This window comes from Colias croceus, chromosome 4, assembly GCF_905220415.1.
Source record: "Colias croceus chromosome 4, ilColCroc2.1".
Classification (NCBI taxonomy): domain Eukaryota; kingdom Metazoa; phylum Arthropoda; class Insecta; order Lepidoptera; family Pieridae; genus Colias; species Colias croceus.
This window is the reverse complement of record NC_059540.1, coordinates 8,207,710-8,449,996: the sequence shown is the minus strand read 5'-3', so window position 1 is coordinate 8,449,996 and position 242,287 is coordinate 8,207,710. Positions and strand designations below refer to the sequence as shown.

Genomic DNA, 242,287 nt, shown 5'->3' with positions numbered 1-242,287 from the left:
TAATGGAAGCCACGCCTAGAAACACTCCATTGTTTCCTCTGTATAATAAAAAATTATAAGCAGGAATTTAACATGAGACCGTCATTCAATATCCCTAATTTCATCATTAACATAATTCACCTACTTGCACAGAATACGTATTCAACCCACGGAGATGAACAGAAAAGAGACCGGAACCAATTTATATATCACGCATATAAATTGGTTTCGCATTTGAGGAAAACCTTCCCATATCATTTACTTACTAATTGACATGCAAACACTTTAATAGAAAACCCTTTTATAAATATATCATACATTCGGAATATTGTATGAAATTAATAAAAATCTATATTTGATCTAACCTACTGACTAATGCCTCCTCCACACTACTCGCGAAGTTGAACGAGGTTAGACGAATAGAATAATGTAGAGAGGCACTTCGTCTTACTTCGTCCAACTTCACCTCGCCTCGGCCGACTTCCGTTTGTTGTCGGTTTTTGCGCCCGAGTCAAAGGGCACGAAGTTACCTGAAGTTCGTTCTGAATATGATCGTATGCGCTCCTCGCGAAGTTCAACGAGTGTGTAGTGTAGCACCGCGGAAATCAGTCAACTTCGGCCGAGTACTTCGCCGAGGAACTTCGCGAGTAGTGTGGAGGAGGCATAACGAGCGCGGCGGCCTAACGAAGCTCGAAATACTGTTAGATTAAGCCCTCATTACTTCAATGAGTGGGTTCTAAAGAAGTATTATCCTCATTCATACCTTATCTGTGTAAAGCGTGTCTCATTCCAATATTTTACCGCTTTGTCCAACCTGGGAAATGGAAATATTATACGGCAATTTACATTGATTGTTATAGCATTTTCAAGCCTGTTTATTTTTCCGCAGAACCTTTTTACGCCACTGTGTTTTCAGAGTACCTCTCCAACCCCTAAGGCTAATGTAATATTTGCTTTATTCGAAACATACCTACTTATCTCAGCTTTTGTTATGAAAATAAACAAAAGAGAACGCTTTTAAAGTAAATTTACTTTAAACTACCTATACACACGTTTGTTTAACGGCGTGTTAAATATTATCAATTATTTTTTCAATTCTATATACTGGTAAAAGACAAGCTTGTTGTGTACTAACATGGACGTCATTGTCTTACCCGAAGGTTCAGGTAACACTTAATGGGTCCAAGACAATGTGCAGGTCTTTGTGACAACGGACAGATGGCTATTGTTGCGTTACTCATAAGGCTATATTGTTCGCAGCGTAGGTGAAAGGTGAATCGCATGTACAAGTTATGACAAACAAATTTCCATTCAACATGCAGGTTAATTTTAATTAAAACTTTAATCACATAAATATAATGATAGACAAAGTTCAAATCTGTTAATATTTGTAACTCTAAAAGATGTTTGGATGTTGATGATATAGAAAATAGCTGCTAGGTATATTGTCTACCTACTTATTTTTATGCAAGAAATAAAATACGAAATGAGGAGCCAAGTTTCACTTAACCCCCAGTGGTCAGATGTTAATTTACATACACATTATGTTTATGTAATTTAATTAATTTTATCTGGACAGTGTTGAAGTGTTGATTGGATTATGTCAATTAATATTCTTTCGGCGTGGGTCTTTCCTTGACACGCTGGAAATGTTAATTAATCTCAGTCAGAAAATGGCCAAATAAAGGGTAAAGTCTTATTATGAGTAATTATTAAGAAAGTGTAAGTTGTAACCTATAGCCCGAATACAGTTCAAACGTACTCAGCATTGAAGTAAATATGTAGGTACTTAAATATTTGTATGGACCAATGTTATTCAATGGACTTCCTATCGATTAGTTTAATGTTAGGATCTGTGGTTAGGATAACCCAAAACAAAGCAGGCAGCAAGACAGCTATGTCGAAATAGTGAGCTGTCATTTTATATTGATTTTGGAAACAAGCTTTGAATGGAATAAGACTAAGTAGATATTTAGGACTATCCAATTCAAGTGACGAATACTAGGTAGGTATGCTAACTAGGTAAACGGTTAGTGTTTTGCCAACTCTATGAATATAACAATTACTTACCTGTAGATATTAATTTAATTATAAACGCACATAGCACAGATACAACACTTACAGCGATAGATTACCTACTTCCATTTATTTTGGTGTTCCTGTCGTACCTATGTACCTAGTTTCAAATTAGGCTTTGTTTCCCGTTTCTTTCGTTGAATGTTAATTCTCATATGGTAAATATATTGTTCATTTTTATTGAATTGGATTTTATTTCAAAGAGTCCAATATCTGTGCCAATACCATAACCTTATCACTTATCAGTAATACGACTTGAATATGAAAGAATAACTAAAACTGTTCGTTTAGTTCAGTTTGGAGACATCGAGGTAAAACATAATAATTATTTGCATATGGCTGAAGTTTTATATAATACCTAGTTACATTATTATTCATTTGCCTTGGAATTCCTTATAATTTATTCTAATGTGATCAGTGTTTATACTTCATAAATAAGTACAATTATGTTTTAGATAATATTTGTACCTTGTCAACTAAACAAGGATAATTATTCAAGATCCTCTGAATTTGAAATGGACATGAAATAAGTAGGTAGATATATACATTAAAATATTATAATTTATACTTAACACATGTGAGATCCAAGGGGAGATTATAGGTCATATAAATATTAACAAGCATTTTATTTTGAAAACAAGTTTTGTATAAAATAAGACTATAGCAGTCGGTTTGAGTGCTTTTTAGTGCGGCACCTTTGTTATTTTTGTTAAATTTAGTCAAACATTACTTTAAATTGAAATATAAAAGACAACTATTTTGTAAATAGGTATTATTGTATAACTTAACTGTTAAATGATAAATCAGCATTCGAACTCGCTTCGCTTCGCTCACGTCGTCAAAGGAAATGCTCATGGGTTGATAGAAGTGAAATGACTGGCACACACAAAAATCACATCGTATTTTCTAGGGTTTGATTTTACGCGAGTATTATACATTTAGAAATTAAAGACGTGGTCACGGGGAGACTGTCTCCCTGTGACCACGCTCGCTGGTTCGAAACGTCGGGAAAATAATAGAATGAATAAATCGCGTTTAAAATCCGTTAAAAAGTTTTTAATTTCTAATAATCACATCATAAATTAACGCCCATACTTTCGCATTACTAATGTTAGAGTGGATTATTCAATTATTATTTTAGATGCGCAGTGTTAGATGCAGCAGCGCTGGCCGGTAGGAAGCGCGCAGCTGCTTCCGCCAAGGTCGATAACACCTTCCTACAACGCCAGGCAAATGTTACATGCGCCCTACTTTCAGTTATCCTTTCTATGAAATATATTCCAACATTCTATTCGTGAATGGATATGTGCTTGCGAATCTTTGAAAGGTTAGTAGATAATGTTTACAGTGGAAATGTTCCTGTTTTTCTGTAACATCGTGAATTCCATTTCAATTTGACTTAGGTAATTCGTCACTAGAATAATAAACCTAATTTCGGCCAGATAGATAGATTATAATGTATCAGGTATCCTATTGAATTGACTTACTTTTCAAACAATTCATACTTACACCATTAGTGATATGATTTGTATATTTCTTCTGTCTAGAACATTCGTAATTAGTTATACAATCGTTGTATAGTATTAACATTCGCATCAGCTCTCGTCAATGTCGTTAGATCATCTGCGATGCTGCCGGCACTCGGCATGTCGCTGGGACGCGTGCTAGCTCTGTGACACGCATATGTTAATATTTCTTGGACCTTCGCTTTTTACCTTATGGGATATTCGAGTGTGGAAGTAGGAAATTGCCGTTGATCTTGATTCTTGGTTATGATGTAGACACAGAGTAGCCAAGTTACTGAGTACTTTCACAAAATATAAGAAGAGGCGTAAGTATGATTCCAAAATCCACTCATTCATACAGTTCGCGATACTTTGAAAATTATAAATAATTTTCTTTTGTGTTTTGTACCTATTTAAAATTGTTATGCTACATTGTTTTATTTTATTCTAATATTCTTATATCAGGTAGATATAATAATTTATGTTATACCTTGTATTTTAAAACGTTAAGTATCAGTAGCTGTCTACTGGCCCAAGCAGCACGCCCTGTGTAAACGAGCTTTTACTGATTGTAGTTTCAATACAGAATTTTGCATTTGTATGTGAATTGTGATATAAATGATTCTGTAGATAATATATATATTTTTTTAATTAAACTGCTTATATACAGATAGTTAGATGGTAACAAACATGTTTTTACTTTGCTTCGCATATAGCAGCAGTACGGCAGTAGGTATGTCTCAGTAATATAAAAAAAAAACATTTTTCATAAAGCTGAGATAATTTACAATATTTTTTGCGTAAAGTTCCTCTTACCTATACCGTTTGAGGGTCTAATTGAAAGTCGGTCTAAAGCACGGCGTTCTGACGCGACGTCAGAGTTGGCTGAACGCTGAAGGTTCAGAAGATTGTTTAAAACTGAAAATTCGCGCATCAAGACAAAGGAAGGCTACATTTTAATTTGTGTACTTACCTATAGTAACTGAAGTGTAACTCCTTGGAGAATTGACGATTTTGATCCTGAGATAAAAAAAGTGTAGAATTAATCATCATAATATAATTGTTTTCCGCATTGCCAAAAAGTCGGCTAGCTAAATAATTTGTGTCTCTAGTTTTGATTCGAGAGTTATTTATTGTGCTTTGTAAAAATTACCGTAGAGTACATTCGTAATTACTTACCTACTTACACGTTTTATGTAGCATTTTATGTTTGACTAATTTCACATTCGCTTACTAAGGGCTGAATGTGACTGTTGACTGTTGAGTCACACTTACTGAATCAAGGCTTAAAATATAACAAGTTGTGTTTAAAATGAGCCTGAAGTTTGTTTGCTAAATAGAGTTCAGACGTTTGAATGAATAATTTATTGGAATCATAATAAATTCATAAGGTAAATGCTTATTATTGTTTCATTATAGTTACTGCATCAAAGGGTTCACTGAAAACGTTCCTTTAAACCGTTAGTAAAATAAGCAGAAGAACAAAGAAAGGTGATCTTTATATTATGAGATTCGAAACCGCATCGCTTCCTTACTATTGTAATGACCTTTTTAAAGAACTGCATATGCATAACATATTAATGCGATAACAATAATAAATCGAACAACTCAACTAAGTAAGTAAAAGTTATTCTTGTTGTATGTTTCTTGACAATAAAAATTTACTGTAGTCAAGATCGAAATAAAACGGTAACCTTGCAAAAATATCTACTCATATCATTAAACGTAACTTTTATTAAGGTAATTTAATTTTACGCAAAATTTAAGTATTTTTATAATGTAAGGTATAAGTAGTCACAGTGTTACTAACCTTGTTTTAATTTTTTCTCTTCTTGTAATGTTTCAAGATGTTAAAGGTATTATTATATCTCAGTATTTACTTACTTGCTTGTATTTTATTTAATACATCATGTAGGTATAATACATGTACATGTAGGTTTAAAAACTATTTTGTTCATTACTTTTTCTTTAGTTCTCGTCTTTCCAGTCTTCTTGTCTTCACGATATTCATAGTAAAATGCAAAACTAGCATAAGTAACATAACAGAGGATTTTCTCCCTCAAAATATTAAGATAGGTACCTACTTATAACTTCATATCATTGGTTTCTAATTTCTATACATATTCGCATTAACATTTACCATGCACACGAAGTTAGGCAACGTTGCCAGAGCAACTACCTCCACTGCATACTTTGCGGGAGATGTAAACGACATTGAACTAGTTCTTGTTGTTTTTAAATAATACAATTATTTTTATAACATTCCTTTCTATATAGTTCTTGTAACATAAATCATAATATATTGCAGTTAAAACATGTATATTAAAAAAAGTGCACACATAAAATAAATGATACTACCAACTTATGAGTAGATCCTGGAGAACATCCAACATTTTCGTCAAAATATGTTTTCATTTATTCTCATATATTATTTTTTTATAATAAATTGGGTTAAAATAGATTGAAAGTACAGGAATAGTTTCGTGAACATGAAACCGCAAGCCAATTAGCACGCACCGATGTTTGTTGCAGCAAAAATACATCCGAGGCTGAAACGATGCGCTAATAAACGTTGTTTATTATAGAACTTGGGTGCAGTGTAGGTATATATTATAACTACAAGCTGAAACCCAGAGAAAGTAATTAGTATAAGAAATATATTCATCCTCAAATTTGGTAATGAGAAGTTCTCTTTACCAAATTCGAGGATGAATATGAGAACCCAGTCTGCGCTGAGAAAATGCAGTTCCGTTTTTTTTTGTAACATATCCTAATATGTATCTCGTAGGTGTTTTACATTTTTACAATTTGCTCGTACAATCTCAATTTTCTGAGCTATTCTTACTTTCTCACATTCTATCCTACTAATATTATAAATGCGAAAGTTTGTATGGATGTATGGATGTTTGTTACTCTTTCACGTAAAAACTACTGAACCGATTACAATGAAATTTAGCACACATATAGAGGGTAACTTGGATTAACACATAGGATAGTTTTTATCCCGGAAATCCCACGGGAACGGGAACTATGCGGGTTTTCCTTTGCAAACGCGGGCGAAGCCGCGGGCGGAAATCTAGTTAAGTCATAAATTGGATAATTTTTCTTTCTTAAACGTTAATAGAATACATTTTGAGCCCATGTTCCTGGTTGTAACAATATGTAGTACCTATAATAATTAATTTTAATTTATTCAGACTGCTAGGTCGTACAGGTCTTATTGTTATGACATCACCCCGGATGAGCTGTGGCCTGTGACTAAGATTTTAGACTATCTTAGAGCTTATACGATAGCTATCTATAATTATTGCTGGTGTAATGGTGTTATCCTTATCATCGAAGTTTATGTACCTAATATACCTACTGTTGTATCAAGTTGTTTGTTCTTTGTCCAAAACGTAGGTATTTTCAAAGGATTTCATTTAGAATCATGTTGAGATATCAATTTTTATGAATATGCTGTAAAGAACTCGAATAAGAAATTATTAAGTACTCTATTCTATCATAAAGAAATGTGATGAAAAATAAGCGACTGATGCCGGCACTACACATAGGCCAACGCGTTGGCAAGCGCGTTGGCACATGCACTTGTCCAATGTGTAGAACGGGCGTTCGTGCGCTGGTGGTAGGTATTTGAACGTTGGCCAGCGCGCTTGCGAGCTTGCCGCGCGGTGTCGGAAACATCAAAGGACACTTGTCGCAAGCTTGGCGCACCATCCACACATTGGCCGCGCGATCAGTTTGACTGTAGCAGCGATCAGGAGTGCACGTTTTTTTCTTGCGGCGAATTAACACCTAACTTGACAAAATGGCGAACAATATGAGTAACGAGGAAACATTTAAATTTATTGAGCTCTATCAGAGTTAAAACTGCCTGTGGAACCCAAAAAATAAGTACCATAAAAATAAAAATGTTGTATGTATTAAAAGTGCCAAATAAATAAGGTTCTTGGACATGCCGTTTTCTTCACAATGTTTTACTTCACAAAGAGCATCCTACTTTAATATTATTTTAATATTATAAATGTGAAAGTGTGTTTATTTCTTTGTTTGTTACATCCATTTTGAATCCGTCCGCACATTGGCTCGAACCAAACCATACTGAACGACCTTCCAATGTGTGGATTACTCACAAGCGCGTTTGCAAGCGCACCGCCAGCGCGCTGGCGAATGCGCTGGCCTATGTGTAGAGGCGACATGAGAATACAGCATGATATCTCAATGAACAATGATTAATGATTGCAGCGACGACTGGTAAAAAGTATTGTTTATCGGCCTTCCAGTGAGTTATTGCAAATTTGCATTTTTGGCTGAACATTCATACCGTATTTGAAATAAAATAATAAATAACATATAGTGAAACAATGAAGAGGGCATCGGCCGTGCTGCAATGACGTCGGTGCTTGCTATTTGCGTCTCGTTTGATTGGTAACTGTCAAACAGAGATTAGCCTGAGCAAACTGCACCGACTTGTGTATGATTTACAATATTGCACACCGCACACAACACTTCAGAGTGTTCACAACAAGCTGAAACATTCGTTGACCTATTTTCAGTTCAATTGTACACGAATTAAATGATATAATTTGGCCGATGAGCAAAATGCACTCGTCTGTAAGCAATGTAGGTTTAGTGGTTTCTCTTCTCCGTACATGTATCTCTACCTGTGCCAAATTTAATTGAATACATTAACCATTCACGTACGGCGTACCGACTCAATTACTATTGTAAAAATACAATATTTATTTATTTACATATTACATATCCGGAATATTAATTGGCTAAAATGTTTAACTAAGTACCTACATAAAACATACAGATTTGAATTATTATCAATGAGGTAGGTACTTACCTTTTTACTATACAGAGTGTAGGTAATCGTTAAGTATGCACAAGCGATTATTCCGTACAATGTATATGTACAATGTAACTAATGCAGATACCAAAAAACTTTTAGGTGGAAGTTGTACAAAGAAATAACAAAGATGCCTGTATTTCTTACGATGTTTATGTCATACGTTTCATACTTTATTAGTTTTTAAAAATTCACTAGAACCGTCTTTCTCTTTACCTGTTTAGAAGTATTTAATACCTAGATATTATGAAGCCTATATGCATAACTAGATTTCCGCCCGCGGCTTCGCCCGCGTTTGAAAAGGAAAACCCGCATAGTTCCCGTTTCCGTGGGATTTCCGGGATAAAAACTATCCTATGTGTTAAGGACGCTGTCACAAATCTGCGTTACTCAAATTTAGGTATCTAACGTCGCCACGTGGTTCGCGGGAACATCGCGCTCACGTAAACATAGCGCATTCCATTTTATAGACCATCTTCATACTTGATATTATTTTTTTTTATATTTTTATTGAAATTGATTCCAGAAGATTACTGGGAACTTTAAAAATTCATTTTGTTACTATTATTAGTAGGTACGATCCTTATAAGTATTTTAGTGTATTCAACCAACTTAAAAAAGTGTGACTATTTTACAACAATTTGAATATGAATTGTATTATTGTATACAATATCGAAGCTTTTTAAGAAATGTATAAAATACTTTTTTAAGAATTATTATCATACATAATATTATATGTTACCGGCAATATATTAAACCCGGCATTGTAAGCAATTCTTAGTAAATGTATGTTATTCCGAGAAACAGTCGGAATGAAATAAATTAAATTCGTTACCACACATTCACATTACCTATATCTTTAAATATGAACTTTTCCTAAGTAGCAAACACATTTGCAAATGTGGGTGGTTTTTGGGGTAGCTATTAACCAATATGAGGTCAAAACTAAAATCCAAGATGGCACCGACGAAAATTTGAAATCTTTTCGTCATGGGTGTCATTTTCAAGGAGTTGGAGTAGCTATTAAATAAGTATTAATCAATATGAGGTCAAATCTAAAATCCAAAATGGCGCCGACGACAATTTGACATCATTTCGTCACGGGTGTCATTTTCATGGTTTTTGGGGTAGCTATTAACCAATATGAGGTCAAAACTAAAATCCAAGATGGCGCCGACAAAAATTTTATATATTTTCTTCATGGGTGTCATTTTCATGGTTATTGGGGTAGCTATTAACGAATATGAGGTCAAATCTAAAATCCAAGATGGCGCCGACGAAAATTTTACATCTTTTCGACATGGGTGTCATTTTCATGGTTTTTGGGGTAGCTATTAACCAATATGAGGTCAAAACTAAAATCGAAGATGGCGCCGACGAAAATTTTACATCATTTCATCACGGGTGTCATTTTCATGGTTATTGGGGTAGCTATTAACGAATATGAGGTCAAAACTAAAATCCAAGATGGCGCCGATGAAAATTTTACATATTTCCGTCATGGGTGTCATTTTCATGGTTTTTGGGGTATCTATTAACCAATATGAGGTCAAAACTAAAATCCAAGATGGTGTCGACGAAACTTTACATCTTTTCGGCATGGGTGTCATTTTCAAGGTTTTTGAGACAGCTATTACCAAATCCCCAATGTCATCATCATCATCGGTTACGGTTACATTGGGGATTACCAAATCCCCAATGTAACCGTCGATAATTAGGTATATTTTTCTGTAAACTTAAATAAAATAACAAAAACGTTAACAACCACAGTTTTGTAGAAAGTCTTAAAAAAAACAATTTTAAAGAACATTGAAATGCATATTTAGAAATTTAATATAAAACGCAACTCTGTGGCAATCATGTTAATATTCTGACAGATATTAGTAACTTTAAATATATTCTTTAAATATATTCGCTAAACTTTATTTAAAATAAAGTTTATCTAAAACATTTACACGAAGAGAATAAAATAAAAAAGAACGTGTGTGCCGAGAAAACGTGTCAGGAGTGAAACTTCTTTGGCGAGATTCATAGATACCAAAATCGCCGCCTTGCTCCATAACGCGACAGTATTACCATGACGCGATCTTGAAATTCGACGACCATCTTGGATTTTAGTTTTGACCTCATATTCGTTAATAGCTACCCAAAAACCATGAAAATGACACCCATCACGAAAAATGTCAAATTTTCGTCAGCGCCATCTTGGATTATAGTTTTGACCTCATATTCGTTAATAGCTATCCCAAAAACCATGAAAATGACACCCATGATGAAAAGATGTCAAATTTTTCGTCGGCGCCATCTTGGATTATAGTTTTGACCTCATATTCGATAATAGCTACCCCAAAAACCATGAAAATGACACCCATGACGAAAAGATGTAAAATTTTCGTCGGCGCCATCTTGGATTTCAGTTTTGACCTCATATTGGTTAATAGCTACCCCAAAAACCATGAAAATGACACCCATGACGAAAAGATGTAAAATTTTTGTCGGCGCCATCTTGGATTATAGTTTTGACCTCATATTCGTTAATAGCTACCCCAAAAACCATGAAAATGACACCCATGACGAAAAGATGTAAAATTTTCGTCGGCGCCATCTTGGATTTCAGTTTTGACCTCATATTGGTTAATAGCTACCCCAAAAACCATGAAAATGACACCCATGACGAAAAGTTGTAAAATTTTTGTCGGCGCCATCTTGGATTATAGTTTTGACCTCATATTCGTTAATAGCTACCCCAAAAACCATGAAAATGACACCCATGACGAAAAGATGTAAAATTTTCGTCGGCGCCATCTTGGATTTCAGTTTTGACCTCATATTCGGTAATAGCTACCCCAAAAACTATGAAAATGACACCCATCACGAAAAAAAGCCAAATTTTCATCGACGCCATCTTGAATTGTTTTACCCCACCAATCTATTCAACAACCCATAAAAAAGAGGATCTCAGGCAAGGTAATTTTAAAAACATAATTTTAAATTACAAATAATTGGAATATGAAACATATACAGTTTACTCATAAAAAGTATCAAATATTTCAAATCACGAAAAAGACAGTGCACGCACAATAATCTTTTTTATTTCGTTTTTATTTTTGGCACGAGGAGCGATACACCCGTCCTTCCAAGAGCGCTTCTGAGCGCGGTCTGACGAACCGCGAGAACAAAATGTATGAAGAAATCGACAAGTATTTTTAATTTAGCTCATTATTGAAATAAAATTTTGATTTAGATTCATAAAAATTACACCATATATAAAGGACTATATATCCCTCAATAAGATATAGTTAAGAAGATAGATTAGGCTCTTAATTTTCCTAAAATGGTACCGGTTTAGACCCCATTTTTTTGCATTTTATGCGTTTATTGTGATGGAAAAAACGTATTTCAGCGACAATTTTGTATGACGTCGTACAATTTTTATAAGATGAACGTAGAGCTGAATATATTATCTTTAAATTAAGATATTACTATGTTCTCACGTGTAATTGCTTTAAGTTAAAATGGTACCGAAAAACAGCGTGTTTTTGTAAAAATACGTTATAGCGTCCTTAATCCAAGTTATAATACCCTCTATATGTGTGCTAAATTTCGTTGTAATCGGTTCAGTAGTTTTTACGTGAAAGAGTAACAAACATCCATACATCCATACTTACAAACTTTTGCATTTATAATATTAGTAGGATAATTCTACAAATTACCAAATCGTGCCCTCAATGAATTTCTCCTCCATTTAAATTTAAATTTAAATTTCGGATAGTTAAATTGAAAAATTGTACAAATAGTCCATCACGCCCGAAAAGAGGTTAAAATTATTAACTTGTAAAGATTGAAACTTGTAATATAATTAATTTTTGTTTTGAATCATAACGCTTTTTACTTTTATAATACCACAGAATTATAACTAGTAGCTAGCTACTAATATTCACCTAGTTCCACCATGATTATCAGTCATCAGTCATCACTATCAGCTCATAGGTATTTGTTGCTACTGCAGTCTGCAGGGACATGCATCTTATGAGGGTTTGAGCCATATTCCATCACGATGGCCAAGTGCGGGTTGGTAGATGTCACATAACCACAATCTTTTTGTTCTTGGGCATGTCGATTTGTTCACGATATTTATTTCACTTGTAGAAGCTGTGATGTACTCACGATGTACCTAGGTACTCCTTCTTCTTTTGAAATGTCAACTCCCGATCCCAGTGAAGCTGTGATGTAACAAATTACCTATAAGTAGGTGCATTTTGAACTGTAGGATACCCTTTTTTATTTGCAATTTTTCTAACACCGAAAATAAGCAGAGGACTTATGAATTAAAAGAGAAATTATTGTATCAATAACAATAACGTAACGATATCCGCTTACTGTTTCGATTGCAAATGTTTCTCTACAAATTTAATTAACATCCTGTGTTAAATTTTACATCTGTGTAGGTAGGTAGGGTACGAAATCGTTTACGTTTCCTTTAATTTATTGTAGGTAATAATTTATGGTTACTAAAGTTATTGTATTTTATTATATTGTAGGTAGTTGCTTCGTTATAATTTTATAAAAAAAAAATATATTTTGCAACAGGTAAGTAACTAAGTAGTTAAAGATATTTTTTTTTTTAAAAGTACACTTTTGATCTGAGGTTTATGTAATTAAAACCTAAACGTTTTTGAACACTTTAAATAGGTATTTAAAATCGTTGATATTGGTTAATTTTAAAAACAGTTCAATTGTGGTTCAATATACATAAAGTTAAATAAAGTTAAAGATAAAAAGCGGCGGTAAATTATTAATTTACTTTAATAAATTACAGATAAGTAGGTATGTACTATGTACCTACATAAAAATAATAAGAGTAAATAATTATATCAAACAACTCATTCATTGCTGATGTCCGGTATAATACAACAAAAATAAGAAGTTTTAAAGGATTCTACAGTGCAATTAAAATGTACTACTTTTTAAATCAGCCGAGTAATGTATAATCCGACCAAGGCGAAGGGTGCGCGGCGCGCGCCCACTAACGGCGCCCGGCGGAACGGCCAGTCATCGAGCGACGGCCTTTTGGGGTGTTTCATTATCGAGCTTCGCAAAATATTATTCATTGTTTATGTGCCATGCGCGCATAATTAAAATAAATTCCAATTACAAAGAGAGGATCTATGTAAAATAAGTGATTTTATGAAGTGAAAGTGAAGTGTTGATGTTCGTTGTAAAATAAGCTTGCCTACGCTTAGTTCTTGTGCCGTGTTTATATTGAAAGCGCGGCGCTCGTTCCGTCCGGTGTGCTGGAGGGACGTCGCCCCCGAAGTTCCTATAGAGGTTAAGGTAATATTATGTGTACTTATGTTAAAATATTATTTTTATTCGTCTTATGATACCTACGTTTTAGAAGAACGTTTTACCTAGGATATTCTATATAGGTACATAGTAAGTATATTTATGTTAGAGCCGGTTTTAATGTCACAAATGAGGATTTATCAGTTAAAAGAAGTGGCATTCTTTATTTACTTTTGTTTATAATTTATTACTTAATTCATTTTAATCGTGTATTTTATCAAATCTAAAATTTAAATTATTAAAATCGTTGTATACCTAATACATATTACCTACTAAATATAATAGAAACAATTTTTATGATAATATCCTGTTCCTTATTCCGTAATCACCGTACTTTAAAGTTCCGAGGGATATACCTACCTAGTAGGTACCTACGACAGAAAATAAATAAAAACCATTACCTACCCTATACCTATAGCTTATTAAAGTCATATCCTTTATAAACGTTAATTTTTAATGAGAGACATTAAAAATATGGAGAAAAAACTCCAGGAAACTAGGTAGGTACCTAGGTACCTAAATTCCTAAAATCTAAACAAATGCAAGATGTTCTCTACTAACATCTACCTACTTAGGGTAATTGCGCCAGTTCGCGTCCACTTAGTGCAGTTGGAAAGTCTGAAGGAGAAAATAAAAATGTTCCAGAACAAATTTCAACGCAAAATTTATGTAACGTGTTCATTACATAGTCTATTTTAAGATTTACTTTCAATTGTGTTGGAAATATCATGTGGTTTTTATTTATCTAGACAAACAGCAGAATTTGGCGTTTTACCCAGTTCGCGTCCAAAAATGCCTTTTTGCGTCCACCCGTGGACCAGTTCGCGTCCACCAGCTTAGAAAAGGAATTAAGAATGTATTGGGTGATATTTTATCAGATAAATGCAAATAAAAATTAGATTTTAATAAATTATTTATTTACGAATACAGTTATTTAATAAAAACCGGCCAAATGCGAGTGGGACTCGCATACCGAGGGTTCCGTATTAACCTGTCTTTTTTTATATGTTTTAACTGTAAATGATTATTTTTTCAATGTTTCCCTTATTTGTGCTATAAGACGTTGCTTCGCACCAAACTTCAAGTGTCTGTGTTCACGTAAAGTACCCTGTAGGTTTTGATTCCCTTGCGAATGTCGAAATTTGCGAAAATTGGCAGCATAAACGGCTGTATCTTTTGATTGCTTTGGCTTATAAGTTTGATTTTTTCACTGCTTTAAGGGACCGTAGACTTGAGTATTCAAAATAAATTTCAGCTTTATACCTCTACGCGTTACTGAGAAAAAGGGTCTTGACAGAAAGACAGACCGGCAGACGGACATACAGACGGACGGATATCAAAGTGATCCTACAAGGATTCCGGTTTTTCCTTTCTAGGTTCGGAACTTCGGAACCCTAAAATCAACATTATTATTAATATAATTCACTGTGTAAGGAAACTGGAAAAACTTAATTATATTTATCTTCTCATCATTATTAGAACCAAAAATTAACAAAAAACAAAGTTACGTTATGTAAATAAATAATAATCAGTTCTATTAAGATTACCTACCTACCCTATTTTTTAGTTTCTAAAGAATTAAATTTCTCTTTTGTATATTATTTTCTTAACCACAGACTCTCATTCTCAAAAATACTAGTCTCATTCTTAGAATACCCATTTTAAAATGAAAAAATAGCATAAAAATTTGCTAATTTGAATGAAAATTTAAATTATCAACTTGTGGTCTTAGTCAAAAATTTACAATCTATTTTAAATTACATATTTTAACAAACAATTCATTGCTACGTAATGAAAAACAATGTGGACGCAATATGTTCTATTGTTATGCACTACAGGTATAGTTTGCGCCCACCGTGGACGCAAAATGGAAGTTGTACAAATTCGGTGTAGTAATTCGCGTCCACCTTATTTTAGCTATTAATTGTAAAAGAAATAAGCTTATTTATAATCCATACTATTCCATGTTTTGTTAGCAAAGCAAAGAAACAGTTACATATTCAAAAATTCACATTTAACAATAAGATACTTACCGTCAAACGCGACGCTGCGCACTATTTTTTTCTCAAAATCCCGCGCGTTTTAGCTCTCTCGTTTAATAGCCAAAATTAAATATTTTTTTTAAATAGGATAGGCGGTGCGCAGGCATATTTTGAATATTTGTGCATGTCTCTTATACATTGAGGTATTATCGGAAATTTTTCTTATTACAATTTTACATAAAGTATACTTATTTTCGTGAATTTTCTAAAAGATATCCGCAAAATGGACGCGAATAGGCAGGTGGACGCGAACAGGCGCAATGACATACCTATATAACTTTACAGGCATCCCTAATTAGGTAGGTACGACATAATATGGGCACATAATATCATAAGCAGTTACCTACAACTATAAAAAGATTAATAAAAAGGCGACTAAGAACACGTTCTGTAAATTGCTATTTTTCATACGAAATCTCATTACTACCTACTTGCAAAATTAATTTGGCTCATAGTTTTACCCAGTCATAGTTCATATGTAGGTACCTAGTTGGTTTTTTTACACCAATTTAGGTGCCTATCCCACTTTGTACATAAACGAAATCACGCTCATATTGTACCAGCAGCTCTGTGCTGCTCAATTACTACAACAATTTCGCCAGTTAAGTCCATAATTGGACACGATTCCAGACTTTGGTCTTGTTTTATTTGGGAGTTTCACATAGAACATCCAATAACGCAATATCCCGGTTCGGAGTTTGAACACAGGGCTCTAGGGACTATAATCGTGTTTTCTATAGCCACACCAATGAGGCTATCAGGGAAAATGACAAATGAAACCGCAACTATACAAGAAAAAGATACCTAAATGCTTTTTACATACCTGATTGTATCATGAAATAAGTAATTTTCGCAAGTCGTTTGGCATGACGATCAATCGAAAGGCAAAGTTTTGTCAAAACAAAAAATCCCACCCCAGTAAAGTAACACAACAACCAAAAATTATTTGATTTTTAATTAATCTATCTCGAATCTTGATTATAAACAATCTAAGAAAAATATAAGGACAAGTAGGAAGACATACCTACAGTTTATTTTATATCAATGACAATTTATTAGAAAAGCACGTAGGTAGGTACCTAGTTAAAACTTGAGTGTAAGAAATAGGTAAATCTAGATAAACTTTTTGTCATGTAATGGCAGCTACTAGATAACATTATTCCTTATTACAACAGACATGACAGCATGATAACATCAAAGTGGTAATATTCAAAGGTTCTTTTTTTTTTTTGGCACCCGTCATCACAGGGTGTTCGCGCCACCTCTAGATTATAGTCCAGAGACATTTTTTGCTTAATTTTTTTTTTTTTTTTTTTTTACACGAATAACATTAAAATACAATAAAAATACAATATAAACTTTAAAACATAATAAAAAATACTGGTATAAGTTACTAATAAAATACAATAATTACTTAAAAATTCAGAAAAAACACGACACAAAAACATTCAACTTAATCCTATATCACAGTAAAGAGCTAAACTAATATCACACACTATTCCTTTGGTTCACTACGACTACAATATTTCTACAATATTGTAGGAACGCATCCCTTCACTTGTCCCCCAGGGCGGAAGGCAGATTCTCACCCGTCATCGCCATGCCCAATTTTTGCTCAATAGCATATCTATTTTTTGCAAAAATTGGGCACTCGAGTAACAGGTGAGGAACCGTCTCCTCAACTCCAGGCTGACATAGACACGACGGATTATCCTTCAGCTTGAATCTGTTCAAGTAGAAGGCGAATCCGCCGTGACCGGTCAGTACTTGTGTGGTGTGGTGTGTGATGTCTATTTTCCTGACTACCTTGTATGCAGCAGCAGCGCTTGGAAAAAAGAGCTTCGTGACTCCGGCCGTTCCTCCTACATCGTATCTCCTATCCCATTCGCTGATCGTATCCTGTCTCAAAATACGCTTGACGAATGAAACAGGACACAGATCGTAATATTCAAAGGTTCAGGCTTCAATTGATAATCACCCTTCAATTTTATAGATAACAAACGGCTGTTTAAATAGCTCACACGTGCCATGTAATATCGTAGATATTAACTATTTGAGTTTATCAAAAAAGCTGCAGGTAATAAAATCTTCATGTACTTTTAAAGAATGAAATTCATTTCACGTGAAAATTATGGCAAATATTGGTTCTGAGGGAATTCATGATAATAATGTTACTAACGTACCTACACTAATATGTATTTAAATTTATTTAGACGTTTAAAACATTGTATCTCACTGAGACGAAATTAAGTTACGTAGGTTAGTTTTATGTTCGTGATGTTACGAAAAATATTTGGAACTAGATAATATTTTTGATAATATTAGCGACCTCCAAAAAACGGATTACCTTGAAACGTATGCGAAACACAGTTTTGTGGGTTCACTGTTGCCTTTAGTGCTGTCATTGTCGTTAAGCTATCCTCGTTCTTTATTTTTGTCCAAGAATATCAGCTATTCGTTCGCTGGCCGTTACAGCGACGGAACAAATAAACATTTTAATATACGGTCTATAGCTTTTTATAACATACTTGCAGAAGACGAAAACCAGCTATTTAAACTATTTCATTTCTCACTAGGTATACATATTTCATTAGCTGAAACACTTTTTCCTTTTTTTGCATTTTACAACAACTTAAATTCACGAGCATGATTTATCGAATTTTTATGATTATTTCCAATTTCCAAAAATCTAAGTTGCATACTTATGATTGTTGCATAATGAAATCTTGAACAACCTTAAATCTGAATCCTCAAAGACGAAAGTCATATAGGCTTTAAAGAAAACGCGAGACAGAGTTGCTAAGTAGTATATGATATACTGTAATGCAATTTTATTCATTGAAGTGCATGAAACGATGATCTCAGATTTCAGACATCGGAGACGCTGATCAGGAATGTAACGAAGTAACCATGTGGTAACCGCGTTATGCTAACTCTATTACGCTTGGCTGATAGTTGATGTATCAATACACATTTCTTGTATTCGCCTTGCAATTATACAATTATTTTTATTAGAAAAATAAACAATGTTTCAATCATTAAAAGAACGATAATACAATTAATATTTCGTTTAACTATTTATAAACTTAAACATTTATTTGTTTAGACTTTAGACATAAAATTTCGAGACGCCCGGATTAGAAGGAAGATTTCTATTATAATAATAAAAACAAATTGGGTACCTATCATTCTATTAAATAAAAATTATTGATTGAAATATTCAAAACATTGTTCAAAACTCATCTCCGTTCCCATGGATTTATAAAACAAGAGCTAAAAAGTTAAGTGTACGTAACATTATTATAATGATACCTCTAACCGCCCTCTCGCCTGGCCGACGGATAATAACTAACCGATCCTATTAGGGAGGGAAACCTAAATATATATCGTAGACGAAGTAAGTACTAATAAACGCAAGTTAATTCGAACGATATCTCATGAGACTACATTAAAGAACGCGAATAATTGTCGTTTTTTATTTTGTTATTTCAACAATGTCCTCGCCCTGTTTTTGTATCAATTTAGATTAATTAAAACGATGGGCCTATAAAATCATAAGAGCATTCGTATATGGTGTGTTGTTGTAATTAAATGTTCATGTTTATATATTATAAACGAATTTCGAAATGTTAATATCCCTTTTGCTTATTCATTCGAAGGTTTCATTCGTAATGTGTATGATTTGGTTGTTGCAAATAATAATTTGCATCCATTTTGCGCAGGGTCCATGGCCCATGCGCATTGTGCACATTTCGGAAGATGTTAACGAGCCTCTATATTACAATCTCCACTCAATATTGTCCTTATAAGGGTAACGAATGTTTTTATTAAGCCTTATGGTGGATTTAAAGTTCGTTAATGATATTCTAGGTAGGCAGTAAGTCGTTTAAGAAAATGCTTTTATTAAAAGCATTGACGCACAGGAGTTGTTTATTGTACATAATATTATGTTAATTGATTAAATGTTTTGTTGGTTCAAATTTAATCTGAACTGTAATACCACGATTTAGTTTTGTGCCAAAAAATCTCGCACGAATAATTAATTTAATTACTTAAATGAATTACAACTACAATTACTAAAATCAAATCAAATTTTAGTCTTTTTCTATTAACTATAGTTAAATGAAAATCCGTAAGGTAACGTGCAATGTTATTAATTCATTAGTTACTATATTAATTAGGGATGCGCCGAATACCGAATACATATTCGGTATTCGGCTTATTCGGCATCTTTTTCACTATTCGTATTCGGCCGAATTATTCGGTTTAGGTGCCGAATATATTCGGTATGAGTGTTTCTACTTTCTTGGCTATAGAACTAAATAAATAACTTCATATTATGAATGATTTATGTCATACTAAACTGCACAAGTCAAAGAAATCCTATGAAGAATGTGTTGAACCTAAGGTATCTACACTAATATTATAAAGAGGAAAACTTTGTTTGTTTGATTGTAATGAATAGGCTCATAAACTACTGGACCGATTTAAAAATTCTTTTACCATTCGAAAGCTACATTATCCACGAGTAATATAGGATAGGTTTTATCCCGGAAATTCCACGGGAACGGGAACTATGCGAGTTTTTCTTTGAAACCGCGGGCGGAGCCGCCGGCGGAAAGGTATAAAATAAAACAATCATTACATTTCAAATCAACGTTTATTTTGTAAATTTACATCAACATAATTTAATCATGTTTATTATTAGCACTTAGATAGTATTTAATATTTATTATACTTTAAATCCTGAAGTCTGAAGACAATGCTTTTAGTCCCAATAGAATATGACACACGAAAAATAACACAATCACACAAATTACACTTAACTTTTGTTTTGTCATCTTGCATTTCATCAAAAAAGTCCCAAGCTCGCGATCTTTTACGTCCGCTCATGTTCATGGGCGTAGCTAGCCATGGGCTCAAGGTGGGGCAACAATACAAAATAATATGTAACTAGCAACTGTATGTACCAAGTATGTACCCAAAGTTATATCCAGGTCTTCAAATGCCGGCGGCTGTACCGCCAGCATTTCCGAAGGCATTTGCGAAGGCATTCGCGAAGGCACTCGCGAAGGCATTTGCGAAGGCATTTGTGAAGGCACTCGCGAAGGCATTCGCGAAGGCATTTGCGATGGCATTCGCGAAGGCATTTGCGAAGGCATTCGCGAAGGCATTTGCGAAGGCATTTGCGAAGGCATTCGCGAAGGCATTTGCGATGGCATTCGCGAAGGCATTTGCGATGGCATTTGCGAAGGCATTTGCGAAGGCATTTTCGAAGGCATTCGCGATGGCATTCGCGAAGGCATTTGCGAAGGCATTCGCGAAGGCATTTGGTTAGGTATCTACCTACCTTCCAGGTTAAAGCTAGAGTGGGGCAAGTGCCCCACCCTGGCCCACCGTGGCTACGTCCATGCTCATGTTGCAAACACTAACTTAAATTAAAAATATAAAACTTTTAAACAATATAAAAATTTTAATATTTTTTTTGTTTTAATTTGTAACGTATTCGTGCGATGTTTCAACACAACTGAGACGGCACGGAGTGCGCGGGCGATATACGCGGGTGGCAGACGGTGAGGTAAGGCTCGCTCGCCACCGAGCCAGCAGCTACTTGCGACCCGTTAGAATCCGTTTACGCATCAAAACACATCAAAACATTGAACCGAATAATTCGGCCGAATATTCGGTTCGGTAAGGTTTTAACCGAATAGTATTCGGTATTCGGTTATTCGGTGAAACCACTATTCGGCGCATCTCTAATATTAATCTATGTAAATGTAATACCTATGTATTTAAAGTATTGTTATGGTTTTATGAATTTGAAAATGATGCGACAATTTTTATATCAAAATGTTTGTCTTCGATTGTATCCCTTCGTACTGATATACATAATATTATGTTAAATTAAGATTATCATATTATGTTCCACTGAAAATATCATTTCTATTACTTTCTTAACAATACAGCTTACTGGTACCGTTTTTTCTAATATTCTTATAATATCCCTCGTCACCACCATTTTAATTATCACGAAGAGGATTTCTGAAAACAATAAAATGACCTTAGTTGATGAAAGTGCGCCTTGAAGATTTTATTCTTGTTACAAAAGAATTCATTCTATTAGCAGTTAATATAAATTGAAGAGCACTTAGAAGTTTTATTAAATTATTTTTCGTTTATTCATTTTCTTTATCAGGGATCAAAATGATCTAGGTATTTTACGTTAGATTTTAACAAATAACTAACTAAAATTTAGTTCGATTGCCATGCTAAATAAACGTTATTGTGAATAGTGATGGATGAATTGATTACATATGACTTCTTATTTTTAGAAAGTTATCAAGAAATGTTTCAATGTGAATTGTTTCTAATTTTTGAGAAAGACGAATTAGACTTAAAAACTAAACCCTAATCACAAGTGAACTTTTTTGTAATTGAATTCAATTAAGGATAAGCCATTCAATTTACTACAAAGTGCTTTAAGAGTAATTAGTAATAAAGAATTAATTGAACTGAAGAGCACGTTTAATTAATAGCAAGCTGATGAGATAATAAATGGCGTGATGGACGTTCTAATTTTTCATTTCATTTTACTGTTTTGGTATAAATTTTGTTTATAATTTATTTTTAGTAATGTAACATCAAAGCTATGTTTTTTTAGAACTGTCTATTAGAAGAACATTTGGGTAATTAGGTCGACTCTTCCAAAGGGTAATTCACGTTCGACTTTATTTTATTAGAAGTGAATTTAACCAAATGTAATGAATGAAATCTTGAAATAGGTAGGTATATAACCCTTAAGGTTGGGCTTAAGTGAAAAACAAAGTTACATAGGTTCGGTACCGCTTAGCTTTACATGTAGGTACGATGTAACATTCACGTAAATTTGCTAAAAGTTATAACTGCGTTAAAAACAACCGACTTCAAACTTGCACTTGCAAAATTCACAAATACCTACAGACAAAAATGCTCATAAAATAAAAACTACTGGGCCTATCCGAATAAATTTTTTATGGGACCAATTCGACACCATCCCGCATCGAACAAAAAAAGAATCACGTAAATCAGTTCAGAAACCTCGGAGTAATCGGTGTACATACATAAAAAAAAAAAAAACGTACCGGCCGAATTGATAACCTCCTCCTTTTTTTTTGAAGTCGGTTAAAAAATTATAATATCTTACAACATACATAGTTCATTGTCCATTTATTACTTAAAGGCGATTAAAAATAACCGAATAAAAGTCAGCTTACGATGCGATACATCTAAGTACCACTATGGAAATTATTCAATAAAATCTTTAATGAAACCCACATCCATTGTTAATTCTGATTTGTAGGCACTTGAAGTTCTGTCTCCATGCTAACGATGTTGCATGATATCTAAATTATCTATTCTATCCAAACATTATTACAAGTTTGATAACTTGTTATTTAGTAATGAAAAACTGATATATTATGCGTGTATAGTGATCGTGTATGATGCACTTTTTTAAAAGTTACCCGAGCTTACAACAAACATAAACTTGTATACACCACAAATTCCATTTCACATGTCCAGACAATATAAATCAAACAATTAAAAATGATCATAATATTAGATTCTCTTCACCAAGATCCCTTGACGGCCGTAGCCTATAATGAATGGGTTCATAAAGCTTGGTTACGACTGCTAGCTTTTAATTGGCTCGTTTGAATTGGGTCCGGCTCTGCCTGAGCATCCTTTAGTTTAGTGTGTTGCTTTATTTGAATCAAAAACCTTTCAACGTGCGCCGGGAATGACATAGATCTGGGGGCACGGTAGTGCCCCCGCCAAGACGAGCCAAGCGATCAAGCGACGGGCACTACCTACCTTTTCTCGAAGCGCTTCGACGTTTTTTTGAACCCTCATAACTTGGGTTTGGATTATGCTAGATCAACAAAATTTTCGGGATATATTGTCAATAGCGGACTTATTGAATATATTAAGTTTTAATGACATTAGCTTTTATACTTCAGATTTTATTTATATCTAAAAAACGCTAATTTCGTCACTGACTCACTGATGATCATCAAAATTCTTATGGTATTTCCTAATGTCCTAGAAAGCTGAAATTTTGTATGTAAGCTAGTATTAGCACACAAACAACAAAAAAATTATAAAACTTGTAACTTTCATCCCCCATCCCCTTAAACTAGGGGATGGGAGTTTGTATAAGACCTGTAATTTTAAATTAAATTTTGATGACGCTAGAGGTCTAATCTAATAATCTAAAACTTGGTTCCCCTAGATATATATAGATATATATATGTTTGTTAAAAAAAAATTAGAAGTTTAATCGACATATAAAATTTTGTTACAAACAACTTACAAAAAGAAATGAAATCCCACCAAAAACATTTTCATGTAAAATGTTGCCAAGACGAGCCCATATGACTCGCACTGTCAAAAAGTTATCAGATCTCATGTAGAGCCAAGCTTCTAACACTACACGCCCTAACTCTACAAGGCCTAACTTCACAAACTCTACACCTTAGTCAAAATATGTGGCTTGGTCGTTCGTTACTACAAGAACTATTGTATAACACAAAAGTTATGAACAGTGAATTAATTTTTCACCTTACGCCGATGTGAATGTAGCGAAATGGCCAAGCCACATATTTTGACTAAGGTGTAGAGTTTGTGAAGTTAGGCCTTGTAGAGTTAGGGCGTGTAGTGTTAGAAGCTTGGCTCTACATGAGATCTGATAACTTTTTGACAGTGCGAGTCATATGGGCTCGTCTTGGCAACATTTTACATGAAAATGTTTTTGGTGGGATTTACCTTTTCTACGAGCGAATAACTTAAAAAGTCTGGTGACGTCATGATGCTGAAGCAAAGTGTATGGATAGCTAGAGGTTTCTGTTCATATTATATGTTGCCTTTTCCTTTGTAGATAGATTGTCCGACTGATTGATAGATGGATTTAAATTTGTATTATTGCCTCTTACATCTACGATTCTCTGCACGTAAAGCGAAGCGAAATATATTCGAAAAATCTGCATTGATATACGTCAAGTACGATTTATGTACGTATCGCGAAAGAGGAACACTGAAATACGGATGTAAAATGCCTCACTGTTTGGTTATTTGGTGGAATTGTGTGAAATCGTGAGGGAATAAAAAACTAGCTGCTCCGCGCGGTTTCATCCCCGTGGCTCCACTCCTGTAGTCGTAGCGTGATGATATATAGCCTAGAGGATATATATCACCACGCTACGACTCATCGAGCTTATTTAAGGCTCTAGCCTTCCTCGATAAATGAGCTATCTAACAACGAAATAATTTTTCAAATCGGACCAGTAGTTCCCGAGACTAACGCGTTCGAACAAACAAACAAACTCTTCAGCTTTAAATTAGTATTAGTATGGACAAGGGCTTGTCTGATTGTCTCTAATTATAATACACTCCTTCAAAGGTCATAATATCTTCTGCTATAAGGTGCCAGTTATCAATACACACCTTGCTTGTCTAGCATGTCGTTTGACATAATGTATGTAAACAGAATAGTGCTCTATTGTATTAGATAACTATTTATAGTGATTTGTATGACGTTCTAAATAAGATGTATGCACGCCGCAATCGACTATTAATCATCACAAATTAGCTTGTTTTGCAATCTAAATGTGTTTGTATCTATTCATGTATCTTTGAAGTTTTTAAATGTTATATTTTATCCGATGCACTTTTTTTTGTTTTACTTATGTTATGTTTACGTAATTACATACAAAGATCTCTTATCTTAACTCCGTGGGTATAGGCATCGCTATACACCTACGATTTTGGTTGATATATCAATAAGGAAAAAAATAAACATCAATTTCAAAAAGTTTACCTCTAGTTTAACTATTTTTAATCGTAGATACACAATAAATGACCCACAACAAATGCAATAATCGATCATAAATTTTATTGCCAATATTCAAAGATATAATAAAACCTTGAATAATCCACATGCATATTTGCCAAGGGTCAAACTATTTTGATATGGAGAATGTAATATCCGTTGAACTTGTGTTGTTTTCAATTCGCCCCTCTGGTGTTCAAAGGACTGACATCAAACACATGTGTGTTTTTTCTTGCAGTCGTCTAATCTCGGAGACAATACGGACTTCAGTACATTTATAATGATGCGGTTTCATTCATCTCCCTTGGCGGCGACACCTAAATCCGTTAGGATTTGAATTTACGCCAAACGGTGGAAAAGGAACAAATAAACAGCATCGAACATGTATTTCATATTTCAGTTAGCGTTTACAAACAAACGATTTACAGCCGGCTTCCATTTATTTATTACAATTTGATTAATTATAAATACTGTAAATAGAAGCTATTATATAATGTAACCTTTATTCATGAATCCTCTGGAATATGGTGCCCAATGCGGAGACTACAATAATGTAAAAATATATGTCAATTTTTAATCCTCATTCCTTACTGTAATTATAAAATCTTTAATCGTCTGTATTAAATAGTACAAAAAAGTAAGTAGTTATTTACTTATTTAGATATTATGCTCAATTAATCTCGACCTTTATTAATTTGCAACTTGATTTAATTTTATTATGAGTGATTGATTATTTAGAAACAAATAAACATACAAATATTTCGTAAATCAATCTACAAATTGAATTGTTAATGGGCTGATGAAAGCTTTCATAACAATTCAATGTTATCCGAGTAAAGTATGAGGACTAAGCGAATGTTTTTAATTAGGTTTGATTGAAACTATAGAATGAAAGAAATGGAAATAGGTCAATGGTCACTCGTGTGAGAAGACACAACACTGTTGGAGGTTTTTGTGCTTCCTCGAATGTAATTGGTTTTAAGCCAAAAGGAATGTTCTTATTATGCAATAGAAACATAATTAGTTTTCCACCGAATGTTGGATTCGGATTATGTAGATCGAGTACGAATTGCAACGCTAGAAATAGTTTTTTTTCCATATTGTAAGAGATTATTTAGAATAGTGATATATACATAGTGATACCTATAGTATTTTTCTTATTTGTATTCACTAGTATAACCATCACTACATAGTTTAAAACAAAGTCGCTTTCTCTGTCCCCTATGTCCTTTTGTGTGCTTAAATCTTTAAAACTACTCAACGGATTTTGATGCGGTTTTTTTTAATAGATAGAGCGATTCAAGAGGAAGGTTTTAGTATATAATTTATTAGGTTTTAGACAAAACGGGCGAAGCCGCGGGCGGTAAACTAGTTGACGTAGAATATCTTTCATCAAAATATTTACATTATTCCTGTCTAAGGTAGATAATATTTTTTACTTTTTCGGTTAAATGATGTATCTTTTGATGAATCGTGTACTTTGTACAAATATGTAAGTAGGTAGATACTTAGATCGAGTAAAGTTAATATGAACCTTATATCTACGCACCACACTACACACACTACGGTATTTGGACTTAAAAATGGATTAACTAGATCGACATTAATCAAAATTCAAATGCTCCACAGGCTCTAAATTAAACAAGATATTTTTGACGAGAATCAAACATGTCATAATTAAAAATTATTGTTACTTCATTACGTATTCAAATTTTAATTAAGAATATAAATTATAGCACCTCTATTAGGATTAATATTTATGCTTATTTCGTATTTAGCATAACGTAGACGAGAAAAAACAGGTCCGTGATCACAATTGATAGGCGCTTTAATAATTGGGCTGGCATTAGTGTCGCTTATTGTAATAGCAGTATTATGTAGTAATTAAACGAGTTTATTGTTTGATAATAACACAATGCCCGTTTTTTGTAACACAAAGTTGAACTTATATTCATTACGATGGTATTTATGTAAGAATAGTTGACGGACGACACTTGCCTGAGATTATTTAATATTTTTTTTACGTGAAGTGCTAATTTTGTGAGAGAAGTAGCTAATTATTTAAAATAACTAAATATAATGTAAGCTATTATCGTCATGTGAAAATCAAAGAAAACAACGTGGATATTAATAACAAAATAAACTTGTTATAGTATTTTTTTTAGATATTGCTTTGTGGTATTTAGTATTTATCTACTGTGGTCAGAATAAAGGGCATTTAGTTATCTATTATTTTGATATTTCACTTGAACCATATTTATTTGTGTGCGAAAATAAATCGCAAAGTAAGGCTATTAGTGTTATAAATCGTATTCCAGGCTGGGAGCATGTTATACGCGTAATGTTGATGTAAATAGCCGGCTATTTATTCATATTTCGAGGTGACAGTCTATTTTCGCCCGCCGGCCGTCTGATGACGGATCCGTGCGGGGACTTTTTTCATACGAGTGTCTTTATTAATAAGCTGAAGACCTACAGCGACTTAAGTGTCGTTAAGACAATCTGCTGCTTTTGCTTTAAATTATTTGCACGTGTGATTTGCGGTGTTTGGTCTATTATTGGATTAGGTTTGATTTGGAAACATTTTAATGTTGTAATAATTGTTGTTGTGTACAATTATAATAATATTTGTTCGTTGTCACCAGTTTTATTGTGGCGTCGTATATTTAATAATATAAAAACATTGTCTTTTCTCCTGAAAATGCTTTACATGGAATGGTTGTATGTCATCTTTTGACTTTCAGCCTAGGTATATCTTATGTTGCGAAGTATTATTATAATATACTAGCTTTCCACCCGCGGCAACGCCCGCGCAGCCAAAGAAAAACCCGCATAGATCTCGTTCCCGTGGGATTTCCGGGATAAAACCTATCCTATGTCCTTTCTCGGTTATCAAAATATCTTTATACCAAATTTCATGAAAATTGGTTCAGTAGTTAAGGCGTCATTGAGTAACAGACAGACAGACAGAGTTACTTTCGCATTTATAATATTAGTATGGATTATAAATTATAATAAATTAACGAGTAAAATTGACGTACCTATACTCGCTTTATTTCGTCAGAATAGACATTTTAATGTTTTTTTTTTCTATTTTCTGTGCCCATACCTAACCCAATCAATGAGTAGAGTACCCACTCTGACTTTTTGATTGAAACCGACCCCTTGTCACTACAAATATCGCCAGACTACGGGCTCAAACTGCGACGAACGTGGATATCACAATAATAAATTATATTTAATATCTGGTAACATCTTATTTTCATAGCAATACATCTCGTCGGACGACACTTGGAATCGATCCATTAATTATGTTGACGTTTCAATTGATATAGACAACTTTAATATTACACGTCCAATTGTATGGACTCACCATTAAAATTATGTGTTAATATGTCTTTGGAAAACGTTAGTGCAATGATGTCACGTTTCAATGAAACGTTATCCGGTAGTTAACCAAACGAATTTATTACGCATTCCATTTCGTAAAGGTCTATTACCGTTAAAGCGTTTCATTACTCCAATGTAAATACGGAGTTGCAGTCTGTCTGGGCTTCTTTAGGCCTGAATTTCGCGGAGTGCAATAGACGCGGCGCGCGCCGCGACTCCGCGTGCGGTTCATCCGTCTACCCGCTAGTCGCTGCCACGATACCTACCGGGTTTATTGACCCGGCGACCGTGAACCCCCCTTCTCGACCCCTGGGCCTACGATACTCGACGGTACGCCAACGAATAACTTGTTCCAGATTTCGATCCTACCTAAGATTGGCCGACCGGAAAATATGTTTGTTGCAGAAATTCCGCTTTTGATTTTCACAGTAGTTTTCCTACAATTTCTACCTGTAATGAGTTATTGTTCAGCTGAGGCCGCTTTGTATAGTGCTCATTGTTTCTAAAGAAGATGAGGTTCATTGTCGCATCTTGCACTGTGACGTAGAAATTTGTATTTAATGTTTATAATGTTTTATCATACAAAGATAATGAATCACTACACATATAAACGGAATTTGTTTTATTTACCGATGACTAATCTATTTTCACCAAAATGTTTCCGTTCATCGGTAGCGAGTTCCTCATTTCAATAAAGATAAAGATATCTGTGCTCTTAATAGCCGCCTGCTTCTCGTGTTATCTCCCATTCAGTTCAGCAAGACGTTATATTATGTTTGACTTTATTGCGTTCTTTGCATTGTTACACATAAATTATGGCCAACTATCTGCTTCCAATAAATCAGTGTGCGTTTGTTTTGTGATTATAACGTATTTCATTAATAGATACTATTGTTTCTATCGATTATATTATATCTATCTACAACTAGGTATATATAATAAGTATTCGCTTGAACAATAGGAAATTATGGAACGTTTGAAAAGTAACTGCTTCAACCTTATCCAGTGCTATCCCCGAGGGATCTAAAGCCATAATTATTATTGAAGTTGTTAATAATCACGCTGTTATGGCATCCATTCATTGGAATTGCTGATGGCAACGCACGAGTAAGGGCTCTATGAAATTTTCACAAGTTAACAAGCGACCGGGTGTAATTTGAAATGTACAAAGCTCACGCACTCGCGTCAACTCGGGACTCGTTAACTTTACAAATTATTAATAAACCTCTTAAACATGACCAGACGGTTACGTGTAGTAATATTTTCATAAATTCTTAATGGAGCACAACGATTTACTAACCTCGGATATCACTCGGAGAAATATAGGCTTGTATTTGGTAGCTATTTCAAGATTGGTTTTCAGAACTCATTATTGTAACAATAACAATTCCTTGCCTTATTTAAATCATGAATCAGTGGATTCTATTAAGATCTTTATTACGATAAACTTTTCATTATTTGACCTTACATTATTCGTATAAAATAATGTATAACTATTTAAAGTAATTCCATTATGTATATTGAAAAGTAAAGGATACGGAGTAATTTAAACAAACAAATCAAAAACTACATTAACAACGAACTTGACAGTTGATACCAGGTAGGTAAATCACCAGTTTGCATATTATAGGTAGCTAGCTACCAAAAATTGTACAGAAAATTTTATAGACAAAATATTTATATGTATCTATATAATATATAAAACTCAAAGGTGACTGATATAGTGATCTATCAATGCACAGCCCAAACCACTGGACGTATCGGGCTGAGATTTAGCATGCAGGTAGATGTTAGGACGTAGGCATCCGCTAAGAAAGGATTTCCCGAAATTCTTGCGGGAACGGGGAAAAATGGGGATTCACGTACAAAGTCGTGGGCGGAAGCTAGTTTATATATTATAATACATAGTACAAAGCGGAATAAATGGCGGCTAGTAAGTAATAATTATTTCAAAATTCGTTAGTTTTGAGACAATTAAACAAGTTTCAGACGTGACCAGATTCTTTACAACAATTTTAGTCGAAGTTTTATGAAAATTAATGAATTAAGACGTGCACGGAATATCTAACTAGTAGTTTTTAAAACAATTGAGTGTTGCTAATTAGTTCGAGCTTAGAAAGTCGCGTGTCAAAGCTGGTGTGTACCTATAAAATATGTAAAAAAATCTGCAATCCATAGTGAAACCACAGCGAAACAATGAAATCTGAAATATTCCTAGGAAAGTTTAAAAGCTTTCGCAAAGATTCAGAAATTATATGCTAATTATGTTTGGTGAATAATAAGAATCTTTTATCTGCATTTTGACATACTTTCTCTAAAAACGTCGAAGTCAAACAAAACAAAGTTTAAAATAGTTTAGATATTTCGGAACATAATATTATAATTGAGACTTTCTTTCATCTCGAGGAAGGCGAATCGATTTATAATCATGGCACAATTTTCACATATTTTGCGGTCCGATATTATCTAAATAGCACAAATACATCGTTACGTCACTTCGCTTTACGAAAACAATGGTTCATTTCGTCACGGTTTCGAGTTTAATTTAAAGGTTAGGCATGTGCAGGTTACGTGTTATATTTAGCATCTACTTCTAATAATTATTTGCTCCTTTTAAAGAAAATCTTACTTTTTAATTATAGTTTTGTCTCAGTTTGGTATAAGTTTTATATTCGAGTGTAGTTCCTTGATTATAAGTTATAACAAATGTACTGCAAGTCATGTGATGGATGAGGAAAAAGTTCGTGATTACAAACTAATAGATTTATTAAACTATTGTATAAACATTTGAAATGAAGGAAATATGTTTTGTACTAATCTATAGGTAACGTACTTTGAATGTACAAATTTAAAGAATTTTGTGTCAAAGAGCCCTTTGTACCCTTTGCCCTTTATAATCACATACAATTATAGATTCATCGAATATTAACGGATTGGTATAACCATGTATAACTCTCGTACAATTTGCAGATGCGGAGACGGGCGTTACCCCGGGAGGCGAGGTGAGCCAGCATGGACCACGCGGTGAAGGCGATGTCGGCGCGCGGGCCGCTGGCCCGGCTGCTCGCGCGCCGCCGCTTCGAGTCCGCCGAGCTGGAGGAGCTGTACGCGCGGTACGCCTGCAAGCTGCAGCGCACGTCCGTCGGGTCCGCGCTGGCGCTGTGGGCCACGCTTGCGGCTGCGCTGGCGGCCGTCGACGCGACCAGGGGCTGGCGGAGGGCACCGCAGGTAAAGTTTTCTATGTATACGTTTATTGTTTTGTATGGCGAGTAAGTTTGGATTTGTGAGGTGAGGTTGGAATAACAAAACCTATATAGATATTTTGAATTAGTACCTACTATAAGTTTGGAGGTCTAAATTGGAGAAAACGTAGTTTTGAAATGGAAAGTAGAAGAGAAAATATTTAAATAAATTTAGTACTTATAGAAATAAATATGTAAAAGTACGAAGTCTGAGACCATTAAAAGGGGACACAACGCGGCGATATAATCTGTGACACAATAGTAGGATTACGAAATTTAATATCGTATCGTAAATTCAAAAGATTGAGTAAATCTCTCTCGATCCTATCATGCAAATGTTAAACAAGTCGTGAAGTTTGACGAAGCCGTGGTTAAGTTCAAATAGCAGCCTCCTGATTTCAACGTTTGGGTATCCAAATTGTTAACAATTGTTTGTATTCGGGTCTTGTTTGTGTGTTTTTGACTTGATTCGAAATACTCAGAACTTTGTAGAGTTTCATAAAATTTCTTGAGATTGATAAATAATATTGCTGAAAATATTACACAAGTTCAGCATTCAACGATTCTGATATTTTATGTAACGTAAATAAATTCTTATAAATATACAATCCTCATTGTAGAAAATATTTACTCTCTCGCATTTAATGATTCATACTTTCATCTAAATTGCGTTGTTATGAATGCAATGTAAACATCCAAAACGGTGTAGCGGTAATTGTTTGATTTTTTATTACTTACTGTATTTTATTTGTCCAAGGTGGGAGTGCTAAGCGCTCACGCAGTGCTCTGCGGCGGGCTTGCGTGGTGGTGCGGGCGGGCCGGCGGCGTGACGCCCGAGCGGCGGCTGCCCCGCGCGTGCTGGCTCGCGCTGGCCGGCGGTGGCGTGGCGCTGGCAGCCACGCTGCCCGCCTGGAGCGCGGGCGCGGCGGCTGAGGGCACTGCGCACGTGGTGTGGGCAGTGTTCGCGGCGTATGCCCTGCTGCCGGTGGGCGCCCCGGTAGCTGCTGCCTTTGGTCTGCTCCTACCCATAGCGCATACCGTGGCAGCGGCACTGGTGGCCTATCGCTTCCCCTATCACGCGTGGCAACAGGTTTGTGCTATATTGTTTTAGAACTGTGTAAATGTTTGTTTTTTTTTTGTATATTTTAATGGAAATTCAACATTTCAAATGAACATCGTAGAGTGGAACAGCTTGATTTATGAATTTTTTACATTGATCTCAAAACTTAGCTTTCTCTTTATTTTATGCTCGAGTTAAGTTAACATTATCATTAATTTAATGAGACAGTATCACTCCCACTTCCTAACCGATGATGTCATATTGGCCCCGTTATTTCAAACTTAGCGAAGGTCAGGCAACCTTGTAATGGTGTTTCGAATTTCCTTTGTTTATAGGTTAAATGCCTGATTTGCTTCATGCTTGTTTTCAACAAATACATAGAAAATAAATCATACCTACATTTAATTATTAATTTCAAGATAAGAAATAATTATTTTGCATTCCATTGCACATTTAGTTTCTGCGCTTTTATGAGCACATAAAGCTATAACAGGATACATAACATTTTTATATTCCAACTTCCAAGCTCTGCTGTATCCAAGATAACAATTATGTTTTCGTTGCATAATTTCAAGTGGCGTGCCTTAATATATTGTATCGCTTCGAAGGCTAAAGGCCAACTGTTGACACGGAGCACATTAAAAAGCCATCATTCTTCCACGCACATAAAGTCCAGACATATAAAGTTCGGATTGCTAGTGGGAACAATAAAACTCGACCTCGGGATGTTCTCGCATCGTGTTTGAACGTGTTGTGTTTACTCAGAAATCAAAGTGGCCGCGTTTTACCGTTTTCTCTTTTGGTTTCTATATTTACTGCGCAAACTAGGAGCACGTGCAGTTTGCGCATGCAGTACGCAGTATAATGGATGTCCTGAGGGCGGGTGTCTATTCTGTTTCGTGTTTCCTTAATGAATGAGTGTGTATAATGTTGAACGCAACGTATTCATATTGTATGCTCTAACTAAAACTGTTTAATATTAAAATGTACGGCTTGCTATCTGCATTAATTGCAAAGAAATTTCTCTGCTTTTTTTTCATTTGGGTATCTGAACGTCGTACCGCGTACTTGCTACCGGATATATTGAATGGGTTGGATATTAAACTAAGAAATAGTATTACTGAAACAAATATCAAACGTAAACTCAAGCAATATTATATAGCCCAATTGTAGTTATGTATATTAAAGTTATAAAATGTGTCTTCATATTATGTAAACATTATTTAGTCTTTACTTATAAAAATTGTTAATCAGTTAAACCGAAATTGTCATTATATAAATACGAACATCACTATAAACCTCAGTGGTTTTTTAAGTCACAACTGTACACTTATATTTGTAAACATTATTGTTTTTGATAATAAAAAAAAAAAAAAAACGAATATTTAGCAGTGTCTGTATTTTTGTCTCATTTTTTTTCTTCCGCATAATTATAATTTAAAATTTGTAATGAAAATGCACTAAGCATATTAAGGAATTTATAGGTTTTATGTTAAATTGAGCATGTAGCTAAAATACACTTTCGATCAAAATTGAAAGAATAACTCATTGTCTCTAGATAAAACTAGATGGTGTGTACATATTATGTAGTTTTATACATTTTTGCCTAATCTTTATAATATAAAAATGAATCCCAAAATGTGTTGGTAAGCGCATAACTTGAGAACGGGTTTCGTTAGAACCGATTTCGTTAATTCTTTTTTTATAATATTCCTTGAAGTTCGAGAATGGTTCTTATGTAGAGAAAACGTGAATATGTACCACGGGCGAAGCCGGGGCGGACCGCTAGTATGGAAATATATTTATTTTACGAAAGTAACTATGAATCTTCATGAAGGGTCACGTTCATCCATTAATTGGAAATTCTGATGTAATTATCATAGACCTTGATACTGACATAATGTAATAATGGTTTATTTAATAGTTAAAAATTTAAAATGTATTCATAATATTCATGCTAATTAATTAAAGAATACCTTTTTCGGTAACATCGTAAATTATATTCATTGGCCTTTCGTATCGATAATGCGTTTAGTTAAATAAGCCATTAAAACAACTTTCAATATGGGCTTTTATCATTTTATGTCAATTTAATTATGACTCTTATGAAAATTACTTGATCAATTATTTTTTTATTCTTATTATATCAGTTAGGTATATAAGACTGCTCATTGTTATTTGTTTCTTAAAATGGTAATCATAATTTACGGTTTTTTTGATGTTGTTACTATAAAAACATTTTCTTGTTTTTTGCTTATGAACTCTTTGGTATATCCAGAATTAGTTAATGGTAATATAGATAATTATTTATCTGCATTCGTACTAAGAATATCCATTCTAAACAGCATCCGTGCAAGAGCATCTGTTTTGTGTAAATCAGTGCTCTAGAGCAGATTAATTTGTTCAACCGTGAATTAATGAACAGAATTGTAACTGTTTAACATAAATCCCTCTTATTGCTTGCCTGTTTCCACTTAACGTTTAAATAACAGGTGTAATAGCTGTTATTAGCATTTCTTTGTGTTTAACGAAGATTTTACGCAAGTTTTATGTACATCTGCCTGCGTGACTGCGCTCGTGAAATAATCATAATAATAAATAGAACGAAGAGTAGAGGATTTATTGATACAACTAGGCTTCTTTTAAAAGCACTTTAAAAAGTTAAATTGTGTAAAGATACCTGATTTTGCACAAGAACACGAAGCGAAGCGTAGGTGGACCCATGTTCTCACGCGTAGATATAAATTCTTTCACAGAATTAACATTAATATCTCAAACTTATCTGAATATGATTGAAAATTATTTGTCGATTTAAAACATTGTAAAATTATAAAAAAAAAAAAAACATTTACTAAATACCCCTGTTTGCGACGCAAAATGAAGTTTATTGCGTTCACGGCCACAATTTAAGAATTAAAAAGCGATTATGCTATGAATTTGTTTTGTATAACTCGAAACAGCAAGGTAAAACAGTTTAGTATCTTCAAAGTTTGTATTTCACGTAAACTGCATTTAAATGGCGATGCCTCGTGTTTGTTACAGTTCGAAGTGTAATGGATCTGACCTATATTCTACACTTGACCCTTTCCATATAAATGTTAATGAGAATATTTCGATTTCGGCCTCCATTATATCGAAACAAGAGAACGAACAGAATTCCTTTAATGTTACATTAAAGTTAAATACGCTGCATATAAATACGTAGATATATAATTACTCGACCATTTTCATCTCGCAGTGATATATGTACTTATAAAGTTAACTAAATTTTGTAAATTGAAATCATAATTGAATTCATCTCGTTTGATGTTTACATTCGTTTATAAAGGTTCGAATTATTATAAAGTTATTGAGAATTGTAGAATTTTATGGAATATATTTCGAATGTCGATTGAAAATAATTGTTTCAACTTTACAGATGCTTTGGGCGATGATTTTCTTAAAATTATGATCAATTTTCTCAAGTTCGTTGTATATTTAAAATTGGAATACTACATAAAATATAATAAAACTAAATTGCTTATGTAGTAAATCCTATTGTATAATTATTACAAACGTACCTATCTACAAGTTTGGTATGGTTGTTGTTGTTGCGAAGTTAGATGGATTGATGTTTGTTAGTTTGTTACCCTTTTATACCAAAAGAGATTGATCGGCTTCGGATACAAATGGAGTAGAGATCGAATTTAGTCAGGATTAATACATCAGCTAATTTTCCCTATACGACGTTCCATTTTGATATCGACTTATGCAATAACCATTAAACTCTACGAAACATTATTTCTTCATGTACTTTTCAAGGGAAATATTATATTCCAGGTTCAACAACAAAATTCTAAAGTTATCTTCAATCTAAAATTAGAGGTAATGGACTCTCATAAATAAATGCGATCAGTCTAAAAATTGGATCATAGACCATAATGGCCATTGAATAAATAAGTCGATATAAAAACAATACAAAGAATTACTCACGTAATGGTACGATACAATAATTTGTTATCGCGTACAAGTTATAAGGGAGTATCAGTAAAGAAGTGATTTATGTTACCCCGTCGATGCCTATTGAGAGTAACAAATGTTTTGCTCAGCTGACCCCCGATTCGTATCGGCTTTCGATTGATGCTCATTCATCTCTTATAATTTGTCGATGAATGGACGTGCAAAAGGAACTTATTTCCCGCTTATTAAAGTTCATTTTCACTTTTTTGCTATATTATGTAGGGAGGTATAGGTTAAAACTTGAAACAGACAGATGTGTAAAATAGCGAATTTTCAGTTTTCCTTTTGCTATTAGATCACGCTAAAACTATTTTTATATTTGTTTGAATGATGTTTGCATATGCGGTTCAAAGACATTTATATCCCACCAAAAACATTTTCATGTAAAATGTTGCCAAGACGAGCCCATATGACTCGCACTGTCAAAAAGTTATCAGATCTCATGTAGAGCCAAGCTTCTAACACTACACGCCCTAACTCTACAAGGCCTAACTTCACAAACTCTACACCTTAGTCAAAATATGTGGCTTGGCCATTTCGCTACATTCACATCGGCGTAAGGTGAAAAATTAATTCACTTATCATAACTTTTGTGTTATACAATAGTTCTTGTAGTAACGAACGGCCAAGCCACATATTTTGACTAAGGTGTAGAGTTTGTGAAGTTAGGCCTTGTAGAGTTAGGGCGTGTAGTGTTAGAAGCTTGGCTCTACATGAGATCTGATAACTTTTTGACAGTGCGAGTCATATGGGCTCGTCTTGGCAACATTTTACATGAAAATGTTTTTGGTGGGATTTCATTTCTTTTTGTAAGTTGTTTGTAGCAAAATTTTATATGTCGATTAAACTTTTAATTTTTTTTTTAACAAACATATATATATATATCTAGGGGAACCAAGTTTTAGATTATTAGATTAGACCTCTAGCGTCATCAAAATTTAATTTAAAATTACAGGTCTCATACAATCTCCCATCCCCTAGTTTAAGGGGATGGGGGAGGAAAGTTACAAGTTTTATAATTTTTTTGTTGTTTGTGTGCTAATACTAGCTTACATACAAAATTTCAGCTTTCTAGGACATTAGGAAATACCATAAGAATTTTGATGATCATCAGTGAGTCAGTGACGAAATTAGCGTTTTTTAGATATAAATAAAATCTGAAGTATAAAAGCTAATGTCATTAAAACTTATTAAGTTCAATAAGTCCGCTATTGACAATATATCCCGAAAATTTTGTTGATCTAGCATAATCCAAACCCAAGTTATGAGGGTTCAAAAAAACGTCGAAGCGCTTCGAGAAAAGGTAGGTAGTGCCCGTCGCTTGTTCGCTTGGCTCGTCTTGGCGGGGGCACTACCGTGCCCCCAGATTCATGTGTTAATTGGCATAATTTATGTATGAGATTCGTATAGAACGTATTATATTACATATTGAAAAAAAAAACTCAGCTGGATCCTTGACAATATCAGCTGTATATGGAAATATTGTAATTTGTTAATATATATCTTTAAATCGACGCTTATTAAAATTATAAAAAAAAATCTCTATCATGTAAAAATAATATACCATAGTGTGCCATAATACCATATCTAAGTCCGCGTTGCGGGAACAACTAGTAAACAAATAAATCTTAATATCATACTTAAATATGTACATATTAACTTTAAGGAATAATGTTTAAGCTGCTAATGAAACAAACCACTTTGAAATACATTCTTAATTATGTTGAAGTTTAAGTTGTTAGTTAGTTCACAAACTGTTAATCTTTAATGTGGCATGGCATTCGTTGTGAACGGAAAAATATTAAACAAATATGTAACTAGTATTTTTACGAAATCGTACAACGTAATAAATAACTCGAGAACGGCTGAACCGATTTCGTAAATTCTTTTATAGTACGAGGATGGTTCTTATGGAGAGAAAACGTAATCATGTACCACATACGAAGCCGGGGCGGATCGCTAGTCCATGATATAAAAAGCTAGATTGATTTTAGTGAGAGAATGAACTCCGTATTTCAATGCATGTTGAGAAATGTATAGAATATTATATGCTTTATGAATGTATAGCGCTCATATACAATTGGAATTTATAGCGCCACTAGAGGATGCAAGCGAGCTGCGAGGTACCGCTATAACAGTTAATCCTATACGTGTCCTGTACTATTGTTTAACTCATAAATATATTAATTAAATATTCGTTGGGTTAAATTAACACTCAGAAAACTTTAAAATAATGACATATTAACAAATTGAGGACCAAGGTTTTACTAATCTATGAAGTACATACTTAAAAAGAAATAGACATGTATTTCTTTTATTACCGTGTCATCGCTCGTCTTGTTTTGATACCATGCGGCTATCTGTGCGTACAATTATGTATGCAAAGTTTCAACCCTTTTCAGTTTCCTCTTTGTCCTATAAAAATATTAAATTAATTAAACTATCCCATTTCTCATCTCGTTGAGCCAAATTACACACATTGTTGTTCTTGCTCTATGTTAATAAGATAGGATAAGTTGTGCCTAGATAGAGTGGCCAAAATTGAAAATGTATATCTAATGAAAAATTAATATGTATTTTTTTGTATTTGTTTAATAATTATTCGATTACATTAATATCGGAAAGTATAAATTAAAAACAATAAAATCTCAAACACTCTTTGTCTTCATAATATTCAAACAGGTGTAGATTTAGATGAAACCTACCAATCTAAAATAATCATCTAAAGCTTCCTGTAAATTACGCTAAATACTATTTGAATATTAAGCGGAAAACGCAGTGAATATTCACCGAGTTTCAAGCTACGCCTGTAAACTTTTATGTTATATTTTAGAAGCGTTTTGAAAGCTTTTCGCTTGTGTTGCACGTTTTTGCTCCACAAGTAGAGTATCGTACTCGGCGAGAGCTTGTTATTGTTTAAAATCCTTTTCAGGAATCGTGAATAGATTAATTTACGTTGTTAAATAAATATTTACATCGCAATCGGGCTACGCTTGTCAATAGAAGGAATAATGAACTTTGATCTACTGAGCCGCGGGCCAGGGCTACAATAATGTTACGATGGAATTTAAAAGTATATTTTATTATAGAAGATATCGAGTTTATACGGATGTAAAAATATATTTTAATGTTGTGAAATGATCGTAGCTATATTATAATCCAATTTTTATACAATACGAATGCCGAGAGGCTACTTAATTAGCGAAATAACATATAACTCAGGACGAGTCGATTTCCGCGTGGTAGAAGCAAAAAAATATGTCACAGGTAGAAGGCTGATCATAAATTTAACCGCGATAATTATGTCCCCACAAGGGAATACGAGACTTCATAAAACAGAATCTAAATTAAAAACGACTTCGGTTTAACAACCAGCATTTATCGCGTTGAAGCTGAAGATATGAATTTTAATACACTTTTTAATGAAAATAGGAGTCTAGCAATCAAAACACGTGTTGACATCTCATTAGCATATTAATACCGCAACATTTCGCGCGAAGTTTATTCTGCCTCGCATTATCCACACGCCGATGATTCTTTAAGGTCACGAGGGGACAGGGTACTGGGTAGGCTGTATGTTTATATGACCAGTAAACTAGAAAATATGACACCGTAACCGTGTAGCGTGTGATTTTATAAGGAGATTATATTTAGGTTTTTGTATTTGAGTTGCCAAGTGGATGTTTTGATATGAATATTAGGATCAGGCGCTGAAGCATGAGGAAAGAGTTCTGTGATGATAAGGCTCGATAGTTATTTTTCAATTTGTACTGTAAATGTCCTTTCACTCGTAATTCTTCTGTTTATTTGATTCTTCCTACCACTCTTGCTTTGTATACCATCATGCAGGTAGACAGACAGCTCTAGTGGAAATTGTTCAAAATTTACATTGAATCATATACTTACTATTCATATAGAATAAGAATTGTACTATCTCTTCACAGTGATTTTCTTCTAATAAGGTTATTTGAATAGTTCAATAACATGACTGGTAGGACCTAGTTCCGACATCCAATTGCCAATGTATGAATTTATCGTTCACTGCGAATCTCAACGTTTGAAATATTCATTCGTTGTTCTCACAATACAGCATTGCAATAATATTTTATGTTCCGGAGTGATGGAAGTATGAATCGGCAATGTGTTGTGGATTGTACTTACGAGATGTAAACTAACATTGGAATAGGAGCAATATGTGTATGTATTGTATACCGAAGTGTTTCCGATAACTAGCAATCTTTTAGATGACTTGTAGGTATATGTTTAAAAAAAATATGCAAATGTGCATTTTAATTTTAATCAGTTGTGACTATCTGCACAGGTTGAAAAATATAGTCTAAAGTTATATTCGTTGAAGTGATACGATGTCGGTACCAGTTCTGGACAAACTTATAAAATTAGCATAAATCACGTAAAAAGTTAATGTTTCAATTTTAAATACTACATGGACAATGCACATTGGACATTATTTAAACATGAGTAGTAGGAATAAAGTTGTAATGTGAATACGAGTAATGTGGGTAATAAGAAAATCATTTAAGAGAAATGTATGCAAAAAGTAATGTAATATATAATTATAATTTTTATTGAGCGATAAAACTGTATGAGTGTACAAATAGGTGCTAGATATTACATGTTTATGAGCTTTCATATAGCGATAAAATACTTGTTATTAAAATAGTAATTAATATCAGAATAGAATGCAAGTTTCCTCAAACAGTATTGTATACAAAACTACAAGATTACTACATACATTAGTCATTTCTGTAATTAGCTATTTAGTCACGTTGTAACTGATAAAGCATAGAACGAACTATTTGACTTTTATTTCTGTACTTTACGTAATTAAAAACTTGTTACCAGTAAAAAAAAAGTTTTCTCACAGATAAAAGTACCCTATCATTTCATGAGCACATATATTTGCACATCCATTTCGTATTTGGTCCGGTTTCTCTCTGACTTATTCCAAGTTTTCTTAGAATCGAATCTATCATTTCAAATTCGATCCCAACGGTACGTAATCACAACGGTTCATTTCTCTTAGACAGTCTCTAGTTCGTATTTGGCTATATTTAGGGTTCCGTAAATGGGAAATAAAAATAATACTTTTCATTAGCTTGTTGGTAATTTTTCTACTCTGTCCACCGGTCATGCTTATTCATTCAGTAAAATATGTACGTACACTGTTGGGTAAGAAGTAAAGTTGAAATTACCTTATATACAACACTTATTTCTAATTCCTAATATGTATGTAGAAAAATATTGAATTGATTCGATGTTCATATAAAATCAAATCAATATTTTTCTGTCATTCAAAAGAAACGGAAATTTATGTCGCACATGGAAACGTTTCAAATCCTGTTGGGGTACTTCCTGTTGACCTACAATATGAAATTGGCACGAATCAATATCAGCATAAGGTTTTGGATGATATATTGTATATTTAATGTGACGAAATAAATTAAACAATATGTGATTATGAACTTATTTCCAGTAGTTCAGGTTATCCTAAATATCATTGCAAACTTAATTGCAAATCAAATCCAATGTAAATATGAAATTCCTGCGACAAATGTCATCCCAAAACTACTTCGTACGGAACCCTCGGTACATAATTTAACTCTAGGCTGACATTTTTTCATAACAGTGACAGAAACAAGCACCTGTACATATCCAAGCCATATCAAGATTATCAGAAAGCAACGTCAAGTGCCATGTTAATAAACATGTTTCACTATCACTTCTGTTGAACGTACAAGCAGGAGCGAGCTTTCTTGCTTTCATGTTTGTACATTACGATAAGAAGGCGTCATTATATTTGAATAAATAATTACTTTCTATTAGGTGCTTATAGATTACAACATAATTACAGTCATCAATCAAAGCGTTCGATCTAAAATATAAATAGAGGAAGCAGTCGGATGTCTGTGGGTGTGTACTGTGTAATGTTTTATTTAGTTTTGGTATGCGTTCAATCGAATCTAAATTGCATAGGACTATCATTAGTTGGTTATGTTTTTTTTTTTTATAACACTATCTAGGGAATAATTTCGTTTAATTTATATACGTTTGAGGTCAAATTAAAAATAAAATAAATCTGTCTTTTTTTTAATAGTGAAAAACGTCATTTTCAAGTAGGTAAGTATTTATTTTTTCATATAAATTTAGGACACGAGTGAGTTTTAATAATTATGCTTTACATTTCAACCATTTTTATTAACGATTCATCAGCCCCAAAAGTTACATCTGACGTATATACAATCCATCCATGTTTTAGCGCCCAAAGCTTAAAAAATTACATGGAAACAAATTGTGTTTTAAATACCGCTACATTAGTATTATTAATGTGAAGGCTTAACAAACGGATGCTTATCACATGTTGAAAGTCCATATACATCGTAACGAAACAGGTGCCATAATCTGTACGTAGTCGGACATGTGAAAAAAGCTTAAAAGAAGCGCCGCCGGCCCAAGCTAGAAAACGGGTTTATTTGCATAACTCTGTATAGTGCACGCTCTACGCCATCATATATGCGTCATAAATAAATTAACCAGCCTCTCGTTTGCATATAGACAACGAGATTTATCTACGGCTTTATTTTTACGAAAATGATTTCACGAAAAACAAAGCGGGCTGATTATAACACTGTCAAAGATTCTTGTAAGTTTTTGCGTAACCGACGTTTTATGACAGGGTCTTAAAGCTAACCTTGAATATGTTAAAAACTCAAAGAAAATTATTTATTAGGAAGCCAAGAAAAATGAGTGGTTTGATTTGAGTAGGTATTGAATAAAAAATATTCAGCGTAATAAATATTTTATGTCTTCCATTGTTCATTTTTATATTTCGGGATGATTTATATCATTTTTTATTTTGTCTATAATTTCATATTATTGTTATTTAATAAAAACATTTCCCAATTTCATGATATCGAAGCATTGTCTTTTATTTATACTTTAAAGGAGATGAAGAGGGAAATGGGGTGCCTAAGAAATAAAAATAGAACTACATACATGCATAACACTTTTGTAAATACAATAAAATATAATGGTTTTAGTAGCAAAAATATTTGCGAAGTACAATAAGTACAGATAGAAAACCCCAATTTCATGATACGGTTATTGTCACGAACGTTAGCAGTAAAATAAAATGTGGTTTTCAAATAAATAGGATTTCTAGTGAAACAAAAAATAAACGTGTAATCAAAGTGTAGCAAAAATTGCAATTCTCTCGTTTTCATGATACGGCATTTAAGCGAGCAGTACCATGGGAACGAGTCGTTAAGGAAGTTACTGTGAGCGGGAATGTTCCGAATTCTGTTCATTTTCCAATATACATTTTATTTTGTTTTAAAGTAGACATTATAAAATTTTATATAAATTTTTTATACATAGAATTCGAGTAGTTATGTTGTGGAGTATATAATATATTATAACTAGCGGTCCGCCCCGGCTTCGCCCGTGGTACATATTAACGTTTTCTCTACATAAGAACCATCCTCGTACTTCAAGGAATATAATAAAAAAAGAATTATCGAAATCGGTTCAGCCGTTCTCGAGTTATGGAATTACAACGAAAAGTGGCATTGATTTTTATATATTAGATTAACTCTCACAGCATTTATTATGTGCTGAAGGGAAAAAGGAAAGACGTCGATTGTTAAAATGCTTTGTATTAATTTTTTAATATAGTCTACTAATTTGCATGTTGTTTTAAACTTAATATGTTGCTTTAACATCTACTATCGCCTATCAATTAATACTGAATCGTATTTTATGTAAGGCACACGTTTTCATTTGCACATGCCATAAAAATACAGGAAGTACTTAATTGATGAATTATAATGTAATTTTCAATAATAACTCACTGCAAAAAGTACTCTCAATTTCACTAATGAGATCTGAAGCATCTTGTTTCTTAATAGCTTTTTTGCTCAAGTACGTGTAATGTAAACTGCCAACCTTTGTACAGTTCCCCTACGTCGGCTTAAGGCGAGTGTCTATAGTGTGTAATTGAATTGAAAATCCTATTATTCTATAGGGTGCCTACTTAGCTTATTTCACACGCATATCGCGTATGAATTATTTTTCAAGAATTGTTATTTTTGGTATAATATGCGCAGTCCTTGTGTGCAGAATCCTTACCCAATAGTTTTTAATTGAACCAATTCATTTTGATATTGTGCAAACACCACGGCAATGGAGCCAGCCATTCGACATTTTCTCAGACCTCTTACCTATTCGGAACCTTATTACGTCAAGTAAATTCACAAATATACAAAAAAAAATATAATATGCTTTGCCACGTCTTTTTTGAAGATTTTCAAGACGTGATGTGAAAACACATTATCAATATTGACTGATATTTTAATGTAATGGCAGTGCTGCGATTGCAAGTGTCAGCTAGAAAATACAGTCTGTATTGCATTCTGACAGGTTATTTCTGGCAAAGCATTGATTGATTGAGTTCTATTTAAACAGTTTTTGCAGTCATCCATTTGTAGTATGTCGATTTTTGTAGTGATAAGGTACTGTATAATTCATGATTTATAACTCGGACCATACCATCGTATGTATGCTGTCTTAATACCTAATAAATCAGCCCTGTCTAGTCCAGTAGTGCTTGACCCTGATGTAATACGTTAAGAGGCTTACGAGTGAGGTGCGAATCCAGATTTGGACTTTCAGTACACAGAAGGATATTCCGTTGAGTGCTGTGTGCAGACGGATTTATTAGGAACTATCATTGATTTGGAAATTGATAGATTTGTGGAATTCATTAACATTATATGAATTTTAATCGGATTTCACATGTTGCTGTGATCTAATTCACACATCATTGTCAGTTTTGAGGTATAAATATTACGCAGAGGATATGTTCGTAAAAAATTAATAGCAAATTCAACAATAAACAATTACTCGAACTTAAACATTTATTTATTCAACTAACGTTTAGAAGAGCTTTTGAATCGTTAAAATACAGAAAAAATATACACGACGGTTTATAACTGTTTAGAATCTACATTTTGTTCCATCTGGTGTGCTGTAAAATTTACTTGAAAAGTTGAATTTTCATATAATATGACGTTTTATGAATTTTATTTTCAAATGCTGAAAGCAGTCCGGGATAAGAATTTCAATATATTGAGGGTTGGGGACTATAAAATGTCAAAATAGTAAATTAAAACTTTGTAATATCTTTTGTTCTTACTTACATATCCATTTTTATAGAGTAGATACCTACCTTTAGGTTATTTGTAATTTTCATATATTCCAACTATTTATACAAACATTCCCTTACCATTTCATTCAACACTATTCGAATCTATTTACATACGTTCCTAACATAATGTACGAATTTGTACTTATCCCATTTCACTACCCACAGATGGTGGGGAATGTCGTGGTCTTCATCTGTGTGAACGTGGTGGGAGCTCTAATGCACTCCTTGATGGAGACGGCTCAGAGACGCGCCTTCCTGGACACGAGGAACTGTATAGCGGCCAGATTGGATATGGAAGATGAGAATGAAAAATTGGTAAGGCTTAGTTGGAAGGAAATTTGCTGAGGAAAAAGCCGAGTTCTGATGTTAATGTTGTCTAGCTACTAGTTATTATTCTGTGATGTTATCTGTGTAGAATATTGTAAGCGCGTGGATGTCATATTGGGTATTTTTTTAAGTTATTATGTTTTACAACTTACAAGGATATATAATATGTTTTAGCTAGTACCAAAAACATATTTATATTTGTATGTCAATGAGGAAATTGACTTGCCAAAATATCGTTGTAAAATAGAATATTGTAGTAATTCATTGTCGGAACTAGAACACCAACTGAGACACCAATAAGATCGTCAAAATATGAAATGTTTCTATATCTCCAGAAATTACTAATATTGCCTGAATATAAAAGCGTTTTCCTTCTAAAGACAAATAAAATGAAGGTATAATATCATCGGTGTTTATATAAATTTAGTGAACCGACGGCTCGGCTCCGTGGTCCTCGGCTTATCATTTATGTATGTGGCTAGGTGTAATTTATTATTGTATCACTTTTTGTACCATATTGAGTTTATTTAATACTTCGTACATTCAATTTAATTAATAAAATGAAGCTAATTGGGTCAAAGGGCCCAAAGTGTTTTAATAATCGCGACAGATTATAAAAAACATGAATTTATATATTTATAAGTAGTATCCGTTCATAATGCAAAATTCTCCTCTGTATAGAACCCGTGGGTTTCCTCGTGGAGAAGCATAATCATAGTTTAATTAAATTTCTGCACTAGAGTTGTAAGAATATTAAAACAAAAATAGTAAGTACGTGGGTGTGAACAGGATTCGTGGTAGATTTTCCTTATTTTTACCAATAACTAACTGCGATCCGCGGTTTCACCCGCGTGGTTACACTTCTGCTGGTCTTAGAGTGATTTATAGTCTTAGCCTTCCTCGATAAATGGCCTATCAAACACTGAAAGAATTCTTCAAATCGGACCAGTTGTTCTTGAGATTAGCGCGTTCAAACAAACAAACAAACTCTTCAGCTTTATAATATTAGTATAGATATTAATTGAAAATGTTTTGTAAACAGGAAAGGTTGCTTCTATCAGTGTTACCGCAGCACGTCGCTATGGAAATGAAGAACGATATCATATCGCCAGTCGAGGGGCAATTCCACAAGATCTACATACAGAAGCATGAACAAGTTAGGTGAGTGGTTTGATATTTTGTGTGTTTGTATGTTGGTAATGCTCTGCGACTTATAAAATCGTATTTTTGGGCGACTTTAAACCAGGACTGACTGAACAATGAATACACATAGAATGCATAGGTACTTAATTTGTTTCAGTTATATTATGTAGTTAAAAGTAAGTTCAACAATGTTACCGCACTGTATTTTTTTCAATTACTTTATGTACCTACATGAAATTTTACTTTCTCGTAAACGCCGATCCTTTTAATCCGTTATGCAGTTGGAACGCGCTTTCGAGTCGATATATGAAGAAGATTCTAGCTTTTATTATTCCACATGATTCTTTGTTACTGTACCTACGTTGCGACCTAAATTTAAGGCGATATGAGTATAAAGTACATCGGCGTACTTTATGACGTTAAGGCCCTGCGCAGACGACAGACTATCCGTGACGCACTTTTTAGTCTGTGAAAATAGAACCTATGCAATTATATGCAGTAACGCACACGACGCGCAAAAAGTCCGGCGCACAAAAAATCCGTGTAATTCAGGCAGACCGCACCGCGCCGCGGCGCGCCGCTCCGCACAAAAAGTGTGTGAAAAAAATGGAACGTTTGCTTCAACGTGCGCCAACGCAGACAGCGCACAGTGCACACTTTAGTCGGCAATCTGCATTTGCTAGGGGCTGACGTAACGCACGCGATCTATTATCATGGCGCCAGAGATCTATTATCTGGATCAATGCACCTCCTCACTGTTGTTTCTGAATGAGTCAAAGTAGGTCTCAAAATAAATAGCAACTCATCAATTAATGTAGTACTTAACAGACATTTTATAAAATAAAAAAAAAAAATGTCGGATGTTGTTTCAGAATTGAATGTTTAGTATGGAACTGTCCCTTCAGTAATCTTTCCGAAATTATAGGATGTACCCAAAATTCTCTATTTCTTCTTCTTTTTCTGTACTTCATGTACAAAATAATACTTCGCGATCTCTGCACGATTTCCATAGCGTCTACGTCCCTACAGATCTGCCGACAAAATGATGGAAGATGTGCGTCGTGTGCGTTGAGTCTGTGATAAATCCGCGACCGACTTTTTGCGCGCCATACAGACTTTTTGTGCGCCGCAGACTCGATCGCACAAAAAGTGTGCCGTCTGCGCAGGGCCTTATAAAGTTAAAAGTACTTACACCGAATAGAGAGAAATATTTCACAAAGTCCTGCTCGCAATCTTACTTGCTATACGCAAAAATTGTATAATATAATTTATATGCACGTTTAATATACAAAGATAAGATTATTATTTCAGTTGCGCTTACATGCACATAATGACGTTCATATTTCACCATATAAGTTATCAATACAAGTTAATCGTTATCGATTACGCAGTACTTACATTTGCTCGTCACTATCGGAGCCCTTTTGGCTACTGTCCAAATCTATACTATATTCAATGCGCCGGACATATTTCTTTGCCATTGATAAGGCTGTATAATACGTGACTGGGATTGTGATGGATTTCAATGATCCAATCTTGTCGTTAGTTTTCTTTGAGCTCAAAAGAAGTTGTTTGATTGGAGTCGATATACGCCATAATCCATATAATGTTTGTGGTATTAATCAAAATGGTCTTCGACAACGCAGGGCAAACATTTTTTCTTATAAAATAATTAGAATGTTTACTATTTAAATAAGGAATGAATAGCTATGTCATTCACAATTACAAGATTGGCATATTGATTGATATTTTGATTAATCCAGTTTAGCATTTAATCCAAAACTTGTAATATATTCGCTTCTGAATAAACGGCGCGACGTTCGTAAATACCAATATTGGAAAACTGTGACAAATGGCAGGTCTTAGGGATTAATACACCTAAGATTGATCGTTGCTCTGACATATTTATAAGGTCTTGTCTCGGCGAAAATACTTTAGGCGTAAAATGTAGTTTGTTTGAAGTAATCGTGCTAAAACGCTATGAAGTAGGGATATAATGGAGTCTATTACATATTCTATTAAAATTATAGGTACTCGTAAATGGAAATACTTATGGCCAGTTCCACAAATTGTTCATATTATATTCTATTTAGATTAATACCTACTTACGTTACCTCTAAGAAATAAATGAGTGTAAAGTGGAAATAAACGATAAAAAAAATAATGAAAGAATGAAAATTAAATGTCACACATTTAATACGTAAATTTGTGTTGAATACAAGACATAGAAGCTCCAAAATACGCTGTCCTTACTGTGGATCTGACCCAGGAAGATATGCAGAGCGATGCATCATGCAAGACTCTCTGATAGGTATACCAAATTAATAAAGTACAATTTATAATAAATAGATTGTCATATTGCAATAATCAGAATAACTAGTGAAAATCAGAAGCGGTGCAGAAAATTTCTTGGCAATAAGTTTGGTTTCCTTTTAACATCTTGGCGTTCGGTTTCATTTAGTATCGACACTTATTTAACAGTTCGTGCCAGCGGTATACGAACAATACTTCAGCGAAATGTAACAAAAGTATTGAAAATTTTATAAAATAATGTGTTGACTATAATACATATAGAATTTACAGAAGTCATGTCTATTTCAAGACATTATTTTTTATACTTTCTGTAATAGTTTTGTAAACCACTTGTTGAAAAACATTTACTATAAAACTCCTATAGAAATAATATGTCACTGACTTTATCCCCTATCTTACGTATACATCATGTCTATTTCAAGATTTATCTTTTTACGTTTTCCGTTATAGTTCTGCAAACCAATTGTCGAAAGACATTTACTATAAAACTCTGCAAAGTCGCATATACGCGTAAATACGTCCACAACGAGCGTTTTATTCGAGCTTAGTGTTTGACATTATCACCGGCAGCCAAACGATCCGCTCGTTAAGATTAATGCCTTATCGCGTACTAATTACCGGCCTGCGGTTATGTGGAATGTTACACTGCTGTCTGCTGCTGTTCAAAGTGCAGCGTGTTTGTGTTGCTGTATTATTTTCACACATTGCTCCTGTTGTATTGAAAACGATACGGTATGGTGTCCGGTGGCGAATCATGGCCCTTAGTAATGTTTGGAACACTGAAAAAGTAGCAAATAGCCTGAAGTCATAAATTTTTAGAGTTCGTAAACAACAATATAAATAGCAGAAACAAATATTATATAAAAGATTTTATAAACGTAGAAAATATAGCAGCTGAAGGATATCTAAAAGTATCCAATTTCCTGAATCTATCCAAGAAGAAAATGAGACAGCTGCAGTTTATATTGCTGCTTTTATTCGTATAAAGTTCATAAATTTATGTCATATCATAAGACTTGTTACTTACAAGAGGGTTTATTGTATTCATTTTATGGATTGTTACTTTTATTAAAGACAATAAATTTAAAATTTAAACTTCTCTTAAAATCATCTTTAATTGTGTTGACGATAATTGTTACGGCTCTTTGCACGACATGATGACGTTACATTACTTCAATTTTCTCCAAATCGTTGATATTAATTTGGAAGGTTTACTGATTATACTTTCCCATGCAAAACCATCGCACTACAACTGTCATTTGCTCGTGCAATACTTGTTGTACATATTTTAACAATGTGATATAAAAAATATCAAATAACTGTATTTCAAGCGTTAAACATTCATTTGAGACTAACCTTTCATATAACGGTATCACTCATCAAGGAAGGTTACATGTCAACTTGAGGTAAAGTCGAAAATGAGGCTACACGTAATAGCACGCTTTATTTCTATTAATATTTAATGTTATGCCTCTAACGCCCTTGTAATTCGGAGCATATTAATGGAAGTGGCTATAAATTCTTTTATTTGATGTTTATAGTCGCGAAAACTATTTACGTTCTAAAGATCTGCTAATGTCTGTTTCTTTCGGTTCGTCCAATGTTTTTATTTGAAAAGTTTATCAATAATGGGCTCTTATCTTACGAGGCTTTCTCAGAAATAATTCGTAATCAAGGTAAACTTTGTAATTTTGCTATTTCATTGTTTGTATACTAAGAACTTGACGAATCAAAAAATAACTTTTATGAATACGTCCTCTAGTTTGACCAAAATTGAGACGAATTAGCGATACATTATATAATTAGCTTTATTCGTACACTGACTCAGGTTCACAATCACAAGCTACATAGTGTGACATAACTAACAGTACAATACAACGAAATACTTTTTATTTTTCCAACAAATTGCTTAATCATTATGCAATAAACTGGAACTGCATGAATTTGTCAACGAGGGACGGTGCCCGAGATCCGCCAAGTGTCTTTAGTGCGCAGTAATGAATGTGCTTCGTTGAGCTTTTTACACTTATTCAAGTAATAAATTGTCTTTTTTATTACATTTTATTATGAGATTGGGAGCAGCTTTGATATTTATGTAATTATACCGTTTTTTTTTTATTTTTTATTTGTGAACTAGCTTCCGCCCGCGACTCGGTCCGCGCGGAAAAATTAAGAAAAATTATGATTTATTTTTTTTCTACGTATTTTTCCGGGATAAAAAGTATCCTATTTTATGCCCAGGATAATAAGGTATAATTATACCAAGTTTCATCGAAATCGAACCGTTAGTTTTCACGTGATGCCTGAACATACAGACAGACAGACAGACAGACAAAAATTTTTTTAATCACATATTTGGGCTTGGTATCGATCCATGACCCCCTGCTATTTATTTTTTCAATATTTTCAATGTACAGAATTGACCCTTCTACAGATTTATTATATGTAGTATAGATATCAGTGAAGGAAATGTGAATCTATCGAACGTTGTCCCAAAACGAGAGAATGTTATTTGACAGGAAGTAATTTTGCCTTTGCAAATTGAATTGCATAAATTGTGACCTAAAGTTCTATGGGTTTAAAGCCAAATAAATTGTTCTTCGATACATCATAGGTATATTATACAAAAATTTAAAGCAAATCATTAAATAGTAAACACCAGCAAAGTTATATTGATTGTTATTGTATTATAACGCCTTGGTGGCATTTCTGAATTTCATTTCAAACTCAGTGAAACAAAAAGTTCTATTTAAATACGTAGTACCTATAACACCTATAGTTGTAATTCATTGCTTCAATAATAATCACGATCAATCAAACACTCTCCGATATAAAACTGTTACAGTCAATTGGAATTTTTATTGCATCAAGTACAAGACGCAGTAGGCGGTGGATAAATTAACACGGATTAAAACTACACTCGATATATCGTCGGATACGTTTAGCAGGATATTTACTTTGTTGTGCTAATATTAACTCAATGATACAATCAGAGAGAGGAATGTATGAACTCTATGAAATAAGCGTATATGAAACAAATTAGTTGTCCCTTTGGAAGTCAGCTTATATTGTACGTAGGTACATATTTGTATGTCTTATTATTGAATGACTAGTCACTATCGATAGAATGCTGTTGTTATCTTAATGGTATTTATTTTAACCACTGGTTGATTTCTTTAATATTTACCTCAACTATTATATATTTGATCGACCTCTAAAATGTCATCAGTCGTAATAAAACGAACAGGAAAATTAATTTTACACTCAAAATGATCGTTACATGACCCAGACAGGTCAATAACTAAAAGATATTTCGTAGTTCCTTCAACAGTGAGAGTCGACACCATCAGACAGTTCGAGAGTTATCCTTTGTTCCTGTTCCAATAGTGCTTGTGCCCACTCAGCCGCTCTGTGGTGTCTACAGACCAATTGATTAGTTCAAACAAGGTTCAAATACACTCGCCGCTAAAAGTTTGTAGTTGGATATCGAGTACCTGTTTACTATGGGATATAATTCCTATGGTCCAGAGCATGTCCAGAGTGTTTATAATTCTGGGTTGGTATGTTGCGATATTGTCAGTTTTGTCACACTATGTTTTCTCAAAAAGAATGGTTCATTCATTGCATGTTGGAGGTCAATTATTATAGCAGAATTATCAAAACCATAACATCTAAAAGTCTACATTTTTTATTAAGACCTAAAAAACTAACCTCTTTCGACTGTATCAATATTTTTATAACGTTTACGACTAAATAGTATTCTACTTAACGTGTTAAATACGATTATGTTGTGAAGCCGTAAAGATTTACGGTCTATTTTTATACGCAACTCCATATTAAATACGAGTTCCGTTTTTATCATGTTTGTGCCACAAGCTTTTTGAAAAGTAAAGTTGCTTCAGGTGCGTACTAGCGTGCTTATCAACAACCCTTCATGTAAGCCTTCATGTATGTCGTTAGCATTCTGCTATAGTTTCATACGATATGAAAAACTACCAGTTGACTTTGATAAAATATGCTCCACATTCTTCAAATAAATATAAATTATTCATTTCACGATTAAATTCGCCATCAAAATAATGTTTAAATTCCTTTACTGTTGCAAATTTAAAATATACATTATCTAGTGAATAGGTTAAATATCTACGAGTACATGGATATCTTAATAATAATCATTTATGTGACTAATCAAGAACAATGTTCACGTAATCCTTGCTTACACAACGACCCAAGTTAGATGACACAGGCCGGCATTTACGTGCCTTTTTGCTGGCGCCGCAAATTCTAGACGGTGACACGGGACCGAATCATAACCTAATAACTTTTTATATCGTTTAATTCATGAAAGAAAGTATAAACAGTGATGTTTGGACGAGCTATTTAGCCTTGGATATTTTGATTTGTAGACGACAAACTATTATGTCAACACCCACTGAGTGACGGAGCGTCGTGTCGAGTGCCATACTTTATATCTAATGAGATTGTACACAAGCTGGAATAGATTCATTATATAATGCAAGATCCAATCTTATTATGCCTTCTGTTTATGTTTGGAACATTAATACGCTGTCCTAAACACGGCTATTTATTCTAGTCAGTTTAAATAATGATCTATTTGTATGATGAAGTACCGATTATTAAAGTACACAAAAAATTTGGAAGTTCGTCAAATAGCAAAATGCCCACATTTCCTTGATATCCAGAATAGAATTTGGAGTAGTTGACATTTCATTGGCTTCGGACCAACCTTGTTTTAGTCAATTTTAATGTTTACGCATATGAATATGAAGCTTTTATGCTAGATGAGTTGAGATCTTTCAATCTGGTTTGGTTTGAATGCCGACGCTAATAAAGAATAGTGAGAAATAGTGTTTCCAAAGATACCCTTCAAGTTGCAAATAATGTGGAAGATATACTTACCAATTAAGGACGGTCTCGTCACATCGAGTTGTTAATTCCGTTAAGTATGTACCTAAATTCCATCGTCAGTTGATTGAGTTCATATTGCTATGAAAAATCTTGTATTGATTTAGTGGCGTGTGTGTACATCATTACGGCAGTATCTGCTACATATAACCTAAGTATACGTGCATTACATTTTGTGCTATGAAAGTATATTTAATGTATTGTTTGCACGGATAGAAAGGTTGTAAGACTTATAAGGATTATATTAAGGGATAAGATTAGCTCATGGTTGACCGCGAACATTTGCGGTTGCGTAACCCTTCCTCAATGGATTAGGGAAATGGGATTGAATAACAAATTGTCAAGGAAGATGTTTTTATTCTCCGATTTCAGTTGTCGGATATTCTATGAAAACAATTTCTACGAATAATTTCAAAAAGTTGTTTCGTTTAATGTGATGCATGTTTTCCTTATAATATCTTTTACAGTCACGTTTTTAGTGAGGCCATATCCCAGGGTTTACTTTAATATTTTAATTCGATTGTGTATCTAGTATTCCTCGATGATGTCATTTAAACAGTCCTTGTATTATTTAAATACATTAGCAATAAACATTTGTAGCCACACCTCTATTAACACGGCTAACACAAACCAGTATCGGTCAAACAAATGAACGGTTGGAGGTAATTGTTAATATTACAATCACTTTGTACAGAGATAATGATTTACACCTTATCATTATGAGTATCTACATTATTATTTATTATGAATACAACTATGCATATAAATTAAATCGAGGTATGTCTGCTGATACAAAGTATGATTAATAATAATTAATATTAATGTTTACTCGAGTGGTTATTTCAGTTTTGTATACTGTACTTATTAAAACATTTTTTCTGGAGATCTATCTTTCTATTTTTCGGCATTATTTCTGGAACGGATGAAGCGATATTGAGAACAAGCGTGAGGAGGCATTTAGCTCCAAAAAAGAAGATTAACTAATTTTTTTATCTGTTCTGCAGGCGTAAATTCTTGTTATCTTTCCATTCCACTTTTAATTGAGGGATAAAATTTATTTGCACATATATTCCATCACGTATGTTATTTTATGTAGAACCCATTAAAATGATATTTCATACGATATAAGAATAAATGCATTAAAATTTCATAAAGGACGAGAGATGTGAGTGCAATACCCTTCCTCCGTCGTCAAGCTTCCTTCCTCACCATCTGAGAAAAAACACGCTTAGGTTTTATATATTGAAACTATTAAAAGAAGATTATTATTTAAGTCTACAGATAAAAAAAAGATACGCAGACAGATAAAAAAGTTTTATTTTATATAAAAAATATAGCAAATTACTTTCAAAACGTTTCATGAAGTTCAGACATGACAAAAACAATATTAAAACACATACCAAAGGTAATTGTACTAATACGGTTGTAAGTAATGAACTCGTAATATGCAAATGAGAAATACCTATCTATGAAAATTACTCGTGTAATGAATAATGAATTTATTATAAAGGCGTATCAAGTGTACTTAGAATTAATACGACGGCTCTATCATTACAAGCTTAAGATATCAAAGGAATCATTTATTAGCGGTAACGTGCGTGTAACTTAATCTATCTGATGTAAGTTCAGCTTCTATTGGAAATATATTTAGTTTAAATTTCAATTAAGCTTATCAGTCGAGTTTCGCTAGATAAATAGTTACGGGCTGATGGGATTCTAATTGAATGGTCAAGTGCAAATTAACTATTACCTAGCGTAAATATTTGTCCTTTCACAGATTTATATTTATATTGATTATAGTTAGTCGGATAGTGCATTTGATTTTGTACAGTATTCGCGCATCTACATTATAGGTCGTAAAATTAACATATAATTGTTATGCGTAGCAGCATCAACTGGAAATTTAAACAGAACTATATTTATGTGAATAGTTTTAAAAGTATGTACCTTTAATTTTATATTTCGTTTATTATGTGTATTCCAAATATCATGTTATTCGAAAGACTTATTTGTAGGTGCAATTTTTTATATGTTAAGTTTTGGTTCTAGTTTTTTGCCAAAGAAGAATTATTTGGTAACTGTAATAAGAAAAAGTTACAACAGAATGCTGAGTTGTTCAATATATTTTTTCGTCTAGGAACTTATCACAACTGATATAACAAAGGAAACTTTCTAGCAATGGCCGAAATCTAACAAAGAAATGCGCAATCAAGATACACGATATACTATTCACGAAACATCAAAGAGTGCTTTCGTTTTGATAAGAACAAATGAGATGTAAAAATGTAAATGGTCGCTATAAAGTCGCTAGCCAACATTCCAAGCACGTTTGTATTGTGATGTTCAGGCGATGGTGTGACGTCACGCCGCAGGAAGTCTATTACCGTGATTACCGCGCTTGATCCTTTTAGGCTAAACGGATATTTGGCTGATGGGATTGTCTGTCTGCCTCCCCGTAATTATGACTGGGTAGATTTTGCATTTGCAACCCGTACCGCTGGGTATAAAATTGCTTAGTATTTGGATGTGTTTTGAATCTTTTGCAGGGGATTGAAAATGCCAATTTAAAATACCTAGTTTATTTCTAAATTTATAATCAAATAGAAAAGCAATTAGATTCATGCGTAAGCGGTGTCAGAAATACAATACACGGAGAAATTACCTACATTGTCTTTCATTCGTACACACAAGGGAAATAATTAAAAATATAAAAAGTAGACCTAAAGGTCACAAGGTCTCGCCCAAATAAATATATGTATCACAAATGTATTCATCAATGTGTGATTTTACTATTGATTTTATTTATTGTTCTTATTCGATAGTAGTTGGTATATACGGATCATTTCGGCCCTCATTAGACTCAAGATTTAGTTACATCATCCGCTTTACGGCAACAGCATTGTAATTAATGCGGTTTCTCAGAACGATCTTGAAAACTAGTAGGGAACAATCTTAAAGCTGCAATAAGGATACTTCCTTCAAAGGATTCTCTTCATGCTTTGAGCTCACTAAGGAAGGCTTGAAATTAATATTGGAACTCGCGTTGCCAATAACATGTTCTGTGTGAGCAGTTTACGGGCGTCGTAAAGGGATCTAAGATGAGCAACTCGTCCTAAATATCTTCTATTTTATAATGTGTACTTTATATTCGGAGATAAGTACAATTCAAAGATAGATAATATGTACTTAAAATACTGAAAATTATTGGAATAGAATAAGTTTATTACACTAAAAAAAACAGAGAAGGATTATCTTAGAATATACTTAATAGATTATAGTATACGTAACTTAAAATATGTAATTGATAATAGTGAGCCGAAAACAACAGTAAAATTTATTCATACGTCTCCTTTGTTTGTTGACGTATCCGCTCTCGGCCTTGACTTAGCACGTCCAATTTGATTGTAAAAACACGTCAATGTTCACAAACAAAATACGCTAAAATGTTTATATATCAAAGGTCAATAATTAAAGTCTGTTTTTACCATACAATTAATTGTTTTGTTGGTTTATTATACGCCAAGGGTAAGACTCTAAAAATAATGGGAGTTTTTGTTATCGAAATAGATTTATTTGCCTTTAGTTGTTGAAGGAGGAACATCGAGTAAGATGTATTCATTGTTCATGTCTTTATAATGGGTTTCGTTGTCTTGTAAAGGGAACAATAAGTCCATAACAGAAATCCTTATCAAAATTTGGTCAATGGTCATTACTAGTAAATTACCTACCTACAAGATAAGTATGATAAATAATAATCATATTCAGTATAAAAGTCCTCTGAAAAGAGGTCCTACAAACGGGTGAATTCAATGAAATCTATTTATTATAAAAGCAGTATTGTTCAAGTGTACAATTCTGTAAATGCTCAATATATGAAATGGTAATTATTATTTCGTGGTGAAAGGGTTATTTTCCGGAGTCGCGCAAATCCTGTTATCATTTCACAGCTCGACGCGGGTGTTCCACGGTCGAGCCTGATTGGGACTGACACAAAACGGTATTATCTTCGGAATTAGTTCTGACACTTATGTAATTGTTTTATGAGGGTATATGAACAAAGAAGTTAGATCGTGTGTCATGTTTGGTTATTGTTTGCTTTGAGATGATGCCGAAATTGAGATAATAATTGTTATTATCTTTAAATGAAGCTATTAAGTATAAAATGACGTACAAAATATTAAAACTATAATTATACTTCTTAATAGAAGATGGAATATATAATCAGGAAGACACATTAAAGATTTATGCTAACATAATTTAATAAATTGCAATGTTAACCTTTATGAGATATATGGTATATATGAAATATGAGTTTTATTAATAAACTGATTTAGATCTCGCTACAAACTCCTGTTTGTTTTGATTGTACACAATAATAAACATGCGTTATATGTCCAGATATAACCTAAAGAAGGTTATAGGGCCAACTCGATTCATTATTTTTCAGATACCCGTATGGCGTATTTACTAAGCTTTTACGCAAGTGGCATTATAACTTTGACATTTATCAGTTAACCCGTATTCGCCCGATCAAACAGCCTGAAACAAAGTGAGGTTGTATTTCATCCATGACATTGATAACATAATGCACTGACCTTTGGCGTCACTAGCTAGAGGCTTCAACAACGGTTACATCTATTTACGAGGGCGATTAACATTGAACAATGTCATGGCGTACTTTTATTGAGGCAGTAAAATTTATTGGGCAGATTTTCCCGTGCGTGTACCTCGATGCATAGGTATGGTAACCCGTTTTAATGGAGAGGTCTTTTGTAATTTTCTAGAAATATTTAGAACTATAGTAAGAACTGCATACAACGATTGAATCAACGTTCTATTACAGACATTTACCTAATTACCTATACCTATCGGCTCGTTATAGGCCTACAACCAACATAACAATTGCATTTCAAATAAAGAAGGACTTCTAAAGTTTCTTTCTCCTAAAGAAAGTTAAACAATGGAACAGCCTTAGAAATACGTGTCTTTTTTGATGTTATGTACATTATTTTATTAGAATGTTAATAAAGCTTTGAATTCTGAATATTACGAAGTATCTAAAAAAAAAATTATACAATAGAAATAAATATAAATGTATTAAAATTAACCAGAAATTGATAGAATCCCAGAAAAGCACTTTTATCAAGAAATTGATACATTTATGAGTAAATTCGTATTACAATGGAATACGTGACACCGCTCGTATAATTTGATTTGTTACCCTTATTAAAACGCTGTGTGTACTTAAACGTAATAGGTATTGCATAATCTCTTAATTATGTCCTCGTTACCGCTAATGGCGGGGTTTCTGGTGTGTTCCAGGTGAGGACTAGAAACAATGGAAACAGGATCATTATCCTTTGGTTTAGGATGATTAATTTGGGATTTAGGGTAAACAGAGTAATTGTGCAAAACATATTTTAAAGGAACATTAAATAGTTATGGTTAAAGTTTAAAATAACAAAGAAATAAGAGAAAATGCTTCTGTAGATGTAGCATAATGTGTTACTGGGAAAAAGTATATATTAGTTATTTCTAAACTCTCTTAGTTCCAAAAGTTGGTTCAGTCCCCTATTTACCTGACCTCTTAGAGTTAAGGTACTTTTAGTTTAATCTTTGTCTGCGCAAACTTTCCTTCAACTAGAGTGCCATCAGGTGAACTACAAACTATATGAGCCTTCCACTAAGAAAGTATTTCCAAATAGAATAATAAGGTATCTAGAGAAAGATTGACAAAAGTATTCGTTTCAGCATTCTGTTCGCGGACATCGTGGGCTTCACGGTCCTCGCGTCGCAGTGCAGTGCGCAGGAGTTGGTCCGGTTGCTCAACGAGCTGTTTGGCAGATTTGATCAATTGGCTAATGTATGTATTTTCTATTTAGCTCTAAATGTGAAAATCTTTAAGAAATACGAGTATACGATTGATTTAGAACGTGATTTGTGCTTTAGATTAATTTTGATCAGTTGTTAGGTTGATTTAGAGTCAGTCTTTCCCGTGTGGAGTTTCTGGTCTCCCATCGGGCGCGTCCCCAGGTGGCGGATAGGGGAAGGCCCCCCAGATATGGGGGGTACCGGCTGTCAGCCGGCGTGGGCCAAAACCAGTGAGGAGGGGCGGGAGGATCAGAATGGGTCCTTCTGTAGGCGCGGCGGGCCCAAGGGCAGGATATCTGTCATTGGGTTCGGGGCTTTTGGCCTTCCGTTGGGCAAACTGTTACCCGTTGTAGTGTTGTTGTCATGTCTAGCAGCTACGACGGGCCAGGGGGCTTGCCTTAATCGGCCGGCCCAAGAGGAAGGATACCTCAATAAAAAACCCTCGAAATCCGCGTTGCGGCCCAGCGGCGCGGGTTTCCGGTCCATTTGGACAGTTGGCTCGGGGAGAACGTCGAGTCCTAGTTGCGGCCTCCCACGGATACCGCCCGACCTCCGTGGTGTATTAGGGTTACCCGGGTGCAGGGGGCACCGCCCGGGTGGACCGTCTTTTCCCCCATACTCGTGGGAACAAAATCACAGAACCTACCCTAAAAAACCGGACTGATCCCGACGACTTTGGCGCTATAACGGATAATGATTTTATTTATAATGATGGGAATGAACCAAGGGGTTCAGAGACGCGTGCCGCTAGGGCACGTGCTAAAAGGAATAATAGAAGAGGCAGCAGAGTGCCTGTCAGAGGGGGTTCCTCCTCAGACAGAGGTGCTCCCGGTCGAGCTGGGCTGAACGGTTCGACCATTTCGGATATAGGGATGGCAAGCGCAGGCTCAGCGAACAGTGTGGCTACGCTGCGCTCAGTTTCGTACGAGGAAGACCGACTTTGGGCGAAGCGAAGGCGGTCTCCTGACGCTAGCTGCTCGGCCTTTTCTACGGACGAGGAGGGAGTGCGTAGAGCGAACCGCTCTAAAAGGGGTAAAGGGCGCCCAGCCACCTCAACACAGGCGAGTGTTACGAGGCAGGCATATTTGCGGGCCCAGCAGAGGGAGTTAGGAAGCGACAGGAGCGACAGGAGTGATTTGGAGCCGTCAAGTGTGCCTCCCCGGTCGGATGAGGCGCGGACCTCTACTCCCCTCCCTCCACCATCAGCTCCTAGTGTTCTCGCTCCGCTAAATGGTACGGAGACGGCAGCTGCTCTAGGCCGTCGCATTGAAGCAGGGCTAGCCTCAATAAACGAGGTCCGGACGAAATCCCGCAATTTGAAAGGTGGCTTCGTGCGGGACCTTAAGGAGGCCTCCGATGTGATCCGCGAGGCGGCGGGACTTTTGCAGGAGCGTACAACGTCGGAAGAAACCCGCCGCCTTCAAGCTGCGAACGACCGATTGCAGGCAGAGCTGGATGGCCTGCGCAAGGAAGTAGCTGAGCTGAAAGCGGCCCAAACTGCAGGTCCCAGTGGAGGAAACGCCGACCTGATAAAGGAAATAATGCATCAGGTCGGTGAAATGGTGAGCGCCAGGCTGGATAGTATCAGCGACCGGCTGCTCCCGGAAAAGCGTCTCCGACCTCCGCTAGCAGCGGACCGCTCCGACCGTAGAGCATTAGAGCGGGAAAAAGACCCTGCACCACCCGAGAGCTTCCCTCCACTTCCTGCGGCCAGAATACCCGCATCGAGAAGCAGAGCAGCTCTTGCAAGGACCGAGCCTGTGCCCAGAGCAGCCGAAAGTCATGCAACCACGGGTGCAATACCCTCGCAGGGTGGGTCAAAGAAAAAGGGCGGGGGAAAGAAAAACAGTAACCAGAAAGAGAAGGATAAAGAAGCAAGTGCCAATGCGCCTCCCGGTGCTATCACCTTACAGCAACGATCTGACGAGGGCTGGACCGTTGTAGGGAAGCGCAACAGGAAAAAAAAGAAGCGAAGTGTACCGCCGACCCGGAAGGTTAGAAAGCTCCGGGTTCCCTCTTCGTCTGCGGTGGTGATAGCAATCCAGCCGGGTGCTGAGGACCGTGGAATTAGCTTTGCCTCGGTGCTGAAGGAGGCCAAAGCCAAAATTGATCTAGCGGAAATCGGCATAAGTGCGGTTCGCTTTAAGCGGTCCGCCACTGGTGCTCGCATATTAGAGGTTCCCGGCACCGCTAGCTCGGAGCAAGCCGATGTACTGGCGGTTAAACTGAGGGAGGTCTTAGACAGCGAAGTGGTTAAGGTGTCCAGGCCAGTGAAGTGCGAAGAACTGCGTATCACTGGGTTGGACGACTCAACCTCAGCGGAGGAGGTTGCAGCTGCCGTGTGTCGTGTTGGGGAATGCCCCGCAGAGCAAGTTAAATGCACGGGCTTGCGGGCTGGCCCTAGGGGCATAGTCACGGCCTGGATCAGCTGTCCGGTGGCAGCTGCAAAAAAGATTTCAAAAGCAGGCCGCATTCAAGTTGGATGGACCTCGGCTATGGTGCGTTTGAATGACCCGAAGCCCCTGCGCTGTTTCAAATGTCTAGAGGTGGGGCATGTCCAGGCCCTATGCTCTTCTACAGTGGACCGTAGCAATATCTGCTATCGTTGTGGGGATGTCGGACACAAAGCTGGTCAGTGCACTGCCACTGCCGCACGTTGTGTCCTCTGTGCGGAGGCAAACCGTCCGGCGGATCACCGGCTTGGGAGCCAAGCCTGTAAAACTAAGGCAAAGAAAGGAAAGCAGACGCGTGATGGCTCAAAGGCCCCCTCACTCGCTGCTCCGGCACCCACTGAGGCGCCGACTATTGAGGCAGCGGCTATGGAGACACAATAATGGCTTCACTGCAAATGATCCAGGCGAACCTCAATCACTGTGCCCGTGCGCAGGATCTCCTGTACCAGAGCATGGCAGAGTGGGCTATTGATATGGCGGTGATTTCAGAGCCGTATACTGTGCCCTCACGGACCAATTGTGCAGGAGATCTAGATGGCACAGTCATGCTGATGGCACGGGGTGGAGTTGAGCTCGAGAGGGTGGTGAGGCGTAGAGGCTGTGTGGCGGCTTCGTTTGGTGCTGGCACTGTAGTGGGCGTGTATTTTTCACCCAACCGCCGCCTCTCTGAGTTTGAGCTGTTCCTGGACGAGGTGAAACAGGTGCTTGATCTCGCACATCCCCAACCGGTGCTCTTGGCCGGAGATTTTAATGCCAAATCTGTAGCATGGGGATCTCCAGCGAGCGATGCGCGCGGTGTGGTGCTTGAGGATTGGGCGGCCTCTTTCGGATTGTCCCTCCTTAATCAAGGGTCTGTGCTCACGTGCGTGCGGCGGAGGGGGGGCTCCATCGTCGATCTGACGTTTGCGAGTCCGTCTCTTGCCCGCCGTGTGCGGGACTGGAGAGTTCTGGGGGACGTCGAAACGTTGTCGGACCATAAATACATCCGTTTCGGCCTCGCCTCACACCAGGAGATTCCCGGCCGAGCGATTCCAAGTGAGGGACGACGACCCCGCTGGGCGTTGAGGCGTCTGGATAGGGAGCTGCTGGTTGAAGCCGCTATCGTACAGTCCTGGCTTCCAGTACCGGAGGGAACGGTGGCTGTTGAAGAGGAGGCGGCGTGGCTTGCTGATGCCATGACGCAAGTTTGCGACGCGGCTATGCCTCGCGTTGGAGTGACACCACCCAGGCGGCAAGTTTACTGGTGGTCCGCCGAAATTTCCCAGCTGCGCTCTTCCTGCGTGGCGGCGAGGCGGGCGTACACCAGGTGCCGAAGGAGGAGACATACCGAGGCGGAGGAAGCAGCATTGTATACGTCCTACAGGACCTGCGTTGTTGCCCTTCAGGAAGCCATTACCCGCTCGAAGGGTGAAGCTTGGGACGAGATGATTAGTGGCCTGGATCGGGATGCCTGGGGCCGGCCGTATCAATGGGTGAGGCAAAAGCTCCGCCCATGTGGCCCGCCCCTGACCCAAACACTTGAACCCCGATTTCTCGAGCGAGTAGTGGCGGCATTATTTCCTGATCGGGAGAGACATCCTCCTCCGTCCATGTCGTCAAGGAATATTGCAACACAGGAAGAATCGAATGATGCCGTTGTTCCTTCGGTCACGAAAGAAGAGCTGGAATCGGCTACAGACAGGCTTAAGAGAAAGAAGGTTTCGCCTGGTCCCGACGGTATACCTAGTCGAGCTTGGGCACTTGCGCTACCGATTCTTGGACCCAGGGTTGAGCGCTTATTTTCAGCGTGCGTGGAGCAAGGCCAGTTTCCTGTAAGATGGAAGTCTGGTAACTTGGTATTGCTCAAAAAGGCGGGCCGCCCCAGGGATTTGCCGTCGGCTTATAGGCCGGTTGTTTTACTAGACGAGGTGGGCAAGCTCCTTGAGCGTATTTTGGCGGCTCGCCTCGTCGAACATCTTGAAAGAGTCGGGCCAAATCTCAGCAATTGCCAGTATGGTTTTCGGCGGAGGCGATCTACCCTGGACGCAATCTTATCTTTAAAGACTGTTGCAGTGGATGTGGTCTCCAGAGGCGGAGTACTCTTGGCGGTATCGTTGGATATCGCCAATGCTTTTAATACTTTGCCCTGGACGTGCATTATGGAGGCGCTCCACTACCACCGCGTGCCCATATATATGATACGGATGATACAATCATACCTATCAGAAAGGGCTATATCGTACCTTTCTCGGGATGGGTGGAGACAGAGGCCTATGTCGTGCGGTGTCCCACAGGGTTCGGTGCTAGGACCGCTCCTGTGGAACATCGGCTACGACTGGGTTCTGCGTGGTGAGAATCTCCCAGGAATTGGAGTTGTATGCTACGCCGACGACACGTTGGTGACGGCGCGCGGAAATTGTCTCAATGAGGCAGCCTCATTGGCAACAGCTGGCGTTGATCTAGTGGTGAGTCGTATCCGCCGGCTAGGTCTGAAGGTGGCCTTGGAGAAGTCAGAAGCGCTGTGCTTCCATGGCCCCCGTAGGGCACCAGGGCCTGGTTCCTGTGTACAGGTGGGCGGCGTGTCCATAGAGATCAGTCAGACAATGCGCTATTTAGGAATTGTCTTAGACGGTCGTTGGACGTTTGTGGAGCACTTCCGTCGCCTCGCCCCCCGTCTCGTCGGGGCGGCCGGGGCACTTGGAAGCTTGCTCCCCAATCTTAGGGGGCCTGGGGATGGCTGTCGTCGGCTTTATACCGGTGCCATCCGTTCAATGGCCCTTTACGGTGCGCCCATCTGGGCTGACTCTCTTAATGCCCGGACCAGACCCCTTCTGCGTCGTCCGCAGCGGGTCATGGCATTAAGAATATCGAGGGCATATCGGACTGTCTCTTTTGAGGCAGCCTGCGCACTAGCCGGAACCCCCCCATGGGAACTCGACGCTGCGGTACTTGCAGAGGTGTACTGCCGAATTTCCGGGTCCAGGTCTTTGGGGATGGAACCAAATTCCGATGAGGTGTCGCGCTGGAGGGCCACGGCTCGCGAGCGTCTAATGGAGGAGTGGGCGCGGCGGCTCGAGAACCCTACCGTGGGCGTAAGGACGGTGGAAGCCATCCAGCCGGTCCTTTCAGAGTGGTGCAACAGACGGCATGGGGCTCTCACGTTCCGCTTGACACAGGTGCTGTCTGGACACGGATGTTTCGGGCGATACCTGTGTCGAGTCGCGATTCGGGAGCCAACCATGGCCTGCCATTGGTGTACGAGCGAGGAGGACACTGCGGACCACACGCTGAGTGTGTGTCCTGCGTGGTCCGTGGATAGACAGCGTTTGGTCGCTGCTGTGGGGCCGGATCTCTCGCTACCGTCCGTGGTTCGCGTCATGGTCAGGGACAACAGGTCCTGGGGTGCGGTGGTCGCCTTCTGCGAGGAGGTGATGGCACGAAAGGAGGAGGCGGAGCGGGCTCGTGAGAGGAACCCTCTCGCGGACCCGAGGCGGCGCCTGCGACCTTCAAGGCGACGACGCCGTGTCGCGATCGCTAGCGATCGTGACCTGCCTCCCTAACGATGGGCTCTGGACGATGGGGCGGGGAGTGCTCCATCGTCCGGGGCGATGAGGCGGCAAGAGACGTGTTCCGCTCATGCCACCTCGCAGAGGAATGAGGAGGCGCGTACGCGCGCAGTCGTAGAGTAGAGTACTAACGGAGGTGGGCCCGCTACCGGGCGTCCGCTGCCGTGGTCGTGGACGATTTCAAAGGAGTACCCGCGGCCCCGGTTAACTGCGCGGCTTGACGGAACACAGTGGGGTTTTAGTCGGTAAGAATCCGACATAACCCACGGCTCCTTCCCCGGGGGCCGTGGGTATCTTTCGAAGATTTCCCCACGAGTCAGTCTTTACAGTATTGGTATGTATCAATTATTTGTTTTGCTTTTTGTCAGTCAATCGAACGGAAGCTGTTGAATTAAAGTTTACTCTCACATCTTTCTGAACTCTGTCTGTTCTATAACTATCGAATTAACTTGTATCGTCATCTCGTAGGAATCATTAATATGGCCTGATTATTTTCTGTTTAATTTTATATTCACTGTAACAAATAGGCAAGTAACTCAAAATAACGAAAAGTATCGTATCAGTGCGGTGGTATGATTTCTACTAACTTTTTATACGCGATTGGTTTGCGGACCAAATCTAGGATACGTAGTTGAATTGGATTGCGCTCCAATTTAGCGATACGTACAATTTTACGAAAATACATGGAAAGACAGAATATTCAGCACTGCATTTTACAGATAGGTATAGAATTTTATATTTTACACGGCAAATTATTATGCATTGATGATTTAATTTTTTTTTTGTAACTTGCGCTTGTTGTGTAATTTTAACATCTTAATCGTATATTTTAAATGTCCGACACCCTTTTTTAATAGTTGTTGTTATTTCGAATGAAATTAATTGACGCAGGGTCTTGGAAGTTTAATGTCGCATTTGACTTTCAACTTCTCAGCGCACCCATTTATATCCGTGATTTTATTGATCCTCGTCTTAAATTGTTAAACATTATTGTTCTTGATGAAATTATAGATTATAAGACACAAAGTTCTAAAAGATAAAATGTCTCTAATTTCTCATAAGCAAAGCAAATTATTATGGCTTGCCTTTTATAATAAACTGAAGGGGCTATCCAGGATAACCACTGCCTCCGGATCAAGATCCTGGGCGACTGCTACTACTGCGTGTCCGGGCTGCCCGAGCCGCGCTCCGACCACGCGCGGTGCACCGTTGAAATGGGACTCGACATGATCGATGCTATCGCGTGAGTAAAGTTTGATGGATTTGTGTTCAGCAATTGCTTGTAATGTCGCACGTTTTGGTATTATAGATTGCTTTATTTAAATTGTTAGAATGATAGTAGGGTGGAACAAACACGTAAAGTGACAATTTCTGTCTATCAGGTACTTTGTTCAGATGTAATTTAAATCCTGCTTTTACAGGTTATTGGTATTAAGTAGTATTTATACCAGTGAAGACAATTTAAATTTTATTTATTTGATAACAATATAAATATTCGATTTGTTATTGTAAAACTTGTTGCAATATATCCGCCAATTTCTGTAAGAATGTCGCAAATCGTCATCAAAGAGAAACTTACTTTAAAAGACGCGTTGTTTCATATCTATGAATAGTTGTACAATGTTCCATCTAAATGGCTTTCATACGACATCTCAAATGTACTTGCAGTTTACATGATTGTAAAGATGTCTGCGATTGTTACAAGTACCGTTTGCCACGAATACCGCGCTGTGGTTTTGTTTGTGAAAATAACCCTTTTGCTGTAGCGTCTTTTTGAGTCGCGTAGATTTGATTTAGTTGAGACAATGTTTTCTAAGTCATTCATAATATGCGAAGATGATGGCATTAGCAATGTTTGAGAGAATTTAGAAGATATAGGCAAGAAATACAGGTTTTGTTGTGACTTAAAGATGTAGACACGCGGCAGCGTGTCAAGCCGAGTTCAAGCGAAGAGAACTGGCGAGCAGCAGCCGTGTGTATATTTACACGAACCATTTCGAGCCACTTTTCACCCCCTTATAACTCAAAAACTATTTAAGTTAAATAAACCAAATTTGGTACATATCAAGAGGACCTCAAGATAAACAAGAACCTTAAAATTTCATAAATACAGATTAAACAGTTGCGTAGATATATCCAAAAATCGCAATTTTTAAGACTGACTGACTTATAGATATATACAAAACCTAACCCACTTCCAGATGACCTAGAAAGTTCAAATTTTGTAATCAACTAGGTAATAGAGTGTACGAGTATCGAGTGCATCGAGTGTACAAAGGAAAAAATCAGAAAATACTGAATTTATTAAAAGTTTCAACAATTTTCTCGCGATAATAAAAAGATTAAACGCATAAAAAAGCTAGTTGTTCTGTGATGTGTGACCTTGTTACAACGATTTTTGAAGAAGTTCGAGTGAGATGTAAATAATATTTTACCAAATATCTAATAATATCACACTTAACTAATTATAATTTAGTTGCCGAGTTGGTATCATGTATCCCAATTCAGGTAATCGCTAATTAGGTTAATGGTACTGTATACAATAGAAAACCTACAAATAATGGTTCGATCCATTACATTAAATTGTACAAGTTTTGAGCTTAATATAGTTGATGATATCTTAATTGATTAGTTACCAAAATACAATTATTTAGAGTCCAGTAATATTTTTGTTCGACGATTCATTTTATTATAAGTTCAGATATTATGTGAATTTTGTCGAATTTTCAGTTTATCGCAATATGAGCTTTACTGCAACTTAATTTCGGTGAATTCAGCGTGAAATTAATTTCCTTCAATATGTCTTTTTATTTCGCTATTTCTTAATTAGTTACCTGAAAAAAAAATACTATAAAAAAGCAGCATCTATGAGGTCTTTTTAATGTATTATCTTTAAGTTATTTTCTAACAAATGTTATCTTCCATTTGTTCATTCAACTACTGTTTGTGGGTACTAAAATAAACACGTCGGCGATTGAAGTTAACAAGAAACAGAATGCGGATATAGGGTGGGCAGATCGTAAAACCTTTGCGTGTCGTACACAATTTGGAGCAAATTACACGCACTTCGTCCCTAACAACTCATTAGATACTTGTTGTATAGAATCAAAAGCAACCAACATTACGAGCTTAATAATGGGGAGCACATATTCAGAAATGGAAATGCTTAAGTATATTTTAATTACAGCTTTTTCTATGTTAAACTGGTATCAAATGAAACATTAGTGTTAACTCATGTAGTAAACACATAACAATATTATTTTCGTTGTATACACTATTCTGTTATCTTAGCACGAGCGCCGAGCGGCTGTAATTTAAACTTGGCGGTTAGGATTATTCTATTATGTAGCCTGAACGAACAACTTTTATGTTTGCATTGTTCCAGTCTATTTCGCCATTTATTCACGACTCAATTGTGTATTATTGTTTACAACTTGGCTTCACTTGCTTCCAAGGACATTTATTCTATTTCAGACGTTTGGATCGATGTATTATGTTTATAAAATGCTTTATGTAATGTGTATAACTTACGATTCAATTTAACCCTACGCAAATTTGTATGAGGTCTTTTTTTAATGACACCGTTCATATCAATCTTGCTATACAAAGCAATATAATAAAATGTTCTATTCCTATTTAATAAAGTAAATCGTTATCCATCACATGAAAGTGTATCTGCGAAAAATAATTACAGCTCCGATCCACAGTACGTGTCAGCTTGAAATTAATTAAGGTCGCAAATGCGTGTGCAGTGTAACGAAGTGCACAAACCCTCACTATAAATATTATCGAGGGTTCGTTTGTAGGTCAGCGGGACGGGTTGCAGGCTCAACGGGATTACGTTGATTCTTAGATAAATGAAAGTGTGATTCGTTAGTGATTGCGGTACGATATGGATCTTTAAAAGGTTTGCTGGGAATTACAGATAGATAGTCTAGCTGTAAAGTGTAAAGGTTGCTTTGATGTATGCTACCTCGTCTGTAGTTCATAGATAGGAAAGTTTATACTGCACTAGCTGAGCCTCCCGGTTTCACCCGCATTGCTCCGCTTCTGTTGGTCTTAGTGTGATGATATATAATAAATGGGCTATCTAACACCGAAAAAAATTTTCAAATCGGACTAGTAGTTCCTGAGATGAGCGCGTTCAAACAAACAAACAATCAAACAAACATAAACTCTTCAGCTTTATAATATTAGCATAGATTGAATTAACGACACTATTATACAGAGATGTTTTTAGTTTTCTTTTTTATTGTCTTTGTACAAGAATCAGCTTTACGACAATCTTAAGTGGATAATATAAAGTTCCCCATTAAGTGGATGACACAGGTCAAGGAGGTTGATCGTGTTGCAGATAATTTTTATCCAAAGAGTGTGTGATATATATATTGTTAGAAGATAAACATGTGGTTAAGTGACGAACTGAGATCTGGAGGGATAGTGTGATGATGGGAAAAGTGAATTAATATAAAATTTTTAAACCAAACATAGATTATGCAGGATTGCACCTAGTAAAATCTCGTGCTACTTTTCCATTTAAACTTCCAATAAATAGCATATTTCAACGTATGCAATTCCTTACATTGTACCAATTGTGTCGCTCAACATGTCTTGGAAATTGCTAAAAGAGAATAACAGTACGGCTTCAATACTGTTACGTAAATGTGAAAAGCAATTTCGAAGGTAGGCAGTGCGCTGGATAGACTCAGTTGCGATTTCAAACTTGACGATTTATCGCTGTATGTCATTTAAACTTGCTAATAAAAGAGAAATCAATTAAACTACGAGCTAGATTACTCAACTTTAAGACGAAATACAATCGTGTTTGTGCACCTTTTGGGCTACGCCCCCTGGGTGGAGCATAAGAGCGCGCGGGACGCTTCACGAAAATCCCCTCGCCATGCCACACAACTGAATAGATGACGGAAACATACGGAACTAACGGAGGTTCAATGAACTTTACTTAAATTCTTATATTCGCGCGGTTAAAGCCGAGTAAAGCGATCCGGCAACGTCTTTTCGTTGCCGGACCCATCGGACTAGAAAAACGACCTTTGTTCCTTTGCACGAAGGTCGATTTTTAATTGGTACAAGTCTGGTTACAAAAAGTGAGCTTGCGACTAATTTATTTTATGATGAAATGATTTGTTATTGTTAGAATTGTCGCTACCTATATAAGTTATTTGAACATCTTTGTAAACAAAATATTTTATAGTTTTTCGTCATGGGGACTTTACGTACAATATGATAATAAAAATACATAATAGACTTATGCTATTTACGTTTGGTTTTTTTTTTACATAATATATATCATATTTATTGAAAAAATCAATAACAAAAAAATATTATTTACAATTTTGATTTTTTTTTAATAAATATATCCGACATTTTGATATATTTAATATCAGATATATGATATACTAGCTGTTCCCCGCGGTTTCACCCGCATTGCTCCGTTCCTGTTGGTCTTAGCGTGATGATATATAGCCTATAGCCTTCCTCGATAAATGGGCTATCTAACACCGAAAGAATTTTTCAAATCGGACCAGTAGTTCCCGAGATTAGCGCGTTCAAACAAACAAACAAACTCTTTAGATTTATAATATTAGTATAGATAATAAGATAGAATTTTGACATTTGATATTTAATATAACATAACATAACAGATATTTTCGAATGCTGGTTTTGGTACTATTTTATTGTTCCAATGTTTATCTTCTTGATACGACTTTCATTTTTTCTTCTTCACCTTGTTCCGAAAATAAATATGTTTCTTGCTCGTCATTTTGAGCTGTCCTTGTACATTGTGCTGCTGAAACAACCACAATAAGTTATAATAGGAGAGAATGAATGAAACGAAAATTCTGTATAACAAAAAAAGATTTATAGAAAAATTCATTGATAAACCAATTATAATACCACGATTATTATAAAGATACTTTCATCACAAAACTAGAAAAAATTGCGCAGCTGTGTACGTTCCTTTGTCGCTTTATTATCCTAGCCCGTAATAAACTCGATTGTCGGCGTCATACACAGCAAACTTTCTGAGAAAATCGTTCTTTTGTTTGCAAAATTTTACGGTTGACCGCAATTAGTATAACAAGTGCTTTTATAAAAATTAGTAAAATTTCGCAGCTGTGTCCGTTCATTTATCGCTCTATTGTCCGAGCTCGTAAAAAAAGTCGACTGTCGGCATCGTCATACAAATTTTTCAAATATTTTTTTATATAAAATTTACAAGTAATTATGCTTATGCATAATATGCATAAAAACAAATTTTGGTAAGTGGTAACCAGTCAGTGATAACTTACACTAGTCTGAAATATTTTACTATCTTCAATCTTATGACTTATAAATAAATAACATAAGATAAACTTACACAAAAAAGTACTATATGAAACTGTCTGAAGATCCACATCAGTTTCTGGTAATCATGGTTTGTCTTTTATTGCGTCCTGGCTTGCAGGCTGCTCATCGGATTTTTCGTGGTCGCGCTTCGCTGTTAGAAATAAACATACATACACAAATCAGTAGTATATTTATTGGAAGATGAAATCTCAAAAAAAAACTAAAACATTACTTATCTATTCTATACCAATAATAAAATCCATACTTCCATACTAATATTATAAATGCGAAAGTAACTCTGTCTGTCTGTCTGTCTGCTACTCAATCACGCCTAAACTACTGAACCAATTTGCATGAAATTTGGTATGGAGATATTTTGATACCCGAGAAAGGACATAGGCTACCTTTTATTGCGAAATATGTACCACGGGCGAAGCCGGGGCGGACCTCTAGTTATAAATAAAAATAAAGACGGAGTGCATAAAATTATAAAATCTTGATTTGTGCGTTGCTCAATTCAGACTTAGTAAACATATAATACTCCAAAAAATTAAAATAATATTTATTACTAATTATTACAAGTAAAAATAACTTTCAAATTTTGATTTATGCGTTTCTCAAATTAGACTTGTAAATATACCTAGTAATCAATATATTGGAAGTTGAAATCTTTAGACTTGTAGCGGCCGAAAGACATAATAAATATAAATAAGCATGATAAACATCAAACTTACCTATTTGGGTTCAATAACTGTAGTTTTTTTATCTGCTTTCGCAACATTTTCTTCCTAATGTTCTCACCATCAATGTTTTGGCCACCAAAATTCACCATGTTTATGAAAAACTTTAGTATCACTAACACTAAATCACGTACATGCGAGTAGACAACGGCACCGCGCGAAAAAGTTGTACAGGACTGCTCTCTAAGACGCGTTAGCGTCGACTAACAGGAGGCGGAACGGCGGAAGCGACCGGCCTACGCGCAATTTTGTGCTCATAATTTATAAATATTTTTTTTTTAAATTACTGATGTATTAAATGTAAAATCTAATCCCGCACGTCTCTCAAGAATTGAATGGAAATGGATGTGGATAAAGTTTCATTGATATTACTTTACCATTGTCCAAATGAAATTGATTGACCGTTTAATTTTTAGGAAACTTCACAACGTTTTTCTATCGAGGCAAATTTTTTCAATCGTGTTTCGGTTCCCGCACGTCACTAGACAAACTCTTCAATTAAATAAATCCATAAATAAAAAAAATCAAATTGGTAGTTTTTGAAGAAAAAAATTAATTCTTCGTGAGCTCAAAACGTCTGTTTTGGGTCTCATTTCACCTTAAGTAAGCTCCTTTTACTACGTTACTTGGAGAATAGGGCTAGTTAAGCAGATTAGATTTAGTTTAACGAATGTTTATTATTATTATTATCAAAGATGATAAATGGTCATTATAATTTTAAATCCTTCAAGAGGGTCCATAAGAATTAAAAAGATTATTCTGGGCTGCTCTAAAAAATCATTACATTTTAAAAAGATCAGAGCACAAATGCTCATGTAGGTATGTAGTTTTTCTTGTAACGTCTTCTGTATTATTCATGATGGTATAAGCAATATTATACCATGTTATAAAAACGGTTGGTCGCATCCCCCAAGGGCTAGTAAAATCTTGCTCGGGATTCGCGGTCGATTTGTGTGACCTTCATAATTCAACAATTTTTCACTACGAGCTTATTCTTTTCTTGTTGGATGAAGGGGATTTGCCGCCCGAGAATAGCAGGAGCAAGTTGCCAAAATTTGAAAAGGTTAATCTGCAATCTTTTAAAGGTGCCATCGGGCTATAATATAATCTATATATATATGTCCTCTCTCTTCCGCAGGCAAAAGTGTGACAGAAAGAGTTACATACGTCGTTTTATTGTTAGCATGGATTACAATTTTGTAACGTCGCATCGATTTACAGATTACGTAGATATAATATCATTATAGACTGCCATTGTCAAGGCATTGTTAGTTATCGTACGAGGCTTAACAGTGTCTTTGTCAGGGCCGTAACTGAAGGTTGAAAGTTCGGTGTTATCAAGAGTATGCACTTACCGGAGTATTCATGCACTTTGAAATACAATACATAACTGGATCTTACACTACACTTTGTTTTAATGATATTTGAGATTTTATAGGCTAAAATCTGTTTTTGATCGTGAAGCTATTATACACTGGATGCGATTACCTTTACTATGTGATCCAATAATTAAAATAACAACTTTAATGGAGAGCTTTTTAAACGTAAACATATAAAACGGATAAAATAAAATACTTATGTTGATTATTTTTTGGTGTTGATATTGACACTGTAAATTTTTATTATTCGGGTAGAACATTAAATTTATATTTAGTGCAGTGTGTAGAATTAAGTGAAGTTTTTCCGTTAAACATGAACAATATACGTATATTATCGCATATTACTAAATAATTACTGGTATACCTATTCATTTGCAGAGCGTAGAAACAATTAGAGCTAATTTATTAAAGAACTAAATTGTAGAATATTGAATACGCTTGCAGATTTCTGAAGAGTTTATTAAATCTAATAATGTAGCGAACTTAACTAGCTTTAGTTGGTTAGTATGAATATAATTTGAATCTTAATGAGTTATTGTAACAGTCTTTTAAAGGAAACAAATATTATACGAACTAGACCAAATGCTTCGTTTGGAGAAATGAATTATTGCTGAGGTGAAGTGAAATATTAAACGGTTTCGGTTTATATTTCGAATAGTTATTTTACTGAGTCATTGTATATTATGAAAACCATAACTTTCAGTTACTGTTATACTAATAATGCAATGGGAAACGCAAATTGCTGACGCTATTTCATGTTATATCATTGCAAGGACAACGTTATATCATCTATATGTCGTGGTCATATCGTAGATTTGATCATTTCATGATATGAGTGGCCATTTCACGAAATGGTCGCATATCGTGAAATGGCCAACATAGTTTGATCAGATCGTTAAATCGTCAACGTTTCACGATTTGGTCATCCACATTTGGCCAGATCGTATAAAATATAAAGAGTCCATAAAATATTAAAAAATTTCAGAATAACTATATTCTAAAAACTTGTTTAATGTCATTTAAGTAGTGCCGCGGCAGCGGCCGGCGAATGCCAGAAGTGAATCGTTTTTGCAATAGAAAACAATTAGGTTAGGTTAGGTTACACTTTGATAAACAACGCACGAGCCGAGCGAGCAAAGCGAGCGTGCCGCGGCAGCGGCCGGCGAGTGCAAGAAGCGGATCGCTTTTTAAAAAACAAACAATTATAATAATATAGTAGTAGTTTCTTAAATTATTTTATTTAAGTCGCATTTTTTCTTAAATACATATAAGATATCCACATTTTCCATAGTACTCGTACCTCTCCGTCGTAAATTCTTTGCTATGACTTTCTTCATAATATTGTTATTAAACGAATTATGAGGTTTTTAACTGCGAATAATTTAATTTCGCCAGCGGCCGCCATCTTATCACATAAACACAGAGCTTGCAGCGCCTCTACCAACGATTAATGTAACTATTTTACGATATGATCAAATAATTTTGGTCATTTCATGAAAAAACCGTGCGTTAATTGGCCATATCGTGAAAAGATTTCTTATCATTGATCTGCCCAAGCCACATCATGATGTGGCCAAACTAAATTGGCCATTTCACGATATGCGACCATTTCGTGAAATGGCCACTCATATCATGAAATGATCAAATCTACGATATGACCACGACATATACATATAATAAATCTGTAGAAGGGTCAATTCTGTACATTGAAAATATTGAAAAAATAAATAGCAGGGGGTGTTACTGGATCGATACCAAGCCCAAATATGTGATTAAAAAAATTTTTGTCTGTCTGTCTGTCTGTCTGTCTATCTGTCTGTATGTGAAGACATCACGTGAAAACTACCGGTTCGATTTCGATGAAACTTTTGGTATAATTATACCTTATTATCCTGGGCGTAAAATAGGATACTTTTTATCCTGGAAAAATACGTAGAAAAAAATTAATCTTAATTTTTCAGTTATCCATAGACGTTGTTCTGTAGAACCGCGAACACACGTTGCGTATTATTATAGGCCTAGCCGTATTTGGGTCAGATAGATATTTATAAGATATCATTGTCAGAGTTACTCAAAATGGAGAAATAAACCATCCACGCGAAGACCATAATCCGCGGACGGAGTCGCGGGCGGAAGCTAGTGATTAATAAATGTTATGTTGCAGAAATGGAAATATACAAGGTTATTACTTGTTTCATGGGTTTTTGAAAAAAGTACTTGCATTAAATAAACTTTGAATCTCTTAACATCATATCAATTAAAAATTTCAAGAAATAAAATATAAAAAAAAAAAAAAAAAAAAATTATTTTTCAAGAAACAGGTACAGCATTATGTTCAGACCCTGACCTTCGAACTAGTGGTAAACTGTGTTTCGAAGGCCAGTTTCTTCCCAGTCTTTATATCTATATTATATATGTTTCTGCAAACTCACAGTTTTAGGTTTAAACAGTAAAAATAGATAAAAGGAAAAACAAATATATATATATAACCTTTGTTTATACAAAAAAAAGGACAAACTGAAGTTAATATTTCAATTTTAAGAAGTCATTCACGTTATAAATATTGTGTGCTTGTATCTGTTCGCATATGTGTGTGTGTGTGTGTGTGTGTGAGTGTGTGTGTGTGTGTGTGTGTTTGCGTGTGTGTATGCGTTTGTGCATGTGTGTGTTTGTGCAGAGCATGTGAGTAAGTTAGTACGTATGACATGTGGGAGGGTGGGTGAATACGTCCTAGTGATTTACCATCATTAATTTTTCTGTTTCTTCGTAATCCATATCTTTTAGCCAATCTTTCACAACTCGTTTAATTTTATTATGATTTATAACCCTAACGTTGTATTTACTATTTAACAAATTATACAATTTTGTTGCTAAGAATTCATATTGATGTTGAGCGAATTTGGATGAGGTTGAGGGTATAGGTAGCCGATTGAGTCTTTTTACCTCTGTATTAGAAAGATCTATCATGCGATGTTTTCTGCGGATGCACTGGTAAATATAAGATTTTCGAACACTAAGAACATTTGATTTGATGTATATATCAGTTGTAGGATGTTTATAATTAAGGTAGAACATAACCTTAAGAACAGCCCTTTGTGCCCTTTCTACAGGTAACATTAGAGTTTTGCAGGCTCCTCCCCAGACAGATATACAATAAGTTAGTATACAGTGGCAAAGAGCATTGTATACCTGGGAAATATGGAAGTGAAACTTCTTTAGGCGCGTTGAGAATAAAATTTCAAAGTCGCGTCATGGCAATACCGTCACGCCATGGAGTAAGGCGTCAATTTTCGTATCTTTGAATCTTGCGAAAGAAGTTTCACTTCTGACACGTGTGCTCGGCACACACACGACACACGCTTTTTTATAATGTTATCTTTCTATGAAATAATGCTGAGTACGTTTCTATTTTGTTTGATAGACATTATCCACACGTAACCACAACCACAGGCGTCAGGTCGCTTCAGCCCTCAACTAGCGTTTAGCTACTATTATGTATTCTGTGCCTCAACTCTACCGCCTAGCCTGTATTAAAAAATAATTGTTATGGTATGGAATATGGTTAATCGTTTATCTATAAGTTATTAATATTTGTTTTATATACATTGAAAGACATCATTTTTATCTTATTCTGATTTCTGTGTACTATAATAAATCTTATACTATTTCTTTATTTAACTAAACCAATTTGAAAATTAAGATATTAATAGTATAATAAGGTTTGTATTAGTTTTATGTATTTGGCTACCTTGCAAGTTGCAACAGATATTAATTGTAAGTACAAGTGAGTTTTTTCTTTTAGTTTTTCTATTTATGTTCACTGTGAGACGTAGAGGAAACAATTGTTAATGTTATTATTGTTTATGTCATTAATTTATGTATACCCCTGTAATTGTTTCTGTAAGATCTCCAAATAAATAAATAATAACATCACTGTATTACAATTAAATGCTACAATTAACAGACAACCACCTGATTTATAAAAGCTTTAAAATAGCTCTCCGAATGACAGTGGTTGATTAAATTTAGTATAATCAGAAGCAAACATAAAATTGTGTAAACATATCGTTGTATGTTATTGCATACCGAAGTGAACGTAACGCAAATATGTTGCAGATCGATATCATTTATTTGTGACACATTACGCCCGGCTATCGGATTACTGCCTATTAATACATCAATTTTATCTATTTAATTATACGATTAGTGATCCGGCTTCAAGAAACCTTTGAGTACTTGCTAATGCCTGAGTCCAATCGCCATTACGTGTGATTATCTTTATAATTTTAACATAATTTAAATAAATTACAGATAGAAACAGTTTTCAACTTGTCAATTAGATACTGAACCTGAATCCCAAGTAATTCACATCATAATTATCCTGACAGCTTTTAATAATTATTTCTAGACTGTTTTAATTGCATTAAAAGTGGAATATACGCGATACGAGTTAAAAGGGAAATTCAAACGTGTCTATGTTAATTCATTAATTACAGTACATATGATGTAATTTGAATGCGAAGTTTTAAAAGGTTCTATTTCATTTTATTTCACATATTAATTACGCTACAATTTCCATATTCATTTTAATAAAACGCGTAGTTTCCCGCGTCATTCGTGGCATTATAAAATGTCGGGCTTTGTCCGTAACCTCTGCATATTCACATTGTGAATAACATAAAATGTTTTCACGGCATTTCTTTTTACACCTGCAAGCTTAATTACGATGTTTTCCGTACTCGGAGCAGTAATAAAGAGGGTTTTCAATGAGAAACGTCGCCAGAGTGAGTCTGAAATAAATCGGGTTAGTTTTAAGTAAACAAGCGCTCGCTGTAGGTACCTTGGAATTAATAAGTGAAGTTACCTTGTAATATTGGATTATTTTTGTGGTTTAACAGAATTATATTTCGATAAAATTGTACTTATTTTTTCAATAAGTATTCGCAAACATCATCATCATACTTAATACGAAAAGCTTTTAATATAGTTCCAAGAGAATATTACCATAATATTTATACAAATTCCCGCGACGATCTCTAAACGGTATAATATTTGAAATGGCACTTCTTTTACCTTAAGCGAATGTTTGATACCTTTACATCAATGAAGATTGAATTGCTACAGGGACTGGGATCTCTGCTATAAGCTAGATTGGAATCACGACCTTGATCCACATAAATATTGGAGAGTTTGTGTTAATTACATATCTTATATTACTTTTCTGATCAACTCTTCAAAGAAACCAAATAAACATACATCGAGTGATATTCAATGTCTCGATCTTTAAGGGAAAAGCTGCTGTAAAGCCGAAGAGCATACTGCGATTTATTATAAACTTAACATACGTAATTAATTTATATCAGATACCTACATATATCTACTATGAAGGATACCACATTTTTAAAATAAAAACATATAATAGAAGAGAGACAGTAAAAAAATCGAACATCTGGACTATGCATGAGGTTGTTGACATACAGAGTGGAACTTCGAGATAATTTCATATTCAAAGGCTTATAGAACTTCGGTTGATTTGATATAGTGAATTACGCTTAACTTCTTCAAACAACATCACAGTTCTGTATATTTGAATTTAAATCTAGCTATAGTTTATATGAGGGTCTCTAACATGAGGATAAAGAACATATTGTTTGTAATTAACAAGCACATTTGAGTCTTATGTGCAGATTTGTTTCTACATACCGCAGATTTATTAAAATAAACACAATTTGTCTAGACTACTCGTGCAAAGTTAGGTCATTCCTTAAAAGTCTGTGCCAATGCTCCAGCAGTTATTAATCAAGTTGACAAGTTTCAATTAACACGCTCGGAATGGCGTTCGTTCATACGATTTTATACATTATGTAGTTCATAAATATAGCACAGATAGCGAAAATTCAATGGTATCCATGTTGATGTGCCGAGCTCAGTGGGATCACGGTGTGCGAAAAACAAATGAAAAATAAACAAATGGGCCGTTTTATATCGGAATCTTTTTCAGTTGCAGCGTGTTTGCGAACGGATAGACCGAACGCAAACATTTTGTTTATGCAGCTGTGTTTTTCGTCGCGTGGGTATCTTATGTGGACTTTAACATAATATGTTTTGTTGATATACATAATGAACTCTCAATTTGAAATAGACAAGTTTTTAATAGAACACTTTTTAAAAGTGTTTTTAATGCCCATGATACTTTTGGCAATTATTTGAATCCTTATAGATAATTTGTATAATTTTTACTGTATGGGTATAATCTAAAAAGAAAACTGTTATGTCTCCTTAAAGATTTGTTCAGTGGTCGGAAATAAAGGATAAATTTAAGCGCCTAAAGAATATTGTATTCAGCTGCGAGTAACGTTGGTGCCTAGAGCATTATTGAAACCGTCGTATTGCAAATCCGTTTTGTGAAGCGTTCTCTTTATCGGCTTACTGAGTTCCTCAAGCATTTATTCTGCAATACTATCAAAAGTTTTGAAGAAATGTAAGATTATGGGTACTATAGAGAATGTACATTTAGTATTACTAATTTCATACCACTAGAAAGGCCGTTTGCTAAAAATGGGTTTCGTGTTTGTGGGACAGCAAAAGTGTAGATTTTTTTTTTAATTTTTACATAGAAAGTAGATTTTTATTATTGGAATGGATGTCTCATGTTATTTTTCTTGTGACTTCAGAACTTTGACTTAAATTTATTTATACGTGAACCGTGATTCAGACGCACTTCCTTCAAGTATTTTTATGTCTTATTTATATCCAGAGCTTTCTATTTTTGAACGAATACGAATAGCTTTCATGGAATTGTTCCCCGATATTATTTGTACCTAATTTATTATTTATATAATAATAGTGTTTCAAATAACAATGAATACACAGCAGCGTGACTTTTATACCGTGTTAACGGATTGTTGAGCGCGTGACACATGACACGTACGCGACACGAAGTGGGGTCGCTGAAAAATAATGGATTTCGATTTATCCACATTACGACAGCTAGTACACTGCCTTTCATCTATTTTTAGATAAACCGAAGCTTATATTGTACGACATTTATTAATGGGGAACACGAAAATGTGTTCTATATTGAATGAATATTTATTCACGGCTGCTCAACTTTCAAATTGCTGTTTTCCTCATCCTTCTAAGGTTACTCGTAAAGTAAAATGTACGCTGTATTACACCTAATATAGTGACTTTATTACTTTCTTCGTACTATCATGCTCGGAATATTATGTACATTTATAATATAATGTAAATAAAAGGAAGGGTTGAAAGTTTTAGTGGCACGTCCAAAGAAGGATCGTATTAAATATCATTAATTTTACGTTTCGTAGATAGTAATAAAATAATTTATATAATATGTAGATATAATTTTTTTGCCAATAAAAAGATTACTTTTACACATAAATAGGGAATTATTTTAATAATTTAATTTAACATTACTATATGAACAATCCACCACAATTGAAATGTTCAACATTCCATATATAGAATTTTCTGGAATCACGAGAAAGTTGTGGAATACTACTGATACATTCTTGTGAATTATCCTTGTCTTGCTTGAAACAATGTGTATACAGCAAATCATATTATTTGTTCGCTATAAACCAGAAGCTACACTGAGATTGTGTTATTAATTCTGCGGCTGGCTTGGAAATTATAGTTCTGCTTTGTGTCTGTAGTGTGTATTCAATATTCCATTTAAACTCTAACTTCATATAGTTCTCAGTTGTCAACGTTAGAAAAGCTTTTACAGAATCAATGTGTCTTTTTAAAGCGAGTAACTGTTGAAATTCACCAATGACCTCGCCTCTATAATTATTTTACAGTTAACCATTTTACTTTATAATTCAAAAAAGTAATCATAATATTATAAAAAAGATTCGTACCTATATATTATTGAGTTGTAGAAGGTAGATGCGTTAATTAAAGAAATATTCTCTAGCATACTTATGAGAAAGTAAAAAATAAAGATTGAGATACTTAGTTTAAAATTTAGTCTTAATTTCTAGAACGATGATTTTTTACTTTTATGTTCATTAAAACTTCTCTGAAGCTTGAACGCGAGCTGTGAAAAGTTTGCCTTCAGGTTGCTCTCCTCATTTCCTAGTTAATCTTAGTCAAGTAAAGAAGTTTCAATTTATTATTTAGATTTTTTTTTCAAGACTAAGCACAATTATGACAAGTTAGGATTATTTATCAGAAAAATAATATTTGATAAGTAGATACAAAATTTGAACAAAATTTCATAGTATATTGAAAACTCAGAATAAATCTTTAAATACAATTCATATCAAATTGTTTTATATTCGTTTAAGAGGAGAAAGAAGGAGGAAAAATAACAATTTATACAGTTTAACTATAGACTAAACGGAAACGGTGTTATAAAATAAATTACGTTACCGATATATTTAATAGCATAATGACGCTCTTCTAATTTATCAATGGTCGGATTTTATTTTTAAATCACAGGAAGACAGAGACATGCTTTAATAATAGCCTCGTAAATGTTTCAGTTAAAATAATAAAAACAAAAAAATATACATAGTTGTACACAAACGACAATTCACGAATTCGCAGCATTCTTGCTAGAAAATCCCGAAACTTTATTTATAATTTATTACACGGCCAAGAAGTGGGATAATGAAAATAAACGGAGTAACTGTGAGCGCACGCAATAATTTGCTCTGTAACATTTTTCTTTTTTAGTGTTGATAAATTGTTGCTTTGTGGTTTATAATAATAAATTTGAAACAACAGATAATCCATCCTCGTATATCGCTGAAAACTATTTGTTTGTTTGTAATTATTTATGGTATTCTTACGTGCGTATGAAATTGTGTATATGAAACTTAAACTTTCTTGATAAAGATTTTCCTTAAAGCAATGCAATATCATAACAATGTTAATATATTAGTGAGTCTAAAGTAAGCATCAATATGCGTTTTGTAAATGGAAACACCGATAAATTATACACGATATGTGTTCCCTTTAGCAATAGTGTTTAGCGTAAACAAAAATACACAGGAGGAAACTGTAAAACCGGCTGACGGTCATTTACCACGCCTGGATTGTTAAGATGTTGCACGTGTTTAGTGTTTTAGCTTTGTGCTCGTCCAATTTATTGGGAATATTGGCTTATTAGAAATTCTACGTAAAATTGTGGTAAAATAATTACCACAGTTTATTAGGTCCTTGCGCGCTTTCCTGCTAAAACGACTTACGATCATTAAAAAAGGTTTATCCTTTTTTAAGGACAAGAGTTTTAAGAAAAATATGTCAAAATTATTATTACGTGGATTTATTGACTTCCAGTGTTTTTATTGCGTACCTACTTAGTTGACTTTTATAATTCGTTTCTTGTTAATAAGTGGGTTTGATTCGTGGCAAAAATGATTTATTGTATGAGACACACGAAACCAACCATTATACATATTAACCTTTTTACTAAACAATTAGTTTTTCAGGAATAGTATTTTAATATTGCAATAGCCTAAAGCATAATGAATATACCTTTATATAAATTTATATTTTTTTTTATTCTTTATAAATTTATATTTATAAAGCATTTGAATGCCATAAAACCAAAAATATAAATTTAATATACCTTTTCCTTTCTGTTCCTGTGTTCCGTCAAGCCACATAAACGACGGGGCCACGGGTATAGGTAGAAAATATACCTTTTCCTGATTTATTGGCTATTTGTTTTAATCTACTACTGATAAGTCTAAATGGTTTTCTGTGTTTTAGAGTATTGAACTTAAAACTTACAGATTTTGGGAGACCTAGAACCAACTCTAGATTTTATTATACTAGAAACTTTACGAAGTACCAATACGTTTATGATAGTGATTTTATAAAACAGGAATAAAAACAAGTTACGTTCACGCGGTAGTACCTATATATGTAAAGTAGGTTATCATTTTAGTGTTTTTATTAAACTTGTATTCAGACAAAACATATTTTTTAGCTCATAATGTTAGTTGCGACCTTAATGTTGCAAAAAACTTGCTTATCATTTATATGTGCTCCACATTATGTACATAAATAATTTAAGCATTAAATATACTTTCGATTTGTTGCCAAGTTTTCAAGCGATTTGTCTCACTGACGCTCTATCAACTCAATACCATGGGGATTACTGTGGAAAGATGTGATTTATGTACTGCTAAGATCTATTGTGTAAATATTTACAATCGTACTATCGTTCGGAGCATTCATTTAATTAGAAGCAAACATTAAATGATGCCAAAGTTTAATGAATGGATCGATATTAGAAGTGGAACATTTTTATTTTGACTGGTTCTAATTTTTCTAGCTGTAAATATAAATATTTACATAACATTGTATATATGTTACATAACATTGTATCTATATGTTAGAATGTTGCTACAATGTGATTATTATTTAATAGCTCTTTAAAACACACTTCACAGTACGAGTAGGCGGATTTTCGTCGCGAAACTTTTCTTGTTCAAAATGTACTACATATTTACATAATGTTAACACATTAAATATTACATTGTACGTGCATTTAATGGTTATTTAACTATGGTAGAACTACTTGTTAATTTACGTAATTTTTGTAATGTATTTCTTCAGTTCCGTAGTGGAAGCAACGGACGTCCAGTTGAACATGCGGGTCGGCATCCACACGGGGCGGGTGCTGTGCGGCGTGCTCGGCTTGCGCAAGTGGCAGTACGACGTGTGGTCCAATGACGTCACGCTCGCTAACAACATGGAGGCTGGTGGTGAACCGGGGTTAGCGCATAAATAACTTATTGTGATATAAATAAATGCGTAATTCTCTCTTTTTATAGAGGCTTGTGTCGGGAGCATGGGTTATTCTTAATCAAAGCTTTTTTCAAAGGTCGTTGTTTTATAAGTAGAAAAAACGCTTATAGTTTTTAATATATTCAACAGGAAATTATACCTGTGTTATGGAAATCTATAAAATGTTAATATATTAATATTTATTTATTATATAATCAACTAATTAAAACCTTGAATACAATTACATACGGAAATATTGTTTCACTAATTATTATGCTTTCTGTTTCAGTATAAACACGACCAAATCACCCACTGATTAAATTAAATCTAATTCCAAGTTCAATTTATTTTATAAAATAAATCTACGTAAAAGTTAATTCCGATTTTATAACAAAATTATTTTCGACACTTTCTTTGGAAACATCGAAAGATCAGTTGAATGTGTCAGTCAAGACTTAAAAACAATATATTTATAATGGATCTGTATAAATTTTAGACGAGTGCACGTAACGCAAGCGACACTAGAGTGCTTGGGCGGCGCGTACGAAGTGGAGCCGGGGCACGGCGCTAGTCGCAACGCGTATCTGAGGGACCATTCGATACAGACCTATTTTATTATACCACCTCCTAGGCGAAGAAAGGTATGTGTTTGTGATGGTTAAAATATTGTAAAAAAAAACTATAGTTTTTGAGATATTTTTAAAATTCGAATAAAAAAAATCGAATGATAGGAGCTATAGGAGCTTTGTGATAATTTCACATTTTCAAATTAACTTATGTTATATTTTATTTGCAATTGATTATATTATATCATTTTATTGTTATGGTGATGCTGAAAATCATTTTTTTTACTTATTAAACGCAATGCTATCCTAATTATTTATTAATGTCAACCCGAAACTGTCTGACTCACGTAAAGTAGTAAAACGATTTGGGGGAACCTTTCTTTTAAGTATTAATAAAAATGAGGGAACACTGCCTGTAAATAATAGATAAATGAAATGAGGGTCCCGTCAGGAACTAATTACCCAATTAAATACACGTTACCTGTAAGCTCTTCCTTATATTATCTGTATTTTCTATATCATCATTTTTTATCGAATATTGTATTATAGATAATTAAAAAATAAAACAAAATTGTATATTCCAGATGTGCCTTACAGCCGGTATGGGTCTGAGTTCAGGGTCCCGTCGGAAGCTCTCCTTCAAAAACGTTTCAAATGTTGTCGTACAACTGTTACATTCGATCAAATTTAACGTCGACGTGCCATTTTCCAACATGGCCGCCTCCCCGCAAGAGCTCAAAGCGAACGCCGCTAGGAAGGTATTTGACATTCATTTTACAACTACCCACATATTATTTTATTTAAGAAATATATTTATAATACGTATTTATGCACTGTGGCGTCTTTCAAACTCGTCTTGCACTTTATATGGACACGTCTCAATATTACAAGACCGTGTCGGCGGCTTGACTTTACAATGTTTTCTATATAAGTGATACTTCTATCCACATACTTTGAAGGTAAGTATTATCTATTTATTTACCCTGTTACTGATATTGTTTAGTATTAAAATGTTCTTTAGAAGCTTAATAATGATAGCGAAAAGTTCCAAGTATGCATTGATTATTTTTGTAAAATTAATTTACTGGCCCATTTTGTTCCTTATATTCCAAAATAATTGGTACTATAAAAGTTGAGTTGAAATAACTGTGATATAGTAGGCGCCAGAAATGAAAACAGAGCAAAGAATAATGTGCTTTCGATGTATTGTTGTACGTGTCAAATTGATGTGCACTTGCGTTTGTATGTCTCGCTTGGCGCCTGCGATGTTCATAGAGTAGCGAGTGGGACTTTATGGAAATGATACTCTATCGAGATTCTTAAACTATAGTATGTATTATTATCATAGCCCCCTTTACATGGTATTTAAAATATACTTTTTTAACCAGATTTTTTAGTCTACAAATTCGTATTTTTTTTTATGTATGCCAACGGATTGATAATTTTATTGATAGGTACAATCTGTTTGTAATAAAACAGTCCTCTATATATTTGCTAACGAATGACACACGTGTGAATTTAGGCGAGTAGATAAAGTTCATTAAAGTGTTCAATATAACGCTTATCTGAAAAGTTCAGTAATATGTTTTTCTTTATATATTTTGTGAGGTATGTTAAATTTTGCAATTTTTATACAACGTTTTTGTCCTCACCAGAATGGTTTTCAGTGCCCCTTTCTGATTTCAATGTTCAGGAAAGCTAAAAATTTAGAAAGAGTAATTTGTATATCTATAGACCAGTTTCAATGAGGACCATAAGTATTTTGGGAAAAAAAAGATGTCATGTTCAACATCAACAAAATACCAATATGTAATATAGAAATTGTATAAATAGAGTTACTCAAAATCAATGAAAATAGTTTGATAGATAGGTAATTAAATCTTAAATTACGAAAAGAGCATTACAGTCAGCAGAATAATAATAAAGATCCAATTTATATGGATAGGCGTGCAGATTACACTTTTATCATTCCATAGCTAGGCAGTCGATATGACGTATGTTACTTTGGGCATTTGCGGGGTCCAAGCATTGAGCGTATCGATATCCGCGGCGATGAAGGGCGGGTACAGTGAGCGGTGCGTGTTGGCGGCAGGTGCTGGACCTGCAGCGCGCGCTGCACGCGGAGCCCGGCTCGGCGGAGGCGCTGCGGCTGGCGGCGCTCAAGGAGGACGTGAGCGCGCTGCGCACCCCCCCGGGCCCCGCGCCCGCGCCCCCCGCCGGCCCCGCGCCCGCGCCACCGCCCCCCACACCCGCCACCGCCCCGCACAACCACACGTTCGACGCGGTCATGCAACACCACGCCCTACGCACACATGCAACGGTCCACACACTTCACTTGCCTAACATCGCGGGGCAACGCAGTTCTTGCATCTATCTCCCTTTGTGACGGTTGCGTTTCATACGATTGACGGTTAAAGATAAAGGGTGGAGGAGATGCAGCGATTGCGCTTGCTTTACGCATTTTTTGCACTTGACGCTATTTTTTGATTAAACTAATAGAATGTACTTAGACGCGAAGTAGACTGTCAGGTCCTCGGGGAAAAGTAAACGCTTTGCGATTTGAGTGATGCGCTTACGTTTCCCGTTTTGGTGTCAACACGTTACGACTCGATCTTAGTGTGTAAGACAGTTAGTGTGAAGCAGGACTATTGAACACATATTTCGCTATTTTCTGTGTTTTTTCTTTGGCTTCTCAGACGTAAAAGTGTATTGAATCTACCTGCATTTTTTTGCAAATAAATAATCTCGCTTAAAAATATTTCAGTAGTTTGATTTTTGGGTGGATTTTTAAATAACGTGTGTTGCTGCTTTTTTATAAATCTGAAGTGTGCTCTGAGCTTCTATTTATATGATATTTTTGAGGTATTTGACATCGCTTAAATCGATTGGGAATTTATGCGACTCTAAAGGCAGAAGTTATATTTTTCAATGCTATTTTATTTGCACATACTATATTCCCTTTAATATGACATCAAACGGTTCCCGTTCGACATTTTAGTTGCTGGTATGTTTGAGCTTTCGCTATTCCGAAATAAGTTGCAATCCATGGCAGAATCTTTCGACCTCTCTTTCCCCGACTCGTGTATTTTGATAAATATCTAAGTGTATCCTCGTATTTATACGTAGATAGCGTCGTACACCAGCAACTAACATGAGACGTCTGCTCGTTGTTTTTCAGATATTCCGACCCTGGACATTAGTTCCACAACAAATACCCGCAGAAACAGTAAGCGCAGACAAAAAGTGTTGTTCATGTGTATTATTGTTTTCCACCGTACACCGGGTGACACGAGCTATTTCCCTCTTAACTCTATAGGTCAATGTCTCCACCTCACGAATGATATCTTTCGCGCCTAATGTTTCCTTAAAACAAACGAATAGGCGACTAAGCTGCAGAAGAACGCGAGCACTCGATACCATTTATCACTGTGTCTAATTGCGACTTATTTTCTATTGAGTTGTGAATCTATTTATAATAATTAAATTGTTTTATTGGTATTGTTTGAAAATAAAGTCGAACGCACAAAACTGTGTTTCACTCGCTGCCCCGATTGGCCAACACTAGCACGGCATGGCATGTTCCCTACTGCATGGAGTTCATTTATTATAAATTGATTTTTTTGCTAACTACTGTTTTAACTATTATGTTATATTATTGTTGTATTAACTTGTATCATTAAATTGTCTTAGAGTAAAGTACAACTTTAACTTATTTTTTAATTGTAAAATTATTTAAATGTCCACTTTTCAAATGAACTTGATGTTTAGGTATAAAGTTTAATGTTCGTTTTCAATCTCTTTAAATCGATGTTTCTGTATAAAAGTAAAACGTAATTTATCTCTTACACTTGACCGTAAAAATCGATGTTTACTATGTTGTCTATCTTCTTTTATTCTTAATTCTGATAACGAACGCTGCTTTGGAAATCCGGACTATTCGTTTCTAAGGTCAGTCTTGTCTGTCAATGGAGCATGGATGGAGTCGGCATGCCGTGGTCCTTATGTGTACCCCGGTTCGCACCCCCTGTAATGTGATCACGACACAAGATCCAAAATCAAGTCGGTCGTTTGAATGAGCGTTTGTTTTAACAGAATAAAGTGACGGAGAAATTTAAGCGGCCGTTGAAAAAGCGTCATTCGTCTGTGTACCACCAGCCCACGAACCGCGTGAACAAGTACCTGGCGCAGGCGATCGACGCGCGCAGTGTGCACCGCGAGAAGGCCACGCACGTGCACCTGCTCACACTTTGCTTTAAGGACGCCGATAAGGAAGCACAAGTAATTTTTTAATGGTTTTATATGGTAGTTACAATTGTGAAATATTTTGTGTTTTCAAAATTCCATCAAATCTTTCTTTTCAATTAAAATTTATTTTATGTTTTACTTATTAATTTCAACATATATTCAAGCTAATTTATACAAGGTAATTCATTACTCAATTGTTGTGAATCTTGTTACTAAATTTATGTTTACACTTAGAGCTGCTAGCGCCATCTATGTGTTCAACAACGTTACTTTTTCTTTTAAATTATCTTGAACGCATCATCAGCATTATAAGTTTTTTTTTTTTTCAATTCCATTGCGTATAATATTTATATGTGTTGATGTACATTTATTTTTTTTTATAAAATGTTACAGTATCGTGCATCAACAGACGGAGGGTGGGCGGGGTCACTCAGCGCTGCATTGGGCGCGTTGGTCGCAGCTGGAGCGCTTCAAGCGGCTATATTACCAAGAACATTAATTCTTCTGATTCTCTTCGTGATCGCTTTCGTGTGGTCTGCAGCGGTTTTAGTGCTGACTTTGGCTGCGAGGTTGCGGCTCATACCGTGTGATGTTTCTAGACCTTTCGCTTTGAGGAACGCTATCACGACGTTTACTATCGTTCTGGGGTATGCTGTTGGGCAAGCTAATGTGGTAAGAATAGAAGAATATTTTTAATGACTCGTTTTTATATAAAACTAAATGCTATATAGTTTATGCATATCACTGATAGCAGAATTTTATTTCACGCTTACGACGTATTCAGCAATTTTAAATGTTATTTTTTACAATTGACCTTTCGATCCTACCTCTTCATAAAGATATTCTTTTACCAAAATATCATTTGCAAACTGGTAATAACATGCTTATTGATTATCCCTAATTTTTTTTATTTTTCTATATTATTCTGGTACAAATTTTCAGCTATCATGTCAAGCGATAAACGTATGCGGGAACCTCACAGAGCACACAATAACCATGGAGGCTCTTCGATCATCCCGTGATCTAACTTCACTATGGAGCAGTCCAGACATACACAGAATGTGTCCAGTACCTCTATATATAACACTAGGCTGTTGTCTCAGTATGCTAACTGTTGCTGTGTTCTTGCGACTGCCGATTTTGGTCAAGGGAATATTACTGGCTGTGATGACAACTGGCTATGTGGCTGTTATATTGATATACCATAAGTACCTGTTTGATTGCTACGATTTGATGACCGAGTGAGTATGTTTTCGATTCATAAAAGTTCATCTGATAGTTATATTATCAGTTAGATGTGCTAGTAAACATCTTATAATCATAATAGTATCTTTTGACCTGTTTATCTATCTACATATACATATATATAAAAATGAAACCCGTTTCGCGTTGTCACAGCATCACGCGTGAACGGGTGGACCGATTTCTATAATTTTTTTTTTATTAAGTATATTCCTTGAAGTACGAGGATGGTTCTTATGTAGAGAAAGCGTAAATATGTACCACGGGCGAAGCCGGGGCGGACCGCTAGTAATAACTAAATATGTAGCAAATAACAAAAACTAACCTTAAAACATTTTACGGAATAATTTTTTTAAGTTATAATCATTGAGATAATATTAATATGGAGCAGACACCACGAACAAAATCTGTGCGCCAAGCGCGGCGGCGCGGGGCGCGCGAATGACGGCTAGACAGTCATAGATTATGCGATGTCACTGACTCACCGCTATAGAGGCGACACTTTGTTTCATTCTGTCTATTTTATTGGGTGTCACTCCTTACATGCACGTTGACTTGAAATTTTCTTTGTACTTACTTAATATTTATTTTAGGTATAAACTGACTTTACTACGCGGGGCTAACAATATCTGGCATATAATATAGGATGATGTAAATAGTGACGTCATATGGAATAATTTAATTTTTTTCGTGTTTTAGGTTCAGTCAGGGCTATGGGAAGTTTTATTCCTTACAAATTGAGCCTTTTTTATTTATTTATTTATTTCATTTATTTCAGATTAATTTAATATCCATATATTTGTTAGTAAAATTGCCTTAAAAACTATGTTAGTATTATAATTCTATTTAATATTAAAAACAATCTTATTTCCTTTTACAACCTGCTTGAGACATGGATTTTGACCCAATGTCTCAAGACATTGCTGTCCCATCTGTCCACGAAGACAGCTAGGATGCTGCTGGACGATTGCCGGACACGGCGCATCATGGATGCTGCTCTTTTTCGCATGATTGCGTGGAATCCGTCAGTGCGCGCCTCCGCAAACATTCCTGACGCACTGCAGTATCTCGGCAACCCCAGCAACATCCTAAACATATTATTATACTGAACCCGGAGGGTATTGATCGCCCTCTGGGTGTAACTAACCCATAGGCTGCACGTGTAAAAGGATTGGCAAAATGCTTTAAAAAGACTCACCTTTACTTCGCGAGAGCAGCGTGCAAACCTACGGGCCAGCATGTTACCCCTGACGGCCAACGCCCTCCTCTCCCTCTCAATGTCGGCGTCATCCACGAGTTCATCCGTGACCCAGTGGCCCAGATACTTGTATTGAGAGACCCTCTGTAATGGTGTATGGTCGAGAAACACCGGCGGTACTGTGTCAACTCTAAAACCACGAGATTGAAACACTAAAAGGTTACTCTTCTTAACATTATATCTGAGCCCGTGGGCCACGGCAAATTCTTCACACTTTTCTAAAAGTTTCCGTAACGCACTGATTGAGGGAGCCAACAAAACCATGTCGTCCGCGTAACTTAAATTGTTGACAAATTTACCGTCAATCGAGCAGCCGACACCAGTTCTATTGAGCCCCCCAATCAGCTCATCCACATAAAGGTTAAAGAGCCGAGGAGACGTCAACCCCCCCTGTCTCACTCCGCACTCCAACCCATACGGTTCAGAGAACACGTTATTCCACCTCACCGCATTAATCTGGTGGCCATACCAATACTCAAAAAGACCAATTAACTCCTCTGGAAGCTCCGTTTTATTCCTTAACTTCTGCCAAAGGAGATCATACGACACCATCTCGAAGGCCTTTGATAGGTCCAGAAAACAGGCATATACGGGGGTTTTCCTCTTTGTGTAGTATTGGACCGTTTGCTTTAGACAAAAAACAGCAGTTTCGGTAGACGAACCGGCTCTAAAGCCAAACTGTGCCTCGTCCAACTTTAGGTGCTTGCATAAATATCTGTCCAGCAAACCGTCCAACACTTTCGCCAATATCGTGGCCAACGAGATGGGTCTATAGTTCGACTTATCCGAAGAGTCGCCTGTTTTATTTTTAAGTATCGGCACGACCACAGTTTTAATACAATCTTTCGGCAAATATGAGTGTCTAATGCATAGTGTGAAAAACATAGCAAATTTAGAAAAAATATAATTTTTCCCTTTCTTCACGGCCCAGACATGGAAACCTTGAATAGAAAAAATATTAATTACTTATCTCTGAACTAGCGGTCCGCCCCGGCTTCGCCCGTGGCACATATTTCGCAATAAAAAGTAGCCTATGTTCTTTCTCAGGGTCTTAAGATTGTCTGTGCCAAAGGAGAATGCCCATGAAAGTATGGACCACAGTACAGTGTTGCGTCAATGCCAGAGTGGTTTTGGAGGGTTCTTCGATATTCAAAAGATTTTTACCAATTGATTTTTTTGTGATAAAAACAGGGGTTTTCAAGATATTGAGAAAAATGTGAAATAACCTCAAAACTTAAATAACCCCGATTTAGTTAGGTTTATGTGTGATTTAGGTAACATTTTATCGTCCAAAGGTTATTTTTCGATTAACATATTTAATCTATGCGTAGAGCTTATGCTTTCACACAAAGTCTATCTGTTCATCGGCTAGTGTAGGTAGGCACCAGACATCTTCCGGGACGGATTTCAAGAAAACCTAAATATATACTTAAAAAATGCCAATTGAGTTTTTATTCGGTTTACATGTTGTTGTTGTTGTTATTTGAATAATTTTTTCACTACATATTCGAAGAAAGAAACAAATAAGAAATAACTGGTTACCTACCAAGTAGTGATGCAACGAATACGAATACGAATATTCGTATTCGCCGAATAGTAGACATTTACCGAATATTCGTATTCGGCGAATATACGAAAATTCAAAAACCAACAGTCAGTCATGTACAGGCGCTTCGGAAAGACTTTTTTTCAACGGCTGGAAACATCCAGACTGAAAACCGCCTAAAACCAGAAAATCTACGAATTTTATGTTTTTTAAATAAAAATTATTCCTATTGTAAATTTTAATTATAAGAAGACTAAACATTCATGAAGTAAATAAGTCTTTTATTACCAAGGCGAGATATTCGTATTCGTATTCGCCGAATAGTAGGTTTGATATTCGTATTCGTATTCGTATTCGTAAAATTAGTATTCGTTGCATCACTACTACCAAGCTATGTCATAATAATATTTTTTTATATATATTTATATTATTTTACTTCACTATCTATGTTAAAACAACCTACAGTGTATAAACAATACCTTACAGAGTGATTTTATGTTAATTGATTTTTTTGTAATTCAATGAAAACAATAATCGATATTAATACATTTAGCTATTTACCATAGTAAATGTAATAAGTTACCGCTTGGTTACCGTGGTAACCGGTAATGGACACTAAATCTATAATAACGGATCTAAACAATTACATGTCTTATTAGATTTTACAAAACATTCCCTGTTCAAAATATATTTTCCGATGGTAAGAAGGCCTCTAAATTGCCGAGATTTTTTTTAATAGTATTGTTGTCTTGATGCATGAGGAAAACCAGTACCAAAAATGGGCATTCTCCTTTCATCAAAATCGGTCCAGTAGTTTATGAGCCTATTAATTACAATCAAACAAACAAACAAAGTTTTCCTCTTTATAATATTAGTGCAGATAAATAAATAATAATTCAATTATACGTTCAAGTCAGTAGCTTATACAATATCAATTAAAAACTTGATTAAAATCAATTAACAAAAAAAAAATTGGTGATTGAGTAATTGATTTTCATATTTCATAATTTCACCTTTTTTCAATTAACAACCAGTCTATGCTTTTCTAAATATGTAAAATTATTATTTTATACTATAAAAATATACGCCAGCAAATATTACTAACAACACCTATTTCATGCCCAATGTCATATCTTAAATTTTTAATCTATGACAAAATGTCGCCTGCCAAAAATTTTGCTCTAACTAACTCTTAAAAATTATTATCTAGTTACTTACTGATGAAAAGTTATTTCTTTGCACTTTTCCGTATTCTTTGTATTATTTGTGCAATATCGTAACACACACGTAGGCATATTTGATGCGTTTCACTTTAAAACAAATAAAAAATGAGCGTGACGTTCGCGCCAATGAGCGAGCAAGCGACTGAGTGCAGTTACGCCACATGACGTATGTTGAGTGGAACGTAAGTGATGTAGGCGGTATCGTCTCCATATTAATATTATCTCAATGGTTATAATATACTTTTTTGCGATCGCCTCAAAATCATGAAAACTTAATTAACGTTCTATGTTTATGTTCGTATAAATCTATAGGTCACCTAAAATCGTTTATATAATTTTAATATGATGGACAAATAAAAAATTACCCTACTATGTATATATATCTATTTATAGTTATAACTTATAAGTATTTGGTTTATTGAAATTGAGGGCATATGTTTGCCCTAGAAAGTACTAAATACTTTGAAAGGTATGGAATAATTTATATTTTTTATCTATGACTCCAGCAACGAAGGTCTAGTGAGCTCCGCGTACGTATGGAGCGCGTGGACGGTAGCACTGGCGCTAGCCGTGTTATTGCACGCGAGACAGACTGAGTGGACGGCGAGGTTGGACTTCTTGTGGCAGCTGCAAGCGCGGGATGAGAAGAGGGATATGGATGCTTTGCAGGTTTTTATTTTTTGAAGTGAACTTATTTAGGCGCGCTATGTACTCATACGCGACCTTGAAACTTTACTAAGTTTGAAGGTCGCGTTATGGCAATACCGTCATGTCATCGAGTAAAGCGACGATTTTGGTATCTTTGAATCTTTCCAAACAAATTTCACTTCTGACACGTGTCCTCGGCACACACATTTTTTTTATTTATTATACACATATCGTGAGGTTTTGTACATTTTTTGGTATAAAAGCATACTTTTACTCACTACTTTAAGACATAAATTATATGATAAATGTGTGCAGGCATTCAGATATAACAGAATAAATTATATTTTATTACAAGAAAAGACTTAAAATCGTTGTATACTTTTTAGGAAAGACTTAAATATATACAATTATTAATATTTTTTTTATAATCATTTGAGAAACGATGATATACTAGATACATCACTTTTATTTATTTTTTCAATTCTAAATATTATGTTCTTCCATAGCTGTGTAAAACTTAACCTTAATTATATGTTCCAGGCATCTAATAGAAGAATATTATTCAATCTTCTACCAGCGCACGTGGCGACGCATTTTCTGGACAACCAGTTTAGGACTAATATGGTAATTTGGATTACAAAATATTTAACACATATGTTTCAGCAAGTTATAATTATTAAAAAATTAAACTGCCTTCAAATTGTCAGAACTGGACAAAATTTAAATGGGACCAACAAGAAGGCACTAGCTTTCAAATTAAAAAAGGGACATCGAAATTAGTTGAAAGTTCTGAAGTAACAAGCCCAAAAAAGGACAGTCGAATTCTCCTTTATTGAAGTCGGTTTAAAATAAAAAGGATAAAACTTGTCCTTTGTCTTTTCTCAGTACAAACTATAGTAACTATTTGTCAGACAGACACGAGAGTTCTTTCGCATTAAAAATATTAATATATGCATCAAAGTTTATCGAAACCGGTAGTATCGTTCCAAAATTCAAAATGATTGCGAGGCTATGGTCACGGCTTCATGGCCCGTTACTAACGTGTAGCGGTTGGCAGGACCTGTACCACCAGTCGTACCACCGCGTGGGCGTGGTGTTCGCGTCCATCACCAACTACCACGAGTTCTACATGGAGCTGGACGGCAACAACCAGGGCATGGAGTGCTTGCGGCTGCTCAACGAGATTATTGCTGATTTTGATGAGGTGGGTGGTGGTTTCTTTTTTTGGGTATAGTAAATTCTTTTAGCATCATTTTTTTTTTGTAGTAATATTATAAGAGAAAAGTTTGTTTGTTTGATATAATTTTAGTCTAAAACTACTGAATCCATTATAAAAATAGTTTACTATTAAAAAGCTACGTCTTTACCGAGACAGTTGAGTAATAGTTTTTATATCACAACCTGCCTGTTAATAATCTTATTAAAACAATTAGCATTTACACTTAAACACGTCATTATCACAAAGAAATAAAACCTCTAACTAATTACTTATATTAGTCTATTGGCTATTGATTAAGTTACATTGCAATAACAAGAAATTATTTTTTCAGCTTTTGGGTGAAGATCGGTTCAGTGCAATAGATAAAATCAAAACAGTAGGGTCCACTTACATGGCAGCTGTTGGTCTCATCCCCGACAAGAAGATGACTGATGATGCTAGCACAAGGAAACATATGGCGACGCTTGTCGAATTTGTGTTCGCTATGAGAGATAAACTTAAGGATATTAATGACAATTCGTATAACAATTTCATGCTTCGAGTTGGTAAGGAAATAATCATACTAAAGTATATAATTACAATTTTTAGCTTGAAAATTAACTCTTATTTATTTACGATGCTTTTGTTCTTTGCAGGTATTAATGTTGGGCCAGTGGTAGCTGGTGTGATCGGTGCTAGAAAGCCTCAATATGACATTTGGGGTAACACAGTAAACGTAGCTTCTCGCATGGACTCGACGGGTCTTCCTAACCACACGCAAGTAACGGAGGAAGTTTTTCAAGTGCTCAAAGATTTGCCATACCAGTTCGTGTGTAGAGGAAAGGTCAAAGTGAAGGGCAAGGGTGAAATGACAACGTATTTTTTAACGGACAGAGCACCATCGAATAGCAATAACCATCACATACCGAATAGTCAGCCGCAGAATCCTCCTACTGCTTATGGCGGTGTGGCAACGCCGCTTGCGATGTTGCAAAACTCAGCACGTAGAGCTGCAGCACCACCGTCCCGGTTACCTCCACTTCGAGAAACATCTGTAGCGGGTGAAAGTGAACCGCTACTCCCACCGAATGGACATCAAAATGGTAATCATAAAGGAAGCAAAGGTAGACGAAATAAAGAAGTAGAAGATACGCCTCCTCCACCGCCGCCCCATGGTATTAACGGGAACCCAAGGTGGCCACCTCCACGAGCGTTAGTACCTCCTTGGCCCCGACCACAGGAACCGAGGCCGCCCGTGGCACATAAAAGAAGAGCACCAGCAAGATTACCACGTCCTCGGTCGAGTGAAAGTCTGCCGTTGGCGAGAAGTCCACGGGTACATTCGTCTGCGGATGAATTAAGCTCTCTAACTCGCTCTCCAAGTCTCAGCTCCTCAGATGAAAGCTACTCGCGAACCACCGATGCATCTCCTTCTCCGCCAAGAGCAAATCAGTGGCAACCGCCTCGACCGCAACACATTGACGTCAATCCCAACCCGACGTATGATTTTCCGCAATTGCGAAAACATTCTCCTCGTGTTATATATGACTTTTATGTTAAATATGGACTCAATAAAAAGCCCTCTCTCGACGACAAACTTCTAGAAGGAAGTATAAATCTTCATAAAGAAGAAGAGAAATTGCAAAGAAGTATATTGAACATGCACCAACCGTCCGCTAAGCGAGACAGTTGCAGTCAAACGGACAAAAAGGACGTCCCGCACAGATTTACGCAAAGAACGAGTTCGTTTTCGAGTTCAGGAAGTCGACCGAGCAATCTGAAACATTTGAACCATGACAGCAGAGAAGTTTTTACGAAACGCAGTCCTTCAGATATTGCGTGCGTTCCACCTTTCGAACGGGAGATTCAAAGGTTACTGGATGACAAAAATCTTGTAATGGTTAATTCACCTAAAGCGGAACGAAAAGAACTGAAGTTAGATTTAAGGTATGGTAAACACACATTAAAATATTTCGTTTTAAATTACCTTTTATATTACATAATTATGATATTTTGTTTCTTATATTATACTAGATGTAAAAAACAATAACAATGACAATCAATATTACATGACATTTACAATATAAGAAAATCATATTAAGAATAGAATATTACAATATAATGAATATATATATACATAATACTACTTCCTCAACAGGGCAGCAAACGCGTGCGTGGAAGCGATGCGCGTGAGCAACAACAACAGCAGCCCGCTACACGCAGTTGGTCTCGCTGCTATCACGCAACTGGCCCGTGCCTCCCCACCACAACCCCCACCTGCACATCCAACACATGCAACACATCCAACACATGCAACACATGCAACACATCCAACACATGTGCAACATGCAACACATGCAGCACCCCCCGTGCCGTCGCCGCGTGCTGACTTCCCAGGAGTGTTGCCAACTGATGTAGTCGTTGATTTGCCGTCGCCTGCGCATTCTAAACATAGTACGAAGTGAGTATTGAAGCTTGATGTTACTGTTTATCGAATTGTTGTTAATGATGTAGCCTTGTTTTTTTTAAAGTAAAATTGCTAAAATTTAATTATTATAGTAATTATTACATTTGATTATGCTATATTATATGAAAAACTGTTAATTAAAATGTTTATATTAACAGCCCCCTACCAATCAGGAAGGAGCCTTTAAATACCAAAGAAAAGCATGAAAACCCTGAAAGACTTCATAACCGGGTAAGAATTGAATTTTATTGTCATTTAACTTAATTATTTAATATCTAAATGTATTAAATTTGTCTATTTTCGTACCAGGTACCCACTTCTAACCATAGAGAAATGGGTCACTACGGGGAGAGTCAGTCAGAGTGGAGCTCCTCCTGTTCAGAGGGCGAGGGAGAGGGCGACGGCTGTCAGCCCGAGAGCACCGGCTACACCACCGACGACCCCGCTTTGGAAAACGTCTCCATGTTGAACGAAGCCGGGCTAACAGACGCAGAAGCGGCACTCAGCGATGTTAACTCCTGCTATTTTGATAGAGATGATGACGTATCCTCACGAGCGTCATCACGGTTATTGGATTCCGAAGCTTTGGTGTCGTTAGAGTCGCTCAGTGCGATCTATGACTCGGATGAACCTGCACACCGCTACCTGGCCAACATCCGCACGGTGAGCGAGTGCATCACACGCAACTTCGGCCAGCCCGCACACGTCACTGACGGCGAGAGTGACGTGTGATGCGTCACGTGACGTCATCTCACGTGTGATTCTCTTCTGCTCCTCGCCCCCACGTAGGCGACGGCGCCCCCCAGCTCTCTAATCGAAATCTAATACTCAACATTATTATTGTACGATTATGTCTATTTTGGACTAGGATACGTCGATCGCGAGCTCTCCCCATTAAAGATGTGCCTGATTATTTAATCTGTGTATTTTATGTGTAAATTGTTAATATGTACCTATTAATGTTACACTGTATGATATTATGCGCGGAGTGGCGGGCGCCATGCGATGGCCCCGCGAGGTACGTGCGCGATGATCTCTACAATTACAAGGTGCTCTGACTTAGAATTATTTATTGTACGACTTGTGATAAAGGCTAGGTGTTCGGAAGTGAGCGACCAATATCTGTTCGTCAGGGTCGCGGGCGAGGGCTGGCCCCCTGCTGTGCGATCTTTTAGTGTCACCGCAATATTGTTCGCGAATCTGATACGATTACCACTATTAGATAGACTAGATATTCTATAAGTATTACTGCATTTCATTATGTATTTAGTGTAATGTTACCATAAAAATAATACAAATAGTTTCTTTCATAATGACTGTCTTAATTTTCAACGTCGATGATATTTCAAATGTTGCAATCATTCTTCTTTTAATTCTAGTCACCCTTTTCCCAATATTATCTGCGCCATAATGTTTCATCACAATATACATTTTATTTTCCTTATTAGATGTTTTTCTTTATTCATTTCTACTATTTTTCATTAAATAATTATTATAAGTTACAATACAAATCCAAAGTACAATTGAACTCAGTATAAAATATTATTCGTTGTAAAGTATTCTCAGTAGTTCTGAAATAATATAGGAATTAGTCGATGATTTCGTGTCAATTTCATGTCGTATTTGATTTCTGATAGTTTAAGATAATATAGTTGGTAGTGATTTATATCTAAAATGTCTTATACAGTGATTTACGTTTATCCTCGTGGCTAAAACATAGAGCTTGTACTTAACTTGATAATGGCAATGAGTCATATGGCGAGTTTATTAGTTTAATAATTTCTTGTATATCTGTGGTTATGTGTAATCATTGCGCTCATTGTTTTTGTACCGAGCGCAAACTTGAACCAAACTGTAACTAGAATCCATACGATATACAGACATATGGTTTAGTCATTCAACTTGTATATTTATCTTTGCGAGATCTAGTGAATTGTTAATAATCTTTGTAAATATTGTTATTCAACTGTCAAGTGCTATACATATAGATAGTTTAGCGTACTGTGAAGATCATATTTATTTTTTATTATAATATATTTTGCTGTCTTCTCAGTATGTCGATTCAAATTTTTAATATATAGTGCCAAATACTTTTTGCTTGATTTAATGGTTCTTTTTTATTGTTATTTATATGTATATCGTATTTTTACAATTTCATAATTTTCTTTATTGTATAACAAAACCCAAGGAAAACATGAACAAGTAATTGAACAATTTCATTTCTATTTATATTGTAACTTAGGATTGGGGTGATCAAAATCCTCATAATAATATGTACCAGTAACCAAAATTAGATGTGTTTAATAATCTTTTTATAACTGTTCTTTCATGTGACTTAAAATAAATATAACAGTCAATTTAAATAAAACGTGAGTATCTTCAATAAAACATTGATATTGTAGAGATGTATTTATAACTCAATCATGTAGTTACATATTTCAATTGCAAAGTATTTTAATATTATATTTATTTAAATTTGATTAAGCAATATTACAATTCTTTATAATTGAATAAAGTGGTTGAAATAACTGAGAATAGTTTATTATTTTTGTGCGCCTTCTTCGGTCCTATCATAATGTATATGTTACAGTCAAAACCCTGAACCAGTCAATAACGTTATTGACCGGTAAAATCAGTTAATAAGGATATTGACTAAGGGCGTCGGTTAATATCCTTATTAACTGATTTTATCTGATTAAACCAGTTAATAACGTTATTGACTAAGGGCATCGGTCAATATCCTTATTAACTGATTTTAAGTCGAGACTTCTAGTCAATATAGGTTTTAACCGACGTGCCCAGTCAAAACTCATAAAAAGTTAAGGACGTTAGTGAAATTATACTAGAAAATCATTTAAAAAGGTTCATAAAACTTTTTAAAGTGCAATATTTAAGAGTTTTATGTTTTATTAATTAATTCGGGGTATTGTTTGTAAACTGCAACCGCGCGAGAATACGTGCTCCAAAATATTTTTGAAGATGGCAATTGTGTTTTAATAACAACTAGGTTTCCGCCCGCAGCTTCGCCCGCGCAGTCAAAGAAAAACCGCATAGTTCCCGTTCCCGTGGGATTTCCGGGATTGCGTTAGTTTCTGATTTGATGGAGTGACCTGCAGGTGTACTTCGAAGACTGCTACTGGATCTAATAGACGAGTAGAGCTAGGAATGCCGAGTTTGGGCTCGTTTTGTTAGTTATATCGAGACCTTACCTCCGGACTTGATGGAGTGACCTGCAGGTGTACTTCGAAGACTGCTACTGGAACTATTATACGAGTAGAGCTAGGTGTGCCGAGTTTGGGCTCGTTTGGTTAGTTATGTTGAGATCTTACCTCCGGACTTGATGGAGTGACCTGCAGGTGTACTTCGAAGACTGCTACTGGAACTAATAGACGAGTAGAGCTAGGTGTGCCGAGTTTGGGCTCGTTTTGTTAGTTATGTCGAGACCTTACCTCCGGCCTTGATGGAATGACCTGCAGGTGTACTTCGAAGACTGCTACTGGAACTATTATACGAGTAGAGCTAGGTGTGCCGAGTTTGGGCTCGTTTTGTTAGTTATGTTGAGACCTTACCTCCGGACTTGATGGAATGACCTGCAGGTGTACTGCGAAGACTGCTACTGGAACTAATAGACGAGTAGAGCTAGGTGTGCCGAGATTGGGCTTGTTTTGTTAGTAATGTTGAGACCTTTTATGAGTTTTGACTGGGCACGTCGGTTAAAACCTATATTGACTAGAAGTCTCGACTTAAAATCAGTTAATAAGGATATTGACCGATGCCCTTAGTCAATAACGTTATTAACTGGTTTAATCAGATAAAATCAGTTAATAAGGATATTAACCGACGCCCTTAGTCAATATCCTTATTAACTGATTTTACCGGTTAATAACGTTATTGACTGGTTCAGGGTTTTGACTGTAACATATAAACTGCATGAATATGTTGGTCGTTGGTTATTGTGTCGTCTTCCGCATACTAATTTTTATATAGCCTTGATCAAACACATGACGGCACTATTAAACGTTTATGATATATACAATATTATATAATTATTACACTAGGTACACGAATCAGTTATTAAAGAAGAATATATTAAAATAAAGCAATCGAAAAACCGAAATTTTTAAATATAACGCAGTGGGTCATGACTCATGAGTGCGTACATTCAACACACACATTACATATGTATTACAATACACATTACATTCTTATACTTACACTTATTTAGTCGCTTTATAAATATGCAAATTGTAAAATCAAGACATCCTACTGAAGTAAACTCAATTCGAATCGTCAAGGAAATCATATAATTTTGTCTAATCGAGGTTGTATTACTTATTTGGAAATGGAAAATACATAATCGATAGCTTCCAATAGTTTCCAATAAGTAAATGCAATATAAGTAGCTAATAATTTAATTAGGTCCAGCAAATTAAATCGACGCAAACACAATTGGTTATCTAAGGAAATACCTATTGTGGATATGGACAATGTACGAACCGGTTGTGAAATCTATTGCACATACAATACAGAATAATTGACTTTTTAATCGATATTGAAGTGTTATCAAATTTTTTGTCAATCGTTATTCGTTGAGAAAAATATTCAATTCAATTTAACAATTCGATATTGCTATTGATTCCATAAGATGTTGTTTAACCTCAAGTTTAACAAAAATTCTAACTTTTTGTAAACAATTCAGTTCATTGTAATTAAGCATGTGCAAAACTGCAAAAAATATACCTAACACAAAAAATTGGTTCCGAACAAGGTTTGATTCATAGTTCAAAGTTCTTTTGATAGCTGATAAAAAAGAGAATGCTACCTTTGTTTATAAGACCGGTATGGTTGGCATGGTAATATTGATCATAATATTGCGTAAGTTCATGATACCTAAGTACATACGAGTAATTTTAAAGAATAAACACAAAAATTATGTATTTATTTATGGTTATAACGTTTACCTACTTAATCTACTATAATAATTATTGTTGTGGCATAGGTAATATTATGTAGGTAACTAGTTACTACAATATGTTTAATACGAAAAGTATTAAGTTTGGTCTAACAATATATGAATCAAGTTCCAGTTAGATACAAGACATGAGGTTCTGTAGAACCGTGAGTCAGTAAATACGCCGCTAATGACGGGTAGTTAAATTCAAAACGCACGGCGGTTGGTATGTGGCTATGTAGTATGTGATGTGCGTGAAGTACGAGGCGGTGTGACGCGGGCAGCTGCCGAGTGGCCGCCGTGACGCCGCCGCCGATTGGTGCACGGAACCGGTTCCAGCCCCGCGCCCCGCGCCCGCCGCCCTTACAACTATCAAACGAATTCTTATTCATACACCTCGCCACGACCGTTGCTGCCGCTGAGCGCGCGCTTCGAGTCCATATTCCGCGTAATCTTATCGAAATGTGAATCGTCGAATGCAATTACAGTATTTATATAAAGTGATACCATAAGTGAGATTCTTATGGAAATAGTGAATACGGCACGCTGGAATCGGGCGCTATGAAAACATTCAGTCAAACCAGTGTTTTTGTTCTTTTTGTTTCAACGGTGCTTCGTGATCGGCTCCAACGCAAGCTTACCTTTGCCATGTGCGTAAGGTAGTGTTGTGCTCCTGTTAGTTTACCATAAACTAATATGCTAGCCTGTGAATATTGCGAGAACTAAAGTGCTGAGTGGTGCAGTGCTTTGGTGAATCATAGTTTAGTGTCAATATGAAAGTGACGGTGTGTTTTGGTTCAGTACGAGTGTTGGTACCTTGTGGGGCTGGCGACCTTTTGGTGAGGGACCTCGTACGGGAAGCAACGCTCCGATACAAAAAAGCTACCGGACAGGTCAGTACGTTGGTAAAAATTATCCTTGACACACTGATCTTTAATAATTAAGCATGTTATCAATTATGACAGAAAGTTGTTTACATCGAGATGTGTGTCTACCCTCGTATGCTCGAAATTAAAGAGATAATATTTTAATTAGTTTTTAAATATGACAGCAATAAGCATTGATAATATGTTTTAAGACAAGACAATAGTATTTTGAAATGTTGACCACTTCTGGTTTTGCGTATCTAATGATCACTCGTTGTGGAATGCACGATCTCGCAGCTGGGACCACTTTCGCGACATTTTATCAATTTGAAATAGGCAATATCAGTGGCCAGTAAACCATGGTGACTTGCGGTTAAATTTTTCTTTTGCTTGAGTAAACTATACTAAATTTAGAAGGTCACGCTAATTTTATAGATATCTCTTAAGATATGGGTAATATAACTAATATTTGAATACATAAGAATAAGGTAACAATTAGGTATGTTGTTTTCCTCCTTGCGAAGTTCATTTAAAAGTAACGGTTATATAGGTATGCTGACACAGCAGTTCAAAAGATCTCAATTACATTCAGGTCGTTGATAATATACAACCTTATCCTCACATGATCTTCTTTCATTGTTGTAAGCCATGCTAATAAACAGAAATTACTGTGGTCCTGAGCATTAAATGCACCAGCTGATTTTAAAGATATTAGATTTTAGAATACTTACCTAGATAATTCTTAATCACCTGTTTTTGAACCTGCCTCCCACATTTAGATACCGTAAATTGTAAAAGCTGTAGGCAGGAACCTTGTCTTTTTGTTAAATACCTGCAGGTACCTATATGTATAGAAAAATTGTAAGGATTAATCTAAATCATGACTATTTGTTGATATTTTTTTATTTCCGCAGAATTTTATCACCATACCTAGTACCCTAACTAAAAAAAAATCATACGTTCGTAAAGATGCAGTCAAGTAATTAAAACGATATGACTCGCAAATTACCTAGGTAGGTACTAACTGCGTGAATCGTTACATTTACAACTTTATATAGGTATGCCTATTTGGCACTTGGGCGCTGTCTCCTACTGATACGCATTAGCGTGACGCCTGAAACAGTCGTAGGTACCTTCAAATTAGAACTAGGTACTCTCAAAATTAAGTTTAAACAATCTATACCCGTACCACAGAATACTTAATACCTAGTAGCTAACGCTTCCCGTACTTTATGATGAAAATTAAGAATCAGTTTTTCATATACCTAGGTACTACCTATTTAAGTTTTGCACCGGATCTGGATTGTAGTTAAATAAAAGAAGCCGTTTAACTGCCTAGGAATAAAAAAGGCAATAATTCTAAATAACAGTATAAGTAATATTTTGCGTGTATGCAAGTTAAACACGTTTGTAGAGCATCTTTTGGAAACTGTTTAGTTAATAGCTAGAAACGGTATCACGTCGGATAATAGCTTCAAGTGAAAAGATACATTAAGACCAGTTGTATGCAGCGGCTCACATACTTTTGGCAATGTTTCTGCATGATAACACAATTGTAAGGTCGCAAGAGTGCGCTAACTAGCGGCAAATAGAGCTTGCCGCTCTGCTAAGCATATTATGCCAGTTATGTATATCGGATTCCTTTAAAGTTTATAAGAGATATAGAAAAAATCGTAATTTTATTTTCTCCCATCAGAATTTATTTAACTACATGTACATGTGGTTTGTGTGGTCTATGGCCAATGATCTTTATCTAGAACTACTGGGAACAAAGGATTCTTTGTTCCATAAATTTAGCACGCACATTTTCAATTTGTGATTAAATTTGATACTCTGCTAAAACAATCGCTACCTTGATTGGTGCCAGGTATACGAATTGCGAGAGTATAAAAGACTGAGAACTATTGTAGTCGTGGCTTATTGATGCTCGTGGACCGGTTCTCAGAAAAGTATGAGACGTCTTATGGTGTTCAAACCACATATTGTATGTTAATGACAAATATTTGAGATGCATCGGAATCCAACACGTTTATTTTACACTTTTTTCAGATGAAATAGAGCATTTATGCATAATGACTTTGCTTTCATGACCAATTGACGTCGCAGATGATGTGATAAGTGTTATATGTGAGAGTTTTAGACTTAAAAAGCAATATATCATGAGGATGGTTCTAAAATGACCATGTGCTGGGATCCCTGACAAGTGGATAAATGCCCTCGCTCTGTCCGAATACAACTCCAAAGACTTTTTTCTAATTGACGCCTTAATTGTTCGCATGTGTTCATCAAGTGGCTAATCCTTGGGAAACGAAATAAAATACAGCTCACGGTAATTCGTCGTGTGCAAAATAATTACAAACCAATTCTACACATGTGCGAAAAGAATCCATATAATTTAATCGTGGATTATTTCATTAAATACACGAATGAAGGATTTGATTACGGAAGTCAGAGGTTACTAATTCTTGAAATATATTCGTTTACAATCTACTTACTATCTTATCAACTCTTAATTAGGTAAGTGGGTCACCCGAAAAGCGTAGACTTCGCAATAAGTTTATGGATAAGAAACTTTTTAGAAACTGTGTTTCCAGGAATTCTCGAATTATTATTACAGTCAAAACTAACCGGAACAGCAAATCGTTTATAACAATTACTAATAACTGTTTTCCTTAAATAATCTTTCTCGTGTATTTAATTATAGTTTAACGGATGTAGTTTTGTTCGATTAAACGTTAAATATAAGCTTGAAGAAAAACTAGTCTTACGGTTTTCACAACCGGGTTCGGACTAGTAGGATAACCTTCCATTATGCTGACTGTGGATGTGAAACATTAGAATTATCACATTTACCCTGAGGAACGGTAATTGGCTTTAAATAAGTCGCTTCTTCGCTTTTTCAAGAACATAGTGTGTTTAGTTATTACATTTTATTAAGCCGTCACAATAAGTTACTTTTTATTTATTTATAGGAACTAAATTTTTTTTTGAAGATTATGTAAAAGTTTATTGTTGACTAGAATCCTTTCATTGCATAGCCTATGTAATGAAAGGATACACTGCATTCGAAACTGGTCTTATATTGTTTTAAGTCTCTATTTCTCATTCACACGATGTTGAAAGAAATTAATAAGTTATTATAGCAGGAATCCTAGGAAATTGTAAAGATTTTAAAACATCAGAATGACTTACTTGTTGACTTAGGTACCTACCATTTACCAACATCGTGTAATTTTACTCGAGTGAGTAATTACTATGGACTAAAGTCAAGACTACGCGTAGTCTTGATTTTAGTCCATAGTTATTTATTTACCTTAGTCTGATAAAGCCGTAAGATAAAATAATAGTTACAAAACTTTATTATTTATCAGCTATCTTCATCGTCATTGATACTCTAGAGAATAGCGTAGGCATTAAGGACTTAGAGGATTACTCATGCGCACGTGCAACCACGTCGCATGTCCAATTATGTTACATATCATGCCAGCATTGTATACTTGAACACCTTATCAACAGAAATTTGATCTTATTAGCTGACATAAGTAGTAAGCTCATTAGGTACTTTCTCGGAATGTTATCTTAAGACGGATTTTAATCTCCTTAAAATTGGCACATGAAATGATACGTTTTAAAAGTGATATGACTAATAGAGGAATAATAACCTGAATCATGATCGCTCGGTTCGTACTTCGTCGTAAACATCACAATTTGCTTCGCTGAAATCAGTTTAATTAATTAATGGATGCAATGACTTCTGTACTTACCTTTTATGCTGTTTAAAATACAATACCTACTTTACTTACCAATAAAAAAATACAGAACAGTAATAGGTTCTTAGTTATTCAGTATTCTAGTTAATTAATTCATGGTAGTTTCACTATGTATGCAGGAATTTTAGTCTAAACTAAGCAACTATATGTATAGTAACGTTATCAAAAGATTTACAGTTATTGCTTTTACCGATATCTGTTACTTTACATAACACAAAATATGCGGGCAGCCTTGAAGCGCTTGATGTCGCTATGACTCTACGACTGCCGATGGTAGAGCAATATACGAGTAGGTATTTATTTAGTTACTATCAATTTACCATTAGTGGCAGCAAAACATAGTAGTAATTCGAATTTATAAAATTCTTTAGAAAAATAACGATTGGTAGGAACATACAAATTATAAGTTTAGTATCTTTTACACTACCAGGAAAAAATTAATTTAATAATATTGTTATCCTCCTATCAGATTATTAATTAGTATGCTATTATAAGAAGAATCTTTGTAAAATTTATTTCATAATTTACGCACTTATTGCTAATACACTTAAAATAAGTCACATTGAAAATACTGCAGGAATTGGAGTGAAAAAAGTTCTTTCCTGTAAAAGAAGAAAGAAAGCATCGTTATTTTATTCAAAACCTGTTACTCCATTTCCTCTTAGTCGAACATTGTCTATAGAATAATAAAGGAATAATAATATCGTAAATTAGATCTACCTGTAGGCCATCCCTTGCTCTCAGGTAGCACAATAAAGTATTCAAAGAACACCCCCAAAACAATCAGCTTTCGTTTATGACTTGTTTTACGTTGTAACTTAAAATAAAACCAATTTAATCCGCGCATATCGCGGGTAATTACTAATAATGACAAAAAGTTCAAGATTGAAGTTTTTACCTATTTGATTATTTTTAGCAGCAAGATTTATAACATAGCTAATTTTAAACCTGAAAACGCATTAAAAAGTACGACTTTTCATTAGGCTGAATGTGATTTCACTATACTTTGCAAACAGTTTATTTTTTATGTAAATTGTAATAAACTTTTAATAAGTAACTAGATTTTATTTGTATAATTATAAATGGTAATAACTGCAATTAGGGCGGATCAATCGTTTGATGGTGAATAGGCTTTAAAATAATTTTAACATCAGCCTTTAGGAGACATACAACTATATTATTTTATTTCATCGATGTTTCTTTATAAAAATAGTTGTACTCGATGTCTGTTTGATCTCAGCTTAACAGTATCAACTAGAATCTGGCATGGCGGCGGCGGGTGGGTTTTTTCTGTCCGCACATAATTACAAGACGAACATCTGACGGGATCAGCCCCATCTATGGAATGTACCTGCGCCCTTTTTATGGGGCCCACTTGCTGCAATGATTAACATTTAATAGTTTTTTTTTATACTCCATGTTGTGTTGAGCCTATCCTGATTTCGAAGGAGAATATTTTTATAGACGCTGACTTATTTTAGCTATTGACTAGGCATACTTGTATCGAATTATTCATTTCACATGCCTCCGTAACAATGCAGCTACGTTGTTCAACTACTAATGATGTAAAGGCATTGAATTCTACATTTCATTCGATAATTTGTATTTTATATTAAAAAACTAAACTGGCCGTTACCTGCGACGTCATCAACTATAAACCGTCTCCCCTATTCTCAGTATGCATATAAATTAGCCAACGTCGTTTTTGAAGCTATTTTTGAATGACATAAATAATATTTTTTTGATCTTTAAAACAAAGCCTTGGCGAAATGAACGACATTCCGTTGATGCTGTATTTCGATATTAATAACTCAAGATAAATTGCACAACTAGAAATCAATCAATCTTGATTCAATTAAACCTAATTTTGATATAGACCTTATAGTTAGACTAGCTAGGAGTGTAGGCGTGGGTGTGGCAGAATGCCATTGCGCACTAATCTCTGACCGAGATCCTTTGCGTGGGCTTCCCAAGGCATATTAACATTTTTACGCTTACAAATTTACATACTTACATCAATTTTTGGTTTGATTCGTTTATAAACATAAATATGTGTTTCTCGCTCCTTTTTATGAATTCATTTACTTGACGGCTACCTTAAGAAATGGGTTCGAGTTCTTAAACGTGCTTTGGTACCTTCTTCAGTAATATCAGCTAGAATAACAAGAGACGATTCTTATTAAACAATGGCTCGACTCCAGAGTATCGATGACATACCATTTTTGTACGAGCACTGTTATGTCTGGGTTCCACAATTTGCACGTGCACTATATGTAAGCAGAAGTTGTATTTCAAAACTTTATAGCACAGGAACAAAGCGGGTACGCAAACGAATCAAAACATTGTGAAACTGCTGGCTGGTCACCTGCAGAACGTTACCATTGTTTTAATCCACAAGGACCCACGGAAATAATTACTGCGTGTGTTATCCGCTATGCTAGTACATTTAGGGAAACATGAATAAAATAATAGTTAATACGCGATTTTTTCCGCTCTATGTAAAAAATCACGTCTTTATCTTATCCGAATCTCTTTATGAGTTATAAGATACTTTGTACATTATAATTTGAAATGTTTTTTTCTTTGCTAATAATACAAACTTGCTAAAAACTATAAACTAGTTTATAAATGAATAGTAGGATTGACGTGTTCGTTATATTGATTTCGTCTTATCTACGCATAGTGCGATGTAACCCACTTTGCCTGATAAGTACTAAAGAATGTAAATAGTGGATTTTATCACATGCATTTTTATTTATATTCAACAGAGATAGCAAACCGATGGCCCAATTCAATAAAATATTGATACATCGATGTTGTATTTCATGCTTATGAGTTTTTCGTTATCTGTTTAATTAATTGCTTGTTCATATTTATTTTACCCTGATGAACTAAATTTTATGATATTAGTCGTTCTATGAAAAGGTATAAATTATACCTTAATTTATTAATAACATTATTAAAGTGAATCTACTTAATACCTCTACAATAATCTGGGTGATGGGTCAAAACATAAAAATTAAAAAATACATAAAGTATATATTATGTAGGTATATACACAATCGTTAAGCCTTTAGGAAACTCCTACTTACTGCCTTATATATTTTTTTTCACAATGTTCCTTTGTTTTTTTTTTTTTTTTGAGTGGGGAAATCTTGCATAGATACCCACGGCCTCCGGGGGAAAGGGCCGCGGGTTATGTCGGATTCCTACCGACCAAAACCCCACTGTGTTCCGTCAAGCCACATAAACGACGGGGCCACGGGTATAGGTAGAATTCGTCCGTGACCACCCAGAAGTGACCTAAGACCTCGTCATTAATGTGCTTTCTATTTCCATATAAATGCAAAATTAAATCTATGTTGATCGCTGTACGTATTATTAATAGAAAAAGAAATGCTTTTATTTGTCGCCATTGTACCCTAAATTCACAAAAATTGGAAAGATGTTGAAATGTTTTCTTTCAAGGTTTGAATGAAAAGTAAATTATTTGAGTTAGGTACTAGGAGTTACTGTTGAGGGAGATTCATACTTTATATTATTTATACAATCCTTCAACAATCACGGATGTCACTTAATCATTTTATGTAGTGAAGAGGTCATGTCGTTGTTATAGTAATTTCCTTAGGCCATTGTCTTCGCCTAGCTTCGATGTAACTAACTTCTCATCTTGCTTCATGCTTACTTCCTTCACCGCTACAAATTCACAAGTAAAATCGGAAGATATTATTAAAAAATATGTATTTGAAGAATTTAATAATCTAAATAAATAAATATAAATGTGTTCAGGCAAAATATAGCAGTTATTAACTAGAATTAAAAGTGGAATAAAAAACTGTCTTACGCAGTCACGTAAGAAAAGAACGCCCAAAACAAAGGTTTTACTTTCCGCGTAAGCCGCTTGTAAGTTTAACCCCATTAAAATATTTACTCTCCGTTTCTCCCACGGGTCCGTCATCCTCCGATGCCCACCCTGCTGAATAGCATAAATATTTAAAAAAACCGGCAAAAGATACAATTACCCACTTTCCGGCAGACAGTTTCCGCTCAAACGAAAGTGGTTACACTCGTACGCTTCATTTAAAAAAACTTGACCAAATTATTTTCGCCATGAGAGTAGTAAATGAGTTCTATGAGTCAAGCTGAACTACAAAAAACTGGTTTCGGATATAAATTTAAATTGTAATTTTAATGTCGGCGTGTATAATGTTAGTACATGATTGCTGATCATACTGTTGTTATTGTAACGAATGAGATCATTAATTATCATCAAAGAAAAATATTAATTTAAAAAAACCGTAATGATTGTATATAATAGAGCGTTTCATTTGTGTGTTTTGCCACTAACGAATAATTGCCGAATGACACGCCTATTAGGACTGATAAGCCACTTTTAATGATAATTTGCATTAGATAAAAAGCGTAAAGAAAATGTAAAGTGAAACCGCTTGGCAGGCGATTGAGCGGATGTACACTTGAAACGCATGATATACACATAAACAAGCGTGAGATTTCAACCATTTATCACTCATCGGCTGTGTAGTGAAGGTTTATAGGAATCTATCATATCACTACATAGGAAATTAACTTTACATAGCGCATAAAAAGCTCCCACGTAGGTATTCAACTTTCGATGCTTTAGTCATTAGTGTCTGATACCAAAATTAGAATGTAAATAAAGAAGATTGATATTAATTTATAGAGTAGAAAATATAGAGCATGTTTTAACAAATGGATATTCAATGGTAATGATTATCTACACAATTTGAACACTTTGTTTTTTGATATTCAATCAAAATTTATGAAACGAAATGAAAGTCAGTGAGCTGAGTCTATTCCGTAATTCGTAACACCATTTTGGTTGTGATATGCAATCTTGATTTCACTTTATATTAAATTATGTAGTTCACCATGAATGAGCTAGTCTTCAGCACTTATAATGAACATAATTATTATTTATTAAGCGTAACAATTGATCGTTCTCAATATCAAGTGGTAATTATAACGTTCTTTCTTTGAGATGAGCTTCGAAGTAAACTTACTTTGTTTCAAGTCAACAATACAGAAATTAATGCTTTTATCTTATTTTACCACGCGCTTCATTGATTCCTATCTTATAAATCGATCTACTTTGTTGTTACATTAGAAGGTTCTGATAAACTTCTATATAAGATTTATTTTTCATAAAACTTATGGAATGCAACTATTGTGTTTAAGGTTAGTTGACATTTTCTCGAGATCGTGTCCCTTAAATCAAAGTAATAAAAACGATAATGGCTTGACATTATTATTACATAAGTGGAATGAACTTTACGATCGAGCCCTTGCGACGTAATCCTATAATAAGTGACTTTACGAAGTACCTACTAGGGTAGTATGTCACAGATAATATTATAATGAAGTGGTGGAAAATATTTTCTAGGTTAAAAAATAAAACTCCTAAATGATTGTGTCTAATTTGAAGGCCGGTGCGGTCGTTTGCTTGTATGTACCATAATAATTATACTCCGCTTGCTGCAAGATATTCTTCTATATTTACTATAATATACCTAGGTAGTATCACTTCTTGGCTCTCTCGCATTGTGTGCTACTTCAAGTAGTAAATAAAGATTTACTTTTGACTACCAAGTATAACAAATAAGACAAATCCATGTCGTCACAATAAGTCTTGCGAGTTCCGAGAGCATGGAGCATCCTTCCATAGGGCATTACAAGTACAATATTTCAGCATTTTTCATATTATTATGCTTTATGAATGAATACCTATAACATTCCTTGATTAAGTAAGTTACTGTAATTGAATTAGGTAAATCTTTAATATATATAAATCTCTTGTCACAATGTTTGTCCTCAATGGACTCCTAAACCACTTAACCGATTATAATAAAATTCGCACACCATGTGCAGTTCGATCCAACTTGAGAGATAGGATAGTTTAAATCTCAAATCGATTTAGAGAAAGCGGGCAAAGCCGCGGGCGGTAAGCTAGTGGGTATATAAATAAGCAAATTTCTACAAAACTATCTCCTAGTGCCATCTAGCTAACGACTGCGCTAATCACAATGGTTTTCAGTCTCAAACAATGAAGGTATGTCAGCTGGTAGGTAACTCGATGACGTTACTAGTCTTGGTACATAATACATTACATAGCAGTTCTACATAAAGACACCAGATGGCGCTAAAATATAAGTGCAAAAGCATGTGTTTTTAACTATTTATATAGTTTTATAGAAAAAGAAATAATAATTTAAGTTAGATTGAAGAGTTAATACCTACTTAAGAGTTAATACGAACACTAGGCAAAAGATAAATTATTCCTTTTGCCTAGTGTTCGGTGTTATAATTTAAGTCAACACGTTTGTCAATAATATTTTCTCATCAATTGTTTTAACCGCGACTTATCGCCAGTTTACTCAATTGGAAGTCTAAAAATAATGAATTAGCATCCTTGAATCGATGAAATCAGACGTTCGAGAGGACTAAACAAGTTGTGTTCCGCCGCTGAGTCCGTCGCGCTCCGGCACCTCGCGCGACAATGACCCTTGCTATCCTGCGCACGGCGCACCCCTATTTAATGTGCACTAGACCATTTCTAGGACTTGCGGATGTCATTGAATCAGTAAAATAACTCAAAAATATAGGACCATCAGAAATTATTGAACTAACTGGAAAATACATAGGAGAATCATCATTATAAATTTTATGTTATTATCTGATAAATATATCTAAATATCTTATTTACCTTAATAAATGCTATTTTTAAATTAAGAACATTTAGAACATTGTAATTATACATTTTTTATTATTTTCAATTTAAAACTGAGTAACTAACTACTGAGTACTGACTGATGACCTTGTTTACTTCTTGGAGAAGTTTTTCCTCCGTTTTTTCCCAAGCAGTGTGTACGTCTTTTCAAAATTGCCAGGCGGATTGTTCGACATACTTCGGAAATTAGTGTATGTAGTAATTAGTCCAGGCACGACCTGGTATAATTTTAATGTTACTAGGTCAAAAACATAAATAAATGAGGGGATGTGGCTTGGTTTTAGAATTCTTCCGGTAGGTATCTTACAATATTTCTTACGGGTAGGTATATCAGATCAGATTGTCACCATAAATTCTGGGAAAACTGAAAACTGTGGCCACAAGTGTTAAAATCACATTATCTATGTTTACTTTTATATCTGTAGGTACATGTCCAAGCTGTAAACATAATTTAAAATCACCGCTTGCTAGAAATCCAGTGTTGCAAATCACATTACATCTCTTGCACAAACGTATCAGGTGGTATGATTGTTTACACGCGGTACAATGGGTCGAGTACCTCGTGAGGGGAGAGGCCCCCCCCGCCTCTCCCCAGGTCGGCCGGCGCACGAGCAAGTCGCAAACTGGAGCCAGTTGATCGCCGCGCAGCCTTCAGCCCCGTTTGTTTACATATTCATTATACCTACGTGACATTACTTCATCTCAAAATATCGTAATAAAAACAGTGAAGTGTAATTAAACGTTCGAAATTTTCTTAGATGTACAAACAGTGAGGTTAATATTTAGAATACCTATTAACGTGGCAACGCGGGCTCCGTATTGTTTAACAAGGTATTTTGTATTTGCACAAAGTTGCACTTGCAAAGAGAATTAGGTACATAGCGGGTCGTGTTTTAATTAAAGATTTTGAAGCACAAAATCACATTGGATTTAGATACTGAGATGCATAAAAGCAAATTTGAATATTGTACGCAATATTATAATAATTGTGAAAGGTATTCTTTGCCCTGTAAAAGTACATATTTTCTTGATTTTTCAACATCCAAACATGATTTTTATAATAAGTATTCTTTTGTTGGTTCATACATGAGGTAAATCATTGTAGCATGACTTGTATAACAGTCCCTATGCCTTGGCAATACATTCAGTGACCACATGTAATTATAAACCTACAAGACAATACAAATATGGTATATAAAATTTCATGATACAAGGCACACAAATAGCTGCTCCGTTTTAAGAAATTAACTTTCTCGCCTTTTTAGTTTCGGTTACTGTGCTTTCTAATAGATAGGAACTGTTTAAATTTCCTACAACAGAAACAATATATTTTATTATCCAAGTTGCTTGTAGGTCACTCGTAACAGTTGATGTGATAATACATGACATACCTACATAATTAATAACTCATTAGAATCAATGATAACAATTAACAGGGTGTGACGTTTGGTACTCAAATAATTACGATAAGCAAAATCGTTTTAACTTTTCACTTATCCAGAACAATTTTTATAGGGTAGGAATAGGAATTGGGACTAAATCTTAGATTTTAAATCGTGAATGTGAACAAACGTGAATAAAAAAACATATGCAACTGTCAAATGATAAATCGTTTCAAAATTAAGCTATAGGTACGCTTTTGAAAAATTTAATAGGTACAATGGGATCAAAATAATTTAAAATAATAATGCTTACAGTTAGCGATGTTATGTACAATTGTACAAATATTTGCAATTTGCTATAGAATTGCAAAATATTCACGTACCTACATTGCTATTGCTGCGACACTATGATCTTCAATAATGACACTCAGAATTATTACGCTCGCATTGTTATTTGTAGATCAAGTTGGAAATATTATAATGGCTGACATGGATCTAGATACCCAGATCCCAGGATAGAAAGTTCGATAAACTATAATATCTACTTAAGAATCGTATCAAGTTGGTAAGAAGTGAAATAACAAATGACTGTGTTAATGGTTCGCCTCAACTGTATAAAATTATTAACTCGTAAATTAAAACGCGATAAACACTCAAATTATGGTAAACTAGCTTGCTGGCTTGCTTGCTTTGCTTGCATCCACTTTGCACAATAGCAGATTCTCATATAAATAAATTAAAAAAATACACTTTATATTTAAATTTATTTATCAGCGTTAAGTAGGTAGGTACCTGTTTAATAAATATGCAATCAAAAATGAAAATACGCCGTTAAATTAACTAAAAATTAGCGTTTGACCCGAGGTTCAAAAATAATTTGTCATATAGGAACTGTATAAATAATTTAAACATTTACTCATAAACTTAATTAATTCAACATTATAATAATGTTCAAATTGACCCATTTACTTCCAAACAATTTCAATGCAACCTTTACGTCATTGGTACTGATTTTGTTACACTGATCTCATGATAATAGCTTATCTGGTTTTGAATGGGTTTGGTAATATACCGTGGTACCTTTTAATCGACAATTGTTTTGCGCTGATAGTCCACAATGATGTCATTACATTAACAGAGCTTTGGTGTACAATTACGCGAAATGAAATGGGTTGAACATTTGTATGAATTTTTCAATTCACTGATTTGGGGGCGTACCATGACAGGTCATTGCCATTCCATTGTAGTTGAAATGAAGCTATGCAAATATTCTATATTCCATGGCCTGTCACAGTAAAAATGTATTTTATTTATGGTTGCATGGCATGCTACGCCCCCTGATATACTTTATATTCAAGGTACTTTAGCGAGACAATGTAGGATCAAGCCTTGCACTTAACGAATGAATTTTAACGATGTAGCGTAATTAGTAATGTCAACGTCTTGTAAGCTATGCGTTTCTGTACCATGTACAGCGTTTATCGAATTAAACCCTGTCACGAGATCATTTCAATTCAAGTGTTGTATTTTTGGAATACATATTATAGAGGTATTTCCTCAGTTGATCTTCGAATTAGACTGAATAAATGCTCGATTGCCTCACTAACTATTCAGTCCATATAATAGATATAAAAATAAACTTCTTTTCGAAGTTAATATAGTCATAAGGTCATATTATATGCTCTTAGAGAAGTTCACTCTCAAAGTTAGAGGTATTAAATATATAATACACTACATAGGTACTGTAGTAATATAATTTTATCATGTCCTCGTATATAGTGTGAAACTACGTGTAATTCTATATGTTTCATTTTTCGTTCTACTTGCTTGTGATCTAGGTTAGAACATATCACATTTAAAGGTAGAAATCCAAAGTTCATAAAGCCGAAGTAAATTAATATTTCCGCCGGCGAACATTGACGAACCACTTGTAGAACCTTCAATCTTCATACTAACTAAATAATTATTTACGTGACGTAGCATAATGGGCGGCGATCAGATAGTATGCGATAATACAGTAGAGACCAAACATTACACTCGTTGCTTTATGCTCGTCACTAATGATATATTTTCTTCACAGTTTTTGCACGTCTGCAAAACCGAACGGTTATGTCATGGACGCGCCTGCCTGACGATCGAATGTATTTTGTGCTTCAAATTTTTATTACTTTTTGGTTTTCTTTCACTATTGAAGGTTTCTGTGTGAGTGGTTAGAAAACGTATCAAAGTAAGGCAATTTAGTTATGTGTAAATAAAGTGAAGTGTTAAGTCGATACAATGAAAGATCCGCCACGATGTGAAGATGTAGCAGATAAACTTGTTCGGTTATTTGGCTGGAGGCAAACTTATCCAGTCCACAAACTACAGAAGAATTTGTTGCCAACGACCACAGAAAGGGTAATTTTACGTTTTTACTTCTTAATAATAGTTATATAATATTTGTTGGGTGTGAATTGCTAATTTATACTTCAATGTCCTAAAAAAAATCTTTAAAGTTTATAAAAAAAACATGATTAATGATTGTACTTTCATAAATTAATAAGCATCGGTCGTGGATATAATTTATTATTCTTGGTATATTTTACTTTCTGTTTCGAACTTTAATCCATGATTCGTGTAGATATTGTTTTGATACAATACAATACATTTAAAATGTTTAATTAAAGTTATACAAATTCGTTAACCAAGGTTCCGCATGTTATATACGTGCACTACGATTTAATAATTTATTTTAATTAACTCTCTAACACGTAAATAAATACTTGTCATTTCCTAGTTGAAATCGTGAATTTTATTGTTTCTTTAAGGTTATGTTTAATTAGACAAAAAGTAACATGTCTGAGGGAATGAAAAGCCAACTAACATTTGTACGCACTGAGTGCCATTGTTATTAACAAACTTTCACGGAGCTATTGTTCTGAAAGTGGTGGAAAGCATCTCATTAAGTCAACAGTTATAAACTGTAATTGGCGATGGTGGATGTGCGAAACACTTTGATTGCTGTGGATATTGAAGATAGATAAATAACTGTAGAAGAGGACTATAAATAATTTGTGGAGGTTTTATATAAATTAATACATTAAATCCGTAGGGCGTAGACGGATATCGAAATTTTCAATAGATTGTGAAGAGCACTAAATCATTGTTGTTTGCAGCGGTTTCCAAATTGAAATAGCCCTAATAACTAATCACCGTCCTCCCAAAGTAGAAGGCACTTTTAGAATACAATCAAATGAGTTACAACGTGTTCAATTTGTATCACATAATATTAAGATCATCAGCTCGACTAAGTAATTAGTTGTATTGGTTCGTCCAGTAATTGCTAAATAATTGATCAGTGAAGAGCGATCTCTTAACAACCTTGAGGCGGCTGGCAGGAGGCTAATCTATCACATTCCATTACGATACGCTCCGTGTTGACTAATGCCTAAGTAATAGCTAGATAATGCTGATAAGAGTTATGCTAACATTTACTTTTCGTTATTTTTAATCCTTCAAAAAAGGTGACCCTAAGTTGGTTCTATTTTAAATCATTTATTCCAAAATACATACATTATTATTTTCACTATTTTCGAATCTATAAGGGTCCATCAATTATGTAGCCGTAGGACGTGGGTTAATTAATGGAAGCCTCCTAATTATTTCCGATTCAGCTTCGATACAGCTTCAAGAGAATCTAGTTCCTAGTCATCATATTACACAAATAAAAATGCATAGTGATTGACCTATCGTTTTCTTCAGACACCCTATTAGCTAAATAGGTCAACACAGTTGCCCAGCAAGCAGATGTCCCCTTAATTAATTGGTTGCACCAACTTGACTAAAATGAAGTAAGAAGAAGTATGGGGCTACACTTTGATAAAAGACTAAAAGGGAGGGACTATAAGTTCTTCGTTAAGTCTAATAAACTTTTACCTCTTATCGTGACGAATATTGGTAACGGTATATCGAGAGTCAAGCTTGACTTTGGGCCACGGCGATACAATAATAGGATTATCCGCAACAACTAACAAACCATGAAATATTACCCACCGACTCTCTATTATGTAACATCAAGTTCGATACATAAAGGGATATTCTTGTACGTCGCGAGTTATAATAGCATTAATTGTCTATTGTTGTTCTGATAGATGGAATATATCTTTGAAATGAGCGGAGAATTAAATTGTTCTGAGAATACATATATGTGTACGAGTGCATATCATCATATTATGTCTTTATGTAGATGTAGGTACTTACCTACTACATTTCCTTCCAGATATTTTCTTTATTTTTTCGCTGTATGTACCTAACAGTTATATGAATATATACATATAGTTATATTATTTAAAAAGTGTTAAAGTGGGTTAGGTACTTATCTAATTTACTTTTTATTTAAAAATGTTAAATTGGGTTATCTAATTAAATTAAATAATTATTGTAGTCCGTGCAGGTGCCCGTTATTTTTTTGAAGCGTCTCATTGTTAGCAAACAAAGCTACATTCGTCTATTTGATATATCTATCCGTGACATTCTCGTATTTATATGTTTAATTGGTAATTAAAACCATGTACATAATATTATTCTTGAAGTTAGTTATATGCATTCGTATATTCAATTATATTATGTATTTTAAACTAAAATATATTTTCGTAGGGTAATAAATTAGCGCCTTCCAATAAGTAATTACTATAATATACACATCGATGCATTTGCTCAGATGACTGAATGGCATAGAAATTCTATGTTGATAGTTATAAATATAATATAAGTATGTTTTATGATATCAATCAATATTAGTTAACTTTATCTGAGTATGACAAATGTTTATAAAATCATATTTTGAATACTTTTTGAAACATCCGTTTTAATCAAAATAGATTACCTAGCGATAATCATAATCATATTGTATGTTATTATTTTGTTAACAGTTAAAGATTGATAAACTATTTATTCTTATTTAAAATAAGGCTAGAATTTAAAGTCAATCTGGATGCGGTACTTGTGCACCTGTAAGTTTTCTTTATTTGTCCAAATCCTACATGTTTAATTGTAATTACAATGAAACATGTAGGATTTGGACATACTTAATTAAGGATGTACTTGTATGAACTATGAAATAGTGTGACTATAAAACACACTTATCGTATCCACTACGCTATGAGTCATTTAATTAAATTAACGTTGCATAGATCTAGAGAAAATGCACTAACTGTAACCTTGCTTGCCTTCCGTCGAGTGATCGTTTTGGTGGCTAATCAGGTGCTCTAGAAAACATTATAATATGTTTTCAGTGACTTCAATTGCCCATTTATTACCGATTATTTGAGAAAAACTAAAATTGTACCAGTTGAAACTACTTCTGAAGTTAATTTTACGGCTATAACTTATTCCACAATCGGTATCTGTGTTGGGCTTCAGTTGTGTTTGCGTCGCGTTAGCGCTCGACTGTGCGCCTCGGTCTGTGTATTTTTACTAAGCGTTCCTTTCAATAACATTGAATCGACCGTGATAACTATACAATTTTGATTTAAAACCGTACGTTTGAATGTTCAAATCTCTGGTCATTAAGACATTACGAAGTGCTAATTGCCAAAAGTGTGTTACGCGAAATAAATTGCAATAATTAATCTAATATATAAAAATCAATGCCACTTTTCGTTGTAATTCCATAACTCGAGAACGGCTGAACCGATTTCGATAATTCTTTTTTTATTATATTCCTTGAAGTACGAGGATGGTTCTTATGTAGAGAAAACGTTAATATGTACCACGGGCGAAGCCGGGGCGGACCGCTAGTACAACTCTAAAATTGTATCTTTAATCGCGCAATTACGAGCACGTTTACACCCAGCCTTCAGAATAAATATCAGTTCTCATTGTTAGATTTTGTGTGGCAGGCATCATCTTTATGTTGGTCAATTCGATTGCATAAATCAGCAAGAATGGCATATGCAAATTTCAATAAGTGCAAATGAAATGTAAACAAGTTGCCTTGAATTATGGGTCTTCAAACTATTACATATTATCTGTGATTTAGCGATTGTTATATTGCATGCACGAATACGTTTTAGTTATGGTAGGTATATCAAATTTACTTACTTTTCAGGTTGTTTTCTCATGGTGTTTGTTGATTTTTTTTGTCACGTAATCTATTCCAAATCTGCTAAATATATTTTCATTTGTGATATCGAGTTCATCATTTCTTAATGATTACAGGACTTCAACGTTTTTCTTGGATTTTTAAGAACGTGTAGTTTCTGTTAATAATATTCTAATCATAGCCTGAACCGACTATATAAATTATGTTGCTTGACGCATTTCATAACATTAACAATTCGATACGCACAATATTAGGGACCATAAATGCATGCATTTCCGTTGGTAACACCAATATTGGGCATGGACAAATTAGTCGCAATAGATAATAATGATGAACGATCTTATCAGGAAAGTACTACGTGTTGCTTGTCTTCATGCTTCGTGCTGTATCTTATTTTAATAGTTTACCAGAAAAAAGTCACAACTTATATTCAAAGATATTCTTTTAGGTAAAAACTCGATTAAAATGTGATTCTTGAAAGCATTGCAAAAAAATTTGTTATTATCTTTACGCTTTCATTGCTTTGCTCTCAAACGTTATTTTGGTTTGAATTCATCTCGGCGATTGTATAATAAGCATTAAGCATCAACGGTAATTTTAATCTCATGAGCCGGGCGGTCATCTCGCTTCCTTCTCGGAAGGTGCTCGCGTGATCACTGATGGACACTCTTCGGTGCGTTCACGGAATTCATAACGTACGCACAATCGTGATACACGCGCATCTCTCGCACGTTGTGATTACGTTCCGATTGCTTTTTGCCCCGAAAGATACAATCTTCTATGCATATTGACTTAGCGAATTCCGTGTCGCTTTGTCGGACAATTAGTTACAGTGTAAATTACTGCACGATTTTTGGCCTACTAAAAGGCGACTTTTCTGAAGTTATCCATAATGGGATGTAGCATGTGGTACGGTAGCTGAACGCGAGGCCGTGTTTGGCCACTGGTGCGCGAAGGTCAAGGCTCCTTCGCGCCGTTGGCCTGATACAAACAGTTCGGTGTTGCATCTTGACCACTCCATTGCCCCGCTTTACTCTAACGATAGTCACTTTTATTAGTGTAATATTCATTATAGTGATCAAAATGCCTGCCAACCTTAAATACCTACATAGTTTCTCACATTTTGTTAGACAAAAGTGTTAGAAAGTGATATGTTAAGATTATGCCAGTGTTGTGAAAATATGCTTACATAAAATAATGCAGGAAGATGAGGTGAAACCCGTGCCTCCTCCACGATACAAAAAACGAGCGAAATTAGCTTCTAACAATGATCGTCAACGAAGAACTGTAACATGGGTAAAATTTTTAATTATAAGTTAATTAACAATGACAATAATTCTAGTTTAAATTTATAACGTTCAGAAATAAACGATAGTAATGCCTGTAGAAATTGAAACAACAGGAGAATAGAAAATGATACATATCAATATATCTACATCATCTACAAAACCTATGCTTCATTAGTAATAAAAACTATAGAAGTACATACAGAAAATTGCTCAATGACTGACATCAATAACTTGATCATTGAAATGAATCGCGAATCCCACAAAAGCCTGCGAACACAGACAAAACAGCTGTGTTACGAATGGCCTTTGAAAACATCATCCAAGTGTTCAATAGAACGATTATCTTGGATGAATAGTTCCAATGTAAAGACCGCGTGGGAATGAATACGACTTGAACGTATTTAAAATGGAGCTGTGATTTTGTGCGATTTTTTTTCACGAGACACCGTGGACGTTTTTATCTAGCCGATAAGATTTCTTTTGTATATCTCGAATTTATGTTATGTAGGTATCACAGATCGATCTAACGTTTGCACTGCATACATCTTAAATGTTAAACTCTGTGTAAACTTTTCTTCGCTCATTGAAACTATACAATTTACATAAAGTTTAGTTAGTAAAACAGTGCATCCCCCGAATAGGTAAAGCGAATGAGCAATAACAAAATGTTTTCTAAATTCCAGGGTCCAGAGACATGGGTGGGTGTGAGAGCGTTACGAGCCAGCTCCGGCGGTATACTCGACCCAGATGACCGCGTGTGCGACGTGGCTGACGACCGCGAGACGCTGACGGCGGAGTGCGCGAACCAGGCGCAGCCGCGCGCCGCGCAAGCGGATGGCGCGAGCGGCTCGTCAGCCGGCACCGCCTCCCCTGATATGTTTCGGGTGCGTTCATTTATTATTTCATAATAATTACAGTAATCAAGTGCATAAGGGTTGTTAATCATGGGATGTGATTGAATAATGTTATCAAAACGTATCTAAGAAGCATTTAGAACAGAGTGGGAAAAAATGGATTTTAAAAATATAAATAATACAAGGACAATAAAATAATGCTTAATATTTGATTTTATATATAGGTAGGCATAATATTAAATTCATAACCTGCTTTCTATTGCATAATTAAACTTCATAGTTCATACGTTATAAATTATAATGTAGGTAATGTATCATTTTAATATCTTGTTAAATGTAATAGATATGCAAAATAAAAAATAATACAAACTACATAATATGTGCATAGGTTTGCAAAGTGAAAGTGTAAACAATAAATAAAAGCGTTAATAATAGATTATAGAGTACACAAAATTCTTTTTCAAAATGTTTTTTTTTCGTTAATTTCACGATTACTATTTGAATCCGATTTTAAATAAAAAAAAAAATTAATGACAAAAATATTAAATAATGAATCTATCTTTTTTTTTTAATAATTTATTCAAAGAGAATCTATCTTATAAACAAAGGTTGCCAGTATCACAGACTAATAATAATATACTACGTCCAGTATCATGGTAATGATGGTAGCCGGTAGGTACTATTAAAATAATTAAAAAGTAAGAGCTATGACAGCCAGCGGCTATTCTATTTTTAAATAAGCGCGGGATTTCAAGTATAAAATATTATGAGTATATACTTAGACCAAATCATGTCGTGACATGCCTGAAAATGTTCAGCTTATGAAAAAAATTCAGTGTATATTATTATGAGTAATAAATAACTCACATTAATTGTTAAATAATATTTAAGTTGTGATAATTTGTGCAAATGGGATCTTGTTTTTCCGGTGCATGTTCGTGTAAAATGAGAACTAAAAAAGTGAGTAGTGTTACTTATATTATTTTGAAGAATCAAACATTTCTTAATTTACTCCCTCTAATAACGCCTAAGTTCTTTCATAGAATAGTAAGACTGTTCAAACTTATTTTATTATTTATATGTATTTGCCAAGTGCTACATTTGTGGTAACATAGATAGCAAAACACGTATATTTGTGCTGTTATCAGAATTTTAAATTGTACTGGTTCTTTTTATCACTGTTAGTACATTTTTTCTTCAATTAATTTGTAATTTTGTAACATACCTACCAATATACATATATGCTAGTTTATCTATCTTTAGCTACTTTTAGTTAAATATATGGTGGGATAAAAAAAACATATAAAACATACCTACATTACCTACATACCTATAACACTATGTACATGCCTTTTTACAAATAAGTACAAGTGAATTATTAAAATAACGTATTCGAAGGCAGTATGGCTATTTTATTTTTATATTATTCACGTTTTTTCTAAGGCTATTTATTATTTATAATACGTTGACTCATAAATCACCGATCATTTCTTACAATAAAAATTGCAAAGTGCTAATCAGACACGGCTTATGTTATGAAATAGGTAGTATAGGCATTGATACTTTATAATATCACAGTATATAGAAAATATTATGAACGTCTTCATGTAAGCTAAATGAAAGTAAAAAATTGAATTGTTTAGTAATGGGTTACCTTAAATTCTCTTTACAAATAATATAAGTCTATATGGTGAATAATTTTAATTGATATGTAATTACTCATAACTTTTGCCGCATGAAACTAATATGGATGTTTTGCAGAATTGTAGATAACGTGATTGAACTAGGCTAACTGGATTAGAGAATGGCCCGCACGCTAGCAGGTTGATATGAGTAAACACTAAACGTGATATTATAGTTCATTGTGGCTATAAATCGATTTTGCTTTAAGTAAATAGATTCTAGAACATATTTAATAAGATTACAATGTAAATATCGGTTTGTTTAACAAAACGCGTTGTTATAGCGCAAAGTATTATCTTCTTATTTCGCGAATTGAAATTGAAAGTCACTCTGATTAGTATTATTTGAGACGTAAGATCCCTGGGCTCCACTAGCGAGGTATAAAATGTATGTGTGCTATCAGATAATTTATTTTTGTAAGTACCAAATTTCATTCAGATTCGATCAGCTGTTTTTGTGGAAAGAGCAAAAAATATAAAAACATTCTAAAAAACTTTTATGCTTATAATATTGAAGATAGTAGGATAATAAATAACTGTTATATAGGTTTCAAAGACCCGTCTATGAAAACTAGGGTCCGATAAAATATTAACACAAATTGCAATATAAATAACAGTTATTTCAATTTCTATTCCGTGGTAAATTCAACCACAATTGAAATTCTTCCTCTAAGCTAATTTATTTTATCGGAATTACGCGTAAATATTGAAAATTATATCGCATTTAGGTTTTAAGAATGTATTGAAACTTGATTGTATACACAATGTAATACAATAGATACTGAAGTCTGTAATTTGCGTTCGGAATCAAACGTTATCATGTAAGCATGTGTGCACTGTATAGTCATTGCCAGTGCTCTGGTTACATTTGTATCGGGGTTGGGTAGTTAGGTACCAACCACACCTTCCTATGGAATTGGAGTCATAGTGATAATATGTGTTATCGTATATCGAGTGAACGATGGCGATACAAAACTATGACACGAAGTACATTGTAATAATTGACTCAAAACATTTCCGTTTTATGATTTTCGCAGACAACTAAAACTATAAACGATTTCATGTGTGTACGTTTAACTTAATATTGCACGTAGTTTTAACCAATCTATAAAATATCTATTGCAATCATATTGTAAAATGACATTATTATGAAACGACCGCGACCCACAATACCTACAAAGCCAGTATTCTCATTCATATCAAATACATACATTTAGAATTGCTACAAATAATTTTTGGATTTCTTAAATATTTGGGAACGAAAAATCCAGCAGACGCGACTGCATACTTTAAAGATTACATTCAAAGCTTAAATTGTATGTATGTATTTCATCTATAAATACATAACAAATGTTTTTTCAGGGGGGAGGTGGAGTCGGCGGCAGTATGCGGGTACCAAACAACGACTCTTGCGTGGAGGTTGGAGCTGCAGATCTCGAAGACGGCGCTAACGGGCTGCAAGTGCGTCGTGGCAGCGAGCCCACCTTACACCAGGATACTCTACCACCACAGCGACAAGTGAGATATTTTTTTTTTTTTTTTATTGGTAATAGGGGTGCGCTTGACCACAATCTCGCCTGATGTTAAGCTGAGATGTGGTCTAAGATGGAACGCGCTTCCCTAGAAGGTACCTGTTCACTCATAAAGAGTGAATTAGGTGTGAAGACGGCAGTGAATCGAGGCGCTATACTTCTAGACCTGAGACACACACTCAGAAGCTACACTGATGGGGACTAGTCTGGAGACTGCGGGGACGCCCGAGCCCCCCCAAGGATGTCCATAGGGCCCTAAAAATAATAATATCTAATATCAAACCTATACATATACAAACACACTTTTATATTTATTACATTGATTAATGTATCCCTCGCTAAACTTTTATAGTGGTTGTATCAAATTTTCCTCATAAATAAGTGCCGTTGTACATGTATTCATGTATTGATATACCTATTGATTATTAATTTGTAGTGTATTTAAGACTATACATATCAGCTTTAATGTTATATAGAGAGCATTCTATTCTACCGTTTTGCAATTTGCTGAAATTGACTTTAAAGTATTTTAAAGAATTTCCGCTTTTCATACAATATTTTACCAGACGTATAACTAAAAAGAACATAGTCAAAGGTCAAAGTATATATTTTTGGTTTTTTCACTGTTCATTTCAATGTGTGTGTTGCTCTAAGTCTTTATTATGTAATCTGGTGTTTATTTTTGTTGACAATAAACGATTTATTATTTATTTATTTAATCTAGCTAATGAGTGTGTGTATACTTAAAATGTAATATATTAAATTCGTTTAGGTAACAGACCAAACGAAGCGCTGGTCAGCTGCGGTAGTGTGCCGCGACGACACGCACGCGCCGCGCTCTGACCGCACGCACGCACACGATAACGCGCACTTTCAGAGGCAAACCAATAGACTGTCCATGCAGTTCTCGGGGCCTGGGTGAGTTGGAATTAATGTGTTGTTTTTTATGTGATTTGGTCAGTTATAAAATTGAAATATACTTCTTGTTGAATATTATAAAATAATCCGATGTGAAAGTAAAAGAATTGATGAAATGTTTGGACTTTAAAGATGTAGAAGAATTAATATATTACAAGACAGTCCAAATCCAGGTTTTCTTTTGAAATTTCATTAGTAAGTAGCAATTCAGTCATTTTTATGCAGTAACTCTATATTCTGTGAACTTTAAAATATTTAAGAATAGGTACATAGTTTGTTTTATCCGCGTTTTAATCAGATTTTAATTCTTCATCCATACGGACTATCTTTTACCAATAAAAACAAAATAAATATATCCCTATTTCAGCAGCGGTGTATGGATGGAGGCAGCAGAAAGAGTACAAATGTACGGCAGCAAGAGCTTACCGAGAGATGCGCGCCGAGAGCCGCTAGGGCAGGACACTAGCGAGCATAGCAATAGGTAAGTTTGGACATGCCAGTTCAAATTATGAAATGCTTTGTGGACCACTGTTTTAGAGTAATAGATCAGTGAGAAGAAATTAATGGATATGGCAATTTAACAAAAAAAAATTTCTGAAGATCGCTTTCAATCAAAATCTATTTGAAAGCTTATGTAAGCTGAATGCTAATATGCTTGGTTTAACATCCACTAATATGATCCATATAATGAAATATAAATAATAATGAGTACATGATACTTTATTTATGAGTCTATTTTAACATCATCAGAACTAGAATCAATTGGTATTTAGATATTTTTTATTTCTCACAGAGTAGAAGATATGTTGCGGTGGGTGTCGGGCGTCAACAACGTGACGAACGTTCACACTGCGCAAGAACGACCCGCGGATCTTATTAATGAAGGTATGACTTCACAATTTAATTGAAATATGTTTAGATGTTATGTATAAAAATGATTTACTTTTTAATAAGCTATTAGAGAAAACCATTCCTTTGTATATGACTATTTTAAATAGTAAATCAAGACACTGAAAGTTGGATGACTAGTCATATCAATTAAGGATAAAGAGGCATAGGTACTTAACTAATGCTTAATTTGAATAAATGCAAAGGCAAAGGCTGTTACCATTTTCTTAATCCATATGATCAATTATTCTGCCTGATGGTGGGTTAGTATCACTTGAAATAATAGTATTGCGTTATTTTGAGTTGTTATTTTATATATTCACATTCATTATTTATTAGTACGTATATGTAAATTCCATTTCAAATTTACTCTTCGTGACTTTAGTAAAGAACCCTATAATGTTTTAGATCAGATACTACCCTGTTGACGCTCCCCTAACAAAGTAAGAAGTACATCGTGTGATTTAATATAGACCACACAATTTCCTGCCACTTTTATTTCTAGGGTTTTGTACCAAAAGGGTAAAACAGGACCGTATTACTCAGACTTCGCTTTTTGTATATGTCTGGCCATACTAATAAATAAACAAATCCCCAGGTCGAACCAGCGAGCGAGCCATATCCATGGAAGTCCCCGTGAGCCCCGCGAAGTCCCAGGGGCTTGGGGCTTCGGGGGCGCAGGCCGTGCACGTGTCGCTGGTCAAGGGGGAGAAGGGGCTCGGCTTCACCATCACCACACGGGACAACCCCACGGGGGGACACTGCCCCATTTATATTAAGAATATTTTGCCTAAGGTACGGTGTTAACTTTTTATCCCTGAATGAAACTTTGTCTGTCGGTTTGTTTTTGAGTTTTTAATAAATTATTTCTTTGTTGCTGTGCTGTTTCATAATAATTCAAAGATGCAGTGCAGTTTATATCACTTTAACAAATCATTTTTTTTAAAGATGGGCCCTTTGAGACTGATCTTGTAGAATTCTTCATAAGTTCGCATTTGTAATTTTAAGCATGAATGAAAATTATGATCAGTCAGATAATTACAAACACTAAAACAATAAATAAGAACTTAATTTTATAAAATAAAGTAACTAAATCAAGAATGACTAGTCTGCTGTCTGACCAGTTGTGTAAAAACACTAAATACATACACTTAATAACGTAAATAATTAATTTTTAACTATTTGCAGGGTGCAGCAGTAACAGACGGTAGATTACGAGCTGGAGATAAACTGGTATCAGTGAATGGAGTGTCTGTATCAGGGCTCACACAGCAACAAGTGGTCGCGTTGTTAAGGAACACCCCCACTGACTCCACTGTGGACATACTTGTCGAACGGGCACTGCCTAATCGGACACAGGTATGATTATATTTATTTATATATATTAGAGAAAAGAAACCAAGTATTTGTATTATTATCTCTTACTGTTGGTAAATCAAAATAAATAAGAATAAATGTGATGTTTTATTTTATTTTAATTTATAAAGATGATTGAAATTTGAAAATAAAAACAATTTGTCAAGCACCGAAAATTATGTGACACACCTAAATTTTCATAATTCTATCGCAATTCACCAAATCTAAACCATAATTACAGAGGGTAGAACCCCAGCAGAGTCCAACAAAATACGCAGAAAAAGCAATAGGTGCCCCCAAACCAGAAAGCGAAAGAGCCATAGAGAACGGCAGAGTTTCCAGTATTGTCAATGCTATAAACGCAAATAATAACTCTACGAGAGGCAGAGTGTCAAAGAGCTCTTCGAAAGATGACCTGGTTAAGGATCAGTCTTTGGATTCTGCGTTGCAGGATGCTTTGAATTCTTCTACGGGATCTGTGAGTATGATTTTGATCTAGAAACTTCAAGAATCATTTAATTTTTTTCAAAAATAATCATGTTGTTGTTTTTGCTGTGCTGTGTGTTTACAAATGAGTTGACATTTTTTGATCGAGTTATGGTCGGGAAACTTAAATCTTTAAATGTTTTCCAAAATAATATACATAATATTGTTGCTTGTGCTCTGTTATTATTTCTGTATCCATACTTTTAAGCTAACATTCTTTTTTATTTTATCTTTTAGGTGTCAGGGCTAAGAAATCGTCTTATATTAAGACTAGAAGTGCCAGTACACGAGTCGGAAAAGGCGGGTCTAGGAATAAGTGTGAAGGGGAAAGTGACGGCAAGTCCGAAACCTCATGACTTGGGGATCTTTATCAAGTCGGTGCTACATGGAGGTGCTGCTTCTAGGGATGGCAGGTTAATACTATATTTATAATATTATGAACTTAAAATTTACAGTGAAATTTGGTAATTTTGTAATTTATATTGTAGACTTCTAGGTCTTTTTTTAAATGTTATTGAGCATAATAAACATACAAAATATGTTTTAGATGTGTTGGGGCTGGATTTATATTTACAATAATTAATAACTACAGAAAAGTTACAAAATAAACGACCAATTCCTAGTTACTTTATTTGCCCGTTATTTTGTCTTTACATTGTTTTTGCACATTAATTTGTTATTGGTCACTTGAAAATGTTCCTATCGGAATTGTAAATTACTGTTTTCCAGATTTTTTATTGAGAAATAAGATTAAAATTTTGATTAAATATTTACCTTATCATGTGGCCATTTTAATTGCCCATTTTAAGTTAAATGTAGTAATTTTAAATATTATTGACAGGTTGCACACAAACGACCAGTTACTCTCCGTGAACGGTGTATCACTAGTGGGCCAGTCGAACGCGGAAGCCATGGAGACGCTGCGGCGCGCTCTCGTGCACGCGCGGCCCAACGTGCGGGGCGCTATCTCGCTCACTATCGCGAGGCGTACTGGTGCGTATGGGGGTGGTGGGACAGGGGTGCTGTGGAGTCGTTATAAATTGTTTTTTTTTTGACGTGACAACGTCTTATAATCCGATAGAGTCGGCTGCACGCACGAAAAAACATGACTCATGCGGCGTTACCTCGCTCTGAGGCGTTCCATGTGGCTTGAAGTGCAAGCGAGAGCGCGGAACGAGCGACAAAGAAGCACAATCGGCCTTAAGACGTTGTCACGTTCAACTATCGTCAGTAAACCGACTTTACACACAACCAATTTTTTTTAAAGCTATAATTGCATAGCTTCTATCGCGCGCCTTGAGCGCCGGGACCGAATCGAGAAATTCCATAACGAAAAAACCTCACGCTCCCCACTCCGACGGGCGGAGGTGTGGCTTGAAGGCATAGCATGCAATAGCTTTACCGCGGCAGTCCCCGAGTGACACACGTCGTTTTTTTTTTTTTGAGAGTGGAAATTGTATGGAGTAGTGTTTTATTTTTAGAGGTTAGATTACAAAACAATATACAGTAGACCGCGCCGTAATTTATCGAATTACAAGGTACTCTTTCGTAAAACATTCGGACTATAAGGGAATCTCTAGGCCGAACTCTACAATCTGATAAATTCGATACTCCGATACTTCAACGATTGTCGGAATATCACGAGTCCACTGTTGCTATTTCATAAACTTACTTATTGAAATAATTTTGTACTTCTGAGTCATTCGTCCTGAACTTGATCTGTTAACATGTTATTACATTTTACTAAAACACAATTATTATTCCAGACAGCACAGACAACCTAGCGAGGTGGAAGGACGACACACCACCAAACGGCAACGACACAACCAACTCAAACGATACATCCCAAAACTACAACACCGTGATCTACAACAGCGAAAAACCAGACATACAAAACAACAACCACGATGACAAGAAAACCTCTATCGTTACAATAAACAACAATAGCTGGATATCTAACCAATCGGATGACAGCAAAGGGTATCTAGAGCGGGACAAAGATACGATTCCCCATGATAGTAAGCGAGATAGCTTTGAATGGAGTCGCTTGGACGGTTGGAACCCGGTTATAGACCGATTAACCGGGTTAAGGAATGAGAGCTATTACATGGCAACGCAGTTAGAAGCACCGGCACAAGGCAGGTTGGGGCATGTGCACATGGCACGTGCGCCTGCACACCATCATGTTATTATTGAAGAGGACTATGGCACTAAGTAAGTTTATATTTTAGCTCATATTAGCTTTCCACCCGCGGCATCGCCCGCGCAGTTTAAGAAAAACCCGCATAGTTCCCGTTGCCGTGGGATTTCCGGGATAAAACCTATCCTATGTCCTTTCTCGGGTATCAAAATATTCATGCAAATTGCATAATGCATGCATAAAAAAAACACCAAATTTCATGCAAATTGGTTCAGTAGTTAAGGCGTGATTGAGTAACAGACAGACAGACAGAGTTACTTTCGCATTTATAATATTAGTATGGATTATTGCCACTATACTAACACTGGCCCGCCTGGTTTTATTTGTACGCTTGTAATCATTCTACTGTTACACACACAAATTCAAATATACGGACGTACAGACGCGCACAAATACACACATATAAACACTAACAAATGGCTTTAATATGTATTTGTTTTTGACATCTATAGCTTTGCCTATTAATGTGCGATTTCAATGCACAAATGATATTGCTTTTAATAACTCAGGCCCCGGAATGACAGACAATAGAAAATCTATTCTGTCGTGGACCGATCGGGCCGCTGGGGGCTCAATGGGTTATAACTTCTGATACTGTTCTAGTTGTTCTATTCAAACTCATAAACGAAGTGACTCTGAATCTATACTAATATTATAAAGCTTTGAACGCGCTCATCTCGGGAACTACTGGTCCGATTTGAAAAATTCTTTCGGTGTTAGTTAGCCCACACAATTCAGCCCAGGAAGGCTATATAATATATATCATCACGCTAAGACCAACAGGAACGGAGTAATGCGGGTGAAACCGCGGGGAACGGCTAGTAAATAAAATATTTTGTATAAGTATTAATAAAGGCACATTTTCACTAGGGGCAGCAACGGCGGTGAATCCGGCAGCGAATGCGGTGGGTTCAGTCGAGATGCAGTTGGTCGTCGCTCTATGTCTGAGAAACGACACGCCGCGTTAGATGCTAAAACCACCGGCACTTATAAGAAGATTAAGGAGGTTAAAGCGGCTGGTGAGTGTTGTGTGTACTTAGCTTTATGTACTTAAAATATTTCCAAGTTTGTATGTATTGTAAGTGGCATATTGTAGATTTAGCTGTATATGTGAGAAGTATCACGCTAGTTTCGAGGACCATCAGGCTTGCCTTTATACAGATGAAATAAATGAAGGAGATGAACCCGCTTTTATTTGATACTAAAGAATGAAAATGTTTCCTTAATCATGCTACATATATGTAAAAGATCCTGGTCTACTCATTACTCACTTTTTGGTTAAAAAGTGACAGCAGAGTAAAACTTGATCTATACACATCTTCCAATTTATTTTTCATGATTAAATAATAAAAACAATAATTACAGCCGTACCCGTTGGCCCAGCACTAGGAATGCGCAAGTCATCTAGTCTAGAATCCCTTCAAACGGCCATACAAGAGACGCAGAGAAATCCGCGCAACGAGCCTATATATGCGCGTGCGCATCCACGTAAGTACTCTTTATAATCTATATATTCTTTGAATAAAATCATTGAATATAATATAATAAGTAATGTAAAGTTTCATAAAGTGTTTTGTGTATGTTCATTCAGAAAAAAAGATGCACTATTTTCTAACAATCTAATTATTATAATTATTTTAAGCGTTTGGATTCAGTAATAATACATTTATACTGTAAAATTTAAAAGTTGTGAATAAAATAAAACAGCACAAAAGAAGTTATTATCTTTACGTCCAATTAAGTTAAAAGAACAGTTTTTCTGCTATAAAAAAATCTTTTTTTGCAAAATATTTGCCTTTTCAGCATTAAAACACTGGTTAACGGACGACAACAACGCGCCGGAAATAATCCGCGGCTCGCCGCAACAGTCGTCGCTCTCACACAAGAAACCATCTCTACTTAAGTCATTATCAACTATGTTTAGGTGAGATAATATACAAATTATTATATTTTGAAATACATTTTATTTGTTATCGTTTTAATAGCGGAAGTGTTAGAAAAAATTAATTATTCCAAATTTTGTTGTTATAATTTTACCATAGAATCTCTCTAGGTCAACAGTCAAGAGACGGTCTATATCCCAGTTCAAGTCAGGTTTGATTTGACCGGTAAGCATATTTATAAAAAAGTTTTGAAAGTAATATTAAAGCAATGCAAGCATGTTCTAATAAGAGCTAGGTCAGTATAAACAATTTACCTAAAACATGTCATCTGAAATTCGAATTGAAAACCTTTTTTTTGTAAAAAAAAACTATATTAAAAATAAAATCAGTTCTTAATCAGTAACTGTTGAGAGTGGACGTGTTAATTGTTGCAAATAAAATCACAACTCATTATACAAAGTAATCTGACCCATATAGTAATAACCATTTGATATTTTTTCTATCGCCGTATCTATCGCGACAGCCCCCGCTCCACTTCGAGTAAAGAAGAAGTCCGATATTTTTTGACTCGCTCTCTGCTACAACGGCCGTTCCTGCGCGTCACCGGTGAGTCGTTATCTCATGCCTACAACATCAACCAGAGATTGTCAACCTTTTTCAAGATGAATAACATAATATGCAAACGCTGCGATAATAAAGTCATAGAAGGTGCACGTTGCTCCATTTGCCGTATACATTTCCATTATAACTGTGTCTCATTAACGGAAATTGGTTGGCGAAGACTTGGAGCCGACAGGCAAGCGTCGTGGACATGCTCGGAGTGTAAACCTAAATCACACATAGCCTCCCCGAGACCTACTCCATCTGAAGATCTCGACACAGAGAAAGTTTCGGAGTCGTCGGTCGGCCAGCCCGCCCTGGAAAGGATTGAAACGATTTTACAAACTTTGGCGCACCTACCGCAACAAGTGAACCAGCTACGCTCGGAGCTAGGTGACCTAAAAACAAGCATTGATTTTCAAAGATTCGAAGATCTGAGTACAAAACTAGATAATATAGACTCTAAATTAAAAATAATAGACAATTTGACAAAAGAAATGGATACATTAAAATTAAAAATTGGAGTATGTGAAAATCGTATCATCAACCTAGAAAAAAATTTAGAAGTGCGTGACAACTTAATAAAAGACCTGCAAAAAAAATCACATACTATTGAAAAAGAACACAGATATTCACAACAGCAATGTCGTTTCCTAAATATTGAAGTGGTTGGTGTACCGGAAAAATCGAATGAAGATCTTCCACAACTTCTACTTCAAATTGCAACTTCAATAAATGTCAACATACAAAAAGACGACATCGAATTTATCACCAGGGTCCAGCCGCTTCACTCAAACCCCAATAAGCCAAGAAGAATCATAGCCAAACTAAAATCAAGAAATATTAAAAACAATATAATTGCCAACTTTCGCAAAGCAAATAAAAATAAGGGTTTAACATCTAGCGACCTCGGATTTGAAGGTAATTCATCAAAGATATTTATAAATGAACACTTAACAATTGCGAATAAAATTCTATTTAACAAATGTCGACTTCGTGCGAAAGATAATAACATCAAATATATATGGATAAAAAACTGTACCATTTATATGCGCATGAACGAAAAATCGCCCCCAATAGCTATAAGCACCGAAGAAGAATTAGAAAAATATTTATCAAAAAACTATTAATGTACTTAATTTTGCGTATTTGTAGTGTTCATTTTGTTATTTTATATTATTACTATATCAATGTAAAATCTCAAATTTGTATAAAATTAATAATATTCTTGTATAACATACCGACACATCACACATACACATACATCATTTATAAACACATATATATTATTATATCACATATTATTATATTGCAGATAATTTTCAATAAAAGGTTGCGAGCTGCTGCACTCCGTATACACCTACCCGTTTCGCTTAACTTGCTTCGAGTCCTCAGCGTTTTAATTTCAATTCACCCTCATAACAATTTTATTTTTTTCTACTTGTGATTTCACTTTTATACATTCTTAAAAATGAAATTTCTAAACATTTACTATCAGAACACTCGTGGACTCAGAACTAAATTATCAAATTTTTACAAAAATATCGAAGCGAACAATTATGATATCATAATTATAACTGAATCTTGGTTGTGTGAGGGAGTGTTAGACTCAGAAATATGTGATAGCCGTTATGACGTATTTAGGCAAGATCGTAGACGTAATAATATGAAGGGAGGCGGAGTTATGATTTGTATAAAAAGATGTTATTCCGCATTTCTAACAAACGAGACCCACGTTGGTGACGTTGAATGTATTTGGGTAACGATTCCCGGTCATATTCTAAGTAGTACGCTATTAAATCAATACCATTCAAAAAACGCGGAATTTCACGTGGGAGCAATATATATTCCACCGAACTCCAAAGCGGCCAGTATATTGGTTGACTTCAACGAATCCTTCGTTAACTTCCATTCGAGTAGGCCGAATGACTCATTTTTATTAATCGGAGATTTTAATTTACCTTTTCTGGCGTGGACGCCTGACGGACATTCGAATAAAAATAGCTCTAATACACTCTTAATGCAAACCGCTGACGATTTTATGAATTCTATGTATTTATCCGGACTCTCACAGTATAACTTCACTAATAATTGTTGCGGAAACATTCTTGACCTTGTTTTTTCGAATCTTTCATTAATTTGCGAACAATGCGACTCATCTTTAGTGAATATCGACAAATTTCATCCCCCATTACTAATAACCATCAAAAACTATAAAATAAAACCCCTGCGTAATAATCCATGGATCATAAAAAAATTTTTTAAAGCTGATTATATGTCAATTAACTCGGCACTCGGGAAGATTGAATGGCACCGAATTCTTACTAACGGGACCGTTGATGATGCGGTTAATGGTTTTTACAAAGAACTTAACTCAATCATAGAAAAATACGTACCCTCTGCGCGGGTGTCAGGTCGTTTTAAGTACCCTCAATGGTACACCCCATCATTAATTAATATCATTAAAGAAAAATCTAAACTTCATAAAAATTGGAAAAAATTTAAAAACCCGAATGATTACGCAGCATTTGCTTTACTAAGAAATAGGATTAAAGTTTTACAAGAAGAATGTTTTAAAATTATATTAATAGGTGCGAAAAAGAAATAATTCATAATCCTAAAGAGTTTTGGAATTTTGTAAATAACAAACGCAAAAACAACAGCTTGCCATGTCGTATGGTATATAATGGAGTGACTTATTCTTGTGGTGCAGATATATGTAACGCTTTTAATAGCTTTTTCCAAAGCGTATTCATACAATCTTCTTCCTACGACCCCAAACCATACGCAGAGGAGCCCCATTCTAACGTAATTAATTCAATTAAAATTTCAGATAAACTGATAACTAATGCTGTTAAAAAACTAGACCGTAAAAAGGGCGCAGGCTTAGACGGGATTCCTGCTATTTTTGTTAAAAAATGCGTAAACGGGCTTGCTGTTCCCTTAAAATTGATTTTTCAACGATCTTTGGATGAAGGTGTCTACCCCAAACAGTGGAAAGATGCACGTGTAATCCCCATTTTTAAAAAAGGTTCAAAAAATGAAATTACTAACTACAGGGGTATATCAATTTTAAATATTTTCGGTAAAGTTCTGGACAGTATAGTTAATGATTTTATGTATAGCTATTGCAAGCAATGTCTTCCTACATCTCAGCATGGATTTTTTAAGTCTCGGAGTGTTAACACGAACCTTTCAGAATTTACTAACTATTTACTAACTAACATAAGTGACGGCGCTCAGATTGACGTTATTTATACCGATCTCGAAAAGGCTTTCGATAGAGTAGACCATAATATTCTCGCCGGGAAACTAAATGCTGTAGGTATTAAAGGTAATCTGCTTAGATGGGTAATATCTTACATTAGAAACCGCCGTCAGGCAGTAGTCATAGGAAGTCATAAATCTAACTTCATAAACGTCACCTCAGGAGTTCCGCAAGGATCCCATATATCACCTTTACTCTTTAACATTTTCCTTTTCGATATAACACATTGTATTAAGAACTCAAATTGCTTACTGTATGCCGACGATAACAAAATTTTCCGTAAAGTAACTTGTGCCGCCGATTGTAATCTACTCCAATCTGATCTAGATAATCTCGGAGAATATTTTAAAATTAATAACATCGGTGTAAATATTCAAAAATGCCAAACCATAAGCTTTTCTCGTAAACGTAACGTTATTTTATTTGAATATAGTATCAATAATAAGTTAATTAATAGAACAACTTCAGTAATGGATCTCGGCATCCTTCTGGACGATAAATGTTTCTTCGACGCCCATATTGAGTACATGTCCAGTAAAGCCTACAAATCCCTTGGTTTCATCCTAAGAACAAGTCAACCTTTTAAAAACTCTCAGTGTTTAAAAATGCTATATAATAGTTACGTCAGAAGCATATTAGAATATGGAAGCATAATATGGCGACCATTTTTTAAAAAATATACAGACAAAATAGAAAAAATACAAAAGATATTTATGAAGCATCTTAGCTTTAAAGCAAAACATAACTTTAAGGACTACAAAGAATCCTGCATTTTCTTTAAAATGAATACTCTCGAAGACAGACGTACTCTTTCAGATATTATGTTTCTTTATGATCTCCTGAACAACAAACTAGACTGCCCCCAAATAACAGAAAATATATATTTTAACACCCCTCTAACTCGAACACGTAATACTCCTTTATTATTTATACCACGTACAAAAAATCAATATATGAAGAACTCACTCTTTAATCGCCTACCTTCGATATACAATGAAAAATTTTCTACTCTTGACATATTTAACAGTCCTCGCAATCGTTTTAAATCCAATGTAATTAAAATATTATCAAACGTACCTAACACATTTTAATCATTCACACGCACACACATACATACACACAAACACACCCAAACGCACTCACCCACACACACAACTCACCACTCTTTAATAAGTTACTGTTTTAAATATACATATAATTGATAATAATTGTAAAACTCGTAATTGGCGTATTGTATCATAGATGTAAGTAGATTAAGTCAAACTGTAAGCTGTGTAGTTTTCGAATAAATAAATAAATAAATAAAAATAAATTATTATATGTTAGGATCGGCAAGCCGCACAAACGTGAGGACGCAGTGTATGGACGCGCAACTCCCGCACGATCTTCTGAGAAATCACTCGCTAGAGATGAACGACGGGATGAAAATAGGTAATGTACTATGTACTATGTGATATATGCTGATTATTTCATTTTATATATGTTGTAGAGAAAATATATGTTTGAACATAATTTGTAATTATTTAATCATCACTTTTCATTTCCAATTTTTTTTATTAAATTATTTTTGAAGATTTCAACATTTGAAAAAAAGCAAAAATAATAAACTCTGCATTGTTAAAAGCATTCAATTCTTAGCACTATTAAAAGTTTATCACATGCAAATAGATATACAAATCTGATATTTATCTGTATTAACATTAAATATTAAAACAATACACACAGATATACATGGGAAATATTACCAAAATATCATTGTTAAAATATGAAACATATCTTATAGAGAAGAGCTTCGTTCCCGCCAAAGCAGCGAACGTAGCACGCGGTCAGAGAGAAGACATGCACCCGCCATACAGGTAATATTTTTACTAGCTACGCTCCGCGGTTTCACCCGCGTGGTTCCCTCCCTGTTGGTCTCAGCATGATAATATATAGCCTAGCCTATACCTTCCTCGATGAATATCTTAAACACCGAAAGAATTTTTCAAATCGGACCAGTGTCCAGTACTTCCTGAGATTAGCGCGTTCAAACAAACAAACAAACTCTTCAGCATTATAATATTTGTATAGATTATGATTTAACTTTTAATTTATAATTTTAGCAAATTTTCCTTTATCTCTACTGTAAGATGTTTTTTTTTTACCAAATTTCAAGAGTCTGTGGTCACGGGAAGATTTTGATTCCCTTGCGAATGTCGAAATTTGTGAATATTTGCAGCATAAACGGTTTTGATTGCATTGGATTATATAATATAAGTTTTTGTTAAAAAAAATATACATATTATACTGGCTTACAAATAAATGTTTGTGTTCTCAGGCAATGGAGAGTGCGTGGGGTCCGACTGGACACTACGTCAACTATGAAGAAATACAACAAAATTTAAAGTGAGTATTCTCATTGAATTTTTAAATTCATTCGTTGAAATAAGAATAATTTTGTTAAGAAATAAGTTTGTCAACTAATTTTTTACAAAATATTTTTCTATTTTATGAATACATCTGTACCATCAAAATAATCCGAATTGGACATGTATGTACCTAATCTATAAACAAGTTCAGTAATTTTTTTTTTAATATTTAGCGCCCGTCGAGAGAAACTAAGCGAAGTCCAAATCGGTCAAATGAGGCGACAAGTGAACGCGCAGAGAGCCAAAGCTGAAGAGGAAAGGTAATTATCTTACAAATAAAATAAAATTGATCTCAAATAAAATCTATTTGTATCTTTATTTATGAAATATCTGTACACCCCAAGTTAGTACAGTACTCCAAAAGTGATAATGCGCATAGAATTCTTCATCACAGTTCGGTAACTGTCATATTCCCAGAGCGTCCGAAGACAATATGTATATAGAGTGGTTAAATGCATTTTCTTCATGCATAATTTAGTAAAATTTGTTTAGACAAATGAAATACATCTTGGAAATACGACAATTAGCGAAGATTTGCATGCGCATTATTAATTTTGGAGTACTGTACATTTTATTATCCTTTACACATGCACTTAGTAAACAAACAACACAATTAAACATTGTAATTAAAGTTACACAAAAATAACGAAAAACAAACACTAAAATAATGAAGTACTTCTAAATAAAGAAAATGACTGTAACTGACTGTATCATTTATTAAGTAACAAGTGATAACTGCGTTAAAAACAACCGACTTCAACCTTGCACTTTTACAAATACAGACAAAAATGCTCATAAAATAAAAACTACTGGGCCTATCCGAATAAAATTTTTATGGGACCAATTCGACACCATCCCGCATCGAACAAAATAAGAATCACGTAAATCGGTTCAGAAACCTCGGAGTAATCGGTGTACATACATAAAAAAAACATACCGGCCGAATTGATAACCTCCTTTTTTTGAAGTCGGATAACAAATCATAAGAATACAATACATAATACCTATCTCATAATATTATAAAGTTAAACTCAATGTCATCGCCTACGTCAATAGAAACAATTTTATTTGCAATATCTAATATTACCTCGGTACTAAATATAGGAATTATGATTAGTTTTAATTTAAAAAAGAGTGTGGGTACTTATGTACACGCGTTAGAAGTTATACTTCTTTGGCGTATGGAAAAAATACTAGAATATACAACTTGAACATAGTTATCAATTTTCATACCACCTAGAACTAACTTCATGCTGTTAAATTTATGTGTCGGTGCGCACGCATCTTAAAAATTCACTCTCATCATTTTTCTCCATCGCGCCAAAAGAAGTATAACTTCAAAAAATGACAAAAACTTCAGATAAAATCTAATCTATACATATTTGCATCAACATAATATCTTAGTGCCCTTACGCACTAGCGGTTAACCGCGGGGGCGGCTAACCGCGCGGTTAGCCGCTTTCCCATTTTAATATGCAACCGCTTTTATGATTAGTGCGTACAATCATAAGCGGTTGCATATTAAAATGGGAAAGCGGCTAACCGCGCGGTTAACCGCCCCCGCGGTAGTGCGTAAGGGCACTTAAACGTATAGAATAAAAAATAAAACGTATAGAATTTCAATGAACAAATATTCTATTCGATTTTAAACTATCCAAAATGGTCAACTTTATTTCACTTATCTAATCGTATAATTATAAGTACCTATAGATCACAAATAACTTGAAATTATTAAGGAGATAAAGACAGACAGACAAACAAAGTACAATAAAATCCTCAATAACCATAAAGTTATAATAGATCACGTTTCGCGTTACATCTGATCAATTATATTCATACTGATTCAATTACCTGACATACCTATTCATTATGAGAATTAGCATTACAATACCTTTCCGTAATTATACGACAATTGCATTATTTATCTGTATAAACTATTTGTCGATCAATTATCAGATTATTAAGCTATCTTATTAACTAGTTTTTACTCAGAGTAAAATGTGAATAAATTAGTAAGGAAAAACATTCCCAAGTATTTTTTCTCACAATAAGGAAATATGTTTTGAACGTTCGCAAAAACAACATTAGCGTCATGCGCTTTAATGTTGCCCATAATGTTTTTTACAGCTTTTATGACACTATACAATAAAAAATGTTCATATTATTATCATTTTTTGTGAAAAAACGCAATGAATCTCGTTAAATTTATATTATTCAAAGAGATTATTTTGACATAATAGCACGACGAAAAATTTAAAGTCCCTAGTTCTACTTATCTGACTTTTAAGTGCCCTTACGCACTAGCGGTTAACCGCGGAGGCGGCTAACCGCGCGGTTAGCCGCCCCCGCGGTTAACCGCTAGTGCGTAAGGGCACTAAGGGGAGTCCCAAGGCATAATCTTTTAATTACACAATATAATATTTTAATTGTGTAAATTATACAATTTTATACCAATTATACACATAGGTAGGTTGTTGTTTCAATAAATTATTTCATTTACATCTCGGGCTACGGTAGTGGCCCTGTCAAGAACAGTCGAAGGCACTTAACATTATCCGATACTTTTAACACGCTTTTATTAGCTTACTTGTATGTTTGTGTCTAACAGACTCTTTACTCGATTTTGACCCCCCTTAAACTGACAGATTAAATTCAAATTTCAAACTATGTACACTCAAGAATCGGTGACAAGACAATAATTTCATGAGTTTAGAGTGTATTTTTTAGTTTTTTTTTATGTATTCAAATCGCGTGTCAAGCGTTAGTTTAACACGTACGTACAATTATTTTAACGATGTCTCATTTTATTTCCCGCCACCTCGATGTCGGTAAGATGCATGTGCTTCGTAATACATTTATACGTTTAATAACCAAGCTAATTGCTAGTTATATTGTAATTGTCGCGGCCTCGGCTCTGTTGCTCGCAGGTTGATGTCCCGTGCTTTAATTGTGTACTTTATCCGACTGCGAAGAGAAAGGTTATGGTTTTAGTGTATGTATCAGTGTACGTTTATGTGGCACGCTCTGTAGTAGAGTGCTTATTAAAAAGCTTGAGAAGCCCCGGTAGAAATTGTTAGAATCGTAAAAGTGTCAAAAAATACCAAATGTACCATTATCCTCTGTGCAAATCATAATATGTTATTAGGATTTTTAAAATATCAATAATCAATCATTAATATAAATTATCATTAATATATAATCATTAATTTAAAGGAAAAAAGAAGAATAAAATATCTCTTATATTTATAAATTATAAGGCACTCATGCGTTAATTTCGCTTTAATATAATTTCACATTTAATATTGTCTTCTAGGAAATATTGCAAGGATACAAATAGATCATTCGTCGAAACAAGAATATATAAATTGTAACAGCAGCGATTCCGCGAAAAAGCAATAGAGACATATTTTTCTTAAAAAATAATGGAATATATGTGCATGGATATCTGTAATATTTTGTAGGGACAAGAGATCAAATAACTTATAAATATATTATACAGAATCCAATATTTCAACTATACGTGTTCAATCATAAGGAATTAAGAAAAACTTATTACAATTACAAACATTAATAACATTTTTTTTAATTGAATACATTAAGAATGAATTCATGAAATAATCGGAAATAAACTGATTTGATATGATACATTAATTGTAATACAATGCATAGTACTTAAATCAACATTCCAAAGCCTAATCTATAGCTACTAAATTTAATCGCTTTTTTATAAGCTTTTTTAATTGTGCGATACTCTTTTAGCCATTATGTAGCAAAAAGCAATCTTGCAATTGTTCTATTTTATAGTGAGACTGAATAAAAGTGTTCTTTTTTTTTAATTATTAAGAGTATTTTTCAATTAGCAAGGCTGGTTTTAATTATCTCCTATAATTATTTCTTTATCCTGGTATAACTGTTGATTTATCTTCGCATGTGTTTTATTTGTATCTATTTTTATATAATCTTTGTTTTTATTTTTTTTTAATATACTTGCTTCAAACTGAATAGCACTGCAATCACATTTAATTGTCCAAAAATAGCCATTCTGCAAATTGTTGCAACTGAAAGAATTTTCTAAAGTTTTCATTACAAAATAAAAATTCATAAAAAATTTAAATTAAAATTAAAATTTATTCTTATTTTCTATAGCTCAAGTTATTACAAAAAGTTCAAACAAGAAGATCTAGAATATATCCAATAAAATGTAATACTTAACATTATTTATTTATTCAACTGCATTCATATTATGCAATAAAGATGCCAAAGATATACATTTATAGAGTTTGAGCTAATATTGCTATTCATTTTCTCAATATGGCTTTATTTTTAGATTTGGCTTGAATTTTTTGTGGTTGTGAATGGATATTTTTAGATCTCTACAAATACGTTTGTTGTGTTAAATCCACAAATCTATCTATTTAAAAAGCGAAATACATAATATCAATTCTTCTACAAAAAATAAATTTTGCATGTGTATCTTTGTATGTCTTATTTTTAGTATCTGCTATTTTAATCGATGTATATTTGTTCGTCTTTTAGTCCATGTTTGTTCGTCTGTCCTATACGTTCTGTGTTTTTATATTTATATGTACTTAGTTATACATATTAAAATCCAGTACTTTCCAGCCGTCGCATCGTGGGGTCAGTAGTTAATCAGACGCAACGCTCTTGGCGCGAAACCCGACCTCACTCTACATACTACGAGTATGAAGCCGCTCCTCCGCGTAGGCCTGGGAAACTGTCACATTATCACTAAAATCAAAAACTATTATATGTAATAACTTTCATTGTATTCAAATAACCAATTTTGATAAACGCTCGGGCGCGCTACACGCATAAGCAAGCATATTTGAATTGGTTTTTTCGTCGCAAATGGCGACGATAAAACTAATTTGATTCTATTCTTATGTATATTTAGATAATGGTCGATAATCGATATTTTACAATGGTGTCCGGGCAGTGCTAAGCTGATTTTATACCGGACGTTTAATTTAATGTGTTTTTGATGACACCTGTCTAAGCCGATTAGCGACATAAATATACCCAATATATTGTGTAGTAGCACGCCTTAAATTCATATAAGCCACCAAATATTTGTTAATTATTCCGATTTGTATTTATCATTCAAAACATTTAAATAGCTATAATTGGATAAGCTTCGAATCAATTTGTGAAGTTATTTAAAAGGATATAGGAATAAGAAATGTAAAAACATTGTCTAAATCTTGAAAGAATTATATTTTAGTCGTTTAATTGCACGCCATCTTGCTTTTACCATTGAATGTTACAAACAGCGCCTCTACCGGGAACGTTAGTAAAAATGAGATGAAACGTTATAAAATAATATTCATTTATGTACATCAATTTTGAGAAGATTGCTTATTTATTTTTAGTACCTATTCAATTTAATTTTCATATTTTTACACTTTTCCGTATTTTAAATGGTTTAGGCAAGATGGCACGCAATAGACGACTGTTCTTAATGAAGCATAAGTATATTCTTTTAAGATTTAGATCATTTAAATAAATATTGGTTTTAGTTTATTGTCATTAGTTGGAGCTCTCAAGATATTTTGTCACTTTGTAAAAAAATGTTATTTAAAAAATTCCTCTATTTCGTAATTTACAACGTCAATAAATCAACATCACACCTCAGGAAAAAAACGTCATATTTTAAACAGATTTTCCTCAAACTATTTTAACTCCCAAAAAATGTGTTCTCCGAAAAATTTAGTTAGAAAATGTCGAAAAAATTTTACATATGAAACCATATTATGTCCTCCATCATCGTTTAACGCACTTAGGCGTTTCCAAAGAAACTCGAGTGAGATCACAAACTACGGAATTTACGTAAAACTATTATGAAGTTTTACTTCAATTATCCGAAAGTATACATTTTCGGCGATAAACATGAAGTTTAGCTAGTTGATTTATTTTTGTAGTCCTAGGAAATTTTTAATTTTTTGTTTAAAAGTTAGGTCAATAGTAAATTTGTGTAGGTAATTAAAAATGTAAAAAAAAAATATTGTAAAGACTTAATCCTATTATTTGAATCCCAGTGTTTTTTGTAATAAGTATATATAATTAGTTACGTTATCGATCTTTGTGGCTATTATTAAAGAATATTTGGTAACAAGTTATAAAATGATTGAGTTAGTACATTCGAGGAATTGATTTTCAATTATATTTTTGTAATGTAAAATTACGGTTTATATATATATTTTTTCTTTTTTTACAAAATGGAATGTTTTTTTCTTATGAATTCATCGTATTAATTAAAACTGGCTACTAAAATGTACATAATTCCAAATTGAATTGTTATAAGCTAACTGTAGGATAATAAATTATGTAAATTTAATACATTCCTACTTACGTGTAAGAATCATAAATCAAAGAAGCTTTAAAGTGTAGAGTAGACATTTAAGCTAAGTAAAGGTTTTTTTTTTATTATTATATCGTATTTACGTAAAAATGTGACTGATTATGTATGAAAATTATTCATGTTTATTTTATAAAATGATGTCATTGAAATTGTGCTTTTGTATCGAAGTTAGAATCGAATGTTTAATAATTTATTATGTAACTATTCCGCCCCCATTCAATATTCGTATTCCGTCATAGTTATGTGATATTACAATAAGGTTTCCTACGACTCATCTGTTGAAAAGTTGTTCTATTATATTGAATAATTTGTCAATTTAATGCGAGGCCTAGAAATTTATAATTTCTCATAAATGTTCCGTTGATTTAGAATAACTAAATCATGTCTTCTATTCGTATTTGTAAATATAATTCAAAAATTATTTCTGAGAAGAATTTAGAAAAATAATAATATTTGTTAAACTTGACTTATTGTATTAATTAATTATGAACAATTGTAGTTTTAAGTTGTATTTGCAAATATATTATTTTGCATCTAAGTGCCCATACTGTATATAGAACATGTTTTTGTAACGTGTAAGCGATATCGATTTGTATTATATTTTTTATGTTGTATTCAATGCGATCGGCCATGTGTACCTTAAATCAATAAAAAATGATATTACAAGCAACTTTTGTTTTCTTTTTATCACCATTTTACTATAATTTTACTATTTTACTCCATTGAAGTTAAGAATTACAACTTATATTTACTATAGTTACGTAATACTCACATTCAATAAATGGATATTTTATTGGTTCAATGACTGATCTCGAAAAATTAGTTAGATACCTAGATAATAATTTAATCCTCAATGGATAAAATTTACTGAAGTTAATAATTATTAATAATTATTATAGATATTATTTTTTGAAACGTAACTTATGAATTTTGTTGTCTACAAACCTCATTTCAATTTGGACCTGTAAAACACTTCGTTATTATCCCAATGAAGAAACGAAACGATAGATCTGGGGAAATAAGATCGGATCTCGGAATATTATATTTTAATATGTTAGCAGCTTCAGTAAGTAAGATATGTAGTTTAATGTATATGATGACGATTTTTCGACGACGACCACGTGAGACCTTTCCACATGCTTTTCGGGCGGCTAGTATGGCATTTGTTGCCAAACAGTAAATAAAACTATTTTCTTTCTATAACTTTTCACTATCTACCTTTTAGAATAAGTCCTTCAAGTAACGTTATAACGTTAATATCAGCCCTTGATGGAACCAAGAGGACCGTTTAAATTTAAAACGAACCTATTACGATATCTCTGCATCTACCCTCGCAAAGCAAGATGGCCGCCTGAACCAGTGTTTATCGCACCGATATGGCTTAGAAGGGCAAGGTTACAGCTCGCATGTCACTCGCCATTTATCTCAGCCTCTTTACGTCCTTTGTGGCGGCCTTTGTCGTCTTTTCGTGACCAAAGTCTTACATTGACATATATTTTTCAGGATTTTCCTCTAAGAAAATAAGCAGAAATAATAAATTTGTACTTAGGTGAAACCATAAATTGTGTGCATAGATTACTCAGGAAGATAGCTGTTCCATTGTGGGTTTCTTATAGTAGGTAGGTTTCTGTGTAATAAGATTTCTATCATTTCATATTTTTTTAATATACTAGTAAGTAACTACCTAACTACCAAATGAAAGATTTTTTATTACAGTGCTTGTGAGGATTACCTACGCACAGACTTAATTAAGTATTTAAATAATAAAAGAAACAATAACATTGCTACAGCAAAATTTAATTATCTACCTAAACAAAAACTAAACAAAAGGCTTAAAGCGTTGATTACTGTTGGCTAAAACATTCATATTATGACGTAGATAGCAATCTACCTGGACATTTTGAACACCTCTAGAATTGAATTTCTTAATTTATTAAATTGATAGTCATTAATGCTATGACGTGTTTCGTTCGAATATGCAAATAAGTTGGGAACGTTTCCATTGACTTGCATTACGTCCACTCGGATGCTTGTCTAATCTCGAGTTACATACGATTTGCGGACCCGTAAAACGTTATGACGTCAATCGGAGGAGGTCGCGAGAAAAATGACATCTTCTGGAAATATGGGTGGTAATTTATAACTTTATTTACACGTTTGATGGTCTGTGCGGCGGTTATTTTTTGCATTTTACTTACTTGTTGGATCTGTGGAAGTTTTTGAATCATTAAGGAAACCACAAAATTTAGTTACAGATTTTTATCTGAAATATTATTTCCCTAGGATAAATGTAATTTCTAGCTAAGATATAAAATTTCATTTTGAGTTGTCAAGCATTTTGGAATAACGATTGTAGGTATAATGAGTGGAGTTTCCAAATGACGTAGGTATCCAGATTTCACAATATATCTGAGCTTTATATTATCATCTTTACATACCTAGTATGAAACAATGTCGCTTTCTCTGTCCCTATGTCCCTTTGTATGCTTAAAGCTTTAAAACTACGTAACGGTTTTTTTTAATAAGATAGATAGTTCAATAGATTCTTAGATAGATTCTTAGATAGAGTGATTCAAGAGGAGGGTTTTAGCATATCATTTATGTATTAGGTTTTAGACAAAGCGGGCGAAGCCTCGGGCGGTAAACTCTGATAAATGCTGATAAAGAAATAAAAACCAAAAGCTTATTCTGCCAACCAATATAATATACTTAGCTTAAAACATTGTGTAGGTACAAACGAAAATATTATGAACTTATACGCTAGCCACTAATATAATATACCTAGATATTATTCTGTGCTTATACTCACTATTTTAATATTCATTTAACAATTAATATGGTTACAGGAAAATGTTATGAATTATTGTTATTAGAGCATTATAATCTTGTTTTAAAGGACAAGATAAATCAAATAACCGTAATTAATAATAGGCACCTAAGAAAAAAATAATCCATTGTTATTTTTTCTTAGGTGCCTATTATTAAATGGATATTTTGTTTGAGAGAAAATTTTAATATAATTTATATGTATTATTATTTGAACAATATTAGAAGGCAAAATGTTGTAGGAAATGCTCCATAGACTATAAAATAAAACGTTTTACCCTAAGAATAAAAAAAAAAACCCAGAACCACAAATCCTTATCTTTGTGTGACATCTAATTATAATATGAAAGAGGTCAAGGCAAACCCTTGAAAAAGCTCATTTTAACCTACATTTTACTTACACTTCACTATGTAAATTATATGCGTGACAAACCTTAAGATCTCGCCTCGTGCTTTTAGTAACAGTTGCTTTAAATAAAAATCGACTAACCCTTCTTCAGTGGAGGAACCACACAGTGGCAGGTGTAAACTTTTGCGAATCTGTGTGGGGGCCACAGTGTGGTTACTTTGTGACCAAATATTAAATAATATTTGAGAAAAAGTCAGACTACATTATTTTCGCATTGAATTTCTGTCGTGTGCTGTAGATACTTTTACTGTTCTTTGATAACTACCTATAGATGTTCTTGTAATTCTTATTTTATATTGTAATTCTGTAAATTAAAGTGTAATTCTTATTTTATATTAAAAGCAAGTCGAACTAGTAAACTAACTAATTTATTTTAAAATCTTATATAGATGTAATTTAAAGTGGGATGGATCTTCGTAGAGCTTAAAGTTGTAATACCAATTACACAAATTGCAACTTTAAGGGTTTGCAGGCGTGGTCCCAGCCTGACATTTTGGGGGGGGGGGGACGGGGACACGCAGCTGGAAAGGTATGGAATCCCCCCCCCAACCGTACTCGCCAAATATCGTATTCACGTGAAGAAGAAGTGATAAGCAAAAACTTGAGAAAATCGTACTCGATAAAATAGAAAAAAAATTCTTATACAGTACAATATATTATAAAAATACCGGCCAAGTGCGAGTCAGAAGCCGTTAGCTGCAAATTTTCGCAAATTTCAACATTTGCAAGGGATTAAAAACAGGTATAAACAGAACTTTAGATGTGCGAGTGACTCCGATTTGCACCAGTTTTTTATATATTGTACAGTATAAGAATTTTTTTCTATTTTATCGAGTACGATTTTGGGGGGGGGGGGTCATGTCCCCCGTGACCACCCCCCTGGGACCGCGCCTGAGGGTTTGCTTATATTATAGATCATATTACCTATGTCTAATTCAACCATGACTATTGACTATACTCGTCTTTATTTATAATAAATAATAAATAAAATAGTGAATATCATTCGATTCTAGAAAAATCTATATCATCGATGACGATCAAGTGTGCCCTTTACTGTGAAGTAAATAGAGTTATTAATCTGACACATCCACGCCTTCAGAACTAATGAATATTCACATATAAATTAGACGTTAGAAGATTTCTAGTTAACGACAAGGTCTTGGCATGAAGGAAATGTTGAGTAACTAAGCGGGCACCGGATCTGGACAACCCTGTAAATAGTTAGGAAAGAGCTTTCGAGTCGATGAGTACGCACTCTGAGAAGTGTGGAAACAATACAAGATAATTGACTCCGAGCCCTTGAGTTGACATTAACCTAGTCTGCAACACCGGATTTACGGTATTGTTAACTCATAACAATTTACAGGAAATACTTTTGGAATTTACTTAAATTCCTATACCTACACAAAGAGATTAGTAACTTTGTAAAGGTTTGCTCTACATCGGTTTGCAGCTAGATAAAAAGATGAAAGAACTTTGAATCACATCAGATTATATTATCTACATGTCGTAAGAAAAATAGATTGTTAAGCTATATTTTGCGTGACTTATTATTGCATTAATGTGCAAGCCTGCAAACTGGCAAGCATTGAACTTTAAATAGGTAATAATGATACCGAAGACACGATGAACATCAATAACCAATGTTTCGTAACTCCATCGTACGACTACTGGTTATTTCTAGGGCGTTAAACTGAGTCAGTCGTCATCCGATGCGAGTGTGCCGGCGGTCGGCACCACCCACCACTCCTGCACGCAGCGGCCGCAGTCTGCCGGCTCCAACACTCGCTAGTCTTGGTGTTGCTTTGCCACGCGGCCATCGCGTTAATACTCTTGCAACGTACACCATCGCATCATAACACGAGGATAATTCAATATACGGTACGGGTTACGTGACTTTGATGTGTTACGGTCGGCTCTATCAGTGTCTAGCAAAGTGCATTACAATAGCGGATTTCTGTGCTAAAAAGCAAAGGTTGTGTTTGCGCTGAACGAGCGAAAGCGGTCAGGTAGGCTGTGTGTTAACGAGGATCTCTCTCTATAGGTGTATTCTGGTGGTGTGTCGCAATGAAAATAAGTGGTAAAATGACGAAATCTGGTTTATAGCAAACTTAGTGAACGTGCTCATACACCTGTAAAATCGAGCACACGTGCTTATGTAAACCTGAATTTGGACGACGAAAAAGTGAGTGTTCATGTTTAATTTAATAGGTAGATATATTTTGTTTAAGACATATCATCACTTAATTAAAATAAAAGGCCTATCGCCGAATGCTAATGAAATCACATGATACAAAAACGTTTAGGTATATTTAATTGTATTGACAAAACGAGTTACACACCGGCGAAATGTGAGAGGTAAATAAATCCAACGAAACTAAGAATATTTTTGGAATGCTGTCGTCAAATTAGTAATACGTTACATCATATTATTATAATATTTACTTATGTGTAAAATGGAAATGATGTTAGCAATGCGTTTCTTACCATATTTTCTGTGTAAGCATTGCCCGTGGAGCGTGTAGTAAACTGCATCAGCATTCAGCAGTTGTTGGATATTGGCAATTTACATAATTCAGTGTGCTGTGCTGGAACATTGCTATGTTTATACATAGCGTAAAGGTTTATACCTTTGTACACTATCTTAATAATGTCTGATTTAATAAAGGGATATTGTAATCTTATTGCTAAATATCAGTATTCATAGTTGGTACGTATTCACGTACCTACGTACCCAGATGAAGATAATCATACTACCATTTACTTAGGTTGTAAAATCCTTTGAATTGTGATGTAAATAGTTTCGTTCTTTTCTTGGCATCTTCCCAGCTGTACCTATTTGCATTTGTTTACAAATATTTGGAGCAGTAACGAGATATAGCAGTCATTAAATGAGAAGTACCATTTACTTTATAGATGTAAATAAGGAAACTAGGCCACTTTTAAAAGTGGAATTAGGAATACTATATGTACATATAGGTACTATCTTTAGTATCTGATTCATAGGATAGTCATAGGGCTTATTCTCTCAGATTTTCATTGAAATCAGTTAAATATCATAAACATATTCGTTATTATTTGTTTCATACAATTATTGACGAATGTAGTAAATTAAGTTATTAAGTTAATGGAGAGAAATCTCGCGGTGCGCCGATTAACATAGGTGTTCCGCAGGGATCTATCTTAGGACCGTTTTTGTTCTTAGTATATATTAATGACCTACCTTATTATTTGCAGGATATGTGTGAAATAGTACTGTTTGCAGATGATACCTCATTAATATTTAATGTGGATAGACATGACTCAAACGTTGACGAAGTAAACTCTGCTCTTTTACGCATATCCAATTGGTTCACTGCTAATAATTTATTATTAAATGCAAAAAAAACAAATTGTGTAGAATTTATCCTTCCAAATGTAAAAAAGGTGAAAAGGGATATTATTTTAAACGGGGAGGTATTATACCCTGTGGATTCTACTGTTTTTCTTGGATTGACACTAGATGAGAAGTTACAATGGGGGGCCCATGTTGCCGCCACCGCTGCTAAGCTTAGTTCAGCTGCATATGCAGTTCGAAGAATAAGGCATCTCACCGATGTAGACACGGCTAGATTGGTTTATTTTAGCTACTTTCATAGCATTATGTCCTATGGAATTCTGCTATGGGGCAGGGCTGCAGATATTGAAACTATATTTATATTACAGAAAAGAGCCATACGCTCTATATATAATTTACGTGCTAGGGACTCACTAAGAGATCTCTTTAAGAATACTGGTATCCTCACTGTACCATCACAGTATATATTTAATAATATTTTATATATACACAAAAACGCAGACTTACACACAAGAGTAGGAGATAGACACTGTTATGGCACAAGGAACAGAAATAAAATTGAAATGCCATTTTACCGGTTAGCTAAAGTTAAAAATTCATTTATGGGTCAAGGTATACTTTTTTACAACAAAATTCCTCATAGTATTAAAGAGTTTAGTAGTGCTAAATTTAAGAATTATGTAAAAAACGTCTTAGTTCAGAGAGCCTATTACAGCATTAAGGAATATATGGAAGATAAAAACCCATGGAGGGTTGTCGCGTGAGAACCGCAGGACAGTTCTTTGGCATATTATGATGTACGGTTACTTACATATTTTGTAAAATTAAATTGTAATACTGAAATGATTTAAAAGAGCAACTATGGAGTTTCTTGCCGATTCTTCTCCATAGATACTGCTTTCCGAATCGGTGGTAAATGATAAAAATATGTATTGACGTTTCAAAAGTGCTTCTCGAAGAAGTCTAATTGAATAAATAAATGTTTGAGTTTGTTTGAGTTTGAGTTTAAGTACTTTCGCAATTTCGGCGGAAGAGGCGGGGAAAGTCGGCCGAATATCGTGGTAGAGCCATAAGTGACGAGAGGTATTTGTTGCAGAGTAAGTACTTAAGTGAGTAAACAATCCTGAACGATGACTAACATAATGTCGCGACTCTTGACGTTCGTGAAGCTCATTCAAATTGAGATTGTAAACGGTATGATGATTGGAATCTGTATTCATAAGAAAAAATGCGCATACGTGACTTGCTCCTTTCCTTTTACTGTTTTATGAGAGATAACATTTATTCCTCTGAGATTTATTGTTCTAAAAAGGCATATTTAGCTTCTTGTAAATCCTGTATACAGCTTTTCCAGTTTGTAATAAATATAACCTACATTCATAGTAGACTAAATAGACAAGGTTACCTTTGCCTTTATAAATTTATTTCTATAAAGAGGAGAAGTTTGGAAAAATTATTTCTCATTCTTAGGGTGATACTATACGAGCGGTTTTCCCGCCGCGGGAATCCGCTCGCCAAAGCTGCCGCAGACCATTAAACTACACGGGACGCGGTTTATCGCTGTTTTCTGTTCATTTGAACATCACGAACGAGCGCCAAGGTCCCGCGCCGAATGATGTAACGTAGCGGGAAACCGCCCGTGTAGTTTGGGTGATGCTATACGAGCGGTTTTCCCGCCGCGGGAATCCGCTTCTGAACCGCACTAGTCACAATTTAGAGATCGATGACAGCGTTTATCATTTTAATGACAATCATACGCATATTTTTGTGATTAATAAAATCGAATTAGATATGACATAAATGACAACTGACAACACAACTCCGTAACTATAATGAGGTAAGCTTGATGTATAATGGCAAACATACGATATTGTACCTATATTGCGAAACCAGAAGTGTTGAGAGTGCAAGACGTGAGCATGAGCCGAGATTTCAGTCGAAGAACGAGGTCAGGAAACTTCGTTATGCAGTCCAAATACTTCCGCCACATAATATGAAATAATAAACAAATTTTAGAAATTAATAACAATTAGGTATGTGGAATATTTATGCTAGATATGAAACATTATCACCTGACAAGTAGTTGCTTTATGAAGCCTTATGAAGCATACAATAAGTATAAAGGTAAGATGAAGTAAGATGCTGACAAATGAATTATAATTGACTTGTTAATAACCCTTAAAGTATTGTCATAATCTTTTAAAAACTATTCGTGGTCTCATTCCCAAGATGGCACTGGTATTATTGAAAAAAAAAAGTAATAGACCCTTTTAGTCTATTGTATATTTTATTTGGATAGATATTATATAGACAATAAACGTGATGAGATCTATATATAATAACCTTGAAATAACCTTCATTACACATTATCATTAAATCATTCAACAAAAGCAAATAAATTTATAAAACAGCAGCTTGTCAGGAAAACATGAGAATTGAGGAAATAAATGTCATAAAATTATTAGATGTGGTCTCTGAAATGACATTTTGAATTATTATTATTAAGTTGAAGAAATTTAAACCCTGTCTTGTAAATTTGCAAGAGAGATTGTTATGTGCACTTCAAAATTCGTTATTTTATTATTATACAGTACTTAACTACTTATATGATTATATAATCGTTATTTAATATCTCATAAAGTGTATTTATTCTTCTTCTTGCAGATAACATATTTTCTAATATACCGACGCCCATAACATAGAGCTACACTAATCATTACTTTTACCTGTTCCCAATTAGGTACATTATATGAGATATAGAGTGAAACACTTCAATTGGTTTTTAGCCTCTCAAACTTTATAGAGGGCATCGAGATATATGTAGTACATATATCTCGATGATAGAGGGTAGGTAGAGGGTATTCATGAATAGTAGGTATATAAGTCAAATATACACTTAAATCTTTCTTCTTCTGTAAATTATTTTAGTCTTATCTAATTCAAGTGTAAAGAATTTCAAAGATACAAGTAAATCAGGTTAATGATTAACAAATTAAACATTTCGGTGCAGTTTAAAATTAAATGCGCATTAAAAGCCGATAGGAACTTAAAATTTAAAATAAATAATCTACGAAGATAAAAGTATGTGAAAGTGCTACTAAATATAGTTGAAGTGTTGATAAGATATGAACAGGATCCGGACGTGAAGCGATATCTTTTGACTGGCCCGCGCCCGCTGCGATGAGCTTTATAGTCAGAAATGATAGAATTAGGGTTCCGTTTGCGGCTGAAACTTAATTATCTTTTAAATGCATATGTAAATGAAATCGTGAAAAAACGAATCAAAAACAACAATAGTTCGATTAATCTATACGTCTATCAGATTAACAGGGTAAGGCAGGGTTACGACCTTACCTTCTGGTAAACCGTAAAAGTGTGCCTTTTTGATAACGTGAAATTACAGACAATAGGTAAATGGCGTAAATCTGTACATTTTTGTAATATTAAAAAGAAAAAATATAATACATAGTTAGGTATATTATGTACTTCATCGATTCACCGGTTGTCTAATTAGTTAGATACATAGGTTAGTTGAATGGATGAAATAATTATTATAAGCTGTGTAGTACAGTACAATAAACAAAGTTACTTAATTTAAATACAATGTAAATAAACTGAAAAATATTTTATGTGAACTATTTTTTAGTTGACTCGCACTTGAACAATTTTTGTTAAGCGTAGGGTCAAACGTTATCACACCGGAATCGCAGCAGCCTTAACCCAACTCAGTGAACGATCGTCAAATATGAAATGCATTGAGAGACAGCAAAATAACAAGGTTTTTACGGGCTTAGCAATATGTAGCAATTATGCTACATATTTCATGGTCACTAGGAAATATTATAGATTTAAACAAAAAATATTGATGTGAGATTAAAGCGCATTAAAGATATTAATTGGATAGATATACTTACGCTATAATTATAATTTTGCTGTCGTCAATTGTCTGGAGATTTTAAACATTAACGTCAACGTACTTCCATTGCTAATCGAGATTATCAAATATGTAAATCGAAATAGGTTGGATAAAAAAGCTCAAATAGAGTTACGGAAGCAAAAAGTAAAAATATGTGACCCTCAATAACATTAACAAAAACTGTGCCATGGCAGCAATAAAGGAAAGGATAGGGCCGGGAATTTGGGGAATGTAGCATTTATATGGGAACGAAATAGGACTTAAAAAGGGCAAGGGTCGGTATGGGCAGAGTTTCTATTGAAGTTGTATGTCCTTTATAGATCTTCAATTGGCGCAAGATTTGTATGATGTCCTCCAAAATTGCAAGACGTTTGAAGGATCGTCTACCTTTTATTAGTTAGCACACAACATGTTAATTACTATTGTTTTAAAATCATTGCCTTGAATGTTTCATGATCGTCAGCTGATTAGAAATTAAAATAAGCTATGACAGTAACCGCTCATGTTTAACTCGTTTTGTTTGCCTTTTGTTTCGCACTGATGCAGATTTGCATGCGGTTTGTTATTGCTAGTGTAATAATAGAAATATATGCGAGTTTGTTTTCATTTACTATAACGTAAACCGCTCAAAGATAATGCGATGCCAACTAATGCTGTTCGAAACCCATTAATAGTTGTAGGTAAGAGTCATCCAATTTATTTATTGACAATGAAATACAATATATTATTTGCTAATTTACTGGTATAAATAAATTATCCATGTTTCCTGATGATTCACAAATCAACATGTAACTACTACATACTTTATAAGTTGGCACCTCATTACATATTTTTATATTTAAGTAATCATTCACACTTGTGTAGGTATAGCTGTTTTAATAAAAACTAAAAACCGCCTTCAAATTATCAGAACAAGACCAAATTGAATTGGTATACCAACTTTCAAATATTAATGAAGAGTACCTTCGATTTGTTCAGGATTCCATGATCAGATCCTGACCTGATGATCATGGAACTAACTAGGAGGTATGCTCTTTCAATCAAAACAAGAATTTTCGAAATCGTTCCAGGCGTCTTAGAGAAATCGGGGAACATACGTACCTATAATAAAGTATTCCGACGCATTGATAAACCTTCTCCTTTTTTGAAGTCGGTTAAAAACGAATATTGAGTAGCCATATATTTATTATGTGTATATCCTTAATAAAATATGGGCAAGTAATATATTTTTAACTGTTGCGATTGTGCTCTACACTTGTCTTGAAACTGAAAGTAAAAATAAAGTAAATGAGACGACTAAGATTATTTTTAAATAAAAAATTTAATAAGAGTCTAAATAGTCGCTTTAAAAATGTCTACTTATAGAATTTAATGAATCACGTGTGAATTAATGAATTTACTTGGAAAACAGGTTTGGGAAATGTAGAGTTTATCCGTTTAATTTAAAAATCATAATAGTATATGTGTAAAATATTATAAAACATAATATTATCATAATTAACTAATTCAATAGAATTTAACTTTCCATTAAATGAAGCCGAAATAAAAATTATGAATTCATCTACATTTGCATGAATTTAGTGACCAAATTAACTCATTTGATGTTCATAGCAAATAAATGTTCAAACCCGTAGGTATACCTAACTAATAAGCAAGTTGCTTCTATTATTATTGTATTTTTAAGCAAGTTTTATTCTAAATCCAGATGTTTAAGCAACACAAACAGGTATAATGATGAGAAAATATCTCACGTGTTCTCACGCCGAAAAACAGAGAAGTTACAAGTTTCTTTCGAGAAACTTCTTAACAACAATTCGGAAAAGAATGTTTATTTAGGTTTACATATAGGTCTGCATATCTCTAATCGGTCACTGATAAGCTGATTACCGAATACATAACGAGTACCTACGTCGTTAGATAGGTATGCTACTGGCAATCGATTGATTTCGGACAACGGTTTGAAGTATTCATCTAGGAGTGAAACTGGTCCGCTAAGAAAATGCGAATTGGCGGTATTTTCCTATGCTACGCTCCGCTCGGGTGGTTTCGGTACCTCTGCCAGTGAAAACAAAACGTCACAAGAGCGATTGGAGGCGGCGCGCGACGGAGCCGGGAGCCGGTCGAGGCAGGCTATTGTGTATTAGTGTGCCGGCAGCTGGCGACTGGCAGCCCGTCGCGGACTGACGCGCGCAGCGAACGTCTCGCAATTGTGTCGATTTCACCTCCAGTTATAAACAAATCATATAACAGAAACCTACCACGCGAATATAACGTATCACTTAGCGTCCCATCACTAATGCGGTCAATATTTTTATTCGAAATCTAGACGGTTGCAGTGAATTAGATACCGCAATAATCGTGCTGGGTTAAAAGGTGTATTTTAGTGTTCTGTGTTACGAGTGAAAGGTGATCTCTTGCGGTTTTGTGATTTTGTGACTGTGTTGTGACCAATTGGCACTATTTAATTGGAAGTGAGGTCCGATATCCACGCATCTCGGGGAATTTAAGATGACTTAAGCTCATCGGAGCTAGTCCGGTACAGCGAGGCGGAGCCTTTTATTTCTTCAGCTGATCGTACATGATCGTTTAGTATAGGTAACGGTCATTACTCATTTTATAATTTTGCCGCTCTAATAAAATGTTTAAATCCAGTATCGTTTGAAATCAACTGTATCAATCAATTGACTTGAAGTCTGATCAGTCGCAAACGCATATCTCCACAAATGAACATTCGCTCCATAATTTAGTCAAATTCAATTTAAAATAGATGTTTAATTTTATCTTTAAGTCAGGTCAAGCATAAAATATACAAGCGTAAATATAATTCACGTTTAAAAAACTTCGTCAAAACTTACCTTAGAATTTGAATTATTAGAGATAGCAAGTCACAAGCGACACTCAGGTAGGCTTCTTTAGGCCGCATTTCTCTTTGAACCTTGCCAGATAAAAATGAAAGAGGATGTTGGAGTTAGCGCGAAATTGGATAATCCAATTTAATATTGAATTGGGTTTCTCATTTCTGGATGCATATTTGATATTACTTTAAATAATACAATAAGACCGATGGAATGGATGGAATCGTTACTAGGTATGGTGATATCAGCTGGCATGTTATGCAGGGATATTTTTATCTGCCATTAGTCAGAAATGACGCTGCGTCTCTGTGGTTGATGTAACCCAGTAACCACAGCACAGAATGGAAAAATCAAACACCTAATTATTTATTGCCTGGATTATTCAATATTAGCCATTCAAATAATTAATTTGCACAAGAATGTTACTATTTTGACGCTTAATATACTAATTAGCAATTAGTAGGTAAGTACGTATCTTTGATAAATGGAAAATGCATGCATCACTGATATGACACTGAACATATTATGATTATGATGCACTCGAAACGTACATTATGTTAATAAAATGTATTGCATAAATTTACATTTAAACAAAATACCTATTTTGTATAAAAAAATCGTTATTAAAATCAAGTAGGTACACTTATGCTTTTAGCATTTGCTTTAACCGTTGATTAGGTGAACAAGATAAGAAGATTGTATTACTGAAAAAACAAAGTAAAATTCTTATTCACACGCTTCCTTTTATTTATTTTTCATTCCCATATTATCGCTCGTTGATATCGAGATACCTACCTAGATGAATCTCATATAAATGAGATTATGAAGGTAAAGGTTAAGAATTTGGCACCGAAGATTGATGTGATGACTTTTATAAATATACATAATATGATACATATATCAATTACTTAGCAAGATGGAACCCACCAGTTGTAACTGTGGTTGTAACAAAATGCACACGTCGTCACTTGAATAAACAAAACTTTCTTTCTCATACAATCTATACTAATATTATAAAGCTGAAGAGTTTGTTTGATTTTTTGTTTGTTTGTTTGAACGCGTTAATCTCGGGAAGTACTGGTCTGATTTGAAAAATTCTTTCGGTGTTAGATAGCCCATTTATCGAGGAAGGTTATAGGCTATATATTACCACGCTAAGACCAACAGGAGTGGAGCAACGCGGGTGAAACCGCGGGGAACAGCTAGTCGAATACAAAATCGACAATAGTATTATTTTGGTACCTCATAAAAAATTAATTACACAAAAACTGACAGGTTATATAAAAAAATAATAATTACGCAATCAACGATTAGTGCAAGTATTTACTTATTGTCAATAAACATTTCTTACTAGGTATGTCGAAACCGGTCGACTATATTTATTCGGCCGTCAAAAAAATGAAGAAGTAGGACACTTGAGTCTTATGATTTTACCGTAAAAGATTTGGCGTTAACTTGCATTCTTCCTTTATTAATTGCCGTAAAATAATAACGATAACTGCCGAGGTATTAAATTATAACAAATAACAATATAAATATAACCACGATATAAAAGACAAAAGCAAAAGTTTCGAAAGAGGTCTCTGTCTGATAATATTTTATGTAAAAATATATTATATAATTAAGTATACATAATTGAATGTTTTTGAACGGATTGCTTATTAATATAAAATTAATAAACATCCGAATATATCATTTAAACTGATCAAGAATAAACTTTTTTTTAATAATATCGATATGTAAAAATGTCAATTGCAAATGTCGCAATTTTACATTATATATTTTTAATAATAAATCAAAAGGAAGAAAAGGTGACTTCTACGGGAAAGTAGGAAAAGCCGTTTTCATACAAAAACAAAAAACGTGCATTCGTGTTATTCTCATCAAAACTTTTTTTTTTTTTTAATTTTTGGGCGGTGACGAAAACTAATGAAAAATAAAAGAACGTACATATCTATTACAATAATATAGCGTATATATATTAGCGTCACTATCTAGTATCTACCAAGTACACATCATCAAAATCTGTTTAGTGGTTTACCCGTAAAAGAGGACCATCCTCAGGCTGTATCATCCTCAAAAACTTTTATTATATTTGTGAGATAAGATAAGATTATCATTCATCTTAAGCCAAACAAATAAACATACAAAATTACCAATTAAATATAATATTTTGTTTGAGAAATTAGACTAAACATTGCATTTTAATTTTATTGTGCTCCTTTTTCATTTATCCGTATCATTGTACCTACAATGTACATATATCTATAAGATTATCAATTTACTTGACAATAATTTTATTTTAGACAAATTTATGTTTTATTCAAGTTAAGTATTATATAATATCTACATTCTACATACATATTAACGGCAGCTATAAATAAATGTATTACGTACTAAAACCCTGCCGTCGTAACAATAGATTTAATCCTCTTATTCCATTACTGCAACCAGTAGCAACCCCATTGCGTAATCTGTTTACTACCACAGAGCTAAAACGAAACATTTTCTTATTTCTATTATAATACGGTTAAATATACACTGGTTGTGACACCTTTGAATCGTATCAAGTTACTCGAGTATCGAATATCCAATATAAATAATGATCTCTTTGATCCCCTCGCTCTGATCGATTAGCGAAGCGTTGGCGGCTTCTATATCGTAATATTTTACATCATTACCGACTTTTAAATTATGCTCAATAAACAATGGAACGTGTGTGTAATACCCAAGCACCGTACGAGTAAAATTACCTTACGATTGTTATGCGTTCAACGTAGCCGTGTGTGCTAGAGATCCATATCAGAGTAATTTAATAAGATTTAAAGGAAGTAATATTTGTGCAATTGTTTTTGCAATAATTTGAATTTTGCGAACATAATTTAAAATACATTACACAGTATCACTGATGTCTAAGTCTTATTTTTGCTAATATATACTAGTAAGTTCTAGGTGAATTGAGGAAACTGTTGTGCAAAACAGACTGTATATTATAGTTTTTGTCACTGTTATTAGAGCAATTTGTCAAACAGTTTCGATTGTTTTTATCACGCAACGCGGCAGGATGTATATATTTAAGATGTTCAATTATCATTATAAAATTGCATTCAATCTTCAGGTGTCCTAATCGTAGAGATGGCTATTATGATTCCTATTATTAAGTCCCCTATAACTTCGTGGGCACGAAGCAGATGCATTATTCGGTTATTTAATTTTTTCGCGTCTCTACCTGCAAACTGCAGCGTGCTGCAACCCTTAAGATTAATCATCATTTTGACCCTAAATTGATGTACAAATATTCTGCAATTACTTTAACTTTCAATGTTTGACAATCATTTCAATTGCTTTTTTAAATATTTTAATTGGAATTAATAAAAATGTACGTTGATATAGTTCAGTAATACAAGACAAAAAACCATCTATGATTTTTTCCAAAACACAATATTTTTTGAGCAAAAAAGCTTATTGCCAGAAATTAAACCATCCAATACGTTAATAGGTAGGTAGTTAATATAATAGATTAGCATAATATCAATGAGAAGTATATTATCATACTATTATAATAAAAGCTACCCCAATTTAACACCGCCGTATAATAACTTTCGAACAAAATAAAATACGCTTTAACCAGAGAGGGTTATAAAGTGGAAAAGCAATTAATTCCCCGAGTTAATAACACCCGTGCGAATTGAGAAGCGAAGTTTATCATTGATCGATTGAGGTTCGACTATTGGTGTTCCCGCCGACGTGGCTCGCAGACATGTGGACTGTGGTATTGCAAGCATGTGCAAAATTGTACGCTTGGCAAGAGAATGTAGATCAAGCTTTTCAACATTTGTAGATACAAAAATGGGAACCGCTTTACTCATCGCACGTGTAGATAATATCCATCAGTTATCTGATGAAGATTTTAATTTCATTTATGGTGTCTATAGCTTATTTGTTGACTGTACCTATCGTTGCTGATTGTACATGTTGTAGCCGTGGCCTCATTCTCATTGCAAAATTGTCCACAATATCATTACCTATAGACCGTAATAAACATCCCAGTATACACATTCAATTTATTTTATGCTTCAAAAGGATCCAAAGGCCGTTTATTAAATTTTATTTAGCAATAGGTATACAAATAGAGATCAAAAAGCGAGAAGAAAAGCGTATAGAGATTGATTTTTGTGCCGTTGGTTTTTGCAATGCAGTTATTTGCACCTACGACACAATAGCAGATAAAGTTCATTGATATTTCGCGTTCAGTAATCAGTTCTTATCAAAATCAAAGGTTATTGTTACCTTCATAGTATTTTTACGCCGTCATATTTCTGTTTTCAGACGTAGCATTTTACGTTCGTTCAACTGAAAGTTGAGTTTGAAATGTTACTGGGTAATCATAATATTTATTCCCTAGATTCAAAGAACGTTACATTAACCTAATTATCATGATATTTATAATTACAGTTATTATTTCGACGTAGTTATTTTATGCAGAGGTGGGTGGAGATAATAAGAAAGTTTTTCGGTACTTTAAGTGTATGTACATAATATTATGTAATTTATTTAAAGGTTATTTGTGAATGAAATGAAATTCGCATTTTATTAAATTTTGAATTGATTAATAGTAAATATTAACAACATTAAAACTTGCGTTGGATAAACTCAAAACCTCAATACTCACAATCACATCACACATGCGGGATGCTTGATATAAATTGAAAATGGATCTTTAATTGAAAACCGGGTTTTTGAAGTGAAAATTTTTAGGCGCGTTGAGAATAAAATTGCAAGCTATCGTCACGTAATGGATTACTCCATTTTGGCGATTTTATTTATTTTTATTACTCTTTAATAAAACTATACAACAAACATGGGAAACTTATTACTAATTTATACAAAACAAAGAACAGTACAGTTTATTAGGCGGCCTTATCACTTAGAAGTGATCTCTTCCAGGCAACCTGGGCAAAAGGTAACAAGCTACTGAAATTTCGATGGTAGGAAGAAGAAAAAAAGTCAAGGAACAAAAAGAACAATTTTAGTTAATTAATTAATTAATTAATAAAACAAACAAAAAGAAAAATTTTAGTATCTTTGTATCAAAAAAAATTGCCAAAGAAGTTTATCCAAAAATCGAACCCTAAAAATTTTATTCATAGGTACTAAGAGATGAACAATTTTATATAATCAGTACAGTCGTCAAAGAATTAATAAAATTATTATTTTTTATATTTAACTGAAAGGGCGTTCAATTTGTTATACCTACCAACTATTCTAATAAGGGTTTTAAGATTGTCAAAAGGGAAAATGATGATTGAAGACTATTTCCCTCAGTACATACCTATTGTAATTAATTATTGTATGCAAGCTTATATGGGGAGAGAGATGGCGCGGCGGTCAATTGAATATTAAAACTAAGCTTATGTATCAACAAATTCTATCTAGCACGGCTGCAGTAGGTAACCAAATATATAAAGTTAAATTTAAATAATTGCACTAGGTAAGACACCACGGCCAAGTGTAATAATATTCAATTGCTAAAATGGCCACGATCATTGAATTGGCTCTCATTTTAATTTTAAATTTAACGAATAAAAGTACTTATAAGTATTTATCTAAGATGGAGATCCTTAAATTAACATTTGAATTAATTCATCACAGTTGTGGATTTCAAGACTAACTTAAAATTGTATCTAATAGTAATAAGGCTTACAGGTCATTAAACATATGGAAACTAACTCAAAAACGAGTTTAACAAAGAGTACCTTGAAATGAAATTGAAAACGATTTGAAAATTGAATGTAGTATAACAATTTAGGTAGTTTATTTATTATGTAGGGATGTTAAGTGCATTAAATAATACAACATATCGTATAATAACTATATAGTAAACCACTACAATAATTATTTTCCTAATTGTCGACAGAAACTTATTTTAAAATTAACCCTGCCATGAATCCTTGCCCTACATATTTAGTTGATAGGTATAAATTATGAAAACATTTGTGCATTATATGAATAATGAATATTATTCAATCCTACGAAATAATAAGTACATTTACTTGTTCAATTCTAAGAACTCGAAATGAAAAACTAATACACAATTATGACATACATTTAAGACGTGTGTCATAATTTGTTATTACAGGGTCATAGGTCTACTTATATGACTGACAAGATCGTTAAATTCTCATAACAAGTAGATATTGTATGCATTGTTTGGAACAGATGCAGAAAAATCGATACAACATACCTTTTACCTTCACATTATTGATTAGCGTTCACCAATTAATAGTAATTGATGCGTAATGCCGATCAAGGGACGTTAAGCGTCGGGCATGTTTCTACTTCATATTGAGGTCACGGATAGCGCGTGTAATAAATATAATTGAACAAAACCGGACCCGGTGACGAGAGCGCTGTGTGGGTTCACGGGAACAGAACTGTCAAACATACCATAAACTTCGTGGTAATATGAAACTTGACTAATGATGGTTTAAATGCGCAACATTATATTGGAACTACCTCAATAATGTAGCTGCTGTTCAGGACAAGGACAAATATAAATATTCAGGACAATTTTCACACACGGCACGATCTGATCCCATACTTAGCTTTCGCTTGTGTTATGGAAACAAGATGGCTGATAAACACACATAAGTATATAATTTTAAATAAATACTTATGTAGATAATTTACACCCAGACACAGAGCAAACATCTATGTTCATCACACAAATATTTGCCCCGGGTGGGAATCGAACCCACGACCTCTGGCTTGGTAAGCAGGCCCACTACCAACCAAGCCAACCGGTCAGTCAAGATTATTTAAGTGTTATTTACTTATTTCCCCATAGTTATTATTTTCATAGATTTTTAGTACCTGTAATTAGGAATGGTGCCTAAACTAGAACCGTGAGGCTTTCTGCTTCGTGCTCCCTAGCTAGTGAAATGTGGATTTACTATGTATGTACATTGTACATGCACTTTCCTGAGCCCTTTGGGAAATTATGCCTGATGTTATGTTAATGTGGTGGTTGTTACCCGTCTGGCAATTTGCATGTTGTTCTGTTCTATTTCTGTAAAATTAAATGTAACTAATAATGTAAGAGCTAGGATATAAGGAATTGTTCTGCAATCTGTTACTGTACCTATTTATAAAAAATAAACTAGGTAGGTACACTTAATACTAATACTTTATACCTATAAAGAGGAAAGATTTGCGTTTACCGAGAAGCATATCTTATTTTTAATCTTCTGAAAGATATGCGAATTAGCTAAATATTTTATTGGTAAACGTCCTTCCTTCTTATTTTTCGATCATCCCTTTGATTTGACCATGACTTCACTAATCCAAAATCTGAAACAAATAATTTATAAAAATTAGTTAGTATAATTACTAGCATCGCTGAAACACAATGCCTTTATAAATTTTCTACTGTGGCTGTGAAACAACGGCATCATTGTTTTGAATTGTCTACTACCTAATATGTGTTTGTATTTAATGCAATTATTGACAGGTTGACTCATTTATATAATATAAAAATGAATCCCAAAATGTGTTGGTAAGCGCATAACTCGAGAACGGCTGAACCGATTTCGATAATTCTTTTTTTATTATATTCCTTGAAGTTTGAGGATGGATTGAGGAGGAAGGATTCTTATGTAGAGAAAACGTGAATATGTACCACGGGCGAAGCCGGGGCGGACCTCTAGTTTATTATGATTATCACTATCAGAGCTGCTTATAGAAATCTCAAGTGCGGCCCTCAACTCACCTCCAGATTCTACACTACAGAATTCCAATACTACCTATAAACATTTACGACGACTCATTGATCAATTAGATATTAACTAATAAGACGTTTACTAGTACAAGAATCGGTGTTATATAATATAGTAATTGAACCTTATATTTTTTTCACTTCAAGTACCTAACTGTTATTAATTTTATGACATTCAAGGAAATCTTAGTCACGATAGCTCATTAAAAACGATAGATGGTTGCAAAACCCTGCAAAGGGTTATTGTAAATTTGCCACAAAGTTAATTCGTCACCTAAAAAAGTATGTGTAAATTTGCCACACTTTTATTTTTTTAAAGTTAATTCGTCACGATTTAATATCAAGTATTGTAAATTCGTCACATCGATAATTTAAGTACAGATAGCAAAAAAATTAAACAATAAATTAATTTAAAATGTTTATTTCTTAATCAGTTTACAATAACCCGTCCCTTACACCCTGAATGTTCTAAAAATATAAAAAGTTCAGTTATAAAAAATACTACTTAACATCTACCGTATGTAAACTAACTAAAGGCAACCCTTTTAATCAGTGTTTATGAAGAGCTCCTCTATCCAGATGGTAACGTATTTTTCTTATAAGTAAACTAATTTTAATTGTTATGAAAATTCACTTGAGATCATTTAGCTTAAAATAAAATTACCATGCTGTATTTTGTGTACTATGAAAAATAAGATTTGTTTTTTTTATGATTTGTGTACCAAAAAAATAAATAAAACAACTCAAGGTAAACAAAGACTCACTAAAGATTAATGAGAAAATAAGCTGCAAATTTGATGTCTTACCTCTCTGGCTCCCACAGGAACAAATGGCCAGGGCCCGTCCTGCATCGTCTATACTCTGCCAGATTAAAACGATTGCCTTTAGTTAGTTTACTTACACACTGTATATTATTCTACATAGGTAATCGTAAAAATCACAGTTCTCTGTATTAATATTTTTAAAATGCAATGAATTAAGAGCGGCTCTACAATATTTATAACAATCTCATAAAAATAAGGATGAAATATTTTTCTTTTATTTTAACACTAGCTGTCCGCCCGCGTTTTGAAAGAAAGAGTTTTCCCGTTCCCTCAATATGTAGAATTATTATCAAGCGTAAATTCCGCACACGTCCATCACGTAGGGAGCCGACCGCGCGAGTAAGCCGCGCGGCAAGTTTATTTCGTGATCTTAACCCCCCTCCCGTACCCCTGCCCGAGTGACGCCTACAACGCATAGCTAGCCGAATACAGTTTATTTTTTAATTTTTTTTTAACTCGTGATATCTTTTGAATGGATTGTCAGAATCGAATAATTCAAAAAGTAATATAAAGATATTGAAGCAGTCTTAAATAATACATCGTTTATTTTGATAAGGGTTAATACCAAGGTACAAATAAAGAGCTTTTTGTAGCGGTGGTATTTTAATTTCTTTTTTTCAATAAAAAAAACGCTTATTGTGACATGACTGTAATAGTTAGAGATATGCTGCCGCTGATTTTTTGTAGATAATGGTGTGTTCTAAAAAAATGTAGTATATCATTTTGTTCTATCATCAACAGTTTTCGCAGCGCACGCGATGTAAGGTAGTTTTTTGATATTTTTTTCACACCTTGGATTACGTTATCGTAATTTTAGTAAGGATGCCTATTTTTTTTGAAAATGAAATATAGCCTATGTCACTCAGAAATGATGTAGCTTTCCAACAGTGAAAGAATTTTTCAAATCTGCCAAGTAGTTTCGGAGCCTATTCAATTCATACAAACAAACAAACAAAAAATCAAACCTTTCCTCTTTATAATATTAGTATAGACAAGTAAAGACATTGCTCTTTAGTTTAAGTCATATCCTATAATCTGGCAGTTTATGAAATGTTTATGGTGAAAGATCCAGCCATGAACATAAATCCATTGATGGCACCAGTATTTACGAGATTTAAGAAAAAAAACTTTATAATAAAATTCTAATAACACAATAAAAATTCTACTACTTTTAAAAAGCGCAAATCAATTTGACTCAATAATGAATTTAATTGATGAATTTACCTTATGTGAATGATGACTGTAATATTAAAATGTAAATCATTATATTGCTGGTTTCATCGCAGGCTGAAAGGTATAATTCACTTGCCTTGCTTGCTGGCGGTACTTTACTACTTGTGGCAAATTTACAATAACCCGAATATACCTGTGACGAACTTACACATACTTTTTTAGGCATGTGACGAATTTACTTTCAATGTATGGAGTTTTAAAAACGTGACGAATTAACTTTGTGGCAAATTTACAATAACCCGTTGCAGGGTTAAATTATAATGAATCCCAAGAACGGCTAATCTGAACATTTTAACACGGCAATAAAATTACCAAGTATTGCCATAAACGTAATTAGGTAATTTATCCTGTTGTTAAAGCACGTGTGAAGGATGTAGATATATGTCACCACGGTTAATCATTAAAATAACGTGTTGTTAACTGATATCTATCTATCTTGCGAGATTGTAAACTGTCCAAAAATTTGTGAACTGTATAGATACCATTAACAATTCCAAAACCTACCTACCTATTATTTTAGACACGCCATAAATTCCAGTTCAGTTTTTCTGAATATATTTTAAGATACCTTTAGGTACCGTTTAGTGATTGTGTAAAAAAGTAGGCTCTCAATTCGGCAGTTTTTTTCATTGGCTTTGTTACCTCGGAATTTCGACTAGGTTCGATTATTTTCTTAAAAAGCTCTGTATTTTTTTTCAATGTTATAAAATGGGTTATTTTTTATGAGATTTATTTATTCATCATTTTAAGTTATCAATGAGAAGAAGTTGCGATTGCGATTGAATATTTACTAATGTTTTTATAAGTTGAAAAGTCTTAACAGGTTCTTAATGTGTGGGTACCTACCCACACATTGAAGTAGTATAATTCTTCTATCTAAATCTTTAGCTACAGAGAAGACAAAAAAAATCAATGTGAAACAAAATCCTTTTAAAATAACACCCATTAGGTATTTCTGCTTATGAGTGCACCATGATTTTAATGGCAATAAAGTGTTAAACGATGTAATAAAGTGTTAATAAATTTAATTAAATTACTGACCATATCCTTTGCGACATAAAATATGTACCTAGCTATCTAGATAAAATCAAAGTGACTTTCCAACGACCAACGGTAAATTAATAAAGTTAGGCACAATTTATCAGCAGTTGCAAAATAAAGTTTAGTGCAATCATTTGTTAAAATCAACCTACATATTTAGGAAAAGGCATTGTTGCGAAGTTTTAAACTGATTTATAACAAATAAACACCGTGAAATAACAATCTATTTAATAAATATTAACTAATAAAAACAATCTATATTATTATACCTATAGATCCTAAACTCATACTATTCCACTGCAGACATTTAAATGGTAAAACAGACACGACATTTTTTTTCATACACCTAAATGTAGAGCTGTAGATTCTGTGAGATGTACATATCTGCCAACATCGTTAAATTAATACGAAGTAAATAGTAATCATATAAATTATTTAAGGATTATAACAAAAATCTAAATCTATTCAACAGTCACTAAACACATTTCAAAAATCACTTGACAAAAAATAATTCGTTGGCGCCAACGCCTACACAGGAGTCAAAGTAAGATCACAAAATAAATCTCCCGATTGCTCCCTGTTTGTGGAGAATCGATATTTACAGTAGATTAGATGAGCGTAGGCGGTTCACAAGTAATTCTTAGTCGTATAGCTAAACCATAGTATAAAGAGAACAAGTAGGTTATTTTCGAACAAAGGTACATCGCGCCACGGCCCTTTCTATGTGCGCGGAGCGCTTGGCCATGCCCGCCGTTCATGTACGTACGCAAGCTTACGCACAATGCCGCTCGGTTCCTTCTCATGGACCGTTCTCGTGTGGGCCGCACCATTGCGAGCAGTCGCGTCGCGTCGGTGACTGTACTTTGTCTATACAGTGATTATATATTTAAAATATCAACGTGACAAGCGACAATCCTGCTACTCGCGAGTTTTGAAACAGTGCGCTCCTAAGCGCCGGGAGTGGGTCTACTTGTTTTCTTTATACTATGGCTAAACTATTTATAGCCTACTATTTCTGATAGACCCTCTTTGTATAAATAATCTCGTATATTTTTATATCGTGCGGTATGTAAAGCAAATTATCGTGATTAAGGTTTTGATTTATGAGCAATAAATACATAGATACTGGTATTAAAAAAAGATTGCACATTCAAAACATTTATTTCACTTGTTTATTTCTATATTCTTTAGAATGTAAAATATATTTATGTATAATATAAAATACACAAAATTGTCTTTTTTTGTAACTTTTTTTCGTTGTTTTAGGTGTCTAGTATATAGGTATAGAGTTTATTTAGCGGACGAGGTTTATGTGTCTGGAGATAGCAGATAATTACTACCACTTCGTTAGTTCACCGACTAATACCCATACAAGAATACTTCACTGTTTCCGTAATTGGAACACTACAAAGTATTGATCCTCATAAAGCACATTTCCTCTACGAAAGTGCACGTAACTCAGAGCTCACAGAGGAAATCAAACTAACTATACGGTAAGTCCATTTTGCGGCAAAGCTATCGTGTATTGAGTCTATCAAGTTTATTACTTCTCGATATATGTATTCGAGCTCTATGCATCAAAGATATTAAACGGTATATTTCAATTTGTTTGGGAATTAATTTTACAATCATGTTCAAAACCTACTCCTAGATATCATAAAGAACGACAATTATTATGTGTGATGTATTAGGTGATACTACAGCTGGCATCCATCCAATCCTGACCTATACTATAGTGTAATATTTGTATGTCCCTTCAATATTACCAAGCTACGGATGCCAGAATTAATTGCCTATAAAATACTCTTTGGCGATGAATGCGAGGAACAATATGATATACAATAATTTACATACAGAAAATTCGTTTTGACGTAAAAGTACTTTCACAATCCAATAAAATATTTTTAATGTTGGTCGTGAACTGTGTTATCAGAAAAGTATTTGAACAATGTTTTTCTTTTTTTATTGTGCGTTTTTGTCACCATATTCACACTCTTTCAGCTTATCTGTTGTCATTTACGAGTTTAATTCATGTCTATTCTTACAAATCCTGTACTTTAGACTAAACAAGGAAGACAAAACATGTCACACACGAGTTGTTGAAAGGTAATTATTAGCAAAAAACCACAGATATGTAAAGCATTAAATTGCACAACAGTTTGTGATGGAAAAACACGCATTTATGTCTTGTATAAAAAGGGCCATAACCGCAAATGTATATAAAATTAATCGATATTCATTGTCAAGATTACGACGGTCACGCATTGATTAGTTGTAAGTAGTAACCTGTGTAGGTACTAAGATAGAGCGGAATTTTACAAAAAAAGTATTTCATGTTTTGTTATGCTCAATGAATAAATTAAGATACCATTAATCATATTTTTTTTTTTACATAATTTTTTTACGCATTCTCAATTATAAATATCTACGAATTATCATTCAGTAACACTAAATTCTTAGATAATATCTATTATTATAAAAGATTGATATTATTATTGATCGTAGATGAGTATTTGAAGTCGTTAATTCGCATAATATTAAATAAAGATAGCTGTTGAAGATAACAATACAGCAGTAATTATTAAGTCATCAGTTAAAAAAAAAAACATATTTAAAGATAATAGATATATTTTGGTTGATTGAGATTTTCTAGTAATTTGTCTTCATCGTCACCGGTTTTTTGCTTGAAATATAAAATGAGCTTACACATACACTCATACCTACAGCTTATACATCTAGTTTAGGATCACTATTATATTTTGTTATTTCCATAAAAAATATAAATAAAAAGCGCGATATTTAATTACTGCAAAAACAAAGTCTATAAGTAGGTACATAAATTCAATACGTAAGAACATTTTTCTTGGGTATACATATAGCTATCGCTTTTTTATCCAAATCAACATATTACAGACATGAAATTTAATTTTTTACCACTAATGATTTATAATTTTGGACATTAATGGCATGGAAAAACAATTGTTTTTGTTGTACAAAACGTTAACTAAGTGTGCAAAAAATCAACATGTATAAAATGAAAATTTTATTGATGTTTATTATAATTTATTCTAATACTAGAACTTGTTATTTTAAAAAGCAGGATTAAATCAGAGTATTCAGACTTTATGTTTCAGACACGTTTCTACGATATGTACCTATATAATTAAGCAGATTACATACAAAATCTTAGCTATTTTACATTTAATGTGGATGTTATCTTAATTACTACTGCAAGGCTAAAGCGTGTCACGTGTTTAGAAAATAAAAAGATGTACATAATACGGGTTAATTAAACTAATTTAAACATATTAAATATCTCCATAAAATATGCAAATGTTCAATTAGCTGGGTCCACACCGGACGATCCACCGCGATCCGATCCAAAGATGCAGGCGGTGTGGACGTGCCGCGCGCGATCCAATCACGCGTTTTGGAGCCCGCGCTCCCTACCTCGCGTGATCCGTTTGCGGTCGGTTTTTGTGCCCGCTTCAAAGGTGCCTCAATTGCGTGATGCGCGCAGTGTGGACGGTTGTGTACTTGTGTTGGTTCGCGCGATCCACCTCACCATGGACATCTCAGAAAGTCCAATAACTATCTCAAGACTCAAATTGATTAGCATTCTTCTTGCAAAATTGTGGTCAACTTCATCTGAAACTAACTCTACGTACAGCTGAGTCCCAGATGCCAATTGATTTTAGTAAAATTGTTTCACCCAAAACCATCGATTTCTTTTTCTTGTTTTTTTTGCGCAAACATTTAAGTATAATAAAAGTTACTGCTGCAACGGCAAGACGCCGCCGTTGTACGTGTGACTCCATATTGTACAAGAGTTAGACTGGCTGAATCACTTTAGGATCCATGCTCCGCGATCCTGGATCGCGGATCACGGGATCGCTGGATCGTCCGGTGTGGACCCAGCTATGAGGTTGCAATCCATAACTATCTATAAAAGCCACTAAATTCTCACGCTTTCTTTAGAATATTATATATTAAATACGTAAATCTTGATTAACGTTCTGTATAATTAATGATCTTATTGTAATAAATAACGCAAGAACGTTTAAGGACTTTGAGGTAATATAAAATGTTCTATTATTATTAGTTCTATATATATTTTATCAAATATATGTATGATAAATTCTTTGTATCTTGAAACAAATTGCATTTTTAGGCAGACTAATTAATATGACTTTATGTAACACTAGCTTACTGCCCGCGGCTTCGCCCGCTTTGACTTAAACCTAATAAATTATATACTTAAACCTTCCTCTTGAATCACTCTATCTGTTAAAAAAAACCGCATCAAAATCCGTTGCGTAGTTTGAAAGATTTAAGCATACAAAGGGACAGAGGGAGAGATACAAAGGGACAGAGAAAGTGACTTTGTTTTATACTATGTAGTGATTGTACATATCATTAGACTTTAGAGTGCATTTATATCAAATACTTACATAATTCTGGAGGTTTATAATATATAGTTAAGTACATGACACAATGAATAATTACGAAATAAGTTCTCACTGAATGCCGCACTGCAATTTACAAACAATTTTAATGCACTTTACGAATCCGTATGAAATTTAAAAGCTAAAGAGAAAAGCTGCGGTAATATTTTTAAACAATGCAATGCTGGTGGACAATGGACATCCATCTTGCCTTGGCGTTTATAGAACAACATTTCTATGCTTTACAGCCGTATATCTCCTTTCATGCGGAGATAGGCATTGTTTTCAGCGTATGATAGATTCATGTGTATGATTGTATAAATGAATTATGAAGGTATAAATTAATTGTTTTATTTGTACATCTGGTAGATAGGTATGTATACAACTGTTGCGTTTGTGTCACATTTTGTATTGCAATATAATATGTCTTGTAGTTTAATGCAAATAACGTGCTTGCGGTTTATGCCCTTACTACTTGGTCATACATAATGGACTACACATCAGTTAGATATTTAAATTTTGCAGTATTTATTGAACTAATTATAAAACTTTACGTAAACATAAAACGGAGTTATCAGTAATGTAATAACAAAAATATATCTTTATTGCTTGTCTCTGGTTTATCTCTTGGCAAGATAAAGATAATTGCCATACAAACGAAAATTCTTACCGCGCAATTTCCTATTATACTGCGATTATGTGACGGATTGTTCGAAACAATGTTTATGAATTTCAGCTTCATAATCTTACAAAGCGCTACACGCTCATATTAGAATTCCAAACGTACCAGAGTGGCTTTAAATATTCAACAGTGTGGCGCTTTTGAAGTTCATACTACAGCAGAGAGCTTCACATAGTAGATACCACGTAGGTACCAACCTCACAGATTGTTTGCCAGTTATGTGCGTTCACAAATTCATAGCATTTTTCACAAGGGCTTATCCTTTGTGCTCTTTTCCATTTTGATGTAAATAGTGTCTTTTATCTCAGTCATTTGTATTCCATTCCATTGCAAGGACTCGCTCCCTACCTCAATGCTTTTGACATCTAAAAGAAAAATGTATACGGTGAATGTGAACAATATCTCTAATCTTACAAGACAATCTTGGTATCTAAATGCTTCACAATTAGAACCGGGCTATTGTAAAAATCAAAAATGATCCCCATTCTTAAGATGAATTAGTTCGTTAACGATTTCCGTGTTACTCCTAAAGTTATAAGCAATAACGGTTCTGTTCACTGATCTGATAGTGTTGGCAAACTGTTACGTTAGGTAAGCATTGGTTAATGTTCATCACGCCACTCGATTTTCTAGCACTTCCTTCAACCCCTGCAGTCAGCACCTTGTGAAATATTTTGCACATTCACTTTATTATAAATTCTCTCAGTGACGTACACTTGTGTGAATTTCATAACCGCTTCAATGTTTATTCAAGAAAAACATTGAGGTGTGGTTTTGATATTTTTCTATGTTTTGCATAACCTCGAAATTCGCGGCAAATTTTTAGTTTCTATAATATGCATTGTGAAAATAAATTATATAACGGTTCTATTTTCCGTCACCTTGACATGGATTTTCATTTATACAGTATAAACTTTATATTTATATCCCCTTAAATCAACATAATTCTGATTAAAATCTCAGGAACGTTAAGAATATTAGGTATTTTTTAATAAAGAAATATTTATACCAAAATAATAAGCTCAAATATCTGCGCTGAAATTGCAAACCATTGAGAAATAAGTTCTGGAATGCTCGCCTACTAATTGACATAAGACATGAAATTAAAACCATTTTTAAAAATTTCTGCTAACTAGCAAGTCCTTGTGTTTGTTAAAACGTTGCGCCTTAATTCTATTTAAATTTGCAAGACTGCTAAAACAAAATGTGAATATAACATCTAATTACACCTTATAAAGTATCAACCTTAAATAACTTTGACTTGACATGACTTACAAATAGAGTAAGATAAATAAGACTTGTACCTACAAATAATCTATAAATATATAGTACAATTTAAACGGAATCGTGAATTGATAACTTTACGAGCTATACATCTCGCATAGGTGTTAATTAAGCTATGGTTTTATGACGTGTTATTTTTAATTAACATTTCCTAGCCCCAAAGTAATAACTGGACAATATTGACTGTTGCCGTCCCAGTTTCGTAGGTAATATCACAACGTCATATCTATAGGAGTTTAGCAATAAACCAGCCGTTAACCGGCTCAGCGAACTTCTCAAATAGCAATAATAGTATTTTTATGAGTCTGACTTGTACGTAGGAAGTTATTAAAAACTTTACGACTCACATAGGTATTACTCAACTTGTCCGAAATATGTATAATTTTATTACGTATTGTGATATTATCATTCATGTATGTTCAGAGAATCGACACAGCTGCATTTGTGAAATTGTTTAACATGGCCTAGAAGGTTATTTTGCATTGACTTTACCTAGGACCTAGACTGAAGAAGTTGGATATTAGAAGCCTTAGGAAAAACCCAATGTAAAAATGCTTGTCCTCAACTTGCACTCTCTATTCCATAAAAAGTACATTTTTGTCTGATATGTGTTAGTGTGCGTGCTAGAGTTGCGCATGAGTTTCGTTGTTTTCTATTTCATGTTTTTAGAACAAGTTCAATATAAACTAGCTATACTAAAATAGAACGAAAGTGTATTTAACCGACTTCATTTGTTTTCATGGTTCGTTTTCCCAATAAGTATGTACTGGCACATTACTGTGGTCAAATATACTTTCTCAATGCCTCAGATCGCATGGCGAGGCGTTGACCCAAGTGACGTCAGGCGGGAGGCTGCTTCGATTGCTGACAATGATTGCTTTCATCAATCTAATAATGATAGGTACGTGGTTGCGTGATGGAATATTGTTGAGATATAACTGCGCATATATTTTTTGTATCAGATTTCAAAGACAGTATTATTCACAGTTATGACATATTTTTGTGTCTAACGCAAATTCGTACAAATTTAAAAAAAAACTTTTATTTGACTGTCTATGGAGCTATTATCTTGTAGCCGAAGGTGAACATAACAATCAAGTTTTTGCGCATTGTGATGTAAATATTGTCTGCGATCTTGCATGATTATAGCTCAATTACTATCATGATAATGCGTTTTTTGCTGACTTAATGTCTGCGTGTCGGTCCTATTTTTGAGGGTTTCACAGTTACAAGCACCTGATGATGCGGTTTTATGAATTTGTTCGTTAACCACAATACCTACTAATGGTTTGTTACTCTGGTTGAATTCTTGTAAAAAGTTTCCCGACGAAAAGTTTCCCGGCCCGGCATAAAAATGCCACAAAAAGCGCAGACCTAAATTTAACTTGACAGCAATTAATTACGTCGCAGGGCGAAGAAACGAAAAATCTTGTCTTTTCATCATATTTTAGACGAACAATTCATTCATAATTTGAATAAAAGAAGCTCTAATTAATCAAACTTTTTACCTTGAAAACAATTTACATGAAAATGACTCTTCGTGTACATATTGTTTCAACCAATTCAAACTTTACGTCATAAAATGTTAATTAAACTAATTTTATTGCTACATAATATGAATAAACTTATAGTTCTTCATGTATGAACAAACATACTTTTTATATAATATTATACGAATAAACCAGAACAAGTGCATTGACCCAAATTGATGACGTCAAAGAGAACTGCATCTTGCATTTCTTCAATCAAAACAGACTGTTTGACTTGCTATAAAATTTATTGCGAACACGTCAAAACCAAACTTATAAGCAATGTGCATATTATACCAGTGCAAAACATATACTACATTAAAAGCAGGTAAAATTTGTTTATTACTGAAGAATACCCGGAATCACTTCCATATATTTGTTAAGGTTAAACAAACAAATTTTGCTTTTAACACAAAGTGCTGTCTTAATTCACGTTATAATGTCTACAATAAATGAACATTACATACCTATATGCGTCGTTAGGTAAATGAAAATCTGAATGTTTGTCTATGTTTACTTGTTTGTTTATGTTACATCTCTTTTCCAGGCTTGAACCGCTCAACAGATGTTTTTTTTTTTAATATTCAAGGAACATATCCTGCTATCCCTATCCTATCCCACTAAAACAAAATCTGAAAGACGTGAAATAGAAGTTGAAATTTATATGAAAAGAGCGTGAAGCCACGGGTGAAAACTAGTCTTAAATATTTAATTTGAGCAGCGTCTTAAAAATTACATTCTTAATTTTGCATTGCAGTTTTACAAGTGTAATAAAATAATTCTAGTATAAATAATTGTAGAGTATGCTAAGCATAGCCTTAATAATTACAACATAACATATACAAAACATAATTAAAGCACCTACTTTTATGAAAGATTATAATTCGTAATAACTATTTATTTGTGTAATTATTACATCATGTACATACATGCATGAAAGATTATTATTGTCACTTACCTAGTTACCTACTGTTATAAAATCTTAACTGTTCATTTGTGCATACGGTTAATTATCTATTAGAATTAATGTATATGATTATTTATTTTAACCGATGGTAGTTTTGAATTAATTTCTAATTATAAATTTACTAGGTAGCAGGTTAGATAATGATTATATTCATAAGGCACTTTGTTTTTACGAGAATGAGCGGTCTCCGTTCAAAAAGGGTAAATCGCCGACACCTTTTCACTAAAACGAATTAGGTTGCTATAACGAGGGGTTCTTTTCCACTTATTATTGTTTTATTTATACACAAAGGGTTCTTATTTGTTGACAATTAAGTATCAGGATATGTGTTATGTAGTTTAATGAATCTAAATAACACCATAATATCTATACCTATACAATAATATATATTATCTTGATATAGTTAGAGGTACATAGTTATAGTATTACAGAGATGTTTGTTTTGAGCAAAATAATGAAATATGAGTTCATGGTTTTGCTAAAAACCAACACTACAAGAAAAAAAAATCATATCTACATTTAGAAACGCACTGCTAAATTTCAATAAAAATATTTCGCCGTCCACACAGGTCATAAAAATAAAAATTAACAACGATCCGTTGAATCTGTTTGCTCAATGCTCACTGCTCAGTAAACAAGTATCAAAGCAGATTTCTCATTTTAGACTTCCATTTAGTTTTGAGGTCATACAGTCGGAACTCGGATAGTCGGATAGGTATTGGGTACCTACTGCATGAAAGCTGAAACTGTCTTTAAGCAAATTCAACGCTATTGTAACCGATATATGATTTATATTCAAATTTAAGCAACATGAGATTTGAGATCACTTGAAAGAACTTATATTGACATTGTTTCGTAGTACTTCAGATACCTACTATTTTAGGACTAAGTGCGTAGCTGTATTAGGGAAGAGCCATTATCTCTACTTGTACTGAAAAAATACATATTACTCTTTTTTAACTTAAGTATTTTAAGTAGATAACCTATACTTATCTATATAATAATATTATGTATATCAAGACCTTTAAGTATATAATTAAGAAAGTGTAAATGGGTGAACATCAGATTTCGTACCTATTTTGCATTTGTCGATCTATGTAAACTCCATTTCAAATAAACTATTGCGGTTTGGTCCTACCTTGGTTTGGTTTGGCGGTGGAACCATAGTTCATACTTAAAACTGGTATTGCCATACAAACAAATTAAAATATTTTAGAATAGAAAGGTATTTATAAAAATATAAATTGCAAAAAAAATCTAAGCTGTTTAGCGCGTCCTACGTATTCTGTTATTTGAGGCGCCTAATTTTTCATATTGTATAGGTATGCTAAATTCGGCTTTTGAACAGGTTTTCCTATATTAAAGAATGTTGAACTATGTGTAGCTTTAACAACATTTTTTTATTATACCGGTAATCAAAAGTTATTGTTAATACTATTTTGTTTTTTGTCTCACACACCTAATTTCTTTGGTCTCGTATAGCGCAATCAATATTGGTGGAAAATTCCTACCATCTATCGTAGGTACCATATAATACTTCTAAGTTCTAATAGTAATCGTTTGCGGTAGATATGCTTCTCTCGCAGGACTCTTCCCAACACATATAATATTAATATTAAGTATATTGAACGTAAATGTATTAGGAAAATTAAATAATTTGTTTTAACTATTAAATTTGAAACTTTTGTAAAATCTAATGAATGAAAATTAATTTAATGTTACCACGCCTAACCTAACCAAACTAATTTAAACTTTTGCCCTGCAATTAGTTTATTACAAATAATTGTCCTTACTTTATCTACGTCACCCATCTTCACGATCTAATAAATCTACTTTGTAAAATGTCTAAACGTTTACTTTGTAAACCTAATTATGCAACTTACTGAATGACAAGAAAATGTAAGAATTCAACATAATATTTACCATGCAGGTAATTAGCAAAGAAAGAGATATTTTAAATTCAATTAGACATCACATGCACATCTTCAGAATCGTCCAGATTTAACTTCTAATACAATGATAGTGATGTATGGTAGACAGACTTTATCCAAATAGTAGACAAGTATATCTTCCTTATAGGAAGATATTATATATAACGTTTAAAAGAAATACCCTCATGGCCTGATCGTTGTTCCTCATATAGAACCTTAAATCCATCCTATCATGAAGCTTATAATTGCGTCAAAGAACATCATCCCATCCAATCAACATGTAGTAGTTATATTATTAGCAACTGCTAGTGACCTTGTCTAATACTATTATTTTGTTACCTGTATGACTAGTTAGTCTTTAAAAGTATGATTAGATTACAACACTAGTTTACCAGGAGTGCAATACAGTACACTAACGATATTAAAGTCGTGTGGGTGGTGCAGACGACCCACGGGCCACGGTACGAACTAAAAGGTTTGACACACAACCTAGTTCCATCAAATTAATTATAAGTGCAATTTACACGTGTCTATTCCTACTAGAGTAATAACAAAAAATAACTATAGGTAATATATTATGTAATTTTCTTTGTTAGTTTTAAGATAATAACTGTGTATATGTAATTTTAGAATGTAAAAACTATATGTACAATATCTTACAGACGTTACGACATACCAAATTTTTTTATCAAAATAAAAATAATAACAGGATAGTTTTGAGCTAATTATTATATAAAATGATTTTAAATTCAGATTTTAGTTTCGTATATTTAATTTAAACGTATATAATATTTTTAAAAGTATGATTAGATTCCACAAATAAGTAATAATTTATTAGGCTCACATCAATTACCTATTTAAAACTAAAACTTGATAATACTAACACCGATTACAGACACACGCAGAAGATTGCATTAAATATAATATAATAGAAGTGTAGGTAATACGTAGGTACCTATTTGTTTAAATTATGTAAATATATAAAATAAATAAACACACAAAACACCAGAACACACAGAACCTTGCATACAGAACCTTGCATTCCATGTATCATTTGTTACGACTTACGTGTTTAAGAAATACGCAAATATTTAGCCCGTATTCCCAAAATATTCGATCCGGGTTCAGCGGCCGGGGAAGTAGACCAACGGTGCAACTTTATGGGACAAACAGAAACATCGTCTGATTTTCACAAATAATACAGAAGTAGAAAACTAAACGCATGTATGCATTTTGTCACCGCAAAATAACAATGCTTTGCCCCAAAACATTTCATCGTGATTATTATATTAGATATTGATATAGATTTTAATTTTCAACGGAATGTTATGAACTCAATATTGATTCCCTACAAATATTTGATAAAACACTTACTACGTACCTAATCTTAGAAAAAACTAATAAGTAGCAAAACATTTAAAAAAATACTGTTTATAAAAAATTCTATTAGGCTAAATAAAATGCTTCGAAATGACTCTGCATAATGTTAATGGTGTTGCAATTATTAAGTCTTGAAGACTCCGGTCAATAACTTATAAACGATGACACAACAACTTTTAACACGGTTTACTATTTGCCTAGATGTGCCCCCCGGATTTACCCGCATTGCTCAATTCTATTGCCCTTAGCGTGATGATACATAATATATAGCCTTCCTCGATAAATGGGCTATACCTATCTAAAAATTAACTAATTACTTTCTACTATAAAATTAATCCTTGTCTAAAGTTACCAATAAAAAAAAAGGTAAGAGGTTATTAGAAATATTATATACCTAGCTAAAACAAATACACTTCATAAAAGCTAAAATCGAAACAATGAATTATTGTAGAGTCATCTTGAACGTTCTGTGCCTGTGTTCGCAATTCGCAAGTAAGCAATATTATTTCGCAAATGCGATATCGTCTTTCGCGTAATAAGCTAATTGCCAGGTGACGTAATAGATATAGCATAAACATCTCTGTCTGGCTTTTATTAGTTTCAATAAGGAGCTCTATGGCAAGGACTTAAGGTATAATTTTGTTTCAGGATGCCGGCGCTCCGGCTGCTGGGGCGAAAATGGCTAGCTGCCTCAGATGATCTTGTTTTTCCAAGTATCTTTGAACTTCTCTTTCGATTCGTTTGGTAAGAAATTGATTGTTTTCACGACTTTTAGCAATGACAAATTTATTTTATTGTACATGCTTATATTAACTTCACCTGTATGTTTGTATGCTTGTACGTTTAACCGATACCTATAGAATCAATTTTGAACCACTTCAAACGGACAGATTTAATTCAAACTTTGTACACTTATCAAGGTGACTTATCACGGTAACAATACAATAATTTCATGATTTTAACTTACTATAAGTAGCTTGTTTTTTCTATTTTTTACCGCTATTTAATTAAACAGTTGTTGTATGTATTTATAGGTAAATTGTTCTAGAAAAAATCACACACTCTCATGTTATAATATTTTGTTGAATAGGTATCTCCAATCCAATTTCCATTATTTTTTTAAGTACCTATATTAGTGTAATTCCAGGGGTCTTTACTTCGATTACAAATGAAAATAAACCAAAAAATGTCATAATCTGAGAGGACACAGAGATTTATGCCCTACGTATCCATAAATAATATAGATCTACACGATTAATCATAGGTATTGTTTTTGATAATTTTAACAAGGGGAATACCCTGAAGATTATAATCAACATGAATAGGTTTATTATAATATATGTATATAATCTTTAATAATCAATTATGCCAATAACAATTAATTCAGAATTACCAATAGTAGTCTCTTCTCTATTATCTAGCACGTTGCATAGGTGCGAAGTACCTTGAGCAATCAAGGTGAGCGTGCAAATATATGAAGATTAGACGATCTGGGATTATTGCATACTACAATTAGTCATTGAACATACCATTAGCTACTATTAAGTATTCTGTGACCATACCGTTCCGTTTCATATCTTACCGGCAGTTCATTTTCATATTTTATGCCTACCTACGATTTTTCAATAGATTCAAGATCACTTAAAAGAAAGATTTTTCTCTTTTATCTTAAATATTACTAAGCGGAATAATATAATTCTATTTTTGTACGAAAATTCAGGAACAGTAAATGTTTTATTCATATCGCGTGGCGTATCAAGCTTATACTCCGAATCACGGTAGGTATACGGGTATAAAATTCTCGTCACCATGCTCAATGTATTTAAACGCCTTTGTGAAACCGAAATTTTATTAAATTAGTTTTTAACTTCTTAGGGCTTTATTAGATTGTCTTTGTTGAATTTGTAGAAACCCTCCTTAAATTTGATATATATATCGACGCCGTTTATTCCGCACGCATTGATCCCGAATTTTATTTCACGTAAATTCCAAGAAACCCTTTCAATAATCGTTGAGAGGCACTTTCATCACAAAAGGGGACATCCTTTTCTGGAATTCGCATTAACTGCTTCAGTTCACTTGTTGCTAGGCCAGATGTATGAATGAACTTTCTCGTTCGATATTTGAGACATTTCGGTTCGCGCACACGCGTTGACCTTTCTGCTTCGTCTAACGTCTTGAATGCTACATAATGGATTTTAAATTGTCAAGACTTGGTTTTATTAGTTGATGCGCACTGCCGACGTTTATGTACGAAACGCCGGGCATTAACTGTGGTCATCATCAAATGCGGCATTATTCAATTGTATTACGGTCACGAGTTTTAAAACCACAAATTCCAATGCTCTATACTGCTTTACGGGTTTTATAAAGTTCTTTCTATCAAATATAACAGATACAGGCTTAATGATGACGGGTAGAAATCCTTAAATACTTACATAATGAGGAAGAACCCTCAGACTAAAACATGTTATTTTTCTGTCAGGGTGAATTTTAATAATATATTATAGTAACCTGTTACATACTATATAATATAACCTACGATAACAAATAACAATTAATAATAGTTGAAGAATTACAACAATTATATATAAATACTTCTTCCATTATTTTTACGATGTACAAATGCTTAACTATTTAATAATATCTAATATAAATATATTTAAATAATGTAACTATAAATTATATAATAATATACTCATGAAAAGCTGAATATGATTACCCTAAAATTATAATATACCTACTTAATTTTAGATACTCGTAGTTATAAAATTCAATTTAAAGACAAATATTGTTACCATAAGTTAACAAAAATGAATAGAATAAGACACTATTTGTAATTTAAATTTCAATAGGTTAATATTGGGTGACCGGCTTGGTTGGTAGTGGCTCTGCCAGAGGTCGTGGGTTCGATTCCCACCCGGGGCAAATATTTGTGTGATGAACATAGATGTTTGCTCTGCGTCTGGGTGTTAATTATTGATATAAGTATTTATTTAAAATTATATATGTGCTGATACATATATAATTTTAAATATCAGCCATCTGGTTTCCAAACACAAGCAAAAGCTTAGTATGGGACCAGATCGTGCCGTGTGTGAAAATAGTCCTGAATATTTATTTATTTACACAAAAACACAAGCACAGAACATTTTAAATTTAAATAAGGTACCGCCAAAACTTTATTTTTCTAATATTCTGCAATAAAAATTACAGATTATTATCCTTACTAAAACCATATTCTATATCTATTTTCATTTTCTCAATTCAACAGGCTAGTCCTAATAGCGCTGGTAGTGGAAGTCCTCTACCCCGTAACATGGCAGTGCCAGACGGAGGGCTGGCATGGAGGGTCGTTCGTGCGGTTGTACCTCTGCGGGACCCTGGCCCTCCAGGCCTGTCTGATGCTGCTGCTGTCGGGCCTCGCGCAGCAGTCCGCGAGAGGCACCATCACAGACACGGATGCGAGGAAACTCGTATCGCCTTTATTATTAGTTAAGTAAGTGATATATATAGCTTCAAGAATGTAGTACGATGTGAACTGGCTTCTTTATGAAATAAATATCTCGATATTTGAAGTGTCGATAACACTATTAAAATTAACGATCACATACTGCAGAAGTACAAATAAATGTTAAGACTATAGTGAAGCTGTTAGCCTGTTAGGTACCTAAAACAGTTAATGCGTATTTGTAATCGTGATTTTTTGAGTAAGGATGAAAAAAGCCATTAATATTATTTATATACATTTGAAGGTCGAAACTACGATTCGTTATTTGTTTTTCAGAGTATTTTTAGTGATACCAGAAGTAGCTCTGAACGTGATGGGGACCATGTGGATGTTCTGTGATGTGATTGAATGTGATGTAAAGGACAAGTTCTCAAGTATAGTCATCCAGAGTAAGTTTATTTTTGTCTATAGATATAACAACAAGCTTATTCCGAAAATAAATTGCTTTTAATAGAAATGTTTTGGATCTTAGATTATCTTCCCACAGTTTTCTTTCGATATATATTTATTTTTGTGTTTCTTCGAAAGAGGATCTAAAAATGTTTGTTATTCTTTTAGGTATAGTATTATTTAATTGGGTACAATTGGGCCTAACAGTATTTGGATTGTTCATGGTATTCGATCCGCTGGGGTCTGTGAACTACGACGACATGCAAGATACGCCAAACCAAGCCAGACATCACAGGAAGGTCACTGGTCTGTGGTCTCGGAGATTTCGGTGGGCTTTTTGTTGGCTCAAGAGGGACGAACATGGGAAAGAAGCTTTCCAACAAGTTGCTGGTATATACCACTTTAATTACCCTTATAAAATATAGAGTTTGTTTATAAATGTTGAAGATTCTTTGAGAATTATTAAACGATCAAGTTTTCTATCATAACATGCGTAATATGTTTTGAAAGGTACTTTCTTGTCGATGGCAACGAGATTAATATTGATAACATTAAATAAAAATTGATCTATCAGCATATAATATTATGCTTAAAAATAACCGCTATCTTGATCCATGAATAAACGCTAATCATGCAAAAACTCTAGAAACCCGAGTTGAACGAAACATGAATAAAAAGCGCACAAGACCACTTGTATAAAGTAGTTAGTAATTTGCGTTCACTTTCTCAATTATGTGAAGAAATGTACATTGAACTTTCGTTTCAGCGCTACTGAGCGCTTTGTTCAGGTCAACGGACCTGGTCCCTTCAGACGTGGTGGCTGGCTGCGTGTTGCTGAGGGTCCGACAGAAACGCGAGACCAGAGAAATGCGACGGATACAAATGCTCAACGATGAAGAGCCGATATACACCACTGATGTAAACAAGGTGTTCTCGGAGACACCGCCGTGGATGAATCTGGATGACGCATTGCATTATTTGAGGCTATCTATAGCAGCATACGGATGGCCGTACGTCATCTATCGGCATTGTTTCACCGGATTCTGTAAATTGGCGAGGCATTTGACGTGCTGTTGTTGTCGGTAAGAACAAAAGTGTGTTGCGTGTTAAACTAACTTTTGTGACTTTTGATTTAAGTCTCGTTTGCAATTGTATTCTCAGCCTTTTTCTTTTGTCTTCCGTTTATAACTGGTTCCTAATGAATAGTTTTTCTTGTTTTATATAACGTATCATGCGAAAAACTTTGTTAATGTGACTTTACGTGACCCCTAAATAGAACATAACCGTGGGTAAACTAACTTTATATTCCTAGAAACGTGTCATACTGATTAATACAGGTAAAAAAATTAAAAACGTGACTTAAAAATACCGTACGAACTTTGTATATTGAAGGTAAAGCGAATCACGTGAGGGCTATAAATAAAACGGTTTACAGGCCAAAGAACTCGATAGTCACGGATGACAACTGCTGTCTGTGCCATTTCGCCGGAGTCAAGTACATGTCCAAACTATCCGCGGATGACATCATCTTCGCGTCCTTCAATAATCGCGTGTTTGAAGTAAGTGATAAGGGGAAGTCCTTGTAGAGATATTATACCGATTAATATAAGCATTAACGCTCTAAGCCTCGGAATGCATGAAAAACTCTCCTAATGATTAAAAGTTTTAAAAAATAGCAATTAACTTCATGTCATGGTAAGTACATACATACCGAGGTCAGTTTAATAAATTAACTAAAAAATAGCTAACAAGGAAATACAAGTTTGAGGACTTTTTGCTAACTAATATATTTAAGCTCAAAATTTCCTTGTACTCGCCTATAGATACCTAGGTACTTATAAAACTGGCAATAATTTATTTTCAAATTAGTTTTTAAGTTATATAATATATCAATCTTTCGAAGTTCGAGAAATTTAATCAAATAATATTCTATTATTGCGAATCTTCTGGCATTTACAATAAAAATATGATGATATTATAGTGCATGAAAAAAAAAACTTTCAGACGGCCATTTCTGTTCTCTAAACTATTTCCTTTCAAATGACATTAGATTTGCAAAAATGATGTACTTTCGTAATTTAAAATTAAATAAAGAACAATTACATTAAATTTATTTAAAGGTTAAAGTCAACCTGGGCTAACCTAACTCTTATCTATTTTACAATGATACACCATTAATAAAATTATCAAAAACCTTTTGATTAAACGCCCAAATCCCGTAGTTCCTACCATAATTAATTCTTTAACTTAACATAACATTAAGATAAAAGTATATTCATTATCATAAGGTCCCGTTACCTTTTACATGCCCTAAAATGTGTTTAACTTTGCAGCTACCATTCTGTGTGATCGCGGACCACGACCGGGAAAGCATAGTAGTGGCGATACGAGGTTCTATATCTTTGAGCGATATCTTCACTGATTTCACCGCTGGCTCTGAACGATTTGAAGCTGATGGTAATACTGATTGACTGTTTATCTATGTATAAATCTTTATATATGAAATTCTCGTGTAACAATGCTAGTTAGCATATCCTCCGAAACGGCTAGACCGATTCTCATTATTTTTGAGTCTATTGGATTTGAGAATTGGCTAACGTCTATTTTTAATAAACCTAAGAGTACCTAAGGCATAACAACATTTGCCGGGACAGCTAGTAATCGTTATAAATTTAAACAACATATAGTTTTTAGTTACATTGAATACTGGTAATAATGCGATTTATTTCATAAGTACCTATTTAAATAAATTCGCATACAACATAACATTAATGTTGCCAACATATTTTATTCTCTTACCTTGCAATAAAATTGCATGTTATTACTTAAAGCGATAAGGGTAATCTATGTCATTATATAACAATTTTATAATAGTTATAAAATATTAGAAAATAAGCCTAACTCAGGTAGGAATAAACAACAGTAAATGTATAATGTAAAAGTAATTTATATTTATAACCCAAATACATACCAACATTAATTATTCAACTCTGTTTAATATTTGTTTATTTATCAATGATTTATAATTAAGATGTTTTTTTTTTCTTTTTATCAGTCAAGTTTTCTTCTACCTTACAATGTTATTAAGTGATAACAAACGTCTGGAAATTTCATTTGTTATGTTATTTAACAATTAAAATGTCGTTTATTAAACGTTTTGATATTATGAGATGACTGATACCATATTAACGTAATCAGTATTATAAACAGTGTACTCTAATGACTAATTTATTTCTTTGCCATATCATTAACAATTAATAAAATCTATAAGTGTATTTTCTTAAATCTTCCCCATAACATAAAACGTCAATTTTTAAATGAGCCCTAGTTTATGAGTTTTTAAGTTCAACCTGGTATTAAATTTCTGTCTTTTTATTTCCTAGGATTACCAGAAGGGACGGCAGCTCATAAGGGTATGTCTATGGGTGCTGCAAAGATGCTGCGTCGATTAACACCGGTACTAGAAAGGGCCTTCCAACAGTTTCCACAATATGACCTAATACTAACAGGTATAAATATTCTATTAGAAAAACGATAGTCTATTCTTAGTACGTACGTAATAATGTAAAAACAGTTTGACAAAACAAAGTTTATTATTGGCGATATATTAGCTTTGTCCAATTTATAATACAACTGAATATAATTACATAATGACGATTGTTATTATGATATATTAATAGTTTGCATAAAATAAGAAAAAAATGTATGAAAATTTATTGGGACTAGGTAAGTATGTTAATCTCAACATTTCTTAAATACCTATATATTTTAAAATTCAAAACGGATATTAATCCATATTATTTCTTTGTATATCAAAACATAACTAATATGAAATATATATATATATTTTTAACAGGTCACAGTCTCGGAGCTGGAGTCGCAGTATTAGTGGCATTAAAATTAAGACCACGCTATCCTCATTTGAAAGTGTTCGCGTTTTCTACACCCGGTAAGTTTCAAATATCATTTATTTTCATTCTAACTTTTTACATAAAAGTGATATTATTGTAACGTAACTTTGTTATAATTATCATAACTTTGTTCTTACCGACTTTGCATAAATAATTTTAAACATTATGCATCTTACTAAATGATTAATATGCAACGCTCTAAAATAAAGCTAACATTAGCATAATTAGTAATTACTATACACGAGTTATGCGTACTTTACTTTCGCGCAACCTAAAATTCTATAGCATTTCTGTATCTGTGTATCAGTGTACTCATAAAAATTAAAAACATAAAACGATACAGTTGAACAATTCCATATTCATTTTAAAACACACTATAAAAATCTCACAATGGCACATCACATAAAAATGTCAGAAGCTTTTTGCGAAAAAAAATAATAATCGTAGCTTTTCTCTAAACTTTTCTCGGTGTACGTGACACGGTTGTAAAAGTGTTGTATTTTTAGCCGGGCTCATTAGCCGTGAGGCGGCGCGCTACACCGAGAGCTTCGTACTGACGGTGGGCGTCGGGGACGACCTGGTGATGCGGCTCAGCGTGCACAGCATAGAGAACTTGCGCACCAAAGTGATACAGACTATACACGCCACTAAACTGCCCAAGGTGAGCTTATTTGTTATGTGCGCAAAATTGGCGCATTTAATGAGAATGTTTTTTTCTTAATTTGTTTTTAAAACAATTGAATCAAGCTTCGAATTTTCTTTTAGAGGAGAGGAAATAAATTGTTTAAAGTAAATTAAAATTTTGGTGACGCATTTTTGATCCATCTAATGATTAATTACAGTTATTGAGACACCGTAAAATATTATCTTCTCGTACGGTGTGTCCAATCGTATAAAATTGATTGAGGAGTGTTACATTATTGATGTTGTTTATAATTATAACATTGACTTTACGTACGACGACGAGAAGTTAACACTTGTTAATTTTTATAAGTAATTAAAAGTGTCTGCGTTAATATATACATAAGTACTTGTAAATTTAACGCGAAAGAGAAAGATTTAACTTAACAAACTAATATATCTAAAAATACACAATTAAAGTATAAGATGTATATTGACCTACTTGATTGCAGTATCGGATAATGCTGAACGGTTTCGGCTACGCGCTGTTCGGCGTGCCGGCCCGCGACCTCGAGTCCACGTGGCGGCGGCCGGAGGAGCTGGAGGCCAACCACTCGGACGACTCCGACGCGCTGCTGCTGCAGGGCGTCTCCACCGTGAGTGCTGTCAGTGAACCCTTTGTATTACAGCCGCTGTGTCGCTGCGTGTCTAATCGTTTGTGTTTGTGTGCTGTGGTGCAGGTATGTGTGCTTTGTTCTGGTGTTTTTGTGTTCATGTCGCACGTACAGGTAGGTAAATCTACTACTATCTAAATATGGTCACAATTTCTTTCATTAACTGTTTTTAATTTTTATTGTTTTAAATCATTAGATCACAATTTGGTTAATATATTTTACTGTTTATCATCTGTGTTTTGTTATTGTTGTGTTTATCATCTGTAATGCGAACTTTAAGGATCAGGAGGGTTACCATGGTGTCATAAAGCATATTATTTTCAGAGTAGGTAGGGGAGATGCTAGAGGACCTATGTAGCTCTGTCATTTTTCCACACTGGAAACTGTATTATTAATAACTGCTTTAATACATCATAGTAACCCCTGGGCTACCTGTTTACAATTTCATAATCACCTATGTATTATTTTGTAACATTTTGTGTTTTGTTCATGGCTTTACGTGTTATTTTTTGTTTTATTTTTATTAATTTTGACTAACATTATTAATCTTTAATATCGTAAAATTCTAGGAAGCCGCACTTGTATCCCGTAATGTGTTTGCGCGACGATTTTCCACAGCGAGGTTATTTACGGCCGGCAGAATATTGCACATTGTTCGACGCAAGCGCATGGGTATTGAAAAGTAAGTTTTGTACTTATAGATTTCTAGTAATTTTTAATCAAATTTTAACATATTAAATTACGTTTTTAAAAAAATACGCCGTTACAAAATGACTAACCTCTAAATTTGACTTTTCTTGTTTACGCTTACCTAGTCCTGAAACAGAAGAAGAAAGGTATTTATTATTTAACATTTAAGTTACAAATTATACCAGTTTTGAGACTTGGAGATGAGCGAAATATCCTTCCTAACATTGACATTAATTTCAAACAACGTTTATAGGAAAGTGCGCATCCAAGAGCCGACATACGAAATGCGATGGGCGTGCCCCGAGGACTTCATGGAGTTACAAGTGATGCCTCGCATGTTACTTGACCATCTCCCAGAAAACGTTCATCGCACCATAGAAACTATTGTGACAGAAAAACACCACTACCGGGTAACACAAGTAGTATAGGCTATTAGACCATTTATTTGTACCTACGTATGCTCTTTAGGCAATTTTTGATGTCTATATCCAATCGGGAATAATTCCAAATATGACCAATCTTTCTACTCTTATATACTCACAATTAGAACAACTCTTGGGCACACTGGGACTTTACAGATGTATGGAAAATAGAATTCTCATCTACATATAAGTAGTATTTTTCTCCGTGCAAAACCTTACGTGTCTCATAAATAGCAGAATAATAATTAGATACTTGAAGGGTCGAAAGAACATGAATGTACATTATTTTATTTTTGTAAATATCAATATGTTTGTACTGTTTATTTGTAAATATTTTCCTAAATATTCTTTACCGTACATTAAAGGTTAGGAATAAGTGTAATGTGAGAAGACTGTGATGACGATTAATTATGAAATTTTACTATCAAAGCTGGAGGGGGTTGTTATAGAAGCAAGTGTATATAGATACAAAATTAGTTTTAAGTATAATCGTGACAATGACCGGTGCAAGATGTGTTTTAATATGTTTAAGCTTAGTCGAACACAAAATTATATATTTTTATTAGAAGATAATAAGGTCAGCTTATGATGGAGTTGTGAACTCACAAAATTTATTTGCTCAAATTCGAAAATTCTTTATTAAACGTTAAATTGTCTATAGTTTGTTTTAACGGTTCTGGATAAGGGCCTGATAAGCACCACCATGCGATAGTCCAAGATTTCTTGATGACTTCATATCCGATTATTTATGTAAAATAGCGTAAACCAGATATTTTATCTTCTTAATGAAATTTTTACATAATTTTTCTAAAATCGCTATGTTGGTGTTATATTAGGTCTGAATGCAGTTTCACACATGCACGATACATTTAAAATGTTTTCTTCTTTAAATATGTTATAACAATTTTGAACGCATTAGAGCAATGATTTCGCTGTCAAAATTAACTTTACAACAGCTTTGTTTATTCGACCTTTTTAAAAATTCTCAGGGCCGTTATGTGGTTGCAGAATTTTGTAAGTACAAATTATGTACTTATCAAACAACAGATTTAGTAGGAATCTTGTAGAAAGTAAATATAGATATGAGGTAGAAATAACCGCAAATCCAATATCATACATGTGTGAAATGGCATTAGGCTCGCTACCGTAAGTACAATAACTAGTTTTGTAAGAACATTGTTACCGGTGTCAATTAATAAATACAAATTACTTTAGTTTCCTAAAAGTGGTGTTACGTTAGATGCTTCAAACTTAAAACTATTAAAGTAAGCATATCGTAGCCTCATCATATTGTTATTGTAATTGTATTTTGTAGATGGAAAGTAGATGAGTAGACGATATTTTAATACCTATTTTCTTATACTAAACTGAAGATTATTTCGTAGAGAATCAACATAAATCAATTCAGCACTTAACGTTACTATTTCTTGTAAAAACGATGCAACATCTTGCCCGTAATGTATATAGAAGTTTCCTACTTGTTCGAGTGAATACTCTAAAAGCATTTTATCTCACATTCCAAGTTAATATTATTGGTATTTTATAGTTATTTATGATCTTGTATGTACTTATGTTTAAAATCAAAGATATATGAATCAAGGATACGAAAATATTTTCTATCGTAGAGTGTGGAACTGAAATCGTCTTACAAAGGCCTCTTTTATTTATTTAATCGAAAATCCTAAGCAATGTTATTTTAAAGTGAAATATAGTTGAACAATTGCAACCAATAACCAATATAATATTATGCAGATTTTATTTTATACTGTTGTACAAAATTCGATGCTCGCATTTCTAAGTTAGTTCAAATTATAAAGCTTATATTATGATAAGTATGGAAGTTTTTTAACATAAACATAGTCGCTATTGTAAGACGTTGAAAATTCCATGATGTATATTTCCTAAGGCAAGGCCGAAACTTTTGATGGAATTTTTTACTATCTACGTAATACGTTGTTGATTACTAATCAGGGAATTTGAAGTTTAAACTGTATGTTTGTTTCTTTTTTTAAGTGTACCGTGAATCGTCAATTTCTTAGAAGTTTAATTAACACTTTGTTCCTACATTCATTTTATGTCCGATGTGATAAATGATCATGACGATTTTGTATTGTTTTTATTTGTATTACACGTATGTAACTTTTTGTAATTTGTTATTATATTTTTGTTGACATTTTTTTTACATTTTGAATTAAAAGACAACACGCTTGGCCTCAATCAAATGTTACAATTAAAGATTAACTTGGATACGTAGGGAGTGATGAATCTCAATATTTTTAATATATATACATATTAATATATTCTATCCAGTATTTTGTACATAATATACATTTCTACTTTTGTCCATTCACATCTACTATTTGTTACTTAACTGTTGTAAATTCGAGTATTAGAAGGACGATGGTTCTTTTCACTTGTACCCTAAATTAGGGCTTTTTATTCTCTCACTGTATGTTTTAGAATATTGCCAATATATTGTGTTGGGTTTGTGTTAATTTATAATAAATATATTTTAAGTAATTGTCGTTTCATTTTGTTTTAAAGTGTGCTATCTATATGAAAGGGAAAATGTAAGAACATAATCTAAATATAGATGCAAATTATCTAAATTTATTTTTTTACAGTAGATCAAAAACTTATATTTACTTGGTGTCATAAATCAAGTGTTCATTTGTATCATGATATAGTTTATTAAAATTTCCTTAATACATACAATCCATAAATCTATAAAAATATTTGTCTTTATCAGTCGATTCATAATCATATCACAGTACTTACCATATAGCTCAAAAGCGATTTACATTTTCAATAATTTTTGTCATTAATACATAATAATAATTAAATATAAAATAAAATAACAACGATATAATATGCGTAAATGGTATGAGAATTACAATGAGATCGATGATCTATCGAGTTTTTAGTAAATATCATCTGAGCAGACTCCGTAGTTCCGTCATAGCTGCTTGTGAGATAGTTGTCTTCTTCGTTTCCGTTTTATACCTGAACAAACAGACAAAAATATTCATTTAGAATAAAAAATTCTATAAACAATCACTTCAAGACAAAATAGAAACACGTAAACGTAATATTTTTTTTTTTATGATTATTGCAACAATTCTGACTTCTTTGGTAGGTACTATCAGAACTTCTTCAATAAAATGAAATACTCGCAACCTAATTTAAAAAAATCAAAACTCAATATAACTTTTTAACATTGTATTTTTAATATCATAACTAATCCAAATAATAACTTACCTATTAACAAAATCATGAGCCACATCAGGTCGATAGGCCGCCATATCTCTCAAATACGCCTGATCGTTGCCTAACGTTCTTCTATAGGCCAATTCCCGCCATGTCTCCCCTCCACTACCAGCTAGTAATACGAGACCTTCCATGAAACTGGAAAACAAGTAATAAAATGTTCTATTTTGTTTTAAAATTTATTACATCAACAAAAAAGTTCTTCTATTGAGTTGACCAACAATTTTGACAGTTACAAAATTGTAAATTGTTAATAAATAATAATAATCAAGGATAAAATTGCAACTACAAAATTATTTACGCCTTTTTATATGTATATTAATTATTTTCATTCAACCCTAATCGATAAATGTAAAATAAAGTACACTCACCTCAAATATTCGCTGACCAACGTGTACATCTGTTCATTCGTCCTCTTCAATATGAGTCTAGTTGGCGATGCGTTCATGAGCGAGATCTGCAAAGCAATTCTTTGAGCCAGTGTTGCCATCTCCCCCGCACTGCCCGTACACCCCCCTTGTAGGTATAACTCTGCCGCATCACTACAATGGTTCAACGCAGTCTCCAACAATGTCTTCGTAGGAACATTATCGTGTATCTGCGGCCAAACCGGCTGTGCTGACTTCTTAGACGACGCCTTAGAAGCGTCCGTGGCCATCTTCTCCAAATCGTCGATCAAATCCAACGCCTGCTTCCGCTTAACATTAGCCGCTTCTGCATACATGTTGAAATGCAACGCCACCATGATGTATGTATCCGTGTCTCCCGGACAGTGGGTTTTGAGGAAATCGAGCAGGCCATGCTTGAATTCGGCGATTTTATCTTGCTTCTGACCTAGCATGTAATCGAATTGTCCGAGGAGATATTCGAATTGGTGGTTTTCGCGTAGAGCCTGGAAAAAGCCAATTTTATTACACATTGATAACTTTATAAAAAATTGTCCTTCCTTATAGCCTATTACGACTTAACCTACTTATTTGTTACTGACAGACGTTTTATACAAAACACTCTCCTCTGCTCAAAATAAAAATGTCTGAAATATGTTATATGAAAAGAAGTTATCTTGCATTACATGCAAAAACAAATCCAAACGAATACATAGTTATAAAAAAAATTGTTGTCTGTAAAGTCGGTTTACTGACGATAGTTGAACGTGACAACGTCTTAAGTCCGATTGTGCTTCTTTGTCGCACGTTCCGCGCTCTCGCTTGCACTTCAAGCCTACACGAAACGCCTCAGAGCGAGGTAACGCCGCATGAGTCATGTTTTTTCGTGCGTGCAACCGGCTCTATCGAATTATAAGACGTTGTCACGTCAAAAGAACTAGAACCATGCATTATCGATAGATACAAAATCACCTGCAGTATGTACGCGCACTCAGTGTACCGCGCGAGGCCGGTGAGCAGGCGCACCATGAGGCGCCAGGAGCGCGCGGCGAGCAGGCGGGCGGCGAGCGCCTGCGCCGACCGCAGCGCCACCGCCACGCCCTCCGTGTCGCACGCGCACGAGAAGCACTCGTGCGCTAGTACGAGCAGCTCTATGGATATCGTGTTCACCTGGACATTTTATCGATTATAAAACCTATTGAGCAATTACGTGGGAAATGGTATGCTACCGACGTATCCGCAGTCAATTTAAAGTGAAATTTTGTCAAAGCAACAAATAATAATAATACGAGTTATTTTTGTAAAAGATGTTAAGGAAATATAGACGTCATTGAAATGTTTTATTTTAATATAATTTTAATACAATATTGCAAATTGTACTAAAATGTTTAGTGAGACTTAAATCCTAATGTTTACAAACACACTGCGGTTCAAACAGTTCAAACAAAATGGTTCCAGCCTGATCACGTCTTATAAACACTCACAAGAATGGCCCTTTCCGCGCTTATTAGTTATGGCTGAGTGCGTAATAGGTTTAGAACGCGTTTGTTTTATACATTTATCGAGAGGCATACCTCGCGAGCTAATAATAATTAAATAAGCATGCTGTACAAGATAAAAAAATCTTTTGTGTATTATTTTTAAAACCAATTTCACAAAATGAAAGTGATAGGTTACCCCTGCACACATTTATCAAAATATTTTTATTGCTTTAATCAAAATCCTTTGATGAGAATTTGTTATGTTTGACATGCAACATTATTGAAATTATTTACGTGAAATTGTTGATCCATTTCACGTAAATAGTTTCAAACCAGAAGGGCGATTGGACTTACCTGTTTGGATGACAATTTAGCTCCTTTGGTAATTTTCCTTATGCTCGATTTGACTTCGTAGCGAATGTGGACGTTGCTTTTAGATATCACATCGAATAGATTTCTTCTAGAATCTTTCGTCATTTTATTTCCTGCTGTATAGACAGTTGATACCGAAAACATGGACTCAGTTTCAGCCGACATCAATGTTCCTTCCTCGGTTAATATGGATTCAATTTCGTCACCATCTAGATTTTGATACTCTTCATCGATTAAAGTTTCTACATCGAGGCAACTATCATCAAAAACGTTCTCAGGAATTTTTATAGAATTGCTGGCTTTGTAAATTTTTTGAAAAGCTATTAAATGATCTAGAATAAGCCTTCCAATGTGACTGCAAGCGTCAGGTCGCATATTTAGGAACATTTCGATGTCTGAATCGAGAACATAACCCCAAAGTGTGTATTGGAAATGTTCCTTTTGCCGAAATGTGGATGTTTTGACCAAATGTGGCGATATAATAGCTGATACCATTTCTCTGCATAAATAGTCAGCAATCTGAAGAGATAAAGCCATTTTAATACGAAGCAAATATGACTTTAAAAATGAAATATGAAATACGATAATAGTACCTGTTTCGTGGGCACATTGAACGTCCTAAAGACAAGATTCGCCAACGTCATTCGAGATTTTCCACTAACTAAGCTTATAAAATCTAGCGCACGATTTTGATATTTCAATACGGACATATAATCCCAGCCAATTTGCAGAGCTATTCTGAAGTAATTTGCAACCTGAAATAATTATTTGGGGACTTGAAAATTGCAATCAAACTGCTGTGTTCATAAGTAAAGGTTGGAACTCCAAAGAAGAGTCATATATTTTTGAAGTGAAAACTTCTTTAGCGGCGTTGGGTATCAAATCTTAAACTCGCGTCAGGACACGTGACCTGATCGAGTAAGCGTAACTCGTAAGACGGATGGATATCAAACATGCTCAACGTTAATAATCAAGTTTTCACTTCTGCCGGCACTCCCGGAGTGCAACCCGTCTTTTTTTTTTTCAATAATGTACGGCTAACACAGATCCATCCAACAATGAGAAACAAACCTGCTTTGCAACAGCAAGCCCGCTTCTAACAGCCAGAGCATCTAAAGCTGACAATCGATCCGCCTCTTGTCGCACAGCAAATTGCGGCACACCGTCGCCATCTTGTCTCTCTTGTATCACCACTAGCTCTTCGAAACTTGCGTCTGACGTTTCAGATACTTGAAAAAAAGTATTATGTGGAGATTTTTATATGGTGAAAGTTTAGAAAGAGATAATCAATTATCATCATATTAGGATTTATTTATTTATGACAATTATGTTAATAGCAAGTCGCATATTTTATAGTCAATGATAACGTATTCGTCATTCGCATTTGTTTGTTATGTTTTATGTACTCTGCACTCATTACTCATGCCAATAATGCTATGTAAATGTTTATTTTATCTGATTGCACACATGTTTCTGCCGACATTATCTGACTATTGTAGAACTGAATCAATTTATGATATTGAAAATTAGTCTTTATTTAGATTTAACCGACTTCAAATTGAAAAACTGATTAGTCAGTTATACTTACGTGATAATTTGTTTTGTAATGTTGGCGACGAAATAATTAAACGCAACTCTTGTGGCAACTCATACGGCGAGCACGTCCCTTCCGCTAATTTGAGACATGTTCTCATTATTTGCACTGGACAGGCAGATCTACACATATACTCATCAGAAATCTTGAACAATTTAGATAAACGAAAAGCCTCCACAATGAGTCTCATTTCCAAAAGCCTGTTAATAGTCTTTCGCCAAATATCAATTTCTTCGTCGTCTAAAATTACAACCTTTTCAATATTACCCACGTCTGATTCAACTTCAATTTCATGTAGCGTCAATGAAAATGGTTGTTCAGAAGTCACTACTCCAAACTTTTGAGATTCGATTGCATTCTTTTGTAAGCTTAACGCAAAATGCAGAGTACTTTCATAGTTGTCTAAGAATATTTGGTCTTGATTTTCGCATTTGAAATATGCCTCCCACATACCATGCTCGGTGCGCTCTCTATCACCGCCGTATTCGTGGTTTTCATCAAACCAACTCATCACAATTCTGTGCGCATAAAACATTTGCTTTACCTCTGATATGTTATTGACAAGGTTATTGAGGAATTCAGTAGCTTGTTTACAAGTTACGCCTGACTCTTTGAGAACACCACTACATTCAGCAATAAATTTTACGAGGTCCTCATCACTTAAAGGAGTTTCCCTGTCTACATCATCAAGAAATTCGGAGGTCTTTCGACGCCATTCTGTGATAACTATATCGTCTATGGGCAAACCAGCTAATTTAGCTATTTTGAACGCTACATCGTAGTTACAATTATTTTTGTACATATCAATGCATTCGGACAAATATTTGTCGGATTCGTCTTCTATCATTTTAGATATGTTTATGATGTTAGATGTTTCCATAGATATTTTCATAATTTCATACATGTTCGAAAAATTAGGACATGGGCCTAAAATTATAATAAAACGATTAAAAACTTCAATACGCAATATAAAAACTAACAATAAAATATAACAATTTTTCACCTACCCATAAATGATTTGCCGAACTCAGTCTCGGCTAAACATTTCAAAAATTCCTTTTGATGAAAAGCACTATCAAAGTTGTTGCTAAGGGCGGTCTTTACTAGCTCAACAGATATCTTTTGTAAGGCTTTGGTTGACAGATCCCACGGCGAACCATTGGTATCAGAACTGTATTTCCTTTGGCATTGTTGTTGGAAACTATTTAAATACTTGTTTGTTTCATTATCAAAAATTCGCAATCTAATGCATCGATATAGAAATAACGCCAATAAAGCTAGTAAGTTATCCTGAAAAGAAAGTTATTATTCATTCAAATGATTTATTTGAATTACATAATCTACCTATACAGGGTGGAGTCTCCTATTATCGGCCTGCTCCTAATATCGGCCTTTTCGAGAAAATGGAATATAACTAAAAATATCGATCTTAAATCATAAAATTTTTTATGCAAAAAGAGACTCTATATACATAAGCAAAACCTCCCAAATTTCGGTGTGGGTACCTTAACTGTTAAAGATTCAGTTGGCCATAGAGCACGCGCAGGTACGAATATGCGTAGTTTGGCGGCATTGCGGAGTCAAATCCCTGAGTCGACGCTTTACGTGGATAAGTATTTTAATGGAATTAAACAAACCTAAAGTATTTAAATTTATATGTTCTTAAAGAAAAACAGTCAAATTATCGATTAAATAGTGTGTTTTTACATTTATTTGTCTTTTTAATGAAATAATTGCGGGGCCGAGATTAGGGATCTGTATTTATTGATAAATCTCAACATCGGCCGGGTGGTCGATATTGGGGTAATGTATGAAAACTTTAAATAACATGTTTAGCTATTTTATATGTTAGCAGTGATATTAATAAGGTTAGGAATGAAACAGCAGCTCCGTTTGATCACTAGATCCTAAAGTCGGCCGCCTAAAAACGATTTTTATTAGCTGCGGCCGATATAGAGCGAATCGATGCGTAATAACGGCCACCTTAGTAAAACCTTTTCTACTACCGTCGGACTTTACAATAAACAGGGCTAGTGATACAAGATATTGTATTTTAATTTTTGATAATCATGCCGGCTCAATCTAAAAATAATAGAGGCAGTGAATGCCGTCAAAAATCAAAGTATGAGCATCAGAGACGCAATTCGACAATACAACATTCCGAGGACCACTTTACAAGATAGACTTCATGGAAGAATAGACACAGATTGCACAGTTGGTAGAGATACCGTCGAAGAAGATGAAATTGTTCAATGGATGATACGGATGGCTATCTGCGGTTTTCCTAGATCACGTAGCAATGTGATAAATAGCGTTAAAAATATGATAAAAGATCCAATCCGTTTAAAATGGACAACCAAAGAAAAAGTGGTATTCCTTGTTTTTAAAAAGACACTCAATTCTTAATGAAAGGGCTCCAGAAGCTATTACTCTGGAAAGGGCAGTAGTTACAGAAGAAAGTGGTTTAATGACTTACAAGAACATATAAAATCAATCGGGCACGGAAGACATATTATTACAAGATCCACGGAGAATATTAAATAGGGATGAGACGAGCTTTAGTATTTGTCCGAAGACAGGTGAAGTAATAGAGCTTAAGGTATGGAAGAAAATTTATGAAGTTGCTAAGGGTAGTGAAAAAATAACAATAACTGTTTTGCTAGTCATATCTGCAGCAGGAGAATCTTTGCCTCCAATGGATGATTTCCCTGTATCCATAGACCACTAAAGTAATCGTTTATAGCACCATCCTTCTGGTTTCTCAGTTTATCAAATATTGGGTGGATGTGAAGTGTATGTAGTATTCTATGAATATGTTGCAAATGGCTATAATGATTGGGTGATTTCTGATAACATTTCAAAGCCAATTCTTTTTCTAGTTGATGGACACAAGTCTCATTTAACCCCGTATTTTTATTAATTGTCTTAAGAATACTGAATTAGTTACATTCCTTTTAATTTTTAAGACAATCTAACGAAAATACCAATCATGATAGGTGAGTTAGAAAAATGATTTGTATCTCAATTGATAATAAAAAATGTTACCAGTTTTACGTTTTATTGATCTAACTTCACCTTAGAAAAGATATGCCGATATTAGGGCCAAAGACGGCAGATATTAGGGTGTTATCTTGCTATTAGTGGCCGATATTGAGGGAAATCGGCACACTCGAAATAAAAATTCTATATTTAATAAAGTAACAATGGATTCGTAATTTTGAAAATGTAGTAATGGAGTTTCAATATCTATCTACCTAAAAAAGGCACTGTAAGAAAGAAAAAGCTATCAATGTAAAAATTACATCCAGTCAAAGTTCAAAAAAAGTTGACATGGCCGATAATTGGTGCCACCACCCCATATAATAAATCTGTAGAAGGGTCAATTCTGTACATTGAAAATATTGAAAAAATAAATAACAGAGGGTGTTACTGGATCGATACAAAACCCAAATATGTGATTAAAAAAATTTTTGTCTGTCTGTCTGTCTGTCTGTCTGTATGTTCAGGCATCACGTGAAAACTATCGGTTCGATTTCGATGAAACTTGGTATAATTATACCTTATTATCCTGGGCATAAAATAGGATACTTTTTATCCCGGAAAAATACGTAGAAAAAAATAAATCTTAATTTTTCCGTGCGGACGGAGTCGCGGGAGGAAGCTAGTAAATAATAAAAAGAAATATTCACAGGTTATAAGGGTTATTACATTGTATGAGGTGATCCGCTGTGATCTGCCATTATTTATGATACTGTGACGTTGAAATAATAACAAATCATTAAATAAAAGGATTAATCATACCGCCATGAATATGAGCGTAGATTCGTACAGAGTGGTAATGTATCCTTCAATAAGACAGATTTTAGCGAGTCTCAGAAACATTTGAGCCGGAGGCTTTCCAGTTATTTCAGATTGCAGTTCTTGACGATTGCACGTAGTTAATTCTATGGATGCAAGAATCCAATGCGCCCATAGTACATCCACGGCATTTGGCTGTTAAATTTATCAACGTGTTAAAATATAAAAACCTGAGAAATCTTGTCTTAATTTTCGTATGTCAGCATAATTCCTGTTTTGACAAAAAAAATCGTAATGACGAATTTCTGTCGCAGCTTACTTAAGTAAATAAATATTTCAGGACAATTTTCACACACGGCACGATCTGATCCCATACTAAGCTTTCGCTTGTGCTATGGAAACAAGATGGCTGATAAACATACATGTATAATTTTAAATAAACACTTATATAGATAATAAACACCCAGACACAGAGCAAAGATCTATGTTCATCACACAAATATTTGCCCCGCGTGGGAATCGAACCCACGACCTCTGGCTTGGAAGGCAGGGCCATTACTAACCAAGCCAACCAGTCAGTCAGTAAGTAGTCATGTGTTTATTTTAAATTGGTATATTAACTTAGCAATTTTCTTATGTTTATCTTATTACCTGCAATAGCCATGACACTTTATACCGAACTCACCTCATAACAGCTAGCGATGAGTACCAACAGGGGCTCTCTATACAAATCAGCAGCTCTTAACAAAGCTGCCGGTGGATCCTCTGGCCCGTGACAAGCCGCGGCCACCTCCCATAGTTCCCGCCCCATGAACGAGTCAGATGGAAACTCAAATACCATACTTTGGGTTGGGCTCTAGAAATTCATTTTATATTTTTGAATTTATGTATATTGCTCAAAAGACAAATGGAAAACATGAATATTTAGCCTAATTTTTGAATGCAATATGGACAGGCTATAAATATTGTAAATATTAATACAATACGATTTCTCTAAGCGAATCGAATACTTACACAATCAACTGAATTCATTCTCATCAATCTTCTTTGTCCATTGCTCGGAACATACTTGTGTTCCTTCTCCTCTTCCACAGTTTTATGCAACATTATATGCTTCAGATGTTCAGCGTATGATTTCTTCTCGAACTCTTGCGATAGTTGTAGCATTTGGTTAAGTGGATATCTAAATACATCGCCGAAAAGCAAAAAGTTAAACCAAGAATTTTCTTTTATAAATTCACGTAATTGCATTTCCGGTAATGGTAAATTATGCAACACTGCAAACTTCACCACAATTTGTGACTCAAAGAGTACCACCGACATGTCATGTCTACCTGTGGATTGCTTCAACTCCCTTGTTTTAATGAGGGTTATTTCCTCTAAATATTTGAGTATTGTTTTAGCAGTATCCTCATGGCTCTGAATCAACTTTGCCATGAAATCGCCGACTTGCTTATAAGCTTCTAATTCGGTCAGTTTTTTGTGAGAAACAAGATATTCTCTTATCATATTTGCAGCTGAAATATGGACTCTACATCTCGTTGGATTACAGCCGATCATGGCTACGAAAGATATAGAACATGCTGTCATTGCTGAATCAAAACAGTTTTGTAGGGCCAGAGCATGCGCTTCGCAACAAGCACTCTTTATGTTCTTGTCCTGAAGACGATTATGTGTTAAATATTGTTGAGAGACAAACGCCTGACTTGCGTTACAGGGACGATATTGCTTTAAATAATACATGTGATTTAATTTTGCATCATATCCATATTTTTTCATGAGCTTTTCATTGGCAAAATCGGGCATATCAATTGAACGTTGAGATAGGGATTTCAGCTCACTGATATCTACATCATGGGACAATAGACTACCCAAACTACGTCTATCAGATTTATCAGTAGCTATGTGGTTTATGTTTAAATTCATTAATTGAAATTCAAATATCTTCGAAATGTCTAGACCGCGGTAGCCAGAGAGCAATTGATACACATTAACATCTCTACACTCATATGTATTACTTGAATCACAATATTTATTATAAACATTATATATGTGTGGAAGTTTTTTTCTATACCCTTTATTGGGAAGTTTAAAATCTTTGAACTCCAAGTAATCTTCCTTCAAAAATATATCAAACAAATTTGCAGAGTCTTCTAATAAAATCATACCAATGAATAACTGCGGATTAGCAGATATATAATTATCAATATCATTTTTAGCAATTTGTTGACAAGTTTTATATACAGGGACAACATGACTTTGTCTATCAGATGTCTGTTCTATGCTTTTAAATAATAACCAGAGTTCAATACAATCTTTCGCTTCAACGTCTACATTTGATAAATCTATGTTCAGCATGTGGCTATCAATGCAAATTGTAAGAGCCTTGTAAAGTTTATTTTTTACAAAATATTTTGCAAGCTCCAAATAAAAATCTTGGATCGTCAAAGTTGCACAAGATTCGGCCAATACATCATCAATCATTTTTAAGTTTTGCGTCCGTGACAATCTCTCAATAATTTGAAATAGGTTTTTTCGTTCTTCTTCAATAACAATCCCGTAAGAAGATAATGTATCATATACGCACATTTTAGTGTAAGGGAAACTATTGCTTTTTGTGACAAATTCTATCATATCATCTGTTATAGGCCATGTACGAAATATTTGATCCAATTTGTCTAAAAGTTTAATGTCAAAGCCTTTAGTATCTATATTTAGAAGTTTCCTCATAAAGTTCTCATTATTAAAGAAATTATATCTAGCATTCATATCTCTGACTACTTCTGAGAGCTGAACATTAATCCAACGCACCAGTATCATCGCTTTATTATTTTCCACTAAATAAACCCATGCATGAGTGGGTGATGTAAATTCTAAGAGAGAAAATTCTGAAAGAGAAATAATTTTTCATGAGTATTATATTTTAAGCACTTTTCAATCCCACTCTCTGTAAGAAATTTTATGAATCTAATTAAAATAATTAATAAATATTTTATAAACAAATAAATACCAAATTTTTCAAAGAAGAGACTTGTAGCAATTTTACTTTTCCACTCACTGGGATACTTTTCAATTTTTTCAATTGTTAACGCTTTAATTTCACTCTCATTGACAAAGACTCTATCAGAGCAAGTACCAAATACTTTGTTCTGTTTAAATGTGCCATCAACTTCAAATGATTTCTCCAGATATCTAAGTAGATTCCAATGTCTTAGAAAGTTTTCCCAGCGGCCAATGTTTTCATTTTTCATATCTTTAGAGATTTTTTGCAAGTTCTCAACTAGGAAATCCCTGTATTCAATTTGTGTTGCTGCCTGTGCAAGGGTCATAAGATGATCTTCTGGATTTATCTCAACTTTGTTAAGAATATGAAGCACTTTATGGATTTGCTTCCGTAACAACAATTGGACTGTCCATGCTTTAACCTGTTGTTATTGGAAATTAATAATGATATTATTGCTTTATTTACAAATATTTGTTGCTAAATCTTAAAATATTTTAGATATGTTTATAAAATGAACGAAAGATATAAATTATATGAATAATAAGATTGCAAAGTTTTGATTAAGTACCTAAACAATTTATTAAAGGCAGATAAAAAAACCATACCTCTGCTATAAACCAATCGTTAGCTATTGATTCGCTCCAAGCATTTTTGTTCATTAAATATTTTACAGCCAAGCGTATATGAGTCCCCTTTGCAGCTGCTTCGCGAACAACATCTCTTGTGGCCTTTTGTTCCCAAGAGTTCCATATAATCTTTTCATTTTGTGTTAGACCTTCCATTATTTTGCTTTATATCTAAATATGTAATATGTTATAACAAAGTTTATAAAAAACCAACAAACATAGAATTCATCAAATTATAGTAAATTATGAATATGTATTCTCAATTCACAAAAACAAAAACATGACTTCCTTCTTTGCTAGTAAATAACTCTAAGTGTTATAATGTAATTACTTACTTCAAGGAAAATTACATGGTATTCTATAAAATACGGTCTTATTTTTGCAACACTACAAAAGACAAAACGTAAAATCGAGGCGTAGGTACCTATAAATTTTCTATTTTACTATTTTTGTAAACTGATTACTGAGCTTGACAATTTGTCAACATCCAATATTGACAAAACCTAGGCTCTTAGCTACAGCAGGCTACAGCCGCTGCTGTAAAGACAAGATGCTGTCAAATGTCAAACAAACACCGGAAGTAAGATTGAAATCTGAAAACGCATTTTTTTATATGGCAAGAACAGTATGTAATTTGAATTTCAAATAATAAAAAATCGACTGACGAGGAATTTCTTCGTAAATAAAAAACGAACGACAAGAAAGACGTCGTGTAATAATCACAACAAATAGACACTGCCTTTGTTACTTATTTGAATGTGATTATCGTCCAGTAAAAATATGATATGGAGTACCATACCGCTAGATCTGTGACCATACCTGTTTTGGGTTCAATCCACTTCCACGTTCAATCTAATAAAAATGACATCTTACTTTGCCATATCTTTATATGGGTAAGATAATAGGATCCTATGATCCTACTACCTTACATTCTACAAAAGATTATAAAACTGAGTTTGTAAAACGTTCACGCGAGAACCACTTAAAGAATTACACTCGGGTTTGTCGCAGCTAGTATTTTAAAACACTAGCCAGTTAGGAGCGAGTTTATTTTATATTCGTTTGATTCCACCGTTTCCTAATTTCTCTACTAATTAAATTGGAATATTTTCCATCCGAAGATACCTTCAAAGATAAACCAACAGCTTTAAAACATCTCCACTGTTAATTAAAATTAAACAGTAATTGCAGTCGGAATAAAGACCGAATATTTTCAGCAGCTAATAATAATTTTATACGCTCGATACAGGCACAGATACAGGGCTACTCTAGATTTTAATGATTTCTTTTCAAATTTCACTTGGCTTTAGCAATTGGCTCCTTTGAAGTTAGGAATGGAAAATGGGAAAATCCGTTACAGACCCACAGAGAAAGTTTCCATAAAATCGACATTTCCTGTGATATTTCCTAACAGCTGTTGCTAAGCAACACATTATAAATATTGGATAAGCTGTGGGATAAGCATTTTGCAAGTAGCGACTTAAACATAAGTTTTTCGTTTTATTGGGATTGTATTTAAAACATTCAGAATGGCTGATGAATTAGAAAAAGCTCATTTATTTTATGATGATATCAATAAAATCAGAATCCTAGATAACACGGTTCGAAAGGATACTGAAGATCTAAAAACAAACTGTAAGGTATATGAAACCAGTAAGTAGGCTTCCTAATAGAAAAATATTCTAGGTCAAGCTTCTGCTCAACAAAACTAAGCTTTTGTTGAGCAGAAGCTTGAGCTTAATTTAAATAAAACTTAGATTAAACATTTGTATAATTTTTCAGAAGTTCAAGAATTCAGTAAAATCATTAATTCTCTCTTTGAAACAATGAAAGTTTTAGGAGAAAATGTAGAGAAACAAAAAATTGCGGCTATTGGTTCAATAAATCTACTCAAATCTGTTACAAAGGAAAGGGAAAGCGATCAAGCTAAATTACAGGTAAAAATGCATGTCCACGTAACCTTTCTCATCTCTGTAGAGTATTATAAGGATGGGTATTGGGTATACACTAGATTCTAGAACGTATTCTCAAGTATTTCTCTAAAGGTACCGTGTACCGTATATATAATATTATGTTGCTACAAATAAAGCATGAGGCATATAAATCATGTACGTAATATGCTGAAAATTTGGAATCAGAAATTTCGGGTTAGGTTAAGTTAGTGAAATTATTATAACATTTAATTATTTTACAGGCAGATATAAATTATAAAACAACAGTGTTGGAGCAGTTGGACAATGAATTTGATTCCCTACAAATACTCGAAGCTACGCAAACCGAGACAATTGAATATCTTACGCAATTGAGATAATGTATAAAATACGAATATTCAAGAAACATTAAATACATAGTGAAATGTTACTTATTTCTAATACACGCTAATACACAAAATATCATATCTTATTATTATTGATTAATTTCAAATTACTGATCTTACCAAAACAAATGAAGTTTTTCAATATTTAAAATGTTTCTTGTCATAATAATATATTCAAACTAGCGGTCCGCTCCGGGTTCGCCCGTGGTACATGTTTACGTTTTCTCTACATAAGAACCATCCTCGTACTTCAAGGAATATAATAAAAAAAGAATTATCGAAATCGGTTCAGCCGTTCTCGAGTTATGCGCTTACCAACACATTTTGCGATTCATTTTTATATAAGAAGATGTAGGGACAGTGGTATCGTAGAAGTAATGAATAATACACAAATTATGCAGTCTGTAAAAATTTATATTTTTCAATGATACACACATGAAATGAAATAAATTTTACAAGTAATTGGGATCAAGTTTCAAAATTATAGTCATTGATGATATTTGTCAAGAGTATTGCTAGTAACAAAAATATAAACCACACTCATATTTAATATGGAGTAACATGTTGAGTAGTGCATTTTAGTATGCACATCTCATATTATTATAATCACATTAATTTCGTATAGGAACATGCCAATGTTAAATAAGATTTATCAACATTTTACATCACATGATAGATTAAATTAAAAACATTTTGATTGTATTTTTAACAGTGCCATATGAACGGTTAAGCAATAGTTTTTCAAAATAAATTACCTTCCATATTATGATGAATAAATATCTTACCACACTTTGATTTGTTACTTACAATATTATTTGAAAAGATGCAATGTATGAAAAAAAACTAATAAGCAGTAATAAATTGTTTAAGTTTCTCAATTAACTTTAAACTTGAGGAATACAAAGATATAAGTCTTTAAACCAAAATGTCAATATAAATGACTCATGTAAGAAAAAAGACAAACACTGTGTGTCATCCTTACATAATATGAAAAAAAAATCTTTAACTTCTATCATAAAAAGTGAAGTTGGAATCAAATACTTACTCAGCTTACATTAACTACTTACACACTATACTATTATCATCAAGTCAGTTCTATAATAAATTATAAATGTCTTAATCGTTTTCCAAATATCTACTGTAATTGAAACACAATGATCGTGTGATTCACATTTGATTAAGAACCCCATTCTATTTCTTGGGCATGACGATAAGGAGAAAATAATATGAATATTCTAGAATCAAATACATACATTATATAAGACAATGTTAAGAAATACACTAAATAGGGAGAAAACTGTATTAAAGAAATGCATTGAAAAATTCAAGATAGAATACAATGTTTGTAACAAACTTAAAAAAATAGCAGGTACATAAATATTCCAAGTATTGTTTTTCTAAATCTATTATTACATGTTATATCGAAACGCAATTATTTCTCTTTATCTGATATTTATGTGAAATAAAGCCATACTTATAAACATTACATGATTATCTTCATATCTAATTCCAGAATCGTAATGTAATGTTTAAAGAAAAACTAAAAGTGATTTGACTTAAATAAAGAAAACCATTATACAGTATAAACCCTAAATATTAAGTTATCAAACTCACCATTCCACCAAACTTTCAATAGTCATAATGTCCTTAATAGCTAGTTTAAACACTTGAAGTCACTATTGAACTGGACAAGGGATCCTCAACCTTTTGCCGTTTTAAATCCTGTTGATCTTCACTGGGTTCCTCTTCGGCAGCCCTCTTCTTTGGAGCTTCCGTGTTGTTTTTGTGTTGTCCAACATCAACAATGACTCCGTCTTTGAATCGTACAATAATAGCAGTCATATTATCACAGCCTGTCCCATCACCCATTGTGCTTGGAGCTAAACAATGATCAAACATCTGGAAATACAAAATGTTTTATAAATAAAGAGAAAATAAAATATATTTCGTACACCAAGTGAATGTTTGCTACATTCAACATTTTTAAAAGCAAACATATTAGCAAAAGACCACATAGTTATACAACTAAATACAAACCTCTTCACAAATTTGAGACAACTTCTCCCTTCCCTCAGCCAATCTGGGTAAGATGAAGTCACACACATCTTGACTAGACATAAAGTTCCATATACCATCACAAGCCAGCACCATAAATTGATCCTTCTCAGGTTCTATAGTTAATGTTTTGACATCCGGTAGAGCGGTTATCATTTGCTCAGTAGCATCTAAGTCCTTGTTTTGTTTGTAGGAGTGATCACCGATAGCCCTGGACAGGTTAAGTCCACCGTTAATACGGCCCTCGTTCGACACTTTCCCACCAGCTTTGGTTATTCTTTCAAGCTCTGGTGCATCTTCCGGTTTGTGGTCAATCGACATGTCAATAGCTTTTCCTTCTCTGCAGATGATACATCTGGAATCACCAGCGTTTGCAACATAGAGCTCATTTCCTGAAAAGAGATAAGCATCATTGTAAATTAATAGCTTATAATGATTGTCTTTGTTTAATGGTACTTTTTTATATCAAAAGAAAATCATTATTCGTGAATTTAAAGAAGGGAGTATTACCTTTCAACAAAGCTACCACTGCAGTACAGCCACTGTCATTGCCTGGCTCCTCAGATAGTGACATGCCATCTTCACACTCCTCGTCACTGGAATCTGCTTCATAATCCTCTTCCTCATCTTCCTCTTCTTCAGCTTCACCTACAATTAAAATTTTTACATTATTGAGAAATACAATTTATAATTAATATTTTCTTACTATCAAGTTGACGACGCGGTTGGCGCAGTGGTAAAGTAACTGCCTACTGAGCCGACAGTCCCGGGTTCGATCCCCGGTCAGGACAAATATTTGTGTGATGAACTCAATTATTTGTTCTTGGGTCTGGGTGTTATTATCTATATATGTATTTATTAAATATTATATTTATCGTCGCTTAGTACCCACAACACAAGCCTTAATTATTGAGCTTACTGTGGGACTAGGTCGATTTGTGTAATAATGTCCTATAATATTTATTTATTTATTATTTATTTAAGTTCTTGTTTGTTGCTAGCATTTTTTGTAACGGAGATAGATTAACATGAGATAATTGCACAAATATATTTCAGGGAAAACATAGACAGGATACTTTACTCAATGAGATTAGAAGCTGTATGTAAAAGTAAGTAATAGAATATAGATAATAGTTAGCAAAAAATATATATTGCTAAAAAAATATTGCAAGGGTATTTTTTTGTATTTATTACTGATATTCATATTTACCATCATTGGAAGATTCCTCCACTCCATTAACGTTTTCTTCCTCAGAAGAATCAACTTCACCACCTTCAAAGGTTTCATCATTGGAGTCACTGTCATCATCATCAGCTGAAGCTCGTCGGAGCAAGGTTTCGTAGACGGCTGCTGCTGCACGCCGCAGTTTGGTTTTCTTAGGCCTCTCTGGAAGTGCTTTGTCTGTGCTTGATACTGGGAACTTGTCTGTAATAAACAAACATTATATTACATATATATACAGAGGGTAACTTGGATTAACACATAGAATAGTTTTTATCCCGGAAATCCCACGGGAACGGGAACTAAACGGGTTTTCCTTTGCAAACGCGGGCGAAGCCGCGGGCGGAAATCTAGTGTAGAATAAAATCAAAAATATGAAAATATAGCAATGCAGAAGGAAAGATTTTACTGTGAAGTTAAATTCTTGATTCTATTTCAATCAGATTTGAAAAATCTAAACTGTTGTAAATTTGTCAATAGCTTGGAGGTCTTACCTTTGGCATTTTCTGGTGTGTTACAGCCATTGGACGATGTTATATTCTCTTCCCCGCCTTGTTTTGATTCTGTGACCTCCCCATTGCAAGCTTCAGATGGTGTATTGGTATCAGCTTTTTCCTTGCAATTTTCACTTTGCTCTGGTTGACCACAGTTGTCTGCTGAACTATCTGGTGCTGTCTTTTCTACTTTCATTGAGATTTTTTCTTTGGCCTTCTCATCAGGCTCACTTGTGGATACCTATGCATAAATTATAATAAAAATAAAATGTAATACCAGTACAATAACTATAATTTTGTATAATTGAATCCTAGTTAGAGAAATATCAACACAAACATTTTTTTAACTATTATGTTTTAACATGGCAATTACCTCTCCATTTGTATCTTTGTCATCATTTGAATTTGAGGATGAAACTCCACCAGTATCATCTGCATTACCAGTACCATTTTCTTGGGTATTGGCTGAACCATTGCTGCTCGATGAGGCTTCAATTACTGGTTGTTCTGTACTTGATCCTGCGGCAAAACTTGATCCTGAACTGGAACTTGAAGCACCGGCACCTATTTAAAAGATTTATTGAAGCTTTTTAGACACATTGCTTTTTTTAATAAATGCTTTTATCAATTTTGACTATAAAGGTATATTATATATATACCTGAACCTCCAGCTTCCTCCAGGCTTTTCTTTGCTCTGAGGCAAGGTGACAATGGAGTACTTGTATCACCAAGTCTGGCACGGTGTAATGTACTTAATTTATTTTCATATTTAGCCAATACTTCCTGGAAAGGAATTTCCTGTATGAAAGAACACATTTATAATTTTCGGACAAAGTATGGAAAAGTACCTACCACAATCAAAGTGAAGTATATACTGTAAACACAGTGCATGAAACTCTTTAAACTTTCGTATAATTTATTTAAAATATAATCTTTATGAAATACAAAATTTCACTCCTCTAAAATTAATGAAAGATTACCTGAAGTGGGAGGCGTGCTTCTTTATACAAATTACTTATACTTTCATCTTCAGATTCTTCATTATCACTGGGACCAGGAGGATTTATTTCACCTGCCATATTTACAAGGTTTTGTTAGCTAAACAATCAATACACTAACATAATATGAAGTAGAAAACAATGTTTTTTTGTAATACCTGCTAATTCCTTTAAAATGTCCATAACCTCTTTAGATGCAATTGTAGCATCAAATCCAAGGAATGCATCTGTTAATGCTTTAACCAGATCTCCATTCTTGTATGCTTCTGTGTTTTTTATATAATTAGGTAAATTCTGAGAACAGTATGTGGCCACCTCAGCCCCTCCATGACCATCATAAACAGCAAATAATGATGTATTCAAGTCAAAGTCCAAAATTGTGTTGTGCGCATCCTGAAACATATTTATCATTATATTATTAAGTTTTCCAATTCTATAGTCTATCAAAAACAATCGAACCTTCGACGTACAACTATAATATTACTATTTATATTATGTGTGGTGGTTACGGTACAATATCGACTTGACAATGAACATACCTATCTTTTCTATACAATTTATAAGTTTAAAGTTTAAAAAAATGATACTAGAAATGTTAATAGTTCATTAACACTCCTATAATGGGAATATTAACATGAAAACGTTTTTAATAATTACAGAAAGAAATCTTACCTCTTGGTTGACACGCCACCCCTGCATGGAACTCGCGCCGCATTCGAGATTGCCGTTTGATTCATCACTTGATATTTTTTCAGTAACAGGCTCTGATAAATAAGCACCCATTTTCTTGATATATAAACATATAATTAGAATGAAAAATTATAAACGCGCGAACTTAGAGAGTAAATCGCGCAGGCGGCAAGCTTAGTTCATTCTCTATAATCTTTGGTTAATAAGTAATAACCTCTTTCATCTATAGTTTATGTTTATGTATGGACAGATAAGCTAAGGCTATAGAGGTAAAAAATATTTTTATTATAATATTAAGATGAAAACAAGTGATGAAAACTAGGCGAAAATACAATATACATTAAATAAATATTATTATTAATTTATCATTAAAATGAGGTGACCATGGCCAAACAAAATAAAGGACAAAATGCTTGAAAAACGAGCGTGTGTCTTTAAATTAATTAGATCTAGTTTCAGACTTTTTTGTGTTGATTTGAAGAATATTTATAATTTTTTAAATTATTGTAAGTTATAATATAATGCCCGGATGAAGCAAGTGAATTTTCGAAAATCTTTGAATGTAGTTGCATTTTTAAAATAATGGAATGTTTCCTTTCTGCCACTTTCTGCCAATTTTGGTATAACGCAGTTCAATAAAGAAACGAATCTTCAATGGCGGCCAAAACTGACACTGACATATGGTAGGGTCAGCAAAAAAGAAAATAAAAATAACGTAAATGGATAATATTATTTTATTAATTATTTCAAATTGTTTGTTGACAAACTTTTTTGTTATGGTATTTGTGTATTTATATGAATCATCATATTTAAGTATACAGAATGTAACAAAATCCTCATAATACTTGTAATGAACCCATAAAACTGAACAGCTTTTCTCAAAGAATATATTTTGTCAAATTCCAATTAAACATTATTTACTAACGCAAATACATAATTGTTATTATAAATTTATGATAAAAACTAATAAAGGGGAAATCAAATAAATTTTAGTGATTTTACTTTTCCCTTTTTTTTTGCATGCCGTACGGCCGTGTGTAAGCGAGAGGGAATGATAAGCGCCGCCATTGAAGATTCGTTTCTCAGTGTTTCAAGTCCCATCGAAAATTCCATACTGTATGTCACTGTATAAAACGAATAATAAAAACGGATCTTGAGAATCTATATATATAAAACTCAAAGGTGACTGATATAGTGATCTATCAACGCACAGCCCAAACCACTGGTGACTGGACGTATCGGGCTGAAATTTGGCATGCAGGTAGATGTCATAACGTAGGCGTCCCCTAAGAAAGGATTTCCCGAAATTCTTGCGGGAACGGGGAAAAACGGGGATGCACGTACAAAGTCGTGGGCGGAAGCTAGTGTGTAATATATATATATGTATATAAAACTCAAAGGTGACTGATATAGTGATCTATCAACGCACAGCCCAAACCACTGGACGTATCGGGCTGAAATTTGGCATGCAGGTAGATGTCATAACGTAGGCGTCCCCTAAGAAAGGATTTCCCGAAATTCTTGCGGGAACGGGGAAAAACGGGGATGCACGTACAAAGTCGTGGGCGGAAGCTAGTCTATACATCTATACAAATATTATAAAGAGGAAAGGTTTGATTTTTTGTTTGTTTGTTTGTTTGTATGAATTGAATAGGCTCCGAAACTACTTGGCAGATTTGAAAAATTCTTTCACCATTCGAAAGCTACATTATCCACGAGTAACATAGGCTAGGTTTTATCCCTGAAATCCCACGGGAACGGGAACTATGCGGGTTTTTCTTTGAAAACGCGGGCGAAGCCGCGGGCGGAAAGCTAGTGTGTAATATTCGTGTTATTAGATTTTTCGGCACTCATATAGGAAAGTTTCCTCGAGTAACGAGTGACAGTTATTTCTAAGTGGGAGAATCCATTTTTCGTAGGGTGTCAATTAAAAAGTACCCGCCAGTACTATTTAATTAAATTAATATTATGAGTTGATTTTTACGAATACATTTCGTTTACATCGTAAGTATATACCGGAGATAGAGCCTACAGCGCTTTACCTGTTTACAATTGATTTTATGAGTACATATTTTGTAGATAATCAGCGTATGCTACCTATAATAAATTTCATTCAGTATAGTAGGTATACCGACGCCGACGGCGGGACATTGTGTAATTAGGTAATATATTCTCATAAAACAGATATTACCTATAAAATTATGCAAACAGCAAAAATAATTGTAAATGTTTTACATTTTGAATGTTAGATTTACATTGCAATATGTAGGTAAGTAATCGTCTTCACATAGGATAAAAAAAAAGGAAACGAAAAGGGTAGAATAAAAACGACAAATTGTGATTTAAATTTTATTGGATATACCTATTAATTATCACTGAAATAGTGTAATATAGTAAATATTATATTATGCTAGAAAATAAAAACATTAGACGTACTATTTTAGAAGATTTTATATTTATTTGTTTAACACAATAGGTACGTAGTTACCTTCACATAACAGTTTTGTTAAAATTATACCAAATAATAATTAAAAATATGATGATAATCATATACCTAGTATTTCTAGGAAATTTAAACATTAGGTTAAGCTTATTCATCACTAATAATTAAAAAAGTTTACAATGAACACCTACTTCATAATATACGTCATGTTGTATCTAATATAATAAAATTGTTAAACAAATTCTATCGTGAATAACAATATGATTAAAATTTAAAACAGTAGAGAGTATTTGTTTTAAATGTTTTATTTTGTTCTAAGTAAATAATCTTTATACACTTTTTCATCTAATATTAAATAACACATTGTTATAATTATGATCTTAACTAATCACTATAATATTATGTATGTCTTAAATAAACCAAACAATAAAAAGTAAATAATGTTATCATGTCATTCATAAGAGATATAAATGATTTTCTGTCGAGCACTTTGTGATGAGTTTCATTGTTGTAGTTAGTTAGGCGTACAATAATTGTATGAATAATAAAGTTGGTGTTTTTTATTTATTTTCACTTACCTAATTAAATGGGCATCGCATACGAACAAGCTCTCTCCGAAGTAGGCAACGAGGGAAAATTTCAAAAATGTTTCGATGTAAAATACAATGTGCTGGTGGTGTTTTTATGGAGTATGGCTTATATGAATATTATTTTAGCCTTAGCATTTACTCCATACACGTGCAAACTACCTGACAAAACTGATATAAACATAAGTGATTATACGTGGAAGCTTAAACATATCCCAGTGTAAGTATTTGTTCACACTTACTTATAACGTTTTTTTGAAGTGAAACTTCTTTATCGGGGTTGGAAAAAAATTTAATGTAAGTAACATTTTTTCGTTACGCGTGACATTTTTCCGTTACGCGCTATCTTTTTCTTATCCGTACCACGCGTGATTCGACGTATTTCTGTAAAGTTGCTTATAGTAAATTGTTTTTTTTAAAAATAAGGTCATAAAGAAGTTTTACTTCTTACGTGTGTACACTAGTACACGCACACATTTTTTTTCAAAATTAAATTTCTATTAATTGTAACATTGAAATAAAATTTTAGGCATACCGATGCCAACGGTGATGTTAAATTTGAAAGCTGCACCATTTATAAACATCCAGATGTTAACAATGAAACAACGGGTAAGTGCTCGTTAATTAATTATGTCGTTAAGCTAAAATATGATTTTTTAAATTATTATTTACGGAAATTCGAAAATACACTGCTGAATATTTTGATATTGATTACACCCGAATAATTATTATCACGAGTCATGGCCCAGTAGCTGTGACCGCAATATTATATTTCTGTTCGCATAGTAAGTATTTTTATTTTTTAACCCTTATTAAAACGCTGGGAGCTATACTTCCCACGTCTCAGATTGAAGTAAATCGTGTTTTAATTTTATATGCTTAAACTTAATGCAGTGAAATATTTATCTACGCAATCTTAACATTTCAGAGAACTGTTTTTCATGGAAACACTTTTCAGAGAATTATTACATGTCATGGTAATAACACGTCAAAGTCAGGGGACGTGATTTTGCCGCCGAAAACGACCGTTATTTTTTAGTTTTTTGTGTAGAGCTGAAAAAAAATTAGATAAGTAGATTTGAGTTTTAGCTATGTAAACTAGACTATATTACGGTTGCGTGAAACGTAAAAATATGCCCAGAATCTTTCGTTTATACCTTGGTAGAGTCGATTGAAATTAAGTCTATAAGTGGGAAGATATCATCCCAGTGTTCTTCACTGCACACGACATTCGGAAATTCTATATATAAAATCCGTGTATCTAAAAAATCATTTTTAGTAGGTATAAGCAACTTATTTATTATTATTCATTATTTCCTGATCAGATAATTAGACATCTTAACTCAATACATTAGTATTTACCTATTTCTTTTATTTTGTTTTAGAAAAATGCCTTGTTTATGTTGAAGTCATTCATTTTTCAATTCCCGAATTCTTCCCTTAGTAAAAGAAACTTGCATTGATGCGTACTTTCACCTGCTTTATAAAAAAATATGATCTATATAATTTTTTACGATAAAATTTAATTCACAAGTAGAGTCAGGGCAACTAGCTAGTATTTGAAAATATTGATTTCATACTGGACACTGGGAGCTATAGTTCCCACTTTTCCAACCTTTTTACAAGAGAGAACAGATGACGGGATATATACTTCCCACCAAAAAAAGGTTACTTCCCCGCCACTAACCCCTCTTTTGTGTGTATTTTTGAAATCTACGACCCAAAATTACCTAGGAACGTATCTTACTTTTTTGTTAACTCCTCCACAGGCTCGCGTTTGAATAAGGGTTAAGGACCCTTGTTAATTTCCTTCTATACATACTTACATAAATGTTATAAATAATATTCCTCGAAATTCTTAACTGTTTTGGATTAATCCGCCATATTATAATATGTACTTATATCATAGCTGTCCGCTGGGGGCGATCTGATTCCGAAATTACTAACCAATCCGGACATATAATAGATTTCAGTAATTTTATTTGAATGTGAAGTGCAATAACCTCACTTGTAAAAGTATTCTATTCATACTCATTTAAACATGAAAGACGATTTACAAGAATTATACTAGATAGTTATCGATACCAATAACGATCCTAACTGTATCATCTGTACCTAATCTCGAGATATTGCTATAATAATATGTGCTATGGATATAATAGTTTCATAACTATATAATATATTATTGTATAGCAGATACCGATTATTGGATTATGTTGATGCTTAACGGAAAAACTTATTGCTTGTTTCTTTTCTATCGCGGGCCTTGGTGGCTTGAAGCTAAGGCTTGAAGGCTGAAGGCATGCTATGCAATATTTTTACCGCGGCAGTCCCAGAGTGCCACAAGTCTTTTTTTATTTTTTTATACAGATGATTGTAACAATTTTTTAAGATATTTTTATTACCTATGAGGAATAATAAATCTTACATACCTACTCTTATATTTCTATCTAATTCAAAATTACAGAATGCGATTCATACACGTATGATCAGACTTGGTACGAAAGCACAATTGCTTCAGAAAAAAATTGGGTTTGCGATAAAGAGATAAATATTGCGAACCTGTTCGCTTTTAGTAAAATTGGCGAAGCATTTGGTTCAGTTGTATTCGGCTGGATTGGCGATGTGTAAGTATAGAACTTATTATTAATTTCATTTTATTAAAAAACTAGCTGCCCCCTGTCTTTTTACCAGCATAGCTCCGATCCCATTGAAAGAAGTATTGAACTTAACGTATAAATTATGTACCTATAGCCTTCCTCGATAAATTGATTAGGTAGTTATATAAATTTTTCAAAACGGACCTAGTTCCTGAGATTAGCGCTTCCAACCAACCAAAAATAAACTCTTTAGTCTGTCTGGACGTGTGATACACTTAACGGATTAGATGAAATTCTGAAAAAAACTTGATTGATCAAAGTAACTTGATTGATCAAAGTGGCTAAATTTCTCCGCGACCAACTCTATGATTATTTCTTGTCTAGGTACTTAGGTACTGGTAGGTCTGAGAATACGTAGAAAATCATTTTTAATTTTCATACCCCTCAGTCAAGGGTTTTCTGAACAACGTTTGTCAGGTTTTGTTCGCTCATCTTGATATATTAAAAAAATGTAGATTGTAGTTATTATTATTATAATCATTACCTAATCAGTATTTATTTCTGTTTTAGATTTGGTCGCCGTCCTACCTACATGATTTCTATGTTACTCGTCGTTTTGGGTCGCCTTATATCACTAATGGCTGGATCATCATTCTTTATATTTGCAACTGGTTGCATTATTGCCTCTTCCCCTTCATGGTCCGTTCCTCAGACAGTATCTGTTATATCTATGGAAATATCTTCTTCGGCTCGGAGAACTACCACAACATCAATGCGTTATACAGCATTTAGTATAGGACTTGCAACTATGTCCTTATTCTATTGGTGGCTTAGAGATTGGAAATTATTTGTTATCATTACAACAGCTCCTTTAATTCCATGGATTATATTTTCTTGGTACGTAAATTGTTTTTAGTCATGAAATGTTTACTTAAAGTTGTTTATGAGTTATTGTTATTATTAAACTATGTTATTGTAATGTTATAGGAAAATACCAGAATCCCCGCGATGGTTGTGTGTTACGGGAAAATCAAAACAATGCATCAAATGTTTGAAGAAGATAGCAAAAGATAATAACCGCGACTTGGAGGTGGATACTGAGAAAGAGCTTATGGCAATAGAAATTGAGGATAGCAATAGTGGATTTGGGCCACTCGCATTATTTTCAGGAAAAAGATTAGCCCTTAACACAATTTTGCTACTAATATTATGGTGAGATTGGTAAAAAAAACCCTCCGAATAATTTTTTAAAGCGAGTACCCATAGTGTACCTAGTCGAAAGTGACAGTAGTCTCAAAATAGTGCTTAACTAAATAATATAAGTAGGTAAACATTGATAAAAAATATGCTTTATGAGTTGTTCATGCACTTAGTAGGTATTAATGGTATTATTTATATCAAGTTTATATCACGCACGTTCGTTTGAGACTCGGTAGGTGCCTGTATATCTAATGACGATTTTGCAGATGATTTTAATTTTTTTTTTCACATTTCAGGGTATTTATTTCCATAAGTTATTCTGTCCTAGTGTTAAGCGCGGGAGAAAAGTCTGGCTTAAATCCATTTATTCAGTTCTCTTTACAATCGATTGCCGAGATACCGGCGAATTTTTTGGGGGCATGGTTATGCGACCATCTCGGCAGACGACGGTCGGTTACTATGTCTTTCTTTGTGATAGCAACAATTTGGACAATGATTTCTCTTCGGGAACTAAGTATGTAGAATTTTATTTTCAAACAAAATAACTTTTGTTAACTGTAATACAATATGTATAGGTAACAAAATAAATCTAAAATTTCAGCAAATATGCAGTGGATACGAGCATCGTGGATACACAGTGTTTTAATTGGTATTGGACGATTAACTATAGCTATAGCATTTTTTGCTATAAATTTACTAAATTTAGAAATATATCCTACCAGTTTGAGAAGTTCAGGATTGTCTTTGGGAAATGTTGTTTCTAGTGCAGCAGCTGCTATTGCGCCTTATATTTTGTACTTGGTAAGAGTTGCTTGGCTAATAAAATGTTCAAATGTTTGCAAGACAAACCAGTTTTTATGCACAATATTCATACTAAAAATAAAAATTTCAGGGACGAAGAGTTGATTCAAGATTACCTGGAATAATACTAGGGAGTACCTGTTTCTTATGTGTTTTCACGTCAATATTTTTACCAGAAACGATGAACACAAAGTTACCAGAAACAATAGAAGATGCAAACTTACTTGGTAGTAATAAAAGCAAATATTCGAAGGTATCTGAATCAAAGCAACCAGCACCAGAGAATCTTACTTGATGATAATACTTCTCTGAAAAATTGTATACCTACATATGTACCTTAGTTATGTCGAGGCAAATTTAAGTTTGCCATGACGAATTGTTGTTTGTGTTATCTTTCTTACTACTATTGTTATATTATTTTGTTGTTATTTAATCTTATCGACAGTCTATTTGGTCTCATAATAGCGCATTATTCAATTATGCATGTTGTGCTGATCAGTTATGTTATTTGCGCTCAAGATAAATTATTATTATTTATTAGGTATTGTTGTTGTTATAATGTTGAGATTTGAATTATAATTTCAATTTTAGTTAAAGAACTGAACTGTATATTGTATTTTTTCCGGTGATATGTATTTATGAAAAAATTACAATCATTTTCCTCGTGAGATCATTTTTATTGTATTGTTGCTAGAAGGTAATACATGGTAATACGAACAAGTTGAGTGAATGTGAGTTTTTTTTATAGGTAAGTAATAGATTGTTTTTTGCCAATAAATGGATATCTTAGTAGAAATTTACAACATTTCCCCATGATGTCTTCCTCATTAATTGCCGAAAAAAATATTATCGTAACTAATGCAATAAACTTTTGCAACGCAACGGATTCACTTACCTACATAAATAAAAAAATATGTCAAATAATAAGTATAATGACTAGCAACGGAAATATATCATTTGTGAAAATTTCAGCTATTTAGTTATCACGGTTTATGAGATACAGCCTGGATACAGACAGACAACGAAGTCTCAGTAATAGGGTTCCGTTTTACCGTTTCGGTAGGTACGGAACCCTAAGAACGGTCCGAGCGAGAGGTCTCCCAAACAGAAATGGTCCTTGTCTAAGGTTTTGACAACTCTTTTGATGGATGAAGGCTACGATAAATTTTTTATTATTTAGTTATGAATGAAAATTATAATTTACAGTGTTTTTGTTTATACTTTTACGATACAATACACGTGCACTATGTTTTACTTTATTTTTACATACATTAAATTAGGTAGCGTATCGTCAATATAATATTATGTACTCGACATTTAGGCTGGTTGCAGAGCTTGACCGACCATCAGTGCGTACGTCAGTCGCGCTTGTCATATTATGTATGGAAATTCATAAAACCGTTCATATCTAGACCGACCATAGGTATGCACGCGTATTGTCATGCGTATTAGGTTTGGTCATAGTGTCATAGTCATACACATTGTTGATGCTGTGGTTGATGCGTATCGTCAGGACCGACGGTACGCACTGATGGTCCCGGCCGGACCCGGCCTTACCTGCTTGCTTTCAAGAAATTTGTCCTTTATTTTGTAGAGCCATGGTCACCTAGTTAGAAAAATACAAGTTTGAATGAAATACGCTCTCATACGGACCGGTTTTTGCACCATGGTGCACACTGCACAGTCTACAGTGGTAATAATGTCGTCTAAAATACAAAGAAATTTAAAAAATACTAACATCCCCTTCGTAGACAATAGAGAAATTAATGTAGAAAAAAGAATAGATCTCTGTAGCTGTGGGACGTGGAATCTAAGGACGTGTATGAAATATATCTGTGGAAATATAATAAGATGGCATTATTTACTCTGTGCCTTTGATATTTTTTTTTACGAAAACTTGTCACTGTCAAAATATATTTAACTGTCAGTAGTGCGAATAAAAATCAATACGTTTTGAATTATATCTAGTGAAAAAAATGCCTATAAATGTAAGAAATATCAATTAATTACTAGAGTTTAACCTGATTAAACTCAACAAAGAATTGCATTCGTTAAATCTGGAATTTCTCCGTGATCAACCGACCGCAAGATAAGTTTCTAAAATGTCGGGCGACCACAAAACATTGATAAAGGGGAGCCCATCCCAATATGTTAAATTAAACGTGGGAGGAACTTTATTCTACACCACTATTGGAACATTAACTAAAAGTGATAATATGCTAAGGACGATGTTCAGCGGTAGAATGGAAGTCTTAACAGACTCTGAAGGTATATCTAATTTTACGTTAACTACAGGATGTTTTTTTTACTGATAAAATATATTTGAGTTTGATTTTACATTTATTAAATTTAAGGATGGATATTGATTGATCGGTGTGGCAAACATTTTGGCACAATTCTGAATTATTTGAGAGATGGCACAGTTGCATTGCCAGACAGCTATCGTGAAATAATGGAGTTGCTTGCTGAAGCAAAGTACTTTCTAATTGAAGAATTAACTGATTCCTGCCAACAGGCATTGGCTAAAAAAGAAAGAGAGGCCGAACCTATCTGCAGAGTTCCCCTAATTACATCTCAAAAAGAAGAACAATTGCTTATAATGTCAACTTCAAAGGTAAACATGTTATTTTCTGTATTATGGTATGGATAACAAATCACAATACATAGTTTCAACCTTAAAATTAAATAATAATCATAATTGAAGCATTTCAGCAGAAAAATTACAACATAGATTTGATGATAACAATTAATTTATTATTTTATATTTCAGCCTGTTGTTAAGCTGCTCATAAATAGACACAACAACAAGTATTCATACACCAGCACTTCAGATGACAATCTATTGAAAAATATAGAGCTGTTTGATAAGTTGTCTCTCAGATTCAGTGGAAGAGTTCTGTTTATCAAAGATGTCATTGGCTCTAATGAAATATGTTGCTGGTCATTTTTTGGACACGGTAAAAAATGTGCAGAGGTCTGTTGCACTTCTATAGTCTATGCAACAGATAAAAAACACACAAAAGTGGAATTTCCTGAAGCCAGAATATACGAAGAGACTCTTGGAATATTGTTATATGAGAGCAGAAATGGTCCAGATCAAGATTTGATACAAGCTACGTCATCTCGTGGCGCTGTTGGTGGCCTATCTTGCACAAGTGACGAGGAAGAAGAACGCTCAGGACTCGCACGACTCAGGTCAAATAAGCAGAATAACCAATCTTAGCAGTTACAGAATGGTTTGGCTCGCCTGAGGAGCTCCAAAAGGACAAATGTCTGATACCTGGCTGGTTGCTTCCTGACATCATGGATACCATGCTTCGGTATCTAAATTTGGCCATTGTAGGCTTTTTCAAGTCTGTACTTCCTGTAGCACCTTGATGACTGCAGTGGAATGAAAAAATGAGCATTTATAGTTGAAAACTTTGGTGAAATTTCCATGAACTACTTTAGCATCCTTATATCCAATGTGAATAGTGTATATTGTAGTTGGTGTATAAGGTCTGAATGTTGATGTACATATCTAAAATAAATATGTTTTTGAAATCATACAATTGCAACTTTTCCTATGTGAACAGTATTTGATAAATCAAATTTGTATGTTTCTAATGACGATTCTAGCTGTTGTAGTGTTGAGTGTCCTTTATGATAAATTATAATCTATAAGGCTATAAAAATATAACAGTATTCAATTGATGTTCCCAATATTGTGAAATTGTTAATGTGAGAAATAAATGTCTTTTTTAGCTTATTAAACATATACTTATCTAAAAATATTTAAATTTATGTAAAATATAATCTAGGTTATAAAAGGTTGCTTTGTTCTATTAAATAAATGGATGTGTACTTTGTAAACTATTTAATTGGATGTCTTTAAAACATCATACATGGCGTATAGTCAAATAAATTATATGTGAGAATTAATATATGTTTATAGGTTTATAAATGTACTCAGAACTATAGATATTCCATGATAATTTCAGGATATCTTGTAAATACAAGTGTATAAGTAATTTAATTTTACTTATAACGGCACAACTATCCCATAAATGTTATTATCACATATGAGGCTCAAGGAAATTGCCAAATTGATGTTTCGTAATAATATGCATTGATGTTTTTAATTTATAAAAATGCTCAGGCACCAAGTTCTTAAGGATTGTCTAGTATTTGTAACCAAGTGGGCATATAAATTACCAGACTTGTCATTCAAAATAATGATTAAAATAGGAAATATTTGATATTCATACAATATATACCATCAGACTTGTACTGGAATATCACTTAATTTACTGCCATTTTGTGTTATAATATGTAAATGATTTCTTTATGAGAATTTGTAGTTCTTAATCAACCAGATCATGAATGTATAAGATTTCAGTTGGTTATATGTGTAATTAATTAATAAATTGCTGGAACTTTGGACTATTATGATTATTCATAATACAATACATAATAATGTATATTTAATCACTTATTTTTGAATTCGTGGAAACACTAATGTTTTAAATTATCTTATGAAATATATGCTCACTTTTGATGTCACTTATTTTGTTATTTCCTTGATTTTTTTAAATTGATCTCCTTTACGTTGATGTGAAAAATAGAACAATTTATTCCAGGTAGAGAATGATAAAGGTCTCAGCACACATATGGGATCGGAAAGGGATCGTAACCGTAACGCCTTTCGCCTCGCTGTCAACCAGGCGTCAACCTACCGAATGCACGTGACGAAAGCGTATCAGCAGCGCCTGTAACTCGGCTACAGCTGCGACACCGGCGTTACGCCTAAAAACGGCAAGTACGGCAAGTCGTAGCAGGCAGAGACGTAAGTGCGGGGATGGAGAGACGTAAGCGCGGGGACGGAGACACGTAAGCGCGGGGACGATGAGCCGTTAGTGCTGGAATTGCAAGTTCGGAGCCTGTTCCGAGGGGCGGCGATCACGTTACTATTCCGATTAGTGTGCGTTGCAGTAGGGAGTTTAATACAAACCATTCTGAACGGCTTGAGGCGATACGGTTACGATCCCTTTCCGATCCCATATGTGTGCTGGGATCCTAAGAAAGCCTTCCAACCAAGAGGTCTAGCTATGTAATTGCTGCTCATATGTTTGACTCTCACCACACATAATTCACTTGCATGTAAGAACATACAATTAAAGTTCAGTGCAAAAAGTTAAAGTAATTCTTTGTTTTTAACATGTTTAGTTAGATACTTCAAATGAGCCATGTTAAGTACAATGTTAATTTTCATAAAATGTTACAGTAAATTAAACAATTTTTAGGTAGGTACAATTATATTCATGTCACATTCACAGCTAAATTCTTTTTATAACATTCTAGACTACACAGTGGTACGCCTGTTTTAGAACAATTATATTTTTTATTATTGCTGCATCCCTCCACACCACATTTAATGGGAATTGAAGCTTCAATAGGTGGTTGGCTTTGTATTGGATATGGAACACCTAGAGGAAGTGACAATGAAATCTCATTTACGCTATTTTTATAAACAATCATTGGCTCCAGTTTTCGTACTGGTTTCCCCCTTTGAGCATTCTTCAGATTTTTAGATTCTTGTTTCTTTAGTAGTCTGTCCATTGTTTTCTTTTTGTCTTTTTCTCGCTTTTCATCAGCTAACTGTTTCCTTTTTTGTGATTTGAGGGCAGCTTTTTGAAGTGCTTCCGCTGTCATGACTTTCTCTTTGTACCCAGATGGCAGGGCTAGTAAGACTTCACCACCTGGACTTGTTTCCTTATCATTGCCTCGTTCATACATTGCTCTCTGCCTGGCAGTCATCATCTTGGGATCTTTTGGTTTTATTTTCTTCAATTCTTCATCTACCTAAAAATGATAAACAGTCAGTGAATTAGGAATTTTCTATGACAAGAAATCTGCCTTCATGGTTGAAATTTTAGTTTATTGCATTTTTTTGCTAAGAAATGGTCCTAGCATGAAGATATATAGCCATGCAAGCCTGTATAGCCTTCCTCGATAAATGGGCTATCTAATGATGAAAGAATTATTCAAATCAGACCAGTAGTTAGTGAGATGACCGCCTTCAAACAAATTTATAGTGTAATAGTATATATTCATAATAGTGTATTCATCACTCACTTCTTCCAATTTCCCTGATTTTATAGCATCTAACCATCTTTCTTCTTCACTTGATGTTCCACTATCACGGCCTTTTGCCTTCTTTTTCTTAGAAGTAACTTTAGGAGGAGTGCTTGATGATGACCCAGGTATTGATTTTCGACATTCAGATGACTTCATGGTTTGTGCTTTTAATAGCTCAGCTGCTGTTCCCGGTACATCCTTTCTGTTTTTCAATTTGAACGGCTTTTCCATATCCTCGTAAGAAACATCGATTGAGGTATCACTATCATATTCATTGTCAGGTTTTCTTTTCTTCTTTTTGTGCTTGTGTCGCTTATGTTTCTTGAGGGGAGAAGCATCTAAAACAATCAATGAAAGTAAATTTATAACTTTATTTTAGAAAAGGGACATATGGTATGTACATGTGTCTAGTAAACCATTTACCGATAACAATTTCGTCTTCAGTGGTGCTATGTTCACGCTGTCTGCGTACCATTTTTTTTAAATATGGCCAATTAAATATGTATTGACAATGCGAGGATAGGAATTAAATCAAGACAGTAAAGTAATTAATTTTTAATTTATTAAAATAATTATTACCATTTATAAGAATTGTGCACAGCAAAATTTACACACATAATATTTTTTTATTCGCAATGACACTTGACACTTGACAGTCGACAGAAGACAACAGAACTGACACTTGGCAGGTCAATCCATAGAGATTATGCTTTGTTGTTTTTTTTTTAATAATTTATTCATAACCATGGATACAAGTTCTTCAGTCGCAATCTTAAAATGCTTTGTTGTTTCTATTGATCATTGCCATATACACTGCTACAGGCTAGGTGCTGCTAGGTTACAATGTCAAATAATTAATTAGTAAAATAAAAATTGAAACTTTATCAAACATAACTTAAAAAGCAAATAAATTAACCTTCCAACCAGAATTTATCTATTCAACGGTTAAAATGATTCTCCAACCAATCATTAGTTATTATTATTTTACTTAAAAATACGTTTTAGGGCCTACTACGATAATATGTCGCCATGTCCAGTACAAGAGAATTTGAGTTAAGAAATTTACAAAATTAGGGAAAAATTGTGTTGAGTAATGTCCTCTCCGTAAATTTGTATTGTGTATTTTAGATAAAATAAATTTAGGTACCTACCTACCGTGTATAAATTTATAGTAAAATCTGCACACAAACTGCCAGTTGCATCAATAAAAAAATGCGATTACCTATACAGGGTTAGTTGTAAAACACCAGCAACCTCGCGGGAAAAGATAGCTAACTAACATCTTAAGTAACAACATTTGTTCTACGACTTTTGGCATAACGCAATAAATTATTTTTAAATGATTTTTTAAGCTTTTATTGTACTCTCCTAACATTTGTAAGTCTATGTTCTATTCATTATCGAAAGGACGACGCGACGCCACCTTCTACCTCTCGTTCGCTTCTTGTTTACGTAATATTTGGGATGCGCGTAGAGTTTATAATTTTCAAACGGAAAATTAAATGGATATTTATTTTTGTATGAAAATAAAATCTAACAAATTATCAAAAGTCGTACAACAAATGTTGTTACTTATGATGTTAGCTATCTTATCCTGCGAGGTTGCTGGTGTTTTCACTGAAGAGTGTGCTTCATACAAGTTCAAGTTTTATTGATTACTGTACCTGATCCTCTTTTTGTTTTGATATTAGGCACTTTTATTACATAATGAAATACATTATATTATTATGTATTATACATATTATATTAAAATGATAGTACTTTACGTTAAGATACCTACTACGGCTATATTTTACTTAGGCGTTATTTATTAAATAAATGCATCGGACTAGCTTAGCGGACTAGTATTATATCTAATCGTTTTACGCTAATTACATATTATTATAATAAGGAAATTAAAAATGTACTTCTTAAATGTATTATTAAAACACATCTTTATTGAGAAATGAGATAATAAGTCCTGATACAGTTATAATATGAATCGGGAATCCGTGTTACCTACATAGGCAGTAGTAGGCTCCTGAACTAGTAAAAGTAAATCACTGTTTCAGAACAGAACATATTTTTTGATTAGAAAATGAATAAAAGTTTAATATGCTTAATTTACATATAACTTGTTCACAATAAAAAGGAAAAATGTATCGGGTACGTATAACATAAGGTTCGAAAACATTGAGTGGAGTTACATTTTAATAACCAATTAACTAGGTAATGTTGTCTGATCGCGTAGGTATGAAGGCGCACTGCGCACTTATTAAATTTAAATTCAGCACCATCCCACCTATATTGCCTTTATAACTCGCTGATATTGGCCGACGGCAACCTTTTTATAGCAAGATCAGAAAATAAAAATACCTTCTGGAACTGATCTTGAGTCTGCTTAAAAATATATGTAATAGTTGGTCAGTTGGCTATAGTCAAATGAAATTCCCTTGAAGTGCTCGTTTTAAATAAAGATTGGTTTCACAGTTCACTCTGTAGTTGTGCAATTATTTAGTTCTTAGTAGTTTGTATTTTTGTACCTACTTTGATTGCGGCACTGGGTTTTCCTAGAGAAATATTAAGTATGTAAATAAATTTCACCGGTACCTACTTACTTAGGTACCTATCTCCACATTCAGTTCATTCAAATTTTGATAATTTAATTTATATGTTTCAAAATTATCTATTATTAATGACATGAGTATACAGTTCTAATTGCATGAATTGTTTTCCACATATCAGATAATATATTATTTTGCATTAATTTACTACCTAACTTCTGTTCATTCATAAATGATTTATAATCAAAGCTTTTCCGGCATTTGGTTTGTTTTTGTTAATAGTTTTCCTCGAGGTTGCGTATAATAGACAGTACCTAAATAAGTACATGTTAATTTATTTATTGCTTTCATAGGATCAATCTTTGTTATTCGGCGGACCGCTGGGCGGGCCGTGGGCGTGTGAAGGGTCTATATTATGTGTGAACAATCACCAAATATATACTTATAGGATTTTAAAGGTCACGATTCACGATGTAAAAGTGCTAAATTAAAAACCTTAAAATTATGAGAGAAAAAAATATTTACTTTTAGAATTGTTTGTACCTTACAATAAAAGGTATCTACATAATCAGAAGAAACAAAGAAATCAAATTATCTTGTGATATTTTTATTGTTCGTATATCAGCTATTTTCATGAAGCTCCCAGAGTGACAATAATTATATTTACCCTAAATTTACCTGAAAATGAAATGGATAGCACATCTTATTTAATTTATTACGGTAGGATAGTGTTACTACTTCGTAAACGTACGGACACAAATACGTTTAAAAATGTGTAATCCGAAGAAGTAGCAATAAATAGAAGGTTAACTTTCCCGTGATAAATTCTATACTTCACTATAAAGTTGCATTTGGCTTCGTGGTTAAGACTTTGTGTAAGTTTTAAATGAATTTTCAATGCGCAGTGAGTAAAATTTTTGCTTAAAAATGCTTTCAAAACTTGCACAAATGCTTCGCTGATTAAAGTTTTGAATACGTTTTACAAATATTTGGTGTTTTATTTTCTACCCTTTTGTGCTATGTTTTAAGATTTACTCTTTTAATATTTATGGCTCGGTCGGTTCTATTCGGGCTAATGTATGGCATGAATATCTTATCGTTCGGAAAATGATTACGTGTTTAGCCTTTAGCCATGGTAGTAAATGTACCAGATTCCTTTTCCACATTTCACGAAACATTAGCCTAGTTACAGTGGCCTAACTATAGTTAAAAATAAAATCACATACTAAAATACTTATTTCACTAATAGACCAATATAATATTATCCAAAAAATCATTTATAAGACTAGTTTCCGTCCGCGACTTCGCCGGCGCAGTCAAAGAAAAGCCCGCATAGTTCCCGTTCCCGTGGGATTTCCGGGATTGCGTCTTTTTCCCGGGATACAAAGTAACCTATGTTCTTTTTCAGGTATCAAAATATCTCCATAACTTTCATGAAAATTGGTTCAGAAGTTTAGGCGTGATTGAGTAACAGACAGACAGACAGAGTTACCTTCGCATTTATAATATTATAGTATGGATTATGTCGAAGTGAACGTGCCTTTATCTTGTAAAAGACAATAACGCCACTAACAATTTTGTGCAAATACAAGACCGAAGAAACCAGAAGAAAACACAAACGAGTAAAAAGTGTATGGAATTGAAAACTGTGCCTGACAGCTGTGCGCTTGAAAACAATTAGAATGGATTATTCAGTGCATTCATACTATCTGTTTCAGCTGCATTGCACGTCGCGGCCAGAAATGACCTACCTTTTTGTTCCTGAGAGAAACCAGTACTCATTAAATTAATGCGGTCAAACGACCGCGACGCATCGTTTGTAGTTTTGATGCATGGTATTCCATTTTCGTGGATAATGAAGAGGATTTTTCATTTTGATTTCTACAACGTTAATTATTTGTGTAATGAAGTAATTAGAATGTACATCAAGAAATTTCGTATTATGGTGATTATCGAATCACACATTAATAAGTTTTCTTCACACCTATTAATTATTTACTATAATATATAACGCTCTTAAATAGAAAATTCAACAGATAAAGTACCAGTCAGATTTATATAAAGGTCAAAGATTGTCAATACATAACAACTTACGTAAGCGGATCGACTTTGCAATGCAGCTTTTCGCTAAGATCTTGAAGAAAAGTAGGTATGGACTGTCGTCTTATCTTTGTATATCTTTTATATTTGACTTCTATTTACTTGTATTCCTAAGCACATTTATAACAGATTTACGTGAATTAACTTATATGCTTCGATAAAATAACACGCAAAGTTGTAGTGACTGCTAATCATTACGCCTCAATATTTATATAACAGCAAACGCCAATTTGTCCCGGTTCTGAGTTCTGACAAAGTCCACAACACGAGGGGCAACTAACAATTCCAACATAGCAACTAGCAATAGCGGTGAACGTGCTTAGAATGACGTATTTTGTCCATTTACACAGCTCTCCTATCTAGATTGCTGTCGTGTCAGCTATCCTTAATGAAATTAGCCGAGTAACTTTTTATTTAACAAATCAATTGATTATTGCTAACAGCCTCACGTGCGTGGTACGTTTATGTCGTAAATACAGCGTACTTATAAAAAAATCCCTTTCTTTAAGACGTTACATAACTTTTACTACACCATCTCTTAGATTGGAAACATACTACATAGTTTTATAATTTGCAGGAATACGAAACGAGTTCAGTTTAAAATATCAAGCCATAATTTTGACAAATACACATTTGAGTTATTCAAAACATATGTGTTTTTAATTTCCCATTATCCTTCCTCATATGAAAGCGTAACTCAAACAGATAACCGCGGAAAGCACATCAAGGCGAGTGAAACTTTTTACGCTTGTTTCCGGACCTCAGAGAGGGAGATAAATGAAGCACTTGGTTGCAGACAAAGCATTATACGAGTTTTCTCGCTCGCATGAATTATTTGGGATATAAATCTTTTTGCAAGTCATTTCCATTACTGTCTTGTTTAAACAACTTAATTAAGCGGTTTGTTTTATCTTGCGCTTTAATTATGGCGTACCTATCTTGATGGCCTCGCCTTTATTTGAGTAAACATTTATTGTGTTGATAAAAGCTTAAAATATTGGGTGTCCGCGTTTAAGAGGTTTTTCTTCAAGTTCAAGGATAAAGGTAGTGTAATATAACTTTTATACGAGGTACAGCTATCATCGTAAACCTAGCGAGCCGAATGTAAGTAAACGCGAGGTACATAGTAAGTTCGTAAAACGTTTATGTTAACCATTACGTCAATAGACAGTGTGGGTATAAAACTCGCTCTGGTGGCGCTTACGGTACACCGGGGGCTTATTGAGATGAATCAAGATAAGTGCCACGCGCCAGTTGATGGAGACCAACGAAAAGGTAATTAGTTAATCATAAATGCAGATCTTGTGGGACGATTTGACGATTTCAGAGTTGAAATTATTTAATTTGAACTAGTAAGGCTTATGTTTATCTATATAATCAAGAGATAATAAAATTACATGTTGTATTGGCATATATTGAATACGATGTGTATTTTAGACGATGCGATGGTATAAACCTCTATGCTCTGCGTTCATCCAGTCATCGTAATAATTCTTTCATAGTTATAGATTTATAATTTACAGCCACAGTTGCAGTTAGTTTAACCTACATTTCGCTTATAACCCAGTGAGCTAACTCTTCTATTATATGTGTAGTGTCCCTTGGGATTATACGAACGAGTTTGAAGTTGCTGTAAATAAAAGTTACATTACATGATGATAATTATAGAGGTTATAATTAGTAATTACTAGTTAGTCGACATGTAACTTGGCCTCTTTACTCGATTTTTGCGTTTACATGTATCATAATATAAATCACAGCCATAAATGAACTTATTTCTTTCAGAATTTTCTTTTGAATCACAACTCGGTTCCTGTTCTCGTTTCCTTGTAATTTCGTAGAGAAACATATATAACTAAAATCTTATGGGCCATTAAGTATTCTATCCTTGGAGCGGGCCTATTTTTTAAAGATATATCGTCACACTTAGCTGAGTGAAGCGGTGACCCAGGGGTCGAACGAATTCGGTCGACGCGTTAGCTTTTCAAAATGCTGTCAGGGTTTCAGTATATTTCCTTAGGGCAGTTATGGTAAATTTATTTCTAGATAAAATATATTTGTGTTGTTCCTTGTAAATATTTATTGGTCTTGTTAGATGAAGAAACATCATATTGATTAGAAATATTTAGAAAATACACTACGAAATAATAAATTGAAACTATTTGATGTTATCAGAATATTTTACCACTAAATTGCGTATAAATGAAAACATGGGACTATTATATTTCTTCGATAACCACGGTAACTAAGCCATTGAGCAAATATTTGAAATGCAGTTGTTTGATTTATGCAAATAGTTTCTTCGGTTGTACTTATCGATACTTTACCAAAGTTTGTGTTTGCGATGGAACGCAAAGAGAAAGTTTCAATATTGACCTATTAATATGAAAATACGTATAGGTAGCGCAAGGGTGTTTGATTATTAAATTGAAATATGGGAAATTTATTTGTAGAGGCTCGGAGCGCGAAAAGGGAAAGAGTTATAAAAATACGGGAATGCATTAAAAAAAAAAACCTGGTTTTAATCTGGAAAAAAATATCACCAATAGCTTTCTTTTGGCGAACGAAAGCGTTTTGGAATCGACAAAATACTTTTTTTATATATTACGGTTAAAAATATTCTAATAGTGCAATAAAAAATCTAGATTATAAATAAGTAAGAGGTGACATTTTATTATGTAACCATTTTTTTAATAAGTAAGTAGGAATACTATAAAACATTTAGGTAAGTAAACCAACTTAAATAATGTTATCAGATGCAGGCATGACGACAATATCCATAAATGATCGTATTAGTGTTTTTAAGGGAAAATGTATGATAAATAAATTCAATATAGTGACTTAAAAATCTTAAAAACACTAAGATTAATGAGATTATCAATAAAATAAAACATTGAAATTCTGCAGTTGGCCATTTTGACTAAAACACGCGTGACGTCACGCTTAAGTAAACAACTCACGTCTGATGTATTTTGTTGTTATGAATATGTTGAGAATACGCATTTTTATTTATTTTCTATTGTTTCACGTATGCTTTTTCGACTCAGAACAGAAATATAATTGCGAATTCACGAATACGTGGTTTCGGGGTTCTCCGCGCCAACTTTATACAATCAATTCTTATTATTTTCTCGCTTAAAATAATTACTAACACATTTTTGAGTATTATTTTAATGTGGATTCACACTGCAATACTACACACCACTTATAAACTTTGAAATTCGTTTCTATAACACATATTAAATAAATATTTCTTTAATTTTCTTCGCAATGCATACAAATAATTACGTATTTACTAAAGAGTGACGTCACGCTTACGCCATGACACCTCCGAGCTGTTTTGGCACAGTTGATAAATATTTTTGTTAAATGGCTTTTATCTTCGTTAAATTTAAGTATATTACCGAAATATAGGGTTTTTCTTGTATAGTAAACGTATATACACATTATGGAAGAGGATTTCAAAATCTTTCGTCATGCCTAATAATTAAGCAATGTTATGAAAGGTATATTCTTTACACGCTCATTCACATTCTGCTTGAGGAAAACAATTGGTTTCGGATAATTACTTCCCGGTTTCATAATTATGAACACGAGTGTAGCGGGAAGAGTTTCATTAATATTTTGTATGTTATTGTAAGTGCTTATTTTGAATATTCATTACATTAAAAGTTCATTTTCTTTTACGTTTTAGTCTTATTTTTTTAATTTTGTGTATATTATATTATGTATATACACAAAACTAAAAAAAACGTGGTTCAATGAACGCTATTACTCTCTAATTGCGTGTGATTTTCGATAAAAGGTTTTTTTTACTATATTGACCTAACAACACCTGGAGTTTTAACATTCATTATTTATTAATTGATTGAAATGAAATGTATGTGCGTACAATTAATTATTAACGTAATTACAAACGATTAATTAGTCATCATCAGTATCAAGCTATTAATGTTCTCATTGTTATTAATTAGGCTCTAATCCACTATTATGTCCACAAATGTTATTGAACTATTTCATGTTATATAAATTAGTAAATATTTATCGGTTTATAAATCGATTAAAAAGTTTCATTGGTCGCTATATATAATATATCGTATTCGTAACTATAAAGAAATATAAATAAATAAATATTTCAGGACATTTTTTACACACGGCACCATCTGAACCCATGCTAAGCTCTCACTTATATTATGGGAACCAAATGACTAATTATTTATTATATTAATTAATTAAAACCCAAGACCTACATAGTTCAATTGCTTATATTGGTGTAGGTCATAATATTGTATTGTAATGAAATAAAATAAATCTTGTATAAAGATATCGTCTTACTCTTGTACAAGACTGATTTAGTATGAAAACTATTTGGGCTAATCCATCTTTGCATGGCTAACCACATATTCATTTTCACTTGACCCGTAGGTCGACGTACATTGAAAAGAATTTTAGACAACCTGTGCTCTATAAACGCTTTGAAACTCGATAGAGGTATTTTTCATAGTGTCGTGATGTAATCTGTGGTATGGATTTTTTTAAAGTATTTAATCTATCCTTATTTTTTTTTTAAAGTTGTTATTTCATTTT

General features: G+C 34.1%; 9 protein-coding genes and 1 long non-coding RNA gene across 28 annotated transcripts; 6 read left to right on the top strand and 4 right to left on the bottom strand.

Annotated features, from left to right (window-relative positions):
• Positions 1-13,480: 13,480 nt before the first annotated feature.
• Positions 13,481-101,661, top strand: LOC123690912 (Ca(2+)/calmodulin-responsive adenylate cyclase-like). Of its 4 annotated transcripts, XM_045635045.1 has the most exons (23): positions 13,481-13,749; positions 32,029-32,286; positions 33,058-33,390; positions 46,748-46,897; positions 47,952-48,070; positions 61,043-61,154; positions 68,276-68,403; positions 86,230-86,388; positions 86,897-87,041; positions 87,551-87,724; positions 89,059-89,286; positions 90,145-90,192; positions 91,059-91,244; positions 91,605-91,883; positions 92,154-92,452; positions 96,987-97,149; positions 97,669-97,752; positions 98,186-98,332; positions 98,679-98,892; positions 98,983-100,273; positions 100,485-100,787; positions 100,952-101,024; positions 101,103-101,661. In XM_045635045.1, exons 2-23 carry the CDS (start codon positions 32,071-32,073, stop codon positions 101,523-101,525), a joined length of 5,274 nt encoding a protein of 1,757 aa, XP_045491001.1. In that variant the 5' UTR covers positions 13,481-13,749; positions 32,029-32,070; the 3' UTR covers positions 101,526-101,661. The 4 variants fall into 4 exon arrangements, with proteins under 4 accessions (XP_045491001.1, XP_045491003.1, XP_045491002.1 ...); XM_045635047.1 differs by lacking the exon at positions 89,059-89,286; XM_045635046.1 differs by lacking the exon at positions 90,145-90,192.
• LOC123690923 lies at positions 72,817-74,378 on the bottom strand. The gene is made up of 3 exons (XR_006751347.1): positions 74,246-74,378; positions 73,543-73,662; positions 72,817-72,969 (listed from the first exon to the last, which is right to left on the bottom strand). It is a non-coding gene; the product is annotated as an uncharacterized LOC123690923 (long non-coding RNA).
• Positions 101,662-106,117: 4,456 nt separating the features above from the next.
• LOC123690913 (partitioning defective 3 homolog) lies at positions 106,118-151,023 on the top strand. Of its 6 annotated transcripts, none has more exons than XM_045635050.1 (21): positions 117,857-117,977; positions 120,723-120,925; positions 126,583-126,783; positions 129,798-129,953; positions 130,740-130,885; positions 131,253-131,366; positions 131,679-131,770; positions 132,372-132,568; positions 132,962-133,132; positions 133,371-133,607; positions 133,853-134,028; positions 134,457-134,608; positions 135,382-135,829; positions 136,686-136,834; positions 137,181-137,303; positions 137,619-137,739; positions 142,893-142,997; positions 143,350-143,422; positions 143,884-143,951; positions 144,148-144,234; positions 148,598-151,023. In XM_045635050.1, the coding sequence occupies exons 2-21, from the start codon at positions 120,806-120,808 to the stop codon at positions 148,725-148,727; spliced, it is 3,066 nt and encodes a 1,021-aa protein (XP_045491006.1). In that variant the 5' UTR covers positions 117,857-117,977; positions 120,723-120,805; the 3' UTR covers positions 148,728-151,023. The 6 variants fall into 6 exon arrangements, with proteins under 6 accessions (XP_045491007.1, XP_045491005.1, XP_045491006.1 ...); XM_045635052.1 differs by lacking the exons at positions 117,857-117,977; positions 120,723-120,925 and adding exons at positions 123,939-124,045; positions 125,686-125,906; XM_045635053.1 differs by lacking the exons at positions 117,857-117,977; positions 120,723-120,925 and adding exons at positions 123,957-124,045; positions 125,669-125,906.
• Positions 151,024-155,377: 4,354 nt separating this feature from the next.
• On the top strand, positions 155,378-197,941 carry LOC123690915 (diacylglycerol lipase-beta). Of its 4 annotated transcripts, none has more exons than XM_045635057.1 (14): positions 155,378-155,773; positions 187,435-187,530; positions 190,061-190,285; positions 190,574-190,686; positions 190,856-191,077; positions 191,454-191,769; positions 192,123-192,246; positions 193,021-193,144; positions 194,071-194,196; positions 194,544-194,636; positions 195,105-195,259; positions 195,732-195,884; positions 196,463-196,575; positions 196,837-197,941. In XM_045635057.1, the coding sequence occupies exons 2-14, from the start codon at positions 187,436-187,438 to the stop codon at positions 197,009-197,011; spliced, it is 2,034 nt and encodes a 677-aa protein (XP_045491013.1). In that variant the 5' UTR covers positions 155,378-155,773; position 187,435; the 3' UTR covers positions 197,012-197,941. The 4 variants fall into 4 exon arrangements, with proteins under 4 accessions (XP_045491013.1, XP_045491015.1, XP_045491012.1 ...); XM_045635059.1 differs by lacking the exon at positions 155,378-155,773 and adding an exon at positions 162,997-163,432 and having other exon boundaries at positions 195,732-195,875; XM_045635056.1 differs by lacking the exon at positions 155,378-155,773 and adding an exon at positions 162,997-163,432.
• Positions 197,942-199,671: 1,730 nt separating this feature from the next.
• On the bottom strand, positions 199,672-212,016 carry LOC123690911 (spatacsin). The gene is made up of 15 exons (XM_045635044.1): positions 211,869-212,016; positions 211,513-211,704; positions 210,914-211,328; positions 208,918-210,791; positions 208,589-208,759; positions 207,907-208,098; positions 205,113-205,395; positions 204,100-205,032; positions 203,583-203,740; positions 203,105-203,266; positions 202,494-203,030; positions 201,631-201,828; positions 200,644-201,164; positions 200,264-200,410; positions 199,672-200,008 (listed from the first exon to the last, which is right to left on the bottom strand). The coding sequence occupies exons 2-15, from the start codon at positions 211,687-211,689 to the stop codon at positions 199,936-199,938; spliced, it is 5,841 nt and encodes a 1,946-aa protein (XP_045491000.1). The 5' UTR covers positions 211,690-211,704; positions 211,869-212,016; the 3' UTR covers positions 199,672-199,935.
• Positions 212,017-212,484: 468 nt separating this feature from the next.
• On the top strand, positions 212,485-213,924 carry LOC123690922 (intraflagellar transport protein 20 homolog). The gene is made up of 3 exons (XM_045635072.1): positions 212,485-213,186; positions 213,316-213,470; positions 213,728-213,924. Exons 1-3 carry the CDS (start codon positions 213,063-213,065, stop codon positions 213,842-213,844), a joined length of 396 nt encoding a protein of 131 aa, XP_045491028.1. The 5' UTR covers positions 212,485-213,062; the 3' UTR covers positions 213,845-213,924.
• A 322-nt stretch (positions 213,925-214,246) lies between these two features.
• LOC123690916 (probable protein phosphatase 2C 58) lies at positions 214,247-219,496 on the bottom strand. Of its 6 annotated transcripts, none has more exons than XM_045635060.1 (10): positions 219,292-219,496; positions 218,778-219,012; positions 218,602-218,696; positions 218,281-218,419; positions 217,995-218,185; positions 217,621-217,862; positions 217,116-217,336; positions 216,416-216,553; positions 215,888-216,297; positions 214,247-215,749 (listed from the first exon to the last, which is right to left on the bottom strand). In XM_045635060.1, the coding sequence occupies exons 1-10, from the start codon at positions 219,400-219,402 to the stop codon at positions 215,510-215,512; spliced, it is 2,022 nt and encodes a 673-aa protein (XP_045491016.1). In that variant the 5' UTR covers positions 219,403-219,496; the 3' UTR covers positions 214,247-215,509. The 6 variants fall into 6 exon arrangements, with proteins under 6 accessions (XP_045491016.1, XP_045491018.1, XP_045491019.1 ...); XM_045635062.1 differs by having other exon boundaries at positions 217,116-217,331; positions 217,622-217,862; XM_045635063.1 differs by having other exon boundaries at positions 218,281-218,404.
• Positions 219,497-222,235: 2,739 nt separating this feature from the next.
• On the top strand, positions 222,236-228,194 carry LOC123690918 (organic cation transporter protein). 2 transcript variants are annotated; one of them, XR_006751346.1, is made up of 9 exons: positions 222,236-222,559; positions 222,869-222,948; positions 224,807-224,966; positions 225,510-225,836; positions 225,927-226,151; positions 226,436-226,653; positions 226,741-226,940; positions 227,032-227,688; positions 227,913-228,194. XR_006751346.1 is itself a non-coding variant. In XM_045635066.1 (8 exons), exons 1-8 carry the CDS (start codon positions 222,339-222,341, stop codon positions 227,233-227,235), a joined length of 1,635 nt encoding a protein of 544 aa, XP_045491022.1. In that variant the 5' UTR covers positions 222,236-222,338; the 3' UTR covers positions 227,236-228,194. The 2 variants fall into 2 exon arrangements, 1 of the variants encoding a protein (XP_045491022.1); XM_045635066.1 differs by having other exon boundaries at positions 227,032-228,194.
• Positions 228,195-228,371: 177 nt separating this feature from the next.
• LOC123690921 (BTB/POZ domain-containing adapter for CUL3-mediated RhoA degradation protein 3) lies at positions 228,372-231,486 on the top strand. The gene is made up of 3 exons (XM_045635071.1): positions 228,372-229,208; positions 229,295-229,554; positions 229,711-231,486. The coding sequence occupies exons 1-3, from the start codon at positions 229,043-229,045 to the stop codon at positions 230,161-230,163; spliced, it is 879 nt and encodes a 292-aa protein (XP_045491027.1). The 5' UTR covers positions 228,372-229,042; the 3' UTR covers positions 230,164-231,486.
• A 729-nt stretch (positions 231,487-232,215) lies between these two features.
• Positions 232,216-233,731, bottom strand: LOC123690920 (INO80 complex subunit B). 2 transcript variants are annotated; one of them, XM_045635070.1, is made up of 3 exons: positions 233,637-233,731; positions 233,055-233,395; positions 232,216-232,781 (listed from the first exon to the last, which is right to left on the bottom strand). In XM_045635070.1, the coding sequence occupies exons 2-3, from the start codon at positions 233,286-233,288 to the stop codon at positions 232,239-232,241; spliced, it is 777 nt and encodes a 258-aa protein (XP_045491026.1). In that variant the 5' UTR covers positions 233,289-233,395; positions 233,637-233,731; the 3' UTR covers positions 232,216-232,238. The 2 variants fall into 2 exon arrangements, with proteins under 2 accessions (XP_045491026.1, XP_045491025.1); XM_045635069.1 differs by lacking the exon at positions 233,637-233,731 and adding an exon at positions 233,481-233,630.
• Positions 233,732-242,287: the final 8,556 nt, after the last annotated feature.

Coding starts and splice junctions, on each gene's coding strand:
- LOC123690912 (XM_045635045.1), top strand. CDS start 32,071: ATGGACCACGCGGTGAAGGCGATGTCGGCGCGCGGGCCGCTGGCCCGG. Junction 87,042..87,550: donor CACCTCCTAGGCGAAGAAAG/GTATGTGTTTGT, acceptor TGTATATTCCAG/ATGTGCCTTACAGCCGGTAT. Junction 100,788..100,951: donor CATTCTAAACATAGTACGAA/GTGAGTATTGAA, acceptor TTATATTAACAG/CCCCCTACCAATCAGGAAGG.
- LOC123690913 (XM_045635049.1), top strand. CDS start 106,518: ATGAAAGTGACGGTGTGTTTTGGTTCAGTACGAGTGTTGGTACCTTGT. Junction 106,638..126,582: donor ACAAAAAAGCTACCGGACAG/GTCAGTACGTTG, acceptor TCTAAATTCCAG/GGTCCAGAGACATGGGTGGG. Junction 133,133..133,370: donor CACTGCCTAATCGGACACAG/GTATGATTATAT, acceptor CCATAATTACAG/AGGGTAGAACCCCAGCAGAG.
- LOC123690915 (XM_045635057.1), top strand. CDS start 187,436: ATGCCGGCGCTCCGGCTGCTGGGGCGAAAATGGCTAGCTGCCTCAGAT. Junction 187,531..190,060: donor CTTCTCTTTCGATTCGTTTG/GTAAGAAATTGA, acceptor TCAATTCAACAG/GCTAGTCCTAATAGCGCTGG. Junction 192,247..193,020: donor TCAATAATCGCGTGTTTGAA/GTAAGTGATAAG, acceptor TTAACTTTGCAG/CTACCATTCTGTGTGATCGC.
- LOC123690911 (XM_045635044.1), bottom strand. CDS start 211,689: ATGGAAGGTCTAACACAAAATGAAAAGATTATATGGAACTCTTGGGAA. Junction 200,411..200,643: donor TTGGTCAGCGAATATTTGAG/GTGAGTGTACTT, acceptor CTTGTTTTCCAG/TTTCATGGAAGGTCTCGTAT. Junction 200,009..200,263: donor GCTCATGATTTTGTTAATAG/GTAAGTTATTAT, acceptor CTGTTTGTTCAG/GTATAAAACGGAAACGAAGA.
- LOC123690922 (XM_045635072.1), top strand. CDS start 213,063: ATGGCTGATGAATTAGAAAAAGCTCATTTATTTTATGATGATATCAAT. Junction 213,187..213,315: donor CTGTAAGGTATATGAAACCA/GTAAGTAGGCTT, acceptor ATAATTTTTCAG/AAGTTCAAGAATTCAGTAAA. Junction 213,471..213,727: donor GCGATCAAGCTAAATTACAG/GTAAAAATGCAT, acceptor ATTATTTTACAG/GCAGATATAAATTATAAAAC.
- LOC123690916 (XM_045635060.1), bottom strand. CDS start 219,402: ATGGGTGCTTATTTATCAGAGCCTGTTACTGAAAAAATATCAAGTGAT. Junction 218,186..218,280: donor GGAGGAAGCTGGAGGTTCAG/GTATATATATAA, acceptor TCTTTTAAATAG/GTGCCGGTGCTTCAAGTTCC. Junction 215,750..215,887: donor TGTCTCAAATTTGTGAAGAG/GTTTGTATTTAG, acceptor TTGTATTTCCAG/ATGTTTGATCATTGTTTAGC.
- LOC123690918 (XM_045635066.1), top strand. CDS start 222,339: ATGGGCATCGCATACGAACAAGCTCTCTCCGAAGTAGGCAACGAGGGA. Junction 226,152..226,435: donor ATTTTGCTACTAATATTATG/GTGAGATTGGTA, acceptor TTCACATTTCAG/GGTATTTATTTCCATAAGTT. Junction 226,941..227,031: donor CGCCTTATATTTTGTACTTG/GTAAGAGTTGCT, acceptor TAAAAATTTCAG/GGACGAAGAGTTGATTCAAG.
- LOC123690921 (XM_045635071.1), top strand. CDS start 229,043: ATGTCGGGCGACCACAAAACATTGATAAAGGGGAGCCCATCCCAATAT. Junction 229,209..229,294: donor AGTCTTAACAGACTCTGAAG/GTATATCTAATT, acceptor ATTAAATTTAAG/GATGGATATTGATTGATCGG. Junction 229,555..229,710: donor TTATAATGTCAACTTCAAAG/GTAAACATGTTA, acceptor TTTATATTTCAG/CCTGTTGTTAAGCTGCTCAT.
- LOC123690920 (XM_045635069.1), bottom strand. CDS start 233,532: ATGGTACGCAGACAGCGTGAACATAGCACCACTGAAGACGAAATTGTT. Junction 233,396..233,480: donor TGAAGACGAAATTGTTATCG/GTAAATGGTTTA, acceptor TGATTGTTTTAG/ATGCTTCTCCCCTCAAGAAA. Junction 232,782..233,054: donor AATCAGGGAAATTGGAAGAA/GTGAGTGATGAA, acceptor TATCATTTTTAG/GTAGATGAAGAATTGAAGAA.